General features: G+C 41.4%; 1 protein-coding gene, 1 long non-coding RNA gene, 1 other non-coding gene and 4 pseudogenes across 14 annotated transcripts; 4 read left to right on the top strand and 3 right to left on the bottom strand.

Moving 5' to 3' along the window:
* Nucleotides 1-153,365: 153,365 nt before the first annotated feature.
* LOC103790163 (uncharacterized) lies at nucleotides 153,366-175,732 on the bottom strand. The gene is made up of 4 exons (XR_616333.5): nucleotides 175,524-175,732; nucleotides 171,819-171,916; nucleotides 155,355-155,450; nucleotides 153,366-154,439 (listed from the first exon to the last, which is right to left on the bottom strand). It is a non-coding gene; the product is annotated as an uncharacterized LOC103790163 (long non-coding RNA).
* A 6,624-nt stretch (nucleotides 175,733-182,356) lies between these two features.
* Nucleotides 182,357-267,633, bottom strand: LOC144581030 (uncharacterized). 9 transcript variants are annotated; one of them, XM_078362916.1, is made up of 8 exons: nucleotides 259,604-267,633; nucleotides 256,931-257,119; nucleotides 255,097-255,203; nucleotides 242,349-243,840; nucleotides 241,553-241,677; nucleotides 217,276-217,382; nucleotides 183,430-183,574; nucleotides 182,357-182,845 (listed from the first exon to the last, which is right to left on the bottom strand). In XM_078362916.1, the coding sequence occupies exons 4-8, from the start codon at nucleotides 242,515-242,517 to the stop codon at nucleotides 182,678-182,680; spliced, it is 714 nt and encodes a 237-aa protein (XP_078219042.1). In that variant the 5' UTR covers nucleotides 242,518-243,840; nucleotides 255,097-255,203; nucleotides 256,931-257,119; nucleotides 259,604-267,633; the 3' UTR covers nucleotides 182,357-182,677. The 9 variants fall into 9 exon arrangements, 4 of the variants coding, with proteins under 4 accessions (XP_078219042.1, XP_078219043.1, XP_078219041.1 ...); XM_078362917.1 differs by having other exon boundaries at nucleotides 256,970-257,119; XM_078362915.1 differs by having other exon boundaries at nucleotides 255,097-257,119.
* Nucleotides 196,235-197,839, bottom strand: LOC108589812 (large ribosomal subunit protein eL24 pseudogene; annotated as a pseudogene).
* LOC103790161 (uncharacterized) lies at nucleotides 231,478-257,121 on the top strand (annotated as a pseudogene). The gene is made up of 3 exons (XR_013531554.1): nucleotides 231,478-235,861; nucleotides 236,830-236,999; nucleotides 249,415-257,121. The product of XR_013531554.1 is annotated as an uncharacterized LOC103790161 (transcript).
* On the top strand, nucleotides 239,369-239,442 carry TRNAI-GAU (transfer RNA isoleucine (anticodon GAU)). The gene has a single exon. It is a non-coding gene; the product is annotated as a tRNA-Ile (tRNA).
* On the top strand, nucleotides 244,159-257,121 carry LOC144581220 (uncharacterized; annotated as a pseudogene). Its single transcript, XR_013531797.1, has 2 exons — nucleotides 244,159-244,480; nucleotides 244,513-257,121. The product of XR_013531797.1 is annotated as an uncharacterized LOC144581220 (transcript).
* On the top strand, nucleotides 249,436-257,121 carry LOC128930706 (zinc finger protein 839 pseudogene; annotated as a pseudogene). Its single transcript, XR_013531553.1, has 2 exons — nucleotides 249,436-250,249; nucleotides 252,999-257,121. The product of XR_013531553.1 is annotated as a zinc finger protein 839 pseudogene (transcript).
* Nucleotides 267,634-288,358: the final 20,725 nt, after the last annotated feature.

Here is a 288,358-nt window from a genome sequence, read left to right as displayed (position 1 = left end):
ACCAAACTTGACATTGGAGGAAGTTATTGATTGTGCCGTCTGCATGGAAACCACAAGATGTATCTCAAAACATAACTAAGTTTAAAAATATCTAAGAAAGGCCAGGCGTGGTGGCTCATGCCTGTAATCCTAGCACTTTGGGAGGCCGAGGCGGGTGGATCACAAGGTCAAGAGATGGAGACCATCCTGGTCAACACGGTGAAACCCTGTCTCTACTAAAAATACAAAAAATTAGCTGGGCATGGTGGCGCATGCCTGTAATCCCAGCTACTCGGGAGGCTGAGGCAGGAGAATTGCCTGAACCAAGGAGGCGGATGTTGCGATGAGCCGAGATAGCGCCATTGCACTCCAGCCTGGGCAACAAGAGTGAAACTCCGTCTCAAAAAAAAAAAAAAAAAAAAAAACTAAGAAAAAAAAAATAAATGAAAGAAATGAAAGCTATATCATTTTTGTTCCTATTTACATCTAGAAAAGACAAACTGTATACGAAACTAGATAGCCAAAGTCGATTAGCAGCTTCCGGAGAATGAGGGGAGTGGAAGAGATGCCAACTGCGAAGATACTAAAAAGAATATTCAAAGTTGATGGAAATCGTATATTTTGATGGTTTTACTGATTAACCATGAGTAAACATTTGTCAAAACTCACCAAACTTTAAGAGGTTATAATTTGTGGTATGCAAATTATACCATAATGAAGCTGATTTTTTTAAGGAAAGAGTTAAAATAGGCTTGAGGGCCTGATGAGAATAAACAGTGCTTATGAAAGGTGATGTGGACAAAGTTTTTCAGTTAGAGACAAGTTAATAGGTTGCCAAGTATCCTTGAGTGTCCAGGTGAAATTAATGAAATAAAAGGCAAAACATTCTACCCAGTGTTGTCATTTAAATTGTTTCCTATTTTCTCCACAGTGATAAATGGAAAAGGTAATGCTGGGTTTAGCTAAGGCTGGAACTGGCAAGAAATATTTTGTAGAATGGCATGGCCCCAGTATTTGTGGAAGCCTTCTTGGAGGGGGTTCTTTAGAGGGTGTGGATGAGAAAAGACCACCATGTACATGGGACTACCAGATGGTACAATTTGGAAAATTTATACCATAACCCAAGCACATATGGAGTGAAGATTTAAGTAGAGAAATTTTTATGCAGTATTTAATCCATGAAAAGAACAATACTGAAAGTAGCAGCATCTCAGCATGATAGAATTACCTGTTAAACTGAAGGGTACAATCACTTTTAAAAGACACTTGTCTCAAGAGACATGCAAAGGGCCAACAAGCATATGAAAAAGAAAAAAGGCTCAACATCGTTAATCATCAGGGAAAAGCAAATTTAAACCATAGGGAGACGTCAGCCCACACCTGTTAGGAAGGCTATTATCAAAAAGGCATGGATTACAGCTTGCCAGTTACCTTTGTGGTTAGCTAAGTCTTAAAGGTCGTGAAGGCAATGCCAAAAGTAGTGAAACTATTTCTATTCTTGTAAGATGGTAATTAACAAGAAAGCCAAGTCTAACCCTTGGCTGACTTATGAGAAAAAGCTCCCAGCCAAACTAAAAACTTAGTTTAGATTTTCTGAAATTTTGTGTAAGTAGAATAAAAACTATGTAGTAGTTTTCTCTAGCTTTTATGTTAGCAAAATTTTTTTGAGATTCTTCCACATTGTAGCATGTATCAGCAGTTCATTACTTTTATAAATGAGTAGCAATACATTTTATGGATGGATTTACTACCTTTAGTTCAGTGGTCCCCAGCCTTTTTGGCACCAGGGACTGGTTTCATGGAAGACTATTTTTCCATGGACTGAGTGGAGGTTGAGGGGCTGGAGCCAGTATGGTTTTGGGATTATTCAAGTGCATTACATTTGCTATGTACTTTATTTCTATTATTATTACATCAAAATATATAATGAAATAATTATACAACTCACTATAACGTAGAATCAGTGGAAGTCCTGAGTTTGTTTTCCTGCAACTGGACAGTCCCACCTGGGGGTGATGGGAAACAGTGAGAGATCATCAGGCATTATATTCTCATAAGGAGCGCACAACCTATATCCTTCACATGCACAGTTCATAATAGGGTGTGTGCTCCTACGGGAATCTAATGCTGCTGCTGATCTGACAAAAGGTGAAGTTCAGGTGGTAATGTGAGCAATGGGAAGAGGCTGTAAATACAGATGAAGCTTCACTCCCTCACCACTCACCTCTTGCTATGTGGCCCAGTTCCAACAGGTCATGGACCATTACTTATCCATGGCCTGGAAGTTGGGAACTCTTGCTTTACTTTATTCATTAACCTGATGAAGGACATCTGATTTTTTTCCAGATTTTGTTTTTACAAATAAAATCATTATAAACATTCATACTAAAAAAAGAAAAAACAAAACAAAACAAAAAAAGACAAAATACAAGTGTTGTTAAGAATGTGGAGAAAGGGAACCTTATCACACTGTTGCCAGGAAGGTAAATTAGTGCAGCCATTATAGAAAACAGCATGGAGATTCCAAAAAAAAAATTAAAAACAGAACTACCATATGATCCAGCAATCACACTTCTGGGTATGTATCCAAACGAATAGAAATCAGTATGTTGTAGAGATATCTGCACTTCCACATGCATTGCAGCACGATTCACAATAACCAAGATGTGAAATCAACCTAAGTGTCCATCAATGAATGAATGGGTAAATAAAATGGGGTATACATACACAACAGAATATTATTCAGCCTTGAAAGGTCCTAGTAATGCTAAGTAATACTGCAATCAGATGTCAGCCATGGCTCTGTCTTCATAACTGGAAAAGGGATCTCTTCCAAGCTATCATGGGTTATTGGCAGAATTCATTTCCTATCGTGTTCAGGACAAATGGAAGCTCATATGTACAAAGTCAGCAAGGAAAACAAGATCATAGAGAGTCACCTAGGAAGGTGTAGTCTTATTTGATACCATATAACCATGGGAGTGACAGACAATTCATCACCACTGATATTTTTCCTTGGTCACACCTGCCCACATTCAAGGGGAGTGGGTTGCTCAAGGGCATGAACTCCAGGAGGTGAATGTCCTGAGGGCCACCTAAAAATGTGCTCACTACCATGACACAGGAGTTTGTGAAATGCTCTAGAAAGCAACCTGAATGCTCAAAAAAAAGTTTACTCTAGCATAGTAGAGGGATTCTGGTTCTGTGGTGTTGTCCTGGGAATCCCTGCTCCAATACCCAGGGTATGGCTTTGTAAAGATTGGAGACTACCTTGTTTTGAAATTCTAATAGGGTTTTTCATGCCAGACTGCAGTTTTAAAGGGGATTTGTAGAGCTGTGATTTGTTCAAACAAGATCCCTGAATGTCTGAGTTTACATTATTTTCCCACCTCAGGCCCCTACTGGGTCCTCATACTCCTAGAATATTCATGACACCAACAGGACTCCAAGCCTCTTGCATCTTGGCTCTGAGGGTGTTGAATGTGTTTCTTGAGTGCTTAGGGATGTACTGCACTGTATGACTTTAGCACGTAGTGAAAAGTTTGCTCTTAGTAGCACTGCTTGCCACTTAATCACTGTTGATCCCTCTTTCTGTGGTTTATAATATAACCTGCCCCAGGTTCTCAGCAGAAGAAAACTGGCTCTAGAATACCTGATTGGGTCAGATAGTAATAAATAACAACAAAATACACATGTTTATTCTTGCTTATGGTCCAGCTGAGGCCAGGGAGACTAAGACCAGTGAAACAAGAGAAGGAAAACAATCACCTGGTGATATGGTTTGGCTGTGTCCCCACACAAATCTCATCTTGAATTCCCACGTGTTGTGGGAGGAACCCAGTGGGAGGTAATTGAATCACAAGGGCAGGTCTTTCCTGTGCTGCTCTTGTGATAGTAAGTCTCACAAGATCTGATGGTTTTAAAAATGGGAGTTTCCCTGCATAAGCTCTTTCTCTTTGCCTGTTGCCATCCATGTAAGACATGACTTGCTCCTCCTTGCCTTTTGCCATAATTGTGAGGCTCCCCCAGACATGTGGAACTGTAAATCCATTATAGCTCTTTCTTTTGTAAATTGCCCAGTCTTGGGTATATGTTTATCAGCATCATGAAAACAGACTGATATACCTAGTTCAGTTCTTACTTTTTCTATTGCATTTTCTAGGGGGTTGGTAAGTTTAATTTTTAAATAATATTCTATATTATTCCCTAACTTTTACTCTCCCATTTACTTTGTAACCAAATGTCCAGCAAATCACTGTATTACCTGGTATACATATAATTTACCTGCTTTCCTTTTTTATATTTCTCACTTTTTAACATTTTTTGCACTCTGTCACCCAGGCTGGAGTGCAGTGGCACAATCCCAGCTCACCACAACCTCCAACTCCTGGGCTAAAGTGATCTTCCCACCTCAGACTCCCAAGTAGCTAGGATCACACATGCTCACCACCATACCCAGCTAACTTTTTAATTTTTTTGTAGAGATGAGGTCTCACCGTATTTCCCAGGCTGGTCTCCATCTTCCTGGCTTAAGCAATCCCCCTGCCTTGGCCTCCCAAAGTGCTAAGATTACAGGCATAAGTCACTGTATCCGACCTGCCTTCCTTTTTTAAAGAAAAGAAAATCTGACTTGCCCTTGAAGGTAAACTCCTTTCTCCTTCCTCCTCCCCAACAAGCCCACGCATCCACTGATGTTCTCATTAATAAGCCATCCTGCAGTGGAAGGAAGCAACATTTCCATTTTTGAGGCAAGGTAAACCCATCACTTTGTCAGCCTGGGTAATCCTCCCATAATTTGATATCCCAATCAGCTCCAATCTGGGCATTTTATCGCCCATATGTGCCTGGTCCTGCCACAACAACTCTGATTTAATACTGCAGCAACTGCTCTGCAACTCAAGAAAAATGACTTCACTCTAAAGAGAAATAGAGTACGGTCAAGACCGATCTGCCATGCCCAGCAAAGAAAGTGCTCAATGAATACAGTCATTTATTAAATGTGCAGATATACAAGGGATTGTCTGGGGGGAGGGTGTCCATTTTTAAGAAGTATGGTCCTAATGCAGATCTCTCTATCCATATTTCAAAAATAGGAAGAAAGAATATTCCTACTTTAAAACATGCTTCTAAAAATTAATGAGAATGAGAAAAATCAAGTTAGAAATATTGTTTTGGTTTCAAGATCTTCTGACCTCTTAACCCAATTAAATAACCAAGGTCAAGGAAATAATTAGGTGAGCCATGAAGTCAGTCCATAGAAGAAAAGCTGGAACCCTCTGGGACTGGAATGTGGGGTGTCATTCCTCTAATTTACTCACTCTAATTAACTGTTACCCATATGTCTTGTGCATGGCAAAAGAGACCTTTATTCAGCTACGGGCATAGATCCTTCCATTAAAACCAATGGAAAGTGGAAAGTTTAATGATAAATTCGATGATTTCATAACTCACCACTGGTATTACCCCCAAACGAAAGTAACGTTTTCTCATATATTGTTGGTGTATGATTTTAAACTTGCTCTTAGGAAATAGTGTTAGGTTCATTAGATAAATGGAGCAGAACATATGTTCTATTTTTTCTTTCTTTAAATTTCTATCTCATGATCCATCAAGCATCATATTTTTGAGTCACTACAATGAAATCATTGACATGCACTTGGCCAAGACATTAGACTCAGATTTGCCTCTAAGCTGCTCATATTAACAAGCAGAGCTTAGAAGGGAGGGTGACAATATCTTCTCAATTCTGCATGGACTATAGCATTGCTTTAGCAAATTGAGTCTTCTGAGAGCTTGAGAGAATTTGGTCTCATCTGAGGCTGCATGTGTTGAGGTGCCCCTGCATTGTGGTGGGGGCCAACAGACCCAGCTTGGCTGCAGATTCCAAAATCAACAGCACCCAAAAGCAACTTTGCATGTAGAGGAGTCCTTGACTATTCACAAAGGATTCATGTATGAGTCACCTTGAGACACTACCTTTAAACTTCCAAGGAAGTAGAGGAAAATTTGAGCACAAATAGAACTCCTGCAAACAAATGGTAGAAAGTAAGTAAAACAACGTGGTTTATCCCTGGTAATGAAAACTCATTTTTAGTTCAAACCCCAGTGAAAATAATTGTAATAACTTTTTCCCTGAGCAACACGTCTTACTTGGTGACTGAGGGGGAACACAAAAAATTGCTCTTGGTTTACAGGAACAGCTTGATTCTTGCTCCTACACAAACAGTGCATTAAAAGGACAAGAAACCATCCTGTCAAAAAGACATCTGCACTCACATGTTTATTGCAACACTATTGACAATAGCAAAGATATGGAATCAACCTAAGTTCCACCAACAGATGACTGAAGAAAGAAAATGATTGGATAAAGAAAATCACACTGACATCAATAAAATACTCAAGAATGAATTCTGGGACAAAAAAAAACAAAAACAAAATAAAATCATGTTTTTTGAAGCAATATGGCTTGAACTGAAAGCCATTCTCATAAGTGAAACAACTCAGAAACAGAAAGTCAAATACCATAAATTCTCACTTGTAAGTGCGACCTAAATAATGTGTATAGGCAGACACAGAGTGCAGAAGCATGGCCATTAGAGACTGAGAAGGATGGGGGTGGGAAGGAAGGGTGAGGGATGAAAAATTACCTATTGTATGCAATGTTCACCATTCAGGTGATGGTTACACTAAAAGCCCAGACGTCACAACTATGCAATGTATCTGTGTAACAAAACTGCACTTGTACCATTTACATGTATACAAATAAAAATATTTGTTAAATAGAATAAGAGCTTTGGAGTGTATGCTGAGTAATTGCGCATGCACAGGATTCCAGTGGTTCTACTTTAATGAAAGACGTGGCTCACTCTTGAGACAGGTTGAAATTGAAACTTCAGTTTCAACCACATCATAGCTAACAGGCAGTAGACACAAACATTGACATAATTTTGATAGTGTTTTTAATTCATGCTTTACCCACTGATATCAAGAAAATCCTTAAGATTAAACTCTGGGGAAAATTAACACAGTGGGAACAACTTGAAAACCAAAGTGATCTCAACTTTAAAAATAACCTGGTCTACGTATGTGATGCTCCTATAATTCCATCAATTGTGTCTGCAGGTCCCACTGCTCCTATCTAACAATATAATAAGATTTTCCCTCAATCAGAATCCGTTTCTGCCTGAACTGCAGAATAAATCTGATAACTTAATTCATAGAGTGAGAGCAAGGTCACTACTGGTGAAGATTTAAATGACTGTTGTATTATATTTAATAGAAGATACCCTATTTAGAAAATAAAACCTATACATTGGCCAGAAGATGCATTTGAGGCAAAATAAATATGGCGAGTCTTTTAAACATGGCAATACATTAATAGATGAAGGTCAATCTCTTTGTGATCTGTATTTATTTATTGGTGCAATTAAAGCAACAATATGGTTGGATACGATGGTGCACTCCTGTAATCCCAGCACTTTGGGAAGCTGAGGTAGGTGGATCACTTGAGCTCAGGAGTTGAAGACTAGCCTAGGCAACATAGCAAAACCTCATCTCTACAAAAAAAAAAAAAAGCAAAAATTAGCTGGGCATTGTGGTGTGTGCCTGTAGTCCCAGCTACTCAGGTAGCTGAGGTAGGAGGATCATGTGAGCCCAGGTAACAGAGTGAGACCCTGTCTAAAAAAGTTGTTTTAAAATAACGATCTCACTTTATAATCCCTGTATGTTCTTTATGTGGCACATTAAAAATAGGATTTGTTCATTATGTTGTAACACTACATATAATCACACAAACAATATGCTAACACATCAGAGATGAGGACGTGAGATTTGACAGTTCATACAAAGAAAGGGGCTAGCATTTCATTACCAATGACGACATGCTAAAAGCAACAGAGAAGTGTCACCACTTAATTTTTTTAACTTCAATTCACGTTCCCGTGAGTGAACTTATTCCAAGTTTTCTCAGATGTGGGGAATGGAATGTGAGCACTTAGTTTGCTATTTCCTACCAATATGTGGTCTATTCTCCCTGGCCGGTGATACAGGATCCTTAGCAGAAACTCACATGGAAATTGAGGGCAATAACCCACTAACAGTCTATGATGTACCTGTGGTTTTGTGTATGTCATATAATTTTGTCCTCTTATCAACCTTTTTATGGTTAAGAATTGACATTTGACCAGGAATCCATTGAGAAAAGTAATATATCAGGAGTCTCTGGTGAATATACCATGATGGACCCCAACGGCTCTCACCATTGGATGCTCTCCTTCATTTTTTGTGCCAGCATACCTGTAACTTGCTTCTAACCAATAGAATATGACACAAGTGATGGCATATTCATAATTAGATTATGTTCATCAGAGACTATGACTTAACAGCTTGTGTGAGAAATTATCCTGGTGACCTTGAAGAAGTAAGCTACCGTGTTGTGAACTACCTATATAAGGGACTCATGTCAACAGAGTGAGACACCATCTCTACAAAAGATACAAAAATTAACTGTGCATAGTGGCATGTGCCTGTAATCCTAGCAACTTGGGAGGCTAAGGTGGGAGGATTGCTTAAGCCCAGGAGTTTGAGGCTGCAGTGAGCTGTGATTATGCCACTGTTCTCCAGCCTGGACAACATAACAAGACCCCTGTCTCTACAAGAAATAAAAAGAAATGGTTGAGTGCAGTGGCACACGCCGGTAGTGCCAGCTACTTGGGAGGCTGAGGCGGGTGCTCACTCAAGCTCAGGAGGTCAAGGCTGCAGCCATGATCACACTGCTGCACTCCAGCCTGAGCCATGACAGAGTAAGAGCCCGTGTCCCCCCAAAATGGAGATTTGCTGATGTGGCAAGAACCTAGAAAACAGCCAGCGAATATGGCTTCAAGTTCTGGAACTTCAACTGAGTTCAAGTAGCAACTGCATGAGCTTGGAGGAACACCCTGAGTTCCAGAAAATCAATACAGTCTGGACAACTCTTCAGTTGTAGCCTAGGAAGCCAGTAAGCCATGCTAGACATCTCACCCTCATATAATGAGCTAATACACATATGCTACTTTAAGTTGCTAAGTTTGTGGTATTTTGTTATACAGCATAGCTAACTAATGCAGAGACATTAAGAAGGAGGTTAGCAGAAGATGACCAAAGAGCCCCAAATGTCTCATCTGGATGAATAAGATCCTGGTGCAAGGTCTGGTCTTCAGTCTGAAACCTCAAAAATTAAAACTGAATGTACTGTTCAGCAATGAAACAGCATTGACCAATGGGATTACTCATTTGTATGTCACTTCTTTCTTTCTTTTCTTTCTTCCTTCCTTCCTCTCTTTCTTTCTTTCTTTCCTTTCTTTCTTTCTTCTTTCTTTCTTTCTTTCATCTATTTTGAGAAAAATTCTACCTCTGTCACCCAGGCTGGAGTACAGTGGCATGATCTGTGCTTACTACAACCTCCGCCTCCAGGGTTCAAATGATTCTTGTGCCTCAGCCTACCAAGTAGCTAGGACTACAGGCACATGCCACCACGTCTGGCTAATTTTTGTATTTTTAGCAGAGACAGGGTTTCACCACGTTGGTCAGACTGGTCTCGAACTCCTGACCTCAAGTGATCTGTTCGCCTTGGCCTCCCAAAGTGCTGGGATTACAGACATGAGCCACCATGTCTGGCCTGTGTCTTTTTTTTCTAAGTGGGAAATTTAACAGTTACACAAACCAGAAAATGCATCTGAGCAAATTTATGTGGGAAACCAAAGTATAATTCAAAAGTTGCTTTCTGCCCAGGCATGGTGACTCATGCCTGTAATTCCAGAACTTTGGGAAGCTAAAATAGGAAGATTGTTTAAGCCTAGGAGTTTAAGACCACCCTAGGCAACGCAGTGAGACCCCCATCTCTGCAGGAAAAAAAAAATTTAGCCAACTGTAATGGCACGCACCTAATGGCTACTTAGAAGCTGAGGCAGGAGGAATACAGATGCTCAGGAGGTCAAGGGTATAGTGAGCTATGATTGTGCCACTACACTCCAGACTGGGCAACAGATCAAGACCCTGTCTTTAAAAAATAATAAAGGCTGCTTTCTGAACATAGAATCAGACCAAGCTATGATGTCCATCCCAATATCTACCAATATCAGGGTATCATCATCTTAAAGTGGTGATACTTATGGAATAGAAACATCATTATTCTTAGTGTCTAGCACTCATAGAGTGATTCTTCTCTCCTGAGAAATATTTTGGATGGATATTTATAAGTTTTGTCCCAAGACTCTCCTGTACCTGTAATTCCATCATTGATGACCCTCCAACGGTAGGTCATTTTCCTCTAACTTTAGTGACATAACACAATATAAGTTAAATTTGTATTTTCCTTAAAACAAAGTTCTTTTAGGTGAATTTGCACATTGTTGATCTGACCCAATAGGTCTTGGTGTTATACTTTACAAATCAGAAGCAATCTTCCTTCTCTTCTTCTGTCTAAGCTGTTTTAAGAAAATGCCACAATTTTCACCCAGACTTCTTACACAGAAAAGATGTATGAGAAACCTGGAGCTTCATGAAAGTTTACAGCCCAGTTAGGACCCCAGAATTGGTGCATGTGAGAGCCTCTATACACACACACACACACACACACAGACACACACGCAGACACACACCCACACACACATGCACACACACACATACATACACACACATGCACACACATACATACACACACATGTGGACACACACACATACACACACGTGTGGACACACACACGCGGACACACACCCACACATACACACACACAGACACACACACACGCAGACACACACATACATATACACACACACGCAGACACACACACATACGCACACACGCAGACACACATACACACGCAGACACACACACGCAGACACACACACATACACACGCAGACACACACACACACATACATTGTTGATTACAAAGCCCCTTCCCTATTGCCTGCACACAGTCTGAAATCCATTCACCATCCCAGGATTGTGTCTATGCTCATTTAGCAGTTGGATGGCATAGAGAGAGCCCCGTCTTCTACCCAAGCCTGTTGAAGTGACTTTACACACCTAGATTCGAAGCTAAGTCTACCAGTTGCTCCTCCCTGAGCCCATCATATCACTCTCAGTCATAGGAGGTGTGATTCAGACACTAGCAATGCCTTAGAAGAAAGCTCCCCACAAACTCCCATTTACCTGGTAAAATACCCTCCGTTATCCCTCCAGCCAGCAAGGGAAGGGACAGTACAGTTTAACACAAGAGTTGTCAGTAATACACTGACTTTTAAAGACAGTCCTAATAATTAATCTAAGCTGCACCACTTTACAAGGAGTATATCCACTGCATTTCACAAACTATCCGCTTTAATTTTCATAACAACATGAGGAGGTAGGTACTACCAGCCTTATGTTATCCGTGTTATCAATTAAGGCTCAGAGAATAGTAAAACTTTAATAACTCCAAAATCACTCAGCAAGTACGCATGAAAGCAGAGATTCAAATGCTGGCTTATGTGATTGAAGCCTGGGCTGTTTTTTTAAAAAAAGATAATTTCAACTTGTATTTTAGACTCAGGGGTACATATGCAGGTTTGTTACCAGGGTAACTTGTGTGATGCTGAGGTTTGGGGTATGAAGGAACCCATCACCCAGGTATTGAGCACAGTACTCAGTAGTTAGTTTTCAACCCTGGCCCCTCCCACCCTTCTGCCTCTGGTTGTTTCCATCTTTATGTCTATGTGTACTCACTTATAAGTTTAGCTCCTACTTATAAGTGAGAACATTTTGCATTTGGTTTTCTTTTCCTGAATTGATTTGCTTAGGATAATGGCTTTCAGCTCCATCTATGTTGCCGCAAAGGACATGATCTTATTCTTTTTTATGGCTGCATACTATTTCATGGTGTATATGTTCCACATTTTCTTTATCCAGTCCACTGTTGGTGGCTACATAGGCTGATTACATGTCTTTGCTATTGTACAATGAACATATGAGTCCATGTGACTTTCTGGTAGAATGATTTGTTTTCTTTCGAGTAGATACCCAGTAATGCAATTGCTAGGTCAAATTGCTGTTTTAAATTCACCAAGAAATCTCCAAACCATTCCCCATAGTGCAAGGCCTAGAATCCTTAATGAATAGCACTATATTAAAAAGGAGAGGCAGGCACGAGAAAAGCAACAGAATTGTGAGGCAGTAACTGCATAAAGAATATACAGGTAGAAATTGACATTTTTAAAATGTAACTAGTGATCCGGGGATTTTGAGGTTGACAAAGACCTTAGCATCCTAAAACATCCTCACTCTCTGCCTCCACTGTTTATGAGAACAGATAGTGTTTTCTTTACAGTATTTAAGAGTTTGAAAGTGGAAATATCTTTGCTCTTATACGCTGAATCCCTGGTGTCCTTTTCCCACAGGATCCTTAACATCAAGGGGAGTCTGCTCAGGTCTTAAAGTCTCAGTGAGCGCCTTCTGCCTTCACATGCAATTCTTCTGTCATTGCATATACCAGGAAGAGCTGCCTTCACCACGCCAGCTGGTCATAGCTGCTCTTCCTCTAGTGTTGTGTACTGCACACCCTTTTTCTCAGCATCTGAGCATCCTCCCCACCGTTTTTCCAATCCATGAAAGCCTCTCTCTGGTGCCAAATGGCACAGTTGTCATATCTCTCGATCCTGGTCATGGCCGATACTTCCCTCTATCTTTTGATATCGAAGAAGTAGGCAGATTAAAAGTCATTTTTTCATGTTTTTTCTTCGCCTTAGTTTCTTAAGGCTGCCATAACAAAATACCACATGCTGTGTGGCTTAAAAGAACAGAAATTTACTGGGAACCAGAAATCTGAAACCAAAGTTTGGGCAGCGTTGGTTCCTCCTGTAGGTTAATCTGTCCCACGCCTCTCCCCCAGCAACTAGTGCCTGCTGGGGTTCCCTGACTTGTCTATGGGTCACTCTAATCTCTGACTCTGCTGTCATGTGGCCTTCTCTTCTGTGTGTCTGTGTCCAAATTTCCGTTTAAAAAGAAATGGGGCCTTTCTGTCACCCAGGCTGGACTGCAGTGGTGCAATCATAGCTCACTGCAGCCTCCAACTCATGGGCTTAAGTGATCCTCCCATCTCAGCCTCCCAAGTAGCTGGGAATACAGGCATGCCCATCACGCCTGGCTAAACTCTTCTAACTTTTTATAGAGATGGGGTCTCACTGTGTTGCTCAGTATAGTCTCAAATTCCTGGCTTCAAATGATGTTCCTGTCTTGGCCTTCCAAAGTCCTTGGATTACAGGTGTAAGACACTGTGACTGGCCGGAAATTTCCATCTTCTTATAAGAATACCAGTCGTTGCACTAGCGCTCACTCTAACCCAGAATGACCTACCTCATCATAACTTGATTACATCTTCAAACACTCTATTTTCAAACAAGATCACATTCACAGGTGCTGGTATTAGGATGCAGACATATCATTTTTTGGAGGGAGACACAATTTAACCCACTATACTTGACCGAGTCTACCCAGAGCCGTCTGCTGCCTCAACTAATTCACAAAGTTGCTTGATTTGGCCAGGCATGATGGCTTACTCTTGTAATCCCAGCACTTTAGGAGGCTGAGGTAGGAGGATTGCTTGAGCTCAGGAGTTTGAGATCAGACTAGAAAACATAGGAAGACCTTGTCTGTTAAAAAAAAAAAAAAAAAAAAAGAAACGAAGAAAGAAGTAAGAAATAAGCTAGGTATGGTGGTGCACAACTGTAGTCCCAGCTACTCAGAAGGCTGAGGTGAGACAATTACTTGAGCCCAGGAGGTCAAGGCTGCAGTGAGCTGCGATTGTACCACTGCACTCCAGCCTGGTCAATAGAGCAAGACCACGTCTCTAAAAAATAAAAATAATAAATTATTAAAAAAATAAATAAATAAAATGTTGTATGCTTTTTCTCTTGCTGAACTTCAATTCAGTCCATAGTATAACCGAAAGTCATTTAAAAGAACAACAAAAGTTTGGCTGTAGACCAAACTCGGTAGGGGAGGACACACTCAGCACCCCACAGAGAATGGAAACAGCCACTGCCCAGGAATGGTGCCATAGCACACCCTGAGATGTGCGTGGAACTTTGAATTCAGGGAAAACAACTCTTTGAATCGGAGCTTGGTGCCCTGATCCTGTGTTCCTCACCGCATCTTACCCCCACCCTCAAAAAAGCTTTGCTCACCTGTTCCCCCTTTCTCTTCACACTGGATTAAACGCCACCCCTGCCAGTTCCACCTTAGGTATTGCCAAAAAGTTTTCCCTCCTTCTCCGGCTCTAGCTATGAATGGGAAACAGTGTCCAAAATCAATACAGAACTTGCTATCCTGATTCCAAATTTCGAGGAAGAATAATAGCATCACTTACTTGTGCTACATACAGAAAGCACACTTCTCTAAAGAAGCACATCACAAAAGTGTATGAACCAATCTGAGATTAAACACAGTCCCCAGTTTTGTCTCAGAAAAGGCTTTGTTTATATTCCCAAGCTCCGTCCTCACCATCTGCCTCCCCCAAGTCTCAGATCGCGTCAGCGTTTGGCATAAAGCACCACCAAAGGCACTATTGACTCCAGTCTCCCAAGAAGCATCCAGCATTCAGAAACCCACACTTCAGGTTAATTCTCAGCCATCAGAAGCGCAGCTATCTGAGAATAGCAAGTCGGTCTCTGGCGAAAACATCAAGTAAGGTGTCAAAAGTTTTAGAATTAAAAAATGAGTGACCTTATTCAAAGTGCAATTTGAGAGAAAATTGCATCTGCAAAATACATTATAGTGCTAAGGGAAAAAAAGCACAGAATACTGAAGGTCAGAAGACAAAGGCACAATGGATTCGTGAGTGACATGATTGCTGTGCAGGGAAGAACAGGCTCAGAGTCACCCTGGGATTTCTGCTTTCATTGGGATACAGGTCCCAGCCATGCATGTCTGGATTAGAAGAAAACAAATGCATCCAACCTGAGGCACATGTCTCGCTTCACGGAGCATTGTTTTAAATTTCTGAAACCATGCGCTAATGTGCTCAGGAATCCAGGTGCATCACAGTGATTCTGGGAGGCAGAAATATCTAACCTATTCCATTTTATTTTACAACTGGAAATTTATTTTCTGATGATGATCATCGGAGACTCAGGAAAGCAGATTCAAAAGCAGACTTTCAATGAGTCTTGAAGGAATAGTGACATTCCTCACAATGACATGCAACTTGCTTTTAACAGTCATAAGAGTGGTTTTGTTCATAGGGCAATACGTCTATACCATATAGTTTGAAGTATTACTATTTCAAACCCATGGAAATTCAAATACAAAATCTCTGATGCCTGTTACAATTTTTGCAGAATGCTACAGGTCAGCGGCCCAAACCAGTGCTTCTGATGCTGCCTGCTGATTTACCTTTCCAACAATTTTACTGTTGTAAGCAATTATGCATATGCACAAAAATATGCAGGGTATAGCTAAAAACAAAAAGCTCTGGTTTTCATGCAAGCATCATGTTAATTTTACAAACATAGAAAGTACAATTTTCTTTGTTACCCAAAGCACTTAGATTTAAAGGACAATTGACCAATGTCCTGCTAAGGATTGCTCAAGAAATTAAGAGGGAGTTTTCTACTTGCAAAAGTATTACTCTCTGCTTTTATGAGTCCAAATTTTTCAGAGTCCACAGGTGAGTGACATCATGTGGTTTCTATCTTTCTGTGCCAGTCTTATTTTATTAAGCAAAGTGTCGTGCAGATTCATCCATGTTGTTGTGAATGACAAGGTTTCCTTCTTTTTTTAGGCTGTATAGTGTTCCACTCTGCATAGGTACTACATTCTATTGATTCAATCTGATTCAATCATTTGCTGATGGACCATTAGGTAGTTTTCATATCTTGGCTTTTGTGAATGCACGTGGGAGTGCAGGTATCTGGAGATATTGGTCAAGGGGTACAAACAAAGTTATCAGATGGATAAGCGCTGAGGACCTAATGTACAGCATGGGGACAAATGTTCCTTAAATTTTGATAAGCAAGGTTATTTTAAGTGTCCCCAATGTACACAGACATACACACATGCACACGCACATACACACACAAATGGTAACTGGGTGGTAATGAGTATGTTAGTTAATTTGATTGTGGTAATCATTATAAGATGTCTACATATGTGAGAACATTACATTCTGGACCTTTAATACATACATTTTTGTCAACTAAATATATAAAAATTTAGGCTGCAGTGAGATGTGGTCACACCACTGCACTCCAGCCTAGGCAACAGAGTGAGATCCTGTCTCAAAAAATACATGTGTATTTAACATCAAAAAAAGAATGTTACTGCCATTGAGCTACCATCTGTATTTTGCAAGTTTCAGGTTCCAACATGGTTTTAACTCATACACTTTTTTTTTCAAGAGATATTACTCCAACGATATCTCAAAATATGCTTCAGAATTCATGTACTTATTAGAGTTCATAATTGCATATGTAATGAAGCATTCTTCTTACCTCAAGATAGAGATCTCACCTTAGCACTTGCCTCCTGAAAGGTGATCTCCTGGCCACTGGAAGGTCCCGTTCAGTAGAAATATCTTTATTTGCCTATAATCTTTGACCACCTGACAGTCTACCAACATGGTTAAGGCTGGACACTTGGGCCATGCCTCATTCAGAAGAGCTGAAGACTACAGATTAGCTCTGCCTCCAGAAGAAGCTTGAGACTAAAGCTCAGCAGCGTGTAAATTTGTGACTGAACTCCATTAAAAACTTTGGACAGAAAGGCTCATATGAGCTTCTCTGTTTGGCAATACACTGTGCCTAAGGTCTTGTGTCATGTCCAGGAGGAAGCAACACCATCCATAACTGCAGAGAGAAGAGAACACTGGAAGCTCCATATTACACCCCTGCTGGAGTCTGTTTCCATGCAGTTTCTCTTGGCTAATTTTCATTTGTCCATCCTCTGTAATAAACCTAATCCTGAGTAGAATAGCTTTCAGGGAGTTCTATGAGTTCTAGCAAATTATCAAAACTGAGAGTGATCTTAAGGACCCCTTGAAGTTGCAATTGGTGTCGACTTGAAGATGGTTTTGGGCTGAGTGTGCTAACTCCCTTTCCAATGACCATAACTATTTTACAGAAAACTAGGACTCAGATGAGATTATGTTGATCTTTAGTGGAGTTATCCATTCCACAATGTGTGTGTTGACAATTAAATATGATATATAAAGAAGGATGAACAGTCTTACGAGCTGCTTTGCTCATGTGTCAATACTTGATCTACATCCACACATCTATACTGTATAGTTTGAAGAATCGCTATATCAAAATCATGGAAGATTCAAATACTAAATCTCTGATGACTGCTGCAATTTTTGCAGAATGTTACAGGTCAATGCCCCAAACCAGAGCTTCTGATACCATTTCCTAATTTATCCTTCAAAAAATGTTTACTATTATAAGTAAATAAGCATATGCGTGTAAGTATACGAGTTGAAACTGGAGTTAGTTCCTTTCTCCCAAAACAGTTGGCATAAATTTACAGTTACTCTATGGGTTGCCTTTTTGTTGTGGTTTTTCATGTTTGCTTGTTTGTTTCAAACAATAATATAACCTGTGGCTCATTCATACCAATGCCTGGATCTCTACTTTGTCTCCATTACATTTCGTCTGCCTCTGTATTGTAGTTTGTTGAACCAGTTTCCTATAAAGGGATATTTGGATGTTGCCAATCTTTCAGATTACAAATCACACTGGAGTGATGTATTAGTTCATTCTCACACTGCTATAAAGGTACTACCTGAGACTGGGTCATTTATAAACAAAAGAGGTTTAATTGACTCATAGTTCCACCTGGCTGGGGAGGTCTCAGGAAATTTACAGTCATGGCACAAGGTGAAGGGGAAGCAAGGCACATCTTACATAGCAGCAAGAAAGAAAGAGAGTTCAGGGGAAACTGCCACATTTAAAACCATCAGCTTTCATGATAACTCCCTCACTATCACGAGAACAGTATGGTGGAAACAGTCCCCATGATGCAATCACCTCCCACCAGGGCCCTCTCTTGACACATGGGGATTACAACCAGAGATGAGATTTAGGAGGGGACACAAAGTGAAATGATATCATCTGAGTAACATTGTACAAAAGAGATGTACTTTTTCTCCTTATTTATCTTTGGCTTTGGTTTCTAAACATAGATCAAAGGGTAACCGGAAATGTATTTTTCCAAACTTCCCTCCTATCAGTGTGGTACCATTTTGCATTTCCACTAGCAACACATGGTGCCTATTTTCCCTCAGCCTGGCCAACAGATTTTGTGGCCAAACTTCTGCGTTTTTCCAATCTGCTTGTTGGGAAGTGGTGCCTATGTACGATATAAATTTGCAATTCTGCCATTGAGAGTGCGTGGTTGAACATATTTTCATATATTAGGTCCTTTTTAATGTCTTCTGTTGAGGGCCATCTGTTCATTTATCTTGTGCATTTCTTAAGGAGGTTTTGGTTTTTGGAGGGTTTTTTTTGTCTTGATTGTGTTAGAGTCTTTTGTTTACGATTTACACTGCAGATATCTTTTCTGGCTTGCCATTTTTCTTTAAACTCCACTTACGGCAGGTCTTGTGATGTGAAAGTTTTATATGCAGTGGATTCATTAAATTTATATGTAGTGAACTTATTGCTTTAAAAAATTTAAGCAATGGGAGGTTTCTTTATTTCTAGGACATATTTTCACATGTTTATCTTTCTAGCCTTTTTAGTTACTGTGGTATGCATTTGTTATGCACCCTATTTTAACCTTTCTTTTAACTTTCAGATGCCTGCTCAGTTGTCCAAACACAATCTAGTAAAACATTCACTGGTCTCTTTTGAAGTGTGACGCTGCATTTACCAAACATGGTGGTGCAGATGTGTTGCTACATCTGATTCGGGGATATCTATTGTGTTCCATGCGTCCCTCATGAACCAATCAGCGGCTTTAGTGATAGATGCAGTACAACGTTCTAATATCTAACAGATCTGACTTCCCATTAACATCGTTCATTTTCATAGTAGTGTCCTAAACCTTCCTGCGTGTATATTTTTTGATGCCACCTTTACAATCATGTTTTCTAAGTGCATAAAATTTTAGGAATAGGGTCTTGCTCTGTCGCCAAGGATGGAATGAAGTGGCATGATCACAGCTCACTGCAACTTCAAACTCGTGGATTCAAGTGATCCTCCTGCCTCAGCCTCCCAAGTATTTGGTATTACAGGTAAAAGCCACCATGCTCAGCTCTTGGTTAGCATTTTTATTGAACTGCCATTGAATTTATAAGTAAACTTACAGGGAGGTGATGGGCTACAGCTGCTGTGTGTATTTGTAAATTTGGTCATTTAATTTTGGTAATTTGCTGTATACATCTATAAATTGGTAATTTTACCACAAAGTTGAGCACCTCTTAAAAACATCCATTCATTATCTCACCATTAGGTGGTTAAGAAGTCCAGTGGGCTCACCTCACCACTGTGCTCTGGGCCTCCCTAAGGTAAAGTCAAGGTGTCAGCTATCCTGAGTTTTTATAAGGAGGTTCAGGGATGTCAGTTTCCAAGCCCACTTGAATTGTTGGCAGAATCTTGCCATTGAAAGACTGAAGTCTTCATTACTTTACTGTCTGCCATGAAGAGAAGAAGGAGCAACCCTCAGCTGTTAGAGTCCTCTTGCTGGTCCTCACAGATATCGCCTCCATCACAGAACACTGCAGAAATGGTGGGTCAAATTCTTCTCACCTTTGAAATTTTTCTGCTTTTTCCTTTTGCCTCCCCATCTCTCTTTTTCCAGAAAGAGAAAATTTTCTGCTTTCAAGGGCACCTCTGATTAGATTGGACCCGCCTGGTTAAATAGGATAATTTTTCTCTTGTAAGGTCAATGACATCAATTACACCTGCAAAGTCCCTGTATCATGCAATGGACAGAATACAGGTCCTGTGGTTTAGAGTGTGGATATCTATGTGGGGATATCATTCTGCCTGCTATAATGTGCCAAGCTTCTTTGCTTTATTAAGACTCCTCTGTATGGCCATTATGAAAAACTCAAAAAACTATAGATGCTAGTGTGGATGTGGTGAAATGAACACTTAGCCACTGCTGGTGGGAATGTAAATTAGTGTAACCTCTATGGATTCAGTTTGGAGGCTTCTTCAAGAACTAAAAGTAGGTTCAGCAAACCCACTGCTCGGTGTCTGCCCAAAGGAAAAAGGCATTATCTCAAAGAGACATCTGCAACGCATGTTTGTCACAGCACAATTCACAATTGCAAAGTTATGGAACCGACCTAAGTGCCCGTGGACCAATTAGTGGATCAATAGGATGCAGTATATATACACCATGAAATACTCTCAGCTATTAAAGAAAAGAAGATAATGTCTTTTGGAGCACGTTGGATGGAGCCAGGGGACATTATTCTGAGTGAAGTAACTCAGGAATGGAAAACCAAATATTGTATGTTCTCACTTATAAGTGGGAGCTAAGCTATGGGTATGCAAAGGCATGCAGCGTGGTAGAATGGACATTGGAGACTGAGAAGAGGGAGGGTAGGGGTAATAGATAAAAGAATGTATATTGCATGCAATGCACACTACTCGGGTGACAGGCGCACTAAAATCTCAGACTTCACTGCTCTACAATTCATCCATGTAACCAAAAATCACTTGTACCCCAAAATTCATTAAAATAAAAATATTTAACAAATACTTCTCTGAATATATTTTAAAACATGTCTACATACTGAAATATGTCCTTTTTCAAATCTCTCCGCGAGGTCTAGGTGATGCCTTCAGGCCATCAGCTTTGAGCACTAACACAGCAGCATGCCAATATCATGTTTTATGCCAGGGACCAGTTGCAAAAACTAAGAACAAATAATATGCTAATGATTTAACTCCCATAATTAACCAATGAATGTGTGCTTAGAATGTGGAAAGTAGTTACAAGTTGTGTCAAGAAATGTTCACAGTAAGGGTTGGGTGTGATGGTTCATGTCTGTAATCCCAGAACTTTGGGAGGCTGAGACAGGCAGATCACTTGAGGTCAGGAGATCGAGACCAGCCTGGCCAACGTGGTGAACCACCATCTTTACTAAAAATACAAGAATTAGCCGGCAGGATGGTGCATGCCTATAATCCCAGCCACTTGGGAACGTGAGGCAAGAGAATCGCTTGAACCCGAGAGATGGAGGTTGCAGTGTGCTGAGATCTTCTCACTGCGCTCCACTCTGGACAACAGAGCAGGATTTTATCTCAAAAACAAACAAACAAAGAGAAATGTTCACAATAAGCAATGCACTTAAATTATTTGTTATCCTATGTCTTGAAAATATTTTCTTTTAAAAATTACAAATATATATCCACTACCTCATACACTTACCTTTTTGTGGTGAGAATGTTTAAAAGCTGCTCTGTTAGCAAGTTGTAAGTTTATTATGAACTACAGTCACCATGTTGTACAATGGATCTCTTGAACTTACTTCTCCTGTCTAACTGAAACTCTTTATCCTTGACCAACGTCTTCTCATCCACCACTCCTTCCACCCAGCCCCTGGTGACTATCATTCTACTCTCTGCTTTTATTAGTTCTATTTTTCTTAGATTCCACATATAAATGAGAATATGCATTATTTACCTTTCTAAACCTGGTTTGTTTCATTTCACATGATCTTCTCTTGTGCCATCCATGTGGTCCCAAATGAAACAAAAGTGTTCATCTTTTACAAAAGGTCTTAAGCTATAATGCATCAGAAATGCACATACAAAGTCTAAAATTGATTGAAGCCAGGCATATTGGCGCTTGCTTGTAGTCTCAGCTACTCAGGGGGCTGAGAGGGGAGGATTTCTTAAGCCGAGGAGTTCAATACCAGCCTGGGGAACACAGCAAGATCCTGACTTTAAAATAAAACAAATACTAAAATCTCATGGATCACCACTGAAGAACTTACCCATGTAACCAAATACCCCCTGTTCTGCAAAAACCTATGGAAATAAAAAATTAAAATAAAACAAACAAATGTACAACACATGTGACTTGTTGGAATCTCTTACTTACAATTTTGATCATGAACTTGAGGAGATTCAGAGAAAGTATTAACAGACCTCTGCTGTAAAATGGACAAAAGTTCATCACATGCACACAACTTCTCTTCTAATTTCAGAGTCATTGGAGTCCCTGAATTTTCTCCCTCGTTCCTGCACTGGACTCCAGAAGGACACCCAGGGCACAAGAGATTCACAGAAAATGGGGGAATCTCTAGAAGAGAAAGGGTTCAGTGGAGATACAGCCAACTGCTCTGTCCTTAATGTTTGCAGAGCCTAGGAGCCCCTGGCTCATGGACCAGCCCACAGGGACTGTGGCCTTCTCATCCAGGGCCTGTCCACAGCCAGGGAGGGGCAGAGTAACCCCATCTGGCCCTAATGCAGGAGCGATATTGTTTATCTGACAATTGATCACACTCTGGACAGGATAGTTTCCAGGAGAAACTTCCAGTCAACCCATGGGCACAATGTCTGCAGAGCTATCTATTGCTGTTCTGAAATGAAACTGTAAATAAAACTCTAACTCTTCAGACAAAATGGGCTTTCTGTGGCTGAGAGTGACCCTCAAATTAAGGTAAAAGGAAACCAGTGGACATGGTGAGTGAGAGAAGGTAGTCACAAAGCCCTTTGTTCCTGGAGAAGGCAGCTCTGAATATCCTACTCGTGCTGAGCTGAGATGGCTTTTAGCTCACTGGAGCTGAGAAGCTGACTGGAAAATTCCTCCCAACAGCAACCTCTGGGTTTGAGCTTAGAAACTACCCAATCAGTACTCATTATTTTCAACCTCAAAGACTAAACGAATTTAAATGCATCATTTAAACACACAGATTTGTACCACATTTTCTTAATCTAATCTATTGTTGATGGGCATTTGGGTTGATTCCATGCCTTTGCTATTTTGAATAGTGCTGCGATGAACATATGCATGCATCTGTCTTCGTAATAGAATGATTATATTCCTTTGACCCAGCTAGAATTCCTGGGTCAAAAGGAATTTCTTTCTCTAGGTCTTTGAGGAATCGCCACACAATCTTCCACAATGATGGAGCTAATTTACACTCCCATCAACAGTGTAAAAGTGTTCCTTTTTCTCCACATCCTCTCCAGCATCTGTTGTCTTTTGACTTTTTAGTAATAGCCGTTCTGACTGGTGTGAAATGGCATCTCATTGAGGTTTTGATTTGCAGTTCTCTAATGATCTGATCACAGATGTTGAGCTTTTGTCCATATGATTGTTGGTACATATAAACCATGGAATATTATGCAGGCATAAAAAAAGATTGAGATCATGTCCTTTGCAGAAACATGGATGGCGCTGGAGGCCATTGTCCTTAGCAAACTAACACAGAAAGAGAAAGCAAAATACTGCATGTTCTCACTTGTAAATGATGAGAGCACATGACACATAGAGGGGATCAACACACACTGAGGCCTACCAGAGGGGAGAGGGTGGGAGGAGGGAGTGGGTCAGGAAAAACAGCTAATGGATACTAGGCTTAATACCTGCGTGATGAAATAATTTGTATAACAAACCCCTATGACAGACATTTCCTGTGTAACATACCTGCACATCCTGCCCATGTACCCCTGAACTTAAAAACTTAAAAGCATATGTGTATGTGTGTGTGTGTGCACTATCTATCTGTGTCTTTCTGTGTGTGAGTGTGCATGTGTGTGAGTGTAATGATATACAGGTCTGATTGAGGACTGGGCCAGAAAGCTCCCTGTTTCAAGCCAGACCCCCTCTTTCTTCTCCAGAGCTCATTTTGTTTTCCATGGGAGTCTGCATCTCCCAATCTGCAGGTTGTCTTTCATGGAAAACAAAGCTCTCCCTTTTTCCTCTGCAGATCTCAGGGTCTTCTATTAATTGTATTAAGGGATTATTTTGCGTCCAGGACAGGTCTAAGACTCCAGAAAGCAAGAGGTGAAAGGAGCAAAAGGCGTCCCTTCCCAGTGAGAGTCACATTGTCCTCAGCGTCTGTAAAGGCAAAGCCTTACTTGCAACGGTTTCTGTGAGCACACGCCTCACCACACATGTTCACACCCGGAAAGCAGCCTGTGGGACATACTCTGTGACTTCGAAAGAGAAAACAGATCAAGCTACAGTTCCCCGAGGTATCCAAAGAAATGAATGAGTACATCACACCTTATTGAAAGCTTAAGATCTCCATGTTGGCAGGTATCACGATTCTTTGATTAAAATTATAAATGCAAACTCAGAGTACTCAGAGGAGCAAAAAGCAGTCTAAAGTAGATTTTACCCATAAAAGTAATTCTTTAGGCTAAAAAACAGCATTATAGTCACACTGATGGCAATAATTAGTTATTCAAGAGTTGAAATGGACCACTCTCAGGCACACCACAAGCAAAACTCGACTTACATATGATGCCTCCCAGTTTTAGACCAGTTTCTGCCTGATTAAAATCAATCGAGGAGAGGTGCAATGGCTCATGCCTGTAATCCCAGCATGTTGGAAGGCCAAGGCGGGAGGATTACTTGAGCCCAGAAGTTCAACACCAGCCTGGGAAACAGAGAGAGACCCTATCGCTACTCTATTTTAAAGTTTGTTTATAAAGTAAAATCAACGTACGCATGTTAAATACAGTATACATTAAATTATTTAATTATATTTGCTGATAGAAAATGGAAAATAATTTACTAAAACTAGAATGTTCACACAGACTAATGAAGACATTTATTCTCTCTTACACAACGAAAACTGACATTTCCTTGAGAAAGCTTTGGGACCAATATAAAGCGGATTAACAAAAAACAGTAAACTACAAGCTAAATATCTCATCCAGCTATCTGTTCTCACTTATATAAGATCATTTGAGGCTTGAAGAATAGATTCAAAATTATAACATCATAGTAATTTATCTAAATAGCCAAAAATACCACCTTAATGCCAAAAAATGGAGTCAGTCTGATATGCATGAATGATTTAATATATTCAAGGGTAATAGTCGTTTGGAACATTTTATTTCATTTACAGAATTAAGTAGTATTGACTTGTCTATCACACACCCAAATGTATTTATAAGCAGTGGATTCATAGGGACAGAAAGAGTATAAATGATTGCAAGTTCCGGTATCTTTCTCTAATTCTGATACCATAAATAAAACAAAGCAAAGTATGATGCATGTACTGTATGAAGATCAGTCTTGTTATCTCATTGTCTTTCAGGTTTTTTGTTTTGTAACAGATCTGATCCTTTGAAACAATTTCAATCTGTCTTCAGCTGCACAGGGATGTTGAACGTTTTTATTGAAAGCATAGTACTATAACAATTATAGCAATAGGCACTACTGTAAGTGCTGAAAATCCTTATCATAAACTCTTGTAATGAGATAAAAACTAATTGGATGCAAAACTTAGTGAGAATAGCATTTTATTATATCTAAAATTCCCAGCCTATCTATACTCTTAGAGACCCTTGGTGATCTGTTTTATAGAGTAGGTTTCCTGCAGAGGCAAGAGTAGGATTTTGTCTTGGTGTCTCTACAGCATTCCAAATTCCACCTTTGGTCACTGTTCTTTCTCTAAAGCACCATGTCCAGGTCACATTGTATAGCAGTTTGAACTTCTCATTTCAACTCAAAGCTGGCCTGCACACCCCAGCGTGCCCTCAGACTTTTCCCATTCCAATGGAAGTTTCAAATTTTCCTTTCCCTAGGGCCTGGTGGTCTACATGAATGCTATGGGGTCGATTAGTTAATGTTAAAAAAGCAATAGCTTATGTTGTCTTGTTCCAACCAGAAAACTTTAATGAACCCTCAATGTTTCAGTGCACGTAAAGACCAAAGAAAAGAAGGGAAGAAGAAGAAAAAAGAGAAGATGTAAAAGGAGACAGAAGAAGAGAGGAGAAGAAAGAAAATCATCATAAAGATTTAATGTGTGAAACAATTCATAAGCAGTCAAATGTCCTATGTTCTCACTTATAAGTGGGAGCTAAATAATGTGTACACAGGGATGTAGGGAATGCAATAACATACATCGGAGACTCAGAAGGGTAGGCGGGGCTGGGGATGAGAAGTTACTTAACAGGTACAATGTATGCTGTTCAGATGGTGGTTACTCTAAATGCCCAGACTTCACCACAGTGCAATCTATCCACGTAACAAAACTGCAGTCATGTTGTATCCCTTACATTTATACAAATAATACATAAAGGTTTAATGAGCCACAGCAAGGCAATAAAAAAAATAATTGGGGAGAAAGGAGTTATATTGAATTCTTCTTGTCTTACCTAAACTTTTAATGTTTTCATGGAGGAAATGCATTTCCTTAGCCACCATTTGAAATAATTTTTCTTTGTTCTACTCTATCATTTTTTGATGCTTGTAGAAGGCAGTTTTCCTTTATATGTCACATTTATTGATCCACTACCTACTAGTCTGTTTTGTTTTTAGGTACTCTGCCAACTCTAATTAGACACAGTAATTACTTCTTGTTGATTAACATACACAATTATTTTCCAGGACAAGGCAATCTTTTAATAAAGTCTCAACTCTTAGATGAAAGAAAATTATACACATTGCATTTAATATTTCCAACAGTTATGCCAATTCTCATCATTTTCTCTCTAATTAAGGAAGCACACATAAACTTATTTTAATAGAAAATGTATGGTCTTATTAAATGCTCTTCAAACTTCATTAATTTTCATCAAAAATCTTAAAAAAACACAACAAAAGCAACAGTAGATATTAAAATTGCTTTACAATGGCAGTATTTTTCTTTTGTGTTTATCTTCTGCCTGGTACACGTATATATGTATGTATTTTGTATGTATATATGTAATATATGCATGCATTATGTATGTACATATGTATGCACATATATAAACTGTATACATGAATTATATATACAATCCTTTGCTTAATAACAGGGATAAACTTTGAGAAATTCATCATTGGGCAATTCTATCATTCTGTGAGCATCATAGAACAGACTTACACAAACCAAGACGGGAGAGCCCGCTACACACCTAGGCTGGATGGTATAGGCCTACTGCTCTTTCACTACACACCTGAATAGCAGATTACTCTACCGAATACTGCAGACAATTTATCTGTGTATCTAATGGAAAAAGTAGAGTAAAAATATGGCATTATAATCTTAGAAGACCACCTGTATCTATGTTGTCTGTCACTGACTGAAATATCATTATGTGGATAATAACTGCATAGATTATCTGTCCATCTATGTATCTATCTATCTCTCCATCCACCCATCCATGCATCCATTATCATCTATCCATCCATCCATCCATCCATCCTATCTATCGATCCATCTATCTATCTATCCATCTACCCATCTATCTGTGAACTATATTTTATGTTACTCTTCGTAGTTCTATATTTAAGGAGAAAGCAATGGCTTATTAGTCTCTCCACCATAAAAATATCTTAGCCCTTGTTCGTAAGCGGTAGCACTGGCACTCGTCCACAAATTGGAAAGAGATTCCTCGTGAATGTAGCATTAAAAAAAAACACATCCTCTCATTCTCAGAAAGGAGAACAGTCAGAAGAGAAATAATCCAGGAGAAGGCGCAGGACACATTTACATGGATGGCCGAAATCACCAACTGGCAACCCACTGCCTCTCTGGATTCTTGGGAATGGAAACCAACGTGACTAGGAAGAAAACTGCCAGTCCATTTTCAAATCACGTTGATCAAATCAAAACACGTTGATTCTTTTGTTTCCCGTCTATTTTATCTCATGAGCAAAGTGCTTGAGTTTTCAATTATCTTTTTTTTTTTTCAAAATATACGTTTAATATGTTTTTTGAGCTCATAAATTTAAGTTCATAAATGTCTTGGGGGTCGAATGGTTTTCAACTGTTAGAAGTCTGTAGGTGCTGTGGCGCCCTCATGTGGTGTTTTCATGTTGCAGGGATGCCTGAGAAGAGCTTTGTTTTCTTAGCCTTAAAGCGTATGCTTTGGCTTGTTTGGATTGGTTCGCTTTGTTTCCTCCCTAGATGTTTATAGGGCATTGCTTCATCTTTTGGGATATGTCTAGGCATGATCTTATTTTGGATGTTACTTTCTGAAATGCCAGTGATGAATACTAATTTGCACGAGTAGGGAGTTGAAACCTCCACACATATCAAGAAGGACTGAATTGAAGGAAAGTTAGTAACATAGATAAATTAAGCTTTGTCTGAGCAATGCCTCTACTTTTCCATGTTGATCATAGCACAAACGCCCACAATGATGCTCTTTCTGTCTCTTTAGCTCTCTTTTTCTCTTTCTCTCTCTCTCACACACACAAACACAGCACACGTATCCACAGAAACACACACTCCACACACATAGGCACAAACACACAGAGACAGACATATGTACACAAACCCAAATAGACACACAGAAGCACATGTACACACACACACACACACACGCACAAGCATACGTATACACAGAAACATACAAACACACAGATGTACACAAACACATGCATGCACACAACACACAGATTCCCACAAATACACACAGAGGCACACACGCATCCATTTAATGAGCAGTCAGTTTCTGGTATTTATCATTCCCGAATGATCACGAAATAGATAATTGCAGAAAACTGAGGCAGGAATCATCTAGTCAAGAAAATTCTTTCTGGAAAACATAGATTCCTGAGTACAAAGGTGTGGGAAAAGTAGAGAGTGGGGTACAGCTGCTGCTTCTGTCCATTAGTCTTGGAGTTTAGGCTCGGGCATAAATGCGTCCTGAAGGGAAATTTCAGTTTTCTTTATTCTTTTTTTCCTCCACAACTTCCTGTACCTTATGACTAATTGACATTCTTTTCAAAGACTGGTTTATTAGTCTTGTTTCATGATTATTCTACATTTCCATTAAAGAAATCTTTGTGGGCATTTTACAAAAAAATTTAGAGAGGCTATACAAAAGGAAATCCCTTTGGTATGAATTTAAAGGAAAGAAATCCGTTTCTTTCTCAAGTTTAATTTTACATACAGGGTATACGTGCAGGTTTGCTACATGGGTATATTGTACCCAGGTAGTGAGCATAGTACACACACCCTCCCACCTGTCTCCCTGCCAGTGTCTACTGTCTCCTTAGAGCAGTGTCCATTGTTCCCATCTTTATGTTCATGTGTGCTCAGTGTTTGTCCCCCACTTACCAGTAAGAACATGTGGTATTTGTTTTTCTGTTCCTGGGTTAATTCACTTAGGCTTCCAGCCACCAGCTCCTTCCATGTTGCTGCAAAGGGCAATATTTCATGGCTTTTTTTCTTGTGGCTGCGTAATATTTCATGGTATATGTGCACCACATTTTCTTTATCCAATCTATGGATGGGCACTTGGGTTAATTCCCTATATTTGGTATTGTGAATAGCAGGGCAATTTGGGTTTCTTTTCCTTTGGATATATACCCAGTAATGAGGTTGCTGGGTTCAGTGGTAGCTGTGTTGTAAATTCTTTGAGAAATCTCCACATTGCTTCCCCAGGTGTCTGAACTAACTTACGTTCCCACCAGCAGTGTACACGTGTTCCCTTTTCTCCACATCCTCACTAGCGTCACTCCAGCTGGTGTGAGATGATATCTCACTGTGCTTTTGATTTGCATAGGAAAGGAATTATTTTTAAGACAAGATTACAAGACTATCAATGAGCACCAGATACCTGGTACTCACGGCCTGTTACAAAATTTGGAACCCGGTGTTGTTACTGAGCACAGTCTCAGCTTGGCTGTTTGCCACTTGCAAAGCCAACAAGAAGAATGAGATGCAGTGGACCGAAAGTGCTGACAGTGAGGAGGTGGCCAGGCTCACACCTAAAGAAACCACCTGAAAGTTTCAACCGGACAAGCGGACTTTAAAAAGGGAACCTGGAATGGGAAGTGTATGGGAGGGGTGCTGGGCAGGAGGTCTGCATGTGTTGTTCTGAAGCCCAACTCAAGCCATCGTCTACCTGGTGCTCAGGCTGGTGTCATTCTGAACGATTGCAAGGGTGTAGTTACCCCAGTGAGGTCATCTCTGTGATTTCGCAGCTGGGTCTCCACATATGATTTATCTCAAGATTAGCCCCTGGACCTTCCAATAAGCACTTAATTATACACGAGTGTACAGTTAGATAATTATGCATGGTGTAAGGAAGTGTATGGTGAGAAAGAGAGGGATATGGTATTCCAAAGAAAGTTCATTTCAAGGATGTATTTTAAGACTAAGGAGGGACCAGGTGCAGTGGCTCCTGCCTATAATCCCAGCACTTTGGAAGGCTAAGGCGGGAGTAACACTTGAGGCCAGGGGTTTGAGACCAGCCTGGCCAACATGCTGAAACCCCATCTCTACTAAAAATACAAAAATTAGCCCGGCGTGGTGGTGTGTGCCTGTCATCCCAGCTACTCAGGAGTCCGAGGCAGGAGAACTGCTTGAACTCAGAAGGGAAAGATCGCAGTGAGCCGAGATTGTGCCACTTCACTCCAGCCTGGGTGACAGAGCAAGACTCACGGGAAAGGGAAAAAGTTTTAAAGTGCAATTTCAGGCTAGACTGGTTACACTGTGACTATATGGTCACTATTACGACTATTTATGGCTTATTAGGAGTAAATAAAAGTATAGAATAGACCTTTTCACAATAGCCAAGATATGGAATCAACATGGGTATCCACCAACAGATGGATAAAGAAAGTGTGGTACATATACACAACGGAATACTATTTAGCCATAAAAAGCAATGAAATTTTGTCACTTGCAACAACATAGACAGAACTTGAGGACGTTGTGTTAGGTGAAATAAGCCAGAAATAGAAAGTTAAACATTGTGTGCTCTCACTCATAGGTGGAAGCTAAAAAACATGGATCTCAGAACACTAGAGGCTGAGAAAGGGAAGGGGAAGGCAGGGACAGGGAGAAGTTTGATAAAGGATACAAAATTACAGTCAGATAGGAGGAATAACCTCTAGTGTTCTATGGCCCTGTAGGATGATCACAGTTAACGATTATTTATTTATGTACTTTCAAATAGCTAGAAGAGAGGATATTGAATATGCTCCCAACACAAAGCAATGATCAATGTTTGAGATATGGATATGCCAATACTCCCAGGTGATCACTCTACAGTATATGCATTCAATATCACTATGCACTCCGTAAATAAGTATTGTGACTATGTGTCCATTAAAAATTTTTTTTTTTAATTTTAAAGTGCCATTTCTTGTGGAGAAATTGCAGTCCATGTTAACTGTTTTGGGTGAATTACATGGAGCAGTCACTACAGAAATCAGTATAGTGATCCTTTAAGAAATTACAAAGAGAATTAGCATATGATCCTGTAATCCAGCTTCTGGGCATATACCCAAGCAAAGTCTTAAAGAGATATTTTCACACCCGATGTTTATTGCAGTATTAATCACCATAACCAAAAGGTAGAAGCAATCCAAGTGTCCACTGGCAGATGACCAGATAAACTGAATGTGGTTTATCTATACAATAGACTGTTATTCAGCCTTAAAAAGGAAGGAAATTTTGACCCATGCTACTATGTGGATGAACCTTGGGAACATTAAGCTCAGTGAAATTAACCAGTCACAAAGGGACCATAGTTTATGATTCCACTTACATGAGGCACTCAGAGTCACCAAATTTATAGAGACAGAAAGTAGAATGGTGCTTACAGGGCATTGGAGAGAATGGGGAGTTGTTCCTTAATGAGAACAGAGTTTCAGCTTGGGTAGAAAAAAATTTCTGGAGATGAATAATGGTGATGACTGCATGATAGCGTGAATGTACTTAATGCCACTTAACTTGGTGCCTAAGAATGCTTGAGAATTTTTTCAGGAAATACTAAAAGTTTTCGATTGTCTCTGCTAGAAATGGGAGCAAGAGTTAAATAAGGTCTTGGTATTTTCATGCCCCATTCCAAAAGATATGCACCCCTGGCACCTGTGAATGGGAGCTTATTTGGAAATATGGGCTTTGCACATGTGATATAGCTAAGTATCTCAAAATAAGATCACCTTGCATTTAACTTGAATGCTGCTAAATGCAAGGACAAGTGTCCTTGTAAGAGACAAAAGAGGAGACACAGACACAGAGAAGAAGGCCAGGTGGAGACGGAGGCAGAGACTGGAGTGATGCGGCCACAAGCCCAGGGAAGCTGGAGCCCCCAGGAGCTGGGAGAGGCAGGAGGGACCCTCCCCTATGGCCTTTGAGGGAAGTGAGGTCCTCATGACACTTTGATGTTGTACTTCTGGTCTCCAGAACTGTGAAAGAACAAATTTCTGTTATTTTAGGTCACCAAGTACATCTTAATTTATTACAACAGTCCTAGAAAACTAACACAGGCTACAAGATAAAGTACCAGGCAACAAAGGAAAGCTGGGTAGACAGACAGTGAAGAACCACTTAATCCTGGCAATGAACCACTGAATTGCTAAATTTCTCACACATTCTTCCAAAACTAGGAGAAAAGCAGGGAAAAGACAAACAACTTGATCTAGAATAAGGCATTTTGTGAATCACTGTGATCATAAAAATAAAAACAGGTAAGGCATTGAAAATTGGGAATGAAGATACAGTATGAGCCATGCTGTTCGGGCTCCATGGGCATGGGCGTGAGATGGCAGAGAGGCTGATAATAGGGAAACAATGGAGGAGCTGAGAGACTGGAGGTCCCATCTTGGTAGGAATTGGGAGTTTAGGAAGTTGAAGATCTAGGTTGGAGTCACAGAGTGGAAGTTTTCAGTTTGTTTTAGATGGATGACAGTTTCAGAAAATGGCACATCTGGCCATGGTAGAGGGTGGTGATGGTGGATGGAAAATGAAGGTCATTGACATGAAGTAGAACAAGGAATGATGAGACCAATACCAGTAAGGAATGGATTGTCTGCATGAACAACACAGTAAGATTTCAGGATGAGAATCAGTAGAATGACAGCCAAGGATCCAATCCCTCTCATACTTGCATTAGAATATGAACACACGTGTCAGAATGGCTTGACCAACATACTATGAAGAATTCAGATCTAGGCAAGTAAACTGGATCCATTACTCCTTATCTTCTTACTCACTGAGATGGAAGTGTGGAGTAAAGAAGATAAAGTCTACTGCAGCTGCTACTAAAAGACTGGATTTGTCTTTTTGGAATGCTGTTAAGGAGCTCTGAACTGCAAAGGCCTACAGTCAGCATTTCTGGATTAACCTCTGGGCAAGGTGCAAACATGTGTATATTTTATAGGCAGAAGAAATGTAAGCTGTGTAGTCATCCCATTCTTCCACAGACTATGATCATTCTAATTTTGTAAATGCTTTTAAGCAAGAGGAGCAGGATAAAAGGAAACGTTGTCCAGATGAGCTATCTCTTCTTTGCTCACTTCAGAAGAATTCCAAACATTTCCAGTTGTGCTTTATAATCACTGTCATTGAAATTATTTCTCTCAAAATGCTCACTTTTGTTACCTAAGAGAACACATCTTCTATTTTTATTTTATGAGGATTAAAAGCTAAATCATTCTCTGTTTTGATTAAAGCAAAAGTCTCATTTTAAAAATGAACCATTTTTCAAGCATGCATTTCAGTGGCCTTAGTACACTCACAGCGTTGTACAATCATCACCTCTGTCTAATCACAAATCATTTTGGTCATTTTATTTTCTCTTGGTCCCATTCATTCTCCAATGAATGAGGCATTGTAAGAACCTGAGAAGGGAAAACATGCCATCATTCTCTCCCACCAAAACCCGGAAGGGAAGTGTTAATGTTTCCTCCCACCTTCTCCCTTTGTCTATTTGCAGTGGGCTGTTTCGTCCAAATGCCATTCAGACCTCAGGGAGCAAAGGGCCCTTCCAGGCTGAAGAATGCTCTATTATTTAATATTTCTCTAAGATCATCTTTCCAACGGCCATTTTCCAGTGAGAATCCTGAACAATGAATCTGAAAGAAGCAGATGGAAGCTTTTATTCACTGAAGAGCATCATCAGTTAAGTGACTTTTACTTTCATCCGATGGGACTACAGTTCAGGGTCTCTGATATCAGACTGATACAGTGCAGTCTTGCTGATACCTTTCAAAGAAAGAGTCTTTCTCACCGTCCAGTACAATACCCCAGAATCCAACCTGGAAAATAACAGCCTTGCACCAAAATAACATACATGATGCCTTTGTGCTGAGTTACTGATATTAAGATACTTCAGGGTGAGGAAAAAATCTACTGTAAGTGTGACCACGTTTGCTCATGATTTCAAGTAATTCCAAAGTATTTCTTACCAATTCAAAGAAAATGTGATACTCCAATCTTCCCCGAATTGCACCATAGTTATCAGGCCGTGCACATTGTATGGGAGAGTTGCCGTGCATCAGAAAAGACAGAAGATTACTCAGAACAGAAGACATCATGGTATTAAAGTGGGTTGCCTAGATGGTTACCAGAGGCTGGGAAGGGTAGTTGGAAGTTGGTGGAGGAGGTGGGGATGTTTAATGGGTACAAAACAAATAAAAAGAATGAATAAGACCTGCTTTATGATAGCACAGCAGGGTGACTAAAGTCGGTCATAACTCAACTGTACATTTTATAATAAAATAACTTAAAGAATGTAATTAGATTATTTGTAACTCAAAGGATGAATGCTTGAGGGGATGGATACCCCATTCTTCATGATGTACTTATTTCACATTAAAAATTTAAAAGGAGGGTTGCCTTGAAGTGCAACAGCAGCACATAGAAGACATACCTCACTGGGCTTTGGAGAATCAAAGGTTCCCCAAAGGAAATGATGCTTATGCTGAAACTAAAGGGAACGCTCAGGGGGAGTTTGGTGAAACCTTTAAATACACATTCTAGAAGAAGGGAGACTTTTTCTACTCAGAGACAGACACAAGCTTGGTGTCCCTGTACCAACCAGGAACAACAAAAACAAACACAAATGAAACAAAAAAAGCAATGAGACAGGTAAACAGAGTCTTCTCTGAGGCACAATCCAAAAGGAATGCCCGTTGCTCTGATCACCATACAGAGCTGCCATACAGGGCTGAGAACAGAAGAATGACAGATGGACTTGTGTGTTTTAGGAAGAGGACTCCAACGATAGTTTGGAGAATTAATCACATTGGATGGAGGAGAAAGACAGAACATTTAGGCAGCCTTTTATGTTTATATATGATACGATTTGGCTCTGTCCCCACCCAAATATCATCTTGATTTTTAGCTCCCATAATCCCCATGTGTCATGGGAGGAGCCTGGTGGGAGGTAATTGAATCATGGGGGCAGGTTTTCCCATGCTGTTTTCATTATAGTGAATAAGCCTCAGGCGATCTGATGGTTTTATAAAGGGCAGTCTCCCTGAACACGCTCTCTTGCCTGCTACCATGTAAAACGTGCCTTTTGCTTCCCCTTTACTTTGTGCCATGCTGTGGGACCTCTCCCGCCATGTTTAACTGTGAGTCCATTAAGCGTCCTTCCTTAATAAGTTACTCAGTCTTGGGTATGTCTTTATTAGCAGCATGAGAATGGACTAATGCACTACCACATCTCTCTCTTTCTTCTTTTTTTTTAAAGCCAAGGCCAACTATTTGACAATGATGTTAGCTAATATATTAAGTTATGTCCTATCAGGGGAATTGTAAAGGACGGTGTTGGTATTTCTGCACCAAGTAGTGCAGTATTTCACGGAATATATATCTTTCACAGTCAGTAACGTATCTTCCATTCCAATATGTGGAAACAGAACTCTCCTCCGTCCTGGCTTAACAATTCACAATATTGCTCAATCTCTTCAAAACTCCACTCATAGTAAATCTAGACAACTCACTAAATATTAATATAATGCATTGACTTGTGTCTCAGAAAAAGACAGCTCTAAGTCCTAACCTCCAGAACTTGTGGATTTGGAAAAACAATCTTTGCAAAGGTAATTTTAAGGTGAGAATCAAGATGAGATTATGCTGCATTAGAGACAGCAGGCCCCAGAGCTGATGACAAGTGTTTTTACAAGAGATATACAGAGAAGAGTGGGAATATCCATGTGGAGTTGGTGTCAGAAAGTGGAGTGATGTGGCCACAAGCCCAGGGACACCTAGAGCCACCAGGAGCTGGGAAAAGCAGGGAGGATCCTCCCCTAGAGCCTCCAGAAAGAACTAGATACAATTATAATGGGTTGAATGGTGACCCCCTAAATATATGTCTATGTCCTATCCCCCAGAAACTGTGAATGAAAACTTACTCGAAAGTAGAGTCTTTGCAGATATCATTAGTTTAGGATCTGAAGATGAGATCATCTTGGATGAGGGTGGACGCTAAATGCAGTGACAGGCATCCTTCTAAGAGAGAGAATAGGAGACACAGACACAAAGGAGAAGGCCACATGGAGATGGAGGCAGAGACTGCACTGATGCGGCCACAAGCCCAGAGATGCCTGGAGCCCCCAGGAGCTGGGAGAGGCAAGAAGGAGCCTCCCCTCGAGCTCTCCAAGTGAATGTGACACCTTGATTTTCTGAGAGAGAGTGTGGCCCTGCAAATAGCTCCATCTTGGACTTCTGTTCTCTACAATGATATGAGGATAAATTTCTATTGTTTAAGCCCCCTGGCTTTTGACTATTAGTTATGAAAACCCCAGGAAACTAATACAAATAGCTATGCCTTTTGTCCAACATAAATCTTTAAATATTATTCTGAATTTTAAATTAAAGCAGTTTTTAAAAACTTATTAAATTGGAACGTGACAAATACATTTTTAAAAAAGTCTTTTCCACAAATATGCTAAAACAACTGAACATTCACATTTAAAACAAAAAAAAGGACCTTGACATAGATTCTACACCCTTCGCAAAATGAGTTGCAGACCTTAATGCAAGATGCAAAACTATAAAATGCCTTAAAAAAAAAACACAGGGGAAAATCTAGATGCCCTTTAATTTGTCAATGACTTTTTAGTTGCATCACCAAAGCATGATCCAGCAAAGGAAGAGTGGCAAGCTGGACTTCATGAAAATTAAAAATTTTATCCTCTGCAAAAGACACTGTCACGCAAATGAAAAGACAAACCACAGACTGAGAGAAAGTATTTTCAAAAGGCATAGCAGATAAAAGACTTTTATTTGATATATACAAAGAATTCAGGGCTCAACAGTAAGAAAATAAGCAATTTTAAGTGGACCAAAAACTTTAAGATACAGTACCAAAGAAGATGTATAGATGGCAAACAAGCATATGAAGAGACATTCCATCTTATATGTCATTAGGAAATTAGAAATCAAAACAACAATGAGATACTGCTATACATCTATTAGAAGGGCCAAAATTCAGAGCACTGATAACACCACATGCTGGTGAGAATATGAAGCAACAGGAACTCTCATTCGTAGATGATGGAAATGCAAAATGCTACAGCCACTTTGGAAGACAGTTTGGTGGTTTCTTACAAAACTAACCACACTTTTACCATGCAGTTAAAAAATCACACTTCTTGATAGTTAATCAAAGGAGCTGACAACTTATATCCCAACAAAAACCTACATGCAAATATGTATACTGAGTTCATTTACAATTGCCAAAATCTGAAAATGATCAAAGTCTTCCATAGGTGAGCAGATAAATAAACATTGTTACATCCAGTCAATGAAATATTAGTCAGTGTTAAAAAGAAATGAGCTATCAAGCCATGAAAAGACATCAAAGAAACTTAAGTGCGTGTTTCTAAGTGAAAGAAACCAATCTGAAAAGGCTACATACTACACAACTTCAACTATTGGACATTTTAGAAAAGGCAAAACATGGAGTTAGTAAATAGATCATGGTTTCCAGGCTCTAGAGGCAGAAGTGGTCTATTAAATAGATGCAGCACAGAGGCTTTTTAGGGCAGTAAAACCACTCTGTATGATGCTATAATGATGGATCCATGTCATTATACATTTGTCCAAACCCATAAAATGTACAACACCAAGACTGAACCCTAAGGTGAACTCTAGACTTCGGGCAATGATATGTCAATGTAGGTTCATGGATTGTAATAAATAGACTATTTTGGTGGATGATGTTGATAGTGAGGGAGGCTGCTCATGTCAGGTAAGGGGTGATATGTGGATTGGCAGGTTACATGGCATATTAGTTTCATTCAGCTACCATACAATTACCAAGAAAAGAAATGTGTTCTTTTACAGTGCTAGAGACTGGAAGTCTAAAATCCAGGTATCCACAGAGCCATGCTTCCTCTGATGTCTCTAGAGGAGGATCCTTCCTGCCTCTTCCAGTTCTTGGTGGCTCTAGACATTCCTTGGCTTGTGGCTACATCACTGCAGTGTCCACCTCCATCTCCATGTGGTTTTCTCTTCTTTCCTCTGCATGTCTCTGCCCTGTCTTATGCATGTCTTATGAGAACACTTACCATTGCACTTAGTTTCTACCCTAATGCGGGACAGTCTCATCTTGATATTTACGTTAGTTTACATCTGCAAAGACCCTCATTCTAAATAGAGGCCCATTCATGAGTTCTAGGTGGATGTGAATTTTGGTAGGTTGACACTGTTTAATCCATGACCGATAAAATTTATTCAATAATGTGATTTATACTTCATAGCAAGGGCAGGCAAATGAAAATTAGAACAAAGAGTAGACTTAGCCACCTTGTGAGGCTATGCCTTCAGAGGCAATTGACTCCAAATATATTTGTTCATCAGAATCCCCCAGAAATTATTTAAAAAAACACAAATGCTTGCACCCTTCCATAGGGATAGTTAAATGGAAAACCAGGAAATAATAGAAATGGAACCCAAGAAATCAGATTTTCAATGAGTAGACATCAGACATCACAGCAAAGTACAGAGCTACAAGGGGATGAGTAGTGGGTACAGAAATTCCACCCCCACCCCCGCCAGAGAGCTGTTTACATAAAAATGGGGCACCTCTGCTAGACCCCAACCTGTTCTCTGGATTCTTCCTCAAGAAACCCCTCAAGGAGCCTCTTTCAATGTTGACCTCTTCGTCTCAGCTACGTAAAATAGGAGAGCTCTTCCTATTTTATGACATGTTGGGTGATGCCCACAGCCATTGGAATGCTTTAAAGAGAATAGAAAGTTAAGGGATGGAGGAATCAAATATAAGAGAACTAAACAGTTGTAATTTTTAAATGTCAGGTTTTTTGAGAAATAGAGAAAAAAGTGATTTCCAAATCCTTCCAACTCAGTTTATGGGAATTTTTGTACACAAAATATTTAAAGGCATGTTGATATTTACTCTATTTCTTCAGGGTTTAAATACTGTCCAAGAGATCACAGAACAGCAAGTTGGAAAATGGAGGCTGCCATCCTGCCCAGCAAAATGCACCAACCACCATGCTGGGGAAGTCTGGGAAGCTCACAGGTTCTCTGCAAAAGTAAGAAGGGTTGTTTAGAGAACCAGAGTCAGTCTTGTAGGGTTGTTTACCAGACTGTCTTTCTGTCTATCTGGGTGTAGTATCTGCATGGAATGAGAGATACTAAACATAAGGAAGGAAGGTGCCTCTCTGTGTTGATTTTATCATGTAAGCCTTGAATATCTCTTCTCTAATATAAGGGTGCCACACTGGGTTTCATTTAAAAAGAAATGGATTGGTCTATAGCCACAATAATTACAACAAGCTACTCAAGCAAATAACTGTACATGCCTGTTTATAGTATCATCTTTCACAATAGCAAAAAGATGACATCCACCCAAATATCCAGTAACTATCAGTGGATGAATGGGTAGACAACATGTGGTCTATCCATACAATAAAAAATTTGCACCAATAGAAAGGGATAAAATTCTTTTTTTTCTTTCTGACAGGGTCCTGCTCTGTCACTCAGGCTGGAGTGCACTAATACCATCATAGCTCACTGCAGCTCTGGGGCTCAAGTGATCCTCCCACTTCAGTCTCCCAAGTAGCTGGAACCACAGGTGTGCACCACCATGCCTGGCTATTTGTTTTTAATTTTAGTAGAGATGAGGTCTTGCTGTCTTGCCCAAGCCAGTCTCCAACTCTTGAGCTCAACTGATCTTCCTACTCATCCTTCCAAAATGCTGGGATTAAAGGTGCGAGCCACCATGACTGGCCAGGGAGAAATGAAATTCTCCTACAAAATACAACATGAATGGACCTTGAAATCATTATACTAAGTGAAATAAGCCAGTCATACAAAAGCACATATTGCACAGTTCTATCTATGTGAAATGCCCAGAACAGACAAATCCATAGAGACAATAAGCAACTCAATGATTGCCAGGGTTTGGGAGGGTTACAAAGTGATTACTTAATGGGTAAGGGTTTTCTTTGTTGGTTGATGGAGATGTTTTGGAACTAGGCAGAGGCGATGGTTACACAGCACTGCAAGTGTACTAAATGCCAACAAGTGCATCTCTAAAATGGTTAATTATATGTTACATAATATTTGCCTCAAAAGAAAACAAAGCAAACAAAAAAAAGATTCTGCCAAAAAAAAAAGAAAAGAAAAGAAAAAAGAAACCTATGGCAAAACCTATTTCAACTCCAAATGCCTACAAAGATGTAACTTGAAGGTATATGGTGACCACAGCAAAGTCATTTAAATTTACTTTCTTCTCCCATCTCAAAAAAAAAATTAATAAACATAATACTTTGAAAATTTGTATATAAGAAACTGACAAAAATAAGACTCCCACCCCCCCAAGATGCTACCTTAGTGCCTATGTACACAAAGTGGAATCACCTGGGAGCAGGTGAGAAATGCAGAAATCTCAGGCTTCCCTCAAGATCTACTGAATCCAAGTCTGCATTTTAACAAGATCCTCCAATACAGTGGATGCACTTTAAAGTTTGACAAGTGCTGGCCTAAGCATAATTAGTTTTCTAAGCCCTGATAAGGGTTCATAAGAAATCTACCCATGCATATAGTTAATTCACTATTTTGTAATTATTTTGTGTTCTAACTTAATTTCTTCAATTCCTCCTTCTATCACTGTTTTATCATTTCTCTAGTTGTAAATGAGCTCTTTTTGAAGACTTATGGTTGTTATTTAAATACATAAAGCCCCTGACTACCACTGATGCACAGTCAACAAGAGCCACTAGCTTTCACGATAAATGCATATTCCATTTAAAGCAGAGACACAAAAAAACCATATTATAAAGTGTGTATTTCCCTTAAGGTAGGTGGATGCACAGATAAACTATATTCTCATGTTCAGAATAAGTCTGTTTTACCCTATGTTAATTCATCTTCACCTCTTCTTCAGATAATTAAAAACTGTATTTTCAACTCAAAAAATAATTGCATTTAGATTGACATAGTTCCTGAAGTAATTAATTTTGTGTTGTTTGTTTATCTTCTAAGTTCTGAAAAAATACAGGGCTTTAGTATTCACTTGAGAATAAAAGCAATAAATAAACTTTAAATTTCCTTGCACCAAAATACATGAAGAAAACTAGGAACTGATTCAATCTTTAATGCTTAAGAATATGTTTTATGGCTGGTTGGTGTGGCTCATACCTGCAATCCCAGCACTTTTGGAGGCTGAGGCAGAAGGACTGCTTCAGCCCAGTAGTTCAAGACCAGCCTGGGCAACACAGCAGAAACTCGTCTCTACAAAAAAAAATACAAAAATTAGCTGGGCAGCTAATTAGCTGTAGCACCAGCTACTTGGTAGGCTGAGGCAGGAGGATCACTTGAGCCCAGGCGGTAGAGGCCGCAGTGAGCTATGATTGCACCACTACACTCTAGCCTGGGTGACAGAGAAAGACTCTGTCTAAAGAAAGAAGAAAGAGAGAGAGAGACAAGAAAGAAAGAAAGAAAGAAAGAAAGAAAGAAAGAAAGAAAGAAAGAAAGAAAGAAAGAAAGAAAGAAAGAAAGAAAAGAAAGAAAGAAAGAAAGAAAGAAAGGGAAGGAAGGAAGGAAGGAAGGAAGGAAGGAAGGAAGGAAGGAAGGAAGGAAGGAAGGAAGGAGAAAGAAAGAAAGAAAGAAAGAAAGAAAGAAAGAAAGAAAGAAAGAAAGAAAGAAGAAAGAAAAGAAAGAAGGGAGGGAGGGAGGGAGGGAGGGAGGGAGGGAGGGAGGGAGGGAGGGAGGGAGGGGAGAAAGAAAGAAGAGGAGGAATATGTTTTACTAGAATACTCAGAAAGCATTGAGTAATGAACAATTGGAATAATATGAAGAGCCCTTTCATATGTACTTTTAGAACTAACCATGAAGAGAGTGCAAAAATCCTAACTGGGAAGTAGTTTTGTTCAACATGTATAATTAATAAAGGATCAACACTCAGACTCCGTGAACAACTTCCATGAACCAAAAAGCAATCCTACAGAAAAGGGACAAAATATTTGAGCAGGCTGTTCAAGGAAAGAAAACCCAAAAAGCTATATTGGGTTTGTAAATGTCTAAGAAAAAAATAAAAAAAGAATGAGTGAGTATAGAGTTGTAGGGCACCCAACAAACAGAAACTAAATGGCCTCTTTGAGTGTATTGATAATATTCAGCCATATTCCAGATCACAGGGGAAATTTCAGTTTATTTCAAAGAATAACAAAAACTGGCCACAAACTCTTCCATCCCTGTAGGTACACCCCATCTCAGAGGGATTTTGCTGCCTATCCCTGTAGGTACACCCCATCTCAGTGGGATTCTATTTCAAAGAATCAATAGCCTATACAGTTTCTCTATATATGAGACACCAGCGACAAAAATATAGCTTTTAAAAAGCAGATCCAAATATACATTTGGAACAATAAAATATGTAATTTTGATTAATTCACGATTTACAAAGAAATCAGTCATATATATTTGTTCAATGTCCTAAAAATTAAGTTACTCAAAACAAACTTGAGGCTGGATGCGGCAGCTTACACCTGTAAGTTAAGCACTTTGAGAGGGCAAGACAGAAGGATTGCTTGAACCCCGAGCTTGAGACCAGCCTGAGGAACATAGCAAGACCCCCTCTCTACAAAAAGTGCAAAAAATACCTGGGTGTGGTGGTGCACACCTGTAATTCCAGCTACTGAGAAGGCTGAGGTGGGAGGATTGCTTCAGCACAGAAGTTTGAGGCTGCAGTGAGCTGTGATCATGCAACTGTACTCTGGCCTGAGTGACAGAGAAAGACCCTATCTCAAAAAAACAAAAAATTATTTTTCTCATCATTCTAGTGATCAGCAGCTTAAGCTGGGTTCAGCAGGATGGTTCTTCTGCTATCTCACCCACCGGGGTTTCTAAAGACCCTCCAATCATCTGGCAGCTCCACAGGAGCGGGATAATTTTCACCCTCCAGGAGCTTGGGACAGGCTCTTTACCAGTCAGTGTCATGTACAAAGGAGGCAAGAGAAGGAGCTACAAAGACCCCTAAGGCATCATCCGAGGGATCTCACCTTCAGGGATATCACCTTGCTACGTGACTAATAATCCCTTGGTTAAAGGAAATGACAGGACAAGCCCAGATTCAAAGGAGGTGAAAAGGTAGAATATATTCTTTAATCCCACTGAGATGGCATGCACCTGTAGGGATAGGCGGCAAAAAGCCACTGAGACAGGGTGTACCTACAGGGATGAACAGCGTTTGTGGCATTTTTTTGTCATTTACTTCACCAAATAACAGTTTGATTATCACATATTTGTACATCAAAGGTGCTCAGCTACCAATGGAGTTTTAGAGTAGACTTAGATATAGATAAGTAGAGACAGTAAGAAAAAGAGATAGATAATAGGTGATGATGATGATGATGATGATTGGTAGGTAGATACATAGATGATGGATGGATAGAGATGATAGATGGAAGATACATAGATAGATACATAGGCAGGCAGATAGATACATAGATGAATAAAAGATAGGTAGATAGATGAGATAGGTGATAGATACATACATACATGCATACATAAATACATAGATGACAGACAGGTAGATAGCTGGTAGATAGATAGATGAGATGGATGACAGATAGATACATAGATAAGATAGATACATAGGTAGATTATAGATAGGTAGGCAGATTGATAGATGGATATCACAAAGGATATATAAATATGTAGCTATAAGTGAGTTTTTTAAAGTAATTTAAAAATTTAATGATAGAAATTAGTGAAAATACAATAAATGAATCCTTTAATAAGTTTAAAGAAAATAATAAATGTTAGAACAAAAATTACTGAAATAGAAACAATATATCCCATATATCTACTGGTATTATTTATCCTAATCAGGCAGGGATGATACATGAAAATCTTAAGCATTATTTTAAACATGGTATATTAGGAATATTGGTGGCATGGCCAGGCAGGGTGGTGAATTTGGCAGGAGCACAGAGAAGAGGTCAGAGCTAGCTATGTAAATTTCAGAACCATCAACGGAACATGCTGTTGAAAGCCATGGCAAGACATGAGACTATAGAGACTGAGCACAGGAAAAACGACTTTATGTAAAAGATGGAAGGAAGAAGGAAGGAAGGATGGAAGGAAGGAAGGAAGGAGGGAAGGAGGGAAGGAAGGAAGGAAGGAAGGAAGGAAGGAAGGAAGGAAGGAAGGAAGGAAGGAAGGAAGGAAGGAAGGAAGGAAGGAAAGGGAGAAAATAACTGGTTTTGCAAACAGAGCTTCATGGTGATTTTCTTTTTTTTTTTTTTTTGAGACGCAGTTTCGCTCTTCTTACCCAGGCTGGAGTGCAATGGCGCAGTCTCGGCCCACCGCAACCTCCGTCTCCTGGGTTCAGGCAATTCTCCTGCCTCAGCCTCCCGAGTAGCTGGAATTACAGGCACGCACCACCATGCCCAGCTAATTTTTTGTATTTTTAGTAGAGACGGGGTTTCACCATGTTGACCAGGATGGTCTGGATCTGTTGACCTCGTGATCCACCAGCCTCGGCCTCCCAAAGTGCTGGGACTATTGGCGCGAGCCACCACTCCTGGCCCATGGTGATTTTCTTAACTCCCTCTCCTATAAAAACTACTGTGGTTGCAACAGATCCTGCTTGAGATAAAACCTTGATTAAGCAGTATTTTATTCCAGTATCAAATTCAGTTAGCTACAAGATAACCTGAAAGATTTCTTTTGGATGAGTGAAATGATATTTTCAAATGCCCATTAAAGTTGTAGCTGATTTAGCAAAATTATCTTCTTTAATTTTGCAAGTCAGCGTTTCAGCTCACTAAAGACCTTTATCTTTACCGCCACAGTTAAAATGCCTTTTTTACAATGTGCAACTAAACTGGAGACATATCTCAAGTAAAAGGTATGATTCCCTGGAGAAGAAGCAATATTTAAAGTCCTAAAGGGGAAAAAAATTAAAATTCTCAAGTCTTCTGTTCTTGGAGAGAAACTGCCTCAGTGGCAATTCTGAAGGCCCATAGATTAACAGGATGCCCAGCAATCCTTACTTCCATTTGAAAAGGTGTCTCCACTAAGACAGGTGCACGACTATTTTGCAATAAATTATGGAAGCTGCAAGAATTTCCCACATTTATTCTTACCATACAGATGCTTCTTGTGTTCATTAAGCCTGCAATACTAGCAGATGTGGATTCAACAAACTTTATTTTGATAATTTTTCAAAGTTCATTGTATGAAAGGAAAATCAAAGAACAACAAATATGCATAATGCAGCCGGGAGCAATGGTGCACGCCTGGAATCCCAGCACTTTGGGAGGTCAAGGTGGGTGGATCACTTGAGGCCAAGAGTTCAGGACCAGTCTGGCCAACAAGGTGAAACCCCGTCTCTACTGAAATTACAAAAATTAGCTGGGAGTGGTGGCACACGCCTGAAGTCCCAGCTACTTGGGAGGCTGAGGCAGGAGAATGGCTTGAACCTGGAAGGCAGAGGCTGCACTGAGCCGAGATTGCAACATTGCACTCCAGCCTGGACAACAGAGCGAGACTCCATCTAAAAATAATAATAATAATAATAATAATGCATAATGCAAAATCCTAACTTTTTAAAGTAGTGAACTAAAGATGAAATTCTTCCCAGCTAGTAAACATTGCCAGGTCAATGGGAGTGGTGTTTCTCTCTCAAATAAATAAATAAATAAATAAATAAATAAATAAATAAATAAATAAAAGCCATTCTGCATTTAAGTTGCATCGATTCCATAGTTTGTCTTAATTTTTTATTGTGGACTTTTTTCCAGCCATCTTCTTGAATGGGATAGAATATTTTAGGCATTTGTCAAGAAAAAAAAATAATAATGAAGTACACCAGAAAGAACAACCTTGACTCTCTTATCAACTAGTATGAAAAGCATATCCCCAGTTGCAAAAGGGTCAACGTTGAGCGAATTGTTTAGCATTTTGGACCCCAATATTTTCATGTGGATAATAAAGAGATTCGTACACCAAATCTCTCTGGCCACTTTCATGCTTAATATGTTATAATATTTATCATTTATTTTTGTTCTAGATATCTCATAATAGACATCTACATATCTAGATAGATATCTATATCCAGATATCTAAATATATAGGTGGATATAGGTAATATATCTAGATATATAGATAAATATAGGTAATATATCTAGATATAATATAGAGATACCTATATTATGTATAGGTATCTCTATATTATATCAGTTATGTATATAATCTTTCTAGATATAGATATAGATATATATCCCTCAAGTGATGAAAAAGAGCCAGTCTCATGAACAAGAGTGAGCCGTGTGGAGAAAAAAGTAATAAAAAGAGGCCATGGAGAGTGCCTGCCTCCCCAAGTCACCCAAAAGCACAGGCTCACTGTGCACAGGTTATTCATTTGTCTAAGTCCAGGAAGACAGAACCCCAAACACACATAAGTCACATGGATCGGGTTTGTTACTTGCATATAGCAAAGGACAACAGAAGCCTTGCATTCAGGGGAGTTGGTACCCCATGGCTCAGGAAGGCTGCTCAGGGTGGATGCAGTCTCTTCTGCATGTGCCCTCACTTGCACTACAGGTGAGGGACCCAAGAATGCAGCCCACCCTGAATTTTATGCCCTGGGGTAACAAGAGCCACTGTATTTCTACAGAGAAGAACTGGAACAGAGTCCAGGCTGTTCTAGCCAGTTCCTCTGCATTCCTAACACATCTTACAGTTATTCTTGTAAAAAGTACAAGTGAGAAAGTGGAGAGAACCAGGTTGGCCCAAGGCCAAGAGAACTTTCCTGCGCTCATCTCCTCCTGGACCATCATCAGGAATAATATCAAACCTGGAAGACAGCCTGCTGTCAGAAATTAAAAGCAAGGAAATGAATGGTAGGGCCAAGTCAGCAGGCATGAGAGAGGGAAGATGTGGATAGGTCTTGGAGAGCAGTTCAAATAACAAGATAGGATTCACTCACACTAGTGAGGCTTTGCTCTTCTCTTTATTCAGCAGGATAGGAAGCATTTCATCAAAGTCAAGGTGTTCGTTTATGTATTCCACAAGTTCCGGGAAGCTTTGCTTAACAGTTACAACCGACATACTGAAGCATGAAGATGAATTGTTCTTAATAAACCTGCATCTGAGATAATTTAACGATCTGGCTTTCAGCCACTATGGAATTATTTTTAGGACTTAATGGGTCTTAATTATGAATAAACATGTTCTAGAATATAGATACATGTATCACAGAGCAACTCTCTTTACAATAATACTTCAGCTAAAATTAAGTGGAACTAAGTACCTGATTTATTTTTAGGGAATCTATTTATCTTCTGTACTTCATCTCTTTCCAAAAGGATTTAAGATGGTTCATTAGCTGGTGAATATCCAAATCTGTGCATGAAGATGTTTTAAATATGTTAACTTCTTGTAAGTTTTTATTCGCTTGAGGTGACATTATTAATGCTCTTCCTCGAGTCAAACTGAGTGTCACCTAACAGGACATTGTATGAGAAGTGGGTGAGAAAAAAAAGGCAAAAAGCATCAGTGAATATATTTTCACATTGCAGAATTTAAATTAACATTTGATGTTCCCTTAGAAAGTCAAAATCTTTTGGGGAAATTTTGGCCATTTCCAACTGGAGTAAGAAGATTGAAGGGAAATGGATTTGTCCTGCACTTGGAGTAGTATTTTCTTTTTTTTACTTCTTTTTAAGTTTTTTTGAGATGAGGTGTCACTATGTTGCCAGGCTAGCATGCAATGGTGCAATCATAGCTCACTGCAGCCTTGAACTCCTGGGCTCAAGCAATCCTCCCACCTCAGCCACCTGAGTAGCTGGGACTACAGAGATGTGCTACTGTACCTGATAGTTTTTTAATTTTTTTGTAGAGATTGGATCTTACTATGTTGCCCAGGCTGGTCTCAAACTCCTGGCCTCAAGTGATTCTCCTGCCTGGGCCTTTCAAACTGCTGATGGAATAGTATTTTCAAGAAGATGCCACCATTAGCCTTGAGGGACATGTAGTTTGCATAAAGAAAATGAAACCCAAAGGTTCAGGTGAAACTCAAGGCATGACCAGTATCCAATCAAATTTCCCCATACCTACATCTTTCTCCTATGATGCTATATTGCTTAGAATAAGAGAGATAATTTGTTGTATTAGGTAAACAAAGGTGGGATCCATGAAGTTCTCTGGGAGAAACCTGGGTGAGACGATCTAAGCTCAGTGATCCGAGAAGATGGATTGAGTACCCTGAGGAGCCATTGAATGCTGCCTCTTTCTACAGCTAGAGAACCTTAAAGCCACATTAAGACAACTCCACTCCCTTTTGTTTCTGTCCTCAGTCACCTTAAAAACCCCGGTTGAACTACATTGTCCAAGGTCATATAGCCAAGGACTGTTAGACTGAGGGGTTGGACTCTGCATGTATATAACTTCAAAGTCCGTTCCTTTTTATTGTTCCATATTCTTTCCCCAGCCACTTGCCATTACATGCCCAGACATTGTCGAGAATCTAATACCAGTAAGGGAAGAATGAGAAAGAGGCTGCACCTGCAGAATCTGAGGAGGCGTGAGAGAGAAGGAAAGACACCAAAACAAACTCACTTACTTGAGGAGGTTGCTGCTGGGGTTTGCATGCTTGTTCTCTCCAAACATGTTGAAATGTGATCCCTAATGGCAGCGGTAGGGTGGAATGGGAGGTGTTGGAGTCGTGGAGGTGGATCCCTGGTGAATAGATTAACACCTCAGAGGGGGTCAGTAAATTCTTTATTAGTTTCTTCAAGGGAATGATGGTTGTTAAAAGGGATCTGGTACCGCCCCATCTCTCTTGCTCTCTAGACTTCTCTGGGTATCTCTCACTCTCTGTCTCTCTCGCCACGTGCACAGTTTCTCTCTCCATTGTGATCGCTAAGCAGATACTCAGCCTTGAACTTCCCAGCCATCAGAATCATGAGCCAAATACAACTTTTTTTTTAATAAAATTACCCAGCCTCAAGTATTCCTTTGTAGCAACACAAAATGGACTAAGGCAGTTACTCAGGGCAGAGTTGGCCTGAAAAGTCTGCCTTTTTGTTTTCCCCATGTAGGCAAGAAAAGTTAGCAGCAGACCGTCTGTCTGACATACATCAAATTCACTCCTACCAAGATAACTTTTATGCAAAATTGCCCATTTGTCTTCATTTCTATCTTTAAAAGTGTATTAACAGAGCAGATGTGTTCATAGCTTAAAAAATTGCTGCACAGTGACATGGATAGGAAACCATAATCTCTCATTTAATTAGCAAAGAAATTAATTCAGAAATGTGCAAGAAGAAATCTAAACCATTTCTGAAGTGAAGTATTTAAATTTTCTCTTTTATACCATACATAAATCCATCTTTTATTAAACATTTTAATTAGGATGCATTCTCCCCACTGGAGCTGGACTCCTGCACCACTGTCAAATGAATCATTATCCACACAAAGTTTTATACAGAAAATGGCCACTAAATCTTTGGAAAGTATGGAGAATGACTGGGGACATTATAAATCACGATATTGCAAACACATTCCCAGGTGATCTTGATGCTGCTGGTTCAAGAACTGCACTTTGAAAACCACTGTGCTAAATCAAATTAGGGTTGGAATTCTTCTGCTGATGAAATAGACAGGAACAAATGGAAGATGCTTTATTTTTTCTTCCCATGAGCAATGTGAACAATGCCTCTATGTGGCCACTACAAAGAAAAACTCCTTGCGCATAATGAAATAAACTAGGAAAGGACACAGAGCTGAGAGATGAAGAGAGAGTCAATATTGGCCATACTGTTTGAAGTCTTCCATCTAGATATGTCTGGGACAAACCTAAAGAAGCTCAAGCTGGTTTGAGTTTGCTTTTTGTCACTTTAAACAAAAAGACAACTGACAAATACAGACCAAAACACCAAACAGAGAGAGACAGAGAGAAAAGTTATTTGGATAGTGTAGTGTAAAATAAGATATTCTAAGCATGCAACTTCATTAAGATAATTGGTTCAAAAATCACTCAAGTAGAACAATACTGAAACATTGAGTTGAAATAGGCATAGGGTTTGTATGAGATGAATAAACCACCTCATAATCTAATTGTGCCATGTGGTTGACTGCTGTCTGTTGGAAGTGGATAAAATGAAAAAATTATATAAGAGAGGTAAGACCAAAACACCAGTAATTTCTTTTTACAGAGCCTGACATTTCCCCACTATATTTTACTAGATGTAAATAAAAGAACATTAATGGGTAGGAGATATTTACTACCTTCTTTCTCTTAATTCAATCATGTATCAAAATAACAAGAAAAATGAAGTATGTCCCACAAATGCTGTAAGTCAAAGCAAAAACTCTACACGGTACATTGAGTTTTAAAATCAGTTATATTTGAAGTGATTACACACACATTCATTTGCTGCGTAAATTTTAAAATTAAGCTACTTTTTTATTTATTAGCAGAAAATGCTAAATACTGAATTTTGATACAAAACAAAGTTTAACATGCATTCTATACTTTTCTTCACATAGTAATTGAGGTATAGGATTTGGAATTTTTAAATTTTGAGCTTACTTTCCTACTCAGGCATGTAATAGGCATGTGACTTCATATTACTTGCTTAAGTTCTCTGGGCTTTGATTTTCTTACCTATAAAGTGGAAAAAATAATTCCAACCTGACAGAGTTGTGGTAACGAGTTAGATAATGTGTACAAAGCTCTTAAGGAACTTCCAGATAATATAATGTTCACACACACACACACACACACACACACACACACAGTAATACTTTGGTCTGGCAAAACAACCAAATTTTATTGCAAAGTGTATAAGACAATTTGAATTGTTTCTAATTCTCAGGGAGAATTCTTACATTGGGCTTTGGAAAATGTTTCCAGCCCTAGGCATTGCAAGAAGTTTCTGGGAGGCAGTCCAAACATCTATTTATGTAAGAATCTCTTGTCATCTGCTGATTCAAACAATCCAAGTGTTTATCCAAATAATATAGTTTTTTGCAATGGTGTGAACAGTCTATACAGTTGGCATGGAATTACAATCAGCTGCTCTGCACCAAGGAGTCAGCATTCAGGAATCCTTGTTGCATGAATGAATTGACAGGCATAGAAAAATGTTCCACTGAATCTTCTTATAGATTCAGCAGCACTGGTGTGGGAAGAAAACTGAACTTACAAACCAAAGACTAGTTTGTATCTAAGTCCACCCTTTTCTCACTAAGTCATGTTAGGTGCTCCATTCAACTCTGCAACCACATCCCCTCATGCTGGTTTCAACTAATTAGCCCAGCAAGATACTTCCACTGCTTTGGGGCATGAATAAAGATTGTCACAACTTTTAGGAAGGGGAAAATAGATATCAATTAAATTATACTTATGACCAATGTCAACATCATAGTCACATGCCACCTTCAGGTTTTGAAAGTGGGTAGTATAGTAAGGTGCTTATTATTCCTATTCTGGAATGAGGCTTCGTATGGTCACACTCTGGCTTTGCCCATTGCTGGCTCTGGAGTCTCATTATTTAACTTCCCTGCACCTCTGTTTTCTAATCTTTAAAATGTAAGTGATAATATCATTGACCTAAAAAGTTCTTATGAAGATAAAATTAACTGCTGTGTGAGAAGTGCTTGGAGCAAGGATTGGCACTCATTAAACACTCCAGAATCAATGAAATACTGCTGAATGTAATTATTTTGCCGTGCTTTGCTGAATTGCTGACTACAATTACTTAGAATGGAGGTGTGTGGCAGAGACACACACGTGAGTCACTACAGCTGTAAATAGACACAGGGGCCATGCAGGTTACTATTTGGAACAATACAACTTTTTATTATTTCATGATATGAGTATTAGTTTTCTATAGCTGCTATTAGTTGGTGCAAAAGTAACAAAAATAAAAATTTCACCAACCTGACGTAATGAATTACCGTAACTTGTGGCTTCAAATAACACACATGTATTGCCTTTTAGTTCCGGAGGTCAGAAGTCAGAAATGGACCTTGTTGGACTGAAATGAAGGTGTCGGCAGGGCTGCTTCTTTCTGGAGCCTCCAGTAGAAAATCTATTATCTTGCTTTTTCCACCTTCTACAGCAGTCACGTTCCTGGCTGTAAGCCCATTCCCCACCTTCAAAGTCAGGAATGTCTGGTTGAGTCCTTCTCACATGTTGTCATCCTGATTTTTTTTCTACCTCCATTTGTAAACTACCCCTGCAATTATGATTAGGAATCAACCAGAAAGTTCAGGATCATCTTGTCATTTCAAGGTTTTAATCATATCTGCAAAGCCCCTTTTGTTACATAAGGTCACATATTCACAGGTTCTGGGGATTATGATGTAGACATCTATGGAGGCCTTTATTCTGCCTAAGACATAAGGATTAAGAAGATGTAGACATCTTTGGGGGCATTATTCTGTCTACCACAAGGAGATTAAGATGTGGACATCTAGGCCGGGCGTGGTGGCTTACACCTGTAATCCCAGCACTTTGGGAGGCTGAGATGGGCAGATAACCTGAGGTCAGGGGTTTGAGACCAGCCTGGCCAACATGGTGAAACCGGGTCTCTTAAAAAAAAAGATGTGGACATCTTTGGGGCCATTATTTTATCTGCCACATGGAGATTAGACCATGGACATCTTTGGGGACATCATTCTGCCTACCACATGGGATTAAGATGCGGACATCTTTGGTGCCCATTATTTCATCTACCACATGGGATTAAGATGCGGACATCTTTCAAGGCCATTATTCTATACACCATGTGATTAGAACATAGACCTCTTTGGGGACACCATTCTGTCTACTACATGGCAATTAAGATGTGGACAACTTTGGGCCACTACTTGGTCTACCACATAGGGATTAGGACATGGAAATCCCTGGGGCATTACTTTCTTCACTTCAGCACCAAATCAAATGGTCACCACATCCAATAGTCAACCCCAGGATCAAATAGTCATCACAGGTACAATTGCCGTTTATTCAATGTTTACCATGTATTACATGCTGTGCTGGAATATATATCATTTCATCTAATCTTCTGATAGTCATAGGAGGAGCTTTAGGCTAGACAAGGTCCCCAAGTTCACAAGCAAATGCAATAAAGACCCAAACTTCAAACTGGTCTGTTTATTCAAAAAGGAGTGTTCTGAGCTACTCAGCTGCCATCTCTCTAATTTACAGATACCTAGTTTCAACCAGTTCTTTCACTGCTACAAAGTCTTCCTAGGGAATTTTTGTTTCTTCTCACCTCCTACAAAATTACATGCTGAGAGTTTATCAAGTCTGGGTGATCAGTCAGAGCCTGGAAGGAGCTCACGATCAAGATTTTCTATAAAATCTGAATAGACATTTCTTAAAAGAAGACATATAAATAGTTAACAGATATAAAAAGTGGTGCTTAACATCACTAATCACCAAGGAAATGCAAATCACAACCACAACGTGATATCACCTCACATCTTTTAGGGCGATGATTATCAAAAGTTAAAGTATAACAAGTGTTTGTGAGTGAGGGTGTAGAGAAAGGTGAACCCTCAGTGGAAGTGTAAATTGGCACAGTCATTACACAAAATAGCATGGAAGTTCCTCAAAAAAGTAAAAATGGAACTACCATACAATGTAGCAATTCCATGAAAGTAGCTACTTGAAATGATATTTGTGCACTCATGTGTATAGCAACATTATTTATAATAGTCAAAAGGTGGAAGCAACCCAAGTACTCACTAATGGATGAATGCTTAGGCAAAATGTGATCTATAACAATGATAGAACATTAACCCGCCTTAAAACAGTAGGTTTTTCCACTGGCAATAACGTGGATGAACTTGGAGGACATTATACTAAGTGAAATAAGCCAGGCACACAAAGAAAAATACTGCATGATCTCACTCATATGTAGAATCTTAAAAAGCTGAATCCATAGAAACAGAGTAGAATGGTGGTAATCAGGGATGGCGAGGTGAAGAAAATGGAGAGATGTTGGTTAAGGTACAAAGTTTCAATTATGTAGAACGACTAAGCCTAGAGATCCAAGGCACAGCATGGTGACTGTAGCTAATTATGCTGTATTGTAAACTCGAAATTCACAAAGTGTAGACTTGTGTGCTCTTATGACACACACAGAGGTAATTATGTAAGGTGATGAATATGTTAATTTGCCAGATTATAGTAATCATTTTACTATGGAAATATGTTTCAAAACATCATGCTGTACACCTTAAAAATATAAAATTTTTATTAATTTTTAAAAATAGGTACCAAATACCTTATAGTCGCATTGCTTTTACATTTGTTTTTTGAAAAGCAGGTTTGCCCATACCAGAGGTTTCCAGCTAAAGACCTTCCCAAGAAAGTAAAACATTTCACTTTATTTAATTAAGATGCACCACTTGATTACTGTCTAGTCATTTAATAATTTTGTTTTTGCCATTAAAAGAGTTTTTGCTTCCATTTAATTACTTTAATTTGTTTTGCAATGCACTTTCAGACACATCAATAATGCCTTCAGCCAGATCAAACACTCGGACTCCTAAATCAAGTCAACTCAAACCTAACGTGATAACGCTTTTCCCTCACTACCAAAAGATGAAAGGAACTTTGGGGAAATTTTGACAAAGCATAAATAAGTCTTTATAAGGAAAAAAAGCAGCAGGAAGAGTAATAAATTTCCAACATGCTTTCATAGTTTTAGTCTCCACATTCTAATATACCCTTAGGTAATAGAAACATTGTTTCTTGTTTGATGGCCGTGGTTAAGAAACAAAAAATGGCTGAGTGAAAATGATTCCATCCCATCCTGAGTTATAGCGATTGTTCAGATAACTCCAAAAAAAACAGAAGTTTTTTATTTCTTCTTTGTGTTGAAAAGCTACTTGTTGAGAACAATTTATTCTCACTCTTCTGGCAAAAGCCATACAGGATGATAGGTACTCTGAGTCTGAAAACCTTTAAAATCCCAATAAAGGATACGCACATTAATTTGTTGATTGAAATACAAACTAATGACTATGAAGAATTTACTTTGTTCCAAGCCCTTTTGGGGGAAGAAATCTGGAATTAATCAAGCTCATGGCTTCAAGGAACTTAGTTTGTACTATAAGGGTTAGTGTGTGTGTTGGGAAAGTGACTTATAAACAAATGTGTAAGAAAAAAGGAACATGTTATATAGACAAGACAAGTCAGTAACAAAACAGGGAAATAAGAATTACTAAGGCTAGGGAACATTCGCTAGGTTGGGTGCTCAGAGAGGCTGAAACTGAGCTGTACATCTCTGCCTTTAGTCTCTCCTGCTGTAGATACTCTTTCAATTCCATTTGACTTATTCCCCAGGTTTTTTATACATGATTTTACATTCAGAAGTGAAAATCCAAACAACAGAAACTAAAGTCCTTTAAATATCTTTTTGCTCTCTTCAAATTCTAAACACTCCCCCATTTCTTTAATAAAACAAAAGATTCACATCCTTCTTGTTCTTTCTCTCATGTTCTTATGTTTTTTCCTGCATTCATTTCCTCCCTCCTCTCTTCTTCCATTTTCCTCTCCTTCCCATCTCCTCTTCTCTCTCCTCTTTCCCTCCTCCTCACACATACATATTGGTATTAGACAGTCATCTATATGTATCTAATTTTTTAATAACCATTGTGGAGGTGGCCTTCAAAATTGATCTCTTTCAACTTTCCAGTGGTGACAGGTAAATGATGCTTTCTCCTCTGCTACCTAGTGCAGAACTGGGGTCTAGAGAAATGAAGAAATGTCATTGACACCACAGAAGTAAAAAGTGTACAGTGAGGGCTGACACCTATTCTTCCCATCAGGTGGTGTCTTACAGAGAGTTTTACTAAGTATCTATTAGCAAGACAGTGTGAAAGCCACTAAGCGAACTCACTTATTCATGCAGGCATCCAAAGGTGAATGCTCCCAGGTTTTAAGCACTTGCATTAGGCAGTAACTCAACTTATATTCATGGTGTGTATTTCAAATGCTTAATTTGCTGCCCATGAATTAAATACCATCCAAAAGGAAAGTAAACTCTTCATGGATCCCCACGACCAGGGATCTAAGATAAGCCTCTTAGAAAATCACCCCGCTTAAGAAAAAAAAAGAAAGGAAGCCACAGTAGATAGAGAAAAAATAGAAAAACTATTCGTCCTGAATCCTTCCGCAAGTAGTGTGCAACCATCCTGGTCTTCTTCCTTCATTTTTTTTTTTCATTTTTATATAGAAGAAGATTAGTTTTCTGGGACTGACATGACAAAGTACCACAAACTGGGTGTCTTATAACAGCAAAAATGTATTCTTTCAATGTTCCTTAGTCTGAAAGCCCAAAATTAAAGTGTTTGCAGGGCTGTCCTCCCCACGAAGGCTGTCGGGAAGAATTTGTCCTGGCTTCTACAGCTTCCGGTGTATATTGTCAAGTTCTCCAGAATAACAGAACCAATAGGCGATAGAGAAAAAGAAGAGGGAATTTGTTAGGAGAATTGGCTCCCATAAAGTCCATCCACAGGCTATCTGCAAGGTAGAGAATGCGGCAAGCCGATAATGTCATTCTCACCCCAAGGCCAAACGCCTAAAAACTGAAGGAACCCACTGGTTTAGTCCCAGACTATGAAGGACTAAGAACCTGGAGTTGTGATGTCCAAGGGCCGCTCCAGAAGGAAGAATCGTCACCTCTGCTCTGCAGTTTTGTTCTCTCCTTCAGCTGATTGGGTGACGCCTTCTCCCATTGGAGATGGCAATCTGCTTTCTTCAGTCTACTGATTTAAATGCTGATCTCTTCCAGAAACAGCACATCCCCAGAGATAGTGCTTGGCCAGCTACTCAGGCATCACTTAACCGCATCAAGTTTACACCTAAAAGGAATCATCTGGTAGTGGCTCCATGCTGTTCTTAGCTTACGGCCACATCACTTCAACTTCTGCCTCTGTCTTTACATAGCCTTCTCCTCTGTGTGTGTCTGTGTCCTAATCTTCTCTTCTTATAAGGGCATCAGTCTTCTTGGATTAGGGTCCACCCTACTGACCACATCTTTACTTGATTAGGTCTGCAAAGGCCTTATTTCCAAATAGGGTCACATTCAGAAGTAGCACATACTAGAAGTTCAACATAGCTTTTACAGAAACACCATTCAACCCATAAGAAAAGATAAAGACATTGAAAAAACCCACATATTTTTAGTACAGATGATTCAACGTGAAGGGCCTAGACTTAAAAATAAAAATAAAAAATAAACAAGTGCACAGTTGAAATCTTTAGCTCTGCAGATGGGAGTTGCACAGCAAACTCAATGCACTCAGTGTGTGAAGTTGGTCCCAGCCAGATCTTAGGGGTTGTGTAGACCCAGAAAGAGCAAAAACAGAGCACAAACAGCAAGGGGAGATGGCCATGGCTTTCTGGAGCACCTACTAGAATGAGAAAATAGTCTTCAGAAGCATGTATGGACCATATGGATGGAACCAGCAGGTCCTCAAAGGTCTTTAAACCAATGAAAGCTCAGACAAGCTCTCTACAGAGCAGAGACCAGAGAGCAACCTTTGTGTCCTCTCCCTACTTAAGTCCCAGCCCTCTAGCATTCACACAAAAGCCACCACGAAAAAGCACACAAAGAATTTTAAATACAAGACATGAAACAAAGATGTCTTTACCTACAGAACAGGTGGGGTTTTTTTAATCAGACCAAGATGACAGCATTGCACTAAAATATTGTTTTATTAATTAGAACTAAATAAACTGAGGTCATACAGAAGAGGCCAAAATACTACTGGAATCATAAAGAAGTTACATTCTCTATGCACCTGCATGCAGTCTCCATGAATATCCTATTCTGCTATAAATGTATAATTAATAGATGTCAGAACGCACTCTCCTTGCTGTCTCTTGCATGATTCAGTAGATCTTCTTCCTCGAATTCCATCGTGCATCTATTTGAACTGTGTTGAACAGGTTTTCTACAAGCTAGTGATCTGTTTAAAGACCTATTGATAATGTATACTCTGACATGAATAAAATTCAATCATTTACACTCTTCAACCTCAAAGAGAAATTCTGACGATAGTAACTTGGATTTTATGTAAGTGCGGTGCAGCACAAGTCCCCAGATGCCTCAGCTACCCAACTATTCACCCCTCCTCCTCTTCCTCACTTGTAGTTCTCAAAATTATTGTAGAATGTGCTGAGAATTCAACATCCTGAGATAGGAAGAAACTGACCAAGGCTCTGTTGTGCTTCCTCCTGGAACAGGATGTCTTACAACACTTTATCCCAGCAAACCATGTTCCGCTGGGCTATAAAACTCAGAGTAAGCTGTTTTCAGGGATCTCTCATGCAACTGAGATTCCCTTCACCCCAGGCAGCTTTCCCAGCTTTGGGGAACTGGCTCATCATAAATCCTACGTTTCTGTTGTCTGGTTCTATCTATCTGTAAGTAACTTTGTGTAATTACTTTATGTAACTTTGTGTGTCCTGGGCAAGGAGCGGGTACGTTCTTTCTTACCAAACTCAACCAAGTAACCAGTACACTGTCAATCTGCTTCACAGGTAGGGATTATGAACCAACTAGGATTCATATCATTAATTTATCCATTCCTCTGTACTACTTCCTTTGAAAGGTGGGCAAACTAACAAGTACTCCAAAAAGGTTTTACATCTGCAATCTTAGGATTTTGAAACATTGGATCAAATACTAAACTTTAAAAACATTTTACAATTTCATCTCCTCATAGAAGCATACAAAAGGGTATGCTTCTTTTAATTTTTGAACTTTTTAATGTGTCTGTCATCATACTAAAATATCTTTCAAGTAATATACTTCATCCTTAGACACCGTAGATAACATGCATAGAAAGCATTTTAATGTATCTAAAATATTGTGCATTTTATTTTTATATTCAATAATATTATCAAACAACATGCATTTAGTGCTGGAGAAAAGAAGACCTTGATGCATTTATTAACAAACATAAGTTCATTAAAATTATCTCGTGGCTATATAATTTATGAACTAATTAATTCTGACTTAAACAATTATTTACTTGAAACTCAAATTTGCTCTGCAACTCAAAGTAATGTTTCCTCAGCACGACATAATAAAGTGCTTAAGTAATTACTAATTAGTTTCAGGCATGACAAATGTTTTAATTAAAATCACTGAAACAGTTAAGCATTTATTACTCTTTTTCATCTTTTTTCATTATACACTTTAGATTGACTGTTTACCAGTCACTGAGCGCCCATACAAAACAACAAAACCCATTCGCCAATAGCAAGACTTTTATGCTAATTATGCCAATGGGAACGAGGCATGACTCTCTTATTTCAAATATTCTACAACGTGATTTTGAAGCTCATAAAAAGTGCTGAGTTTCTCACTCCATTTCAGAAAGACATCGCATATCTAAACCACCATAATTGGTTGGTACCCAATAAAAGCTCTCTATCTAGCACAGCTGACCTTTGAACAACATGGATTTGAACAATGTAGGTCCACTCACGTGCAGATACTTTTCCACATCTGCCACCCTTGAGACAGAAAGACCAACCCCTCTTCTTTCTCCTCCTCCTTAACTTACTCATAGTGAAGATGATGAGATGAAGACATTTATGATGGTCCACTTTCACTTAACAAACAGTGAATACATTTTCTCTTCCTTAGAATTTTCTTTTTTTTTTATCAGAACAAAGTTGGGTTTACTGATTTGTTGCAATGAAGGAGACTGCACACAGTAGGAAACGTGGGTCACTTTAGTAACAGGGTCTCGCAGAGGAGCTATAGGATTTGGGCTTCTGTTAGCTGTTTTTAACGGAGGTTCAGGAAGTACAGGTTAGCTCTGGATTGAATGCTTTCAGAAAAGTGGAGTAATTCTGTATTATTTTAATGAATTTCACTTAGGAAGTGGGAAGAACACTGAAGTTAAATCTGTAATTGGTAAATATGCAGCATTCATACATACTAGTAAGGAAAAGGGGCTTTTTTGTCTCTTTCTTTTTTTGTTTTAGACATAGTTCTTGTTTTTGTTTCTCCTTAAGCATGAAGTCTTGGTCCATCAGGGTCTCAAGGATCTCTTCTGGTCTTGGTTTTCTATGAAATGTTTAGCATTCAATAGGAGATCATGGCCAACATCTGAGTGCCAGAACAATTTCAGGTTATTGGACTGATTCTCTTTCTCATTATTCATTGCAGAGTCCTATTACTTACTGAAAACTTTAAGTAGTCTGGGATTACTTAAGGTTCTAAGTAATCTAAGATTTGAGATTACTTCATTTCTACTATTATTTTCTTAATAGCATTTTCTTCTCCATAGCTTGCTTTATTGTAACAATACAGTGTATAATACACATAATATCTAAAATAGATGTTAATCAAATGTTTAGTGATAAGGCTTCCAGTCAACAATAGGCTATTACGAAAGGCTTATACATATTTTTGACTGTGCAGGGAGTCAGTTTCCCTAACGCCTGCACTGTCCAAAGGCCAACTGTATAGTAAAACAGAAAAGGGCCCTGAGAAATTAACTTGGGTGATACCCCTGTATTAAAGGTCTCCTTTCATGCAATCGAGAGTTCAACTGTTTGTTTGATAATTTCTCAAAGAACTCAAAATAAAACTACCATTTGACCCCAATTACATAGATAGATGATAGATAGATAGATAGATAGATAGATGATAGATGATAGATAGATACAGATTTATTAAGAAGAATTGGCTCACATGATTATGAAGGCTGAGACATCCCGCAATATGGTATCTTCAAAAAGGAGATCCAGAAAAAGTCAGCAGTCTATTTTTAATGGAAACCCAAGGTCTGAGAATCAGAGGAGTTAATCATGTAAGTCCCAGTTTGAGTCCAAAGGCCTAAGAAAAAGGAGCTCTGATGTCTGAGGGCAGGAGAAGATGGATGTCCCAGCTCCAGAAGAGAGAAGGGATTCTCCCTTCTTCAGCCTTTTTGTTCTATCCCGGCCTTTGACTAACTGAAAACTGCTCACACACATCGATGAAGGCAATCTTCTTTACTGGACTTATTGATTCAAATGCTAAACTCTTCTGAAAACACACTCACAAATACATTCAGAAATAATGTTTCACTAGTTTTCTGGACATCCCAAGTTGACACACAAAATAAAGCATCACACAACTGTATCTTGGACAGTCTCATTCAGAATGGTCAGAGACTGATGCATGTCTCTTTGTTTCAGTTACAATGTTGTAAACCAGTGGTTCTCAACTGAGGTGACCTCTCCTCTTAGGAGACACTAAGTGATGTCTTCACACATTTTTTTCTCATCATGACTTGGTGGACAGGTGCTAATGGCATCAATTTTGTAGAAGTCAGTGATCCTGCTTAACATCCTACATTACACAGGGCAGCACGAACTCCCCCCCACAAAACACACACACATGCACACACACAGCAAAGACTGGTCCTGTCCAAAATGCCAACCTTCCCCAAGTATCAATAGTGTCAAGTTTCAAAAACCTTGGTGGAAACACATCTGGGGTACAAGTAAAGAAATTCACTGACCCATTCCTAGAATGGGAGTTAGAGTACATGCTACAAAAAATTCTTCCAAATAATATTCTTTCACCTAAAAAAAAATTGAGGCAGAAATGTAGAGAAATCAAGACCAGGGACTCATGGTAATTTTGATTCAACACTTCATGTGGTAGCCATGATAATGTTCCTCCAACTTCCAAGGACGTGACAACACAGTTTAACACTAGCTTTGACAGTGGAGGAAGAAGTTATGGAGCCAAGAAATAGAAGGGGCCTCTAGGAGATAAAATAGAGCAGGTAAAGGAATGTTTCCCTAGAGCTTCCAGAAGAGTACCAGCCCAATTAACCTCTCCTTCTCAACCTAGAGAGATCCATGTTGGACTCCCACCTCTTAAATAATAAGATCTTTAAGTGTTGTTTTAAGCTGCTAAGTTTGCAGACGTTTTTTACACCAACCATAAGAAACTCATACACTTCAAAATAAAGATGTTGCTCTCTTGGCAATCACTGAGCTGTGATTGTAAGTTTATTTGTGGAATGTAAAGGCACTATAAGGTACTTAATCTACAATTAATTGTTGGATAGATAAAACATAAATACATTAAAAATAATAATCAAGCAAGACATTCTGGTGCGTGAATTATTCAAGACAGTGTTTGCCAATGGAACGTGTCATGCTGGGTGCAATAGCATCAGTAATCCCCATTTAAAGAGGTTGAAGAACAGCCCGTGAAGTTTGATTTGAATAGAGCTTAAAACAAATTGGACTTCTGGGTGTCAAAACAGAGGATTGCTCATGTTTTTTTTCTCTAATTGTTCCAGACACACCGCTGGGGGGAAAAAATATAGGACTATGCACACTGAAAGAGGATCCAGATGCTACTGCATGCACTCAGTGAAGAGGTCTGGTCTGTTCACTGCCTAGGACAATAAGGGCAGGTGGAACCATGGCCACTCAGATTTGTCACAGTCACGTGTCATGAGGCCTTCTTACTCTGAACCTGTTCCCCCTGCCCCAACTCTGGTGTCCCTGAACCTCAAGAGACTCAAAATCCTTTCCTCGAATCTTCCAAATTAATCTTCATTTAGTTCAGTCTTTTCTTTGAAAGTTGGTGTCTTAGTTCATTTCATGTTGCTATAAAATAATACCTAATGCTGGGTAATGTAGAAGAAAAGGAGGTTTATTTGACTCATGGTCCTGTGGACTACACAAGAAGCATGATACCAGCATCTGTTTCTGCTGAGGACCTCAGGAAGCTTCCACTTATGGTGAAAGGTGGAGGGGGAAGTGGCATCACATCACCTGGCAAGAGAGGAGGAAAGAGAGGGGAAAAGGTGCCGGTTACTTGTTTTCTTTCTTTCTTTTCTTTCTTTCTTTTCTTCTTTCTTCCTTCCTTTCTTTCTGTCACTCTCTTTCTTTCTTTTTCTCTCTCTCTTTCTTTTCTTTCTTCTTCTTTTTTTTTTTTTTTTTTTTTTTTTTTTGGCAGGGTCTTATTCCATCACCCAGGCTGGAGTGCTAGTACAGTGGTGCAATCATGGCTCACTGCAGCCTCAATCTCCCAGGCTCGGGTGATCCTCACATCTCAACCTCTCAACGTAGCTGGAACTACAGATGTGTACAACCATGCCCAGCTAATTTTTTTGCATTTTTTTTTTGTAAAGGCCAAGTTTTGTCATGTTGCCTAGGCTGGTCTCAAACTCCTGGTCTTCAGTAATCCACTTGCCTTGGCCTCCCAAAGTGCTGGGATTACAAGCATTAGCTACTGCACTTGGCCGCCAGGTCCTTTTTAACAATCAGAACTCACAGGAGCTAATAGAGCAAGAGTTCACTCATTATCACAAGGATGACACCAAACCTTTCATTAGTTATTCACCTTTGTGACCCAAAATCTTCTTTTTAGGAACTGTATCCAATATTGGGGATCAAATTACAACATGAGATTGGAGGGGACAAATATCCAAACTACATCATGCAAAGTCATCATGAATCCACTTTTCTGTGATTTACAATCTCCTCTGTGCAGACAGAACTGGTTTATGAGCCACTGTAACCCACATGGGCTCAAGTTCTTATAAAGAAAGATAAGCATTTATTTATGATGTTAAGGAAAATACTGAACCAAAATAAAATTTTAAATAGATTAAAGAAGTTTAAGCATTACTTATGTACCATCAGTGCATAGCTCATGACCATCCTTGTATAATCGCCATCTTTTCCTGGGGTTAGATGGCACCTCTGGTCTCAATTGGTATCACCTTTTGTTCAAAGTTGTAAGATGAAAAATATGAGTCAGATCTTGCCAGACTTTTAGAAGTCATTTCCAATGTTATCCTTTCCTTCTATCCCAAGAACCAGCAATATTCCAGAGTGGGTTTCCCCTTTATCCTGGATACAGGAACAAAACACAACTTTGCAATTATTGATTAAAAACTCAATAATTAAGCTATGAAAAGCAAAATCCGGTCTACTTAAATAACGTTTTCAAAAGACACCCTTGACAATGTATACATATAAATGATAGTCTTGAAAACAAAATGTGTGTAAGCTATTAATTTTTTCTTTTTTTTAAAAAAAGAAAGATTTAGCTGAGGTTCTTGCTTTATTCTTTTCCTTTTGTTTTCTTTTAGAGTTTTTTCTCTGACTTGAAAATAGATAGCATAGGCACCAGTTTCTGGTCTGTTTTATCTCACTGTGTTTATCAGGATACCTGTCAGCCATCACACCAAATATGAAAAGAGGAGGGTGGTAAGCAGATATTTAAATTGCAGTATTCATGGGGAAAATACTAGCATTTGCTTTGCATTTGTGTTGTTTGGGGTTTTCTTTTGGTTTCTTAACTAAGTGGTAGAAATGCTGTTTCCAAATGACTCTCTCAGCATCGAGTCTCATATTCTGGAGAATTTGCTATACACAGCAAAACTGTTGTGCTTGACTTTTTCCTATCCTTTCTCCTGAATAGCTCCCTGGCTGCATACGTAATTTCCTTGAATGACCTGTGCCAATTCATGTCATGCAAACATGCTTTTTTGCAATGTTGTTATTGCAGTAGACAGGGCAGCACTACAGTCCGTGAGAAACTGGGTACATTCAGTGATGAGCCACATTGCACATTTAACTCTTCAGAAGTTGTTTTTAACTTTTCCCAGTTTCTACTTCACATCCTAGAGTTCCAGTGGTATCCGTAGCTATTTTAACATTTTAAAGTATTTTATTTTTGGAAATTTATGTCTATATGGATTATTAACAACAAAAAAGACATTTTAGAGTATTCCAAAGGTGAGATTTCACAATTTGGCCATTATCTGTTGAAATATAAATGATCAATAGAGCAGGTAACTCACATTTTCAGTGAGACAAAAGCAGCAGCCCAAAGCCAGAAATCCTTACTTAAAACCACTGATTTTAAATTCTATGTATATTTTCGGAGTCTAACTTGATCATAATTGATTCTTCTCTGTGGCTTGACTCCATTACTGGTTTATTTATTTATTGTCTTCCATATTACTGTTTAAAGAATGTAAGGGTCATGAACATTTAATTCCGCCTTGCCTCATTGATCTTTGCTCTTATTTTATTGATTCAGCAAATTTGTTCTGCTTCCAATACTTCATAAAGAAATTTTCACCATAGACCATAACTTTCCCAACCATGAAATTAGAAGTTTCCAAAGTCTTCTTTTTCTTTTCTCTGGAACTTGTTTAAGAGTCTTTTACAGTTACAGTATGAGAAAATAAGGAACTGCCTCCTCTTGCTGCTGGGTGGTAATTAGTATTTGAATTATTTTTGATGAATGGTATAAATGCTAGATTTGATAAATTATGCCTATGGATTTTAATTGCCCTTTTAATCAGAAAGATATAAGCATGTAATGGTACAAATTGATGAATTATATAAAAGAAAAATAAATGGGTAGTATATATATGTATTCTAAATGTTCAATTACGTGAATTGCCTGCAAATTGCACAGTGAAAATAATTAAATATGACTTTGGACTATTACTTTCCAAATTAAAGACAACGGAAAAGGTAGTACCATTGAGAATGGTTCCAAGAAATGTGTGCTTTTTACTGACATTATTCTGGCAATCATAACCGCACAATTGGTCATAAAATAAAACATAAAATATGATTTAAATAGCACAATTCCTGTGAAAGAGCTTTCTGGATGTAACAGACATATAGTTAGAGAACAAAGCAGGAACTGTTTTGGAACCAACAGAAAAATATCACCTTTCCTTTGAAATTCTATATCAGTTTTACCAGTTACTTCTATATTTGTACATTATTTTGTAAGGAAAAAGCAGAAAACCCAAAACTTGTCTAACATAATACAGGGTTTGTGTGATGGGCTTAGGATGGATAGCTCTGTCTTCTTGAGCTGTGTTATCTAACTTGAATATAAAAATTGTAGTCAAAAGTTTGGATTCTCCCAGTTTCTCTCCCTGTTTCTCCCAGTTTAAAGTGATGAGCAGTGGCAAATTCTGGAAATGTGAGTAGTGTATCATATAAGGCTGTAGAAGCAAGGAAGCTCATTCAAGGGCTAAGACTAAACACTTCTAGTTTGGGGCTCAAATTCAATAAGTACTATCTGTGTATAAAGATAGGTGACATGAAAATGCTGTGGGTTACTTTTCACCCTTGTAGCTATAAAATATAAATTTTATAGAATAGAAATAGCTTGCACTACTTTATTTAAAAAGTTCTACTAAAATATCACATACACATATATAAGTATACGTATATACTAAAGTATCATATAGCACACATGCGTGTGCACGTGCACACACACACACACACACACACACAGAGTCAAGCTTATTGCTGTTACCCTGTCTAGATTTGAAAAATGTGCTGAGTATATCTTATACACACACACACACACACACACACACACACACACATACATACACACACACATCTAAAAATGGCCTAAAGGAGACAGCCATATAATTATAGTTGCAAAATGAAAACTTTTTGAAAGAACATTGTATCATACTTCATTCATTTGCAGTGAATCTTTGTTCTTTCTTCCTGTTGTAATTCTAGAAATGAGTACCAAGTTCGGCACTAAATATGCTAAGTTGGGGCTATGCCACTTGAACTTGAATGTAGTTTTGTCCCCTTGTGTGATGAAGCAGGTACATCCCAACAATAGGAGAAAAAAATCTAGAACTATTTCGTTGAATTTTTTTGCATATGAAAATAAAATAATAGTGATAAAAAAGAACAATGATAACATTACCACTATTCGTAGATATTCTCACTGTGAGCCTAAAAAATTAAGAACTAAAAAGGGGTCAAGTGCAGTGGCTCACATCTGTAATCCCAGAACTTTGGGAGGCTGAGACAGGTAGATCACTTGAGGCCAGCAGTTTGAGACCAGCCTGGCCAATGATGGCAAAAGCCAATCTCTACTAAAAAATACAAAATGAGCTAGGTGTGGTGGTGCAAGCCTATAATTAACTTTTGTATTTTTGTTATTTTTAGTAGAGATGGGGTTTCACCAGGTTGGTCAGGATGAAGTTCAAACTCCCGACCTCAGGTGATCCACGTGCTTCAGCCTCCCAAAATGCTGGGATTACAGGGGTGAGGCACTTCGCCCAGCCTCTGTCATCTTTCATTAGTGGTATAACTGTGAATGGTCACTGCATTTTGCATGCCTAGCTCCAGCTGTCTTTGATCATGAAATGATTCTGCTTTTGGACACTTCTGCTGTAGTATCTTCCAGCCTGAGGTATCCTCACTTCCTCATCACCTTCTCCAACTTGGCTTTAATCTCAATGTCTAGCTGTATCATCTGGTCCTTTATTTCTTCTCTCTTTTCTTTGGTTCACATTCGCTTTTAAAGAAATAACACTTTATAGAATTTGTTTTACATCCACTTTTCTTATTTGGGGATAACTTTTCCCCAGAATAGATTCCTTATAGGTCTGAAGTTTTTATCTCTCATCTGTTCGCCATTTGTTTTTGTTGACACACACCTCGCACTGACTGAATTCCTTTCGTGCTGTAAATACAGAGTCATCCCATCAACATGACAAGAGAACCGTGATCCACACTATTATTCGTCATGGGAGACAACGGTTTTGATGAGGATCTTTAACTTGTCCAGACCACACAGCTATAATGGTGGAACCTGGTTTCAAATCTGATTGCATCTGACTGCAGAGACCATAACCTTAATCTCCATGCTCCCTCCAGCTGTGAGGAATGGGTTAAGGCAAAAGAAAAAAAAGTCTCTCTTTGATAGCTTAAACCTTAGAGATCCTTAGTTCAGTGAGTTTGGGACTGTCTCTAGAGCCATTTAATATGTACTAATTAAGCCACTACCATGGCATGCAGTTGTGGACTATTTCGGTGTTTCTTTGAAAGTCTATAGTCACCTTCATCTGCTCTTCTTAAGGAAGGGTTTTCCTAATAGTACTGCTTCTGGCAATGTCTTAGCCATCTTGGACTGCCATAACAAATGTACCATAGACTGCATGACTTAAACAATGTATGTCTCTCATTTCTAGAGGCTGGGAAGTTTAAGATCAAGTTACCAGTAGATCCAACATCTGGTGGGGGCTGTCCTCCTGGTTTGCAGACAGTTATCTTCGGGCCGTTCCTCCACATACTGAAGAGAAAAAGAAGCAAACTCTCTGACAGCTTTTTGTTTGTTTATGTGTTTTTAGAGACAAGGTCTTGTTCTGTCACTCAGCGTGGGGCACAGTGGCATAATCACAGCACACTGCAGCCTTGAACTTCTGAACTCAAGCAGTCCTCTGGTCTTAGCCTCCCAAGTAGCCAAGATTAATAGCATACAAGAACATGCCCAAGTAATTTTTTAAAATTTTTTGTAAACATGGGATCTCACTATGTTGACCAGGCTTGTCTCAAACTCCTGGCCTCAAGTGAAAAGCTTTTTTTATAAGGGCACTACTTCCATCTTCAGGGTTCTACACTCATGAACTAATAACCTCTCAAAAACTCCACCTCCTAATACCATCCTAGTGAGAATCGGACCTTCAACATATGAATTTTGGGGAAGCACACACATTCAGCACATTGTAGGTAGTACAGATATTTTTTTGGTTCAGTCCTATATGTTAAGGCTCTGGTTGACCCAGTTCAGATAGAGCTATTATGAGAACACCTTTTCTGAAGTTTCATGGTTGTTTATGAGACAACACCACAGAGGAAGTTCACTTTTTCTCAGTTCTTATGTCTTTAGCCATGGTGATGACTCTTGATGAAACTCTAGAAATGAATCTAACGAAACGTTCACTGGGTTATTGGCTAAGATGTCATTCTATATACCTGAAGCAGTGGATAAGATAAACCAGCTGCCAGCATGCTGAAATGAGACATGGAGATTCCTGACCTGTGCACCTGCTACCTGCTTTGTGTCTGCACCATGGCTGGTCGCAGGGCAGGTATGTGTATATGTGGCAAGCTCCCTTTAAGAACTTTAAGTCTCAGGTGGGCTTTCCCGGATAAGGAAATGTCCCTGCAGTTCACAGACAGAAACAAACATGAATCCATGTGATCTTTGCTAGGAAAAACAAGAATGTGTGGCTTTGACCTAGGCTCCACCTATGTAAATCTTTCCCCTGCTGTTTCTACGCAGTATTCTTCATTTAATAAGTTGTAGCTACATATATAATCTTATGTTGAAATGTTTAAGTCCTTCCAGCAAGTCACAAAACTAGTGGGTATTCGAATACTCCAGCTAAAATGCTTGGTAAGGTTTTACTGCATCTCTCTATTTTTCGTTTTGTTTTGTTTTGTTTCTGTCTGGTTTTAGGAAGAGAAAGTTTCTGCAAATATGATTCTTTATTGCCAATTCTAAGTTTCCTGGATTACCTGTTAGATTTTGCCTCACTTTCCTTGTATTTTCGTGATTCTGTGTTTTTCATAGCCAGAAAAGAAGAGAAAAGTAAAGGAGGAAGAGGAGGAAGAGAAAGAAGAGGAGAAGAAGGAGGAGGAAAAAAGATGAAATTAACTACATAGTATAATGGTAGAAAACAGTGACTGTCAAATATAACTTATAAGAATTAACGAAAGTGCAATTAATCTAAATTCTCTCTGAACTCCTGGAGAGGAACATCTTTTTTGTTCTGTTGTTGTGCACGTTTGTTTTAAACTCTGATCCCCACAGCTCTGGGAAGAGTCATTGTACTTTTTTTCCTAAATATATTCACTGGAGTTTTTCAGTCCTTGCCCAAAAGTGCATCTACATTTCCCAGAAGAAATTGGAGCTTTAATTAAGCTTGCAAGAGCCTTCAGTCCTATAAAAACTAAATAATTAAAAGATCTTCAGAACCAGAGGCAGCAAGGATGCAATTTTATGAACACACACACCTGTCCGTTTTCCAGCGCCAACATAAGGTGTTTATGTCCTAAAGGGATAGGTCTAAGATGGGAAAGAAGGAGAGAAAAGAGAAGCAACTAGATAATGGCCATTGCTGACTGCTAAGACCATTTAAAATAAATCTTTTTCATCAGTTAATCACATTAATCACCTAGTAATGTTTCTGATGCTGACCCAGTACAGCTCTGAAGTAAAGAAACACAGATTCAGCATTTTAGTCTCGCCTTTGCTTTGTCCTTAAGTTTCCTTTCCTCTGCCAAGGCAGAATTTTTGCTGAGCCGCACGGGGTTTCCTGACTTTCAACAGCAGTGGGTAAACACCAGCTGGCATTCAACACGCAACGTGTGTACTTACCTTTCCGCAATTTTGGTTCTGTAATTTTATACCAAAACAATTTCTCAGTTTAACCTCTTCTTGCAGAAAAACACGCTCACTTGTTTTCAATGAAACACTCTCGGGAGTTTACACTTAGGTTCTAGAACTGTTTCCAAACTCTGAAACACACATGAATTCTCCACAGGTCTCTCCAGGGTCTTCGAAAACACAGAATCAGAATAAGAATGCAAAGTTATGCTTTAGAAAATATAATTCAAGAACCTATTTCTTAAGAAAGCATTCTCATTGATAGGAGGAGCAAAACACATGGAAGACACTTTGGGAGGCCAAGGTGAATGGATCACCTGGAGTCAGAAGTGCAAGACCAGCCTGGCCAACATGGTGAAACTTCATCTCTACTTAAAAATGCAAAAATTAGCTGAGTGTGGTGGCACATGCCTGTAGTCCCAGCTACTCAGGAGTCTGAGGTGGGAGAATCGCTTGAACCCAGCAGGTGGAGGTTGCAGTGAGCCAAGATCACGCCACTGCACTTTAGCCTGGGTGATAAAGTGAGACTCCATTGTGAAAAAAAAAAGAAAAATGAGAAGAAAAGAAAACACATGGAAGAGAATAAGCTAGATCATTCTATAGCAGTGCAACTACAAATGCCCTTGCATGTACCCATGACTGACCCAGCCCATTCTGATAATTAGTGTCTGACACACTTAATTACCATTGATTCACTGGGAATCCCCTTCACTTCTGAGACTGACACCTAGAAATAATGATTTGCAGGGTGCCTGTCACAGTATTCAAATATTAATAACTGCAACTCAAATCTGAATTGCCATATACAGAATGTGTAAACAGTATAGTAGTTTCGCATACAAATACACACTTTTAAAATAGAATATGGCCTGGTGGGGTGGCTCACCCCTGCAATCCCAGCACTTTCAAAGGCCGAGGCAGGTGGAATGCCTGAGGTCAGGAGTTTGAGACCAGCCTGGCCAACATGGTTTGTAGAAACCCCATCTCTACAAAAATTAGCTGGGCGTGGTTGTGCACACCTGTATTCCCAGCTACTCTGGAGACTGAGGCAGGAGAATCGCTTGAATCCGGGAGGAGGAGGTTGCAGTGAGCCAAGATCGCGCCACTGCACTCCAGTCTGGCAACAGAGCAAGACTCCATCTCAAAAAAAGTTAATAATTAATAACATAGAATATGGAAAATAAAACAAAACCCAGCAAAATATCCTTTTATTGTGAATTCCAGGTAGTGAAGGAAAAGACAGTGGTATTGATGAAATTTTTGCCCCAGAGGGTTTTATTGTGATAATATCTTAAAGGAGAATGTTTTCTGATGACTAAGATTTTTTATCTGCCTAAAGGTATATCTTAGTCTAATTTTATGCTGCTAACAAAACACCACAAACTGGGTAATTTATAATGAGTAGAAATGCATTGGCTTATGATTCTGGAGGCTGTAAAGACCTAGATCAAAATATTGGCATCCTGCAAGAACCTTCCTGCTAGACCATGACATGGCAGAAGGTATCACATGGGCAAGAGAGAGCGCAAGTGGTAACCAAACCCTTTCTTTTCTAAGAAACCCACTCCTGCAATTTCCATTAGGCCCCATCTCCCAATACTGCCACAATGGGAATCGAGGTTTCAACATATGAACTTTGCAGAAGACATTTAAACCATAGCAGGTTAGAATACAGTGCATACATTCAACTAAAGTTGCCACTTTAGAAAAAAGGACATTCCTTTTACGGAAAGGACACTAACTCTGATAGGTGAGTTGTGAACTGAGAAGCAATCAGTTTTCCTATCAGTGCATAACATTTAGCTAATGCTCATAAAAAACTGCAAAACTCATAAGAAACTTCAGGAAAGGTCACCAAAATAAAAAAAGATTGTACTTACATTCAATATAAAAACTTAAATCCCTTGCACCACAGAATCTTTCTGCATTTAAAATTATCCAATTTGATCTTCCTAGAGGGAAAAAAATCAATGTTCTTGATCAATGCTGTTTGAAAGAGCAATGAGTAAAATTGAAGCCAAAAATAATGATGTCAGCGCAGATTTTGAAGTTCGTTTTAACACATGATGTCCGATGGTTAGATTTTAAAATATTTAAAGCCCAGTATCTGACTATGGAAAATGAAAAAAATATATAGGCACCATAAAGACAGTAGGGAGCTTCATACACAAATGAAAAGTAAAACCTTCATGTGCTCAGCCATGCCACTGCTGGGTATATATCCAAAAGAACAGAAATATATATATATATATATATATATATCCAATAAATATATATAAATAGAAGTAAATATATAAAATATACATAATAAATAGATATATAAATATATATAAATAGAAATAAATAAATATATATATCCGGAAGAAAAAAATCAGTATATTAAAGAAATATCTGCACTCCTGTGTTTATTGTGGCACTATTCACAGAAGCCAAGCTATGGAATCAACCTAAGTGGTGTATTTGAGTGGTGCATGACCTACCATGCATCCACAAAAAATTAAAATGAAATAATTTTTAAAAAGAAACTGGCATATATACATGATGGAATATTATTGTCATCAAAATAGAGCGAACCCTTGTTTTTTGCAGCAACATGGATGAAACTGGACCTCACTATGTGAGGGTAAGTAAGCCAGGCACAGAAAAACAAACAGCTCATGTTCTCACTCATATACGGAGCTAAAAAAAGAAAGTGGTGGCTATCATGGAGGTAGAGAGTTTATTGGTGTTTACCAGAGCTGGGAAAGGGAAAAGGAGGAGAAATCAAAAGAGGTTGGCTAAGAGGTACAAACAGAGTAAAACAGAAGGAATAAGTTGTATCGTTTGACAGGACAGTAAGGCAACTATAGTTAACAATAATTTATTGTAGATTTCAAAATAGCTAGAAAAGAAGCTTTGAAATGACCATAACACATGCACATATGAGTAAAGAATGTTCTACATGATGGTTATTCCAGTAATGCTGATCTGATCATTTTGCTTTCTATGCATGTAGCAAAATATCACATGCATCCCATAATTTTTAATTCTTTTAATTTAAAATTAAAAGTTGTTTTAAAATAAAACAAAGCAAGAAGCAATTCAAACAAAGCATAATGTAAAATATGATTTAAAATTGATATTAAATATGCCTATCATGTAAAAAAATATTTAATAAGAGAGGAACCCGGGGAAGGGGATACATGACCTACTGTGTACCCACAAAACTGAGACTTAAAAATTAAAATAAAATAATTTTAAAAAGAAAATGTCGTATGAGAACTGAGTACTTTCCCTTCTATGGGAGTATATGGGAACTCTCTATACTCTTCTTTCTCTTTTTCTGTAAATCTAAAATTGCTCTAAAAATTAAAGGTTATTTATTTAGAAAAATAATAATTTTCAGACCTCTAATTAGGGTAGTAGACTGAATGTGAGAAAAACTTGCACTTTGAACCACAGTCTTGACTTACAATAATATCTAAACTACAATTGCATGTAAAATTTACAGTGCTACCTAAAGCCATCTGCACCGTCTAAAACCCTGCCCATGACTGCAATCAGTGTAATCCTTTACCAATATCCATCTCCCTCCGTATGTACATTAGCTATTTGCTCTGAACATCCATTGGTGACCTCAGAGGTCCAGGCACTGTTTATGGCATCTCTGGAGTGAGCCTCTCTCTGAGTTCTCATTGGAAAGATTAGTAAATGGATGTATTGAAGCCTAGAAGAAGAGGTGGGTTGAGAATTTCATTCCCAAGTCTTCCTGGCTCTCATGCCAGGTTAAATAGCAGAAGTTGCAACTCTTCATGACCATGTAAAGCAGTTTACATTTTTATCTTGAAAGTTCTTTTGGGACTCATGAATCCAGTACCCCAAAATATGGTGCTTTGATATGCTGAACTACAGAAGAAGCCTCAAGGTCTCTGTGATGCTCCGTCGCCCCGTCTCTCAATCCTGTCTCTCGTTGCACAGTATGAAGTTGTTCTCTGAAGTTCCCTCATCTGCTAGAGTCTAGACACACCAAAGAAGAAAGCAATGACCTCTGTCCCTTCTCTGAATGTTCATTAACTGAACTCATAGCTCAGGAAGAAAGACTGAAGTCGGTCAACATGCCTGAATAGACTTATAAACCATTGTCTGCTCTGCGGGCTCAACAGACTTTGTGGGCTACTGTATGTTCTTCAAGCCGATTGAATTACCAGAAAAATAATGTACTACCTTCCTAAAATCATCCTCACCTCCCCATCTCCCTTTTCCCTAAGAAGAAGGGCAGATAAACACATGCACCCTCTTGCTTGGTGCAGATATCCCTCTATAATTCTCCCCTGTGCTTGTTAGTAAACGTGTCTGCTTTTTCTCTGATTCATCTGCCTTTTGTGAGCTGATTTACAGCAAACCTTTAGAGGGCCAAGGGGAAGATTTTGCTTAGTCCCTAGAATTCAATAATTAGTCTATAAAGAAACTGATAATACACAGATTAACAGGAAAAAGAAGGCTCACAAAATGTATTATGTGCACACATGTGCATAGGAGTCATATAAAATTCTTTAAAACTAAAAAAAAAAAATGACTCAATGGTCAATACTTTTATATCATCGTGTGGTAACAGAAAGAATGGCCGAAAACAGGTTAAGGTAGTGTGATGGTTAGTACTAGGTGTCAACTTGTTTGGATTGAAGGACGCCTAGATACCTGGTAAAGTATTGTCTCTGGGTATGTCTGAGAGGGTGTTGCCAGAGGAAACTGACTGGAGTCGTTTGACTGGAAGAGCAAGACCCACCCTCAGTGAGGGTGTGCACCATCCAATCGGCTGCCAGCACAGCTAGAACAAAGCAGACAGAAGAAGGTGGGATGAGGTGGCTTGCTGAGTCTTCTGGCTTTCATCTTTCTCCCGTGTGGGATGCTTCCTGCTCTTGGACATCAGACTCAAAGTTCTTCAACCTTTGGACTCTTGAACTTATACCAGCAGGTTCCCACATGGCTCTCAGGCCTTCGGCCACAGACTAAACCCTGCACTGTTGGGTTCCCTGCTTTTGAGGCTTTTGGACTTGGACTGAGCCACAGTGGCTTCCTACCTCTCCGGTTTGCTGACAGCCTATTGCAGGAGTTCACCTTGTGATGGCGTGAGTTCATTCTCCTTAATAAACCCCCTTTCATGTAGACGTCTATCCTATTAGTTCTGTCCCTCTTGGGAACCCTGAGTGATACAGGCAGTAAGTCAGGTTATTGTGACAAGTCAGGATATTCATTATGTTGTGCAACCAACGCCACGTAGTTATTGAACATTTTTACCACCACGAAAGGAAAGCCGTACCCATTAAGCAGTCACTTCCCATTTCTCTTCCCCTTTCCCCTGGTAATCAGACATGACACTTGTAAGCTTATTGCATTATCTTGTTATTTTTTGCTTAATTTTAATTTGAAAGATGTTCATTTTAATTTGAAATATGTTTAATTTGAAATTTTAGTTTAAATATAATAACACTTCTTGTGGATTTTCAATATACATTTATGTATTCAACATTCTAAGAATGGAGCATTTAAAAAAAAAGACTTCAAAGAAAATGTTGTAACTTTCTCGGACCCATTGTTTTCCAAACTTACTCATTCAAAGACTCACCCACTGTTTCTCACTGTAGTTCCTGTTACCAATCTGTTGAGTCCAATTTCTATTTCTTGCCACTCAATAAATTACAGTGAGAAAGCCAATGTTTGTTTGTCCTTTTTAATTACACAACAGGTCAAGTAACTTTCCAAGAAGGTGTTAGAGTTTCCTTTCATAACGGTAAACTGGTCTTTTAATCTTTTGAGCTAAACAGAAAGCTATGCAAAAGGTGCTGGAAAGATTATAGTCCATGAACTATGAAATAAGTCTCCAAAAACTCCAAAAAGCAATGACCTCTGTCCCTTCTCTGAATGTTCATTAACTGAACTCATAGCTCAGGAAGAAAGACTGAAGTCAGTCAAGATGCCTGAATAGACTTATAAACCATTGTCTGCTCTGTGGGCTCAACAGACTTTGTGGGCTGCTGTATGTTCTAAAAACAGAAACTGTAAAAAAGAAATGCATTGGAGTTAGAGCCCACACTCACTAACTTTCATGAGAAATGGTGATTTAAAATGTTGGATTTGATGGAATCTAAGGAGCTTCTGCACAGCAAAAGAAACTATCAACCGAATAAACAGAAAACCTACAGACTGGGGGAAAATGTTTGCAACTATGCATCTGAAAAAGGTCTTATATCCAGCTTCTATAATAAACTTCAACAAATCTACAAAAACAAAACCAACAACCCCATTAAAAAGTGGGCAAGGAACATAACAGATACTTTTTAAAAGAAGACATATGTATGCGGCCAGCAAGCACACTTCTAAAAGCTCAATATCACTGGTCACTAGAGAAATGCAAATCACAACCACAATGAGACACCATCTCACAACAGTCACAATGGCTATTACTAAAAAGTCAAAACATAACAGATGCTGGCGAGGTAGCAGAGAAAAAGGAACACTTATACGCTGTTGATGGGAGTGTAAATTAGTTCAACCATTGTAGAAAGCAGTGTACTGATTCCTCAAAGTTCTAAAAACAGAGCTACATTCGACCCAGCAATCCCATTAGTGGGTATACATTCAAAGAAATATAAATCGTACCATCATAAAGACACCTGTACATGTGTGCTCATTGCAGCACTATTCACAATAGCAAAGACATGGAATCAATCTAAATCCCTATCAATGGTATACTCGATAACGAAAATGTGGTACATATAAACTATGGAACACCACCCAGCCATAAAAAAAAAACAAGATGATAGTATTTGCAGGGACATGGATGGAGCTGGAGGCCATTATACTTGGCAAACTAATTCAGGAACAAAAAACCAAATGCCGCATGTTCTCTCTTATAAGTGGAGGCCAAATGATGAGAACACATGGATATATAGAGGGTAATGACACACACTGGGGCCTACTCGAGGGTGGAGGTTGGGAGAAGGGAGAGGATCAGGAAAAATAGCTAATGGGCACAAGGCTTAATATCTGGGGGATGAAATAATCTGTACAACAAACCCCATGACACAAGTTTACCTATATAATAAACCTGCACTTGTGCCCCCAAATTTAAAAGAAAAGTCAAAATAAGTAAGTAAGTAAAGAAAGAAAGAAAATGTTGGATTTAATATGGCTAGCTTGGGCCAGGCATGGTGGCTCAAGCTTACAATCCCAGTGCTTTGGGAGGCCAAGGCAGGAGTATCACTTGAACCCAGAAGTTTGAGAACAGCAAGATCTTGCCTCAATAACAAAAATAAATAAAAAATAAAAAGTAGATTTAAATTAGTCAGTCATGGTGGCACTCATCTGTAGTCCCAGCCACTCAGGAGGCTGAGACAGGAGAATCACTTGAGCCCAGGAGGTAAAGGCTGCAGTGAGCTATGATCACACCGTTGCACTCCAGCCTGGGCAAGAGAGTAAAACCTTGTTGAAAAATAAAAAGTGAAAAAAGTGGCTAACTTGAAAGAGTAGGGGAAGAAGAAATAAACAAGGAAAGAAAAAAGGAAAAAAGAAAGGAGGAAGAAGGAGAACAGAGAGGGAGGATGCGTGTGGAGAGAAATGACCACTGAAATGCTGAGCAGGTGCACCCTGGAAAAGTCAGTAGTTGCTCCTGGTGAGCTTATTTGGGGCGGCTCAGCACAGGGTGTTGTGTGTAATGGAGAATAAGACGCAGACCTGCTGTCCATGGTACTTCAATGTCTTCCACCTTCTCTTAAAGTTCATGACAGAAAGCTGCCTGAATCAGGGAGCAGCTGTCACCAACGCTATCCAAAGTTTAGCAGCCAAAACTTTTATTTTTTTTAACTTCAAACAAAGGCTTACAAGGCTCTGTAAAGTTAAAATGGTATTATTTATATACTACAGATTAAATTAATGAAAACAATGGGATTATTTTAAATAACAAAACAAAATTGCAATAGGGCATTAAGGAGAAGTGCAGGCTTGTATCAGATGCAGCCCGCACCTTCCTCCCCTTTGTTGAGAGAGTCGGTTGAGGGCGTTAAATGCTGTTAAGATTTGATTTCATGAAGCGCTATGAGATTTCATAATGGGATTTGTAAAAGCCTATTAGATTTCCATTTGCAGGCAACTCCCTGAATATCACTTCTCTTGTAAACTAAGTCGGATAATGCCCTCAAGTTCTTTTTAACTCTTTGCTGCCAGCATACACCTTAACATAAATACATACGTGCATATATATATGCATACACACACACGAGTAAATATTTTTCTTTCAACTTTTCTCTAACTTTCAAGGTTATATTTTCTTAAAAAATCAAGAAAGAATATAATTATATATCAAAGTATATATATTCTTTAAAAATTAAGAAAGAATATATATGTTATATCAAAGTCTATAATATATTTTCTTCAAAAATTAGGACAGAATATATATTATATATTAAGGTATTATAATATGTTCTTTAAAAATTAAGAAAAAATATATAATACATATTTATATTACGATATAACATAAACATACACTATATATTAAAATATACCATATGCAAGTATGTGATATCTATTAAAATATATATCAATATATTAAAATATACAATATACAAATATATATTTATTAAAATATATAATATGTATTAAAATATACAGTATACCACTATATATCTATTAATATATAAATATGTACTATCTATTAATATATACAATATACAAACATATAATGTCTTTTAATGTATAAGATATAAATATATATGAAAAGATATAATATACAAATACATAATATATATTAAATATACAATATATAATATATATTAAAATATACAATATACAAATGTATTTTATTTTAATATTAAGAAAAAATATAAGGAGGCGGGTGGATCACGAGGTCAAGAGATCGAGACCATCCTGGTCAACATGGTGAAACCCCGTCTCTACTAAAAATACAAAAAATTAGCTGGGCATGGTGGCACGTGCCTGTAATCCCAGCTACTTGGGAGGCTGAGGCAGGAGAATTGCCTGAACCCAGGAGGCAGAGGTTGTGGTGAGCCGAGATCACGCCATTGCACTCCAGCCTGGGTAACAAGAGTGAAACTCCGTCTCGATTAAAAGAAAAGAAAAGAAAAAATATAAGGAATATATATTTATATATAAAGACTATATCATTGTATATGTAGTTATATATAAAATATATTTGTGCTACACAGCACCACCTGGGAAAGACACCAGCCTGGGGCAGGAGGCAGTAGACAGAGGCTAAGGAATGTTTAAGGCAATGCTTTTATTGGAGTTTCTGTGGGAAAGGCAGGACAGGGCAGGGTGAACTGTTAGGAGTGACTTGCTTGAATAATTCTGCAGACTGTGGGTTGTGGGAATGGCCTGTAGTTGCTTGGCCCCTGGATGATTAAGGCAGAGACATACTGCATTCTGGGGTGTATGGGCTGTATGAATTCTCGGGTGTATGATTCTGGACTGGTTGGTCTGCAGATGAAAGGCATGTCCTTAACTGGTCTCTCTGGTATCTCTAAGAGTTGGCTCACCCCACGAGGGGCCATGCCTCCCTAGCCAGAGAAGCAATTGAATATATCAAAACATCATAATATACAGGAACAATTAATTATAACACACTGCGCTGCATTTATATTATTCATCTCTTAATGAGACCTTATGGATAAAGGGTACCATGTTTTAGCCTAAAAGGAAAAAGTGTAGGTAAAATTAATATAAGTAGAGAGTGCAATTGGGCCAAGCTTGAAGATTGCAACCCAGGAGAGAAAATTCAAATTGCTCTGAATGCACACTCTCATGGTTAGCAGTTACGATTGGATTTCAAAGGCTGAAAAGATGGACAGAGCGTGAGCTGATACAAAGTTGTTTGTTAGAAATTCTCACTGGTTTACAGAAATAACACTGACTCGTGATTGACTATGTATTGTCAAGCTACGGTGTGGGTTACAGTGTGCAGTGCAGCACTATTAGGTTAATTTATAACCGTCATGGCAATAGAGAGCAGTCTCAAGAGATAAATGCATTGTTCATGGGAGAAGCAAGATGCAATTGCTGTCTCATTTTAATGGCTGATCATTTAAAAGAACTTATATTCCTCAGATAAAAATTATCTTCTTTCTTACCTGGAACCAACTTTATTTCTTCTAACTGGAAGTCAGTTATTTTTATTGGACGGGAGTCTCCCACCATCTGTGTCTAAAACCTATCAGACATGGCCAGACGCTTCTTCCTGCAATAAAACCATGTGTCTTGCCATGAGATGGCTGGCTTGGTTCCTCTCCCACACAGACCTTCTACAGGCAGATGGACAAATGGGCGAGGGTTGGGGTGTCGGATTCAGGCATAAAGCAAAGTGCTGAGTACGTGAGAATAAAAACACCAATCAAGCAAAAATCAGCCTGCACCTAACACCCTGGTCCTCAGGGCATTGAGGAGTGTAACACAACAGTCTTTCCATCCATATGCCGAAAAAAGCAATTATCCAATTATCTGTATGCACCCTTATTCTCATGGCTCATCTACACTAGAACTGATAGTTCAGTGGCACCATATGTGATTTGCTGAGCGGTCCTAACAAACGGGGAATAACGAACTTTCCCTAAGGTGAATGTTGAACGGTATTTGACTCATCTTTGGCAAGGCTCTTAAAAACAAAAATTAAAAATTAATGAAAGGAAATGTAATCACATGACTATTACGTAAGAAAAAACCTAGTTTGCCTAGGCTTTTTAGTTCAAAAGAAAACATGGATACATGCAATTATTTTCAAACATTTGAAAGAAATCTTAAACCGAGCATGATTTTGCTCTATGCTACCCCAGGAGAAAGAATTAAAAGAAGCGAAAAAATAAATAGCACTTTGAGAAGCATAAACATTGAGCTCACAGCATTGAGGCTAAAACCTATGTTGTAATGATATATACATATTTTTAAATCTCTAATCTCAAATGTCATTACCCCAATTTAATATATGTGCATGTATTAACATGGCCTTGTGATTCTCACTGATGGACTTTTCAAAAATATATGATGACACTTAGGATAAGCATACTTTGGGAAAATATGTAACTTTCTAAGTCCAAACTGGAGAGAGTTTGAACCCTGGATATCAAGCAGTAGAAGAGAGACTTCCTTAATGGTAATGGTGTATGACACATTAATTCAATGGTTTAGTCCAAGAACTATTTTAGAGTGATTCTATTAAGGCAATATACTCAGTGTCTGGATGTTAAAAGCAAAGCAGCCACCCAAAATGATCCATGCAGAGTGAGAGAAACAGTGTGGACTCTGCAGAATGGTCAGGAGAATCTTGGCCACCTTCTAGCATTGTGGCCATTTCTATCAGCATGAAAACTTTCCATATTAATTGGCGTTTCCTAGATTAAAAGCTTTTTATTTTTTACTCCTCACTTTATTTTGTGACACACATGGCAAGTGCTTTAAATTCCCAGATTTCAGATCAGTACGACAATAGAGAAATAACTAAATCACCTCAGGTTTTCTGTATAGCATGGGACTTTCCAGATTTTGCTAATACGTTGCTACTTCTGTACAATATAAACTCTCTGAATGCTTGTTAAACGGATTGGTGAATAGGGAGATCCTAACTCAGTCCAGCTCTAAATCTTCTTTCTGCCTTCCTCTGTCACACCCAGAAGCAAAACAAAACTCCTGTTTATCTTTTGATAAATCATATGCTCCTTGAAGGCATGTTGACCTTCTTATATTATTTGGAACCAGCAACACACTCCATACACCTCACTGTAGCACTTATGCAATAATGACAATTAGCAGCTATTCTACGATTAATTAATTAATCAGCCCCTCAATATTATATACCTATAATTTAATTTAAAGCAGGGATTCTCAACTTTGGCCATAGTGACATTTGGGGCTTGAAGTTTCTTTGTTGTGGGAGGCTACATTTGCTTTTTCTTACTTACACAGCTGACATTTGGTTGCTATAAATATTCTAGCCCAGAAATATACGAAGATTTATTACAAGTCTGAAGTTTGCCAAACTATTATAAAAACTGAATATCTTTGTTTTTTTTTTGCATTATGATACCACATATGCTAAAAATATTGGACTGGCATTAAAAGTGTATTAAACATACATTAAATAAACATGTGTATGCTGAAAACATGGAATTTCAGACATACAAGTGCTATAATAAAGTCAAAACCTTCTGTTTTTGAGGCGCTCAGCAGTGCACAAATGTATCTCACTTGCCTCATCTCACTGAATCTTTACTGTTACCCTGTTGGGCAGGTGTAGCTATTTCAGAGATGATGGAATGGAAACCAAGAGAAGTTAAACACTATGTCCAAATTCACAGATAGTAAGAAATGAAACCAGGTCCTAAATTGAACTATTTTTCACTTAAAGCTTTATGTTCTTTCTCCTCTAGGAAATGTGTTTATTTGAATTACGGTAATTCAATTTAAAAACCATTGATGGATACAGCAAATACTGAACCAGGAAGCATTTTAAAGTAGATTTTTACAGCCTTGGCTCAAATGCCAACAGCATTATTGCTTTGCAAATTTAAGGATATGCTCTCTCTTAGTCACTGGTATTCCCCTTGCTTCCTTTAAAATTTGTAAGGCATTCATTGTGTTGAGTTAAGAAGAAGAAAAAGAAAAGCAGTGAGGTATGGAAGCACCAAGTAGAAACTGAATAATAAGTGACAATAATAAATGACATTATAAGAATACCAAATCCCTCTCTTAAAATTCCTTGAGCCCAAGTTTAGAAAGTGCTGCAGTTATTTTTAAAGTTTGGAGCCTCAATGAGTCAACTAATTTATGAAAAGATGCATCTTACAAGAATTCAACCAATTTTTACTATTTTAATACCATTAGAACTTAATGGGTTCCCAGGATGATAATATTAAAAATCTCCATTTATTGCTGTCTGTTATTCTTGCTGCAGTGAGCTGAGAAGAAGCGCAACCTTGATAAAGTTGTCGATCTCTGATGATCTATTTGTTTTCACAAGTCTTCATACTTCGTAATATCAGAGCATCTCCCTTACTTCTTCACACGTCCAGCCCTTAAAGCTCATTGACCACAACGTAACACCTGCTCCAATAAAACATAGTGCCTTTTATACTTGGGAGGTGAGAGAATTGACTCCCTCAAGACACTTAGGGTGTCTGACATGGAGTCTCCCATGGTGCCTCTGATCTCCATTCTAAGGATGGGTGGAAACTGTTGCACAAGGGCTGAGAGAGTAGAAAGGAAGTGTAGCAGTTAGGTATCACAATATCCATATCTTGTTTGGGTGGTGTCTTAGTCTACTTTCGGCTGCTATGACAGAATGCTACAGACTGGGGAATGTATTAAGAAGAGAAGCTTATTTGGCTCGTGATTCTGGAGTCTGGGAAGTCCATGAGCATAGTGCCAGCATCTGGCAAGGGTTATCTCAAAACAGAAGGCAAAGGTGGAAGTGAACACACAAAACAGGGAGAAAAATTGGGCTGAACTCACCCTCTTAATCAGGAACTCACTCCCTCAATAACTACCCCCTTCTGCAATAATGGCATTAATCCATTTATGATGATTAGGCCCTCATGACCTAATCATTTCTTTTTAATTTTTTTAATTTTTAAAATTTATTTCATATATTTATTTTTGAGATGGGGTCTCACCCTGTTGTCCATGCTGGAATGCAGAGGCATGATCACAGTTCACTGCAGCCTTGACCTCCTGGACTCAAGCAATCCTCCTGCCTTGGCCTCCCTACTAGCTGGAACTACAGGCACACACCATCACACCTGGCTGATTTTTTTTTTCTTTTTTTGTAAAGACAGTGTCTTGCTGTGTTTTTCAGTCTGGTCTCAAACTCCTGGTCTCAAGCAATCCTTCCACCTCAGCCTCCCAAAATGTTGGAATTATAGGTATGAGCCACTGAGCCTGCCTCTAATCACCTCTTAAAGTCAACCTATTAGTAACATAATCATGAAAGTGACTTTCCACTATGATCACAGGTTTTATTCACACTCAAAGAGAGGAGATAATAAAAGGTCATATCTGGGGAAAATCTTAGGATCCTGTTTGCATGAACCTCAAGACAGATTTTTACAGACAAAATTGTTGTTGTGAGTGTATGTGTGTATATATACGTGTGTGTATATTCGATATATATGTATTCATATACGTGTGTGTGTGTGTGTGTGTAGAGTCTACCAACTCACTTACTAGGAGAAACAACACCAAAATACATAATATTGATTAACAAATTGACTTTGAGATGAAGCTCACATTGGTAATAGTTTTCAACAGCATGTGAATCAGATGCCTGAATTAAGTGCACAAATGCACTACATTTTCCCAGAAAGGAATGAATAGTCCATACTGGCACACTAAAGATGGCTCTATTTTAAAAGTGCCTTAGACTCCAATGATACCTTTATAAATTGAGACGGAAGAACTGGCCCATTTCATCCAACAATAACAATAGCCAGAAGACAAAAAAAATGGAACAAAAGCAAAGGGTCTGATTAACAATAAATGCTTTTAAATATTAAATATAAATAATAGGAGTAAAAGCAAAAGCCACAGAGTTTTAAGGGGTTGACCCACAGTCCAATATATGCTGTGTCTATATTTTAAGGTCAGATCAATTTGGTTCCACAGTTGTATTTTTTTTTCTGCTATGCAATGCCATCTCCTTTAAGCTTTCACATCCTCTCTGATTATATAAGAAAGTGTAGGTATTACTCTGTGATCCTTATTTTCTAAGAAGACTCAGGTTAACAAAATTAAAATCCTGCCTAATGCCACATACAACTGGCATAGGAGAACTGGAACCCAGATCTACCTGACAATGAAGTGCATCTATTCTCTGTCCGCTGAGTGTGTCATACCACTGACAAACTCAAGAACATTTTATGTAAAAGAATAAATAATCAACACATGAAGCATGCACCAGTTTTTGTACAATATGGCAGAATGCTAGAACCTCAGTGCTGAAGAGTTTAGAATGATTATTTACCCACTAACTAAGCCCTCTACTTAATTCAATAACAGAAAAAAAAAAAACATTAGCTATTGCTAATTTACTTGACTGTGTAAACTGGTTGTGGCCATGTAGAACAAAGGTCTTATTTATGAAGTATAATATGTGGGGGAACTGTTGTGTTAAATGCAGCTTAACTTCAAAAGGTTGAGCAAAAACTGACACGTACACACACAGCAACATACACAGACACACAGAGAAAGACGGGAATCAGAGAAGATACTAGTTGTTGAATATCAGTGTTGCACATCCCAATGTTCATGGTGATTGCTTTAATTTTTTTAGTATATCACATTTTCCTAATAGGTCTTTGAGGAAGAATGCGCCAAATATCTTCAATATTTTCACCAAATGTTTTAAAGAGAAGTGAATCTCGTAGAATGAGAGATCGTTTATTAATGTCGGCATGGGTATTTTGTTGTGGCTTATTTTAAATAAAAGGAAGAAATAGTTTAGGCTTCAACATAATAAGTTCTGAGGAGTTTCCTGAAACAATATTTATAAAGTCATTTTATTTTCCAGGTAAGAAGACACCCAAAATAAAAAACATTCTGAAATATATTTTGAAAAGCCATGAATGAAATTATGATGTTTTATAACTTTTTCAGAAGGTACTAACATGTTTTTAGTTTAAAAAGATGATCCCTTGCCCGGACACAGTAGCTCAAGCCTGTAATCCCAGCACTTTGGGAGGCCAAGGTGGGCAGATCACCTGAAGTCGGGAGTTCAAGACCAGCCTGACCAACATGGAGAAACCCCATCTCTATTAAAAACACAAAATTAGCCAGGGATGGTGGCGATGCCTGTAATGCCAGCTATTTGGCAGGTTGAGGCAGGAGAATCACTTGAACCCAGGAGGCGGAGGTCGCAGTGAGCCAAGATTGCACCATTGCACTCCAGCCTAGGCAACAAGAATGAAACTCCATCTCAAAAAAAAAAAAAAAAAAGATGATCTCTAAATAACATGGTAGGTCCAAAATGATGTTTCCTTTGTAAGCATCCCATTACCTTCTCACCCAAATTTTCTTACTTTTGCAGATTTTGCTAAAAGAGTATTGTGCAGAACCACATAGTTCATGTAAATATTTCCACCATCGCATTGTAATTTGCAGATAATCTAAACAATCATTCAGTGTCTATATACGTTTTATGTTTGATGATATCACATATTTTACATTTTTATACCACACTTATGAGAAATTTTTTTCTAATATGAGAAGAAATTCAGTCTATTAAAAATGACACAGAAGTAATGGAAGTTAATGAAATCACTTAATGCAGAAGAGATCCATCGATCCTGCTCAGAGCTTCATCTGAAAAGTCACAATTGTACCTGAAGCTATAATTACCAACTCAATCAATCATCTAATTATTCCTGCAGGAAGTTGCAATTAATGTATTAAATATGTTGCAAAACACTTAAAATGTTAAATTTTTATAGTAATTTTTTAGCACACAAGTAAAAGCCACATTTTTAGTACATGGATGGTGGCATATAGACTTCGCTCCAGCAATGGTTGCGGTTTTATCACTTGTTCCTGGCAAACAGCTGCGTCATTCTTCACAAGCTCTTAATCACTGTCCCAAGTGCCTTAATCATCTGAAATCTTTTGGAACCAGTAAATTGAGCATTTCTATACCTGATATCTTTTATTTTTTTGCCCAAATAGGCTGCGAAGCTGCAGTTCATAAGTTTGTTGCAGATAATCATCAAATGTTCAATGGTAAAGATGTCTGTGGATTTTCACGTGTATACCTCTGTAACAAACCTTCATGTTCTGCACATGTACCCCAGAACTTAAAGTATAATAATTAAGAAAACTTCAAGTAGAAAATGGACTATGGATCAACCATCTGTATAACTAGCTGTAAACCTGTATTTCCATTAATTAGCCTCAATTTCCTCATCAATAAACATGGCTATAAGTATTTGTAATTTTTAAGTGTTTACAAGAATGTGATTGCATCTTATGTAAATTTCATATTGAAAATTTTTTTTCAAAATGTACTTTTTAAAAATCTTTATTTACATTTTCATTTTTGATTAGTAACTGCCCCTTCGTGATGCTTAGAATTTAGTCCAACTTAATAATTTCAACATATTTTCGTGATGAATTTATTTCAATATTTGGAATGTCACATTTTGAATAATTTTTCTATGACCTAAATGTCATCCATGAGTAAACTTTTCTCTTTTATTGAGACAGAGTCTTGCTCTGTTGCCCAGGCTGGAATGCAGTGGTGTGATCTGAGTTCACTGCAACCTTGGCCTCCTGGGTTTAAGTGATTATTGTGCCCCGGCCTCCCAAGTAGCTACAATTACAGGTGCGTGCCACCACGCCTGCTAGTTTTTGTAATTTTTAGGCATAGATAGGGTTTCACCATGTTGGCCAGGCTGGTCTCAACCTCCTGATCTCAAGTGTTTCTCTCTCCTCGGCCTCCCAAAGTGCTGGGATTACAGGCGTGAGCCACCATGCCCAGTCCATGAGTAAACTTCTATTGGAACAGATGCCAGCACTGAATATGTTAAAATATCTTCCTGTTGTCTTGATATAAATATGACACTCTAGCTGGATATACAATTCCTTCATCATACTCTCTTTTTGCTGAGCTCTAGGTAAGAAGCAGAGTTACCTCATGGTAAGAACATGCCTTCTGGCATCAGAACAGCCTATTTCACGTCGCATCTCAGGCTTGTCTATTCCAATAATAGCCTCACAGAGCCAAGTCCCCCATTCAGATATTGAAGACACAAAGTTGATGTTTTCTAAAGCATTCTTGCATTTCAGAATGTTGTCACATTCTCTTGGGAGCATGAATCCTGTATTTAAGAGTTTGTATTTTGTGTTTGTGTTTGTTCTGGCTCATTTTTCCTGTGCATTTGGTTTCACATTAAAAGAACCAGATACATACCTCTGAGTACAGTCATTCATACAAGTTTTGGAACCAGCTGAATAAAACCTTCATGTAATATTTCTTCACTGAACTGAGTGAGGAGATCTTTTTTCTCCCTGCCTTATATTCAAAGAGAAACAGTCTCAGGAAGCCCATATCCTATACTCATCTCTTTTTAAAGAAAAGAATTTACTCCAACTCTCCTAGTAGAAAATTTCACATACAACGTTCCTTGAGTCCCTACTGAAGTTTGTCTCTGTCTGAAGTTTCTTCATATAACAAATGTGGTCAAGGAACTACCATTTCACATGGTACCAGGCAGCATAGCACATTATGAGCTAATTCACATTGAACAGGAAGATGCTACCCTCTTTCACTGATGACAGAGAAAAAAACATAGCTATTTGCATATTGGTTTGTCTTGTTTTCATTTCTGTAGGGAAGGCAAGGCTCTGGGCTCCCCAAAAAACCTTTTCCTGCCTCTCTTGTGGTCAGTTTGTAATAACTTTTTACAGCAACCCTAGGTAGGAAATACAGACGCCTTTATCCTTTTGTCTCTATTGTTCTCTCTTTCTAGACAATTGACTCAGAGAGAGTACAAGAATCATTCAAACATTACTTCTGCGGCAATCACATTTAGCCCCATTCCCAAGGCTTCTCCTTCCTATGCACTGCTGCAGTTCCTGTCACATAGTCTTACAATTCTTTTTAACATGGTTGTCACTTTTATCAAAGCATGCAGCCTGTATCAGGTCCCTCAGAGTTCTTCCTTCCTCATTAAAAAGTGTTTGCTGTCACATAGAGCAGCTGCAACACTCCTGCACTACGAAACGGTGCAACCACTTGGGAAGACAGTTTGTCAGCTTCTTATAAAGTGAAATATAGATTTGCTATACAACCTAACAATCCCACTCCTAGGGGTTTACCCAAGCAAAATAAAAATCTGCAGTCCTACAAAAACATGTACACAAATATGGATATCAGCATTAATCACAATTGCAAAAAACTGGAAACAATCCAAAGCCCCATCAACTGATGAGTGGATAAGAAAACCACATCATCACCATACAATGATAAACCACTCAGCAACAAAAAAGAAACAAAAACATACATATACACAAAAATATAAACCACAAATGCGCTAAGCTTAGTGAGAGAAATAAAACACTGAAGAATGTACACTATCTAGATTCCACTTACATAAGATTCTGGTAATGAAGGAATCGTGCAGGCAAAAATCACAGAGGTAAAAAAATGATGAGAGTCAATATTCTTTTTGTTTTGTTTTGTTTTGAAACGGAGTCTCACTCTGTTGCCCAGGCTGGCATGCAGTGGCGCGATCTTGTCTCACTGCAACCTCTGCTTCCTGGGTTCAAGCGATTCTTATGCCTCAGCCTCCCAAGTAGTTGCGATTACAGGTGCCTGCCACCATGCCTGACTAATATTTTTGTATTTTTAGTAGAGATGTAATTTCACCATGTTGGCCAGGCTGGTCTCAAACTCCTGACCTCAAGTGATCCACCTGCCTCAGCCTCCCAAAGTGCTGGGATTACAGGCATGAGCCACCGTGCCCAGTCGAGACTCAATATTCTTCATACCAAAGTGAAGACATGAGATCCAAGTCTGAGATCCCTGTTGCCAAATGGATAGTCCCAGCACACTCATGTTGAAGGTACTACCAGAGCAAGGGATGTAGTTCTGATTAAAAAAAAAAAAAAAAAGGGAAAAAACGAATCACAGATGCAGTTTCCTGGGACTGGCGATTGGGGATGGAGATTGGCTGCAAAGAAGATTTGAATACACAAATATTTTAGGGAATAAGGACTGCTTAACATCTTCACTGTGGTGGTCTTGAAATGATTGTAGGCAATTACGAAAATCAATTCACAACACACTTAAAATGGGTGAATCTTATTGCAAATGAATTTGACTTCAACATGACTGGAAGAGAAGAACCAAAAGAAAAAGTATCCAGGAAGCATTTACTTCCCTTCCAAATCATCTTATTCTCCACTGGTAAAAATCACTGTGATAAGCCCATTTACTTCCTGATAAACATCAGATTGTTTTTTATTTTTTTCACACTTTTATTTTGGGCACAGGGGTACGTGTGAAGATCTGTTACACAGCTGAGCTCATGTCAAGGGGGTTTACTGAACAGATTATTATTGCATCACCCAGGCATACCCAATAGTTACCTTTTCTGGTCTTCTCCATCCACCCACACTCCACCTTCAAGTAGATCCCACTGTCTGTTGTTCCCTTCTTTATGTTCATGAGTTCTCATTACTTAGCTCCACTTATAAGTGAGAACATGCACTATTTGGTTTTCTGTTCCTGCATTAGTTTGCTAAGGATAATGGCCTTCATCTCCATCCATATTTCTGCAAAAAACATGGTCTTGTTATTTTTCAGGACTGCATAGTATTCCATCATATAGCCTATTTTTATCAATAAGTTGTATGCTGGCTGATAGATTATTTTAAAAGAGTCTGTTTTTAGTCTGTTCTTACATTGCTATGAAGAAATACCCAGGACTGAGTAATTTATAAAGGAAAGAGGTTTAATTAATGCACAGTTCTGCATAGCTGAGAAGGCCTCAGGAAAATTACAATAATTGCAGAAGATGAACAGGCACATCTTACATGGTGGCAGGTGAGACAGACAACGCACGCATAGGAACTGTCAAACACTTATAAAACCATCAGATCGTATGAGACCTCACTATCATGAGAACAGCATGGGGAAAACCACTCCCATGATTCAATTTCCTCCTACCAGATCCCACCCTTGACACATAGGGACTATGGGGATCACAATTCGAGATGAGATTTGGGTGGGGACACAGAACATAGCCATATCACTTCTGGAAATGCTTTTCTTTCATGTATATAAGGTTTCCTAATAGTGTACACCCCAACGACCTGGAGAATCCACGTAGGATAATTTTAGAAGCACACAAGTATCTTAGGCATGCTTTGAGCTATGCCATAAGAAGGCAGACTATTCCTATGAACCTAGGGGGAGTTTTGGATTCCTGAGAGGGACTTTTAGTACAAGATTTAATTATGCAACTGATGCTGTAATTACAAAGAGAGAGGGGGGATCAATTAAAGAGATAAATTCCAAAGCAAAGAATAAACCTAAGTAGGAAAGCTATAAAGTCCTCAATATTAACACCGAATTGACCTTCACTGGAGCTCACAACCTGTTTCATCTTAGACTCAAGAAAGAAGTTAGTAAGATGTGGAGATAAACCAATGCATTCACACTTCCAAAGAAAGATATCACTTTCAGCACTGATAGATAATAACATGCATTTAACTTCCTGAATGATAATCCCTGATCCTACTCTCATGTTCCCACACACCTAGCCCCTGTTCACAGCCTGCAAACACCAAGGTCCCTCCTGCTGAATTTCCTGTAGCAACTGGACTAAACTCACTCCCATTCCTTCATGGGGCCAGATGGATGCAGTCTTGACCTTGCCTTCAATTGTCCTGGGGAGAAGAAAACTAGCCCAGAGCCAAATCAAAGCAATGCAGAGCTACAGCAGTCTGAAAGTCCTGAGAAAAAAAGTGGAACAAACTGCAACCAGACAGCCACATCATGCAGGCTGTTCCCTCTGGCGCTCGGAATCACCTCCTCTGCAATGCTATGTTGTGTCTAATCTGAGGCGGAAAGCATTTTGCTTTAACCTCAACTCTGATGTCAGCTGTGGGTTTTTAATAAGTGCCTAAAAGTAGGTTGAGAAAGTTAAAAAATAATTATAAGAAGGAAGGAAGGAAGGAGGAAAAGAAGGAAGGAAAGAAGGAAGGAAGGAGATAAAAATAAAGAAAGATTATCCAAAGATAACTTCAGCCAATACTTTAGTTTGTTATACACTTCCAGGTTTACTGTCCATACATATAGTGATGTGTTCTATACATCCCAAGTTTACAGACCTGAGGAAGTTGTTGGTTGTTAAGCTTTCATTGTAGGTTTAGGGGGCACATGTGCACAGTTGTTATATAGGTAATTTGCCTGTCATGAGGGTTTGATGTACAAATTATTTTATCACCCAGGTAGTAAGCACAGTGCCCAATAGGTGGTTTTTCGATTCTCTCCCTCCTCCCACCCTCCACCCTAAAGAACCCCGTGTGTTTATTGTCCGCTTCTTTGTGTCCATGTGTACTCAATGTTTAGTGCCCACTGATAAGTGAGAACAATGCAGTAGTTGGTTTTCTGGTCCTGCATTAGTTTTGAAAAGAGTTTAAATCACATCATGACTTGGTTTCCACATCTGTTAGATGGAAATGGTATTCGGACTTGCTGTACCATTAACAAGGGTTGGAGAGGTTTATGGCCACGCCCTCTTGAATGTTGTTTCTGCCTCTATCCTTAGATTTGGGAGAGATCTCAGGCAGTTGAAACACAGCAGAGAATTTTTTCATTGTAAAGTAGGACAGAACGTACAGATGAATAAAGCAGAACATCAAATGCCTCCTCATAAATAATAGTTTAGGACATCTGATGCCAGTCAAGGCTGACAGAAAAAATTAAGTAAATATAAAAGTGGAGTTCATTTCAAATCTGGAGGGAGTGTGAGATGAAAGCCAACACACAAATCTCCATTCTTTTGAAACCAGACTCAAACAACCTTTTGCAAAACAAAAATAATTCAGCCAGTAGAAAAATCTGGTTTTCTCCTCTCCAAAAACAGGGCTTACGTTCCCACTGGGTAATAAACCCAGTCACATTTCAGGCACCTGACACACAGCTTCAAACAAAAAAGAAAGAAAAATCATCTGCCATTCTAGGCACTAAGGAGGGGAGCTTTCTTCTGACTGAAAAGATAATACCTGTCTTCATCGTGTTTTAATCAAGTTGCAGAAATAGCATGGCAGGCTCATAGGATGCTCCAAAGGAAATGAAGAAGAAAGCATACACAACTGTCTATTAAGTTGGTGCAACAGTAATGGCAAAAGCCACGATTACTTTTGCACCAACCTAATAGTTAGACGTCAGAATCTCTTTTTAGAAAGCCATCAGCAGGTCTATCTTCAAGCATTTATCCTCTAAGTGGAATTAAATCAGCTTTAAGGATTTTTGCATCCACAAGGCCACGTGATTGAGTTCGGGTATGTCCAAAACCTTACTGTCATTCTGCAAAAGTAGCAGGTGTCTGTCAGTGGACAAGAATGAACTCTAACCGTCATGTGTAACACTGTCCCACACACTCTGAGGAGGCTCTCCTGGGAACCTGTGGCAATGCAGAATGGCAAACACACTGAGATGAAAACCTCTCAGTAGCTCTGCCTTTCAGAAGCACGGGACAAGGCAGATTGAAGCCACAGTTTTTCAGAGACACAAAGGCAAAGGCAATAAGCAAAGAAATTGCTAATAAATAGGTTTCTAAAAACTACACAGCTTCTTTTTATAATTTCAACTTTTATTTTAGATTCAGTGAGGCACATGCGCAGGGTTGTCACATAGGTATATTGCATGACACTAATATTTGAGGTAAAATTAATCCTGTCACCCAGGTAGTGAGCATAGTACCCAATAGGTGGTTTTTCAGCCCTCACCCCTCTCCCTCTGTCCCATTTCTTGAAGTCCCAGTGTCTAATGTCCCCCTCTTCATTTCCATGTGTTCCCAAGCTTTAGCTCTCACTTATAAGTGAGAACGTTTAGTATTTGGTTTTCTATTCCCGCATTAATTCACTTAGGATAATGACCTCCAGCTGCATCCATGTTACTGCAAAGGACATGGTCTCATTCTTTTTTATGGCTGTGTGGTATTCCATGATAACATGCAAACTTTTTTAATAGTGAAAGGAAATTATATGAAAGCTATGACTTACTGTTTTGTCCTATCTGACAAAACAAATGTAAAGAGACTAACAGTTTGTTTTGGTCACGGGTTGGAGAAATGGTGATTCAAACAGCAGTTTAAATTATTTTTAGTAAAAACTTGACATTATCTATTAAACTTTGATATGTAAAACCTGTGAACCAGCAGTCTAAAACTTGTTCTGTAAGATCAGAAGAATAGTTTTAAGCCATATGATATGGATAGGAAAAGGTCTTAATATGTGCAACATGCTTGGCACATCATGGAGGCCTAATAAATATCTATCCCATATCCCTTATCCACTTTTCTCTCAATCTATATGATGTTTAGCTATCCTTAGAGTCAGGTTTAGGTGTATGACATCCAAGAAGGGGTGTTCCTCAAATACCTCAGGGTCAAGGAAGGCCATGAACAAGTATCACATGTTTGTAGACTGCTATTTCCTTTGTTGGGTGTCTTATAAAAGCTCATATCCAGGCGTATGGACCAGATTATCAAATATGTGGCATTTTATGGTATGCGTTTTGTGGTTTTTGTCCCTATATCTAACATTTCTAAACTTATTTTCCTGTTTTATGTTTCATACTTATTTAATAACTATTGCTAGAGTTGCCCCAAAATTATCTGCTAAGAAAAGGAGTCTGTATATTTCTTGTCTCAAAAACACTGACATTAGAAATTGATTGATGAGATACCCACAAGTGTCTTGACATCTTTTTTTAATTAATCCAAACTAGTAGAGATGTTAAGACTTGAACTTCTATATTTTATAGTTAGCATTTATAAACCACCGTTTTAAAATGCGCAATTAAATTATTCAACTTTGTCATGGTTTAGACACCGCCATAATAAAAGAAAAAAAGTCACAATATTGATGTTTTCTATATCCTATGAAAAATGGTGACTTACTGACCTTTTCAAACAGCTATATTTTGATTGCACTAACATATTTCAAAGAGGCAGTTTGCAGCAAACAATAGATTCCCTGTAATATTCGACCTCCAAAAAGTTTTTTTTTAATGTCTTTGTCTCAGGCTTGCAATAAATGAAAGGTCCCAGCCGCAAGGCAACAGGCTACTGGAAAGGTCAGGAAAGCACATTATCATATCTCAAAAGCCAAGCGCTTGTAGCATTTCCGTTATCATTTTAAGAAAACACAACCTCACATTTATGATTCCAAACTGCCAAACTTACGGCTGAAAATGTAGAGACGTCAACCTGAATTTACTTATTTAAATAAACATCTCTCTTCTGCAGGAAGTGCCATGGTTTGAGCTGAGAAGCACACAGCCAATTTGCAAAGGGTACAGTCAAGAAATCACAGATTACAATTAGGCACAGCTTTGAGACACAGTCCTTCCTCAAGACTCTGTTACACAGGTGTCAGAGGTGCCTGGCACATGGTGGGAGAAAGTCACCTGGGCAGATGCATTGTGAATCACTCTGGGACCCACGTAAAATACAAGAACCTAACATAGCCTGTATTGGTTTCCTAGGTTTGCTGAGAAAAAGTAGGGAGTTTATAACAAAAGAGATGAATTTCCTCCCAATTTTGGAGGCTAGAAGTCTGAAATGAAGATGTGGGCAGGGCCACACTCCCTCCGGGGGTTCCAGGGGAGAACGTTTCTTGCCTCTCCCAGCTCCTGATGGCTCCAGGAATCTCTGCGCTTGTGACCACATCACTCGCGTCTCTGCCTCCCATCTCCATGGAGATGGCCTTCTGCTCTGTGTCTGTGTCTCCTCTTCTGTCTCTTATAAGAATATTTTTCACTGGATTTATGACCAACATGAATAATTCAGGATGATCTCATCTCAAGATCCTTCCCTTAGCTACATCTGCCAACACGCTGTTTTCAAGTAAGAGCCCATTCATAGGTTCTGGGGATAAGGACATGCAGAGTTCCTTTGGGGCCATAGTTCAATCCATTACAGTTGTGCCCACTTCCTTCTTGTGGCTCTAGGGGAGGATCCTTCCTGCCTCTCTCAGCTCCTGGTGGCTCCTGGCATCCCTGGGCTTGTAGCTGCAACACTCCATTCTCTGTCTGTCTCCACACGGCCTTCTCCTCCGTGTCTGCGTATCTTCTTCTGGATTTTAGAAGGACACTTTTTGTTGCATTTAGGGCCTACCTTCCTCCAAGATAATCTCATCTCAAGAGGATTATCTAGTTATATCTGCAAATAATTTCCAAATAAGGTCCCATTCACAGGTTCTGAGGTTTAGATGTGAACTCAGCTTTCGGAGGTCACCATTCAGTCTCTTGCGATTGTATACAGCTCTCTCGGGAGGCTGTAGGGGAGAATCCTTTCTGCCTCTCCCAGCCCCTGGTGGCTTCAGATATCCCTGGGCTTGTGGCTGCATCATTTCTATCTCTGTCTCCACGTGGTCTTCTCCTCTGTGTCTGTGTCTCCTCTTCTGTCTCTTAGAAGGACACCTGTCATTGTAGTTAAGGCCCTCCCTCTTCCAGGATGATCTCATCTTGAGATCCTTATGTTAATTATATCTGCAGAGACCCCTTTTCCAAATATAAGGTCCGATTCACAACTTCCAGGCTGTGGATATATTCTGGGGACCCATCGTTCAACCAACTACATGGACCAAGATCAAGGCCACCTGGGCACAGTGGCTCATGCCTGTAATCCCAGCAACTTGGGAGGCTGAGGTGGGAGAATCACTTGAGTCCAGGAGTTTGAGGCCAGCCTGGATAATAGTGAGATACCATTTCTAAAAAAATTAGCCAGGCATGCACACCTGTGGTCCCAGCTACCTGGGAAGCTGAGGCGGGAAGACTGCTTGAGCCCAGGAGATTGAGGCTGCAGTGAGCTATGATCACACCATTCCTGCCTGGATGACAGAGCAAGACCCTGGGTCCAAAAAAAAAAATATCAAGACCAGATTACTAGAACTTTCTCTCCCTCTAACCTCCCATGTGAGCTTGGTTTCACCATGACCACATGATCATATTATCTATCCATCTATAATATATTCTAGCCATTCATCTATCCAAGCCTCATTTTCCTTTATAAAATATGAGACTTGGGCCAACCAATAACAATCGTTCTTTCCAGCTTCAAGGTTTAGTGTTTTTCTATTTCCACGTTGCCTTCACAGAATCTTTATAACTAGAGTTACCATATAAGCAATGGTCATTGGCAGTGATTTATTATATACTTAGCTCAGTGATAGCTGCATGTATAAACTGTAGAAGTCTGAACATTCATCGACACAGATGCATCATCATCTAAAACAAACACCAGGTTTCTGGAAAGATCAACTAATCAACAACAAATGTTGAATTAGATTTCTACTTACTCATTGACTTTAGGTATGAGACTCCTGTTTCAGCTTACCCATCTGTGCAATGGAACCAACTCTCCTATGTTCATTACAGGAATGTTCTAAGGAAAAAGGCAGAATTTCTTTGTAAAGCAATATATTGTGTTCACATATTTATACTGTCTACGTGTATACGTATATACATCTTCACATTGGTTTTGGTGAACTTTATGTGCGAACTTTATGGGCTAGGTGGTGTCGAGATGAAACATTATTTCTGGGTGTATCTGTGAGAGTGTTTTCAGATGTGATACGCATCTGAATTTGTGAGCTCAGCAAAGCTGACTGTCCTCCCCCAAGTGGGCGGGCATTATTAAATCCACCAAGTGCCTGAATAGAACAAAAAAGCAGAAGAAAGAGAAACTTGCCCCCATTTTTTCTGGTCTCACTGTTGGAGCTGGGACAGTTCATCTTATCTCTGGTCTTAGCTTGCAGACAAAGACCATGGGACTACCCAGTCTTCATAATCTCTTGAGCTCATTCCTCGTAATATTTCTCGATAGATAGATAGATAGACAGACACATGATAGAGAAATAGATAGGCAGATAACTTGATAGATGACAGATAGATAGACAGACAGATGATAGAGACATAGATGGATATAACAGAGATAGAGATATTCCTTGATATATAAAGAAGATATCTATCATCCACTCATCCTATCTATCATCTAATATCTATCATCCATTTGTGTGTCATCTGTCAATCTACTATCATCTAACCATTATCTATGTATCTATCATCTATTATACATCCATCTATTCCATATCTGTCTGTCTATCCAGACAACAACCATTTTTATCTATTTAACATCTATCATCTATCTATATATTATCTCCTAGGCATGGATATATCTCCTAGTTACATGAGCCTTCATAGATCTCTTTAATGCCACAGATATTCTCAGTTACGATGACGTGAGGAGGACGATGATGGAAGTGGAATAAAGAAATTAAACCTCAGCCATGAGTGTGGTTTTCAAAACATATTATCTATCCGTCTATTATATATTCTATCCATTCATCTGTCAAATTTATCTATCATCTATCTGTTTATCATCTAACTATTCACACCTTATTGGTTCTGTTTCTCTGAAAAACCCTGACTAATGCAACATTCATAATACCGTCTTAACTTTGTGTAGACTTTTCATTTTTTACTATCTGGGTAAGTGGTATTTAACAGTAGATAATGCAAGGATTCAGTGAGTCAGTAAATCAAGGAGTTTTGAGGAAAGTACAGAAAAGGGGAGTGATTCTCTCATCACGAGTTCTACCACATCACAGACATCACCACTTGGCTAATTATAAATGAATGTCAAGATGCAGAGAAGTGATATGACCACTTCTGAGGTTGGCTGCAAATAGCTTGTCACTAATCAGAAAATGTCAAGTTCTGTGAAACAATTTATTTGTTTCAATAAATTTAAGTGGACTGAAGTTTTTCTCCCTCATTATACCATTTCCACTCATGTGCTTACTCCCAGGCTTTTCTGAATGGGAAAGAATCTCATTGCCTATAGCACACATATGCACGCTGCAGCCCAGATGGTTTAGGAGGCTGCTCCCATAATTATGAATTGCAACAAAACCAAGAGTAAGAAGTATATATCGTGCTGAGGACATGGAAAATGATTGAACAGTCAAGTGTGAATAAATCAACAGTCACAAATTTGTGGTACCCTAAGTTATCCAGCTATCTTTAGCATCATCTATCTACTATCAATCTATCATCTACATACCTATCTATAATTTATATATCTATATATTATGTCATCTATATATGGATAGATGGATAAGGGGTGACGCCTTCTCTTCCTGTCACTAAATCTCAAAATCATTTTGGCTTTGATATAATGTAGATATAATTTTACCAAAACATTGGATTGTAAATCTAATAAAATAAGCTCACAACTTTTTGTTAGCCCAGAAAGTATGCAAGAACTGCTCGTTCATGCTCCCATATCTAACAATCTGACTCCCTCAACTTGTAAAAAACTAGAAGTCATCCATTGGCCTTAGGAGTCAAAGGTATTGGTGGAACTACAAATAAAAGTAATAAATACATTTTTCTCTTTGACATTAGTTTTATGCTTACCAGCACAACTTTTAAGAAAACAGTGAGCTGTGTCATCCTAGCCAGATGGATTAGTCACCTGGAAAACCTGAGAAAAAAACTTCGTGATCCCAACCCATAAATATTGCCTCATAGTTTTGGAAACCACACTCACAGTTGAGGTTTGATTTCTTCCCTTTAATTCCATCATCATCTTCATCACTGTCATCATAACTGAGAATTTCTATAGCATTAAATAGATCTACCAAGGCTCATGTAACTAGGAGACGTGTCCATGCCCTAGCAGTCAGCTCTGGTAAAGTTTGAAGCCTTCTACAGAATCCAAATCAACCATCACTTAATAAAATCATATTCTGTAAATGCTAATTTTCCTTTGCCATTGATTTTGCCTCTTTGTTTTATCCTTCCTGAGATTGAGAAGTGCTAACATTGAGTCTAACACCCCATGAACCTATGATTCTAAAGTGGACATATTTCTCTCTATCCTTCTATCCCTTTGCCTCTCCCTCCCTTTCTTCCTCTCTCCCTCCCTTCATTCTTCTCTCTTTTTTCTTTCTTTCCTCTCTCTTGTTCTCTTTACCTCCCTCCCTCTGTCTCTCCTTCTCCCCCTGCCCCTCCTCTCATCTCTGTTCTCTCTCCCTCTCCTATATTCCTCCCTCTTTCTTCCTCCCACCCTCCTATTTGCCTTTTCTTTCTCCCTGTCTTTCTCTCTCCTCTCTCTCTTTCTTCCACCCATGTATATAACCTTACTAATATAAATTATGTCCATCTCATACTCATAAACCTTACATGGACAGCCTTCTTAAATTGAAGTCATGACCATCATAGAACTTCTCCTAAAATCCTTCACGTGTCCAGGCTCACCCTGGCATAAACCTTCACTAGCAGCTAACTGTGGATACCTACAGGCTTGATTTTCCACTGTGTCTCCTGCACTGTGTTCATGTTTTAACTCAACTCGGTGCTCAGATATGTTTTCTTGTATCATCCTCAAGTCTTTGCTGAAAACATTAGGCCAGATCATCTCTTCCTCATGCAAATGCATATATTTGCAGCATTCAATTATCATATAAACATACATGGTGTTGCTCAGTTATTTGAGTAATGCTTCTGCTCATTTTTCACTCCTTTTAACGGCAGACCAAAATCTTATTGTTTACTCCATAAGACATCAAGGAGTACTGAGGCTATAGTGGAACTCAATGCATAATTCAGAAATCAAATTGAAATGGCAATTAGGTATGAAAAATAATTTTTAAGGTGACCAACCCTCCTGTTATTTCAACACTAATTCTAAATCATCTGTTTTGTGCATGCTTCGTGACTCTACTGAAAATATTCCCATGGGAAATTAACTAAGCCTGTTTATTACAAAATTAGAGTCTTGGAAAACCTAAAGAGTTATATTTTTCATGCTACTAATGATCTATAATTAAAGCTCTCCCTGTTTACATAAAAAATTATTCCTTGTAATTACAACAGTGTCTGCCTCATTACCTTATTATTCTCTTCCATTTCTTCTGTGATAAATCATGTTCTCAATATACTTATATATCTCTGATCACCAATTAAGCCTTCCCCAATTCTATGGAATTAACCCAGAACCTAAAATAATGCCCTACTAATGATAAAAACATAAAAGTTTTACATTAATTGTAAAATACTGCTTGCTGTAATGATCCATTAAACAAGAAAGAAAACTAAAAATATCCTATATGATTCCATCATGGTGGTTAAATCTACATTCAAAGTTCAATAGCATTTAATGCAACCCATGAAAGAGGCAATAGTCAAAGGGATACCTTATTCACTCAACATTTGTTAAACCCTAAAATGACGGAGGTATGACATCTCGCTAACCTACTAAGAGCAGCTAACAGGGCATCTGCTGACCTCAGCTATGTGAATAAACCCTCTTATTAGGGTAAGTATCCCAAGGAAAATTAGAAAGATTTTTGGGTGGATAATTGTTCCAGGATTATTGTGTAAAACTGCAGGAAAAAAAATGAAGGCAGAATCATCTATAAAAAAATAAAATGAGATAAATAAAATGTGTCTGTCAACACGCACATGCATGTTTATAGCAGCACAATTTACAATTGCAAAGACATGGACCCAACCGAAGTGCCCATTGACCAATGAGTGGATAAAGAAAATGTAGTACATATATGCCATGGAAGACTATGCAGCCATAAAAGGAATCAAATCATGTCTTTTGCAGCAATTTGGATGGAGCCGGAGGTCACTATTCTAAGGGAAGTAACTCCAGAATGGAAATGAAATATTATATGTTCTTACTTATAAGTGAGAGCTAAGCAATAAGGACACAAAGGCCTAAGAGTGACATCATGGGGCCGGGTGCCATGGCTCACGCCTATGATCTCCGTACTTTGAGAGGCCAAGATGGGTGGATCACCTGAGGTCAGGAGTTTGAAACCAGCCTGGCCAACATGGTGAAACCCTGTCACTACTGAAAATACTAAAATTACATGGAAGCAGTGGTGTGCGTCTGTAATTTCAGCTACTCGGGAGGCTGAGGCAGGAGAATCGCTTGAACCTGGGAGGTGGAGGTTGCAGTGAGCAGAGATGGCACCACCGCACTTCAGCCTGGGCAACAGAGCAAGGCTCTGTCTCCAAAAAAAAAAAAAAAAAAACAGAAAAAGAGTGACATCATGGACTTAAGAACTTGTGGAGGAAGGCTGGGAAAAGGGTGAGGTATAAAAGACTACATACTGGGTACAGTGTACACTGCTTGAGTGACAAGTACATTAAAATCTCAGAAATCATCACTAAACTCATCCAGGTAACCAAAACCACCTGTACCCCGAAAAACTACTGAAATAAAAAATAATTTTAAAAAAGAAAGATAAATAGATAAAAATAAAATAAGTGGTAAAAAAAATTTCTCTGTCAAGATCCAATCATATCTGCCTTAAAATGTATGTTACACTATATAGGTTTGAAAAGAGTCTGGTCGATTTTTAGATATCCATCTGAGTAAGAAATGATAGAGAACATGCCTTTCTCATTTAATTATATATGATTTCTCTGAAAGATCTAAGATAGAATGGCTCCCCTCCCTCCACATTTTTTAAGTCATATTAATGCATGCCATTGAATGCCAACTGTTTTCTTAGGGTAACCCTTTAAATAAAGATAAATTTAAAAGACAGAAAAATAAATTTAAAAGAATAAAATAAAAACGTGGCCATTATTCTAAGTGAATAATTTCAGTGCTATCCACACAAAAAAGTCTTTGCGAGTGCAAGGGGTGCAATTCATAATTAATCCAGAGCCACCAACTCATCTAAGATTATTTGTAACTCAATATTTCGTGAAGCACTAACTGACAATTTTCTTGTCATGAGAAAGATTTTTCACCCAGACCCATGGTAGAATCATTTCTGCTGTCTACCTGGAATTATTGCTGGAGATAGCCATTAGATCAGTGAAACTGAGGGATGAAGATGCCCAGGAAGGTGAATGGGCCTGGTGCGGTGGCTCACACTTATAGTCTCAACACTTCGGGAGGCCGATGTGGGTGTATCATTTGAGTTCAGGAGTTCAAGACCAACCTGACCAACATGGTGAAACCCTGTATCTACTAAAAGTATAAAAATTAGCCGGGCATGGTGGCACATGCCTGTAGTCCCAGCTATTTGGGAGGCTGAGGCAGGAAAATCACATGAACCCAGGAGGCAGAGGTTGCAGTGAGCTGAGATCCCACCACTGCCCTCCAGCCTGAGTGACAGAGCAAGACTCTGTCTCAAAAAAAACAAGAAGGAAGTGAAGTGGATTACAAAGTCAAAGGCTAATTGGGGCCAAGCAAGATGAGATAGAGAACCACGGTCCTTTGACTTGGCCACTTTGAGGTCTTTCTTTGTCTTAGACACAGGGATTCCCATTTCAGGGGGTGGAATTCAGGCTGAATGGTGCTAAAGAATGATTATGACATCAGGAATTGAGGTCAGGGAACATGTACATTGCTATTCATAGGAGTGGATCGGTGGAACAGAGAGGCACCAAGACCCTGGTACATTCTTTAGTCTTATCGTGAAGAGACTTCCAAGCCCAGAACATCTGGTTTAGAGCATCCAGGGGTTAGGTTTGAATTTTAGAAACATTTGTGGTCAGTAGATTTCATCTGAATCACTGAATTTCTGTGTTTTATTCATGTCATACTACAGGCATATGTCTTTTTTTAACATTGTATTAGTGTGAAGTATTCTGATTTCAAGTATTTTGTTATTTAAAAAAAAACTTTTTTTAAAGAAATCTGAAATATTTAGTAGAAGGGTACAATATACCTGACTTATTCTCAGATGATTGTGAAGAAATTGTGTGTGTGTGTGTGTGTGTGTGTGTGTGTGTGTGTGTGTGGTGCAGACAGAGAATGAATTGTAAAACAACCCAGACAAAATATAGACATGGATGAATCTGCAGAAAAGCATGTAGGATTTCCCCATACTGTTGCTGCCACTCTTACTATCAGTTTAAAATTATATCCAGATCAACAGTTACAACAACAAAACCCCAGCAAACCTTTTTGTGAGCATCCACTTCATTTAAAAGTTTCAGTACATTTCATTTACTGGAAACACCACAGAGAGAATGATGGCATTGTGTGAATGCCTTGATGTCTAGGAATATTTCAGACTTCAAAAATGTAGGATTCTCTCAGCATCAAAGCCAAAGTGTGCTTTAAAATGTGTGCTTTATGATGCCTTAGTCTACATTTCAGGAAGAAATATTTGCAGAAATATAGAGGTTTACCTCCAAAGAATATTTAATCCATACCTTTACACAAATGACTGTTCTTAAAATGAGCAATAGGCATTTTGGTAATTCAGTATTATTAAAAAAGGAAATGCATACAAGGGATGTGAAGGACCTCTCAAGGAGAACTACAAACCACTGCTCAAGGAAATAAGAGAGGACACAAACAAATGGAGAAACATTCCATGCTCATGGATAGGAAGAATCAATATCATGAAAATGGCCATAATGCCCAAAGTAATTTATAGATTCAATGTTATTCCCATCAAGCTACCATTGACTTTCATCACAGAACTAGAAAAACTAATTTAAATTTCACATGGAACCAAAAAAGAGCCCGTATAGCCAAGACAATCCTAAGCAAAAAGAACAAAGCTGGGGTATCATGTTACCTGACTTAAAACTATACTACAAGGCTACAGTAACAAAATAGCATGGTACTGGTACCAACACAGATATATAGACCAATGGAACAGAACAGAGGCCTCAGAAATAACACCACACATGTACCATCTGATCTTTAACAAACCTGACAAAAACAAGTAATGGTGAAAGGATTCCCTATTTAATAAATGGTGTTAGGAAAACTGGCTAGCTATATGCAGAAAATCCAAATTGGACTCCTTCCTTACACCTTATACAAAAATTAACTCAAGATGGATTAAAGACTTAAATGTAAGATTTAAAACCACAAAAATCCTAAAAGAAAACCTGGACAAGAACAATCAGAACATAGGCATGGGCAAAGACTTCATGAGTTAAACACTAAAAGCAATTGCAACAAGATACAAAACTGACAAATGGGATCTCATTAAACTAAAGAGCTTCTGCACAGCAAAAGAAATTATCATCAGAGTGAACAGGCAGCCTACAGAATGGGAGAAAATTTTTGCAATCTATCCATCTGACAAAGGGTTGATATCCAGAATCTACAAAGAACTTAAACAAATTTACAAGGAAAAAAAAAAACATCAAAAGTGGATGAAGCATATGAACAGACACTTCTCAAAAGAAGACATTTATGTGGCCAATGAACATATGAAAAAAGCTCATGATCACTGGTCATTAAAAAAAGCAAATCAAAACCACAATGAGATACCATCTCACTCCAGTTAGAATGGCGATCATTAAAAAGTCAGGAAACAACAGATGCTGAGAGGATGTGGAGAAATAGGAATGCTTTTACACTGTTGGTAGGAGTGTAAATTAGTTCAACCATTGTAGAAGACAGTGTGGCGATCCCACAAGGATCTAGAACCAGAAATACCATTTGACCCAGCAATTCCATTACTGGGTATATACCCAAGGGATTATAAAACATTCTACTATAAAGACACATGCACACATGTGTTTATTGCAGCACTATTTACAATAGCAAAGACTAGGAACCAACTCAAATGCCCATCAATGAATGATTCCTCAAGGACCTAGAAATAGAAATTTCATTTGACCCAGCGATCCCATTACTGGGTATATATCCAAAGGATTATAAATTGTTCTATTATAAGGACACATGCACACGAATGTTCATTGCAGCACTGTTTACAATAGCAAAGACCTGGAACCAACCCAAATGCCCATTGATAATAGACTGGTCAGGGAAAATGTGGCACATATACACCATGGAATATTATGCAGCTATCGAAAACAATGAGTTCGTGTCCTTTGTAGGGACATGGATGAACCTGGAGACGATTATTCTCAGCAAACTGACGCAAGAACAGAAAATGAAATACCACATGTTCCCACTCATAGGTGGGTGTTGAACAATGAGAACACATGGTCACAGGGAGGGGAGCACTACACAACGGGGTCTGTTGGGGGGAATAGAGGAGGGACAGCAGGGGGTGGGGAGTTGGGGAGAGATAGCATGGGGAGAAATGCCAGGTATAGGTGATGCGGAGGAAGGCAGCAAATCACACTGCCACGTGTGTACCTATGCAACTATCTTGCATGTTCTTCACATGTACCCCAAAACCTAAAATGCAATTTAAAAAATTATATTAATAAATAAAAAAAAGAAAAGTAAACGTGGCACATATATACAATGGAATACTATGCAGCCATAAAAGAGAGTGAGTTCGTGTCCTTTGCAGGGACATGGATGAAGCTGGAAACCATCATTCTCAGCAAATTAACACAGGAACAGGAAACCAAACACCACATGCTCTCACTCATAAGTGGAAGTCGAACAATGAGAACACATGGACACAGGTAGGGGAGCATCACACACCAGGGCCTGTTAGGAAGTGGGGAGCAAGGGGAGAGATAGCATTAGGAGAAATATTTAATGTGGATGACGGGTTGATGGATACAGCAAACCACCATGGCACATGTATACCTATGTAACAAACCTGCACGTTGTGCTCATGTAGCTCAGAACTTAAAGTATCGCTAGAAAAGGGAAATAAATATGAAAAGAACTCTATGAAACCACCCGTTAATAAATGCTATCTTCCTAAAGAGAGAAGTTTCATTTTATTTCCATTATAAGCATTTAAACAAATAATTTTAAATATAAATTGCTAATTTCCCCAAGGTTCAGTTTTTGTATATTTTTCTTTCCATGTGAAATATTCTCACACTATGTTCTTTCCTCCTCCTTCTCCTCTTCCTCCCCCTCCCTGTCCCTTCCTCCTCCTCTTCTTCCTTCATCTTTCAATCCTGTGAGTAAAGTTACAGTTCCAACCCAGAGAAATTTACAGCGCCTGTATATGACCTTGTCGTTTTACTGTACACCAAATAACATAGCCTATGGCTAATTTTCTTGTTTTTCCAAGTGCAGCTTATTTTTCTGATGCAGAAAAGTATTTTTTGAAGAAATTTTCAAAGAGCATTTTAACACATTAAAAATTCCAAATCCAGTTTCCACATTCAGAAGAGTCTAGATAACGTTAATACACTAAATCATGCTCTCTTATTTTGGGCAATAGTCAGATAGTCAGCTTTCCATAAAAAAAAAAAAAAGTGGAAGGGGTAATACTTTTGATATCTGAGGGTCTAAATTCCATAAATAGAGTACAAATTGCCAAATTTTTGCTGTCCAAAATTTTCTTTTTGTTCAGTTTCAGCCTGTAGATAAAGTAATGATTTATGCCTTTTCTCACGTACAAAACATTAGAAATTCGCCTTTCTGGGTTATTTCCCACTACATCTGTCCAAGTTGTCACTGATAAAATATCCATCTGACTTTGAAATTTGGCCTTGGGTCCTTGAGTCACAGGAAAAACTGAGGCGTAATATTAATAACCAGGTGCATGTTCAATATAAGATGGGAAGTCTCAAGCCAAGTCTTTCCTCCTCAAGTCTCTGGCATTGCCTGAAGCCAAAGTGTCTTTAATGCTGACAGCTGCACTCAGATTTACATTTTCCTCCTTCCAATTCTCTAGCAACTCTTGCAGAAAAGCCTTGCTCAGATGCATGCAAATTTTTTCCAACCTGTATGTAACATTTAGGTAATTGGAACTGGGTAAATATAAGGCACCAATCAAACATTTTTAAAAAAAATACATGTCCAGAAAGTTAGAATGTAATTCTTTGGAGACAGTTTCTCTTGAGCAAATTCCATTCATTTCCTGGACCCAGATTTTGTCATTACAGATATAGGTTGCTATGAGGTAGCATCAGTTGGAGCTGTTCTGCTTATTAAGGGTGAACACTATGTCCTACACAGGGGCGTGGTGTGGCTTCCCGGGAAAGAGTCTTCCATGACCAACTACACAAATACGAAGAGCTACTAAAAACCACACCAGTCAGCATCAGACTAGTAAGAGAATCACAGCTTGTTTTCAAAAGAAAAAGAGAAAAAGATGGCTTTGCTCATCTAAAGACATTATGAGATCCAAAGGCCAAGTTCTTTCTAAAAGTATTTCCATTTCTCTCTTTTTTTCCAATTACCCAAAAGTTTCAGCTCAGGGTTCTGAGAAAAGACCTCAGACCTCTGAGAACAGAACTCTGTCTTTAGGGAAATAGCATTTATTATTAAAGGGCAATTGAATGGACTTATTTTCATATTTATTGCCCTTTTTGTCAGTGGTGAGGAGAGTGTGATCAAAACTGCTCCATTCCCGTGCTGCCAAAAACTGCACAAAGAAAGTGAGGTGAGGCACAAATACCGAATCCTGGAGGAACAAAACTTCTTGCCTTTTCTGCAGTAAGAAAATATTCATTGTAGAAATTAAATGAGGAAAAGCATGTTACAAGCCAGTACTGAGCTAGGAATGCTGTCCTGCCTGGATCCTACTTAATGTCTACAGCTGAATTCTTCACGGAAACACCAGGGGTTTGGTCTAGGTCCTGCTGCTTGCCACACAGAAAGTTGCAAGGACTATTGCCAAGGACAAAGGCTTTAACTGGGTGCTGCAGCTGACGAGATGGGAGCTCAGTCTCAAATCTATCTACCTGACCGACTAAAACTAGGGCTTTACATAGCAGGGAAGAAATGCAACTGTGTGCAACAAAACAGAAACTAGGGAGGGGCAAAGAAGCAATCATGTTGAATGAGCGCTCTGGCATCTCACTGTCAGGATGTGGTGATCTGGTGAGTTTCAGTTCTTTGATGTTTTTTGAACAGTCTAAAGGTCCTTTCCTGGGAAGGAACTCAGATAAAACTCATATAAGTTTCAAGATTTAAAACCAGTAGGGTCAATTTCTATGTTCATCAAAAAGAACAGTCTATGGGGCAATTGAGCCGGTTCCAGGTTGAGTGATGATATTGGAAAATCACATAAAAACACTCCATACTGGTTTGTCATATTATTAGGGACATTCTCTTTTATTCTACTCATCCTATCATGACCTTATTGAGATTAGAAACGACATTATCTATATAGCTCACCAGTAACAGCAAAGAATATTGAAACTTCCAAAGTAATTTGAGGCAAGAGGTAGCAATTAACCTAATTTGCTAGTAAAAGGAAAACTTCAATTTTTTTGTTTAATAATATTCTGTATTTCAAAATCAACACAATGTTTATGGAAAATATGTTTCGTTATTCAAAGAATTAATCTTATCATTTTGTTTCTGTAATTACTGTGATTTGGTATCCCATGCTAGCTTCCCTCCAATTTTAACAAAATACTGCAATGAGACAAGATATTTCCATTCACTGTTAAACTGCACATTTAAATGAGTTTATAATAGCCACTTTGTTTTTCTAGCTTTCTGTTTATTTAAATGGTTTTTTAAATTTAAATGGGCTTTTAGAGGCTACAACATCAGTCATTTTATCACATTTTATATATATATAATTTTATAAGATATATATAATAATATTAACTAATTCATTATAATTAATATATGTATATTATATATTTTATGTATATCTGCACATCTATATATGTATATGAGTATATCTTTATGTATATTTACATGTAAAATATATATAAATATTTTACATGTAAATATATAAAACATGTATATAAATATTTTACATGTAAATATATAAAACCCAAGGCTCAGTTTTTGAACACATATATGTGCATATGTGTGTATGTGTGTGTGTATAAATATATGTATATATTTGAACTGAAGAAACTACATCTTGCAAACCCAGTAAGAATATAAAATCCAAATCAATATTGATAAGATTAGTAATAAGAAATTAAACACCAGAGGCTGCAAAATCTTAATATTTGGGGAAGGTAAAAAACTCAAGTGTCTAGGGTTAAATAAGCAAGAAACTACAAACAAAATCAGAAAAAAATTCAGCTTTATGAGGAAAAAGTTATGGGAGAGAAACAAAAATCCTTTTACCAAAATTAAATAGACAATTCATACAGCTTTTTATTTGGCTGTGGAGACAGCCAGCCTATTACTTTTTTTGATTTCTCAGCTTTTTTAATGTAAATGGAAGCCCCGCTGGATGTATTAATAGTCAGAAGTGTGTAACACATACAATATGTTTGGTCTCGCTGTTTGCAGAATTTGAATTAAAATCTCTTTTAATATTCCTGGAAGACAGTGTATAGAGTTTACTGAAGGTGGAGTTTTATGACCTGGCTCAGAATTTCAGTCCCCATGGAAAATGGAAATTCAGTATTAGATTTTACTCCCTTTTTAGATTCGCAGAATCATGCTACCCACTAGGAAAAGTCCAGGAGAAATAAAATGGCGTGTGTCTGACGGCAGTGCCCACCAGACGCCCCTCCGAGCACCCTTATCCCCACGCCTTTGGAGTTATGGTTGATCAGATTCTCCTGGGTCAAGTTGCAGAAGAGCTTTTGAGATTTCAGAAACTGAAACTCAAGGCCCAGGTTTTGAAGTTGAGACAGCACATCGAAAGCTCTCTTCAATCGATTCCATGGACGTTTTACCAGAAATTCTATGTTGTGTTGGGGCAAGAGGTAGCTATTTCATAAAAGTCATCCCAACTCTGACTTCAACTCTGAATCCTATGAGTGGTGCTTGCTGCATCCTTAATGTTTAAAATAATGGAGTTGGTCTGCGGACCTGAGACCAACATAGGTTAAGAGAAGATGAACAAGACAGCCGTCCCTGGGAGGTGTGGGTCCTGGTCATTGTCCTTAGTTCATCACTGCTGCTACCTACAAAAAAGGAAATTGAAAACCCTGGCCAGGGGTCCTGCCGCGCTCAGTCCACTCCCTAATGATACCTCTGTGTCTCTTTCCTTACTGGTGGGTAAGCTGCTCCAACCAGCCTGGGGCTCAGCGCTCCCTCTTAAAAGGCCACTTGTGGGTCCATCAGAAGGGACGTCCCTCTTCAGCTGGCCTGAGACCCTTGCCAAGTCATGGAAGACCTCATGGTGCTGACGACGTCACCGGGTAAGCCCACAGGCCTTTGTGGCCCTGCCCTTTAATTGAGTGCATCTCATTTGTTCACGAGCCTGCATACGCACCCTGCATTTGAACAAACCATTGTATCTGTAAAGGAAAACAAAAACATCTCTGAACCCCCAAACTTGTTATGACAAAAGTAAACTGAAGCCTCAGTCAGGCAACACCCCTATCTTTCTTCCCAATAAGTAACTATTACTTCACAACCTTTTGTTAAAACATTATACACTAGCCAGACCCCAGATGTTTTGTTGGCTTTGATGCCTAACCTCCCATAAACAAGGACATGTCCATTATAACTTTAGGTCTGCAATCTAAGTCTAGCTCCTAAAAAACTGAAGTCTATTAGATTTTTCACTGGTAACGTTATTTTCGCAGGAACAAAGACAACATGAAGTCAATCATTCTTCTGCACACTCCTCTTGTCCCCCTTTAAGGAATTGTATAAATGCGAACCATCCTGAAAACCTGTTTGGATAACACTGATCTGTGAAAGAAAAATAAATCTTGAGTCCCCCAGATCACTGAGCCAAGGGAAAACTCAAGCTGGGAACTGTCAGTCAGTAAAGCTGCCTCCCATTCTGTTCCTGCATAGGGTAGCCACAAAGATGTTAATCAGCTCCATACTTCCCTCAATTGTGAGGCCTCAATTGTGTGGGAGGTATGGAGCTTTTTTGAAATCTTTGTCATCCCTCTGAGGCTCCCCAGAGACAAATGCATATCTGATTGCTTCTTCTGCCCTACTGTTTAAGTCAAAATGCAGATTCACTGAGCCAGAATAAATTGTGTATTCAGTGAAAGGCTGATCAAGGGTCAAAAGAATACAACTTATTTTTTTGTCTCTAGTCTACCTGTGACCTGGAAGCCTTATTGCAAGTTGTCCCGCCTTTCTGGACTGAACCAAACCAATGTACTTCTTACATGTATTGATGGATGTCTCATGTCTTCCTAAAATGTATAAAAGCAAGCTGTGCCCCAGCCACCTTGGGCACATGTCGTCAGGACCTCCTGAGGCTGTGTCACAGGCGTGTCCATAACCACGGCAAAATTAACTTTCTAAATGGATTGAGACCTGTCTCAGATACTTTGGGTTCATAGACCACAGACCCTCTGTCACTGTTTTTCCTGGGTGGACCCTCAAGCTTTGGCTTCATAAACCTCGAATGATTGAGATTCTTGCCTCAGTCACTAATTTCGGTGACTTTGTCCTTTACAGACATGGAAACTTGATATCATTTTTGTGTGCAAAGAAGAATTAACCTAGCAGGCTACAGGAGATTCTCGCTACAGCAAGGCCGGCTTGCACCGTTGGCACTGGTTGGTGTCTTAGTCAGCTTGCCTTCCATTACCAAATCCATAGGTTGCTTGGCTTAAATAACAGACGTTTATTCTTTCACAGTTCTGGGTGCTGGAAAGTCTGAGATTAAAGTGCTGAGTCTATTTGGTTCTTGGTGAGGACTCTCTCCTCCCGGCTTGCAGAAGATGGCTGCCTTCTCTCTATACCCTCATTTGACAGAGAGAAAGAGAGAGAGAGAGAGAGAGATCAGGTCTGTCCTTATAAGAACACCAATCCTATCTGTTGCATCAGGATCGCACCCTATGGCATCACTTAACCTCCTTAATTAATTCCATTAAGGGCTCATTTCCAAGCGCATTTCACCATTTCAACATATGAATTTGGACCAAGGGGACACCATTCAATTTCTATCCACTGGCATATGGGAACTTAGATTTCAGAAGAGTTCCCACTATTCTCAGAATGGAAAAAATGGCTCATTCTGTCTAAACTGTTTGTACAAACAATATCACTTATGCTGCACACCTGCTTTTCTTCCTGGAGTCTGGAATTCTGGAATGCCCTAGGCAGAGGGTGTCTACGCAAACACACTGAACACAAACCCCAGGCTTCTAGGCTCAGGAGAGCTTCCCTGGTGGCCAGCACTTCACAGGTGTTGTTGCAATCGCTGAATGGACTAAGCGTGTCCTGTTTCACTCTACAGGGAGAGGATTCTTGGAAATTTGTGCCCGGTGGCCTTCAGACTCTTACCCATACACCACTTCTCTTTACTGATTTTGATCCACATCTTCTGGCTGTGATAAATCATTTCTGTGAGGACAACTACATACTGAGCTCAGTGAGTCCTTCTAGAAAATCACCAAACCTAGGGGTGGTCTCTGGGACCCCCGAGATTCCCTGTATAATATATTTAACACATATAGCCATTAAAAGGCCCATCGGTTCCCACCCATCTAATAAGCAGAAGAGACAGAATTAAAATGCGGATCATTCTCCATATCTAATTATTTTCTTATAATACCACTGCTAGGGAAACAGGAAGCCTAGGAGAGCCAGGGTGACATCATTTCAAAACTGACTTCATCATAAAACTAGCAAGACACACTCGTTGCCAGTCACATGGTCATAAGATGTTTATAGTTGAAGGAAAAAGCTTAAAGATATCTGCAAGAACACACTTCTACAACAGCAGGAAGTCTGGATGTCACCATGCCCATAACAATATATGCTTTCAAAATAATTATAGTCATGCTTTGATGTACTTACACACTAAAATGTTACAGCATCATGCATTGGGCAGACCCCAGATGTTTTGCTGGCTTTGAAATCAAGATAGTTGATTTCAAGTTGGCCTTGAAGTCAAGGATAGTTGTATTTAAATCAATAAAACAATACATGGTGTCCTGCTGTCACCCCACCCACATGTAGGCACAGCTTAGCTTAGTCTTTGTATAGACAAGTGCCCTACCTAAGAAAAACTTAAAACAAAGATGGGCCCTTCCTTCTGATATCTGAGGACACCCTACTCCGCAATGGGACAGTTTCTGGTAAACTTGCCTCTTTCACTGTGCTGTGTGACTCACCTTCAATTCTTTTCTGCACAAGACCTAAGAACCCTCTTCTGGGGTCTACATCGAACCCCTTTTCTGACAACACCACAACTTCTGACCCCATGTTCTTTTTTTCCCAAAGTCAAATAAAACTTCTCTATCCAAGTTTTTGCTGAACTTGAAGAAAATGGTCTTTTCCGGCCACATCCATGATGTTGGAGCCCAGATGTCTGTTAGAAGACATTTTGTAACTCTGTAAGCATGCTGTTATTTTATAGAAATAAGAAAATAAAAGCCTCCAGGCAAAAACGTTCCTACCAAGCAGCTCCCTGTTAGCTATTTTAGAGGGAAAGAGGGGCTCCCATATTTACTAAAATTTCATACATAATTGAAGTCTCCTCGAAATTGTTCATAATTCCATCTACTGGTTAAAATCGTTACTGCAGTTTAATCTACATTCATATCCAGTCAAAAAGGTTCATGATCCTATTATTCTCACAAGTGGGAAATTGAAAGTCATTTGTCAATAAATTCTATTTTAATGTTCGTCTCATCAGAGAATTGAGAAACAATATATCGTGCACACAAAAGGGTTACAAGCTCAAAAGATTGTTTTCAGGAAAACAACAAGAATAAAAAAAGAATAATCACCCAAAATGATGGAACAGTATGTTATATTATGTTCAAACCTTTATTCGAATAATAAAACATCTTAATATAATGCAACACAACAAAAACTCAAGAAAATAAGAGCACAAAGGCTTTGATCCATCCTTTTACCAAAACGATTGATAAGTTATGATATACAGTGTTTAAGGTATGTGGATAGGCCAGGCGCAGTGGCTCATGCCTGTAATCCCAGCACTTTGGGAGGTTGAAGTGGGCGGATCACCTGAGGTTAGGAGTTCGAGACCATCCTGGCCAACATGACAAAACCCCCATCTCTGTTAAAAATATAAAAATTAGCTGGGTATGGTGGCACACACCTGTAATCCTAGCTACTCGGGAGACTGAGGCAGGAAAAGCGCTTGAACCCAGGAGGCAGAGGTTCGCAGTGACCTGAGGTTGCACCACTGCACTCCAGCCTGGGAGACAGCAAGACTCCATCTCAAATAATAATAATAAATTAAATACGTGGATGGACCTAAAGATAATGTTTTTTGCATTTGTGAAGAAGCTGCAAATATTGAAAATGATTTAAGGTTGCTAGCCGTGGAAAGAGGGAATCGATACAACTGTATCGACTAAAGGCCAATAGCACTGACACATGCACACATACTGAGTTCAGATCAATGATCACTGATTTTCCACAGAATACTATGCTGACACAAAAAAGAATAAATCGTGTCCTTGCAGCAACATGGTTGGAGCTGGTGACTATTATCCTAAGTGAGCTAAGTCAGACACAGAAAACAAACACTGCATGTTTTCACTTATAAGTGGGAGCTAAACTATGGGTACATGCAGACACAAAGCTGGGAACATTAGACACTGGGGACTCCAAAAGAAGGGAGGGTGTAAAGGAGGGGAGGGTTGAAAAATTAGCAAACTGGTACAGTGCTCACTATTGAGTATTGGGGTACACTAGGAATCCCAACCCCACTAGTATGTAATACACCTATGTAACAAACAAGCACATGCACCCCATGATTCTAAATTTTCTTTTACTGGAAAAGAAAAAAGTTACCAGTGATTTTTAAAAAACATACAGATCTGTAATGTAACATGCATTAGGTAACTTCACAAAAGGATGATTTTAAATTCAATGCCCATTCAACATGTAACGAATGTTTATTAGGCACCTACACTTTTTAAAAATCCCACATGCCAGATAAGCTTCAAGGGATACATCATGTCTATGCAAAAAAGTTTGAATTGAAGACTGTATCAGCTGCTTGGGGGAATGCAATGTCACAAAACATTGAAAATATGCAGCCAAAAAGTGATTCGTGACCAGAGTGATGCTGGCATGCCTCTGTGGAATGCCTAGATTCACATCCCACCCCAGTATCAGAGTCAGTGCAAATTATTCCCTGTGGAACCACTGTCCCAATGAGTCTCTGCAAAACATAGTGGAACTCAAGATCATCCACTTCTAGGCTGATTTACATGCCTCTTATTCTCAATACTGCCATGAATGGGCTGCCACTCACAGAATATGGAACGCAGTGGAGCTGTGAATTTTGTTGGCACTGCACTCAGGAACTATATTCAGCAAGGCTCCTGTTTTAAAGGAACTAAAAATTCTCCCATTACCAAATGCCAACTAGGTCAGAGAAAAGGCAGGTGTTAAGGGAAGTGCAACATTTGCTACTCATGTGAGACCACATAAAGTGTCACACAGCATTCTCGTTAACCAGTAAAACAGAGCCAGCGTTTTACAGCAGGGACTGCAGAAACCAAAGCCTTCCTGATACTTCCTTGAAAAGGACTTGCGTTTAAAGACCTTTCTTTGCGCTTTCCACAAACAAACTTGCGATGCCTCTGTGAAAGCATCTTCAAACGGGCTTGAATGATCTTCTGCAACCCTATAACCAAGTCTTAAAGAAGTTCATGGCAGGGTAATAGTCAGGGTAGAAATAGTAAGCCAAGAAAGATGGGGGTAGAAGCTAAAACAAGGAATGCCTGGGCAATGGCGAGACACCATCTCTACAAGAAGAAGAAAATCATTTAATTAAAAATAAGTCAACATAAGTCCGAATGAAAACTGTTGGTGGTGTTAGCTGCACCACGTTATAAATGTATTTAACACTGTGAAACTGTACACTTAAAAATTATCAAGATAGTAAATTTTATGTTGTATGTATTTTAGCACAATAAAAAATATGTAGATTTCTTCTCTTTGAAGTGATTTCAAGGCTGAGTGCAGTGGCTCAGGCCTATAATCCAAGCACCTTGGGAGGCTGAGGCAAGAGGATTACTTGAGGCCAGGAGCTTGAGACTAGCCTGGACAACATAGTGAGATCCCATCTCTTCAAACAAAAACTTAAAAATTAGCCAGGTATACTGGCATCCCCTTGTAGCCCAGCTACAAGGGGGAGGCTGAGGCAGGAGGATGGCTTCAGCCCAGGAAGCAGAGGCTGCAGTGAGCTATGATTACAACACTGAACTCCAGCCTGAGTGAAGGAACAAGACACCATCCCTATAAAGAAGGAGGAGGAGGAGGAGGAGGAAGAAAGAAGGAAATGGCTCACAGTACAAGAGCATATTTCTCCACTTTTTAGTGGAGAAATGCCAAATCATTCAGTTTTTAATGGGTAGCAAATCTCTAGGTCTTGAAGTTCTACTGGGGGACAGAAACTAAGCATTTGTGGTGAAAATACGAGCCTAATTTAACGGCAAATCTGCAGGGGGGAAAATGTCCAAACAGTTTCACTGTGCAAAATGAAATCTGTTTTGTTTCCACATTAAGAATGGGAAATACAGTTCGTGGAAACCCAAACTGTCACATTGCAAAGGAAAACCTTAATGAGTATATCAAGCATCTGCCACAGTCACAGAAAAAGCCGAAACAACCAATAATATGCCTAGTTTTGAAACAATATATTTACTCCATGTAGACTTCTGTAATTCTACCAGCATGTAATGGTTTGACGCATGATATGGAATTGATGGATGATATCTAACGATTTCGTTGAGTGATTTCTCTGTGCAAAAGCTGCTATATTGTTTAATTTATCTCACAATTATTCCTTGATCTAACAAATGTGCTAGTTGTTTTTCTGATTTCTATTTGTCTTCTTACATTTTCTTGTGTTTCTAAGTGCCATAGATTTAAAATTGGCATTATATGAAAGGCAAGCAAATTCAACAGAACTTTTCAAAATGTCCGGTTTTTTTTTTCCTGAGATGAGAGTTTCACTCTTGTTGCCCAGGATGGAGTGCAATGGCACCATCCTGGCTCTCAGCAACCTCTGCCTCCCGGGTTCAAATGATTCTCCTACCTCAGCCTCCCGAGTAGCTAGGATTACAGGCATGAGCCACCACGCCGGGCTAATTTTTGTATTTTTAGTAGACGGGGCTTCTTCATGTTGATCAGGCTGGTCTCGAACTCCTGACCTCAGGTGATCCACCCGCTGTGGCCTCCTAAAGTGCTGGGGTTACAGGCGTGAGCCACCATGCCTGGCACTCAAAATTTCTTTCAATCGATTCTACCCTCAGTTTTGTCTTCCTCTCTTTCTATTACTTTGTGATGCCTGCCTTGGCTTGACAGCTGATTTCACTTCCTTGGATTTGAATCTATCTAAGCAAATGACTCCAATGATTTCAACATCTCTCATCTTCCAACAATTGGCCCTTAGCCCTGACTTGCTGAAATTATTCATGCATGATTGCGTTTATCCACTTATATGCATGATTGCGTTTATCCACTTATATGCATGATTGCGTTTATCCACTTATATGCATGATCTGTCAATTGTCACATGTTGGAGGGCTTCAGAGGTGTGTGCGTGAAAGAGTAACTTTTCTCTGCAGAAAAACTGCAGAGTCCACCAGCAGACATGCACCTAATGAACACTCTCTGATGTGGATAAGTTAACAGAGAACTTAACCCACAGAGCCCTGGATTCTGCATTGTTAGGAAGGACTATACAGCTATGAATTCACCCATCATTATCTGATAAAATTGCAAATATGAATCGAAGTGGAGCCTCTCTTTATGTGTTGGTCTCCGCTCCCAAATCAAAGCAGAAAATTGTGAACATTACTTGCATCACTAGAGCAAAAGGAAGGCTGTTTCCTGTGAATTCTCGCCTTCTGGGCTTTAGCTGGAAATCAAGCAAGTTGTGTGATACAAAAAAAAAAGAATGAGGTTAACTATTTTATTTTTTGAGACAGAGTCTTGTTTTATTGATGAGGGTGGAGTACAGTGGTGCAGCCTCAACCTACCCAGCTCAGGCAATCCTTCCACCTCAGCCTCCAGAGTAGCTGGGTCTACAGGCACGCACAATCATATTGGGCTAATTTTTTGTACTTTTTGTAGAAATGAGGCTTTGTCATGTTTCCCAGGCTGGTCTCCAACTCCTGGGCTCAAGCAATCCTCCTGCCTCAGCCTCCCAAAGTTCTGGGATCATAGGTGTGAGCCACCATGCCCAGCCTAAGCATGGTGATTTTCAGTTATTGGGTTGGTTAGTTGGTTGGTTGCACATTATCATATCAGATTACAAAAAAAGAAAAAAAAAAACCCTCCCTGGCTGGTTTTATCAAGAGAAATCTCGGTGTTACCTCTTCTGATAGTCATACTCTTGTATATAAATAAAGACCCATCATGGAATTTGAGTAAGAAGTAAAGCTTGGTTATAAGACACTGCATCTGGGGAGTCCTTTGTTACTGTAGCTAAACTTAGCCTAGGCCAGCAGATGCAGTATTTACAAAATAGCACTCATATAGGAAAATACATGCTTACCCCAGGTCTTCCCTGCAAAAGAATGCACTTAAAGTCATACATTGAAACCTTTCTTTTTGTTAGGTATGAAGTAGAATTTGCTACCAGTTTAAATTCCTTATTCAGAACTACTGGAAAGACAACCTTCCCCTACTGCACACACACATACACACACGCACACACACACATACACACACGCACACACACACACATACACACACGCACACACACACATACACACACGCGCACACACACACGCACGCACGCACACGCGCGCACACACACACGCGCACACACACACACACACGCAAAAATAAAAACCACTACAAACTTTGCATTTGCCTAGCCGTAATTCTTTCCAAAGATTTCCATTTTTGCAGGCAAAATGGCGCTGAAGGAGTGTACAATTAAATGAGGTGATGATGCAGCAGCGGTCAAGAATCCAGATAAAATCGACATTGAGCTTGCATTGGGAGCCGGAATCACCGCCATGGATAGCCATGGGGATTTAGTGAACCTCAGGGTAATACACAAAAATATAGCAAGACTCTCATCCATGACTTTGGGTCTGCAAGTTGAGGCATTATGAAATACATCAAAGAAAATAAATACAGGCAATTTTGATTAAAATGTCCATTATCCAAGTGAAACAGATAAATAAGGAGATTGTAATTCAAAGGCAATGTGAATAACAGAACATCATAAAAAGAAAAAGTCAGGGATTTTATCTTCTTTTATCTACTTGCCTCGACTCCCCTCAGACTATTTCAAGGGAAGTCCAAGACATCAAAAGGGAGAATGTATTCTTCTCAGCATGAATGCATTTGATTTGTAAAATAGGGAAAAATGATACCAACTTCATTGGATCATTATGAAAATGAAATTTTAAAAATTAATGGGAAGTTCCTTATATTATAATCCATTATTAAAAATGCAGTTGTAAATGCCAAACTTCAAGGAACTGAGAGAGTTTTGTCTTTACTTCTCCCAGTCACTAATTTGGGTGTTTCTTTTGTGCACAGGAATCATCTGTCCACACAAACGTATGCTTCAATGTACGCATCGGAAAACGGGGCAACGAGCTTCTGATTAATTTCCCACCACCTCTCCTTTGATGTGTTCTAAGAGTCACATGAACCCTGAATGTGCTACTTATTTCTCATTCATTCTTTTTGGATTGCAAGAAGACTTAATCTTAGAACAATGAGTTTTGCACAGGAAACACACCCTACACTTACATATTGGGGTTTCTCTTTGTCAGGCATCTAGCAAAGGTGTGATTCTAAAAGTAACTGGGCAGAGAAGAGAACGTCAGTTGGCAAATTCAAATTAATTATTTCTGTGACTAAAAGATAACAACAGTGGCACCCATGAAGAGATAGATTGATGGTGACAGCCTCACATGCAACGGCAGGGCATGGGTGTTTTACATCCCAGCAATCGAGGGGCATGCTCTTATTTATAAAGAATAAAGACTTGCTTATATGTTAGAATGTTCCAGTGACAGTTGGAGCTGGATTCAAATCCAGCTTCCACAGACTAGAGAACTCTGAATATGACAGTGGGCAAGGACCTCTTCACATGGTAAAGCGGAGAGAGATGAAATATAAATGATTGACAGATAGTAGACAGAGACAGAATGAATAGATGATGATAAAGATAGATATGTGATGGTAGATAAAAGAGGTGATAGACTACATAAACAGATGATAGATAGATAACAGACATATATAAATAGATAAATAAATAAATTAGATAGATATGTAGATACATAGATACATAGACAGATAACTCTGCCTAGAAGTCTGCCATGGATCACCTGAGGTAATATCAGTTAAAGTGTAGTACAAACATGCTTGGCACAAAGCCACTACTGAAATTTTATCTTTATTTTGCCCTTTCTCCCCCAATTTCTTATAAATCTATTAATTCAGTAAGTCCCATTGGTAATACATGTTTGCTTTTGAGGAGTAAATGTACCATGAACGATACATAACTCTTTTAAGTGTGCTGGTGTTACACATTCAGCATTTCTCCTAAATAACAAGAACTCAGAAAAATCCTACCTCGAAGAGATAACTCCATTCTGCGGAAGAGTGGATACGTATTTTCCTGAACATTTCTTCCCAGTGTATCATGGCCACCAGGGAACCAAAGGAGGAGACTAAAAGCTCATAAACTCGAGTCACAGAAACCACTTTCTTAATAAAGCTTTAAACAGCTGGTCGCAGACAACAACCACCCCTAGGTAAGAGCAGTTGCAAAGCACAAGGGTTTAAGGGAATCCCTCTAAGCTAAGCCCATGGAATCTGTTCATCGGATTGTTTTGTTTGAGAACCTCCTTCATGAGACGCTGGGCCATTCTCCATTAAATAATGCAAAAATATTTTATGGGAAGCTGCAGCATGTTCTATCTGTCACCTGCTCATTTATTTTTAGAAAAAGAATAAAGAGATTTGCAAAGAATCTCAAGCAGGAACTCTAAGAGCTATTTGTACACCCAAATTCATAGCAGCATAATTCACTGTAATCAAAAGGTGGAAGCAAACCAAGTGCCCATCACTGAATGAATGGATGAACAAAATGTGACCTGTTCATGCAAGGGAATACTATTCAACCTTAAAAAGGAAGGAAATTCTGACACCTCCTATGGCATGGACGAACCTTGAGGACATTACACTGAGTGCAATTAGCCAGTTGCAAATGGACAAATACTGTTTGGTCTCACTTATATGACATCCCTAGAGTTGTCAAGCCCATAGGTAAAAAAGTAGAATGATGGGTGCCAGGGCTTGGAGGAAGAGGGATAGAGAATTAGTGTTTGATGCCGACAGGGTTTCAGTTTGGGACGATGAAGACATTCTGGAGATGGAAGGTGGTGAATGTCCTTAATGCCAGTGAAGTGTGCACTTAAAAATGGTTAAAATGGTAAATTTCATGTCATATATAATTTACCTCCAAAACACAAATTAAGGGATTCGCATCAACTGCAGATTCTGTACCAATAGTGAGTGACCTTGAATGCGTTAGTTACTACCCTTACTCACCGGATACGATGCTGAAGAGTTTGTGCTAATGCACACCTTAGAGATCATTTCTAAACCCTTAAACTCCTTGAAGATGGTAAATGAGAGATGACATCTATACACAGTGGCTTTTTATAGAGTGGAATGTTATATCGAGTGATGTCATCTTTATAACATGACTTGTAGAGTTTCTTTCCTGCAATATCCTCAGGCTTGCGTTTAAATATAAATGTGCAAGCTTTCGCTCAACTTGCTAAATGAGAAAGGTTTTTTCCTTAAAGGCACCTCTTCTCCATTTGCTGTGGTGGAAATTTTGTATCTGTAAGGTATTTTTATGCTAGAAAATGGAAATCTCCTTAACAGCAATAATGAGTAAGTAAGCTACAGTTTCATATTTATGCAAATAAACGTTTCACATCTATTGACATGAGTTTTTTTTTCCTTTTCCTCTGGAAGATGCCATCATTTCATCTGGCTTTATCCTCCTCTTTTTTACAAATAAAGCTTAGGTTGTCTATTTTTCTGACATATTCCTGCTTTCCAAATCATGAATCCCTCCACAATTTCTCAATAACTTTAATGTTTCATTTATTTCTTTTTTCATAAACCTCCCTAAGAGTATTAGATATTGGAAGAGAAATAAACTAATCCCAAGCCTTCCACTCTGCTCCTGCAAAGCCATTTCTCAGCATCCTTCACTCATCCTTTATTGTAAATCTTAAGCTGGGGAACTTTTGAGTGCTAAGTACGTCAATCTACATTCTTACTTAAATTCTTCAAACAACTATATAAACTACTGGATTTGAAAACTCATTTTTAAAGGAGAGGAACTTTCTAGGAACAGATGGGTGACTGTTAGGAAGAACCAACAACTCTTTTAAAAAAAGAGAGAGACAGATGGGCTATTCGTTTTTTGCCCCACAGGTACAGCGTGTCCTTGTCTGACCTGCTTTTTAAACCACTCTCTAACAAGCACCTGGGAAACAGTAAGGCCCAGGATTGCAGCCCCCAAAAAACATTAGCTTGGATTATTGACAATGGGCCACCAAGCCTTTGTTTTAGAGTGGATTTGCTCAGACAGAGTTTCGGATGTTCTGAAGTACTTGGACAAATATTTCCAAAGGAAAGCTGTCCACAGCGAGCCATGTTTTTTTTTCTAATGCATAATAAGTTCCATTTTGCTGGCTCTCTTTTGATTATTAGACGGATAATGATGCCCTGAAGAGCAGCTACCAGCAACCTGCTCTCAGCCAGCAAGAAATTATATGTGGACCGTGTCGTTACTCTGGACTGAACTTTGCAATTTTGCTAGAGTTCTAGGAAGCTATTTGAGGCAGGTCACAGGTCCCTTCCTAGAGTATATATTGCTTTTCTCCTACATGGACCTTCCTTCCCACTTCTCCGCCTTTCTCTTACAGAATCAATGTGAGAAAATCCGTTGAGCTAGAGACCCCTTAAGCGTGAAAAATGTGGATGCAGCTTGAACTGCAGCATTAGCAGTCTCAAATATTGTAACAGTCTCTAGCTCTGCAAAATCTAAAATGTCAACTCAGTAGCCCAGCAGCCCTAATCTTGAGCATGCATATCCACTGGAAACAGACGCTGCCTTGCTTTTGTTTTTTGTTTTCGTTTTTCCATTGCTATGCATGGATTTCACACTCCCACACCAGCCTGTGCTTTCGTCCTTTTGATGGAACAAACACTCTTTCCATTTGCTCCACAATGAAGCATTTCAAAGATAAAGATTTATTAAAAGCCAAATTGGGGTCAGTGTGATAGAAATTGGGGGACATACTAAGAGAGAAGGTTTCGGGAACTGCAATGCCTTCTCCTGTTTGCTTCCCTCGTCATTAGAATTGCAGTATCTATCGGCCCCAGAAACGCTGCCTGATTGTGTTTGCTTTCCCTGATTGGATGCTAAATGAAAAACCTTCTTTCTCCATGGACCGGCTGCTCTCTCCTCTAATCGACTGCATGCATTGAATCCCAATTACAGGCTGGGAGCCTGATGAATTGACTTCAAGAATATTAATTTAATGCTTGAAATGTCAGCAAATAGAGTGGAGGCATTATTCCAGGCCCAGCTTCTTGAAGTCTCCATTTGATAGATTGTTTTTAAGGCAGCCTCTGCACGGGAACACCAACTCCGTAAGGCGCCGTGAAGCCATCTAACAAAGCAAGTGGGGTGTACCCGAACTTTGAAAGCTCAGCTTTTGCTAAGTGGTTGCATGAGTTAGAATAACCAGGCAAAGGGTGAGACAATCTCGATTCTGAAAAACTTTGGATGCCTTCATGATTTCGGCAAGCCTTTTCAACATGAGCTCTGCTTTGCTTTTTAAAGATATTTTATTTTATTGTTTTTTAGAGAGCAAAAGACACAGTCTCATTGCACAGGGTCTCTGGTTATAATGTAGACCCCAGAATTAAGCTGCAGTGCCGTAGACATGTCTAGAGATTAATGTAAGTTCATGCCCATTAACCCCATGCGCACCTGCAGCTCCCTGCTGGACTCAGAAAATGATACCCCACAATGCAGACCTCCACAGCAGCCTCAGAAGCAAATGTTTCTCTCTGGTCATCTCCCATCTCCTGCCTCTCAGTCCCATCCTCCCCCAAGGCACTACAGAAACTAGAATCCCTCTTTCTCAAGGCGGGTCACAGAAACCAGAACGCTTTTTCCCCAACGTAAGCCATAGAACCTAAAAACAGAAAGCTAACTTTCCCTCTATCCCATCTGTGTAAAGACCGGCCATAAAAAAATTCCCTGATCCACCTTGTTTGGCTGTAGGTCCTAAGAGCCCCCATCCCAGAGAGGGTCCCACCTCACATCCAGAAGGAAGGAGCGCTGCTCAGAGAGGCCAAGAAGAATCTAGACAGACAGGCCTTGCTGGGTTTCCCCACTCAGTCCATCAGCATTGAATCAGGCCCTTTTTGGCCAACCATAGTTCTACACGGCTGCCCAGTCTTTGCTGAACCGAAGCATAAAAATGGACAGCTCTCCCTGTATCTTCAGGTCTTCATTATAAAGACGCCTATGTATACACGTTAATAAAATTTGTATCCAATTAATCTGCCTCTTGGAAGTTGGTTTTTCAGGGTTAAGGGAAAAGCTCTCCATTGCCCTATATATCCTGACAATCTCTAATCACTTTTAAATATACATAATTTCAACTTTTAGATTTGGGGGGCACGTGCAGGTTTGTTCCCTGGTTATATTGTATGATGCTGAGGTCTGCGGTGTGAATGACCCCATCATCCAGGCAGTGAGCACAGATAGCACCCAACAGGTAGTTTTTCAGCCCATGACCCCCTCCCTCTCTACCCACTCTAGGAGTCCCCAGTGTCTATTGTTTCCATCTTTATGTCCATGAGTACCCATTGTTTATTAGCTCCCACTTATAAGTGAGAAACGTGGTATTTTATTTTCTGTTTCTGCATTAATTCACTTAGGATAACAGCCTCCAGCCACATCCATGCTGCTGCAAAGGACATGATTTCATTCTTCTTCATGGCTGTATAGTATTCCATGGTGTATATGTGTCACATTTTCTTTATCCAATCCACCATTGATGGGCTCCAAGGTTGATTACTTGTCTCTGCTATTGTGAATAAGGCTACAGTAAACATACGACTGCATGTGTCTTTTTGGTGGAACAATTTCTTTTCCTTTGGTTATATACCCAGTAATGGGATTGCCTGGTCCAATAGAAGTTCTGTTTTAAGTCTTTCAGTCCCCACAACCTCTGATCTTCAGCTAATACCTTTACACATTTCAGTTTCATCTGCTGGAAACTTCTTTTCTTAGAAACTTCTTTCTTCCTTGCTGACGTAGATCCTGAAAATTCTCATCCTGTAACTCCTTCTCAGGTGTACTTGCCCTGTTGGTGTCTGGAAGCACGTATCCCTTACGAGCTCTAGGTCAACTTGCTAATGCCCTACAACATATCATACACCAAGGAGACACCAGATGACCGATTTGCTCACAGCTGAACTCCAGTTCTGACACTTGCAGGTGCTGCATACATTTGCATGAATAAATACATGCACGTGTGGTGATGTATACAGACACACATGCATCTCTGCCAGAGGCTGGCTTTTGTCAGCTGAGGGCTCTCCTGGTTCATTCGCTCTAATGTAAAATAGTGTTCCGTTTTCTAGGTGTAAGTGTCATCTGCATGCTTCACTTCCATTTCATCTACCTCGATTTGCTTCTTGTTCTGCCCCAGGAAAGACACAATCCTGTGGTACTGTTCAAAGGATTTTGTGTGTGTTAATATTTCATTTCTTATTAAGAAATGAAAATAGGCTGGGCGCACTCCTGTAATCCCAGCATTTCAGGAGGCCATGGCAGGGGGATCACTTGAGCTCAAGAGCATGAAACCAGCCTGGGCACCCATCTCTACAAAAAAAATACAAAAATTAGGCAAGGGGTCAAGGCGAGAGGATCACTGAAGCCCAGGAGTTCAAGGCTGCCGTGAGCTATGATTGCAGCACTGCACTTCAGCCTGGGCCACACAGCGAGACCCTGTCTCTAAAGAAAGGAAAGGAGAGGAGAGTGGAGGAGAGGGAAGGGGAGGGGAGGAGAGGGGAGGGGAGGGAGGGCGGAAGGAAAGGAGGGAAGGAAGCAAAGGAGGGGGGAAAAGGGAAGGAAGGAAAGAAGGGACGGAGGGAAGGGAAGGGAAAAAGGAGTAAAGGAAGGGAAGGGAAGGGAAGGGAAGGATGGAGGAAAGAGAAAAATGAAAATAGAAGCATGCACAAGGCAGCACGTTATATTTCCTTGAAATTCTGTTTGGTCACCCCAGAAATTCCTGCAAATTCTCTCCTTGGCATAATGTATCCAATGTCCCCAGGTCCACCCTCTGATTCCATAATTTGCTGGGAAGACTCACAGAACTCGGAGAAGCTGTGATCCTCACGGTGGTGACATTATGGGAAAAGAATGCAGACTAAATTCTGCAAAAATATCTCCCTACTCATTTCCATAATGATCGTACCAGTCTGCAGTTCTACAAACAGTAGTTCAAAGTTCCCTTTTCTCCACATGTTTATCTTTTATTCTTTTTGTTAGCCATCCTAACAGGTATGAGGTGGTATCTTTGTGGTTTAGATTTGCACTTCTCTATTGGTTAGTGATGTTGATCACCTTTTCATGTGTCTGTTAGAATATATCAAATCATCACGTTGCACACCTTAAATTTATACTACTTGGAAGGCTGGGGCAGGTGGATTCCTTGAGCCCAGCTGTTTGAGACTAAAGTGAGCAACATGGAAAAACCTCTTCCCAACAAGAACTGTAAAAATTAGCCAGCCGGGTATGGTGGCTTGCGCCTGTAGTCCCAGTTACTTGAGAAGCTAAGGTGGGAGGATCACTTGAGCCCGGAAGGCAGAGGTTGCAGTGAGCCAAGATTGTGCCACTGCATTGTAGCCTGGATGACAGAGTCAGACCCTGTCTCAAAAAAAAAAAAAAAATTACACAACTTTGTCAATTATACCTCAATTAAGCTAAAAAAAAAGAAAATTTTTCAAAAATAATTGAATGTTGAATGTGATGATAGTATTGCAAAATACATAAATATACTTAAATGTTTCACAAGTTTGCAAAGGTAAAGATACATACAGCACAGTTCAGGGGAGCCCAGACATGAGTCTCCTAGTTCTTGTCTTCCAGCAGAGTCAGAAGGACAGCACTGAATTCTTCCAGCAACAGTGTGAGACAACACAAATAGAATGACGTCAAGGAGGAAGGCTCGCTGGAGCTTTGGTGTGCAGAGTGTCTACAAGGGAGTCAGACTCATAGGTATGAAGCACTTGCAAGCCTTACCTTGGTTATTAATGCCCCAGTTTGCTCTTCCAGCGGTCAAACTAGTATTGCATGACCCACCACCTCAGGAAAACAAAAATATATAGATTCACCTTAAATCATGTTGTTAGTACAAACTACCTGGCATGGCCCCAGACACTCATCATAGAGGATATACCTTGGCTCATAGATTATCACACAGAAGCTGTTCAAGTCCTTTCTTTGGCCCATGGAGGGTTGGACCACCCCAAATCTCCTGCATTCAACCTTTACTATACCCATGCCTACTTGCAAATAAGAACTACCCAAGTGTGTAGAAGCTACAGCTGCCACAGAAGTCCATTTGAAACTATCTAGGTTTCTAGCAGTTACTCATTGAATTCCAAGACTGAGTCACCCTAAGACCATTCAAGCTCATCTGTTTTTTTCCACTGAGTTCTTTGGTCCTGAATCCTAGTTTCAAAATAATATCTGTACTCCAAAGTCAATGAGCCCTCAAAAGTACTTGTCTATGCCAACATTTGAAGATAACTTTGTATTGCAACTGATTGAAATTGGAAGGCTTTACTTATGTGGCCTGGGGGATGCAATTGAGTTAACTTTGAGCAAATCCGGCCCTTTGAAAAGTATCCTGGCCAAGAACCTCAATTATATCTTATTCAAAACAGCTGTTGGCAAAACACAATCATAAAACCATCTGGTTTGCAAGAGTTTATTATGTAAACTTAGCTGCTTCCATGGTTTTTAAGGCCATCAGCGCCCCTCAGAAGAGATTCTCTTTCATTGTTTAAGAATACCAAAGTACAACTCCTTCAGGGGACTGTTTTCCCTACAAGCTACTGGGGCCATCAAAGCTAGTGAGGCATTTTATTGCATTGATGTTTCTCGAGGACACACATGCTTTATTGTCATCTTTCATAAAGAACTCCTGCTGGCAATGTTAAAAATAAGTATCTAATAAAATTTAGAAATGAGGCTTTGTAAAACTGATGATAGTTAAAAAATAAAAGAGGAAAGACAGAGATAGAAAAAATAGAAATATAAGTTTTGATTTTCCAGGGTATCATTTACAATTAGAATCAAAGAGGAAGCACAAAGAAGTGCTTCGATCTCAACCGGGGCATCCCTTCCCTACTAATCAAAAACAAACCAGCTGTGGGAAGCCTTTAGTGTCCAAGTCTAAGGCAGTTGATTTACAGGACTTAGCGTCAGAACCTCAGACAAAGATGTCAGAAAATTCCACAGTTTTTCACTGGTGACACCGGTGCAGGTGCATTTATCTGACAAACAATTTTGAAGACTTGTTAGAAGCCATATACTGGAGGTATTGTTGACAATACTAAAATCACTGAGACTCAGTCCTGTCCATAGGAAGCTCACCTGTCAGTAAAAATAATTAATTAATTAATTACTTTTTTAAAAATTGGGTCATAGAACAAAAATGAGAAGTATAAATTAGGTGTCCTAGTCTGTTCTCACTCTGCTCATAAAGACATACCTGAGACTAGGTAATTTATAAAGAAAAAAATATTTAAAGGACTCATAGTTTCACATAGCTGGGGAGACCTCACAATCATGGCAGAAAGCAAAGGAGGAGCAAAATCACATCTTACATGGCAGCAGGCAGGAGATAATGAGAACCAAGCAAAAGGAGAAACCCCTAATAAAATCATCAGATCTTATGAGACTTGTTCACTACCATGAGAACAGTAAGGGGAAACTGCCCCGTGATTTAATAATGATCTCCCACTGGCTCCCCCAACAACATGTGGGAATTAGGGGAACTGCAATTCAAGATGAGATTTCTGTGGGGACACAGCCAGACCATATCATTAGATAATCATCATATTGCAAGGCGTAGTGCCACATGAAAGATGTTTTAATAAATAACTGGCCCAAAGTAGAACTGATCTCCGAATATAGTTTCAGGCTGGGTATGGTGGCTCACACCTATCATCCCAGCACTTTGGGAGACTGAGGCAGGTAGATCACTCGAGCTCAGGAGTTCAAGACTATCCTGTGCCACATGGAGAAACCCCATCTCTACCAAAAATACAAAAATTAGCTCAGTGTGGTGGTGCACACCTGTAGTCCCAGCTACTTGAGATACTAAAGCAGGAGGATCGTTTGAGCCCAGCAGAAAATCAAGGCTGCATTGAGTTGTGATGGTGTCACTGCACTTCAGCCTGGGCAACAGTGTGAGGCCCTGTCTCAAAAAACAGAAAAAGGAATACATTTTCAATAGTGACAGTTGATCTCTTCAATAGACCAAATAGCTTGCTTGCTGCTCCCTCAGTTCCTCCTTAGCCTTATTGGCTGTGCTGGGGAGAAGAATAAGGAGAAACAAATGTGTTATTTCGTCAATTAAATTACTTGGGGTAGTATACCAGTTTCTGACTGTGCTGAAACAAATTATCACTAATGACATGGCTTAACACAACAAGTTTTTTCAGTTCTGGAGGTGCGAGTCTGAGATCAAGGTGTGGGCAGGGTTACACTCTCTCTGGAGGCTCTAAGGGAGGATCCTTCCTGCCTCTCCCACCTCCTGGGCGCTCCAGGCATGCCTGGGCTTGCAGCTGCATCATTCAAGTCTCTGCCTCAGTCTCCACGTGGCCTTTCCTCTGTGACTGTCTCCTCTTGTCTTTTAAAATGGCACCTATCATTGCAATTAGGAATCACTCTAATCCAGAATTATTTCCTCTCAAGATCTTTTACTTAATTACCATTGCAAAGATCCTCTCTCTCTCCAAATAAGATCCCATCCTGAAGTTCCAGGGAATAAGATGAGGACACACTCCACCACAGCAGGGACAATGTCATATTTCCCTTTCCATCTCCTGAAACTGACACTTCCTCACTCATTCTTTTTAGTAGATTCCTACTGAAAACCCAGGGTCTAAAGACAAAGGCAGAGCAAATGGAGATATCATCTATGCTTCTTTGGAGCTTGCAGTTGAGCGATGGACGTTCACTCCTAGAATATAATCACGCACATAACCATAGGATCACCAACAGCAAGGGAAGAGATGAAGGAAGATAAAGACTACACAATAAGAACACAGAGAGTACCTGGCCCTAAGGGATTGTACTTTGTGGTTAGTTCTATAGGAAATAAAATTTAACTCTGCAAAGGCAGAAAGAGAAGAGGATTCAGCACAGAAAGTCTCCTGTTCAGAGAGAGAGAGAAAGAGCCTGATTTCTTCTATGAAAAGAGCTTGATGTTTTGAGGAACTATAAGGAGAAGGCTAGGGAGGGTGAGAGACCAAGATGACACTTGGGAATTGACCACACACCCTAGGCTTTACCCAGGGCTCCATCATAGGAATAGTGCAGAGGACTGGAAGATATCACTCTGCTGAATGGAGTTTCCTTGCTCTGAAAATTTACCTATATTAGTTATGGACATTACATGTAGGACATGTTTATTCACTGTCCAAAGGTTAACTCTTGAAGGGAAATTATTAAAAAGCTCACTGGTCAGGATCATTCATGTTAATAAAGTCACTTTTGAGAAGTGCATTAGGTATTGACAATATAGTGACTGGAGCCTTTTCACTAGACTTATATGACTACAAACTACTTTCATATAAAGTAATTAAATTGTATATAATAATAGAGTATATAATTCATTGAAAATGACTTATAGAGAACACGTGATACTCATATCATACGTCATATAAAATAGTAGAATATATAATAAAGAGTAAGTGACACTTATAATAATATCATAAATAATAGATGAGTAAATTATATAATAAATATATGATATGCAAAACAAATATATGTTATATTAATTATAATTATAGTATAATAATATATAATTATACTTATTAGTATATTATATAACATATTCTATAATATATAGCAATACATAATATATACTAATAATTAGAATTAATATAGTATACATAATATATAATATATATTATACATACTAACAATTATAATTAATATAGTATATAATATATATTAAGAATTATTTGCAAGTAACAAGAATAAGTGATACTCCTGACAATATAAAACTAGCACAATATAATAAAAACACATGATAATTTATAAATGCATAATATACAATACTATATGCTATAAAATGATTAATTAATATATAAATATAATGAGTTAATATGATAGCATGGGATAACTATTCAACTTATTAAAAATAAGTTATACTTGTGATATATAAAACTAATAAACTGCAGCATACACAAAAATTAATTGAGATGATATGTTAAAAATATGGAATAGAAAATATATTTATTCTGTTTGAGACATTATAATAACTGATCATTATAATAATGTATATTATAGTAAAATATATCAATATGTTTATGTATAAATGCATAGGATATAATGTATAAACAATACAATATAATAATAATTATTTACATCTGACATAAGAACAAGTCTGTGAAACTGAGCTCTGATTTAAAAGAAATGAAGATTTCTCCCCAACTGCTTTCACAGTTTCCATGTGCAGCATTTTGTTTCATCTTTCACTGATGCGTTTTAGAAGAGCTTGAAAATACCCAAGGAATACAGCAACATCGTCTATAAAGCTCCTATAAATATATTGGCAATAATATTATAGAAAATATAAAACCCCACGACAGCATCAATTCAAATCTGTTTATCTCCCTTTTGGGGAAATAATCTCAACAATCTTCGCAACACAATCTGCCCCTTCCCATTTAGCAAGTTGCTTCCTATGTTGACACATCACTGGGTCACAAGGATGGATTGACTTTACAACAAAAACACCTGCCCAAGGTGTTTGGATTGATAAGGTGCAGTAGCCAGATACAACACTGTAAAAATTAAACGATGCACTTCTCTGGAAACTGTCAAGATAGCCAGGGAGATGATCACAGACTGGAGCTGCCTAAGCCGCAGTGGAGATTAACACCTGTACACTCCAGCAGCCTTTCAGGTTTCCTTGAGTGTAAATCAAAGTAAGTTCCTACTCTGAATACCCACCAGCTTCTTATTCTCCACCAAGAGCATTTGGCATGATCTAATCTCAATGGGGCCATTTTCAAGAGGCAGCTCATAGCCAGCACTGTCTCCAATCCTAAAAGATATTGATGGATTTCCATGAGCCCGTTGTTATTGTATTGACAGGTGATCCTACCATGCTGGTTTTGAGCTGACAGCAACAGTTTGCTTACGGAAATGCTTAGAGAGTTTACTCTTATGGGTAACACCCTTCGGTAAAATCTCCCCAACTGTTGGGCCACATCTTAAAATGTAGGATGATGCTCTGTTGTCTCAACCCTGCAGTTATGCCTCTGGCTGGCTGGCTAGTAGGATCACTGTGAGTGAATCAAACTCAGACTCATACCATCCTTCCTCAGAGATGGACACCATGCACGGGTGGTAACCCTCAATTCTTTCAAAGCCATCATGGGGAAGAATGATTCATTTTTTACTCTCTGGAGCTGTAGACTCCAAGTCTTAATGCATCTTGACAAGGTAGCCCCACAGATTGGAGACCACCTTTCTAAACAGCATGCAAAATCTCCATGCCCTGCAGGAGCTAGAAGGTGATCCTAGCCCAGTGTCCCAGTAGTGTCCCATCTGATATATAAATCAAAGCTCACTTAATTCATCCTTTTCTTCTTGCATTCTGTTTTTTTAACTCCCATCACCAGCTTTGCTGTTATTGTTTTCTTAGTACAGACAGAAATTCAGCATTTTCTTCCAGGCAATTTTAACCCTACCGGAAGTGGGCATAGAAAAGACCATTTCAGTCTTTCTTAGCTGAGCATCTGTCTGCAATGGGAGCCATTCTCACACTACCTTTGACCTGTTCGTTTCCAGAATCTCTTCCTTCACGAATGTCATTTAAGAAACCAAGGCCCCAGAATCTATCAGATCCTTGATCCTGAACATATGAACCATATCTGTAATGCTGCTTAAAGCTATTGGTGGGGAGGGGGAGGGGATGGGAATCACTAGTTTTAAATTGCAGCATCTGCTGTTCCTTGAGAGGGAATGAAAAATAAAAATATTGCTTCAAATTAAGTACAGGACATGACACTTACTTCCCAGTGCCAGAAAAAGCTGCCTTTCTCCACCAGAACCTAACCTTTCCGAGTAATGAAGGGTGGTAGAATTTTTCCTTTCATCCAGGATAAAAAAGAAGGCAGCAAGTTAAGTATTTTATTCCCATGAGCTCATCTTCCACAACTTCAGGTGAAGAATAAGGACCTAAAAACCTAGACAAGGGACTAATATTCAAAATATATGGTATGGTTTTGCTGTGTCCCCACCCAAATCTCATCTCAAATACCCACATGCTGTGAGAGGGACCTGGTGGGAGGTAATTAAATCATGGAGTAAGTGTTTCCTATGCTGTTCTCATGACAGTGAATAAGTTTCACAAGATCTGATGGTTTTAAAAAGAGGAATTCCCCTGCACAAGCTCTTTCTCTTTGACTGCTGCCATCCACGCAAGATGTGACTTGCTCTTCCTTGCCCTCTGCCATGATTGTGAGGCTTCCCCACCTACATGGAACTGTAAGTCCAATTAAACCTCTTTCTTCTGTAAATTTCCCAGTCTCAGGTGTGTCTATCAGCAGCATAAAAACAGATTATACAATATATAAACAATTCAACAACAGCAACAACAACAAAAAAACAATTTTATTAAAAAGTGGGCAAAAGACATGAAAAGACATTTTCCAAAAGAAGACATACAAATAGCCAACAGGCATATGAAAATATGCTCACTACTAATCATCGGAGAAATGCAAATCAAAACCACAATGAGATATCATCTTGCCCCAGTCCTAATGGCTACTATTAAAAAGTCAAAAATAACACATGTTGGTGAATATTCAGAGAAAAGGGAATGCTTATACACTGCTGGCAATAATGTAAATTAGTGCAATATCTATGGAAAACAGTATGGAAATTTCTCAAATAACTAAAAAAAGAACTACCATTTGATCCAGCAATCCCACTACTGGGTATCTACCCAAAGGAAAGCAAATCATTCTATCAAAAAGATACCTGCACTCATATGCTTGTCATAGCACTATTCACAATAGCAAATATATGGAATCAACCTAAGTGTCCATCAATGGAGGATTGGATAAAGAAAATGTAGTACATATACACCATGGAACACTACACAGCCACAAAAAAGAATGCAGACATGTCTTTTGCAGCTGCATGGATGGAACAGAAGGCCACTATCTTAAGTGAAACAACTCAGACACAGAAAGACAAATATCACATGTTCTCACTTATAAGTGGGAACTAAGTAATGTGGACATATGGACATAGAGGGTGGATTAATAGACACTGGAGACTCAGAAGGGGGGTGGAAGGGAGTGGGTGATGAGAATTATTGAATGGGTGAAGTGTACACTATTTGGATGATGAATACACTAAAAGCCCTGACTTCAGCACTATGCAATCTATGCATGTAATATAAAATTGCACCTGTACCCCATACATTTATAAAATAAAAATAAATAAATACAAGGCATATGTAGGTATGCTTTCTTATTAAAAAAAAAAAAAAAAAAAAAAAAAACCTAAATAATTGAATAACGAAAAGGAAGCTAATGCATTTTACTTTCTCCAAGCCCAGGAAAAATCATGTTTCTGCCCTCATTCCCTCTGGTGTTTTGCATCCATTGTAAACACACAGTGGCAAATCTGCTTACTAGACACACACCTTCCTCACCGTTAGTAACCACCCAGCTCAAAACCTCCGCATCTCTGTTCCAGATCAAGAGTTGAATGATCTTTGACACTTACCTTGATTGATCATGTAAATACCCCATGCCTGACCGCATCAAACAGCAGGATGTGCATTGAATATTGATTTAAATGATAAAAGTTCACTTCCTACCACTTCTTTTTTTTTAAATATATATTTTATTGCATTTTAGGTTTTGGCGTACATGTGAAGAACATGGAAGATTGTTGTGTTGTGTAGGTACATACATGGCACTGTGATTTGCTGCCTTCCTCCCCATCACCTATATCTGGCATTTCTCCCCATGCTATCTCTCCCCAACTCCCCACACCCTGCTGTCCCTCCACTATTTTCCCCCAGACAGACCCCAGTGTGTGATGCTCCCCTCCCTGTGTCCATGGGTTCTCATTGTTCAACACCCGCCTATGCATGAGAACATGCGGTGTGATTTTCTGTTCTTGTGTCAGTTTGCTGAGAATGATGGTTTCCAGGTTCATCCATATCCTTGCAAAGGACACGAACTCATCATTTTTTATGGCTGCATAGTATTCCATGGCATATATGTGTACCACTTCTTTAACTATGCTTTGTGAGTCTCTGTATTTGCACACTTTCAATCTTCACACTTGCTCTTAGGATTCTGGTAACCTAAAATAATGAAGGTCAGCTCTCAAGGTTTTAGTTTATATCCTTGACAATACGCCCTAAACAGCATCCTCATTGGGATAGAGCAGTCCTACTATTCCTAACAAATTTCTATGTAGTGTTTAATTATTTGTCTACACTGCTAGGATCAAAATCATGGGTAAGAAAACTTAGGATACACTGGCAGAGAAGAGATTTATTTCTGATCATACAAGGCAGCATCATAAATTTATATGCCAAGTAGAATATACAACTCAAAGTTCTATAGGCATAATGATAACTTATTCAGTGTTTACCTTACGCTAGGCCATGCATTTTTAGTTTATTTGCACAACAATAAATTGGGAATTTTGTTATCCCATTTCCAGGTAATAGATTGGAGCTCAGAAAGGTTTAGTAAAATTTCTAAGTTTTCACAGTTAGTAGAAGCCAGGTCTTATTGGCTCTTAGCCACCACTTAATTCACTGATGAAAGTGCCCGAAAGCCACCATGGTTACCAAATCATGAAATGAAAAAAGAAATGACAAAGCAATAGATTTACATGAAATAGATGAAACACATACTGCAGAAAAACCATCTGTTAGATTCGTTAGTTAAATAAACCTCAAAATGAATCTGGCAGGAACATCCGCACCTATCTTAACCAATGTACACTTACATAAATTTATGTTTTAATGCAAATTTGCATGTACAGGCTATGTTCACGTTCAGAGCAAGTCTACTCTTGGAGAGATTATTCCTATTACACTATGATTATCATCAACGAAAAGTCGAATCATCATTTAATGCATCATTTGCTATGTAAATTGTTTTTCACAGAGAACTGTTTGCTTTGACCTTTCTGAGAGTTGTCATTTCAAACTCATGGTCATTTACATTTGTCACCTTTCAGGAAGGTGCATTGAGTGGTGCTTAGCTTGAGTGTTGCATTTCAAAACTACAAAAAATATTGTCAGGGCAGTCCTGTGACCCTTTGTATTTAAACTCTGCTGTCTTTGTTTAAAGTTAGATTTGGTGGCATGAGGAGCTAACAGTCCCTATAGAACAGGAGGGACGGATCCTGGGAATTTGCCCTTCTATGTTCCATACTAAACTAGACCCATGGCCTTGAAGCCTTTTCTTCAGCCGCCCTATCGAAATTGGAGCATGCAGTCCAAAAGTTGAATGTTATTTTACTTATAGAAAGATCCCTGTGCTTTGGGTCAAATAGATTGTGCATGCCAGCAAGCTCACACCCAAACCAGAATGTCCTAAAGAATAAAATGTGAATGAACTAACAGTATTTTTTAAATGCTCAGGATGTAGTGTGTGCATTAATTTAGATGTCCATGTTAAGTGTTTAATAACTATAATTTATTTGTCAATTTAGATTAAAAGATGCATAGAAATTGACATTTTAATAACTGATGCTCCTTGTGCCTTAGCTGACTATGCAGTTCTGGGGGTTTACGTTGCTCAATAAACCACTGCCCAGAAGAGGGTCATACTGAATCTACAGACAAGGTCTCACCATTTCTGAATCTAGAAATGTTGGTGGGTACAATTACATAGTTTAACACCAAAAAAAAAATATATATATATATATATATATGTGCACACCCATGAATAGAATATTTATACATAGATTTGTCATGTCAGATTTTAAAGAAAATTAGTATTGATTCTAATTTATTTTAATTTTCATATCTGTTACCCAAAATGTTATAAACGCTCCATTTGCCTGTGATAATAAACAGTGTTATTCATGTGTATGGAATACTTTAGAGTTACCAAAATGTTTTTCCAAATTCTTCTGTGAGCCTCAAAACAATCTCCAGGAACTTATGGCAGTGTTTTAGTCCATTCATGCTGTACAAAAATACGAGAGACTGCATAATTTATACAGAAAATAGGTTTATTTAGCTCTCATTTCTGCAGTCTGCACAAGAAGCATGGCACCAGTGTCTGCTTCTGGAAGTGTCTACACATGGAAGAAGGGGTGGGGAGCCAGCAAGTGCAGAGTACACTGTGAGAGAGAGAGGAGGCAGATGCCAGGCTCTTTTAACAACGAGCTGTTGCAGGAACTAACAGAATGAGAACTCATTATTATGAGGATAGCACCAAGCCATTTTTGAGAAATCCACTCCCATGACCCAAACACCTCCCCACCTCTAACACTGGGGAACAATTTCAACAGGAGGTTTAGAGGGTCAAATATCCAAGCTATAGCAGGCAGGTATGCATCTGTTAACCAAATCCTCTCAATGGGCTCTGTACCAAATTCGGTAATAGTAGCTCCTCTTCGTCTTCTACCACGAGTGGATGCAGCCTGAAGCCCTCATCCAATGCAAATGCTAGTGCCAAGCTTCCTGTCCAACCTGCAGAAATATGAGCCGAATCAACCTCTTTTTTAAAATAAATTACTTACTCAGCCTCAGGCATTCCTTTATAGCAACACAAATGAACTAAGACACTAGCTCATGTTCCTGGCAGTAGCTGTGAGGCTCAAAGAATCTGGAAGAGCATTTTGCAAACTTTAAATGTCCTGTGACTCTCAAACTTAATGACTTGGGACCACAGAAGTGGGTTCTCTCACACTTGTAGAGGTCAGTGCCAAGTTAAGGTGTCAGCAGGACAATTCTCCCTCTGAAGACTCTAGAAAAGATCCTTGCTGTTCCTTGGCGTGTAGATCCATTACTCCAATCTCTGTCTCTGCCATGACATGACCTTCTCCTCTGTGTGCCTATGTTTACATCATATTCCCTATAAGCCTGTCTTTCTCAGGGTCTCTTCTCCTATTCACATTGGATTAAAGCCCAACCTAATGACTTCGTCTTGACTTGATGACATTTATAAACATATGATTTCCAAATAAGGTCACATTCTTAAGTACTGTGGGGTTAGGACTCAGACATATCTTTTTCAGGCGCACAATTCAACCCACAACAGACTTACACTTATTTTGTCTCCAACTGACCTCCTCCCCATTATTCACACTCCCATCTATATGTATTCCCATGTTTCACAGGTCAAATTCCATGATTTACATTTCAATCAATACCTTGCCTGCCATCTCAAACCACTGGCTTTTCTGATTCTTCTATGCACATACTTCAAACCCAAATATTAACCCTCACATGTTATTCATCAGCAGGTAAGTGGTCAGACATTGCGAAAATAAAATGATGCAGCCAATATAATAGGTGTTGACTGATGATTCACAAATTTTTTACAGCAATTACATGGGTGCTCATCAGAAAGTCAAAGACCCTTTCCACATGTTATCGGTTGAATTGCGTTCCCCAAAATTTGTATATTGAGGTCCTAATCTCTGTATGAGTCAAATTGGGCTTCTATAATAAATTACCACAATCTGGGGGGCTTAAACAACAGATACCTATTTCTTTTTTCTATATATATATATACTTTAGGTTCTCGGATACATGTGCAGAACGTGCAGGTTTGTTACATAGGTATGTACGTGCCATGGTGGTTTGCTGCATCCATCAACCCATCATCTACATTAGCTATTTCTCCTAATGCTGTCCCTCCCCTAGCCCCCTAGCCCCTGACAGGCCCCAGTGTATGATGTTTCCCTCCCTGTGTCCATGTATTCTCATTGTTCAACTCCCACTTATGAGTGAGAACATGCAGTGTTTGGTTTTCTGTTCCTCTGTTAGTTTGATGAGAGTGATGGTTTCTGGCTTCATCCAAGTCCCTGCAAAGGACATGAACTCATCCTTTTTTACGACTGCATCGTATTCCGTGGTGTAAATGTGCCACATTTTCTTTATTCAGTATATCCTTGATGGGCATTTGGATTGGTTCCAAGTGTTTGCTATAGTGAATAGTGCCGCAATCAACATGTGTGTGCATGTGTAACAGACACTTATTTCTGACGGTTCCAGAGGCTGGAAATTCAAGGTCGTAGCACGAGAGATTTGGTTCCTGGTGAGGACTCGCTTCCTGGTTTAGATGGAGGCTTCTCACTATCGCCTCTCATGGAGGAGAGAGGAGAGCTCTGGTTTCTCTTCCTCTTTGTTTTTAATTAAACTTTTATTTCAGATACAGGGTGTACATGTGCAGGTTTGTCACAGGGCATATTACAGGCAGTTAGTGAACATAGCACCCAATAGGTAGTTTATCAGCTCTTGCCCCTCTTATTCCTTCCTCCTACAGTAATCCCTAGCGTCTATTGTTTTCTTCTTTGTCCATGAGTACCCAAAGCTTAACTTCCACTTATAAGAGAGCATGCTACAAGCTTAGTTTGTCTTTGTTTCTCCACCTCCTTTCTTCCCTGGCTAGTTTTATAGTTTATAGGGATGGTTTCGCATCTACAAGTCAAAGACCACCAAGGATTTCCAAGAACTACCTGGAGACAGAACAGAGGTGTACAGTAGATGGAGTAGATTCTCCTACCCAGAAGGAACCAACCTTTCTGATACCTTGATCTCAGACTTCTAGCCTCCAACATAAAGAGAGAATAAATGTCTGCTGTTCAAACCACCCAGTCTGTGGGGCTTTGCTGCAGAGGCCCCAGCAAATTCACATACCCAGTACATTTCTTTTTCTATTTTTGCCCCGTCACAACCTCTCTCATCCTCTAACCCAAAGATTCCTTCAATTTCAGCTTATGACTTTGATACATGTTTAATGAGAAAATAAAGCTGTGTCCCCAAAACTGGAAACTATGTTGCTACCTTCCTCTCTGCCTCCCAACCTGGAAGAAGCATCTGGGCTCTACTCCAAGAGAAGCCTTTGTTTCTGTGGTCTGCATCCCACGAATGCCTGCCTTATTGAAGGTCCCCCAAGTAAGTCCTCTCCCCTGATTCCCATGGTCTCTCTGATGGGTCGTTCCAGAAGTTTACACATGTGCCTCTCAACTCAAAGCAGCCACAAAACCACCACCATGGAAGTTTAGACGCCACATTTCACCTAGATACTGTCCCAATTCTTTATCTTCTCATAAAGCATTTCATATGGTGCTATGGTCTGAATGTTTATGTCTCCCCAAAATTCATATGTTGAAAGCTAACCCTCAAGGTGATGATCTTAGGAGGTGGGCTTTTGGGAGGTGATGAGGTCATGAAGGTGGAGCCTCATCAGTGAGATTATTTCTCTTATGAAGGGACCTCAGAGAGCTCCCTCACCCCTTCCACCATGTAAGGAAGCAGCAAGAAGGTACTCTCTATTAACCAGGAAGGGGTCCACACCAGACGCTGGATCTGCCACACCGTGATCTTGGACTTCCAGCCTCTAGATCCATGAGCAACAAATATCTGTTGTTTATAAGTCATCCAATCCTTGGTGTTTTGCCATAGTAGCCCGAACTGACTAACAGAGATGAGCTGTCCACAGGAAATGGTTTTCCTCCCTTACCTTGCCATTGATCTTACCTGCAACCTGCCTTACCTTGATCTCGAACTTTGTTCCATCTTACATTCAGGGATGACTCTCTAATTAAGTTGGCCTTGTCAATGTCAGCAATAACCTCCGTTCTATCAAAGCCAACTATCTGTGCTGACCTGGCTTGAGCTTTGCCACAGTATTGGACTCAATTGACGTCTCCCTCCTCCCGGAAGCATTCTGAGCTCTCAGCCTACTGAGTGTGTAAAATGTGCCTCCTTGTCTAACACCTCTGTTAGACTCTGTCCAAGTCTTTGTCTTGGCAACCCCCTTTCTTTACTTTTAATTGCTAGTGCTTCCCATGGCCTGGTTCCATCTAAACTTTGTCCTTAAATGATTAAATAATTATCTTGTATATATCTGTTCCCCACCCACGCCACACCTGCATGTAGTTCTGATGTCTCTTAACTGTACATCTGCACACTTGAACCTAGCACATGGGTATCCTTGCACCACTCCATAGCCCACACAAAGCTTGTATTTTCTTTTTTTTTTAAGGAGTTTCACTCTAGATGCCCAGGTTGGAGTGCAATGGCACGATCTCAGCGCACTGCAACCTCTGCCTGCTGGGTTCAAGTGATTCTCCTGCCTCAGCCTCCCAAGCAGCTGGGATTACAGGCACCTGCCACCACGTCCAGCTAATTTTTGTATTTTTGGTAGAGACAGAGTTTTACCATGTTGGTCAAACTGTTTTCAAACTCCTGATCTCACATGATTTGCCCACCTTGGCCTCCCAAAGTGCTGGGATTACTGGCGTGAGCCACCACACCTGGCCAAAAGCTTGTATTTTCTTCACTTCTATCCTCTCCAGTTTCATAAATGTCAGCCTTCATCCACTCAGTTCCTCATGCCAGAAATCTGAGGATTTTCCTTCGTAACAAACTTGATCTAACAGAGATGTTAAAAGCCCTGGATCTAAGAAATGGGGAGTGGATTACATATATTACATATAATTTCCTAAATCACCTGGCCCAGTTTCAAAGTTGAACATATGTTTGGTTCCAAAGGAACTATTAATATATGTGTCATGGCTACTTGAAGTATTCCAACAGGCTTCACATCACCTTAGCCTCTTCTTCTCCTTCTTCTTCCTCTTCCTCTTCCTCTTCCTCTTTTTTCTTCTTCTTCCTTTTCTCTTTTTTCTTTTTCTTCTTCTTCCTCTTCCTCTTCTTCTTTTCTTCTTCTTCCTTTTCTCTTTTTCTCCTTCCTCCTCCTCCTCCTTCTTCTCTTCTTCTTTTTCTTCTCCTTCTCCTTCTCCTTCTTCCTCTTCTTCTTCTGATAGAGGATCTCACTTTGTCACCCATGCTGAAGTGAAGTGGCACAATCTTTGCTCACTGCAGACTTGATCTCCTGGGCTCAAGCAATCCTTCTGTCTCAGCCTCTAGAGTAGCTGAGACTACAGATGCTTGCCACTATGCCCTGTTAATTTTCGTATTTTTTTTTTACAAATGTGCCATATTACCCAGGCTGGTCTCAAACTCCAGGGCTTAATCCACCTACCTCAGCCTCCCAAAGTGCTGGGACTACAGGCATGAGAGCCAGAATTTTCTAAAATTCAAAATCATAGCTCCCATCTTAGAATGACTGAGTCACAATCTGTATTTTTAACCCAATCTCTGAGAGTTTCACAAATACATTAAAGTCTGAAATGCACTTAGATAGATCATGTTCTCTGACAATAATGTACTTATATTAGGAATCGAAAATGGAAAAAAATGAAACAAAACAAAACATATGACATGTTTGGAAGCTAAAAACATTGCATTTTTTAATAAGCTATACGATACAGTGAAATCACAAGGGAAATTATAAGGAAACATAAAAAAACTCTACTTCCCAAAACATGGCAGATACAGCTATTGCAATTCCTAGAAATAAATACATAGGCCAAAGTGGATGTCTCAAAAATGAAAACAAATATGGTAAACACTCAAATGAAGAGGTAAAACTAGAGAAAGCCACTTGTCAAAATGTGAAAGAAAACGAATACACATCGATCAAAGCAATGAGCTGCTGCTGATAGCACGGCATGTATGAATCTCTAATCAGGAAAATCAGAGTACAACCCATAAATTAAAATATTGATTAAGCAAATATGTATAGAAAAACAACTTTGTAAAAAGTAGAATGCTAAGCAACAGGCTAGGAAAAGATATCTGCAATGCATCGGTCTGACAATAGATTGCTGTTTATATTCTATAAACAATAGTACTAATAAGAAATCCATCTTAAAAAAACCAAATCTCCAATTTACAAAAAAAAGTATCCAAAAGATATAAGCGACATTGATGGTTGACCCAAAGTGGTGACATTGGCATTTCTGGAGACATAAGGCACATGGATAGGAAAATTTGGTTGTCCTCTCAAGCCTTTGAAGAGGCTAGCAAGATGAGTAGGGATCAAACAATTCAACTATCCTGGATTATCTGCTATGTTACCCTAAATATACCTGTTGAGGTTGGTTGGAGAATGAATTGTCAGTGCCTACCTGATTGGAAGTCTTGCTGATTATTTTACATTCTGCAAAGACAAAAATCTCAATCTATGGGAAGGTCATTGTAGTGACTCCATACCCATCAGTGGGTACCTCTACTGTATTATAGAACTTATCCTCCTGCACATGGGCGTATTTTCTTTCCTTTTTGATTTTGAGGCAGAGTCTCACTCTGTCTCCCAGGTTGGAGTGCAATGGCATGATCTTGGAGGGAGGAAGGGGAGGGCAAAAAAAGAAAAGAAATGTCATCTGTTGTCTATGCTTGTTATTAGCCATTTTTCATAGATTTTCCATTAATTCTCTCTGATCATGGTAAAATTTACCACCACAACTCAAAAATGTTTTGTTGATGAATACCTAAATGAATTAGGGCCAACATCAGCATGATATAATAATTTCCTCTCTTTGTATTGCTCTTGAAAAATCTAAGTCTGGTGGAGCACAGTGGTAAAATATAATACCCTCCATCATTCAACCTGGAAAAAAATATTTCAAAAAGCAAAACTAAGATTAACAAAACCTCCTGAAATGTTGTTTTCCGGAGAACTTCATGGGTAGCAGAATATTTGCAATCCTGATAGGAGTGTAATTTATAAAGAAACGGGTAGGTGCCATCAAAATATTACATTCAGAATAAATCACTGCTCTGGTTCATTCCAAACCTCTAGCTGGGCCACACAGTTTCAAGATAATGGATTATTAATTACAATGATCTCTGCATATTAATTGACGCTATGGGAATATTTCCATTACAAGTGGCTTGTTTGTAGAAACCTGCAGCATTTCATTTTAACTGTGTGGCTATATTCAGCAAGAAAGAGAATTTTCCTGATCTTAGATGATGTGGTCTACAGATAAGGAATAAAGATAAACATCTGCTCAAGGAAGACAGAATTGAAGGTATCCCTAAGAGATACTACAAAACTCTTAACAATACAGAAATATCAAGGAGTAACCGCCATTGCAATATGTTCCAATGATGCTGTCATGTTCTATTCAGGACATAGGAGTAGGCAAGGACTTCATGACCAAAACACCAAAAGCATTGGCAACAAAAGCCAAAATAGACAAATGGGACCTAATCAAACTCCACAGCTTCTGCACAGCAAAAGAAACAGTCACTAGAGTGAATTGGCAACCAACAGAATGGGAAAAAATTTTTGCAGTTTACCCGTCTGATAAAGGGCTGATATCCAGAATTTACAAAGAACTCAAACAGATTTACAGGAAAAAAAACAAACAAGCCCATTCAAAAATGGGCAAAGGATATGAACAGACACTTTACAAAAGAAGACATATGTGAGGCCAACAATCATATGAAAAAATGCTCATCATCACTGGTCATTAGAGAGATGCAAATCAAAACCACATTGAGATACCATCTCACGCCAGTTAGAATGGCGATCATTAAAAAATCTGGAGACAACAGATGCTGGAGAGGATGTGGAGAAATAGGAACACTTTTACACTGTTGGTGGGAGTGTAAATTAGTTCAACCATTGTGGAAGACAGTGTGGCGATTCCTCAAGGCCTTAGAAATAGAAATTCCATTTGACCCAGCAATCCCATTACTGGGTGTATATCCAAAGGACTATAAATCGTTCTACTATAAGGACACATGTGCACGAATGTTCATTGCAGCACTGTTTACAATAGCAAAGACCTGGAATCAACCCAAATGCCCATCGATGATAGACTGGACAGGGTAAATGTGGCACATATACACCATGGAATATTATGCAGCAATCAAAAATGGTGAGTTTGTGTCGTTTGTAGGGACATGGATGAATCTGGAGAACATCATTCTCAGCAAACTGACACAAGAACAGAAAATGAAATACCGCATATTCTCACTCATAGGTGGGTGATGGAAAATGAGAACACATGGACACAGGGAAGGGAGTACTACACACTGGGGTCTATTGGGGGGAATACGGGAGGGACAGTGGGGGCGGGGAGCTGGGGAGAAATGCCAAATGTGGGTGAAGGGGAGGAAGGCAGCAGAACACACTGCCACGTGTGTACCTATGCAACTATCTTGCATGTTCTGCACATGTACCCCAAAACCTAAAATCCAATTAAAAAAATAAAAAATAAAAAAAGTCATAGAAAACTAGAAATAAAAGGAAAAACTAAAAATAAAATAAAAAATAAAGAAGCCACAGACAGACATTTCCTCCATGTGTGTGTCCTACCCAGTGTGGATGTGATGGATAATTACATGTGTCAACTTGACTGGGCTCAGAGAGCCCAGATAGCTGGTAAACACTATTTCTAGGTGTTTCTCTGAGAGTGTTCCAGGAGAGATTAGAAGTCAAATCAGTAGACTGAAGAAAGAAGATACCCTCACCTATGTAGGTGGGTATAATTCGATTCATTGAGGGACTGAATGGAAAAAAAAAAGGAGAAGCAAGACAAATTCACTCTTCTTGAGCTGGGACATCCATCTTCTCTTGCCCTTGGACTCAGAGCTCTTGGTTGTCAGGTTCTCAGATTCCAGGACTTTATACCAGCAGACATGCCTGGTTCTCAGGCCTTTAGACACAGACTGAAGTACACTGTCAGCTTCCTGGGTCTCCAGCGTTCAGGTGACAGGTCATGGGACTTCTCAGCTAATTCCTATAATAAATCAATCTCCATTCTCTCTCTCTCTCTCTCTCTCTCTCTCCCCCCCCGACTCTCTCTATATCATCTATGTATCTATCCATCCATCATCTATGTATCATCTAGCTAACTAGTTCTTTTATCTATCTATCTACCTGTCTATCTGTGTATCCTTCCAACATTTTGATTCTGTTTCTCTGGGGAACCCTGATTAATAGAGAATAACATAAGTTTAAACTGTGGGCTTTCTACCCTCAACAAGCTTATCATTGAGTTGAGTAGAGGAAACAATGAATGCTAAAGTAAAGCTTAAAACTTGCCAGTAGAATAAAGAACACTGCCTCGCTGGTAAATGACGCCTATGGTTTAAAAAGCATATTTACCACTTTTTCATATTTTTAAATATTTAATTCATTCAATTCCCTTTGCAGTGCCTACCCCCTCACTCCAAGACAGTGCACTCTGAAAACACCAGATTGACATGGCACTCAAGCACCATTTAATCTAAGTATCTTTCTTTAGAATTTTGTCTAGCATGAGTTTTCAAAAACTAATTTGAATACGGGGTATTGTATATTTCTGGTAGTTTTGAATGAGAGAAAGTGGTTTCTTGGTGGAATTATAATAAGAGGGCTTCTACAAAATATTTCAGGATTTCATAGATTTGTAGTACTGAGGCCATTTTCCTGGACAATTTTAGGAGTCAGGACACAGCACCTTTTAAGAAATAGATCATTTATTTTCAAGGTTTGAGCTCTGCCAGTGCTGGAGGACATGACAAAATTTGAGATTTTTTTGCACTCTAAAGAGGGCTATGAGTGTCATCAGAAGAGATGTTTTTCTGGTGCCTGATCTTTGTTTGAATGTTATGGAGGATTCATATTCTTTGGCTTAGTTGCCATATTGATCTAGCATTTTTAGTGTACATTATTATGGACTGAAGGCAATGGATATTGTCAATGACATATTTTAGATCAATTCCAAGTTTTATGGTTTTTATACAGAGCAGTGGCCCTCAAAAGGGATAGTTCTACCCACTGTAGGACATTTGGCAATATCTGAAGACATGTCTGGTTGTCACAATTGAGGAGTTGAAACTGACACCTACAGGTATGAGGCCAGGGGCACTGCTCAACCTCCTACCATGTACTCTCAACCTATGGGGCACTCCAGAGCCCCCACAGCAGAGAACGGTCTAGAGTCTAGAGTCCAGGGGTGTCCAAGTCCAAGGGAGGGAATATAGTCATGGGTTTTTAGTTTCTGTTTCTGGCTAAGCCAGTAAAGTCCCTTCCTCATCTATCTTTTCCACTTATCACTAGAGACAGAAACTAAAATCCACGGCTTTAGACTGCTAAAAGTCTAAAACAAAACAGAACAAACAAAGTGGGTTGGATAAGCTTGGCCTAGACCAAAATAACCACCACGCCAAGGTTAAGAAACCCTGAAATAGAATTGACATACCCATTGGAGAAGGGTAATTTCTCTTTTTTGTTACTATATTTCAGTATCATTCTGGTTAGGGTTTACTTTTAGGGGCTCAGCTCTCTCTGGGGTGCTATTTCTTCATTTATAAAATGAGAATAATTTCATTTCTGTTAGAGACTGTAACTGCATTAATAACTCAGGATTCTGTGCATGGGGCAAGTTCCTGATACATAATTACTGTGTTTGAAATGGTAACTATATATTACAATATGTCATAGCAATTGGCAGTGGAGCCCTTTTATGCATCTAAATCTGTTTCATTTCTTATAGCATAAAAATAAGCCTCTTTAAGCATAGTTTGAGATCCAAATGAGATCAGGTACAAAATTACTGTCTTAGAATCTGTTACTTGGAAAAGATTGGCGTAATTATAAAGAAAATGAAAATAAATTGTAGCATTATATTATTAATTCTTTAAAATAAAATATATCAATTCAATATTTATTAACAGAGAAAAAATACCTATATTGCCCAAATAAACAATTCCTCGTGGTCACAGAATTGTTTTGTAGAATTGAATCAACATTTTTGATGTGAAGAGGAGCAGAAAGGTATCACCCTGGGGCATGTTTTTCTTATTTAATAGGATTTTGATAAATAAAAGTCCAGGAGTGGAAAAGCATTGTATGGAATGAGCTGATTCAGTTTCCAAGAACCCCACATTTCAGCCAGAGCACATGCAATGCTCACCACAGTGGCAGCTAGGAAAGAGATAGGTGGGGCCATTAGTCATGAATGAATGTATGTGTTGGGCATACTGGCTAAAAGCAAAATTCTGTTGTGTGCTTGTCTACCCGATGACTTCCTGAGTTGCAGTGACCAGCTGCGAGCATAAGCTCCAAATACAGCAAGACTATTAATCTCTTAGTGCTAGAATTCCTTTATTGGGTATTTAGTTTTCTATACAATGAGGACGTGAGGCAAAAATTGTAGAAGGTCATCGAGTATCTGTGAGATATTCCAGCTTCAATTCTATTACTTAGTTCCCTGGCTCATGTACTCTGGCTAAAAGAACTGCCTCATTGATTAAGCTGTTTCAAAGAATATTCTTAATCTTACAGGCAGCACTTTATATTGAAAGCATTTCCTTAAATGGAGGTATGAATGAACTATATTAGGTCATTTCATTATTCTATAAGGCCAGCTGCTTCTGGGTATTGGGTATCACATGACAAGATCAGTGATTCTCATCTGCAATAACTCATTATCTAACATGGGTTCCTTGGTTAGAAGCAATGTTGTGCAAGATACTATGACCATTTATAAGGCTTCCAGTAAGTCCCCAGATGATGGCTTTAGCAAAGCCAAAAAAAAAATCACACATTATAGTAGCAAGAATGAATTCCATCAGTGAGGCACACATATCCATTACCTAATCTGAACTCTACAAAGTCTCCCAACAAGGACCCGTAGTGCTGACTGTGAACAGTGTGGACCCAAGTGAATCTGAATGTTAGCTGCATTCTCCAGATATGATCCCAATTACTGTACGATGAGATTATGACCACACAGCAATCCTCCCCAAGAAGACTGTCTGAAGTTTTGGACTTAATATAGTGTAAACCCAGTATCGTCTTATTTACTTTAAATATAAACTCTTCCATGTGCATCCAAAAGAATCAGATTTTTCAATGACTCCTGAGTTCATTTTTGCAGAAGAATATTAATATTTTGTCCTACACTCAGTTCAGTGGGAGCATCAGCGACATCAGCAGCAGGGGGTGGCACATTCTCACCAATTTTGCTTTCAACTAATATTTTTGAAACAAGAGAAGTAAATTCTTGAGAATAAATAAGTTGTTAGGTTCTTGGGCAATTCAAGCTGGGAAGTCCCAAGAAAATAATACCAAGTGTGGTAAAAAGGACCATCATTCTCAGAAAACTGACACAAGAACAGAAAATCAAACACCACATGTTCTCATTCATAGGTGGGTGTTGAACAATGAGAACACATGGACACAGGGAGGGAAGCATCACACACTGGCGTCTGTTGGGGGGAAATAGCAGAGGGACAGTGAGGAGTGGGGAGTTGGGGAGAGATAGCATGGGGAGAAATGCCAGATATAGGTGATGGGGAGGAAGGCAGCAAATCACACTTCCCTGTGTATACCTATGCAACTATCTTGCATGTTCTTCACATGTACCCCAAAACCTAAAATGCAATTTCTAAAAAATGACTCGTAAGATTCCTACCTCCTGGCATACACACACATCCTCCAATCAAACACTAATGTAGGTGTTGCAGTGAAGGTATTTTGCAGATGTTATTAAAGTCCCAAATCAATTAATTTAAAGATAGAGACACTATGTAGTTGAGCCATAAGCATTTGAAAGCAATTTTCTCTGGCTACAGCAAAATAGGAAGTTGGAGATGTGAAGTATGACCAGGATTTAATGTGTTGTTATTGGCTTAGGGATTGAGGAAACTATCTTTAAAAGACTGTGGGCAGCCAGCCAGCAAAAACACAGGGACCCCAGTCCTACAACCACAAGGAACTGAGATTTTCCAATAACAGGATTGAGCTTGGAGGTGTGTATTTCCCCAAAGCTTCTGGGTAAAAATTCAGCCTAGTCAACACCTTGATTTCAGCTTTGTGAGACCATGAGCAGACAATCCATTCACACCATGCTGGTGTTCTGACCTGCAAAACCATGAGCTAATAAATGAATGTTTTCAGCAGCTGTGTCTGTGGTCATTAGTTACATAGCATAGAAAACTGATATATATTTGGTGTGACTCTCACTTATATACCTCAATAAATATTTTGCAAGTGATACTACCTTTGCTCAGAAATTGCTCCTTAAGTAAAAAGAGCAAAAATATAATCAAATATTCCAGGAAAATAGATCTCAATTGAAAGTCTGAATTCATGGAAACTATGTCAGTGGTTGACTGTGCCAATTCTATTGGTAGAAATTGGCTGCTGTTCGTACCACTGCAAGCAAAAAATTACTTACTCCCATAGAAATGCATTAAAATTTCTCATTTTGCCTTGAGTTCACTGTGATAATCACAGTGGATGCAGCTAAACAAGCTGGAGAAAACTTCATTAGTAATTATTAAGCATTTCAAGGGAAAGTTCCCAAGATACACACAATGTTCAACAGACAGAGGCTGAGTTCCAACAGCAAGTATGTCTATAAATCAAAAAAAAATCCCATGAGTTGGTGGAGTGGTAATAGAGAAACCAGTGTGAATTACTGTTTAACGGGAATATTGAATCCTTAAATGAACTGTACACTCTCATTTTTAATGGGAGCAAGCAGTAGCCAGGCATAATAAAAATAATTGAAATGAGGGTTTAGATCCATTAATCTACTGAAAAGTGCCTTAAAAAATAAGCGAGGCAGAAAAACAGCCAAATGTGGATGACAACTTCCCGATAGATGTCATTTGTGCCTAATGGTCTCCATAGCTGTCAATAAAAGAGTGGATGGTATAGATGATGGCAAGTAAGAGTTGAAGACAAATTCTTCCCTAGAAAAAGGACCTAATGAGAGTAGGAAGAGCAATGCATGGAGTAAATGTGCCTCCCCATTGCTTCACTGGAAAATAAGAATGAATCATTATATCCACATAATACGTATAATTAATGAAGTTGGAGGAGTCCAATTGAATGCACAAAACTCATTTTTTCACCTCTCTCTCTCCTGTCATGTATGTTATATGAGATAATGTCTGAATCAGTCTTGAAAGGAACATTAGTGATTGCCACAGATTTTATCTGAGTCCTTTTCCTGAGGTCTGAAAGTATGTGCCCTCCCACCATATATTAGTCCATTTTCGCATTACTATTAAAAAATACCTTGGACTGGGCAATTTATTTAAAAACAAAAAAAGTTTAGTTGGCTTATGGTTGCACAGACTGCAGAGGAAGCATGGCTAAGAGGGCCTCGGGAATCTTACAACCATAGTGGAAGATGAAGGGGACACAGGCACATCTTTCATGGCTAGAAAAGAAGGAAAAAGAAAAGGAGTAGGTGCCACACAGTTTTAAACAACAAGATGTCATGAGAACTCACCCACTAAAATGAGAACAGCAAGGGGGAATCCACCTTCATGATCTACTCACCTACCACCAGGCCTCCAGGCCCTTCCTCCAACATTGGGGATTACAATTCGACATGGGATTTGGGGTGGGACACAGAGCCAAATCATATCACACCATAGTTAGAGGTTTAACAGATTGCCAGAAAAAAGCACAAGGAATTTGCCTTCATACAAGATGCAGGTGGGTAATGTGAAAAAGAGGATGGAATGCATTTTTTCATGTTTCAGGAGCTGAATTTGACAACTAGAAGCCCATGTTGGATGACTGGCAAGGGTCACTACGTTTCGGAATGACCCATAGTCCACAATCTTTGATCCCCTATTTACATCAGCATGATACAAAATAAGCTGTTGCTATTGGGAAGGTGATGGCATTTACATGACAAAATGATTATTTAATGCAGTTATGCCATCATCACTGTGCAGAGATGTATGTAAATATTGAGTTATGCTTTTCATGATTATTCCTTAGAAGCATACATTTAGGCCATCCTATGACAGTTCTCAGGAAATAAATTGCCACCAGAACTATTTTATAAACTATAATTCAGGTTCCAATCCCCTCACATAGCTTCAAGAAAATAAATCTCAATCTGTGCAAAAAGATTCGCCTAGTGGAGAGACAACAGGTCTCAAGTTCCCCAAAGTCTACCCAAAATAGGTTGGACTTACCAAGAAGAGAATGAAATAGAGAATCACACGTATAGGAACAATCACATTGCCCTTTATTTTGTAAATTAGATGCAAATTTTGATTTCTCAGAACACACTAGTGTGTTTGAGAATTTCTGAAAGGAGAAAACATTCTTTCTTTCATTCCCTCAATTATTCATGAGTTTCTTCTTCATAGAATGCCTAGAAATGGTTGGGCCACTTCCTGAGCACTGATGGCGTTATTTAATCCAATTGTAAATCATCACTGAGGGTTTTTTACGTGCCAAGAACTCTATATAGATGAGTTATATAAATTCCTGTACAGAAGACAGAACACAAACCTACTATATTACTATATACTATAACATACATATATATATATATAAAATCATGCAATATACTTTGCAATATACCATGCATAATAATGTAAAATATTCAAAGTTAGGGTATCAGTCTGTTTCAGCTGCTATAACAAAATACCTTAGACAAAATACCTTATCTATAAATAATAGAAATTTGTTTCCCATAGTTCTAGGGGTTTTGAAGTCCAAGCTCCAGGTGCAAGTAGATTCAGTGTCTGATGGGATCTCACTCTCTGCTTCCAAGATGGTGCCTTCTTTCTATATTCTCATATCCAAGAAGAGAGGAACACTGTGTTCTTAAATGTAAGAAGGGCAGAATGGGCCAAGGAGACTCCCTCAAGCCCTTTTATAAGGGCACTAATCCCATTTGTAAGGGCAGCGCCTTCATGACCTCATCACCACTAAAGGCCCAACCTCTTAATAGTATCGCATTGTGGATTAACTTTCAACATGAATTTTGGAGGACACAAAAACACTCAAACCATAGTAGCTGAAAAAGTCAAGTTCCAGCTTTCAAGAAACTTACTATCTAAAAGGAGCAGATGACACGCAGGTCAAACATTAGTCTAAAACGGATAAAGGATAAACTATATGTGTGCAACAGTTATAATGTGAGCCCCTAAACTTCTTCATCAACTTAAAATTTTTCATGGAAGGAGTCATTTTATTGGTGAAAATGTAGGAAAAGGCATTCAAAGTAGTGAAGACCCAGGCAAAGTTAAGCATGACCTGTTGGAGAAAACACAAGAATTTTCATTCTTGAAGTAAAATAAGTAATGGAAATATGTCCACAGGTGAAGTCAGAAAGTAAGCTAAAAGTTTTGGTGGCAAGACTAAGGAATTTGACCCTCACTCTAACATTCACAGAAGCCATTGTAGGGTTCCTAGCAAAAAGAGTGACCAGATTATCTTGGTTTCCCTGGGACTCTCTAGTTTTAGAACTGAATGCCCACATCCTCAGAACACCTTAGACTTGAGCAACTGAAGATGACTGGTCACAGTAGGCATAAGAAGATGGTATTTCTCAATCTCAGAAATGCGTTCTACTGACAACTGAGAATAGAACTGGGTTCCAGCTCTGGGATTCTATAGTAACAATTATGGCAACGTAATGTTTGCATGGGTGTAAGTCAGTGGGTGTGGAAACATAAAGAATGGAATGAAGTCAAGAGAGATCAAGACAAAGCCAACAGACATTGGAGGCTAAATCAGATATTTTGAGAGGTGAGAGGAAAGACAAATGAGAAGTATGGCTCTCTGTTTCTGCTTTGAGGGAAATGGTGGACATTTACTGAGTGTGCCCAGATAAAGATTACAGGGATATACCTCTGCTGTTTCCCAGAGAGCAGCATTAAAGGCAGTGGCTGTGTATACACTAATGTATTACTAGGAGTTCAAACCCAGAGACAGGAGTAAGGAGCAAGAAGAGTGAGAAAAAAATGTAGGAGAGTCTATGCATTGATGGCCCTGGGTGCTGCTCGTTGGCCAGTCTTCAGGAAAACGCCACTGAGATGCATACAACCTGCCTTGGCACCGCACATTTGGAATGGAAGAAAGCAGCAATAAACTTTTGACTTGCTTCATCTATTGGTTAACGTTTTGCTCCATAAGGCATTAACTTCTTGGATTCCTGGTAGCACTTACCTAAACAAGGGCAGTACACCATGCCCTCTGTGTGGTCACTTGGCATAGCATCCTTCAACATCAGAACAGCAATAAACTTCCAAGCACAGATGACTCCTATTGACCAGAAAAGACAACAAACAACAATTACAATCCATGTCAATACATGCTTATCATTCACTGGACCATTAATTTATCTCACCAATGACCAGGAGATTGGTTACAGTAATTGATGAGCTGTTTTTTCAGTGCTGGGTTCTCTGCTGATTATAAATGTTCAATTAATCAACATCGATACTGCATATGGGAATCTGCTTTGCAAGAATTTTCTCTGATCCATGGGCCCGGGCTCTGCAACTTTTTAAGGATAAAGTTCGCAATGCATCCTCCAAGGTAGGACAGGTATAGAAGGAGAAAAAGTAGGTGAATCTTTCACAGGTTTTGTTGTGTTATTGTGTACAACAGGAGAAGCAAATAACTTAGGGACCCTTTCTTAAACTTGGGAAAACACTTGAGAAAGACACTTTTACATTCAGGGATAAATGGCACCCTTAAATGCAAATCATGTTCAAGTGTAAATTACCTACATCTATCATGGTCATTGTAGCAATCAGTCAAAACCAACTCTAGCTAATTTAAGCTAAAAGGAATAGGTGAAATAATAAAGAACAGGGTTACTAAACCTCAACACCATTGATATTTAGGCTATGCAATTCTTTATTGTAAGAGGCCGTTCTATGCATTATAGGGTATTTATGCAGAAGAGGAAAGTAGGATAGTTTTTCTTCCTACCCAGCCAGTTGAGACAAACAAAAATATCTTCAGATATTGTCAAATGTCCCCTCAAGAGAAAAACCACTCCAGTTGAGAAATATTGAAAGCTCAAAATATTGCCATGAAAAGGGAGAGGAATGAAGATCAATAAATAGCTGAGCCACATCCAAAATCGGTTCTAGAGCCATCTGGTTAGTACAGTAATGCAGACACCAAGATTTATGGCCAAATACCATGGACTACAGCATTGTTAATGCCCCCACGGTCTTATCATTGCCCTACTCTCACCCTGTTTCTCTGCATCTGTGGCTGCCTCTGGTCACCTCCACAATAATCTGTCAAGATTCTCTACCATCCCTTAATATTAGAGTCATCCTGTCATGGAACAAAATGTTGTTGAATGGATGGTAGCAGAATGCTTAAAGGGTAGAGAGTTATGGCATTTAATTTAACATCTATAAGGTATGTGAGTGAGTGTGTGTGTGTGTGTGTGTGTGTGTGACATAGGAAGATGAGTGAAGAGGCAAGAATGACTAGGGTGAAGATAACACTAAGGGGAAAAAGTCTGGAGACCTACTTGAATAACTTTAGATCTTAGAGCCATAAAATCTGACAGTTTTAAGTTCAGAAGGCTCCAGTATGACTTCGGATGCAGGAATAATGTCTCCTGACAGATACTTATTGGTGGACATTCATGCATGGTGCAAAGATCTGTACATTTTGTGATCTTCCCACATGGTCATACATGTCTGTACTTAAGATATCCAGGTCTCCGTCAAGTATGTCCCCATCCTTCAATCTCTTTTCTTCCATGCTTTTCATGAGTCAGACAAGCTATTCTCAATTACCCATGAGCCCATATATATTCCAATCTCAGGACTTCTCTCTGCACTAGGTGGATGGTCAGGTGATCTACTTAAAGTCTTCCCAACTGGGAGAATCTTTTTTTCTCCACTGGTTTTTTAAAGCCACTCTCGGGTAAAGATGTAGTGCAGCTGTTGCACATTCTTACTTCCCACCAAAATCATCCATCCAAAAAACGAGCTTGGGCTTCTTCCTCTTTTCCAGTTGGTCATAGAGCACTCCTACCCAAACAGCCATTTGCTGTGACTGGAGGAATAAGCATTTATGCATTATTCGGGGAAAGTCACATGAGGGTCTGGGCTACCTTCTCATGCAGCTTATGGCATAGTGGTACCACTTCCAACTCCAAGAGGATTGTTGCTGAATCAATCTGACTTTGGGTATCAGTGTGTTTGACAGGCCCCAACTCATGTTGAGTGGTCTGAACTCATGGTCACTAGACACTCCACAGTGAAATGCCTGGTATCTACCAGAATGCATTGCCACATCAGGAGATGAACACTAAATTGTGTGCTGGACTGAATTGTGTCACACACCATATTTATATGTTGAAGTTTCCTAACACCCAGGACTTCCGAATGTGACTGTATTTGGAGATGGGGTCTTTCAAGAGGTGATGAAGGTAAAATAAGGTCATGTGGGTGTACCCTGATCCAATGAGAGGAGTATTTTCTTACAAGACAAGGGGATTAGTACACAGACACACACGTGGCCACGGGAGGACACAGGGAGAAGACATCTGCCTTACAAGGAAAGGACAGAAGCCTTAGGAGGAATCAACTCCGCTGACACCTTGGTCTTGGCTTCTGGTCTCCAGGACTATGAGAAAATAAGTGTGTGTTCTTTAAGCCACCCGTTCTGCTCTCCTCCATTAAGGAAGCTTGCGAAAACTAATTCAAATAGTGCGTATCTCTTCTGCTCATGGTGAGGCCTTGCTCAACAACCCTAGACACCTGTCTTGTGACTCTCCTGACATGGCTTGCCATAGACTCTACGTAGCATCCTTTCCCTCCACTGACGCCTCCAACACTATAGGGTTTGCCAGATTCTTTTACCTAAGCAGCAGGGGGTTTTTTCATCAAAGACTGGACAATTTCAGAGCTTTTTTCTGCTGTGAGTCCCCACAAACTGGCCACCTTCTTTGTCAGCCAGCACATGGGCCAAGGCATAAGATCACAGCCTCTGCTTCTGTGTTATTTCCAAAACCCAAAAAGGGCCATCAGGTTTCGTGCTGCCTTTTACATGGTGAGATATTCAAGAAGCCACAATTTGTTTTCTACCTCAGATAGGATGCCTGAAAGCCTAAAACTTTTTTCCTGATATGGCAGACCCCTGAATCCTTACACACTCCATGAAATATATTTTACCACGGTTCCCAGCATGCTGACCATCTCTTGCACATCCTGCCTGATCAATCTGCTGTCATCAATATAATAATTTGACGTGATTTTCTGATGGTCCGATTTCTTTTGTCTTTTCAATGGTAGGGTGTCTTCACAAGGACCCCAGTATCTCTTCAACTATTAGGTTCCAGTCCTGAAAACAAGCTCAGTCCTGGAAACAAAGAAGGGACTGTAGCTACCATGGAAAAGAGTGCCTGTTCTCAGCCTCCTTGTTTTCGATCATAATTTGGTTTACTGGCACAGGCCTCTGTTAGATGTCCACACAGTTTTCTCCATACATATGTCCATGCCTGTCTGATCTTCACGATGTGTGGCCTGAAGAGCAAAAGGAGAGGCAGGGACACAGCCTGAGGGGGCACCTGTTGCCTTGTTGGGAAGCAACCTCCACCTTGTCTTCCATCACAGAGGGACATCAGCTCTTACTGGTGAAATTGGCTCCTTATGCAGGCTCAGAAATTTCACCCAAGTCTGGTCAGGCAATTCACCCAAATGTCTGTATTCCATGTGCCAGGGTCCCAAGTCTTCAAAACCAATATCCTGTCCTTGGTCTTAGAGATGGGCTTTGATTAGGGCATTTAACTTTCTTTGAAGTTCAGCCAGTTTTTTTGAGGTGGTCTTGGCTTTTCTGCCTTCTCCTAGTGAAAAGAAGAACTTATTTTCTTGCCACCAAAGAGCCTCTTGTTTCATAGAACCCCTCAACTGACACTATGACATTGCTGGTCATTGAGATGTGTGTGACCGACTCACTACAGGCAAATAAAAATGTCCACAGGGTCTCTATGATTTCAGGTCCTATCATCTACTTTGTTATCAGCAAGCCAAGTGTTATTACTGCTTCTCCTCCTCTGAGCCCTGGTCCAAGAGAACACCACCTCTGAACCATTGAGTGATGGCAGGGTCCTCTCAGTAGCTCTTTGTCATGACCTTCATGCATCCTTGCCATGATGCATTTTGTTTTCCTTGCTGTGGAACAAAAACATCAGGTAGTTCTTCCATTCCAGCGCATTCACTTCTCTGAGATTTTGTTCCCATCTGCTACCATCTGCCACAGCAATGCTGACATTTCTGCTCCACTCAGTGTAGACTATAGTTTTTTCCATCCATCTAATTAATGACCATCCTAGTGGAAGGTCACACCATCTACTTGGGCACTGTCCAAGGTGTTAGATTCTGGATCTCAGAACACTCTGACATCAACAACCTCTTCCTTAAGGCTATGTTTCAGCCCTAGAATCAAGCCCTGAAGAGATCCACTCTTTGGTGTATATGTCTTTTGTGGATATCACACACTGACTTGGTGATACAGCTCCTTCTAAGTAGACCCTCCCCTCTCCTATCAGACTCAGCATCATCCCAGCTGGTATGAGAAGACTAAACTCTAGTTATTCCAAAAACTAGAGGACCACATTCATGATGAAAGCTGCATGTGGTCCTCAGATCTTCATGATGCGTGGCCTGAAGATCAAAAGGAGAGTCAGAGATACAGCCTGAGGGGGCGCCCGTTGCCTTGTCGGGAAGCAACCTCCACCTCCACCTTGTCTTCTATCACAGAGGGACATCAGCTCTTACTGATGAAATTGGCTCCTTATGCAGGCTCAGAAATTTCAGGCAAGTCTGGACAGGCAAAAGCATTGTGGTAATTCACCCAAATGTCTCTATTTCATGTGCCAGGGTCTGAAGTCTTCACAACCAATGTCCTGACCTTGGTCTTAGAGATGGGCTTTGATTGGGGCATTTAACTTTCTTTGAAGTTCAGCCAGTTTTACTGTTGGATCCTTGAGGTGGTCTTGGCTTTTCTGCCTCCTCCTAGTGAAAAGGAGAACTTTGTTTGCCACCAAAGAGCATCTCTTGTTTCACAGGTGGCTTCCAATTGACCATTAATCTCTCAGCTGTTCCTTGTTTTTCTGTAGCCCATCATAGTACTTAATATTATTCATGCAATGTCATTACGACTGTAGCTACCATTTTCTCCATGCCTCTCAAATACCCTCTGAATCATGGCCTGCTCATGTAGTCTCTTCCAATGTTACACCATCAAAAGCTGCCACCAGTGGGTGTTTTGTCAGAAGTGAACCATCACTTTGCAGCAGGGACTACCTCTGCCCCACCTACCATAGCAGTGGGATTCTCCTTCCCACCAGATGGTGAAGAACCTCTGAGCACCATCCTGTTGCTTTATTTCAGACATCTGCAGGTATCAACTCTCACAGGTGGGCTTCTCTAAAAGTCAATGCTGAGATAGATTTGGGTGTGCAAGATATTTGCTAAGGATCATTCGTGTGAAAGAAAGCATGATTGGGCAGAGAGAGAAGTCAAATAGCATTGAATAGCACTGAATAGCACTGAATAGCATTGAATAGCACTGAATAGCACTGAATAGCACTGAATAGCATTGAATAGCACTGAATAGCACTGCATAGCACTGAATAGCACTGAATAGCACTGAATAGCACTGAATAGCACTGAATAGCACTGAATAGCATTGCAGATCCACCAAAATCCCTTCCAGCCTGACACTGAACTCTGAAGTGTGTGGTTATTGGAGTACCTTTGGTTGAACCAAATCAGCATGTTTCTTATAGCCTGGATCCTGTCACCGAATGCAGCTATCCTAGGAAAAGCAGGACCTCAGAAAATGCAGGTCTCTGCAGCTGAAGTCAGCCCTGAGCAGCAAGTCCCTCCACAAAGTTAAATTCAGGTGATGCATCTCCAATTGCTATAGCAGATACTGTGTTTTATTCAGTAATAAAATCAATATACAGCCCAGTCATTAATGAATGAGTTAATGTAGGAGCAAGCAAAATTATAAAAATTGTCCGGGAGTGTTATTTGCACAGTGATAGTACTGTGAGAGCAATTGTTCTCCGTTGTTTCTCTAAGATTTTGCAGGTAGTTAACCTAAGTATTGTTATGTGGTTTAATTTGTTCCACTCTCTAGCCTCATTGTGATTTATTAAACACGGCGCATGGAGTACAACCACACGTACCAAAGTATGTTAAAGTTTAACTTGGGGAAATGTCAGTTTAAAAAAAAATATTGCATTGTTAACGCACTTTGCTTAAGAAATACTCCTATTCCTGAGGAATCACCCTTGTCATTTATCTTCTGTCTCGCTGAAACAAAAATAGCATCATAAAGTGCTAATCCTTTTCGATGTCACATGCCCTTGAGTATCTGTTGTTCATCAAATCCCTTTAGTTGCTTGAATAACCCACTTGCTCCTGAAATCCTTATTAATCACATGAGCAATGAAACTCATCATGCAAACAAATAAAATCTGTGCTCGTCTTTCAAGTTTATTTTTCTTCCATGGAGGATCATTAGAGTAGCCTCTAAAATACTTGAAATTTGGTTTCCTAATTTACAAAGGGTGCAATTGTCAATAATTTATATCCACTCTGCGTTTAGCCAGGAGCCTTGCAATAAGAAATCAGCAGGACGGCTATTTGGTAGACAAAAACCTGCTCTCAGGAAATTGCCCTCATCCCAGGACATGAACAGACATTTCTCAAAAGAAGACAAGCAAGAGGCCAACGAATATATGAAAAATATTCAACATCACTAATCATCAAATAAATGCAAATTAAGACCACAGTGAGATACCATCACGCACCCCAGTATGTAGCTATTATTAAAATTTCAAAAAACAACCAATTTTAGTACGGACACAGAGAAAAAGGAACATTTATATCCTGCTGGTAGGAAAATAAGTGCGTACTACCTCTATGGAAAACAGTATGGAGATTTCTCAAAAAGCTAAAATAGTAAGTCCACTACTGGATATTTCTCTAAAGGAAGGGAAATTAGTATATCAAACAGATACCTGCACCCCATGTTCATCGCAGCACTATTGACAGTGGAAAAGATATGGAATCAACCTAAGTGTCTATCAACAGTGGATAGGATATACAAAATGTGGTATATATCTACAACATGGAGTACTATGCAGTCATAAAAAAGAACAAAATCAGCCAGGCATGGTGCCTCACACCTGTAATCCCAGCACTTTGGGAGCCCAAGGTGGGTGGATCAGAAGTTCAGCAGTTCCCTGGGCAACATGGTGACACTCCATCTCTACTAAAATATAAAAAATTAACTGGGCATGGTGGCAGATGTCTGTAATCCCAGCTACTCAGGAGGCTGAGGCAGGAGAATCATTTGAACCCGGGAGACAGAGGTTGCAGTGAGCTGAGATTGTGCCACTGCACTCCAGACAGAGCGAGACTCCATCTCCAAAAAAGATAAAAGAAAAGAACAAAATCACGTTGTTTGCAGCAACATGGATGCAGCTGTAGGCCGTTATCCTAAGTGAACTAACTCAGAAACAGAAAGCCAAATATTGAATGTTCTTACTAATAAGTAAGAGCTAAACACTGGGTACTCGTGAACATAAAGATGAAAACAATAGACACTGGGGACTCCAAAAAAGGGTGGGATTAGAGGGGGGCAAGAGTTGAAAAATCACCTATTGGGCACAGTGTTGAGTATTGGGGTAATGGGTACACTAGAAGCTCAAATACCCCATCATTAGGCAACATACCCACGTAACAAACCTACACATGTAGCCCGTGAACCTAAAATAAAATTCAATGTAAAACTAGAAGTTGTCCTAATCCCTTCCTAAGAGTATACTGTAGGTCCATGTTCTGGAGCCTGCCTGATTTTATGTAAATATCTATACTAAAAATATACTAAAATATATAATATATATTAATATACATACTATGTATTTTAATATATAAAATATATATTAATTATATATTTTAGTAGATAAAATATCTTATACAAAAATATAAAAATATATTAAATATATATTAAAATATATTTTGTATATCATAGTATATAATATATGTATTATATATTTTATATATTTTATATTTTATATATTTTATTTTATGTATATTAAAATACATAGTATGTATTTTAATATACTTAGTACATATTTTATATATAACATACATTATATATTTTATATACATTATTACATATATTTACATAGTACATATTTTATATATAACATACATTATATATTTTATGTATAATATACATTATGTATTTTAATATATATTAAAATACATAATGTATATTATACATAAAATATGTACTATACAAAAAATATAAGATATAATATATTAAAATAGGTATAATGTTTGTCATATATAAAATTTTCTGTTATATTTAATATACATTATACACTATATACAATATACATTATACACGTATATTATATGTTATACATGTACCTCATAATATATGTTATACACATTTTTATATTTTATATATCAATATAAAATAGAATATGTTATATACTATAGAATATGTCTACTAATATCTTCTATTATATATATTCTTACCTATATTCTATTCTAATAGGATTCTAATAAGGAATATATATACTATCCTGTATGTATTATAATGTATTCTATTCTATATATTATCATATATATTCTATTCTATATGTTCTATAAGTATTCCATACATTGTATAATTATATAAATATGTAATCATAATTAGTAAAATAATAATTGATCAATAATATAATAATATGAAATATCATTGGTCTCTATATAATAATAAATAATATAGACTCTGCAAATATTTCCCCACTGCATTGGTAGGAGATACGTAGCATGGTACAGAAAGCAAGGAAGGTCATCCTGCCAGGACCCCTACCTAATTTCTTCCCTCCACTGTGGCCTAGCAGATTACAATTGCTATTTGAGATATCTCCCTTACCATCTGGGGTAAGTGAGAGATCATTCTTATCCCATCCGAAGGTCTGCTTCCAAATACCACTTAGCTCTGTGCTGTTTATGGGCACATTCAGTAAAGCATCATTATATTTTCAAGTATTGCAGAACGTTACTGCTGGAATATGTGTCTAAGCTCTTTTGCCTTTCCTTTAATCTAGCATGCAATTTCCATTTGCCTTCTATTCATGATACAATCTATATTACTTCCACTCTTTTTAGTTCATATTAAATAATTTGTGTGTGCAATGCTGGCATATAACTCTCTAAGTGACACGTTGTCTACCTATCTCATGTTATTGAAAAGGCAGAAAACAGGAAGTATCCTACAGAGGAGAACTCTATCTCGGCTGGGTGTCTGATGTGATACAGCACAGCCAAATACAGGCAAAGGACAGAAAAAAGCAAGAGTGGTTCAAGCAATCTATCACAAGCCTATGACTTCTACCTTGGAGGAAATGGGGCTGTTACCCTCACACATTTATCAGTCAGTAACATATAAAATCAGAACAAAGATGAACTATGGCGGGGAGGCTGGCAGTGGTGAAATTTGATGACTAAAGAAACAATGAGGAGGAAGAGGGAACACAGTCATTCAAAAACTTCTTAAAGCAACAAGGTCTGGAAGCATTCTGAAACAACCCTCCGGTGCCACAAAGACTGCGGTTGTACTGACGCCTACTTCAGTCTTCTCATGTTGTAATCACAATCACAAAGAAAAACAGGTTAAGCAATGTTGCTGTATTCTTTTTAAGAATGTAGAGAAGGAATCTTGTTTTTTAACTTTTAAGTTCAAAGATACCTACACAGATTTGTTATACAGGTAGACTTGTGTCAAGGGGGTTGGTCACACGGATTATTTTATCACCCAAGTATTAAGCCTAGTATCCATTAATTATTTTTCCTGACCCTCTTCCTCCTCCACCCTCCACCCTCAAGTAGGCCCCAATATGTATTGTTCTCCTCTACATGTCCATGTGTTCTCATCTTTTAGCTCCCACTTATAGGTGAAAACATGGAGTATTTGGTTTTCTGCTCCTGTGTTAACTTGCTAAAGATAATGGCCTCCAGCTTCATCCATGACTCTGCAAAGGACATTATCTCATTTTTTTTTTTTTTTTTTGAGACAGAGTTTCGCTCTTGTTACCCAGGCTGGAGTGCAATGGCATGATATCGGCTCACTGCAACCTCCGCCTCCTGGGTTCAGGCAATTCTCCTGCCTCAGCCTCCTGAGTAGCTGGGATTACAGGCACGCGCCACCGTGCCCAGCTAATTTTTTGTATTTTTAGTAGAGACGGGGTTTCACCATGTTGACCAGGATGGTCTCGATCTCTCGTGATCCACCCGCCTCGGCCTCCCAAAGTGCTGGGATTACAGGCTTGAGCCACCGCGCCCGGCCCATTATCTCATTTTTTACGGCTGCATAATATTCTATGATGTATGTATACCACATTTTCTTTATCCACTCCACCATTAATGGGAATTTGGCTTGATTCCATGTCTTTGCCATTGTGAATAGTGCTGCAATGAACATTCACATGCATGTGTCTTTACAATAGAATGATTTAAATTATCACATGTAGGCCAGGCGTGAAGGCTCATGCCTGTAATCCAAGCACTTTGGAGGCCAAGGCAGGCAGATCACCTGAGGTCGGGAGTTCAAGACCAGCCTGACCAACATGGTGAAACTCCATCTTTAAAAGAAAAAAATTTAAAAATTAAATTATCACATGTATCCCCAAAATACATACATCAATTGTATATCATTTTTTAATTGTGTAAATTCAACCAGATATACATAACACATTTACCTCATTTTTATGAAAGAATGTTGGTAAGAAAAGACACATTGGGAGCTTGGAAGGGCTCCCAATGTCCTAATGTGGGAAAACTGGAACAAGAAAATAAATACTAACAGTAAGATATTACATTCATTAAAAAGTTGTTATTCCTGAGTCCATGGTGTTACAAATAATTAATCGAATGGATAAATGAATGAGGAATAAGGTAAACCTCTCCATGAAAGTAGAGTTCCAATGAAATACAGAAGGAATAGTGGAACTAGAAAATCATAATCATTATTTCAGGCAAGAGTTGCCCACAGAAGCTAAAAGAAACATTTGACTATATGAGGAGAAACAGGAAAAACAGGAAACGTGCATATTCTCAAAGTAACCACAGAGTATCTACTGCTTGCAAAGGAGAAAACAGTAGCTTCAGTGAAGCAGCCCAGCAGGTACCACATTTAACCAAATCATCAAAGTTATCACCAATAATAAGACGTATCAACATCATTGGTATGATGCTCTGAGAAGACCTCAACATTACCTTTGTGGTATTCCAGCCAAATATGTGTAACCTCAATCTAATCTGATGGGCAAACATCAAATGAAGACAAATTGGAGGCTATTCTGCAAAATAACTGGTCTGTATCCTTCCAAAAGTTCAAGGTCATGAGAGACAGAAACTAAGGACATGGCCCAGATGGAATTACACTGTGGAGGCAATGACAGTGAATGCAATGTGGGTCCTGGAAGAACATGAAAACAGAAAAACCACATTAGCGGGACAATCGGAGAAATTTGAATGTCTGTGGATTAGTTGGCAGTATGACAACAGTGTTAATTTCCTAGTTTCAATAATTTCCCTGTGGTTATTTGAAACACCAGTGTTAGGGGAGGCTGTGCAAAGGAAATACTAGAATTTTCTGTGCCATTTTGTAACTTTTTTTGTAAATCTAAAGTGATTTCAAAATGAAAAACAGTTAAAAATAGTTTTAAAAAGAACACAAATACATATGACAAAATAATGAAAGAAGGAATTAATGCGTTTTAGAAATACTCATAGCATGTCCAATCAACAGTAAATATTCAATAACATTGCTGATATTTTAAGAAAAGAAAAAATGTGAACTAAAGATGTTCTACTAATTTTACTATATATTTATGCCATTTTCTGAAACGTCGGTATAATTTAACAGATACTAACTTCATGTATTTCTTACGTTGCCAAAAATATATCTACTTTTTTATCAGTCAAAATTCTAGTCATCTTCTGATACTTCTACACCTGTTCCAAGCTTTCTGTACTTTGTAAAATCTTTCCAACTTTCCCCAACTAATAGGGCATTTGTGTCTTTCATCATGCTGTGTTGCACTTGTGGGAGAAAACTATCTTATTCCATTTTAGTATCTTGGGATAGAAGGAAGATGTGAGTTCTCCCAAATGCCAGTTCATCTGTGGGCTTACAGGTAGAATCCCTCATGCCATCTCTCCTATCCTAGAAATGTTTTGGAGCCCCTGGGTGGGGTTTCTACAGTGGATGGAGAGTAGGACTGTGGACAGCTCCATGGTATCAATCCTGGTTGATACCTACATTACTCATGAACTATCAGCAAATCCCTTACTCAAAGAGGCATCTTCTTTCTGCAGGTCACATCAACAACAATGCCCTCAGTTGCTACCACCATCTCTCTCACAAATACAGATCAGAGCTTTGGCTCACAACTTTCTTTCAGCAGAAACAGTAGCCAAGGTGCTTCATGAGTCTATTTTAGGAAATGTTTTTTCTGGCAGATGCAGTGGCTCATGTCTATAATCTCAGCACCTTGAGGCCAAGGGGGAAGGATCGCATGAAGCCAGGAGTTCAAGATCAGCCTGGGCCCCTGTCTCTACAAAAAGAAAAAAAAATAGCCAGGCATAATGGTGCATACCTGTAATCCCAGCTACTCAAGAGGCTAAGATGGGAGGATCACTTCAGCCAAGGGGGTTGGGGTTGCAGTAAGCCATGATTGCACCACTGCACCCAGCCTGGGTGACAGAGTAAGACCCTGACTCAAAATGCAACAACAAAACAAGAAGTGTTTTTCCCTTTGTGTTTATTTTCTACCCACTGATAATATTCTCAAGGGAACCCACAGAAAGAAAACCCCCCTTAGCCAACTGGCAAGTGATAAGGGGTGTTTTTCTTTCAAATGGCTGGAGGACAGAGAACACTAGCTCTATAAGAACAAACTTCAATCCCCAGGCAGCAGTTCATCTTTATATTCCTTTGTATTCTTACTTCTTCCACTGACCTTTTCATTGTTTCCATTTGGCCTGCGCTCGTTGACATGATTTGGAATTGAAATAAGTAAGGGAAAAGAGAAGAAATGCTTCCTCAGCTAGGAAGATGAAAAATAAGGGGTGGGGGTGCAGGGAAAACAACCACATTTGCCGAATGGTAATGCATCCTTCTGCAGGGAGGTAGCATCCAGATTTTCATGTCAGATGTACCCCATGTTCAAGGGATTACACTCAGTACCACAAAATGCATCCAGCAAGGTCTCCGAAGCATTCACATTGTTGACACTGCTTCCCGATGCGGGCAGGATGCGAATGGTTTTTACAGCATCCCACGCAATTCCTCACTCGTTCCCCAGTGATCAGTCTAATTGTGATAAACACTCTCACACTCTGTGCAGAATGTGTGAATCAAGCCCTGTGTTTTATGGCACTGTGGTTCCGTGTTGCTACGTGAAGGCATAAACATTTCCACTCTGGGAGCAAGTGTAGCCAAATTTTGCTGCACTGCATTTTTCTGTTTTAATCCTATTCTGAAAGTAGTACCACATCCCCTGGCAATGCTCTCCTCTAAGTTGGCAGCCTACCTGCTTGCCAGGCAGAATTAAGATCTAAATGGTGCTCACTGCAGCCTTGTACTCCTGGGCTAAAGTGATCCTCCCACCTCAGCTTCCCAAATAGCTGGGACTGAAGACACATGCCACCACATCCAACTAAGGTTTTTAATTTTTTGTAGAAATGGGGTCTGGTTATGTTGCCCAGTGTGGTCTTGAACTGCTGGTCTCAAGCAATCCTCCTGCCTTGGCCTCCCAAAGCACTGGGATTACAAGTGTAAGCCACAACACTTGGCCTTCCAGTGGATGTTATACCTTTACACAGGAGACATTGTTCATTCTCCCTGATGCGATTTAATTATCCTCAAAATCTAAAGTTTAGGATGCCTGAATCATCACTGTGCACCCTACACACACTCTCTCTCCTGTTTCCAAAGCATCCTAGGGGTGCTCACTGCAGAGTCCTTCACTCTCATCATTCCCACCACTTGGGAGGACCCCCCTCCTGACATCCCATAAACAAATATCTTCTTTGCTAACAGGTAAGAAATTTATTTAGGAAGTGATGGAAATATTCTAATATTAGATAGAGGTGATGAATGCACGACTCTGAATACACTAAAAACCACTTAACAGTACACTTTAAAAGGTGAATTTTATGGTATGATGATTAAATTTCAATAAAGCTGTTATTTAACAGGAAGAAAGGAGGGAACTAAGGAAAGAAGGGAGGGAGGGAAGCAGGGAGGAAGGAAGAAAGGAAGGAGGGGAGGAGGGAGGAAGGAAGGGAGAGAGGAAGGAAGAAAGGAAAGAAAGAAGAGGAAGAAAGGAAGGAAGAGCAGAAAGAGAGGGGAAGGAAGAAAGAAGGAAAGAAAGGAGAAAAAAGAACAAAAGGAGGGAGCAAGGGAGGGAGGGAAGAAGGAAGGAAGGAAAAAGAAAGAAATGGTGGAAGGAAAGAGAGGGGAAGGGAGGAAAAAGAAGGAAAGAAAAAAAGAGGAAAGAGGAAAGAAAACGGGATGGAAAAAGAAAAAGAAAGAAGGAAAGAGAGAAAGAAAGAAAGGAGGAAGGGAGAGAAGGAGGAAGAAAGGGAGGGAAGGAAGATGGAAGAGAAAGAAAGAAATAAGAAAGAAAGGAAAAGAAAGAAGGAAGGAAGGAGAGGAAAATGAAGGAAGGAAATAAGGAAAGAGAAGAAAAAGAAAGGAGGAGGGAGAGAGAGTAGGACAGAAGGGAGAGAGGAAAGAGAAAGAGTAGTTCGAAGAAGGCCAGCTGTAAAGCCACTTTGTTGGCAGTAACATTAAAATAGTCTAAACATGAGGAGAGTGGTTTTTAGTGTCCCTAAAACCATTCCAAATTTCTTATCTTTGTCTTAACACTTGGTCGGACAAGGAATCCAAGGACCTGACTTCACTCCTCTTTGTGTTCATCTGTATGTTCCTGGGCGTCTAACACAACCTTCCTTAACTCAGATGCCTCATCTGTAAATCGGATCCAGGCACAGCCACCACACATGTGTGTGGTCAGGATGAACCAGGAAGTGAGTGCCAGTGTCTGGTAATAGTTAAAGCATTTCACAGACACTAGCTATGACCATCAACCTCTCCCCAAGTGCAGCTAGACATTTCTTGTGCCAATATTTTTCTTGTCCAATCAATGCACCTTATTAAGGGCATGGGCTGATGTCTATAGCCTTTGTATTCATTGCTCTGGTCGTATGTATGACATGTGCTGCTGGAGTTTTCTGTGACCAACCCCTTCCAGGAAACCACAACAAAATTCCTCTTCAGAGGTAATTTAACCACTGGGAGTTACTTCTGCCTTAGAAAACTAGAGAAGTCACGAGGAAAGGGAAATTCTTCTACTCCAATCACAAAGTAGTCTTTGCCCCTCAAGAGCTAAGGAATACATGAAGAGTTGAAAATACATTTTTATTTCAAATACTTTGTTTGTTTCCCTGTTCATTGTTTCATGGGAAGACACCATAAACATACAGCTTAATATCTTGAATTTCCTTCAAGAAGAAGAACTTCATATTTTGAATTGAACCTGTTTTTTACTGAGCAGTTCACAAAGAAACAGCTATTCTTTGTGACTCATGCCTGTAATCTCAGTGCTTTGGGAGGCTAAGGTGGGAGGATTGCTTGAAGCCAGGAGTTCGAGACCAGCCTGAGCAACATCAAAAGACCCTGTCTCTATGAAAACTGGGAAAATAAAATAATTTTTTAAACAAACAGCTATTTTTTTTATCGCCAAACAATTTCCACTTCACATTTCCAGGTGTAGGATACCTATGCCCCTCTCTTGTCTAATTAATGGCTGTTTCCTCAGAGGATAAAAAAAAATACATTACTTATAAAATGAAATTAATTAAAGGAAAAATATTCCATGAGGAACAAATCATTGAAGTATTAATAAATAATAAAGATAAAATCAAAATAATGCTTAATTAACCATGCAGTAACATCTGCAGCTCCATTTCTCTTCATTAACATAAAGAATAGTTGTCTATAATTGAGTATGTATTTTCATGTTGCAAATTTACCTACGGAGGCTGGGTGCCATGGCTCACACCTGTAATCCTAGCACTTTGGGAGGCTGAGGTGGGCAGATTGCTTGAGCTCAAGAGTTTAAAACCAGCCTGGGCAACATATTGAGACCCCATCTCTACAAAAAATTAGCTGGATGTCATGGTGTGCACCTGCAGTCCCAGCTACTCAGGAAGCTGAGTGGAGAGGATCTTTTGAGCCTGGGAGTTCAAGGCTGCAGTGAGTTGTGATCGCACCACTGCACTCCAGCCTAGATGGCAGTGAGACCCTGCCAAGAAAGAAAGAAAGAGAAAGAAAGAAAGAAAGAAAGAAAGAAAGAAAGAAAGAAAGAAAGAAAGAAAGAAAGAAAGAAAGAAAGAGAAAAGGGAAGGAGGGAGGGAGGAAGGGAAGGAGGCAGGGAGGGATGGAGGGAGGAAAATTTAACTGATAGAGATGAGTGCCTTAAGTTTCAAAATAATACTTTCAAATCATGTACATGCATTTAATCTTCTAGACGATTAAGTTAAGTGTTGCCATAAATTCATATAGAATTACCTGCATCCCTGCATCTCTCTGTTCCACGTTTAAATATCCATCTCCTGCTGTGAATTTTTCCATCAATCTATTTATTCAGAAAAGTATTTAAAGTAGATCTAAATAAGAAGGGGAAAGAAAGGGTCGGATTATTGGCTGCATTGGTGAAAGAATTGGATGCAATTTTGACAAATGCATTAAAGAAGAAATGGTGCCCTACACTCTGTGCCAAACAACCTCAGAGAATACCAGCGTGACACCACTTGTGACCACAATCCTCCTCCAGCACCTACAGGATGGCAGACACCAGAAAAACTCAGATCTACCTTGTTTGTTCTTTTGAAGTTCAATTCTCCACTGATTCTTTTCTGTATATATTTTTGAAAAATAACAGAGATAAAGAAATATTTTGAGAGGGGGAAATAAACAATCAGCGTGCACCTGTAAAGAGAAACCGGCTCAGTTGTAGTAACAGTGGATACCGCTCAGCTCTGTTTGTTTTGAGACAGATTCAGTTACAGAAGCAAGGCCACGAGGCAATGCACTGTGCATTTTCAGCTTTGGGAAATGACGCCAATGCAATTCATTGTTTTAAACCATCAAACGCCTTTTTATTAAAAATTTAAAATGTAGAGAAATAGGACACATTGGCTCTGCAGGATCTTGCACAGATTGTAAGTGGATTACAAGACTCCTCAAGCCTGTGAGAGTATTGTCAGTTAGTGCACCTCCATGCAAGGCAGAGGGAAAGCCCATGACCAACTAAGAAGGATTGCCTGTCTGTAATTCATTTCTCTGCAAGCATTTGTGTTATCCCCTTTGACTCCAACTGTGGTCACATGTGATGGTCATCATACATTATTAAAACAGAAGTCTAGGGCAGGACACAGTGGCTCACGCCTGTAATCCCAGCAGTTTGGAAGGCCGAGGTGGTTGAATCACCTAAGTCAAGAGTTTGAGATCAGCCTGGCCAATATGGTGAAAACCCATCTCTACTAAAAATACAAAAAGTGGGCTGGGCATGGTGGCAGGCACCTGTAGTCCCAGCTACTCAGGAGGCTGAGGCAGAAGAATCACTTGAACCTGGGAGACGGAGGTTGAAGTGAACCAAGATTGTACCACTGAACTCTAGCCTAGGCAACAGAGTAAGACTCCATCTCAAAAAAAAAAAAAAAAAAAAAACAAAACAGAAGTCTCCAAGTCACACACAGGAGCATCACGTACATGATTTTCCTGGTAAAAATAGAAATTCCATTTCCAAGAGGCAACAAGGAGTCCAAGGAGCAGTGTGATTCAAAGGTCGCTTGGAATAATGGACGATTTTATTATTCATGTGTGTACTACTAGTTACACATTGAGGAAGCAAAGGAGGTTTTGACATTTATGAGTTTCACATGCTGCAAATGAAAGACAGTTGTAACTGGCCAATGCAAAGCTGCAAGGCCAGTGATTTCATTAGGAGATAGCTCTTAAGATAAAGGAAAAAGTCATCGGTTCCATGCGTAAGATTAGAGAGTGAGTGGGTAGAGTTACCACAAAAAAATCCAGCTTACTAAACGTCCTATAAGACCATCATCCCCATCCCTAGCCAAAATAATAATAAAACAAGCAGAGTTTTTAAAATTTGGTAAATAAAAATTATTCCAAATCTTTTCCTTTCATCTTTGAAAGCCTCAAAATTAAGGGTCAGTAAACTCTGTCTATCTGTTGTCTATCCATCTATCAACCTATTACCTTTCAATTTATTGATCTATCTATTCCATCTATCTGTCTATTTCATCTATCATCTATCAATGTATCTATCTATTCTATCATCTATCTAGCTATTCCATTTATCTATCATCTATCTAGTCCATCCAGCTATCTATATATTTATCAACTATCTAGCTATTTTATATCTATCTATCATTTATCTATCTTTTTATCTATCTATTCCACTTATTGATCTATCATCTAGCTAGCTATTCTATCTATCGTCTATCTATTCTATTTTATCTATCTACCTACCTATGTATCTACCTGTAAAGGAAAATATAGTCCATGGCTTATTTTTAACAAGGCCCAAGAGCTAAGAAAAGACTTACATTTCAAACGTTTTTGGGTGTTTTTTTTTTCAAACAGGGTCTTGCTCTGTTGCCCAGCCTGGAGTGCAGTGGCATGTTCATAGCTTACTGAAACCTCAGCTTCCCTGGCTCAAGCAATCCTTTCACCTCAGCCTCCTGAGTAGCTAGGACCACAGATGCACTACCATGCCCAGCGAATGTTTTGTATTTTTATTTTAATAGAGATGGGGTTTTACCATGTTCCCAGGCTGGTCTCAAATTCCTGGGCTGAAGTGATCTTGCTGACTGGATCTCCCAAAGTATTGGGATTACAGGTGTGAGCCACGTTGCCTGGCCTGAAATGGTTTTAAAAATCCAAAAGAAGAATAATGTTTCATGCATGTACAAACTGTGTGAAATTCAACTTCCAGTGTCCCTACATAATATTTTATTAGCACACAACAATGCACATTTTTTTGTTTATAATCTATGGCTATTTTCATGGTACAACATCAAAGTTAAGTAGTTGTGACGAAACAGTGTGTCCCACAAAGCCCAAAAAGTTTACTATCTGACACTTTACAAAAAAGACTGTTAGCCACTAAGCTGAAGCATCTACCTTATGATAAATTTATTTCAATGTTTTAAAACATTTTCAACACTGTTTAAAATGTTTTCAAAATTTTTTTGAGGGTGGGTGTGCTGGCTCATGCCTCTAATCCCAGCATTTCAGGAGGCCAAGGCAGGTGGATTGCTTCAACCCAGGAGTTCAAACCAGCCTGAGCAACATGGTGAGACCTCCATCTCAATTATATATATTTTTAATGTTAATTAAAATAATAAAAAGTTTAAAAAAACTTTTTTGAACTTTTAAATTGTGACATAAGTTCAGAAATGTAAAAGTCGCAAAGAATTGCTATACACTTTATACCTAGAGTCGCCAATTTTTCACATTTGGCCAGAGTAGTTGCTTTATCTGATTGTATATGCAATTGTATGACATACATACGTGCATATATCTAAATATAGTTATATGATTCACACACATAAGTGTTCTGAACTGTATGACAGTAGACTGTATATATCAAGACCTGTAATATATTAAGAATTCAATGTTTATTTCCGCAGAACAAGGATACTCTTCTAAACACAGGAAAATTATAGTTAGAAAAAGTACAGTAAAAAATTAATAAGTTCTAGTATTCAATAGTACAGTAGGTGCTTTACCAGCATAAGGACAATGCAAAAAAATACTACAGTAGGTAAATTATGATTCAGGGTAATTTATTGCATATTTCAAAATAGCTGAAAGAGAAGAATTGTAATGTTTCCAACACAAAAAGTGGCAAATACTTGAGATGATGAAAACTCCAATTATCCTGATTTGATCTTACACATTGTACACAGAATCCAAACCATCACATGTTTCCTAAAAAAATATGTACACCTATTAAAGATCAACAAAAAAAGAAAATTACCAAATTCAAGAAATTGAATATTCGTACAATATTTTATCTCTGTACAACCCATATTTTGATTTCACCCATTGCCCAAATCATGTGTTCTGTAGCTTTTTCGTCTTTTTGTTTGTTCTGGCCACAGGATGCAATCCAGAGCCAAAGACTGCATTCAGTGATCACAGGTCTTTATTCTTCCTTAATCTGATACAGCACCTCAGCCTCACCTTGACATGCAGAATGTTCACCTTCTTTCAAAACTCTATCCACTCTATCTTAGAAAATGTTGGGTTTGCAGGTTGCTTCCTTGTGATGAGCTTTGGTTCTGAAATCTGGGCTGGAAGACACACAAGATAGGCTGAGTTCTTGCCTAGGTATCATTCACATATGGAGGCACCTGTTGTCCATCTTCTCTACATCAGTTACACAAACTTTAGTCACTTGGTTAAGGCATTGTCCCATTTCTCCCTGCATACTTACACATTTCATTACACAATTAACTTGTGCAAAATACCTTGAGCCTTGGCAACTGCCCTGTTCCTCATCAAACTGCGCTCATCTCCAGATTTTAGCATCCCTTGATGAACCTTGCCATAATCAACTCTGACCGTGATAAATGCAAAATAGTGATTTTCACTTCTATGTCATTTTTCTACATTTTTTTCTACAAGGAAGAGTCTTCACATTTACTTATATGTTTGTGTAGGGATTGATCACTGTATGATTAGTATGGACTTGGGGGCTCTTACTGTATTCAATAGGCATAATTGTCCTTAGTTATTCTGTTCCTCAACTTGTCCCATATTCGGGTGTTGAAAGCCCTTTCAAGGTGTCTCATGTGTCCTTTCAATGTCTTGATCATACATTTGAGCAGTTTCTTAACTTTGGGAACAAAAGCGTATCCAAGACTCATCTCGGGCCTTCCCTGCCTCAGTCCTATCTGTATAGTCCTATATCTCATAGATAAAGGTATTATCTATAATATTAGGCATTTCTCTAAGGAGCCATGGTTCCTTTCTGTGGGAAGTAATAATTAGAAACCAAGACCTGGACAGCAGGTGAACTCTTCAGTACTGAGGTGTCATTGCTTCTAGTCTCTAAGAGATGAAACAGACAAAAACTATCAATCGCCTCAAAGTAGCAAAAATGATACCATGCAATTCTAAATAAATTCACTTTAAGTTCATTTTTGAATTGTAGTTGTAAACTGAACTACATTTAACTGATCAACACACATTTAATAAAGTCAAACTCCAGATTAGGCACTGTGTTTAGTGCTGTGGGTACAGAAAAAATAAAAATGACTCTTTTCTAAAGAGAGAGTCAGCTTGAAAAAAAATGTTTTGTACCAGAAATGGAGAGGATGTGGTGAGTCAGAGAGTGACCACACAAAAATTCATGTCCTCCCAGAACCTGGGACTGTGATCTTGTTCGGAAATAGGGTTTTTGCAGATATAATTACTTAAGGATCTTGAGATGAGATCATCTTGGATTTAGGGTGACTGCTGTCCTTGTAAAAAGAGGATAGGACACAGATAGAGAGGAGGAGGCAATGTGGAGATGGAGGCAGAGACCAGAGTGATGCGGCCACAAGCCCAGGGAAGCTGGAGCCCCCAGGAGCTGGGAGAGGCAGGAAGGGGCCTCCCGAGAGCCTCCGCAGGAAACTGGATACAAGTATAAAGAGTTCAATGCTAACCCCAAAACACGTTCATGTCCTACTGCTCCAAACCTGTAAATGGGACCTTGTATTTTGAAACACAGTCTTTGCAGGTATAATTAGGAGAAGGCTCTTGAAATGAGATCATCCTAGATTAGGATGGGCCGTAAATGCAATCACAGGTTTCTTCTAAGACACAGAAGAGGGGACACAGACACAGAGGAGAAGGCCACGTGGAGACGGAGGCAGAGACTGCATTCTCAACTGTGACCAGAAACAGCAGAATAAAATGAAGGACCATGCTGGAAGTGCTGGGACTGCATCACTCAAAAGATGAACATTATGAGTTTTATATATATACACACACACACACACACACACACACACACACACATATAATATACACACACTATATAGATTATATTACAATTAATTATATTATGTTAATTAAATATATTAATTAATTGTATTATATTATTTATTATATTAAAATAATCATATTTTTAGTTCATCAAAGTGGCACATGCCTATAATCCCAACACTTTGCGAGGCCAAGGCAGGAGGACAACTTGAGGCCAGGTGTTCCAGACCAGGTTGGGAAATACAGTGAGTCTCCATCTCAAAAAATAATCATAAATAAGTAAACAAATAAATGAATCAGTAAATGAATAACTAAATGTATTGTTATAATTATATTATGCATATATCAAAAATATATAATGTATTATATGTTATTATTGTAAACTATTACATAAAATATATATTTGCATATGATGTATTCAAGTATTATTACATAAATAAAATATATTTATGTAATATATGAATTACTATATAAATAAAATATATTTATGTAATATATGAATTACTATATAAATAAAATATATTTATGTAATATATGAATTACTATATAAATAAAATATATTTATATAATATATATATTATAATATATAATATATAATATATTATATATATTAGATAATATATTTTATTATATAAAAATTTATAATATATAATGTATTATATATTATATAATTTATAAAATATATATTATGAGATAAGTATAACATATATATGTTATATATGTTACATATATGTTATATATAACATTATATATGTCATGTTATATGTTTGGGAGGCCAAGTCCGGGGGAATCACTGGAGACTAGGAGTTTGAGACCAATCTGGCCAACATGGTGAAACCCCTTCTCTACTAAAAATACAAAATTAGCCAGGTGCAGTGGCACACACCTGCAATCCCAGCTACTCGGGAGGCTGAGACAGGAAGATTGCTTGAACCTGGAAGGTGAAAGCTGTAGTGAGCCAGAATTGCACCACTGCACTCCAGCCTGGGCGACAGAGGGCGATGCTGTCTCAAATAAAAAAGAAAAAGAAAAAAGAAAAATAATAGATAGATGATGGATAGATGGAAAATTGATAGATGTGACGGATGATAGATATGATGATGATGATTGGTATAGATACATGATAGTTACATGATGGAGATAGATTAGATAGATAGAGATAATAGACACATAGAGCTGAGATAGATGATAGATAGATATAGATAGATAGATAGATAGATAGATAGATAGATAGATAGATAGATGATAGATAAAAATGTATTATGGGAACTGACTGAAGTTATTATGGAGGCTGAAAGGTCCTATGCATGAGCTGGAGAAAGAGGGAAGCTGGTGTTGTAATTCCAGCTGTTTCCAAATGCTGAGAACCAGGGAGTCCACAGTGTAACTCTCAGTCCAAGGTCAAGGGCCTGATAATCTCGGAGGTTACTAGTGTCAGTTCCAGATACGAAGTTTCTCTCTCCTGAGAACCTGAAGTTCTGGTGTCCAAGGGCAGGAGAAGATGGATGTCCCAGCTCCAGGAGAGCAGCTCACCTTTCCTCTGTCATTTTGTTCTACTTCAGGCCGTGTACTGACTGAATCATGCCAACCCGCATTGCTGAGGGTGAGTCTGCCTTCCTCCCGTCACCAATGCAAAGGCCAGTCTCTTCCAGAAAGCCCCTCGCAGGGGCACACCCAGTAACAATGTCCCAACAGCTAGCTGAGCATCCCTCAGAGAACAAAAGTTGATGCCTAAAATTAATCATCACAGCAACATAGTCAGAAATCAAATGGACTAGGTCCAGCACAGTGTGTGTGCAGCAAAAAGGTCATCGACACCAAGCCACACAGAGATGACGGCCAGGCATTGGCTTCAAGGAAGGGCCTGATAGAACAAAAGTACCCTGATCCGCCAAAGCAGGAGTTCGTCAGGCATAAACGATCCTGTGGCCTACACTGCTGTCTACTAGTTTGAGCATTATAATATCACCTATGCCCTATGTCAAACTTCATAAAGGATTTGAGATGGCTGATAGTCTATCATCACAGATTAAAAATAAGTCAACGCTGGGCACAGTGGCTCATATTTGTAATCCCAGCACTTTAGGAGACTGAGGCGGGTGGATGCCTTGAGGCCAGGAGTTCGAGACCAGCCTGAGCCACATGGCAAGACCCGCCCCCATCTTTAGAAAACCCTCAAACATCACCCAGGCATGGTGGTGTGCACCTGTAGTCCCAGGTACTCGGAAGACTGAGATAGGAGGGTCACCTGAACCTGGAAAGGTCAAGCCTGCAGTGAACTGTGATGGTGCCATTGCATGTCAGCCTGGGTGACAGAGTGACACTCTGTCTCAAAAAATAATAATAATAATAATAATAATAAGTCAAGCAACATTTTGGTTTAAATTTTAAATCCTTCAAAAACACCAAGGCAAGGTTAAGAAGTAGCCAATGTAACACATGGAAGCTCTTCCTTTTAAGCTGGAAATGGAACCAAGTGTTCTAAAATTAGACTTCTGGCCAGGTATGGGGCTAATGCCTGTAATCCCAGCACTTTGGGAGGCCAAGATGGGGCAGATAACTTGAGGCCAGGAGTTTGAGACCAGCCTGACCAACATGATGAAACCCCGTCTCTACTGAAAAATAAAATAAAATTGGACTTCTGTTGCTGCATTTAGGCCTCATAAAGAGAACATACTTTGGGATTCCAAAGTCAGCACAAAACCTTTGTGTTCGGAATCAGGGCTGTGCATGCCTTTATTCTACCGCTGGAAGTCTGGCTACAAATAGCCCTTTGTCAGCTAACCTTAGTGAGAAGCACGTGCTTGTTCATCACTAAACCACGCCCTTGAGTCAACGTCGACACCCACCATTCAGATTTTACATGTATGACAAGGCCAGCCTTAGAAAGAAAGTTCAAAAAAAAGTAATAGAATTTTTACCTAGTTAGCTTGAAAATGAGGAGTTTAAAGATGATTAGCTGAATTATCTTCAAAATATTTTAATTGCTTAAAGAAGATAATAATACATTATCCTTAGTGTAAAACGGAGAAATAAACAGGGAGCTAAAACATGTCCAGAAAGTATTTGGGTGTTTTGTTTTCTTTTTATAAAGGAACTATTTAATGACTTCTAAGTCAATATAATTGCAAATTCATGATATATTAGGCAAGGCTAATAAGAAAGATTGCCTTTACAATCTTCGGGTGTAGGAATACGTTTTTTTTGTTTTTGGTTTTGTTTTCTTTTGTTTTTGAGATAGAGCCTCACTCGATCACCCAGGGTGGGTGTAGTGGTGCCATCACAGCTCATTGCGGCCTCTACCTCCCAGGCTCAAGCAATCCTCCCACCTCAGCCTCCTGAGTAGTTGGGACTACAGGTGCACACCACCACATCTGGCTGATGTTTATATTTTTTGTAGAGATCGGTTCTCCCTATGTTTCCCAGGCTGGTCTCGAACTCCTGGTCTCAGCCAATTCTCCTGCCTTGGCCTCCCAGAGTGCTGGGATTAGCGGTATGAACCACCATGCTCTGTGTGGAATACATTTTTTAAATAAATAAATAAATAAAATGTTATCTGTCCTGAGAAACTTAGATATTCAGCCATCTAAAAAAAACAGAAATTAGGCTAGATGACCTATTTAGGTTTCATGCATGTATGTGTGAGCATGTATAGGTATATGTTACTGCAAACAAATATTTGAGTTCCTGAAACAATAACACAATTCGTTTCACAGCATTTTTTCCATGAAAGAGTTGACTATCTATGAGGTATTTTATTCCATATTTTACTTGGCCTTCCAAAAATAGGAGAGAGCAAAACAGAGAGTGGTAACTTGAGAGCATCAAGTCTGAGGCGCAGCCTACACACCTATATGGGTGAACTGACAGCCAGGTAAAGGTGATGCACACCTGTCTTTAAAAGAAGGATCTACAGTCGACCTTTGAACAACATGGGTTTGAACTGCACTGGAGATTCACTTACACATGAATCTTCTTCCACCTCTGCCATCCCTTAGCAAGACCAACCCCTTCTTTCTCCTCCTCAGCCTCCTCAACATGAAGACAATGAAATGGAGACCTCTACGACGATTCACGTCTACTTGATGAATGGTAAATCTATTTCCTTTTTGTTATGATTTTCTTAATAACATTTCCTTTTCTCTAGCTTACTTTATTGTAACAGCACAGTATATAGTATATATAACATACAAAATATGTATTAGTTGACTGTTTATGTCATTGTAAAGCTTCTGGTCTTTCGCAGTTTATTAGCAGTAAAGTTTTGGGGGAGTTAAAAGTAATACATGGAATTTTGACTGAGTTGGGGGGTTAGTGCCCCTAATCTTCACGTGGTTCAAGGGTTAACCGAATATTGAAAATATAAACTAGTCTTCTTACCATTGAAAATCACTTTTAGGTACTGATGCAAGATGAATGTGCATCAACTATATTTTATTCCGTAAACCAGGACATATATAGACTTGGAAATCGTCAGTATATGATATTGCAACACCTAATCCACGGTATGCTGACGCATAAAAAGTTTCTCCTGCTTGCCATGGTGGGCTCATGCCTGCAACTCCAGCACTTTCGGAGACCCAGGTGGGAGGATTCCTTGAAGCCAAGAGTTGAAGACCAGCCTGGGCAACATACAGAGACCCCATCTCTCCAAAAATATTAAAAAATTAGCCAGGCTTGGTGGAGCACTCCTGTAGTCCCAGCTATTTGGGAGACTGAGATGGGAAGATCACTTGAGCCCAGGAGTTCAAGGCTGACACACCACTGCACTCCAGCTTGGGTGACAGAGCAAGACTAAAAAAGAAAGAAGAAAAAAAGAAAGTGAGAAAGAAGAAAGAAAGAGAGAAAGAGAGAGAGAGAAAGAAAGAAAGAAAGAAAGAAAGAAAGAAAGAAAGAAAGAAAAGAAAGAAGAAAGAAAGGAAAGAAAGGAGAGAAAGGAAAATTTCTCCTGAATAATTAATTTTAATATAACCCAAATAATGAGACTAACTATAAAGAAAAGACAGAAAATGGTGCCAAGACTTTTTCTTCCCTTTAGAGATAAAATGCCCTTGTTGGTACAGCCTGTTCTTTGTTTAAGTGTGTCATTTTGTATTACAAAGAGAAATTTAATGTGTGGAGTTTCTCCTGGAAATTTCCTTTGACCTGGCCTCGCTTGGGTTCATTTGATAAATCCACATCTGTTTATTTTTTTATGCCTCCAAATATAGCCACACAAATACCAATTTAAACCGTGGGTTATGTCTGTGTGGTTGTCTGAGGTACCTGAAATCCTTATTTTTCACATGAATAGTTTTTGCTCTAGCCAATTTCCTACCTTTCCACAGTAAACAGCCGAGACACATGATCAGGCTTTGAAAGTTTTATCGTGTTTCTTTAATACTAAAATGACACAATTTAACACCACCCAAGCCTGCGGCTGTCAAAAAATTGAATGTGATTTTGCTTGAAATGACAGAATCCACCACTGCCTTCAGCTGCCTTCTACGTGCCCAAGGTCGGGAAGTTGTCTTAAAGAAGATAAATCCCACCTAAAGGGAAAAAATAAAATAAACTTTTTTGAGTTTTAGATCTACACAGCTGGGCTATCAAAGAGAAACATGAAGATAAAAAGAAAAAAAATACTAGCTTCTATTCACCAGATGATGAACATCTGAGAGATTCTGAATCTTCAGCTACTACAGGACAAAAATGCAGCTAAAATTCAATGAAATGTGCTTCTTTTCATTTAAAAGACATAAAACCACTCTCGTAAAAGGTTAAGGCTTTACAACTGTCTATTAATGTTCAAAGCCTTTAAATAGCATCTTGAGTTGTTGAAAAGTACGTCAAGGGATTTTTGCTTTCTACCACGATTTTTCCTTGCAAGGTCAAAAGCATGATCAGTCACTTCTTAGGAGTTGCTCAAGAGTGCATAAAACCTTATTGTTAACTCTAGGCACTGTGACGTACAGCAGATCTCTAGAAGTCACTCATCTCAAGTAACTGAACTATGGATCAATATCTTCCTTTTCCCTCTCCTGGCCTTTCCTAGCGACCACCATTCTGTTTTCTGCTTTTCTAAGTTTGACTGTTTTAGATACTTCATATGAATGGTGTAGAGGCAAAAACTCACCTCAAACTGTGTCTTCCCTCTGCTCTCACGCCACAGAAAATTATCAACCCAGAAGACTTCTGTGACCAAATGTGTGGAGGGTTTTGCCACACACACCAAGCAGTGGACATCAGCCAGGTGTCCTCTAGTTCGGTTCCAACACCATCTACCCAGAGACAGAGAGCATCAGGTCTCACAAGGTGAGGGCTCCGCTCCCACGACTGCCCCCGCCACACACATTAGTCACAAATCCAAGCTCTTGTCAATTATCTCGGAACAATCAGGTCCCACATGGACTTGAAAGATGAGTGCAGGGGATTGTATTGAGTGGTGGAGGTGGTTCTCAGGACTTCTGGCTGATCACCTTCTAGTTGGGGTTCCTGTAAACTCCTCTTTGGGTTCAATTAATTTGCTAGAGCATCTTACAGAACTCAAGCAAATGCTTAATTACGCTTACTGGTTTATTATAAAGGATATTGCAAAGGATACAGATGAGGACGTCTAGGACAAGATTTCGGGATGGGAACCAAAAATGAAATTCTGAGGTCCCCTCAACCATCTGAATGGACTTTCTCCTCTGTCGGGGACTGTAAAATTTAACCCGAAACATTGTTTCATACTCTGATGGGAAGTAGGGGTTGGACATGCCTCATGATGGTCCTCCAGCATTAACATCCACACAGACCTTAAGTCTGATAAGAAACTTTTACAGTCTATCCTCTCTGAAGCCTGTGACCTGGAGGCTTCATCTGCATGATAAAATGTAGGTATCCACACCCTTTTATTTTAACCCAGACATTCCTTTCTATTGATAATAACTCTTTCAATCAATTCCCAATCAGGAAAAAATTAAATCTACCTATGACCTGGAAGGTCCTCTCACCCTTCGAGTTGTCCTGCCCTTCCAGATGGAAACATGTGTTTTTTAAATTTATTTGATTGATGTCTCATGCCTCCCTAAAATGTATAAGACCAGCTGCACCCCAACCATCTTGGGCACATGTTCTCTGGACATCCTGGGGCTGTGTCACAGGCCATGATCACTCATATTTGGCTCAGAATAAATCTCTTCAAATATTTTACAGAGTTTGACTCTTTTTGTCAGCAGAACAGGCACAGAGTTTCCATGTCCTCAGTGAGGCACCACTCTCCAGGAGCCTCCATGTGTTCAGCTCTCTGGAAGCTCCCTGAACCCTGTCATCTTGGAGTTTTATGGAAGCTTCATGACATCAGCATTTTCTCCCCCAGGGGATAGGGTGGGATTCTCTCATGGGAGTGAAACAGAGAGTTTCCTGACCCTCCTTCCCAGGACACGTGACAGGGGTGTGACTCATCTGGTCAGTCACGGCTGCTGCTCAAACCCCTTACAAGAGACAGAGGACACAGATGGACAGGGGCCCAAGTGGACGTATGTTACAGTGTGCTCTTTTAGCCTTGCCATCTGTGATGACTTCGGTGTTAACCAGCTCAGTGGCCCTGCTGCCTTTTTTTGCAAGGACAGGCCAGTGTGACAGCTTTCTGTATCCTGGGCTCTTCTCCAGCATCCTGGAACAATCAGCTCACACATGGACTTGAAAGATGAGTGAGGGGTTTGTACTGAGTGCTGGAGGTGGTTCTCAGTGAGAAGGATGGAGAGCTGGAAGAGGGGATGGAGTGGGAAGATGGTCTTCCCCTGGAGTTTGACAGCCCAGTGGCCTATCTCCTTTCCAAACATCCGCAGCTGAACTACTCCTCTCAGCATTCAGATGCTTCTTTTATTCTCTCTGCTGTACCATTCTGCCACTCTTCTGCTTTTCTATTTTTCTCTCATCTCCTTCTGAAACCAGGGGTTTGAGAGTTATATGAGTACAGGATAGAGGTGTGTGGTGGGCCAAACATCAACTTTTAGGCGCAAAAACAGGAATTACTGTTCCCAGTTAGGGTTGCAGGTATCCAGGCTTAAGGGTGAGGCCTTTGCTGGGGAACCGCCCTCCTCTACCCAATATTTTCCTCTTTCCTGTTCATATCAGGAGGGGCTTAAAACCCATACTCTGAAAGGCAGGAGAACATTAGAATGAAAGGAATGCAGGAGAAGGTGAAAGCCCTGCCCCTGAGGCCTGACACACCCAGTATTATGACAAAAGACTGTAACCAGGGCTATGGGAGTTGTGGGCCAGGAACCATGAGCAAAAACCAGCGTATAACACCACAAATGGAATCATGCAGTATTTTGTACTCTTAAAAACTTGTTAAGAGAGTAGATCTCATGTTGTGTGTTCTTACCACATACGTTGTCAACAAAAAGAATCAAACTCTGTAAAATATTTGAAGAGATTTATTCTGAGCCAAATATGAGTGACCATGACCCATGACACAGCCCTCAGGAGGTCCTGAGAACATGTGCCCAAGGTAGACAGGGTGCAGCTTGGTTTCATACATTTTAGGGAGGCATGAGACATCAATCAAATACCTTTGAGAAATACATTGGTTTGGTCCAGAAAGGCAGGACAATTCAAAGTGGGGGACTTCCAGGCTATAGGTACATTTAAACATCTTCTGGTTGACAATTGATTGAGTTTGTCTAAAGATCTGGGATTAATAGAAGGGAAATGTTCAGGTTAAGGTAATAAATTGTGGTCACCAAGGTTCTTTTGCAGTCTCATAGTGGCTGCCTGTAGAGACAACAGATGACAATAGATGACAAATGTCTCCTATTCAGGCCCTTTAAAAGGTGCCAGACTCAGTTAATCTCTTCAGGATTAGGAGAACCTGGAAGAAAGAGATCTAGCTGTGTGAATAGAGATTCTCTACAGATGCAAATTTCCCCCCACAAAGGACGGCTTTGCAGGGCCATTTCAAAATATGGCAAAGAAACGTGTTTTGGGGTGAAATATTTTGATTTTCTCTTTTGTCACGTAATGTTACACCAGAGTCATATAGGAAAGTAAGTCACAATATATAGAGTTAGATAAAACTCATCCGATGAGAATTTATGATTTGTAGGGCATGACTACCCAGACCCTTAAGATATGAATTTGGTCAAAATTTTAAAAAATCAGAGTTTAGTCCTCACATACACACACACACAAGAAAAACTTAAAAGAGAAAAAGGGACAGAAAAGCTTTTGGAGGTAATGGATATGTTTCTTATCTTGATATCGATGATAGTATTGAAGGAAGCGACCTGGTTCTCGGGACGCAGCAATCCTGATGACCGCACAGTCAACACAATAAACCTCAGCATCTGCATTGTCACCGACCTCATTCAAGCTAAGCTATCTTCAGTTGAGACTTCCTTCTAGAGAGCATGCGTATTTTGATTTTACCTGTCCTCAAACTGACCCTTTGCTCATTTTAATAGTAAAAAACACCCCTCGGTAGAGATATAAGATGCTAATGAGACCTGCATGTAGACAAGCATGTAGAGCTACTGCACATGTGCACCCAGAGGACCCCCCCAGAACATGCTTACTAGCAACACCTCTCCCACCCACTTAGGAATCATCGTGCAAGACTCGTAAAGGGAGATTCTCCAGCAATAATCAACACTCTCCGTCTCACCCTTACGAAAAGCCTGCCCTGAAATTTGTCTCCCTCTATTCTGCATCGAACTTTCAAAATATTCTTTTTCCTCTGCGATAAATTACTCTATGCTGCATCTCCTTTGCTGTGTGTCTCTTGTTTAAATTCTTTGAAACGAAGAAGACAAGAACTGAGGTTTCACGACAGCAGTCCCAACAGTAACATGGGTGCACACATACATCCAAACTCACCAAATTGTATACATTAAATATGTGCCTCTTTTGCAGATCAATTATACCTCAATAAAACTGTTTTCTTTAAAAAAAAAAAAAAAAAACTACTCAAGAAAATTTCCCACCAAATGTAAGAATAAAAACACAAAGAACAAACAAAAACAGTGCATTTATATTCACTTGCTAGAGTTTTGAACACTTGGCTAGAACTAATATTTTGTATCAAGTGTCTGACAGCAACGATGTCCTTTTCCCCAAGGTGTGGGGAAGACCATATCTTCATTTTGATGCACAGATGCACACATTCTAGAATCTGATCAGCAAACGAATGTTGGGGCAGCGTGGAGAAAATTTGAATAGATAAGATGTATTGATTGGAAGGTGGTGAAACAGGTCTGCCAGGTTTGTTTTGCCTTTGACAACGGGCGTCCACCGAGTTCTTTTCTTTCCTCATCTCTCTCTCTCTGGCACATGCAGACCCATGCACTTACCCCCGGTTCACTCTGCCCTCATTTTGCCTCAGCGTGGACGCATGCATCTGGCTTCACCCTTGCAGCTCATAAATAAACAAAAGTCCCCACCGAGCCTGCGAAATTAATTAGGCTGCTAACTTGGGCAGCTCAGCCTTGCACGGCTTGCTCCCTGAACATTTACGGCTCCAGCAAAGCAAACCCACAGAGCCGCTCCCAAACTCCACAGTGCAGGCCGTGATCATCAAGTCACCGAGAATAATAGTAGCTCTTCTTTTCTAACTGTCGGGGTTTTTCATTCTTATTTATTTATTTTTGTCCAAATGGGTAGGAACGATGGAAGACAGCTTTGGTATCTATCTTCCATAGGGCAACAGCTCCCTCTATCGCCCCCAGTTTTTTTTTTCTTTTTATCGAAGGCAAACACTAATCAACCCTGTGAAATATTTGTTTTGTTTGGCTTTTTGGCTGTTTGAAAATGCATATGTATTAAAACAATCTGGACATGCCACAGAGAAGGGTGGAGAGATTCTAATTCACGCCTTTGCAGAATTTTTCTCTGTATCAAAGATTTTAATGGTCCATCCCACAAGACTTTAAAAATGTATCTCCCTATTGGATTATCTCAACTATGAAGTTGCTGATGCTTGAAGAACATCTCACATAGCTCACAATTTTCCCTCCACTTGATATTATTAATATATCTATTAATCTCAATATCATAATGAGATTAGCATCCATATTAGAATTTTTAGACTGTATTAGAATAATATAATATCCTAAATATTTCATCCATTGTGAATTACTTGAGAATTTAGCTTTTATGGCTCTTTCTTACATATTTGTTCCATATCTTATGTTTATTATTTTTAGGAGCCCTTAATTTTTGCAGTCTCAGCCTATAAAATTGTCCAGTGAATGAACAAGTATTTGTGAGTTGTACACAATTTTACTGCGCTACAGTTTAGTTTCTGTGAGATGCCAAAGCAATACAAGGACTGCTTCTACCCCCGAAGCAGCGGGGAGAAAAACAAACATAGATGAATAAGTTGACTGTGAAAAATAAATTTTAAAAAACTGAAGTCAATGTAAGTTGGGGACTCAAGAAAAACTTAAAGATACAGAGCGACATCCTTTCAAGAAGAGTAGGAGGAGACTCCTGGGAGCACTAAGCGACGTGAATGCCCTTTGTGTTTGGGAAGGATGCATGCCATTAGTGGGCAGAGGTGGGCAGTGGGCAGCAGAATTCTTACGATGCTCCCCATAATTTCTACTTCCTGCTATGGATGCTAAGAATAGAATGAGCTAGTCAGTCCTTTGATTAAGGTATATTATATGTCAAAGGTATAGAGATCTTACTGGTTTTTTTGGTCAGGGGATGGCATATGATAATAACATCTTTGCTTGTTTTTCAACTTTTAAGCTAAGGGGCATATGTGCAGGTTTGTTATATAGGTAAACTTGCGTCATGGGGGTTTGTCATACAGATTATTTCATCGCCCAGATTCTATCCCTAGTACCCATTAGTTATTTTTCCTGCTCCCTTCCTTCTTCCCACCCTCCACCTTCAAGTAGACATCAGGGTGTGTGTGTTCCCCACTATGCATCCGTGTGTTGCCATCGTTTAGTTCCTGCATATAAGTGACAACATGCAGTAGTTGGTTTTCTGTTCCTACATTAGTCTGCTAAGAATAATGGCCTCCAGTTCCATCCATGTTCCTGCAAAGGCCATGATCTCATTCTTTTTCATGGCTGCACAGTATTCCATGGCATATATATATCACATTTTCTTTCATGAGCCTACCATTGATGGGCAAGTCAAGAGATTTCGAACAAGTCATTAAGGTCTCTAAACAACTGACTTTGAGTCATGACTTTAAGGTGATTTTGAGTGGGCCACACCTAAGCAGGTGAGTCTTTAAAAATAAACAGCTTCAAGCCTTCTGTGAGGGAGAGATTCAAAGTAATTCAGATTCTCTTATTGGCTTTTCTCTTGCTGGCCTTGAAAAAGCAAACAGCCATGCTTAGAACTGCTTGTGAAGGGGTCCATAGGGCAAGGACCCGGGCAGCCTCTAGGAAGGAGCTGAGTGTGGTCCCCTGAGAACAGTCAGCAAGAAAACAGAGACCTCAGTCTTGTGTTTTCTTGCTGACTGTTGGCGGGGAAAGACACTCAGCTGCTAGAGTGGACTTTTCCCAGTAAATGGACTTTTCCAACTACCTAAGGGAGCTTGAATGCAATCTTTCTTTAGCTGGATTTCCATAAAAGACATAGCCCTGCAGGGCACAGTGACCCTCGCCTGTAATCCCAACACTTTTGTAGGCTGAAGCAGATGAATTGCTTGAGTTCAGGAGTTTGAGAGCAGCCTGGGCAACGTGGCAAAACCCCATCTTTACAAAAAAATACAAAAATTAGCCAGGCGTGGTGCCACATGCCTATAGTCCCAGCTACTCAGGAGGCTGGGGCAGGAGGATCACGTGAGTTCAGGAGGTCAAGGCTGCAGTGAGCTGTGATCTCGCCACTGCACTCCAGCCTGATTGACAGAGCAAGGCCCTGTCTCAAAAAATAAAAACAAAAAGATTGTGCATTTCCAGATGTTTGCTACACAGCAAAAGAAGAGTAATGCAATGTAAAGACATCACAGTAGAAGACAGAGGATCTGCTCCTAGGATGGTATTAGGGTGAACAGTAAGAAGAGTGGTCTGACTCAGCAGGGTTTCAGTTTACAGAGGTTTTGAAAGACCAGAACAAAACTTTAATTTACATCTTCTGCCTTTTCTAACCATTTAAACTAGCTCAAACCATGAGTAGCACTTGGTCTTCTCTGTTTATACAATAGCGGTGATGAGTTTGAATCCAATTCCCCACTCACTCTGTTTTGACCAACAAAACACAGCGGGATGGCAATATCTGGTCTTGTGTCTAGCACAATCATCTTTGAGTGGAGAAAGCAGCTATACACATTTGTTTTTAGCTCTCTCTTGGCTACTATTACACATAAAAGGCTTCACATAAATGCGTCCCACTCCACAATAGGCATCTGTTTCCCAAAACATCTCATGTTCTATTTTGTATTTTGACAAATCTCAAGATCTCGTAGCACTATGTTAGCACCATGATTGGATTTGAATGGGAATAAGCCTAATGCCTGTCAACGTGGACTTGATAAAGAAAACGTGCTACATTTACACCATGGAATACGCTTCAGCCATAAAAAAGAACAAGATCTTGTCCTTTGCAGGAACATGGATGGAGCTGGAGGCCATTATCCTCAGCCAACTAATGTAGGAACAGAAAACCTTATATCACATGCTCCCACTTATAAGTGGGAGCTAAATGAAGAGAGCACATGGACACATAGAAGGGAACAACACACACTGGGGCCCACTTGAGGATGGAGGGAGGGAGGAGGGAGAGGATCAGGAAACATAGCTAACGGGTACTAGGCTGAATACCCAGGTGATGAAATCATATGTAGAACAAACCCCCATGACACGCATTTGCCTACGTAACAGACCTGCACATGCACCCCTGAATTTAAAAGCTTTAAATAAAATAATTTTTGGTTTCATTTTGTTGCCACAGCAAATTATTTAATGTTCACCACTGCTGAGTTTATTGAATGCTGTGCTTTCTGTACCAGCTCTGAATTAAGTGGCTTTTTGAGGTTTCTTTTAGCCAAGCTCAGTTTGACATAGAAAATGAAACCCCCTAACCCTTGTGTACTGTAACATAAGGTTATTCTATTTACTAAAAAAAAAAAATCTTTCATATAAGCTCTTTGACCATTCAGATTTGGGAATATTCGGGTGTCTTTTTTTTTTTTTTTTTTTTTTTTGAGACGGTGTCTCTCTCTGTTGCCCAGGCTGCAGTGCAGTGGCACAATCTTGGCTCACTACCACTCCTGCCCCCCAGGTTCAGGTGATTCTTGTGCCTCAGCCTCCCAAGTAGCCAGGACTACAGGCGTGTGCCACCACACCTGGCGTGTGTGTGTGTGTGTGTGTGTGTGTGTGTGTGTGTGTGTTTTGAGACGGAGTTTCGCTCTTGTTACCCAGGCTGGAGTGCAATGGCGCGATCTCAGCTCACCGCAACCTCCGCCTCCTGGGTTCAGGCAATTCTCCTGCCTCAGCCTCCCGAGTATCAGGGAGTACAGGCACGCGCCAGCATGCCCAGATAATTTTTGTATTTTTAGTAGAGACGGGGTTTCACCGTGTTGACCAAGATGGTCTCAATCTCTTTGACCTCGTGATCCACTCGCCTCGGCCTCCCAAAGTGCTGGGATTACAGGCTTGAGCCACCACTCCCGGCCCCAATTTTTGTGTTTTTAGTGGAGACGGGGTTTCACCATATTGGTCAGGCTGGTCTTGAATTCCTGACCTTGCGATCCGCCCACCTCGGTCTCCCAAAGTGCTGGGATTACAGGCATGAGCCACCACACCTGGCCTGTTTTTGTTTGCTTGTTTTTTGAGACAGGGTTTTGCTCTCAGGCTGGAGTGCAATGGCGTGATCTTGGCTCACTCTAACCTCAACCTCCCGGACTCAAGCTATCCTCCCACCTTAGCCACCCGAGTAACTGGGACTACAAGTGTGTAGTGGCTAATTTTCTTTTTTTTTCTGTGGAGACAAGGTCTCACTATGTTACCAAGGCTTTTCTCATACTCCAGGGCTCAAGCAATCCTCCTGCCCGGGCCACCCAAAGTGCCGGGATTAAAGGTGACTGCCCCTGACCCGGAAGTGCGATTTTTGAAGGCTATGGATTGGCCCCATTTTTAAGGGGGTAGATTAAGATTTCTAATGTATTCTGTTGGAGCAGGACTGACATTGGCCACCTACCAGATCTTGTAACAAGACTGAGAGAACGACTGTTTAACTTGATTTGTCTGTGGATGTCCACATAGCATGGGCTCATTCGTCACCACTGCTTAGTCATGTCTTCAGTGACTTTTATTCATTGCTTTTGGACATAGCTTTTCTGCAGTATTTCATGTGCTACCTGCCAACCCCCCCTCTGATAACAAGCCTGCCATCCAGTTTGCTCAGTAAGTTAACTGCTCCAGTTTCTCGTTGTATTCAGTTGCTATCGTTGCTGTTGAACTGCTGGATTAAAGCATATGAAATGCTGCCAATCTAGAGAAAAGACATACTATGATGTACCTCTCAGTTAAAACTTTAAGAGATTGAGCAAAGGGATATTTCAGTTATTTTGACAACAGAGTTTAGCCTTGTAATCTTTCCAAACTGGAACATAATTTTCTGGTCTCATAAATTTCCCATGAAACTATTTTACTACTTACACTAAAAAACAGCATATCCCCTAAATGTATTAACAGAATCTGCTTTGAGTCATTTATTATGCTTCAAGCTAGAAATGATGAGTAATGAAATATTTCAGCTGCTCAGAGTTGAGTCAATGTAGTAAGAAATGTGTTTGAATGTCATCCTTAAAACAATGTGTACTCTTCCGGTTTTGCTTAACTGCTTGAGTTTCCCTTTTCCCTCTGCTGTTCTAAGATGTTCTGTTTCCCTTTTTCTGTTAGTTTTCACTCCCTGTTTGCATTTAATATTGTTTACTGGTCTTAGTGTTCTTATATTCTGGCTTAATCTTGCTATAGTTTTCTATTTCATTAGTAATGTTTTAAAATTAGCCTTTGGTTTGATTATTCACTCTGTTTTTTCAAGTTTGAATTCCCTGTTCTTTTTGTCTGTATTATCTTTTCTTAAACTTTTATTTTAGGTTCAGGGGGTGCACATGCAGATTTGGTGCACAGGTAAATCGCATGTCACTAAGGTTTGGAGTACAAATGATCCCATCACCCAGGAAGTGAGCGTTGTACCCAGTGGGTAGTTTTTCAACACCCCCTAACTCCTCATCCCCTCTAGGAGTCCCCGTGTCTCTAGTCCCCATCTTTATATCCATGAGCACCCAATGTTTAGCTCCCACTTATAGGTGAAAACATGTGGTATTTGGTTTTCTGTTCCTGTGTTATTAATTTTCTGTTTGTTGTGCTGTATTTTATTCATTTCTGTTTTGATAAATTTGCCTTATTGTGATATCTTCTGTAGATTTTCTTGTTCACTACTTTAAAAATTCTCATGTTGAATATTTAATTCATTGACTTTTAACAGTTCTTATTTTCAAGAATATGCATTTAAAGCTACACATTCCTTCCCACTATCAACTTATCTATTTAGGTGCAAGGTACTTTCATGTGATGCTATGCTAAATACTTTGTCATTTTGTTTGTAGTTTTAAGTATTTGATGAGTGAATTATTTAGAATTTTGATTTTACTTTCCAAATGTATGGGTGGAAAAGGCTATCTTCTTATAAATTATTTCTATTTTTGCATTTTAATTAAAGAATGCCATCTCAATCACATTTAATATTCACAAAAGAGAAAGCATATTTAACATCGTGTGGTAGTCACTTAAAGGAAATGTGCCATATATGCTTGGAAGTAAATATATTCTCAATGCTTGGTAAGTTTAATTGTTCAAATCATATGCCATTTATCTCTGTGCTTGGGAAGAACCTGATTACCTATGTGTTGATCTCAGTGTTACTCTTTTTAAAAAAATCTGTTTGACATATTTCAAGAGAGCATTAAATTTTTTACACAGTTGTGATTTTTAATTTCTCTCTCTAATTATGACAACTTGCTTTCTACTTCTAGGGTAATTTTGTTAGATTCATACAGGTTAAAGATTATTATATTTTCCTGGTAAACTATTTCTTTTTTTAAGCAATGAATCCTGTAATCCCCAGTAATGGTTTCTGCCTGGAAGTTGTTTTTCTAATACATTATTATGCCAGCTTCGTTTGTGTTATTTTCTCTGTTTTTAATATTTATTTTCAAACTTTTATGTTTTTTATGCTTCACTTGTGTCTCCTTAAATTTTTATTTTTTGTCACTCTTAGAAAAAATCTTTCTCTTAAGAGGCAAGTTTAATCCATTCACATTTATTTTATTTTTTTAAGGGAACATTTTAGTCTACAAATATTATCAAGCATAGCTCTACATTCAAGTTGGGTATGACTTTATTTTCCCAGTAATTTCCTAAATATAACATATTGTCTATACCAAAAAAGGGGGAGCTTTTCCTCAAAGCAAAATCTTAACATTTTGCTTTTATGAGCAAAAGCCTGTATTATCTTACTTCCTTTTTTCTTTTTTTGACACAGAGTCTCCCTCTGTTGCCCAGGCTGGAGTGCAGTGGCACGATCTCGGCTCACTGCAACCTCGGCCTCCTGCATTCAAGTGATTCTCCTGCCTCAGCCTCCCAAGTGGCTGGGATTACAGCCACATGCCACCACACTCAGCTGATTTTTGTATTTTTAGTAGAGACAGGGTTTCACCATGTTGGCCAGGCTGGTCTTGAACTTCTGACCTCAAGAGATCCTCCTGTCTCAGCCTCCCAAACTGCTGGTATTACAGCCGTGAGCCACTGCACCTGGCCCTTACATATTTCTTATATTGATTTTACATATGGTTTCCATTTTCAGGTTCCTAAAGGGACTTACTCATTTTATCTGCAACACTTAGGTGTCTGAATGAAACATGCACTAGCAAGGAAAATTAATTTTATCAGCTTGAATAGAATGGGGATGGAGGACACCGACTACATTCTCACCGAGCATTCTGATGTTTTCTGAAAGAATACTGTGATTTGTTTACTGTTGTACCCTTGTAACTTGGCACAGGTGGCAGGTTAAAAATGATCTACTTTCTGTAGAAGAACAAGCCTATTCTTTACACGTAAGTTATGATTACTACTGTTTTATTACATCTTAAATATAAATGTCTCTTGAATATCAGCAGTTTATTCAGTCATTTTTGCAATTTAGCATGGCTCTGGCAAACCCCCAGCTCAACAAACTACTCTAGGAGTCTAGCTAAGGCTACTCTTTACTCAGGCAGCCATGCTTTTCATTTAGGCATATTTTTGGTAAGCAAGGGCAGATTAATACAGCTGATAGTTTTCAGCACCTTCAACTCGGCTATTAGCAAGATACCAATGACTACAAGGCAAACCCAATATAAACTAAATGTGTCTATCATGGGAAAAGGTAATTTAATGAGAAAATCATCTAAAAAGCACATCTTTTTTATTCTTTTTTGAGACTGGGTCTCACTATCACCCAGGCTGGAATGCAGTGGTACAATTCTGACTCTGTGGCCTCGACCTCCTGGGCTCATGTGATCCTCCCACCTCCACGTCTTAAATAGCTGAAACTACAGGTGCATGCCACCATGCACCTGCAGCTCATTTTCATATTTTTTGTAGAGACGGGCTTTGTATTTTTTTCAGAGACCAGGTTTCACCATGTTGCCCAGGCTGATCTTGAACTTCTGAGGTCAGGCACCTTCCTAGGCTTCCCAAGCGTTGGGACTACAGGCATGAGCCACCACGCCAGGCAAATCCATGCAACATCCTTGCACTTACAGCCATGTAACCAAAAAATTAAGACAAAGAAGTTTATGTAATGTGCCCTATACACCCCAGCTAAGCAAATAGACTTTTTAATAAAATACCTACATCTTACTTAATTTTATTAGTTCACCTATGACCATGTAAGGCCCAACACGCCTGTTATGAGAACACAATCTCCAGTGCAGCCTCGAGTTATAGTCCAACCTTTACTTTAAAATCTGATCTGCCAGCTTAGCATTTTCTGTCAACTTGGGGAGCTGAAACTTTCACAGGCCTCACAAGCTTCTGCCTAGGTGCTGTCTTTGGCAAAAAACACAATTACTTTTGCAGCAATCTAATCGGTATCTTCGCAGCAGCCATTGCAGTCTCTTTCTAGGTGCTTGCTTAGCCTTTTTTGCTTCCTTATGAGCCCTAATAGCTTGTTCTCATTGAGTCTTTCTAATGCCAATTTTCTGATTCGTCTTGGCCATTATGTCAGCAAGAGATTGCACCAGTAAGGGCCCTCTGCATTTTGCTTGGCAGGTTCTTTTCTGTTGAATTTCTTCCAACTGTCCTTTTTTGTGCTTCCTTCTGTAGAGGACCGTCCAGTTTACCCGCCAAGGATTTCTCTTGGAAAGGAAGACCAACTCACATTTTGCATTAAAAAACTAGAAACCCTTTCCTGGGTAGATCTTGTACCCTCTGAAACTGCAAAGCTCAACATTCATGGCAGCAACTCCAAGAAAGGAGAAAAGATGGCAAAGAGAACTCCATTTATTCTTATATCTGATATATTCTGATATATTCTCTCTTATTTTCTCCTGCTTATTTTGTGTTTTCCACTTACCAAACGCTCTTTATTTTCTTCTTTCCTGCCTACTCTTGAATTTATTGAGTTAAAATCGATTTCTATATTCCCCCTCTCCTTATATGAAAGTTATGTGTTCCAATTCAGTTCACCCTTTTCCCTTAAAAATGTGAGTGTGCATTAAAGGGGCTAGAGTTAAGCGAAACTTCAGTAACACATCTGTATGGCTCTCAATTAAAGTGCTTCTATTTGACAATTGCTATTATTTGTTCCTGGATTTAAATACTTTATATAATGAATAATGGAAGTGCACCATTAAAAAAGCTGTACTGTGCTTTGTTTCTTAATTTCCAAGTTAATCCAATACAGTTTAATTTTTTGCTATCATCGTAATCAATATGAAAGCCTAAAAATCTGACTATATGGTCTTTTCAAGAGGGATATCAACACTATTCTTAGATCGTTTATTATTTTGAGATGAAATGTACTTTCAGAGAACTCAACAATAGTATCTTTCACTATTTGTGGTTCATTGCAAACTGGCCACTTGCCATAGGTCCTCCCTGTCCACACCCTTTGCAAGACAACTTTGTCACTCCTCCCATTAACAAACGAAGTGCATTAGCCTTCCCTGGAATCTGCACTGGCTTTCTTTAGTCAGCAGCATACAGTGGAAGGGATAGCATGCCACTTTTAAACCTGCGCTTCACAAGGTCTTGCATGTTTCAGTTCTTGGACCTCTGCCCAGGTCCCACATGTCCAAATCTGAGCCAAACTACTGGAGTTCATTCAAACCTCTAGAAACTAAAATGAGTTGCCACCATGCCTGAATCTGTCCTAGACCCACCAGCCCCCAGCCAACCTGTGAACTGACCACAGATACATGAGGGAGCCCAGGCAAGACAAGAGCCACCCAGCTGAGCCCAGTCCAAATGACAAAACCAGACACTCTTGCGCTAAATGAGTAGTTGTTTTTTTTTAGCCACTAAGTTTCAGGGCCGTGTGTCACAGAGAAATAATTAGTGATTCCTTGTTGGTGTATATTTGTAGACATAATTTTACCAAGGAATACATAATGCTAATTTGATTTCCAAACATGTGAATTTCTCTGTTTCTGTGATTCCTATTTTGTCCTGGACAGGGTAACTGATTTCTGTGTTGGACATGCAGAGGCGCATTCACAGAACTTTATTTTTCTCTGTTGGGCAGATTTTATCAGCATTATAAAATTATAGTGACTTAGGAAATAAAAATATAAACCATCTCTGTTATCAACATCTTTCAAATCGATCTCCCATAGGACATTTGAGGTTTATTTATGTATGTTTAGAAGGCAGATATATACATGACTTCAACAGAACTAAAATGATTCTTTATGGTAACACATTGCTTTAAGATCTGTTCAGAATGTCAGCTTTTATTTGACATGTAAACATGTCAAATAAAACATATAAAACTAACTAAAACAGAGTATTAACCTGTAAATGTAAACATATAAAACTAAAACAGAGTATGCTTAAATCCATGATTAACACTAACCATTATAGATGCAAATTAAAACTACAATGAGACACCATCTTACACCAACCAGAGTGGCTATGATTAAAAAGTCAAAAAATAGCAGATGTTGGTGCAAATGCGGAGAGAAAGGAAGGTTTATACACTGCTGGTGAAAATGTAAATTAGTTCAACCTCGACAGAAAACAATATAGAGATTTCTAAAATAGAACTACCATTCCATCCAGCAATCCCACTACTGGGTATCCACTCAAAGGAAAAGAAATCATTACATCAAAAAGACACCTGCACTCCCATATTTATAGAATCATTATTCACAGTAGGAAAGATATGGAATCGACCTAAGTGTCCATCAGACTGGATAAAGAAAATTATGTATACACACACACACACACACACACACACACACACACAGAGTGAAATATTACTCAGTCATAAAAAAGAATGAAATGATGTATTTTGCAGCAACATAGATGGAATTGGAGTCTATTAAATGAAATTATTCAAAATCTGAAAGTCAATTTCTGCATGTTCTCATGTAGAAGTGGAAGCTAAAGTATACACATGGGCCTAGAGAGTGGCATAATGGACATTGGAAACTAGAAAAGGTGGGGAGGAGGGTGTATACTGTACAGTATTGGGTACATTAATTCTAGCTCCTTACCTAGTTCCAGAAATTACTTAATGCATACAATGTTCACTATTCTGGTGATGCCTACACCAAAAGTCCAGACTTCACCATGACACGATATATCCATGTAAAAAAATCTGACCAGGTGTGGTGGTTCACGCCTGTAATACCAACACTTTGGGTGACCAAGGTTGGTGAATCACTTGAGGTGAGGAGTTCAAAACCAGCCTGGCCAGCATGGTGAAAGCTCATCCGTACTAAAAATTTAAAAAGTAGCCAAGTGTGGTAGCACACGCCTGTAATCCCAGTTACTCAGGATGCTGAGGCAGGAGAATCACTTGAACACAGGAGGCAGAGGTTGCAGTGAGCCGAGATCGCACCACTGCACTCCAGCCTGGGTGACAGAGTAAGACGCCGTCTCAAAAAAAAAAAAGAATCTCCATTCGCATACCCTAAATCCATAAAGAAAAATTTTTAATTCATGACTAAGTAATATGTAACTTAATTTTGCTATTTAAGTTAATATTGCAATGATATTTTAAATACTGAATGTTTAATATTTAATATGTAACATTACTTCATACTAAATATTTAACACTTAATTTAAAAATTAATACCTAATAAAATCTTAACAACAAGAGTTGGGATGTTTATTCACTCCAATTCTTTTATTTTGTCAAGGCGTGACTGTTGTAATAATAATTTGGAATTATAGTGGAATGTATTACACTGTACTTTGGGAAGAACTCACATTCCCATCAGAAGCTGAGTTCAATCAAGTTTATTCCACATCCTGAGGGAAGGTCAAGGGAAAAATGAGTTGACATGAGATGCCTCAAATCTATTTTAATGAATGGTGTGAGAATATATTTGCTAAATTCTTGCAGAATGTTCCAAGTTGCTTACTTTTTTCTTATAAACCTTTAAACAGTTTTATTAGCATTGTTTGAAATATTCATCTGCTTGTTTTTTTCACCATCTTTTTTTTTCTTGAGACAGAGTCTCACTCTGCCACCCAGGCTAGAGTGCAGAGGCAGGATCATGGCTCATGGCTCACTGCAGCCTCAACCTCCTGGGCTTAAGCAATCCTCCCACCTCAGCCTCCCAAGGAACTGGGACTTCAGGCATGTGTCACACCACACCCAGCTAGTTTTTTATAATTTTTGTAGAGACAGGGGCTCACTATCTTGCCCAGGCTAGTCTCAAGCTCCTGGGTTCAAGTGACCCTCCCAACAGCCTCCCAACGTGTTGGGATAACAGGTGTGAGCCACCACACTGGGTATCTCACCATTTCTAACCAATTTTTTTCCAGTAACATTGTTTTCATTCACAAAGCATTTATTAGCAGTCATGACATCACTAAGTTTTGAACCAAAATTTCACAGTCAGAAGACATATCAACAGCCATGAATTCTAGTTTCTCACCTGGTTCCAGAATCTCCCTCTTCACCCTGGAGGATGAGCCTTGTGGCCTGAAACCTCCCATGACAGCAGATAGACTATTCCATTTGGAGAGAACACTCGTTATTTGGAAGTTTTCTTCACATTATATCCAAGTTAATGCTCACTGCCACCCACCAAAACCAAAAAGCATATCACAGCAGATACCGAAGTCAACAGAGAAGGAAGTTCGGTCTACTGCCATCTCCTTAAACTAGTCTTCAAAGAAAATGTTTATAGTCCAGCTGTTTTGCCCAAACGCACACAGATAAAACCAAATAATGGTTCGAGCTTCCCCAAGTCATCACACTGCAAAACCAAACACACTGCATTTTCTGTTGTCCTGCTGTCCATGATGCAATCTCTGCACTCTTCAACACACCATCAAAGAGCAGGGGGTATATTGGGGGAATCTAAGATGTAAAGAGATGAAATGACCTTCACAAAGATCATTGTTGGTCGGGGTGAGAAGGAAAGCCCTACTTTGACTCCCTATCCAATGCACTTTCTAGCAGAGCCTGGCTGCACGAACTTTAGTTCACATAAGGATCACCTGGAGGGCCTGGCAACACATGGATTCCTGGACCCCAGCCCAGAAGTTCTGATCCTGCTGAAGATGCGTCTTCATGGAACAGGTGTTGAGTACTATTGGGCTAACCTGCACCAGAAAATGAGACCCTCCCCCGGGGGTCTGACATACTTGTTTTGTTTGTTTTGTTTTGTTTTGAGATATGGGGTCATTCTGTCACCCACGTTAGAGTGCAGTGGTGCAATCTCAGCTCATCGCAGCCTTGACCTCCCAGGCTCAAGCATTCATCCCACTTCAGCCTCCGGAATAGCTGGGACTACAGGTATGCACCACCACACCCAGCTAATTTTTGTATTTTGGGTAGAGACAGAGTTTCACCATGTTGCTCAGACTGGTCTTGAACTCCTGAGCTCAGGGGATCCACTTGCCTTGACCTCTCAAAGTGCTGGAATTACAGGCATGAGCCACCGTGCCCAGCCATACACATTAAAGACACACCATTGCTAAAGCTATAGTAAGTGGATTTTAAGGAGAGATGCCCAGGTGAAGGTTGATAGTTCTAACACAATGAGAACCTAGCAGTTAAGGCTCCTCTCCCAGTTCTACAAGGGAGCAAAACTAAGCATTAAGAAATGTATAATCCCAGACTTTGAGAGGCCAAGGTGGGAAGATTGAGCACAGGAGTTTGAGGCCCTCCTAAGCAACAAAGTGAGACCCCCATCTCTAAAAAAAAAAAAAATTAAAAGTGAGCTGGATGTGGTGATGTGTACCTGTAGTCCCAGCTACTAAAGAGGCTGAGGTGGGAGGATTGTTTGAGTCCAGAAGGTTGAGGCTACATTGAGCTGTGATCACACCACTGCATTCCAGCCTGAGCAACAGAGCAACACCCTGTCTCAAATATTTTAAAAAGAAAAAGAGAGAGAGAGAGACTCTTCTAGACTTACAACTTAGCCATTCAGTGGAGGATAACTGAGCAAAACTCACTTTTCAAATATTTGCTAAGAAACTTCTCCAATAATAATTCTCTCTCTCTCTCTATGTGTGTGTGTGTGTGTGTGTGTGTGTGTGTGTGTGTCTCACTTACATTGTACAATTGAAGGAATGGCTCCCAGAAGATAATTCTTAGTTTACACAGCCCAAAATCATAGAGTTGGACGGTGAGCCCAGAATTTCCAAAACCTACACCAAGATTCTTTCCAGCACTCAGCACTGCCTCTCTGCAGAAGCGGAAGCTAAGAGCAGTTAAAACTTTGCTGGAAGAATTTGTTTCCTGTAAGCTATTGGTCTGTGTTCTGTTTTATCTCAAGGCAGAACAACATGTTTGCACAAATAGTCAACACAGCATGGACCATAATGCACAGAAAATAAAAGTATTTCCTTCCTTAGGAAATCACAGTTCTCCATGTTGACAGCATAAGAAAAAGTTGCGTTTTGTGGCAGTCTGATTTAAAATTTCTCCTTTCAACTTAGCCCTCTACTGTCTTTCTCTCCGTCCTTTGATTTTTTCTAATATTCTCCAACCTCTTAGCCACATCTTCTCTTTCCTCTTTCATATTTTCATTTCTATTGCATGTCTGCCACCACTCACGACAACACACAGGTGACTATGAAAATACTGAACCCCATGTTTGACCCCACACATGCTTAGTTGCAGATTTCATTTTTAGACTTGAAAGTAGCATTGCACCTGCATCAATCACACCATTTCCTTTTCTTTTCTTTTTTTTTTTTTTTTTTTTTGAGATGGAGTCTCATTCTGTCGCCAGGCTGGAGTGCAGTGGCACGATCTCGGCTCACTGCAACTTCCGCCTCCCAGGTTCAAGCAATTCTCCTGCCTCAGCCTCCCAAGTAGCTGCTGGGACTACAGGCATGCGCCACCATGTCCAGCTAATTTTTGTATTTTTAGTAGAGACGGGGTTTCACCGTGTTGGCCAGGATGGTCTTGATCTCTTGACCTCATGATCCACCTGCCTCAGCCTCCCAAAGTGCTGGGATTACACACCATTTCCATTTTGGTCAGTGACTGGCCATACTGAAATCTAGAAAGATGGCTCTGTAAGCTACGTCAGTGCTTACTGCAACAGGGACTGCTTTAGAAACCTCAAAGACTCAAATTTGTTTTGGTGTAGCTCCTGGAAAGCTACAAGTCCTAATTATGAAATCGTCCTCATGCTCACTTGCTTTCCTCATTGTGGCTTTAATTTTTAAAATTCATAAATGTGAAATAATCCCCATATCTTTTCCATTTAAATAACAAAAGATACACATGTAGAAAATCACACTTCTCTGTATTAGAAATGTCAATGCATTTCTCCATAATGAAGTATTCTCCCAGAAAGTTGACAAAGTCCTCACCCATCACATCTTAATTACAAATTTGCCCCCTTTCCTTCAAATCAATTGCTTTGGATCATAAAAATGGAAACTTTATTGTGCAAATGTATTTTGAAACATAGTACGTTCATAGCCAGTTTCGAGAGTCCATGCTGAGAAATTTTGTGGCATTGCAAATCAATATCAAAAAAAGGTCCAGAAATAAATTCTATTATTCTGAATTACAAAAGATGATCTGAACATTATTGTAAGTTGAAAAACAGATGGAAGAGAAATGTAAAAGATCCTGAAGTGACACAAAATGATACATTGTTGCATGAGAAAACAAAAACAAAAACATATTCTCAGGGATTTGGTGTTTAATTTTGTTTTTCTTGTTTGGATTTTCTTTTCTTTTAGACAGAGTCTTGTTCTGTTGCCCAGGCTGGAGTGCAGTGGTGTGATCTCAGCTCACTGCAGCCTCTGCCTCCTGAGCTCAAATGATTCTTCTGCCTCAGCCTCTCAAGTAGCTAGGATTACAGGTGTCTGCCACCATGCCCGGCTAATTTTCGTATTTTTAGTAGAAATGGGGTTTCACCATGTTGGCCAGGCTGGTCTCGAACTTCCAACCCAAATGATCCTTCAGCCTCGGCCTCCCAAAGAGCTGAGATTACAGGCATGAGCCACCACATCCGGCTGTTTAACTTTGTATAGATTTCAAATTTCCAGAAATTTACAATGTAGAAAGTTTATTATGTATGTAACCACCTCTGATTTTTTCCCTGCTTACAGTATTTTTAAACAAAATGTATCTTACATCATTAATTTCAATGTATTTCAAGAGCTTAATGAAGTGGCATGTGAACACTACATTTCAAATCTGAACTTGGGCTGACAGGGTCTAGACTCACTCAAATTCATAATTTCAACTTCCTAAAAACTTGTCCTGCCTCCACTCTTTCTATAAGCACTTGCACACACAAGTACAGCAGCCACATTAAAATATTACAACCTCATTTTTCCTTCAGAAAAGAGAATCGGCTTTAGTTTCGATGTCCTTCAAAGCACCATCATTTTGGCTGTTCTGTAAGTATATTTATCCTTTAAACAATGAAATTTTCATCTCAGGAAAAGAAAGTGTCTATATTTTTTTCTCTCTCTCTGACTGATAGTTTCTCATGCTGAACTCTTTATGAACCAGAAAAGGGGCCACATGGCCATGTCTTTCCATGAAACATTCTCTGCTGATAGATGTTATTGCCGATGCAAGTCTTCAGTCATCCATCATTTGGAGCCAGTTCTACCTTGCTAGTGCACACACTTCTCTTTGGGGAAGCGCTATTGTTGGCAGAATGAGAAAACTCTCTTTGTTCTCCTGAAAAACTGGGATATTTTTCAGAAATGCACAGGCAGGCTGGGCATGGTGGCTCATGCCTGGTAGCCCTTTGGGAGGCTGAAGCAGGAGGATCACTTTAGTCCAGAAGTTCAACACCAGCCTGGGCAACATAACGAGGCTCTATCTCTAGAAAAATAATTTAAATTAGCCGGGTATGGTGGTGCATGCCTATGGTCACAGCTACTTCGGAGGCTGAGGCAGGAGGATCGCTTCAGCCTGGGAGGTTGAGGCTGCAGTGAGCCATGTTCACACCACTGCATTCAAGCCTGGGTGACCAACAGAGACCTTGTCTCAAAAAAAAAAAAAAAAAAGAAAAGAAATGCCCAGGTGCTTTGATATTTAATAATGGAAGAAAAAGATTAACTTTAAAAAGATGAAGGATGTGTGGATTTTTAATTTGCGTGAGAAATAATTTACAACATTGGACTTTCTCCCTTTACTATAACTCATGTATTAACTGCTTCAGTTATGATTTTTGGATTCTTTTCATGCCAAGATGAAACACCAATGAATAAATACATTTGTTTCTCATAGCAAATAGTTGGAGTCTAATTATTGCCATATATTGTTATATGCCTGGTAAAATATTCTGAGGGACAAACAGAAGAATCAGGTAATGAGAAGTCAAAATGATATGTTAATTTTTTAATACATGGTTCTGGAATAAGGGAAAACCAAACTTTAAAATGAAGAAGGATTCCTCCCTGAAGGAACTTTGGATCTAACTTCTTTCAGGCAGGGCCTGGTGGCTCAGGCCTGTAATCCCAGCATTGGGAGGCTGAGGTTGGAGGAGCACTTGAACCTAGGAGTTTGAGACCAACCTGGACAACATAGCAAGACCTAATCTCTACAAAAAATTAAATAAAACAAATTAGCCAGGCATGTTACCACAGTCTGCAGGCCCAGCTACTCAGGAGGCTGAGGCAGGAGGACCGTTTGAGCCCAGGAAGTGGAGGCTGCAGTGAGCTGTGATTGTCTAAAACAAAAAACAAGAAAACTTCTCCCTCATAAGGGCATTTTTTTAGATGAACACAGAGCAAGTGTTTAACAAGTTGTTATCAAGAAGTAGGAAAATGAGAAAATAGTAAAGGCTTGTATTAAAGCCTTGTATTCATGCACTCGGTCTAAATTTCTGTGAATGTCTTTTAAATTCAAAGAGAAAAATTATTGATCTATGCATATGCTCATGAAAGTGCTCAATTTGGCAAAACAGCCAAAAGATTGTTGGAGATAATATCACATTGCCTAGTTATCCTTCTCACCCAGTTATTTATGTACTGCAGAGACACAGTTGCCCAAACTTTTGGAATGTGAAAGAAAGCCAGGTGTACAGGCTGAAAAATGAAAATTTAATCATTGATTACACTGAGTTATAATTGGCTTTTTTCACTAAGTGACTTTTGGTTCTTTATAGATACAGCTTGATTTTGTCTTGTGTTGACTTCTTGTGCTATTTTTTCTGTAGAAAGTTTACATGACCCTTGAAACTGTGTTATTGTTTATTTATAAGTAGATAACTTTGTCTTCCTCAAGAGATCACCAATTCCAGAGGGCATTCATGTTATTTTCATAATAAAGAAAAAATAAAAATATTCTAAAAGCTTTTGAATTTTTAGGCGGCCAGAAAAAAAATTCTACTACATGGCTCAACATATTTGTACAGAAAAAAGTCAGTCATTAATCCACAATAATTCAAGCAAATTCAATACATAAAGTACTTTCGGGCAATGCACATAGAGGGGTCAGAATGCTTTATTGATCCCCAAATCAAAACCAGTGACAAACACAGAGGCATCTGATTCTCCAACATAGTTTGATCGAACGATTGAGTGAAGAAAATGAAACATCTTCATTTACCATTTGGTAGTATGAGGTGAATAAAAAGAATGCAGAAATGTATTTGTTTAAACTTCCTTTTCTTTGAGACAAGGTCTTGCTCTATCGCTCTGTCTGGAGGGCAGTGGTACAATCATGGTTCACTTCAGCCTCAACCTCACAGACTTAAGCAATCCTCCCATCTCAGCCTCCACATAGCTGTAGCTGAGACTACAGGTGTGCACCATCACATGTAGCTAATTTGTTAGATTTTTTTTTGAGAGACAGGCTTCTCCCTATGTTGCCCGGGCTGGTCTCGAACTCCTGGGCTCAAGTCATCCTCCTGCTTCAGCCTCCCAAAGTACTGAGATTAGGGGCATGAGCCACTGCACCCGGCCTGCAAACTTCCATTTATCGACCTCTGTTTTCTGCACTTAGAGCCACAGAAACTATTAGTACTGGGGAGTACCAAGCATGACATTTAAGGGCAACACTGACGATTCTAAAATGCACGTGTTTTATTTAACTCTGTGAAAGTACACAGACAAAGAATCTTGACTCTTTCAAAGTAATCTCCCCAGAGCTATCCACATACTCATAGGTGCTGTTCTCGATTTACCACGCTTAGAACTTGACTTTGGAAACATTTTCAGAGCCTAGAGCGTGTTCTTTCAGGCCTGCGCTGCTTTCCACGGGAATCTCGCTTCACTAAATGCGTTACTGACACCATCTCCACAGATGCACGTCTTCACCCTTTCCAAACTGACTTGGGTTTTGGCAACATTTTGAGTGAGTTTTGTTTGTTTGTTGGTCTTGCTTTGTTTTTGTTTTTTAGGGACGGGGTCTCGCACCGTCACCCAGGCTGGAGGGTAGCCATGCAGTCACAGCTCACTGCAGTCCTGAACTTATGGGCTCAAGGGATCCTCCCATTTCAGCCTCCTGAGTAGCTAGGACTACAGGCACACTCTACTACATCTGGCTAACTTTAACAAAATTTTTTTGTAGAGATAGGATCTCTCTATGTGGCCCAGGCTGGTCTTGAGCTCCTGGCCTCCCAAAGTGCTGAAATGACAGGCATGAGTCACCATGCCTGGACTTGAGTGGCTGTTATACAAGATATAGTAAGGAAGCTTTACACCGCTGTTAGGGAATTGAAAGATGATTTTTAACCAATGACCCGGAGAGAAGAAAGTGAAGCACTGACACCGTCTTTTTCTACTCTTCCTCATGGTAACAAAAACTTCCGGAATTTCCAGACTTCATCTGCATGCTCTAAAAACATGTTCTCAAAAGGCAGTTGAAAGAGTCAGCTGAATGACTTATATTTACACTTCACTAATCAATTGTTTGAGAAGACACTTGGCTAGGGCCGGGCCAGGGAAGACGAAAAAGAGAAGACACTTAACCAGTTAACCCAACTGACCAGTGACTTCGGGATGATGTAAGGAGAGCCTTCTGTGTCTTACAAAATTTGAGTTGTTCCAAGAACAGAGTAACAGCTGATCTCTCAAATGACACATGTGGATCTCCCTGGCTAACGGCAGAGGAGTGATTTATCCATTACATTGCTGAGGGCTATTGTTTGATTTAATACTGACCAGGCAGAAACAGGAAGTCTTCCTTGTAACTGAGCGGGTCACCACGTCTAAGGGTTGAAATCATTGGTTGTTTTTGCTGGCGAAAAGCATAGGCCCGGCCGGGCAGTGGCTCACACCTGTAATCCCAGCACTTTGGGAGGCTGAGGTAGATGGATCACCTGAGGTCAGGAGTTCAAAACCAGCCTGGCTAACATGGTGAAACCACGTCTCTACTAAAAATACAAAATTAGCCAGGCATGGTGGCTCACACTGGTAATCCCAGCAACTCGGGAGGCTGAGGTAGAAGGATTGCTTGAACCCAAGAGGTGGAGTTTGGAGCAAGCTGAGATCGTACCACTGCACTCCAGCCTGAGCAACAGAATGAGACTTTATCTCCAAAAAATCAAAATAAAATAAAATAAATAAACATATGAGAATAAAAAAATAAATGTGGTATTATCTACACAGTGGAATACTATTCAGCCATGAAAATAAATGAAACCATGTCTTCTGCAGCAACATGAAGGCCATTATCTTAAGTAAAATAACTTAGAAAGTTAAATACCAGATGCTCTTATTTCTAAGTGGGAGCTAAACCATGTGCACACATGGATGTAGAGAGGGAAAAATAGACATTCGAGACTCCAAAGAGCAGGAGGGCCGCAGAGGGTAAGGGGTGAGAAGTTCTGTAACCATGTGCGTTATTCTGGTGATGGATAAACTGAAAGCCCAGAAGGCAGTGGGTAATATATCTACATAACAAAACTGCACCTGTACCTCTTAAATATATACAAATTAATAAGAAGCATAATGATACATCTCTTGACCACTTAAGGAAGCAGAAATCTTAAAAACTATCTGTACGAATTATGAATTGCTTTGTCACAACACCCACAAACTTGAGAAAAACACCCACTTACTGAGAGACTGAATAAACTGACAGTGGCCCGGCTATCTACAAACAATGTTTAACCCCAGTACTAACGACAGAAATGCAAAGGGTAGAAGAAGCTGCCAATGGATGGGAAAAATTCATAGTCTGGCTGCACCAAGTGTTGATATGAATAGAAACAGTCAAGCTCTCATACACATTTCTTTGGCGAGGATAAAATAGTCCTGAAACCAACTTGGAATCAGTGAGAATTTTCTAGTAAACTTGAACATGCTCATTCTTTAGGGCCCTAGTTAAAAAAAAAAAAACTGCCAAAGCCCGTGAACAAATATTCAGACCCACGTTGTCCATGACCAGAGAATACCGAAAACAACCTATGCACTCAACATTTGACTCGATGAATAAAACAGGACAGGCACACAATAAAACTGCAGTGATCATGAATAAACTCCGTGTACATGTGTCGACATGAATGCATTTCAAAGTCATAATGCTGAGTGAAAGAACCAAATCAGACAAAATTATATGCACTATGAAATCATGATGTGAAGTTCAGAAACAGGCAAAACTAAACAATGTGTTGTTGAGGGATATTTACACAGACAATAAGCAATACGAAAGATAGAAGGACTGAAAGTCTCATTATTGGGTTGGCATTTTTGGTTTTGTTTTTCAAAATTAATATCTTAAATAATGGACATTAATTTTCTAAAGTATTATTTAAACTCAATCCATTATATGTTTTATGCATACTTCCTTATGTGTGTGTACAAAGATAGACAAGGGGTAGGGGGGAGAGAGAGAGGCATGGAGGGTGCAAGGCGGGGAGGGAGGGGGGAAGGAGTGAAAAGGAGAGAGTGCAAGAAGCAAAAACAGGAAGGAGAGAGTATTGAAAATACTAAAGAAATAAATAACATGTAAAAAATAAAGAATAAAGACTCCATTTCACAGGTCCTTTTATTTCAGTGGGCTTCCATGGTTTGCAAGCAATCACACATCACATCTGTGCATTACCCACTTCACTGCCCAGCATTGCTGACTTTTCGTTTGTCTGTCTGCCTGCTGTGTTCTTTAGTTTAGAAATCTCATGACAGAAGACTGCTCAATTTTGCATCCTTGGCGCCTCGCACGGTGCCTGGCAAACAAAGGAATCAATATAATTAAATTTAAAAATACGTAAAAACCTTAAAAATTGACTAAAATAACGGGAGGACATGCGCCTTATTTTTAAACTTTCAATGAGTCCATGGGGAGTGTCCCACCCCACACCACCCACCACACTCCCCACACACACTTTTAATAGCCTCTCCTCAAGATGCAGTCTTAATTCATACATAAGCAAACTAAAAGAAAACACAGTTCTGAAAACGTGAAAAAAACTCTACCCCCCCCCCCTTCTAGGTCTTATTATGTTGTTTTCAATGTCCAAACACAATTGATTTGGCAACCCATGTTTTCTTAAAATTCCTACGGGCATTCGTTCAACCGAACCACAGTAGCAGGCTACTTGCACATATTTGTATATTTGGATTCAGATAATGTTTTCCATTTACTTTTAAATGATCCCATATAATGTGCTATTATTCAACTGTACCCCCACTGAATATAAATAATTTAATATTCACATTTCTAATGCCTGCCAGCAGAAGCAATTTTTTCCCTCAAAATGTGTAAGACAGAGTAGGTTCGCATGCTTAATGCCAACAAAAATGGCCTGAAACTATTTATTTTTCATTTTAGAAATACTATTGCAATATAGACAGAACATAAACTCAGTACTTAACAGAAAATTAATATCATTTTAATGTTCTGTTATGATGATTTCTATTCTCCATTGCTTTTGCATTTATGAATAGTTTGGAATAGACTTTCCATAAAATTAAGTCCTCAATCTGGTTCTCAAAACTATCCGAAGAACCAACCAGCATTATATAATAGCACAGATGTGACAGTACGATTTTTTAAGTTATGAAAAGAGAGACAAAAATGACTGAAAAGAGGCAAAAATCATACTATTTTAGTTTTAAATAGCTGATTTTTCTTTTTTTTCTTTTTCTTTTTTGATTTAGACAAAAGTTCCCACTCCATCAATAGTTGGTTTTTACTACAATTCAGGAAGAAAGCTAGTTCTAAAATTTCTGATAGTTGAAATAGCTACATTTTATGCTTAAACATTAACATATATTACTAAAAGTTACAAAGAGCTGGTTAACATGTAAAATTTACAGATATAAACTTTCTGATTTGTTTCTTCTTTATCAAGAAATCCTCATGCTACCAAGGCAGCCCCATTGCTAAATGGAAACAGTGTAAGTCTTTTTACATCTTCACCCTCTATTCCTAGCAGACTGAAGACCTTGTTGCTACAATGCTTATTTAAGAGAAATATTTCTGGTTAGAAATGGTGTAATAAAGTCCATCTTTAACTCTCCTCTGCTTGGAAATCATTTCAAAAAACACAATACAGGTGAAAAACAGAAAAAGTGCTTCCTTTTTATGAGAGTAAAAGATACAAAATATTCAGGATCACAAACAGTGGAAGCCACACAGGGCTGTGAAAGAAGACAGAGAAAATAACCCTGGCTGCAAATTCTAATATTCAGGAAAAATCAATTCTCCATGAAAGGAGAAACCAGAAGTCCAAGACAAATATTTCTTGTTGTCAATAATGAGAAAGTGTGCTATGGACTCATGGTAAGAGCTTCTCTGCAACCAGTGTGAATTCAACAATAAAAGAAAATGGTATGGAATGAGAAATCACAGAGACAGCCATATTTGTAGGAACCACCTCATCACTGAGACAGACCCAGGATGAAACATGAATGCAGGGTGCAGCTGCCTTGCTTTTTGGGTAAAACAAAAAGGTTAAAGATCTTACTGGGAATCCCATTCAAAAGGAAGGAAGGAAGGAGGAAAGGAAGAAGGGAAGAAGGGAGGGAGGAAGAGGGGGGGAGAGAGGAAAGGAGGGAGGGAGGGAGGGAGGAAGGAAGGAAGGAAGGAAGGAAGGAAGGAAGGAAGGAAGGAAGGAAGGAAGGAAGGAAGGAAAGGTATATATTGGAATGAAGTAAAATAGTTTTTATTCATAATGACATGATCTAACATGTAGAAAATTTTCTAGCATTTACAGAAAAGCTACCAGAACTAATAAGTGGATTTAGAAGGTCACAGAATACATGACTTGTTTTAAAAATTAAATTATACCAGTAACATAAAGTTGGAAAACAAATTATTTTAATTGTCATTTACAACAGTAAGTAGTACTGAGAGACATAGACTGAGCAAATAATCTATGCAACACCTGGACACTGAAATTTTTAAAATATATATATTGGTGAAAGAAATTTATGAAGAGCAATACATGGAAGATATATCACCTTTGTTATTTGAAAGAGTTGGCATTGTTAAGGTGATAATCTCCCCTTACCAGGTGTGCGATTCAAGAAATGCCAAGCAATGATTCATTAGGATTTTTTTATATTGACTAAATCCAACATTTACCTGCAAATGCCAAGGACCTAGAATAGCAAAGTAATTTGGATAAAGAACAGAATTAGAGCACATATGCTTCTTAAGTTCAAGACATACTAGAAGGCAACAGTATCAATATCATGTGTCACAGGCAGTAGGACAGACAGGAAGAACAATGATTTCAAATAGAGTCCAGAAACAGAACCACACAGCCATGCTCAATTGAGTCAATGTGGAAAGAATAAGCCTTTCAAGAAATGGTGTAAAAATAATAAGTGCTGTTTCGGAATTTTTTTAAAATTTACCCTTTTTTCACACCATACACAAAGTTGCACCAAAATGTATCATAGACCTACGTGAAAAAGCTGAACTATTAAACATCTAGGTGAAAACACATCAACAAGTCTTCTTGAATTTATAGAAATGATTTTTTAGGGTTGGGCACAGTGGCTCATGCCTGTAATCCCAGCAATTTGGGAGGCCGAGGCGGGCGGATTATTTGAGGTCAGGAGTTCGAGAACAGCACGGCCAACAATGATGAAACCCAGTCTCTACAAAAAATACAAAAAAAAAAAAAAAAAATTAGCCTGGCGTGTTGGTGTGCACCTGTAATCCCAGCTCCTTGGGAGTCTGAGGCAGGAGAACTGCTTGAACCTAAAAGGCAGAGGTTGCAAACAAACAAAAAAAAAAGGAAGGAGTTTTTAGATAGGACACAAAAAGCATGAATCATAATATTTTTAAAAATTAATGAAGTGGACTTTATCAAAAATTTAAAATTCTCTTTAAACAACATCATTAATAAAAGAAGAGATAAGCCACACACTGGGAGAAAATATTACATAAAATATATTTATTATATATTCGGAATATATAAACAACTCAATTACAAAAGACAACCAACCCAATAGACTACTGACAAAATATTTCAACAAATACTTAACAGAAAAATTATACGCACACACACTCACACACGGAGCCAATAGGCATATAAGCAAAGATACCCATCATTATTAGTGATCAGATCAGTGCAAAGGCAGGCCACAGAGAGCTATCCCCACACCATCACGAACATAAAAACGTTTTCAGGCTTAACAATAACAAGCACTGAATGTAAAGCAGCTACAACCCTCCTACATTCTCAGGTGCAAAGTGAGACAACAACTTTTGGAAAACAGTGCCGCATATGAACCTAAACCTGTAACCAAGAAAAAACAATTTAGAAATAGCCTATGGGCACATTTTTATTCATAATAGCTCAGGCAGGTAAATACCTCCATTGTCAACAAATTAAGCTATTCCGCTGGGATTATGGCTTTTTTTTAATTTACACGGTCTCATTATCCCTGTGTATTTAATTTTTCTCCTCTGGGAGCCTCAGCATTTGCCTTGGAAGTGCCTCAAGCAGGCGACTAAGCCACCTTCACTCACCTTCGGTTGACCTCACCTGGAAATGACGGAGAAAATGTATTTTTCTCATTCTAAGCACACCTGGCTGACCTACCATGCAATAATTACATAAATGGGTTCTCTGCACCAGATAGCTCCTTCCATTGCAGAAACATTGCTATTCACATATTTTCACCCCCCAGCTAAACCTCATATGAGGGTCTAAGACAGAACACCAGAATGTGTCAAAAATCATTGATTTCGGAGCTAAGTTTTTTTTTTTAATGCTAGTGTTTGGTGCCATCTAGTGGGGTCAATTTGCTATTTAACCCCCCCCCCCACACACACACACACACACAAATATCACCGTAACAGAGGGGAGAGGATCCCTTTTAAATAGCTCCTTCCACTGCAAAACATTGCCATTCACACATTTTCACCCCCCAGCTAAACCTCACATGAGGGTCTAAGAGAGAACACCAGAATGTGTCAAAAATCATCGGGTTTGGAGTTAAGGTTTTTTTTCAAATGTTAGTATTTGGTGCCATCTAGTGGATTCAAATTGCTATTTAAGCCACATACAAAATCACCGTAGCAGAGGAGAGAGGATCCTTTTTAAATAGCTCCTTCCATTGCAGAAACATTGCCATTGAAACATTTTCACCCCCCAGCTAAACCTCACATGAGGGTCTAAGAGAGAACACCAGAATGTGTCAAAAATCATCGGGTTTGGAGTTAAGGTTTTTTTCAAATGTTAGTATTTGGTGCCATCTAGTGGATTCAATTTGCTATTTAAGCCACATACAAAATCACCGTAGCAGAGGAGAGAGGATCCTTTTTAAATAGCTCCTTCCATTGCAGAAACATTGCCATTGAAACATTTTCACCCCCCAGCTAAACCTCACATGAGGGTCTAAGAGAGAACACCAGAATGTGTCAAAAATCATCGGGTTTGGAGTTAAGGTTTTTTTCAAATGTTAGTATTTGGTGCCATCTAGTGGATTCAATTTGCTATTTAAGCCACATACAAAATCACCGTAGCAGAGGAGAGAGGATCCTTTTTAAATCAATGAAATCAAGAATTGCTTTTCCCAAATAAGTGTGGGCCAGGCGTGGTGGCTCACGCCTGTAATCTCAGCACTTTGGGAGGCTGAGGTGGGCAGATCGCTTCAGGTCAGGAGTTCAAGACCAGCCTGGCCAACATGGTGAAACTCTGTCTCTACTGAAAATACAGAAATTAGCCAGGATGGTGGTGGGCGCCTGTAATCCCAGCCACTTGGGAGGCTGAGGCAGGAGAATAGCTTGAACCCAGGAGGCAGAGGTTGCAGTCAGCTGAGATCACGTCACTGTACCCCAGCCTGGGTGACAGAGCGAGACTCCATCTCAAAAAATAAAAAAACAAAGTGTGAACTAGGGCTCAAAATTCTGATGCCTGTCTTATTTCTTTTTTTTTTTTTTGAGACGGAGTTTCGCTCTTGTTATCCAGGCTGGAGTGCCATGGCGTGATCTCGGCTCACCGCAACCTCTGCCTCCTGGGTTCAGGCAATTCTCCTGCCTCAGCCTCCTGAGTATCTGGGATTACAGGCAGGTGCCACCGTGCCCAGCTAATTTTTTGTATTTTTAGTAGAGACGGGTTTCACCATGTTGACCACGATGGTCTCGATCTCTTGACCTCGTGATCCACCCGCCTTGGCCTCCCAAAGTGCTGGGACTACAGGCTTGAGCTACCGTGCCCGGCCTGTCTTTTTCTTAATAATTAAAATGAACTTTTGCTTGATGAATATGAGGGTGATATTCTTTTTTGAGAGTGATAAAAATGTTCAGGGCCTGGATGGAGGTGATGGTTGTACACTAGGATGCATGCTGTGTACTAAATGCCACTGAATTCTATGCTTTGAAATAGTTAACTGTATGTTAGAGTAATAACATTTTAAGAAAATATAAATTTCCAGTGGGAGGCATAGTAGGTAACATGACTGCCCACACAAGAATAGTCTTTAGATCCGCCCAATATTGTCCAACATTGTTCCTTTAGATGGCTATATTTTATTTTACCTTGGATTTTATCTGCTATGTCACTTTTTCCCCCACTTTCTCACCTCGGCTATGCAAACATTCCCCTGCCCAGCCTTCTAGCCCTCAATCCTCCTGGGAGAATCGGCATCCTTCCCAAGCCATCTAAGACGTGGTGTCACTGCACTTCTGAATGTCCCTGGGTCTCTATGGAAGTTTAGTAGGGTTAGGAGCTGGCAGCAGCTGTCCCGACTGTTGTGCCCTCTCATCCTGCCAGGCAGCCATTGTGGGGTGGGCGATGGTCTGTGGACCAGGTGTGGGGAGCTCCCCTTGCAGTGCAGAACTCATGGATGCACAGAACAGGTACATCCTTCGTGTACAGAACGGGTGTGCAGGGATGCCTGAAGTTGGGAGAGGACAGAGCACCGGGCAGGAAAGCCAGCACTCTTAGGCGATACACTGTGGGGGTGGCAGGGAGGGAGGTGGGAGAGATGATTTCAGCAGGGAACAGGAGTTAGTTGGGGAGGCTTGCACCCATCCACACTCTGGATGCACTCACACAGGCACACGCACTCACTCCCATGCACACGCTCCCATTCATTCATGCACACACTCACACACTTGCTCTCTCGTGCCCCTTACACTTGCCCTTACACACCTGCATACACATGACCTTAAAACTTGCACACTCAGGTCCACACCCAACACACATACACAGTCACACACTGAAAAACACACCCACACACTCATGCATCACAACCCTACACTTCACCATCACATGCACACTCATACACTCACACACATTCACACTCACACCCTCATTCAGTTACACAGTCACGGCCGTACATATGCACACTCTCATACACTCACACACTCAACAGACACACACACATACACACTCATGCATGCTTATACTGTCATTCATACACACTGACACACAGCCACACAATGTTACACTACACACACTGTTATACTACACACAACTGTCACACTACACACACACTTTTACATGCTCTCACACTCATACCCACTAGCACACAGACATGCTAACAAGCAGTCACACTAACTCACACCCTCACACTCCCATACACGCTTGCACTGCACAATCACACGCTGACACACGTGCCTTCAGAGTTCACACACACACTTCCATGCATTCACTCTGCACCTTTTTGCACGCTCATACACTCATTCACACTCCCATCGTCAACACACACAATTCTGCCTGTCCTCACACTCATACACACTTGCCACACACACACTGTGTTCCTCGCACACTCACATATCCTCTACATTCAATCACTAATTTACCATCATGACCACACACACGCAGGTTTTCAAATGCACTCATACGCATACGAACTTGCGCACACACCCTTGCACACTTGTTCACACTCCATGTAGTCTCACACTCACATGTACTCACACACACCCCCACCCGCTCACCCCAAGCCCACCTGACGCTGACCTGTGCGGCTGGCCCTCTGCCTGGGCTTGGAGGCTCCTCAGGGCAGCGGCTCCTGCTGCTTTTCCCACTGCCGTGTCTTCTGTGGCTTCAACATCACCTAGTGCGGGCTGCCATTTTACAAACGCATTGTCAGCAGTCAACCAAAGGAAACCCACTGGCGCCCGTACCCTGAGGACTAACCCTGCGGCAGGTGCCCTCAATAGTCAAACTTATTCCCTGGCCCCAGCCTCGGGGGAGAAGCGCTGCTGCCTGTGCACTGCATTTACAGATGAGACTGGGAGAGGTTTAGGGAGGGGCTGAGTCCCCTGCCTACACAGCTGGCTCCAGTCTGTCTTCTCACCCTCCCGCTTCTCAGGCTAAAATCACACTCGATGTTCTTGTGGGGCTGTTTGATCTGGACATTGTCGAAGAAAAAATGCACCACACAAGTTAAACGTGCAAGGCAGGCTTGAGTCAGGACTATTGCCAGACCGAAGAGAGAAGGAGCTTAGCTTTGTTAAACAAAAGGCTGGAGAGTTTCAGTGCTGGGGTGAGACGCTGAGAAGGAACTGGAGACATTAGCAAGAGGTTAGGAAATGCGGCAAAGCCATCTCTGTTCGCTCATTGGAATTTTTCAAAACTGGAAACGGCCCTTCTACAAAGACTGAGAGATGTATCATCTTCAATTACTACATTTTAAAGGGATGGCTCTGAGGTCTTAAGAGAGACATTCCTGGGTTGTAAAACTGGCAAGAGGCTAGAAGAAGACTTGAGAGGAGATTTGCATCTCAAAGAGGTAGAGAAAGAACTTGCCATTGCAAGTTTGCTAAAATAAATCTTCCGTTGATGGGTGGAACTGGAGGTCATTATATTAAGTGAAATAAGCCAGGCACAGAAGAAAAATACTACATGTTCTCACGCACATGTGGGAGCTTCAAACCCAGATCCCATGGAGACAGAGAGTAGACTGTGAAGGGGGATGAAAGCAGCTGGATTAATGGGTTCAAATGTTTGGGGGTTTGCTTTTTGCTGACAGGCTTCTGCTCTGTTGCCCAGACCGGAGTACAGTGGTGCAATCATAGCTCACAGTAACCTCGAACTCCTGGGCTCAAGTGATCCTACCACCTCAGCCTCCCTAGTAGCTAGGACTACAGGTACGTGCCACCATGCCAGGCTGATTTTTCTATTTTTTGTAGAGACAGGATCTCACTAGGTTGCCCAGGCTGGTCTCAAACTCCTGAGCTCAAGCAATCTTCCCACTTTGCAAATACACAGTTTGATAAAAGAAATACGACATAGTGTTCAGGAGATCAACAGGTAACTGTAGTTTACAACAATCTATTGCACTTTTTTTTTTTACACAGAGTCTCAGTCACCCAGGCTGGAGTGCAATGGCACAATCTCGGCTCACTGCAACCTCTGCCTCCCTGGTTCAAGTGATTCTCCCTCCTCAGCTCCTGAGTAACTGGAATTACAGGCACCCGCCATCACGACCAGCTCATTTTTATGTTTTTTGTAGAGATGGGGTTGCACCATGTTGTCCAGGCTGGTCTTGAATTCCTCACCTCAGGTGATCCACCCGCCTCTGCCTCCCAAACTGCTGGGATTACAGGCGTGAGCCACCGCACCCAGCCATCTTGGTGTTTTTAACCCTAATAACAACCAAGTGCATCCCTGATATGGCCTCATCCCGCTGCTGTAAGCACATTAAAATGCTCTTATGACATGCACTCAAGTGCTGATCAAACAGTGCTAACACCAATGTCTCTGCCTGCAGAATTCATTCAGGGATTTATTTGAAACTCTCAATATAAATGCCTAATGTGCAACACTTGGCAGACAAGAAGCCACATGCAGATACACTCTTTTCAAATAATGCATTGGTTGGTTCTTTCTCATGTGACAGAAGACTGAGAGCCAACGTGAATTCCAAGTGGGTGTGCAGAAAACCAACACATAGCTGGGAGGGAAACAAAGATTAGTATCTGCAGTAAGGCTGAGCCAACGCAAACGGCCAGCCAGCCATGGATTCACAGTCATCCAGGGCTCCACCATCCTGCAGCCCAACACCTTGCACAGCGTTCAAACACCAGCTGGGAAATGGAAAGAGAGGCGTGTGCAGAGCAGCAGGTCTGTTCACCCTCTATTTCCTCTCCATCCCCATGAAGCAATCTGAACAGAGAGAAGTCTTTAAGCTCCAGGGTCTGCTGCTCTGCAGAGACAATTTGCATTTCTCTCACCCACCATGGAATTCTTACTGGAAACCCAGGGTACCTAGGAGCTCAGGCCATCCTGTGTCCTTCAAGATGTTAGGAGGAAGCAGAACAGCCAGCTCCCAAATCAAACACTGCAAAACGCTCACTTCTCAAGAGTCTGTTTTGGAGGGTTTTTTGAGACAGGGTCTCTGTCACATAGTCTGGAGTGCAGTGACATGATCTCAGATCACTGTAACCTTTGTCTCCCATGTTCAAGGGATTCTCCCACCTCAACCTCCCAAGTAGCTGGGACTACAGGCACACACCAACACACTCAGTTAATTTTTGTATTTTGTGTGTGTGTGTGTGTGTGTGTGTGTGTGTATGGATGGTTTCACCATCTTGGCCAGGCTGGTCTTGAACTCCTAACCTCAAGTGATCTGCCTGCCTTGGCCTCCCAAAGTGCCAAGATTACAGGATTAGGTAGCCAGCCTGGAAAATCTGAAAGGTGCCTTCCAATCTATGAACACATTTGTTCTATGGAAGCAGGAGGCTTAAGCTCTAGACCCATGGCTGCTGTAATTACACATAATTCAGGCATTGCCATAAGTGACCCTTAGGATAGCAGCATGACACTGGTTCCTCAGAACACCCTACACACTAATTCGCTCTCCCAAGAGCCATATTTTACAAAGTGATAATCTTGGGAACATGGTCCCTAAGGCCTCTGCCTGCTGCAGTTTTCTGCAGACTTCAGACAATCCGGACGCCATCAAAGCCCAAGCACTTCCTGGCGTAGTGTCGAACAGGGGCCATGTAATTAGGGCATGTTTTTTGTGAGAATCTGTTCAAGAGATGTAAGTACAAGAAAAAGATGGTTTTTCGAAGCAGAGACAACATAATTGAACTATCTGGCATAGCGACTCAAAGCCATTGAAGGTTCTAGTCAAATGATTCCTCTGGTTTTGACTTTTTTAACGGCTCTTTCACCGTTATTGCCTCTGGCAACTACCATTACCGTGGAGGAGATTTTGTTCCACTAAGAGACTACTCCATTTATGGGCTCAAGCCAGACCAAAATAATGAAGCTCTCCTATAATCCCGGTGTGTTTCCTGACCATTCCCGTTTCCCTCTATGCCTGTCCAGAAATAGACTCTCTTCCAAGGTATCACTTTTATTTATAGCCAATATGAAGGTCTTGTAGAAAAACGTTGACTTCCAAAAACAACAGATGAATTTTGGCAAGAATGCAGAGAGAAGGGAACGCTTATACACTGTTGGTGAGAATGTAAATTGTACAACCTCTATAGTAAACAGGATATAGATTTCTCAAGTAACTAAAAATAGTTATTTTTTACCTGTTTACCTTTGACCCAGCAACTCCACTAATGATTATCTACTCAAAGGAAAAGAAATTATCAAAAAAGATACCTATACTTACATGTTTATTACAGCACAATTCACATGGAATCATGGAATGAACTTGTGTTCATTGGATGAAGAAAATGTGGTATACCCACACCAAGGAATGCCATGCATTTATTAAAGAGAATGAAACTGTATCTTTTGCAGTAAGATACATGGAGCTGCAGGTCAATATCCTAAGTGAAATAATTCAGAAACAGAAAATCAAATACCACATGTTCTCACAAGTGGGAGCTAAAAATGGGTGTACATGGACCTATAGAGTGGAATAACAGACACTGGACACCTTAAAAAGGGGGAAGGTGGGAGGGGATGAGGTTGAAAAATGACCTGGCTGGTCCTGTGGTCACTGTTTGGGGAATAGCACGCCAGTCCCCACCACCAGGCAACATATCTGCGAACAAACCCGCACGCCTATGCCCTGAATTGATTGATTTGTTTTTTAAACACTGACTTCCATGGTCACTATTCGTGAAATCACTCCTCATGAACCAGGACTTGCATGTTTTTTGTTTCTCAGATGAACTGTCACCCCTACAACTCAGCTTGCGACCAGCCCTGGCCACCACCAGTTTCCCCACACGGAGCTGAATATTGGACACGCCCATCCTGGACATTCCAGCCCATTCTGAAATTCCACATCAATTCACCCGACAAAGTCTGAAGTTCCAGGACAGTTTATCTGGAAAAGCTCACCTGGAATGATATGTCATTTCAATCAACAACTGTTTAAGAGGACATGGCATCAAAAACAATGGTATCAATTATTCATAAGGGTTGTGAGCTGGCTGGTCCAAGCATCTCTCTGTCACACCATCTTTATCCAAATTAGTTTGCATTCACAGATTCTGGAGCTTAGTACTTGGACATATATTTTTTGGTGGGGCGATGGGGGACTTTTATTCAGCCCAATACATCTTAATAAGGAATTAATGCCCCCCAACTTTCCCTTACAAGTCATATATTAAAAACAGTGTTGGCCTGGCGCAGTGACTCATGCCTGTAATCCCAGCACTTTGGGAGGCCAACGTGGGAGGATTACTTGAGCCCAGGGGTTGGAAACCAGCCTGGGCAACATAGGGAGACCGAGTTTCTACAAAATATTTAAAAATTAGCCAGGCATGATGGTGCATGCCTGTGGTCCTAGCTATTCAGGAAGCTGAGGTGGGAGGATCACCTGAGCCTAGGAGTTCAAGACAGCAGTGAGCTATGATCACCCCACTGTACTCCATCCTAGGCGACAGAGTCGGACTCTGTCTCAAAAAAAAAAAAAAAGTCTAAGACAACAAAATTAAAAAAACAATAAAAATAGCGTCTACTTACAAACTGAAGTACTCTTTCTTGAAAGTATTACACTTTTTTTCTTCTATATCTCTACTCATAGCTCTCGATAACTTTCTTAAGCCCAAATCACAATCTGTCTTCCATCACTTTGGGAGTGCCCGACTTTTCACTAGACTGTAGAGCTGCATCCTTCTTAAGAATAAACCCACACTTCATTCCCCAGTAAATCCATGCAATGCCTCACACATAATAACCACATAATGTCCGGCAAATTGACATGAATTTATGTGAAGCCTAAGCCCTTCATTTTTTAAAGAGAAGTAAATAGCTGGTTTCCACGTCATTCCGGAGTTGTTCTCTAGTTACGCATGCCCTTCACTGAAGAACCATACAGATCGCTTTTCTTCATTTCATACATCATTTGTTGAAATGCCCTTTAAAATGTAATGGAATACAGAGCTTTATGGGGAAGAAATGTTGTAGAAAATAAATTATCTTCTCTCTTTGTATTGGGAAGCAAAAGGTCTCACCTTATTAATGACCACAGAGACTCTCCTTAAGCAATTCTGGCAGCCAAAGGCAGCTGGAGTCTAGTTTAATGGGAACCGTCATTCATTAAACAGGAACACCAAGGCTATGGCCACAGCAGCTGGTAGCAGCAGCCCTGCAGTGAGGCTGACTCTCAGATGGCACAGGAGATAAGAAATACATGGCAAAGGTGTGCAGCACATCATTTGATCTTGATACTCTTGACTGAGGGCAAAGTCCCTGTTATATAAAACATGCTTTGTTGGTTAGGGTGATGCTAAGCTGCTTAAACTGATTAATGAACACCAAATCTCAGTGTATTTTTTTTTAACAAATAGCTGGCATTAAGCCCAAAGTGTGTGTTTCTGGTTGGCTGGTGACGCTCTTTCAAGTCCTAAATCAGGGCCCCAGCAACTTTCAATATTGTGGCTCAGCCCTCTTCAGTAGTTGCCTCCAAGTTCTCTTGAGATTTTGGGATTTATCAGAGGAGAGGGGATGGAAAGCTGTATGCATTTGCTAGAGCTGCCATAACAATGTACTGTAGACTGAAGGGCTTAAACAATAGAAATTCATTCCCTTACACTCCTGGAGGTTGGAAGTCTGAGATCAAGCTGTGGGCAGGACTGGTTCCTCCGGAGGCCTCTCTCCTTGGCTTGTAGGCGCTGTGTTCTCCCTGTGTCGTCACATGGTCATCCCTGTGTCCTCGCCCCTTCTTATGAGGTATAAGATGCCTCCATTTCAAGCTGCTATAACAGAATACCATAGACTAGGGGGCTTAAACAACAGACATTTATTCTCCCACTGTCCTGGAGGCTATCTGTCTACCTATGTATCATCTATCTATCCATATATCTATCATCTGTGTATAATCTACCTATCATCTATCTATCTATCATCTACCTATTAACTATCTATCTGTCATCTATCTGCCATCTATGTATGTATGTATCTGCCTATCATCTAGCCGTCTATCATCTGTCATCTATGTATGTATGTATCTTTCTATCTGTGTATCTATGTATCTATCTACCTATCTATGTATCTATCTATCTATCACATATCACCTATCGTCTAGCTCACCTATCATTTATCTATGTATTTATGTATCATCATTGCCTATCTATGATGTATGTATCATCTGTGACATGTCTATAATCTATGTATCCACCCATCTATTATTTTGGTCAAATATACACAATATAAAAGTCACAATTTTAAGCATTTTTAAGTGCACAGTTCAGTGGCGTTGGGTGGATTCACACTGTTGTGCAACCATCACCCAGAACGTGTTGGTATCCTCAGTGAAATTCTGCCCCTGTTACACACTAACTCCTCATGTTCCCTTCCCCCAGTCCCCAGTACCCCCATTCTACTTTCTGTCTCTACATATTGGATGACTCTACAGACCTCATAGAGTTTCAGTTTTCAGTGATTGGCTTATTTTACTTAGCACAATGTCCTCAAGGTTGATCTATGTTGTAGCCTGTGTCAGAATGTCCTTCTGTTTTAAGGCTGAACAATGTCTCACTATACAGAGGGCCCACACTTTGTTTATCCATTCCTCTGCTGATAGACACGGGTTGCTTCTACCTCTTGGCTGTTATGGACATAAGTTTACAAGTACCTCTTCAAGACCCTGCTTTCAACTCTTTTGAGTATATACCCTGAAGTGGAATTGCTGGATCGTATGGTAACTGTGCTTAATTATTGGAGAAACCACCACACTGGGGCTGCACCATTGAACATTTTCACCAAAGGTTCCCATTTCTCTACATCCTGGCTGGCACCTGCTATTTTCTGGGTTTGCGAATGGTAGCCATCCTAGTAGGTGTGAAGTGGTAGAGCTTTTATTTAACACTGACGTACACAGCACAACTGGAGAGAGGAAAAGTGCATGTGCGGGTCAGCACTGGGGTACAGAGATAGCCTTGCATCAGCTCCCAGCATTTGTATTGATGCATGGGCTTAACCACGTAGATCTGTGTGCAGAATCTTGACTTCTTCAGGAGGGCTCCAAGCAGACCTTTCCAGATTGTTGGACAAATAGAGAAGCCATACTGACTTCACAACTGGTTAGGCCAGTTGCAAGCCATCAGTGAAGAAACTGACCCTCAAGGGATTTCTTTTTTTTTTAGAATGGAGTTTCCCAGGCTGGAGTGCTGTGACGTGATCTCGGCTCACTGCAACATCTGCCTCCTGAGTTCAAGCGATTCTTCTGCCTCAGCCTCCTGAGTAGCTGGGACAACAGGTGTGTGCAACAACATCCAACTAATTTTTTGTATTTTTAGTAGACACGGGGTTTCACCATATTGGCCAGGCTGGTTTTAAACTCCTGACCTCAGGTGATCTGCTCACCTTGGCCTCCCAAAGTGCTGGAATTACAGGCATGAGCCACCGTGCCCAGCCAAGGGATTTCTTAATTGTACATTTTAAAACAACTTAAAGAATGTAATTGCACTGTTTGTAGCTCAAAGGATAAATGCTTCAGGGGATGGGTACCCCATTCCCCATGATGTGCTTATTTCACGTTGCATACTTGTATTGAAACATCTCATGTAAGGCCGGCACGGTAGCTCATGCATGTAATTCCAGCACTTTGGGAGGCCAAGATCAGCAGATCATCTGAGGCCAGGAGTTGGAGACTAGCCTGACCAACATGGCGAAACCCCATTTCTACTAAAAATACAAAAATTAGCTGGGCATGGTGTTACACACCTGTAGTCCCAGCTACTCAGGAGGCTGAGGCAGCAGAATCGCTTGAACCTGGGAGGCAGAAGCTGCAGTGAGCCGAGATCATGTTACTGCACTCCAGCCATGGCGACGGAGCAAGACTCTGTCTGAAAAAAAAAGTCATGTACTCCATATATATATACACCAACTATGTATCTATAAAAATTAAAATTAAAAATTAAGAAGAGAAATTTTATACCACCATGCAAAGCACAGAACCACTCTACTCTACAGTTACCAAGCCCAGTACAAGACTTTAAGCAACATCTCATAAAACCCACTGACCATAGGTCAAGGACAAGACCTCTAATAGTTCTGAGAGTTAGATAGAGCTTGTCCAGTTCAGCTATAAATCAACTTTATTTCCACAAAGGGTCACATAGCCCTTTCAAAAACAGCCATATTGGATCAAACACAAAATTTGTAAAAAATATCCCTCCTGTTCCCCTAACCTCAAAACATATGTTGAAGGTGATATGGCCAGAGGCAACGCAGGTTCCAAACCACTATTGTGAGCCCATTGGCTGTGCCACCATGTAACTCATCATGTGTTGAAAATCAAATGCTCATGATAAATGACCATTGATTAGGGCCCCTAGTCATGACTGTACCTATATTTTTTCATTCTATAAAAGCAAATATTAAATCAACATGAAGAGTAAATAATTACCCATATTATATTGACAGACTGAAATTGGTTTATATTCCACTCGGAGTTTAATTAACCATTATTTTCATCCTTGACACTTGGGCTCACCCATTCTCCAAACCACTACTTTGGAAGAGCAAGCTAATATACAACTATTGCTAAAAAGGTACATGCCTCCAATTTTATGTTGTGTTGAAAATTCCACTTGTTTGTTCTGTCCTTCTGATTGGGAGTATTATTTTCCTAGGTCTGTTTTAACAAAGTTTCATAAATTGAGACACTGAATTGGCCTCAATAGATGTATGTTCTCACATTTCTAGAGACCAGAAGTCTGAAATCAAGGTGCTGGCTGGGTCACACTCCCTCTGAAGGTTCAGCCTGGCCAATGTGGTGAAACCCCATCTCGACTAAGAATACAAAAATTAGCTGGGCATGGTGATGCATGGCTGTAGTCCAAGCTACTTGGGAGGCTGAGGCAGGAGAATCACTTGAACCTGGGAGGCAGAGGTTGCAGTGAACGGAGATTGTACCACTGTACTCCAGCCTGGGCAATAGAGTGAGACTCCAAAAAAAAAACCAAAAAACAGAGACTGATGCTCACAGACTGTGGATTCCAGACCACCAAGTTAATTCAGCATTGGCGGTGACATCACGTTCTTCCAAACAGCATCCCCTCTCCCCTTCTGGGTACTGAATTTTTGTAAATGGCAAGTGAATTCCTTCATCAAGCCACAAACAGCGAAATGACGCTACAAATTCAGCAATCTATAAGGTTTCCAGAGAAAAGACACAACACCAATTCAACATGAATTTCAGATAAATACTGAATAATTTTTTTTAGTATCCATGTACCCCCAATATGACATAGATAGGGCATACTGATACTTAAAAATGTGTTACTTGGCCAGGTGCAGTGGCTCCCACCTGTAATCCTAACACTTTGGGAGGCTGAGGTGGGTGGATTGTTGAGCCCAGGAATACAAGACCAGCCTAAGCAACATAGTGAAACCCTGTCTCTACAAAAATACAAAAATTAGCTGAGCGTAGTGGTTCACACCTGTAGTCCAGCTACTCAAGAGGCTGAGGTGTGGGATCACCTGAGCCCAGAGAGGTAGAGGCTGCAGTGAGCCATGATCACACCACTGTATTCCAGCCTGGGTGACAGAGTGAGACCCTGTCTCAAAAAAAAATTAAAAAGTAGAATAAATAGAATTAATAAAATTAAAAAAATTTAAATGTGTTATTTATCTGAAACTTAAATGCATTATCATTTTGATTTGCTAAATCTGGCCATTCCAAGTGCATGGAGTATTTATGTTACCACGCAGTTTTTAGCACTTGCATTTCGGCATCCGCTTCTGTTCCAGAACAGAAAAAGGCCTGAGAATGGGTAGATATAGCTGTGTTCTGACCCTTTCTGATTTCAGTACTAAACAGCCCTCTTTATCATTCTCAGGGAAAAGACGAATGAATGTAGAATCTCCACTGACCTAATATTTCTTGACACCCTGTTTATGTGCCTTGTAAATTATGGGCATTGCCATGTGGGTTATTTCATTTCATCTTTACAATCACCCTCCAAAGGTAAAAAACAAAAACTGCCTCGCTCAAATGTCCACTGCCATCAGTGCCCCATGAGTATACATATGGTGCCAAGCTCAGCCATGATCTCTCCAGGGAAGAGGAGTAAAACCAAAGAAGGAAAGACATGTCTACCTGGAAGGGAATATCTGTGACATCTTCTTTTCCAAATGTTCTTAAAATGTAAGCAGATTATTATCAAGGAAATATGAAAAAGTTTGTACTTAAAAAAAAACTTCTTGTATCAATATGCCCCACACCCAGCCTCTATTCAAATCCAATCCTTTCAATATTTGTTTTCATATTTATAACCATGTTCATATATAATATTCTTATACTACAGTTTCAAGATTTGTCGATTTTACACCTTATGGTTATTGAGGACTTGGTCTTGAAACTGTGATTGCAGAGTTATAAGAAATGTGAGAAATCTTGGCCGGTTGCAGTGGCTCATGCCTGTAATCCAGCTGAGGCGGGTGGATCACTTGCGGTCAGAAGTTCAAAACCAGCCTGGCCAACATGGTGCAACCCCGTATCTACCAAAAAAAAAAAAAAAATAGCCAGGCATGGTGGCGGGTGCCTGTAATCCCAGCTACTTTGGAGGCTGAGACAGGAGAAACACTTGAACCTGAGAGGCAGAGGCAGTAGTGAGCCAAGATAGCGCCATTGCACTCCAGCCTGGGTAACAAGAGTGAAACTCCATCTCAAAAAAAGAAAAGAAAAAAACAAATATGAGAAATCTACTGTGACTGACTCCATTTTCCTTCAGATCCCACAGGCTAAACTGTTTTGTTTTGTTTTTGCTTATTCTAGCGTGGCAGCTGAGATAACTGTGTGAGGAACTTAGTTGGTAGTTCAACTTTGAGGCCAGGTATGGTGCCACCCAGCACCTTGGGAGACTGAAGCAGGAGGATTGCTTGAGCCCAGGAGTTGGAGACCAGCCTCAGGAACATAGTGAAACTCCTTCTCAACAAAAAACTTACAAAAAGTAGCCAGGCATGGTGGTGCGTACCTGTAGTTCCAGCTACTCAGGAGGCTGAGGTGAAAGGATCACTTGAGCACAGGAAATTGAGGCTGCAGTGAGCCAAGATCACACCACTGCACTCCAACCTGGGCAACAGAGCAAGACTGTGTCTCAAAAAATAATAATAAATAATTGTGTGTGTGTGTGTGTGTGTGTATACACATATATATGTGTATATATATATATATATATACTATCTCTCTAAGTGTATATATACATATATATATAACTCTCTGAGTGTATATATATACACACACACACACATATATATGTATATATACACACTCAGAGAGAGAGACAGAGAGTTAAACCTTGAGGCAAGGAAATTGACCCCACTCCTTGACTGTAGATTCAAGCCACATTCAGAAAACAAGGTTAGAATTACTGTAGGGGCTTGAACTTGCTAAAGAATAGGCATAGTTCATCAATAGGCTACCATCACTTAGCGTGTTTTCCTGTAAGTTGTTCACTGCACCAGAGTCATGTAACCAGGGATCACAAGACATATAACTTCCCAAACTACTCCTGTAGCTAACATTACTATTGTAAAACCTAAAGAATGGTCTTTGAAATATTTTTCAGATTTAGCATGTTGGCAGACCAAGAGATGCCACCTGTTCCTGAGATACCCTCTCCTGGGAACTAACTCACATGCACAAAGACAGTTTTACACCCCCTACAACTTCATCCCCAGACAGTCAGCTGCTGCAGTTCCCCAGCCTTCTGCCCACAAAAGTATCTTCAAAAACCAGAGTTTCCACCTTTTCAGAGAGACAGATTTGAGAAGTGTCTCCTGTTCTCCTCACTTAGCTGTCCCTGAAATTATTAACCGCCTTCTTTGCTGCAAACATCTGCTGTTCTCAGTGTACTGGACTTTTGTGGGGCAGCAGGAAAGAAGAACCCCTCAGGCTGTGACACTCTCCTGCCTGCCTTTCCATCCAATCACAAATGTCCTTTCCCTCCTACCACAGTCTTTAAATATTTAGGACACAATATTTGGTTTAAGAAATCATCAGTGTTTCCATTACCATTGCGTTGATACTCAAAGATGAACCAGTGACTAAAATGATTATGTCTTCTTTCTTTTCTTTTTCCTGGAGTTAGTAATTACATCTTTTTTTTTTTTTTTTTTTTGATGGGATCTCACTGTCACGCAAGCTACAAGGCTGGAGTGCAGTGTTACAATCACAGCTCACTGCAGCCTCAAACTCCTGGGCTCAAAGGATCCTCCCAACTCAGCCTCTGGAGTTGCTGAGATTACAGGCATGAGCCACTGCACTGGGCTGACTTCCTTGTATAAACAATTTACTTAGTGCCTGAAACTATTTTATCCTAATGCTTCAAAAGGCCTACCATGTGCCCTCAACTAATCAGTTTTTCTAACTCCCAAATTTTGTCCATTCATTCTTGCTCTTTCTTCCTGGATGGCGCCATCTAGCATCTCTTGACCCCATCTCCAACGTGACGGTTCACTTACAGAACCGGGTGAATGGCTCTCACCCTGGCCACCAACTGCACTTCTCTCTTCTACTGGATCTCCTAACTTTCTGCATCCACATCTTACTTGTTCTCGGTTTGCACCATCCTCTTTCTGAAGAACAGGTTGCAGTAACTGTTTAAGAAAAAAAGTGTCAACAAAGAGTTCAACTCTGTAAAATATTTGAAGAGATTTATTCTGAGCCAAATACAAGTGACCATGGCCCATGTCGCAGCCCTGAGGAGGTCCTAAGAACATGTGCCCAAGGTGGACAGGGTGCAGCTTGGTTTTATACATTTTAGGAAGGCATGAGACATCAATCAAATACCTTTGAGAAATACATTGGTTTGGTCCAGAAAGGAGACAAGTTGAAGTGGCGGGGTGTGTGTGTGGGGGGAGGGTCAAGGCTATAGGTAAATTTTCTTTTTTTTTTTTTTTTTTTGAGACGGAGATTCGCTCGTTACCCAGGCTGGAGTGCCATGGCGCGATCTCGGCTCACCGCAACCTCCTCCTCCTGGGCTCAGGCAATTCTCCTGCCTCAGCCTCCCAAGTAGCTGGGATTACAGGCACGCGCCACCATGCCCAGCTAATTTTTTGTATTTTTAGTAGAGACGGAGTTTCACCATGTTGACCAGGATGGTCTCGATCTCTTGACCTCGTGATCCACCCGCCTCGGTCTCCCAAAGTGCTGGGATTACAGGCGTGAGCCACTGCGCCCAGCCCTGATAGGTAAATTTAAACACTTTCTGGTTGACAATTGGTTGAGTTTATCTAAAGACCTGGGATCAACAGAAAGGAATGTGTGGGTTGTGATAAGAGGTGGTGGAGACCGAAGTTTCACTATGCAGATGAAGCTTTTAGCTAGCAGGCTTCAAACACAAGAGAGAATAGGTAGTAAAACGTTTCCTCCCTCCTGAGTAGCTGGGTCTGGACCTCTACGCCTCTGCGCCGGACTAAGAGGGTCGAGACGGTCGCAGAGAAAGGTTGGCCTGGGTCCCACTCGAGGGGCGCCCCGGGCGCGGAGGGGACTTGGGCACCTCCCCAGTGCCTGCGCCCGCCCTGGATGGCCAGCCCGCCTGGGTCTCCGGCTCCTGGGCGGGGTCGCGGCGGGGGCGGAGCGCGTGCGAAGGCGACGCCCCCATCCCCTCCGCCTGCCCCATCAGCGCCCTCGCGGCAGCTGAGCCTAAGGAGGCGACGGGCCCGGGTCTCGCCGCGGCCCCCTCCTTCCCCGCCGCTTCCGAGGCAGGCGGCTGCTCCCACGTGGGGATGCTGCTGCTCTGGCCGTGAGCGCCCACCGGGCCGCGCACCTGGAGGCGAGCGCATGCATGGGGAGCCTCCGTTGATGCCGCCCCGCTGCCGCCGCGCCGCCCTCCGAGGCTGCGTCCCGGGAAGCCCGGCTCCCCGAGCGCTCTGGCCCGGCGCCCGGGACCTGAGTGCGTCCTGTTGGAGGCGCCCGGACCGGCCCAGGCGGCCGCGGAGGAGAGCGACTCCCAAGAGGTGGCGGAGGAGACCTCCGTCGGATCGCCCGCGCTTTTCCCCAGCCCCGAGGCGCGGTCACCGGAGCCGCCCGCCTACCGGCTGCAGGACTTCGACACGCTGGCCACCGTGGGTGAGGGCGTACGCGCAGCGCCGCCGGGACGCTGTCGTAGGACAAAGGGCGCCGGGTGCCGGCCTCATGGGGACGGCCCTGCCCCGCCGCTCGGGCTCGGGGTCCCCGTTCGAGGCTGCCCCTGCGCTCTGGGTCTCCCCGGCGGGTGCTCGGAGAAGTGGCGCACACCCCCCACCTCCGACCGGTCCTCCCGACCGGCCGGTGCCTTCCCTGGAATGCCGACGGCTCCTCTCGGAGGCCACCCTCCACCCCCAGCACACACAGCACCCCGGGGCCTGGGCCGCCCAACGTCTCAAAACTTCCTGCGGGTCACCTCGCCTGGGGGACCTCGTTCGCCCTCCCAGGCAGCGGCCCCAAGGACACGGGCGGGGTCTGAAGGCCCCAGCGGGCCTCCCCCAGGCCAGCCTCCCCTTGTGCCCAGCGGCAGGGTCCTCGGTGGGGAACGTACACATTTCTCCAGGGGCTGCGGGAACAGCTGGGCTCCGGGGACACATGTCCCTGGCTCTGTGGGGACTTGGACGGTGGCGTTGAGGACGGATCCTAACATTTCCTGACACTACGTGTGCTTTTGGTCTCGTGCGTCTGAAGTGGGTAATTCTTATATTGGAGACTTTCTCCGTTTCCTTTGTCCTCTGCCTTTGAACTTAACCCCGAATGGGCAGCTTGACATAGAGGTTTCGAGTTCTCTGTGCGCTTGGATCCGGACACGCGCTATTTATGGGGCAGCCCTGAGTGTGTCAGAATGTCCCAACCGAACGTGGGCGCTGGATTTAAACAGTTGGCACCGGTCCGCCTGTGCCTTCTTGGGGAGTCTGTTGCTGGGGCAGGAGGTCTCAGGCCCTCTGCCTCCTGTTTGTCCTCTCATTTGGAAAGGAGGAAGCTGGGCTGGGAAGCCTAAGGAGGACTCGAGGTCATAGCTTCTGGCTTAGGAAGACCAGCGGGCATAGCTCAGGTGCCTTCAGAACCGCTGAGGAAGAGGAGACTTCGCTTCCTTCAGTGACCTCTTTGCCACCTAGGCCTTGAGGAAGGAAGGGCCCACGAGGAAACCCTGATTTTGGAAGGATAGTGGGAGAAGGCCCTCTCTTCTCTTCTCCGTCCCTCCTTATTCTCTCTGTCTCTCCTTTTGTCTCTCCCACACTTTCTGGGTCTTTATTTATGTCTCTCTGCATTACGCTATTAGTCGTTTTTATACTGCTGATAAAGACATATCTGAGACTGGGAAGAAAAGGAGGTTGCATTTTTTTTTTTTTTTTTTTTTTTTTTTTTTTTTTAAACAGTCTCGCTCTTGTTTCCCAGGCTGGAGTGCAGTGGTGCGATCTCAGCTCTCTGCAACCTTCACCTACCAGGTTCAAACGATTCTCCTGCCTTCGCCTCCTGAGTAGCTGAGATTTCAGGTATGCACCACCAGCCCTGGCTAATTTTTGTGCTTTTAGTAGCGACGGGGTTTCACCGTGTTGGCCAGGCTGATCTGGAAACCCTGACCACAGGTGATTCACTCACCTAGGCCTCCCAGAGTGTTGGGATTACAGGTGTGAGCCATGGCCCCCTGCCAGGAGGTTTAATTTGATTAACAGTTCCACATGGCTGGGTAAGTCTCACAATCTCATAATCATGGCAGAGGGCGAAAGGTACTTTCTTTTTTTTGTTTTTGAGACGGAGGCTTGCTCTGTAGCCCAGGCTAGAGTGCTGGAGTGCAAAGTCGCAATCTAGGCTCACTATAACCTCTGCCTCCCTGGTTCAAGCAATTCTCCTGCCCCAGCCTCCCAAGTAGCTGGGACTTCAGGCATCTGCCACCACGCCCAGCCAAAAGGTACTTCTTATATGGCGGCAGCAAGAGAGAGTGAGGAGAAAGCAACAGTGGAAACCCCAGAAAACCCATCAGGTCTTGTGAAACTTTTCACTATCACCAGAATAGCATGAGGAAGGCTGACCCCATGATTCAGTTACCTCCCACTGGGTCCCTCCTGCAACACGTGGGAATTCTGGGAGATACACTTCAAGTTGACATTTCAGTGAGGACACAGCCAAACCGTATAATTCTACTCCGGCCCCTCCAAATTTCATGTTCTTATATTTCAAAACCAATCATGCCTTCCCAACAGTCCCCCCAAAGTCTTAACTCACTTCAGCATTAACGCAAAGTGTACAGTCCAAAGTTTCACCTGAGACAAGGCAAGTCCCTTCTGCCCATGAGCCTGTAAAATCCAAAGCAAGCTAATTACTTCTTAGATACAATGGGGGTGCAGGTATTGGGTAAATGGGAGAAATTGGTCAGAACAAAGGGGTTACCGGGCCCATGAAAGTCTGAAGTTCAGCAGGGCAGTGAAATCTTAAAGCTCCAAAATGATCGCCTTTGACTCCAGGTCTCACATCAGGTCACGCCAATGCAAGAGGTGGGTTTCTATGGTCTTGGGCTGCTCCGGCCCTGTGGCTTTGCAGGGTACAGCCTCCCTCCAGCTGCTTTCATGGGCTGCTGTTGAGTGTTGCTTTTCCAGGCCTAGAGTGCAAGCTGTTGGGATTTACCTTTCTGGGGTCTGGAAGATGGTGGCCCTCTTCTCACAGCTCCACCAGGCAGTGCCCCAGTAGGGACTCTGTGTGGGTGCTCTGACCCCACATTGCCCTTCTGCATTGCCCTAGCAGAGATTCTCCATGAGGGCCTCACCCTTACTGCAGACTTTGCCTGGACATTCAGGCATTTCCACATATCTTCTGAAATCTAGGCAGAGGTTCCCAAACCTCAATTCTTGACTTCTTTGCATCTGCAGGCTCAATACCACGGGGAAGCTGCCAAGGCTTGGGTCTTCCACCCTCTGAAGCCACAGCCCAAGCTCTTGGTCCCTTTCAGTCACAGCTAGAGGAGCTGGGACACAAGGCACCAAGTCCGTAGGCTGCACACAGCACAGGGACCTTGAGCCCAGCCCACAAAACGCCTTTTTCCTCCTGGGCCTCTGGCCTGTGATGGCAGGGGCTGCCATGAAGGACTCTGACATGGCCTGGAGACATTTTCCCCGTGATCTTGGGGATTAACATTAGGCGCCTTGCTACTTATGCAAATTTCTGCAGCTGGCTTGACTTTCTCCCCAGAAAATGGGTTTTTCTTTTCTACTGCATCATTAGGCTGCAAATTTTCTGAACTTTCATGCTCTGTTCCCTTTTAAAATGGAATGTCTTTAGCAGCACCCAAGTCACCTCTTGAATGCTTTGCTGCTTAGAAATTTCTTCCACCAGATACTCTAAACCATCTCTCTCAAGTTCAAAGTTCCACAAATCTCTAGGGCAGGGGCAAAATGCCACCAGTCTCTTTGTTAAAACATAACAAGAGTCACCTTTGCTCCAGTTCTCAACAAGTTCCTCATCTCCACCTGAGACCACCTCAGCCTGGACCTTATTGTCCATATCGCTATCAGCATTTTGGCCAAAGCCATTCAACAAGTCTAGGAAGGTGCAAACCCACATTTTCCTGCCTTATTCTTAGCCCTCCAAACTGTTCCAACCTCTGCCTGTTACCCATTTCCAAAGCCGCTGCCATGTTTTTGGGTCTCTTTTCAGCAATGACCCACTTCTGGTACCAATTTACTGTATTCATTTTTTATTCTGCTGAAACAGATATACCTGAGACTAGAAAGAAAGGAGGTTGAATTTGACTTACAGTTTCACATGGCTGGGGAAGTCTCATAATCATGGCAGAGGGCAAAAGGCTCTTCTTACATGGTAGCACCAAGAGACAATGAGGAAGAAGCAAAAGCGGAAACCCCATCAGATCTCATAAGACTTATTCCCTGTCACCAGACAGTATGGGAACGACCGGCCACCATGATTCAATTACCACCCCCTACCCTAACCAGGTCCTTCCTGCAACACCTGGGAATTCTGGGAGATACAATTCAAGTTGAGATTTCACTGGGGACATAGCCAAACCGTATCACTTTCTATTTCTCTCTTTCCCCTGTCTCTTTTTTTTTTTTTAGAGATGGAGTTTGACCCTGTCACCCAGGCTGGGATGCAGTGGTACGATCTTGGCTCACTGCAACCCCTGCCTCCCAGGTTCAAGTGATTCTCCTGACTCAGCCTCCCGAGTAGCTGGGAATACAGCCAGCTGCCCAGGTAATTTTTGTACTTTTTAGTAGAGTTTCGCCATGTTGGCCAGGATGGTCTCAAACTCCTGACGTCAGGTGATTGGCCAACCTCTGCCTCCGGAAGTGCTGGGATTATAAGAATCAACCACCGTACTCAGCCTTCCCCTATCTATTTCTTCCTATCTATATGTCTCTCCCTCTTCCTATGTCTCTCTGGATCCCTCTCCCTAGCTCTTATTTCTCGTTCTCTCCCTCTTTCTCTTTGCTCTCCCCCCGCCCGCCTTCCTTCTCTCTTTATCTTTTGAAGACTTCCCATTCCTCCCCCCGCCCTCTGTCCTTCCCAACTCTCTCGTCTCTCTCCCTTCTTCTCTTGGTAACACTGGAAAGGTGTCCTGGACTAACCATATCAAAAACTGTGCCCGTTGGAATCTTCCAAAGGGTCTCCAGATAAAAACATACTGCTTGGATCATTATCCTCTGTGAAGTATGGCTTTAAATCCCTAACATTCATAGTTACACCTTTTGATTTTGAATGCGCATCGTTTTTAGATTTTTTTTTTTGTCATTTCCATTATTTTTATAAAGACGCATGGGGTCCTGCTGCATTTCCCAGACGGGTCCCAAACTCCCGGCCCCATGCAGTCCTACTACAGTGACCTCCCAAAGTGTTGGCATTACAGGTGTGAGCAGCTGTGCTTGGCCCCAAAGCTGACTTCTCTGAAAACAGCTAATGTGACAGGCAAAACTGACTTACACACTTTACCCTGTGTCTTCCCCATCTGTTTGAGCAAAACGTCTCTTTCCTTTTGTCTCTTTCCCGGCCTCCCAGAGTGCTGGGATTGCAGGTGTGAGCCACCACGCTTGGCCCCAAAGCCAACTTTTCCTGAAATACCTTATGTGAGGGGCAGAGCAGACCTAGACACTTTGCCCCTCGTCCCCCGCATCTGTCTCACCAAAATGTCTGTCTCTCCTTGTTTCTCTTCTGCCGCTCATTAGTTGCTGGAGTCTTCCCTGCACTGCAACGTCCAAGACGCACCTTTTTCAGAGGAAGGCACCGTGGAGGACACTTTTCACGGAAAAATGTGCTCCTTGTGGACTTCTGTGGCCTTCTGCCAACGACAGCTTGAAAGGAGAGCGGCAGAGGCAGTCTCTGGGCCCCAGACCCGGTGAGTCACAGGTGTTCTTGCCAGCCCTTCGGGGTTCCAGTCCCAGTAAGCAGCCCACCCACCACAGGTCGGACTCCTTGGACATCGGGACTGCGCCCACCGGAAGAGGTCAGATACATACAGCACAGGTACCCTTTGATCCTAAGTGTGTCCCAAACATGGCATGGGACACACACTAAAAAAACTTCATTGCTTTTCTGCAATTAAATGTCAATGAGGCTTCGCAAGCCTATTTGCGAAATTTGGCAGACCTGTTAGGCCTGGGCCAAAAGGGGAGAGTGTGAGCAGAGGAGTGACTTGATCTGGCTGGTGTAAACACGTGACTCTTAGCTATGGGAGGCGTGCTATGCCAGAGAGTGCCGGGCTCCGGACCCTCCTTCAGCTGTAAGCGAAATGGACGGGATGCCTGCACCCCACCGGTCTTCCGTGAGAGGGCTTTACCCCTTTGGCCTGCTCATCCATCCTTGCCCTTTGGACGCAGTACAGTGCCCCAGACTTCAGGAAACCTGCCCAGCGTCCCGGCACAACACCTAGGCTTCTCCCTTCACTGTAATGCCTGCCTGCTTTGCCGCGCCGTAGGCTCCGTGAGTTTAGGGATCGGGTTTCTCTGACTCACAGCTGACTGGGGCCCCGGCAATGCCAGGCTGCATGAGTTATGTCTTGACTGAGTGTCCACGTTGCTTGACTGGAGCGTCCTGTAGCCTTGCTCGTGGCAGGTTGACCGACCTCACATCCTTTATATGAGATCTGTTGAAATCAGCTAGATGCCTTTTCTGCTGCTTGTGACAGGGAACCCTGATGACACATCAGTCCAAGCACTTCAGCGGAGTCATCAGCGCGGAATGTACAGTGTTAGGAAGACAGTGCTCCCTTCCGGTGCTCCTGGAGTGGGAGGGCCGCAGCAGCACACCTTAGTCGGTCAGGCCCCCTGGGAGACCAGCATGCCCTGGGACACACAGGCTGGGTGGTGGACGCGGTGGCGGTGGCGGTTTGCCTTCTCACCATTGTCTGTGTCTCTCTCTCTCTCTCTCTCTCTCTCTCTCTCTCTCTGTATTTTTTCCTACAGATAACTCTGCTTTTGGGGTGGGTACTGCCATTGTCCACCCAGTGGCTGTCTCAACCCTTCTACCTTGTACCTCGTGATTCATTCGTGTGGTCAGTTAACAAGTGAGCGCAAAGCGAAAACGTTTTCCAACACTTAAAAATCAAGGAAAAAGAAAGGGAGGGCCAGCTATGGTTTTTCCACTCAAAACACTGAGGAATGATGTCAAATTACGTTTGCAGTTTTTCAGGGATATGCTTAATCAAAGAATATTGAACGCAGTAAGAAAGAGAAGAAAACACTCTTTGAAGCAAGACATTGGATTCCATTTATTGATTTATTCATTTATTCATTCATCCGTCCTTCCCGAAGTGCGGGGATTACAGGCATGAACCGCTGCTCCCTGCCCGGAGATTCCATGTAGAGATATTTCAATAGAGATTTACAATCTGGGGGGTGGGGGGAACCGACAGGAGAGAAGTCAGCATCCGTGCGGCCGTTATTTTTTGCGCTAAACATCACGTGGTTCTCTTGGCCTTTGGTTTTCTGTATTTTCCAAGCTTGGTTTCACCATGCTAAAGGCTCTTGATAGGTTTCCAGGCTACAGGATGCTTGGGGATCAAAACGGCATGGAGTTGGAATGTTTGCAAACCTCACTGCAGAGCCAAGCCTCCCATGGGCAGTTTGCATTTTCCCAGTAGGAAGCCGCCTCCCTTCTCCTTTAAGTCCCCTAGGTCTCAGTTTCTGCGTCTGGCCAAAGGGGATGACAGTGAGGAAGGCAAAAGTGGCAGCTGGGGCAAAGCAGGAGGCAGCCAGCAGCGGGGCTCCGCAAAAAAATTACTCGCGGGCTGGCCCAGACGCGTAACACTTTTAGGTGATCTCTGTGGGCCGTAGAGCGTCGGGCGGCCGGTTAGCTCAATTGGTGAGCTCTTGGTGCTCAACACCCCAAGGCCGCAGGTTCGACTCTAGGCTGTCGCGGTGTGTTCCCCGGGCATGCGAGCTCGACTCCCGGTTTCACGCCGGCCGCCCCAGTGTTTTTTTTTTTTTTTGGTCTGTCAACGGGCCTTTCAACTACCGGAAGCCGCCTGCGGGCAGGAGCAAACTGCGGAATCCTTGGACTTGGCCCAGAGGTTGTCGAGGGCAGCCCGCTGCGGAGAGCGGGAGGAACGTGGTGCGCGCAGGCGCAGTGGGTCCTCACCGAAGTCCCCGTAGCTGGTGCGAAGGGAGAGAGGCAGCCGCTGGCGCAGGCTCAGTAAGGATTCGCTCGTGGGCCGGGGCGCGCTTGAAGCCCTTTTAGAGGCTCCAGTGGCCCCGCCCCGCGCCGGGCGGTCGGTTAGCTCAGTTGGTAAGAGCGTGGTGCTGATAACACCAAGGTCGCGGGTTCGACTCCCGCACCGACCACAGTTCGAGCTTTTTTCCCCCTCCCCCGACCCACGAACTGGTGATAGAAGCCTTTGTGAAAATGCGCCTTTCCGGTATTGTAAGCGGCATGCGGGCCGGAGCGGATTGCCAGATCTCTTGGACTCGGCTGGGAGCTTGTGGAAGGCTGCCTACTGGGGAGAGCAGGAGAAACCCTGTGTGCTGCAGGGGCACCACCTCCCCACCTCAGTCTCTGTCCCCGCCGCCCCCGGTGGGGCCTGTTTTACAACGCCTTTGCTTAGGCCTTTGACGTTTCTGGTTTTCTAGGGGCCTCGGGAAATCCGAATACATGCACATCCCCAGCCCCCCGCCTCTGCCCCCATCCTACCCTCCCCGCGCGTTTCCTGAAGCTGAGGCTTGCCTGGAGGAACCACCCAGTGAAGACAAGTGCTCCCAGATGTCACGTCACCGCCTGGTGTTCCCTGGGCCTCCTTCTGGGGTACTGTTAGGGTTGAAAATCCAGCTGGGGAATGCACGCGTTGCACAGGTGCCTAGCGAGGGCTCCCGCGTGCCCAGCACCGATCTAGACGGGGAGCAAAACGGTAAGTGGGACACAGATGCCACCCACGTGGAGACAGTGACCAGCCAGTAGACGACCCGCCATGTTTTTAGAGAGGCGTTGTGGTTGTGGAAGCCTCTGGCTTTTTTTTTTCCCCCTCATTTCTTTTCAGAGACGTCTTCGGCTTTTCGTTTCTTCCTCTTGCGTCTGCATTTAGCAGCCCGAGCAAGTGGATGAATTTCTCACTGCTGGATCATGTTTCCTGGTGGTCAGGGTTTTCAGGTGAAGAAACGTCAGTTATATAGGGTCAATCCCATTTTATTGCAGGATCCAGCATGGCCTTTAGCTGTTTTTGAAAATTCTCCGGTAGAAATGTCTAGTAGCTCTTACCTAAGTAAGTAGCAGCTCCAAATCTACACACCACTGGCTTAAGCCCTTGGTATGCACCCAGGTTGTAGTAAAAGTTCTCAATACATGCCGGCGGATGACGCTGCAATTATAAGCAAAATTACAAGAGCCAGGCTTGGCCGACACCTAAAATAGAAACCTGTACACAAGTTGGATATCACATCCTGTAATAGTAATGCCTGGCACCTTGTTATATGCAGGAACAGAGCACGGAGGATTTGGACGTTGCTGTCCTCAAGTTTCCTGAGTTTGAAGGACTTTAGAGCATGCCACGGTGGCATGAGAATTATTTTGAGCAGAAGGCATTTGAATTCCTGAGATCTGTTATCTGCTGACAAGCAGACCTTCCCAGAAGATCTCAAAAGAACTCAATTGTCATAAATCTCTTCTTGGGAAGCAACTAGGAAACACTGATGTGGCCCCGGCGCAGTAGCTCATGCTTGTAATCCCACCACTTTGGGAGGTCAAGGCAAGTGGATCATCTGAGTTCAGGAGTTGGAGACAAACCGGGCAACACAGTGATATGCATTGTCCTAGGCCCACCCACAAACGTTTGGATTTTAAACGTTTCTACTAAAAATACAAAAATTAGCTAGGCATGGTAGTACATGCCTGTAGTCCCAGCTACTCCTCCTAAGCCCAGGAGTTTGAGGTTGTGGTGAGCTGATTTCATGCCACCACACTCCAGCCTGGACAATAGAGTGAGACCCCCGTCCCCCCAAAAAATTGTAGTAAGATATCCATAACATTAAATTCACCATTAAAAAATAGCAGGGAGCAGGGAACATCACACAGTTGGCTGGGGTATGTTGGGGGGTGGCAGGCAAGGGGAGGGATAGCGGGGTGGGGGAAGGTTGGGGGGGGTTAACAGTGGGAGAAATGCCTGAGGTAGGTGATGGGGGTATGGAGACAGCAAACCACCATGGCATGTGTGTACCTATGTAACAATCCCGCAATATCTGCACATGTATCCCAGAACTTAAAGGACAATTTTTTAAAAAGCAGGGAGCATTGTGAATGCAAGGTATTGATGAGGAGGGTGGTGATCTTCCAGAACCTTCTCTGACATCAGCCTGGCCCTCATCCCTACCTTTTCTGGCTTCATGGTGCTCATCATACTGTGCTACAAGTGCCAGTTTCCTCCTCACCTAGACGGTATACCCCAGAGTGGGGACGGCTACTCACCCACCAGGTGCTTAATAAGTGTTGGCCAGTGGACCTCCTGCTCTCCCTGGGGAGAGGAACTGGAACATGTGTACACACCTGCAGCTGCAAGACTCGGTTGGGAGGGTGCACAAAGAGCCTCGACCCTGTAAGAAAGAGAGGTGGTCAGGCTGAGGAGGACAGGTCACTGGAGTTGGATGGGTGGGACAGACGTGGAGAGGGCGGGTTCATTCGTTTGTTCACTAATTCATGTATTGGCTTCTATGCATCCATCTTTCATGCCTTAAGCATGCGTTCTGGGCAGGGCCTGTGGTGGGCACCGAATGAGTAATATATCATCTCTCCCTTCAAGATGCACCCAGTCTCGGTGGGTGAGGGGAGATACAGCAGCGTGACATGGGAACAATTTGGGGGTTGGGAAGCACTCTTGTTAAAAATTCAAACTTTGGGTCCTGTCTCAGATCTTTAATCCAAACGTTTGTGGGTGGGCCTAGGACAATGCATATCCAGACAGGATCCTTCACTGATTGGGTTGCACGATGACGTCAGAACACTTGGATAACTTTTGGGCCAAGTACTTTGGAACCTCAAAGATCTCCGCCTAGGAGATCCGGGTCAGCCCCCGGAGGAGGTGAAATCTGAGTGTTAAACCCATCTGTGGCGGGCAATGAGAAAATAAGGTGGGTCCGCTCTGCTGATCAGCCTTAGGCGCCGTAGCACCTGTCGGCTGCAGCAGGGCTGGCTCCCCGACCTTCCCTGCCAGGCCAGATCGCCTTCCGAGGTGTTTTGGCCTGCGGGGCACTCGTCGCACAGTCACCTGGGTTCCAGTTTCCGCCTCGGCCGCCATGGCCGGTCAGCGCCAGGGGCTGGGGCAGCGTCGCACACGTGGCCCCACAGGACACCGAGCAGGTGCGGCGAGTCCTGAAGCATGAGATGAAGGAGCGGCCACCGCCGCCCACCCCCTTCGTGCTGCAGGCCGCAGCCATGCAAGTCGTCCTCCAGCGGGTCCTTGGCGCCGAGCCCCTGTGCCCGCCACACCTGCTGCTGCCCCAGGTGAGGCGCCAAGAGGGACATGGGGAAACTGAGGCCCAGCGACGGGGTGAGCTCCTTGGCTGGGGAGGCCAGTGTCCGGCCCGGGTCACAACTCAGGGCGTCCCGAAGTTGAGCTCCTTAGGGATGGCGTTCGGTCCCGCTGCCACTGCCCTGGCATTTTCACCCCAGGAGCCTCACTTGAGCCTTTGCTCACGCTGGGCCCTCTGCCTGGGACTCTCTCCACAGCCCTGCCCAGCGCTCCTCCGTGCTGCCTGGCTCTTCTTACATGCCTTGGACCGCTTGTTCCGCCTTCGTGGAGCACTCAGAGACGGGGTTCCCGGCACTTCCCACTAAGTGCAGGATGTGCCGCCTTGAACACACTTCATGAACGAGTATCAGGCAGATTCTGGGAGTGACGGGGGGGCTGCTTTAGAGTGGCTGGTCCCTTAGGCCAGACAGTGCAGCTGTGACCTGAATGAATTCAAAGGAACCAACGTAGCTTTTCAGGTCTAAGGCACAGCAAGTGCCACGGCCCAGGCTTGGAACAAAGTGAAGCACAGTATACTAGACTAGTTCACTGCAGGACTTACCACCCTGGGTGGCGGTGACTGATGCGGAATGTTTGGGATGTGTGAAAGCACTCTATTACCAAACATCCTTTCTCAGTGGGTTTGTTTCCTGGGCCACACAGCTTTTGGCTGCGTGGGGAGCTGGAACTAGAACACGGTCTCCCAAGTCCTGAAGCCAGAGGTCCTATACAGCATCTGGAAAATTCCATCCCATTTCGGCGCTGGGGTTGTAAATAATGTTAGTCTCATCCCAAAATTGCTCTTCCACTGGAAGAAATGGGTTAGAGAATAGAATCCGCAGTCTTCACTCCTGAGCTTGTTTTTTTACTTACGATTTTAGCTGCCTGGGGTTGTATCCAGTTGATCAAGAGTGGAAAGTTGTCTTGCTAAGGTTTAGGAAGACGAGTATGATTCTGCCCAAATGCCACACTATCTAGAAGTGTGACCTTGGGTAACTCGACCTTTTTAGACGTTGGTCTGGGTGAGATGGCTGCAAGATGCCATCCAGGGGCGGCCATCTGGAGAGCCTCTGTTCTGTGCCGGGCACCGTGCTGGGCTGCTTAGCTTGCAGTTCTTTTTGTTCCAGCATTTCACAGGTGGGAAACAAGCTCAGGGAGGTAGAGTGGCTCTCCCCAGCCCCTGTTCTCCCCCCACACCTTGCTGAATGTGGCTGAAGCTTTTGGGTTTGGAATGGAGTCCAAAAATGACCTTTATGAAAGTAAAAACAAAGTTAGTACCTTTGTTTAAGTAAAGTACGTTATTGCAAAGGCACTCATGTACCTTCGCAACACATTCTGCTCATACTTTTTCAGCCCCAGCTGTGTGATGGAGGCCATGAAGGCAAACTGGATGTGTACTAAGTAGTTTATGAACTAACAGATAAAGCATGACCTAGATACCTTCTAATCAATGCCCGAAAGCTAAAGATACTGATGAAGAACTCAATGTCTTTAGCGAAAGGGACATTGTTTCTGGCTGAGATCAGGAGCAGCTTTGTTGACGAGGTGGTATCTGAACAAGATTTGAAATGCTGAGGCTGGGTTGAAAATGCAGAAGAATAGAGGCTGGTTCTGGGACGGGTGGTTGGGTGCATTTCAACACCCACAGCAGAAGGCCCAGTGGTTCACTGTAGGGGATGGTGTGGATCAGAAGCAGAGAGCACGTGGACACACTGGGTCAGATCGAGGCTCCTGTCTCTCTCCATCTTCCCTCTTCCCACCCCACAGAACTGTCTAGTTCCACCCACCATGCCGTGCCCCTTTCCATGCATCCATGCATTTATACATGGATGTATGCCCTTTTTTGCCTGGCAAAGATTCCCAGTCTTCAAAACGCCCCAGAGATCACTGCTTCTGGGCAGCCCACCACGTCTGGGCCGAGCCTGCCTCTTTATTGCACCTGTTGTACCATGATGACATTTTTCTGTCTGCCTCACCTGTCTGCATCCCTTAGAGAACTTTGTCTGCCTTCAGAATCATCAGTGGAGCTTTTGAAAGGGCACATCAGGGCTCCAATCCAGGAGATCCAATTCAGCAGGTCTGTGGGGACTGAGACATGGCAGGGAAACTGCCCACCATCTCAAGGGTGAGGCTAGGACTTGGCTAGTGTGTATGTATTCCATCCAGAAATATTTAGTAAACATTCCCTGAATGAAATAAACATACCACAAAGTGTGAAGCATGATACCCACAGGGTAAGCCAGTCAGGATACAGGATAAATACATTATTAGGATGGCTTTGCTGCTCTGGTCATCCTAAAACAATAGGGTTTAGGGTGTGTAGGGTCAGGCCCTACAAGTTCGTGGGGTGTCCCCTATCGCTGTGCTGAGGCGCTGGATCCAAGAAATAAAGAGAGAAAACACAGAAGGACAAAGAAAGCTCAGCTGGGCTCGGGGGTCCACATCATTTGCAAGCGAAGACAGGCAAGAGGCCCCGAATGTCCAGGAACGTCTGTTTATTGGGTATAGGTTAGGGTGCAGGGTGGTCAGTGAGGTCATCTTAAGAACAGTGATAGGGTCAAGACAATCACGTGTGCAATAAGCAAAGGGTCCACCTCCATTAGGTCACCGAGGCAAGGAGGTGGGCCGTGTGCAGTGAAGAGGGTACAGTGTGCTATATCTCTTATTTAGGGGCAGGCTACTTGTAAGGAATTCTATAGGAGGATGCTTTGAGTCAGCACAGCAGCAACAGAGCTGACAGGGTCTGCAGCCACCTGCTGGCAGCTCCCAGTGATTGCTATAGGAGGATGCTTTGAATCAGCACAGTAGCTAGAGATTTGACAGGCTATACAGACACCAAGGCGCGATTATACCGGAGGGGTTTGAAGCCCTCAGACGCTCACAGGCTTGCCCATCTGAGGCCAGCCTTCCACAGGAACTGGACGCAAGGTCCTGCATCTCCTTTTCAGGAGAGGCTCTCGCCCCAAGCCTGCCATACAGCGGGTATCTTCACGATACTGAACACTGCCGCCTGGGCCATGTTCTTGTCCTGGTAAAACTGTTTTCCTCATAATTCATGCTCTGTACCATGTCTGCTCTAGACATTCCTCCGACTACAAACTAAGATATGATTATATATAAAAGGATTATATAGAAAGAAATAAGTGAGCAGTAAATTATTCTTTAGGCACTAATTGTGCTTGGTGTCTGCCTAGGTCTCCTTCCTCGGTGCCCAGAAGGGATATTACCCACAGGGTGTGTCTGTGTGTATATGTATTTCATTTTTGTTTTGGGGTTTTGTTGAGACAAGGTCTTACTTTCTCACCCGGGGTGGACTGATCACGGCTCACTGCAGCCTCAAATGCCGAGGCTCAGATGATCCTCCTGCGCCAGCCTCCAGTGTAGATGGAGCTACAGGAATGCACCATTAAGCCTGGCTAATTTTAAAATGCTTTGTAGGCTGGGCACGGTGGCTCACGCCTGTAATCCTAGCACATTGGGAGGCTGAGGCAGGTGGATCATCGGAGGTTAGGAGTTCAAGACCAGCTTGGCCAACATGGTGAAAGCCTGTCTCTACTAAAAATACAAGAATTAGCGAGGCGTGGTGGTGCACACCTGTGATCCCAGCTACTAGGGAGGCCAAGGCAGGAAAATTACTTGAACCCAGGACATGGGTGAGCTGAGATTGTGCCACTGCACTCCAGCCCAGGCCAACAGAGTGAGACCAAATTTGTTTTTTGTTTCGTTCTGTTTTGTTTAATGTTTTGTACAAACAGGGTCTTGCTATGTTGCCCAGGCTGGCCCTGAACTCCTAGCCTCAAGCAATCCTCCTGCCTCAGCATCCCAAAGCACTGGGATTGCAGGTGTGATCTGTCTCTGGCCCATAGGAAGATATTCTATGTGACTGATAGTAAAATGAAACAGATATCGTTCTTGAAGGATACGCACAGCAGTCAATCTAATTGTCATTTGATTCACAAGTAGCCCAGGAGTTGGGGATTCCCAGGGCTGTGGTGCCAGCTGTATACACTTGATCTGTTATTTGTACTAATATATAACAAGAGACAGATGAGACACACACTCCAGCCTGATCTCAGTGAGGCTGAGATCTGTCCTGTGTGACATTTTTATTGACATTCCAGTATTTGAGGGTCACACCAGAAAGCTGAGTCCAAAGAGGGCAAGTTGGTGGTCCCAAATAAGTGGTTCTCAACTGAGGGCAGTTTTGCCCCACAAAGGGCATTGGCAGTGTCTTCATTGTCAGGACTTGGGATCACTACTGGCACCTAGTGGCCAGAGGCAGAGACGCTGCTGAGCATCCTCCAGCCACCCATGTCAAAGGGTTATTTATGTCTGTAATGTTGGTTAGGAAATGGTGCTCTGGATGATGAGGTTTCCCTCTTTTCTCCCTGGAGGAAAATGCTCATTGTTTCCACTCTGTGAGGGTGGGAGCCTTGTTTCTTTTGCTTCCCGGACCCTCCCTGCCAAGCTGTGTGACAGCTGTTTCCCTGACACCTGTAACAGTGTCTCATGCACGCAGTCAATGCTCAGTACATATCTGTGGGATGTAGCTGAAGGTAGCTGTCCCCTTTGGTGGGTGTTTTGCTATAGACAGTGCTGCCTTGAACCTTGTACAACAGAACATCTTTGTGGCCATCTGAGCTTTTTTAATTTTGGAATTCAGGAAGTGGAATTACTGGGTCAAAAAGCACATGTATCGAAATTTTGTTAGATGTGTTTGCAAAAAGTTATTGAAGATATTCAGCCCGGCCAGGCGCGGTGGCTCATGCCTGTAATTCCAGCACTTCAGGAGGCTGAGGTGGGCAGATCAGTTGAGGTCAGGAGTTCAAGACCAGCTGGGACAACATAGTGAAACCCCATCTCTACTAAAAATCCAAAAATTAACCAGGCATGGTAGCACATGCCTGTAATCCCAGCTCCCTGGGAGGCTAAGGCAGGAGAATCACTTGAACCTGGGAGTGGGAGGTTGCAGTGAGCTGAGATCGTGCCACTGCACTCCAGGCTGGACAACAGAGCAAGACCCTATCTCTCAAAAAAAAAAAAAAAAAAAAAAAAGATATTCAGCCCTACTCCTAGGTACATACCCCTGGAGAAGCTCATACACATACACTCATACATTTGTGGAGGTTCAGAGCAGACCTTAGGAGCAGAAGGTTGGAAACTACCTGTCTATCAACGGGAGACTGGTGTACTCATTCTGCAGAGAAACCCAAGAACTCCACGTCAATGTGGAGAAAATTTGCAAAGCAAAATGAAGAAACCTGAAGAAGCCCTATCACGTTGTAGGAGATATTTATATAAAGTATTAAAACATTTCAGAACTGAACTGTATATTTTTAGAAATATCTGAATATGCCATTCACATATTTAAAAAGCAGAAGAATGCTGACCACACTCAGGACAGGGGAGGACACAGGCATGCAGCCTGGGCAGGAGGAACCTGGGTAACATTGTTCTTTATGGCTTTTTTGTGGCTTCCAGAATTTCATTACAAACTTCTAAAAACATGGACCCACATTATGAATTATATCTGATTTTAGCGTACTAAAAACTCCAAGCAAAAACACATGTCATGAAATCAACTTAGTGGATCATGACTAGCATTTTTTTTAAAGTAATGTAGAATAGGGCCAGGTGCGGTGGCTCATGCCTGTAATCCCAGCACTTTGGGAGGCCGAGGCAGGTGGATCACTTGAGGTCAGGAGTTTGAGACCAGCCTGGCCAACATGGCAAAACGCTGTCTATATTAAAAATATAAAAATTAGCGTGGTTGTGGGCAACTGTAATCCCAGCTACTCAGGAGGCCGAGGCTGGAGAATCACTTGAACTTGGGAGGTGGAGGTTGCAGTGAGCTGAAATCATGCCACTGCACTCTAGCCTGGGGAACAGAATGAGACCCTATCTCCAAAAAAAAAAAAAAGTGATGTAGAATAGGTCCAATCAGCAGGCATTTACGTAGGAATGGTCAGTAGTTCCACAACTTTTCATTTATGTATGCAGACATTTATATACATGCACACTAGGTCATAATGTAAAATGTGTCACTGTGGTCTGGTTTTGTTTTTGAGACTGAGTCTAGTTCTGTCACCCAGGCTGGAGTGCAGTGGCATGATCTCAGCTCACTGCAGCCTCTCCTGCTCCCAGGCTCAAACAATTCTTCTGCCTCAGCCTCCCGAGTAGGTGGGACTACAGGAATGTGCCACCACACCCGGCTAACTTTTGTATTTTTAGTAGAGATGGGGTTTCACCATGTTGTCCAGGGTGGTCTTGAACTCCCGGGCTCAAGTGATCCACCCTCCTCGGCCTCACAAAGTGCTGGGATTACAGGCATAAGCCACTGTGCCCAGCCTTTTTGTTTGTTTTTTGAGATAGAGTCTCTCTCTGTCACCCAGGCTGGAGTGCAGTGCTGTGACCTCGACTCACTGCAGCCGCCTCCTCTTGGGTTCAAGTGATTCTCATGCCTCAGCCTCCAAAGTAGCTGGGATTATAGGCATGCACCACCATGCTTGGCTAATTTTTGTATCTTTAGTAGAGCAGGGGTTTCATCATGTTGGCCCGGCTGGTCTTGAACTCCTGACCTCAAGTGATCTGCTCACCTTGGCCTCCCGAAGTGCTGGGATCATAGGCATGAGCCACCAAGCACGGCCTATATCACTGTGGTTTCTGGTCAGAAAGGTCTGAAAAACACCAGCTTAATACAAACACATTACATAAACTTTTATATGTAAAACTTAATGTAGAAAAAATGTCAATGGATTTACTACGAGAGCAAAATTGCAGACATGTTGGTAAGCACAATGTTGCTTTTCCCTTCCTTGTCTAGAAGCCATTCGTGTCAAAGTAATGTCTGGAGAAACAGAAGGTCAGGAAGGCCATCGCCCCACTGGCCACAGTCCAGCCCCAATCCACAAGACAGACCCTGCCGCCCCAGGGTAATTCCCGCCTGGTGGGGCTCAGGGTAGAGTCCCTTGTGAGAACCGAGCCACAGCCATGCTCCCTAGGTGACCTACGTTACCGCCTGCTCGGCTGTTTGTCCTGAGACCACTGCCAGCCCTCCAGGCGGCCCCTGCGAAGAGAGTCCCAGTTCCCAAGGCTCCAACTGGACAAGGCTCCATGTTGACTCACTGTCGGCCTCCAATCTCCTGGCTATAACATCTGTTTCATCCAGTTCAGCACGTTCATTTCTAGCGTGCATACGAAACATAGTGAGAACCGAAAACAACTGTTAAAAGTAAAGACACGTTGAGACGGATATCTCGACCCCACAAGAATAAAGCTCAAGATAAGTTCATAAGAACGATTTGGCAGGCAGTCATGTCAGATTCTCATGACTACTCAGAACCCAGCGTGGAAGATGAAGATCAGAGGGAGCGGCAGGTGCTCCTTCACTTACCGAGCTGCTCCCTGAGGCCCAAAAGCTTTAAGTGTGAGACTTGTGAAGTCATCTATAGAGAGGGGGGCTGGCCCGGCATTTGACACTTAACCCAGGCCATGGCCACCTGGACCCCAAGATGGTGCTGAGAAAGCCAATGGATGCACCCTCCGGGAGGCATGGAAGAGACGCTCAGCCTGACCTTCCCAGAGCTGTCCACGCCAGCAGCTCCATGTGAGGGGCCCACTCCTGCTTGGTGACGGAGCCAGCTCACGGTGGCCTGCAGGTAATGTTTGCATCTGGGTGTGTGTCATTGTATTCAGACTTTCTCATGTTGCTATAAAGAAATACCTGAGAGCGGGTATTTCATAAAGAAAAGAGGTTTAGTGGGCGCATGGTTCCACAGGCTGTACAGGAAGCATGGTGTGGGAATGGCTTCTGGGGACACCTCGGGAACAGTCACGGTGAAGGCAGAGTGGGAGCAGGCACATCATATGGCCACGGCAGGGACAAGTGGCAGGGGGAAATGCCACACACTTTCAAACAACCAGCTGTCATGAGAACTCACTATCATGAGAACAGCACCAAGGAGATGGTGCCACACCAACCGTGAGGGTTCTGCCCAGGATCAGTCACCTCCCGCCAGGTCCCACCTCTAACACTGGGGATTACACTTCACCGTGAGATTGGGTGGGGACAGATTCAAACCACATCAGTCCTTATTCCTGCACCTGCCTGCCCATCGTCCTTAAATTGACCTTCACAGTGTCTGATGGGGACTCAGACAAAGGCTCAAGCGGGACCAGAATCGCTCTAGTTGGGGATCTGACACCCCACGTTGTCTGCACTGCTGCGGAACAGGCTGGGAGAGGCATGTGCGGCATGGTTTAGTGAGCACGTTTGATGGGAATGCAACCGTTTCTCTGCGTTTGGTCTGTAAAACCAATGGCAACGCACTCTTGGCTGACGCTGCCACTTCAGAGGGTGATGCTGAGAGAGGCAGTCCCTGGGGGTGCTACTGGAGTGTCAACCCCTGGCTACTTAGCGTGTCCTCTCCCTCTTGCCCCTTCTGAAACTCCTGACAAAGCAGGTTTGAGTCGCTATAAGTTTGTATTAGCACATCAAAATTTTTTCCAAAATATTTTATTGTAAAATATACATAGCATAACATTTACCATCTTAAAGTGTGGTTCAGGGGTATTTGGTGCATTCACAGTGTTGTACAGCCACCACCCACACACAGCTCCAGAACTCTTCTCATCTTCTAAAACTAAAACTCTTAGCTTCAAGTTGGGGTAAGTGGGAAAAAAAAAACCAAAAAGCCTAAAACTGCCCCCATACACACCAACTCTCCATTCCCTTTTCCCCAACCCTGGCAGCCACTATTCTGCTTTGTCTCTATGATTTTGACTACACCAATTTCCTCACAGAATCGGAATCACAGAATCTTTGTACTTCTGTGACTGGCTTATTTCACTTAGCACAGTATCCTCAAGGTTCATGTTGTGCCAGGTATGAGAGGGCTGTTCCTCTGCAGGGCTGAGGAAACTCTCACCGTGTGTACACACCACATTGTGCTTATTCATTCATCTGTCAACGGACAGGGTTGCTCCCACCTTTTGGCCATTATGAGCAGTACTGCTATGAACACAGGTGTTCATTTGCCTCCTTGAGATCCTGCTTTCCATTTTTGGGGGTAGATAGCTAGAAGTGAAATTGCTAGATTTTAAGTGGTATTTTTATTTCCTTTTCAGACAGTTCACTGTTACTGTTTAATGCAGCTGATTTTTGTGTCTTGACTTTTTGGAGTCTCACTCTGTTGCCCAGGCTGGAATACAGTGTCACAATCTCAGTTCACTGCAACCTCTGCCTCCTGAGTTCAAATGATTCTTCTGCCTCAGCCTCCCAAGTAGGTGGGACTACAGGCACGCACCACCAGTAATTTTTTTGAATTTTTAGTAGAGATGGGGTTTCACCATGTTGGCCAGGCTGGTTTTGAACTCCTGACCTCAAGTGATCCATTCACCTCAGCCTCCCAAAATGCTGGGATTACAGGTGTGAGCCACTGCACCTGGCCTGTGTATTTACTTTGTATGCTACTACATACTGATTTCATTTATTCTTTTTTTAAAAAAAGTCTGTCACTTTCTTGCTCTGTCACCCAGGCTGGAAGTGCAGTGGCATGATCTTGGCTCACTGCAACCTCTGCCTCCAGTGTTCAAGTGATTCTTGTGCCTCAGCCTCCCAAGCACCTGGGACCACAGATGCCCACCACCATGCCTGCCTAATTTTTGTATATTTTTGTACAGATGGGGTTTCACCATGTTGGCCAGGCTAGTCTCGAACTCCTGGCCTCAAGTGATCCGCCCACATCTGCCTCCTAAAATGCTGGGATTATAGGCATGAGCCACCATGCCTGGCCTCATTTATTCTAATAGGTGTGTGTGTGTGTGTGTGTGTGTGTGTGTGTGATCTTCAGGCACTTCTACTTAGAAGATCATATCTGCAAATAGAGATAATTTTACTTCTTTCACTGAAATGATCATACTTTTTTGGAAGTGGAAGTGGTAGCCACAAATAATGGCCAGCCTGGACACTCCTGATGCCCACTCGCCCCAGCTGGCCTCTTCCACCCCTGCCTCTGCTCCCTCATGAGCCCACTCTGAGGCTGCAGCCCAGGCTGTCTATGCCCCACACTCCCATGGATGCAGGGTCAGTGCGCCACTTCGGAACTGACAGCCCAGCACGTGCTTAGGCCTTTCTGCCTCCCCTTCCCGCCCCGTCCTAAGAGCTCACCGATGCCCTCCATGGCCCTGACCCAAGGCTTGTTTCTTGGCCTGCTCCTCCCATGCCCAGTCTGGCTTCCCTGCACCATGCAGGGCACACAGTAGGTGCTCACTGGAAGTGAAGGAAACGCCCATCACTGAGAGACTGCTGAGGGGCTGAGAACCGCAACTTTGTTTAGGTTTTCTTCTGTATTTTCCATATCAGTACCTTGGGTTTAAACTTTTTTTTTTTTAAATCTTTATCCTCAGAAATGTTCAGATCATCTAGTAAAGCCATTTTTCCCAGCTATATATAAGGAATTTGAAAGTCACATCCAATGGTGAAGAAAATGTGTGAAGATTACCTCAGTAGTTCTGGTATGTGTTCTCAGGAGACCCTGAAGATAAACAATGGTAAGGTAACCACCTCCCGTGGCAGAAAGATTTCCTCGTGGAGTGAAACAAAAGAAGGGCAGGCCCAGTGGCTTACACTTGTAATCCCAGCACTCTGGGAGGCTGGGGCGGGTGGATCACTTGAAGTCAGGAGTTTGAGACCAGCCTGGCCAAGGTGACAAAACCTAACACAAAAATGAGCGCATGCCTCTAATCCCAGTTATTCAGGAGGCTGAGACACAAGTATGTGTAACTGAAGGCAAAGGTTGCGGTGAGCCGAGATTGCACCACTGCACTCCAGTCTAGCTGACAGAGCAAGACTCTATTGTCTCAAAAAAAAAAAAAAAAGTCCATGAATGAAGGAGAATGTTTTTAGTAATGATATTTTCCCAGCCAACCTCATGTTAGCTTTTTCCCATCAGGTGAATTTTTTTTCTCTTACAGCAATAAATGTTCTTCCAGAAGCATTCTTTTAGCTTATCTTCATTTTTGAGTTTAAATGTTCTTCTGGAAAACTCAAAAATGAAGATAAGCTAAAAGAAAATGGAAAACACCAGAATCTTCCCACTCACTGATGATCAGAGCTAATACCTCAGCTATCATTTTCTTCTTTTTGTTTTAAGACAAGGTTTTACTCTGTCTCCCAGGGTGGAGTACAGTGGTGCAATCACAGCTCATTGTGGCCTTGACCACCCAAAACTGCTGGAATTATAGGCATGAACCACCGTGCTCAGCCCTGATTTATTCTTTATGTGGGTTTGGGGGGATGGGTTATATAGGCGGCCATTCATCATTGTTTATGGTTTTTCTGACACAATTCTCATTTCAATGTCATTATCAAATTGCCTTTAGCTACACTGGATTTTTGGGGGGGTTTTGTGTAGAGTCTCGCTCTGTTGCCCACGCTGGAGTGCAGTGACGCCATCTCGGCTCACTGCAACCTCCACCTCCTGAGTTCAAGCAATTCTCCCACCTCAGTCTCCCAAGTAGCTGGGATTACAGGCATGTGGCACCATGCCCAGCTAATTTTTGTATTTTTAGTAGAGATGGGGTTTCACCATGGGCCAGGCTGGTCTCAAACTCTTGACCTCAGGTGATCCACCTGCCTCAGCCTCCCAAAATGCTGGGATTACAGGCATGCCCACTGCTGTGCTTTTTAGAGTGAAGCATCAGGCAGGAGAGGTGCCACACTGACCTAGAGTTCCTCCTTTATCAACTAATTCTACTCTCGCTCGTAACTATCCACTCTTCTTCCCTTCTAGTTTTTTTCAAAGTCCCTGTCATCAACACATTTTAAACAGAGAGAAGGAAACACTCGTCAATTAAATACCGTACATAATTTTAAAACATTTTTGAAATGTAGAAACACATCCTTTTTTGACTTCAGGAAGGAACAGGAGTTAGTAGGGGAGGCTTGCACCCATCCATGCTTCTGAGAGTGCACTCACAAACGCATGCATACTCCTATACTTGCAGCTCATGCCCTTTACACTTGCACACTCAGACCCACACCAACATGTGCATTCATACATGACATGTCCACACTCATCATCACACCCTACACTTGCACTGTCACAGGCACACTCACTTTTACATGCTCACATTTATACACACTCATACATCCACACACACCATCACAGCATGCACACCCACAAGCAGTCACACACTTTCCCACACACACTGGCACATACTATGTGCCTTCATGTGTTATGCACACACTCTCCTTGACTCCACACCCCTGTGCACTCATTCACACTCCCATCAGAACACTGACACTGTTCTATGCACACTCACATATCCTCTACATTCAGTCACTAATTTACCACGACCACACACGCAGGTTTTCAAATGCACTCATACGCATACGAACTTGCGCACACACCCTTGCACACTTGTTCACACTCCATGTAGTCTCACACTCACATGTACTCACACACACCCCCACCCGCTCACCCCAAGCCCACCTGACGCTGACCTGTGCGGCTGGCCCTCTGCCTGGGCTTGGAGGCTCCTCAGGGCAGCGGCTCCTGCTGCTTTTCCCACTGCCGTGTCTTCTGTGGCTTCAACATCACCTAGTGCGGGCTGCCATTTTACAAACGCATTGTCAGCAGTCAACCAAAGGAAACCCACTGGCGCCCATACCCTGAGGACTAACCCTGCGGCAGGTGCCCTCAATAGTCAAACTTATTCCCTGGCCCCAGCCTCGGGGGAGAAGCGCTGCTGCCTGTGCACTGCATTTACAGATGAGACTGGGAGAGGTTTAGGGAGGGGCTGAGTCCCCTGCCTACACAGCTGGCTCCAGTCTGTCTTCTCACCCTCCCGCTTCTCAGGCTAAAATCACACTCGATGTTCTTGTGGGGCTGTTTGATCTGGACATTGTCGAAGAAAAAATGCACCACACAAGTTAAACGTGCAAGGCAGGCTTGAGTCGGGACTATTGCCAGACCGAAGAGAGAAGGAGCTTAGCTTTGTTAAACAAAAGGCTGGAGAGTTTCAGTGCTGGGGTGAGACGCTGAGAAGGAACTGGAGACATTAGCAAAAGGTTAGGAAATGCGGCAAAGCCATCTCTGTTCGCTCATTGGAATTTTTCAAAACTGGAAACGGCCCTTCTACAAAGACTGAGAGATGTATCATCTTCAATTACTACATTTTAAAGGGATGGCTCTGAGGTCTTAAGAGAGACATTCCTGGGTTGTAAAACTGGCAAGAGGCTAGAAGAAGACTTGAGAGGAGATTTGCATCTCAAAGAGGTAGAGAAAGAACTTGCCATTGCAAGTTTGCTAAAATAAATCTTCCGTTGATGGGTGGAACTGGAGGTCATTATATTAAGTGAAATAAGCCAGGCACAGAAGAAAAATACTACATGTTCTCACGCACATGTGGGAGCTTCAAACCCAGATCCCATGGAGACAGAGAGTAGACTGTGAAGGGGGATGAAAGCAGCTGGATTAATGGGTTCAAATGTTTGGGGGTTTGCTTTTTGCTGACAGGCTTCTGCTCTGTTGCCCAGACCGGAGTACAGTGGTGCAATCATAGCTCACAGTAACCTCGAACTCCTGGGCTCAAGTGATCCTACCACCTCAGCCTCCCTAGTAGCTAGGACTACAGGTACGTGCCACCATGCCAGGCTGATTTTTCTATTTTTTGTAAAGACAGGATCTCACTAGGTTGCCCAGGCTGGTATCCCAACTCCTGGGCTGAAGCAATCCTCCCGCCTTGCAAATATACAGTTGATAAAAGAAATAAGCCTACTGTTCAATAAATCATCAGAGTGACTAGTTTATAGTAATCTATTTTACATTTCAAAACTGTAGGGTCTTTCAGGCTGACTGACGGCGCCATGGCCCACGTGCACACCTCTGGAGGGCGCCATGAAAGGTGGAAGATCGATCAACCCCTGTGGCACCTAACTTGAGACATTCTTCTATTTGTTTATTATTCCAGCCTCAATTAATGAGGCCATTGGACTTTGTAACCGACCTTGGTCAACCTCATGACTCCAGACCCTGTGACCTCCTCCCAGCTTGCAAAAAACCGCCCTAAACTGTAACTTCTGTAACTTTCCACTGCTTACCCCAAACCTATGAAACCAACTCCTATCCCACCGCCCTCCTCCACTGACTCTCTTTGGACCCAGCCTGCCCACACCCAGGTGAATAAACAGCCATGTTGCTCACACAAAGCCCCCGTTTGGGGTCTCTTCATTCAGAGCACGTGTTTTAACATTTGGTGCCGAAACCCAGGATGGGGGAACTCCTAAGGGAAACTAAACCCCCGTCTCTTTGTGCTCCCTCCATGAAGAGACTTACCTGTGACCTAGGTTAATCGGAGCCCACAGACCCACTCACCATCCTCAGATCGGGTAAGCGGTTGGCCTTAACTCTTCTCTTTAGCCCTTCTCGCTACCTGTCAACCTCCTCCTCTCAGTTTCATTTTCCTCCCTTTCAGCGGAGACAGGAAGGACAGGACGTTCCGTGAGGTTCACGACTGGAAAAATCCTACACAGGTCACGGAAGCAGGAAAACAGTCTTCCCTCGGTGACTGATCATTTCGGAGATATCCACTCCGGTCACTCAGTCGCACTCACAAGTGACGGATCAACCCTCGGGCTGCCCCCTTTGACCAGTTCACCCCAGGTTCAGGCCAAGGTTTAGTCTGGGCCGCCGGCTGAGCTGCTTGGCTGCGCATTCACTTTCCTTGTCTCCGTCGCTCTTCTGAAACTGTGGGCAACCTCCCGCCCTCCACTCCTCCCTCCTCTCCCTTAGCCTGCATTCCGAAAACCCCACACCTGTCTGGCGATCACCTCACCTAAAACCTAAGTGACTTATTTTTTTTTGCAGTACCGCTTGCTAACAATAGAAACTGGACAATGGCTCTCAATGGCCAGAAAATGGTGCCTTTGATTTTCCTATCCTGCAGGATGGAGACAAGTTCTGTTATAAAATGGGCAGATGGTCTGAAATTCCCTATGTCCAGGCATTTTTATTTACACACCAATCCCTCTCTAATCTCTGCTCTCAATACATCCTGTCCCAAATTTTCCTTCTCTCCCTTCCGTTGCCCCTCCTGCCTCTGCCGGTGACCCAGAATCCTCCCTGTCCATCCACCCTTCTGACCTTTCTCCTCCCCACCTGTCTGAACCAGGTTCAATCTGGGACCTAACCCTGCCCCCCAGAGCCTCCCTCATCTTCCTCTGCCCACAACCCACCTCCTAGCGCCCTCCTGTCACCTTCACATCTCATACGTGGTCCAGCTTACAGTTTATTCCCGCGGCTACCTCCTCCACCCCTGCCCAAAAGTTCCCCCTTTGAAAGGAGGCTGGAGCTGAAGGCATAGTTAGGGTGCACGTTCCCTTCTCTTTATCTAACCGTTCCCAAATCGGCCAACGGTTAGGCTCCTTTTCATCAGACCCTCCAATACTTAACCCAGTCCTGTAATCTCACCTGGAGTGACTTAAATGTCATCCTTCTACTCTCACCCCTGAAGAATGCTTAATATGCATTTTACCACCCAGTCAGCCCCTGACATTACAAAAAGCTATAGAAATTACAAAACCCATAGCAGGAATTAATCAACCACACCTTCAAGGTGTTCAATGATAGGGAAAAATCTGCCCCACAGCAGCACATCTCTGAACTACACATGCTCGCCTCTGCCACAAGACAAACCCCAGCCACACCACTGGCCAAAAGCCTTCAAAGCGCCCAGACTGTGGCGTCCAGCCACCCCTCCCGGACCTTGCTTCAAGTGTCCGAAACCTGACCACTGGGCCAAGGAATGCCCACAGCCTGGGATTCCTCCTAAGCCCTGCCCCATCTGTGTGGGCTCCCACTGGAAGTCGGACTGCCCGACTCATGTCACTGCTCCCAGAGCTCCTGGAGCTCCAACCCAAAGCTCCTAACCAAATCCTTCCCAGATCTCCTCAGCTTGGCGGCTGAAGACTGACACTGCCCGAACACCTCGGAAGCCCCCGGACCATCACAAATGCCAAGCTTTGGGTAATTCTTATGGTGAAGGGTAAGTCCATCCCCTTCTTAATCAACACTGGGGCCACCCACCCCATGCTGCCTTCTTTCCAAGGACCTGTCTCCTTGGCCTCCATAACTGTGGTGGGATTGACGGCACAGCCTCCAGGCCTCTCACAACTCCCCATGTCTGGTGTCAGTCAGGCCAGCACTCCTCTCCACATTCTTTCCTAATCAGCCCCACGTGTCCAGTTCCCGTGTTAGGCTGAGATATCCTAACAAAACTGTCTGCCTCTTTATTCTGGGCTACAGCCACACCTCACTGCCGCCCTCCTCCCTGAACCCATAGCTCCTCTGATGTCCCCTACCTTAACCCTAGGGTGTGGGATACCACCTCCCCATCCCTTGCTACAAGTCACTCACCGCTCATCATCCCCTTAAAATCTAACCACGCTTTCCCCACCCAGCCCCCGTACCCCATCCCACAACAGGCTTTAAAGGCCTAAAGTCTCTTATCACCCATCTATTACAACATGGCCTTCCAATTCACCCTCCTGCTTCTTCAGCATCTCTACTCAAAGTTATCTCACGTATCCCCTTCCAAAGCCCAAATTTCTTCCCCATCCATCTTCTATCTTGGCATAATCCTCCAACAGAACACACACGCTCTCCCTACTGACTGTCCAGTTAATCTCCCAAACCGCAATCCCATCCACTAAACAGCTTCTCCTTCCTAGGCAGGGAGGGTACTTCTGCCTCTGGATACCAGGCTTTGCTTTACTGGCAGAGCCACTCTATAAGCTTTCGAAAGGCGACTTAGCTGACCCCATACTAAATCCTTCCCTCATTCTTGTTTTCATTCTCTGAAAAAGGCCCTAGAAACAGCTCCCACACGGCACTTCCCAACTCCTCCCAACCCTTCTCCTTACACACAACAGAAGTGAAAAGCTATGCCATCTGAATTCTTCCACAAGAGCCAGGCCCACAGCCTGTGGCCTTCTTATCCAAACAACTTACCCTCACAGTCCCGGGCTGGCCCTTATGCCACATGCAGCAGCAGCCGCCGCCGCCCTGATGACAGCTGGAGCCCTTGCTGGTTCCCTTGGCATTTGGGTCCAAAGCCCCAGCCCCCTCAGAACACGTCCTCAGCTTTTCATTTGACACTTCCAGTTCCGTCTAAGCCCAGGACTTTTTCCCTCTGTGGTTCTTACATCTGCCTTCCCACCCACCGGACAGGCACTTGTACCCTGGTTTTCCTTACTCCCAAGATTCAGTTTGCTAATGGAGACAAAGGCCTCCTTGTTCCCCTGCGGTCCTGACATGACACAAGTGGGTCATTCCACGGATCCCCTTACTTGTGGTTAGGAATTACTACTGCACTCGGCACAGGCAGAGCAGGCCTTACCACTTCAGTCGTCTCCTTCTGTAGCCTCTCTGATGATTTCTGCTAGCACTGCAGATTTAACTCACTGTTCTTCTTCAAGCTCACGTAAATTCCCTAGCTGCAGTTGTCCTCCAAAACCAGAGGTCTTGTTTACTGACCGCTGAAAAAGGATGTCTTTGCCTATTCCTAAATGAAGAGTGTTGTTTTTATGTAAACCAGTCCAGCCTCATATATGACGCCATCAGTAAATTAAAAGACAGAGCCCAAAAGCTCGCTAATCAGGCAAATGGTTATTCTGGACCTGGCCGGACTGGTGGACACTCCCTAACTGGGAGTCATGGCTTCTTCCAACCCTTAGTCCTCTGATACCTGTTTTCTCCTTCTCTTATTTGGACACTGTGTTTTCTGATTAATCTCTCAGTTCCTACAAAATTGCATACAAGTGATAACCAGTTAGTCAATATGACAAATGCTCCAGCAGCCCCACAATATCACCCCTTGCCCCGAGATCTCCCAGCAGTCTAAATTCTTTCCTTTTTAGGTTTCTACACTGCCCCCAATTTTGCTTGAAGAAACCCTAAGAAACAGCACCCCATCACCCCTCTGTGCCGGCCCTCCTAATACTCCACTGCCCTCCACTCATTTTTTTCCCTTCATATTACTAACATAAAAAGATAGGAACGTAAGGTCTTTTAGGCTGACTGATGACATCGTGGCCTGCACATGCACCTGGAGGGCCTTCTGGAATTAGAAAAGCTGAAGTAACTAGAAGGCCACGAAAAGCAGAATAAAACCATCAACCCCCCTGCAGCACTGAACTAACTTGAAACATTCTTCTATTGTTTCTTATTCCGGCCTCAATTGACAAGGCCATTGGACTCTGTAACCGACCTTGGTCAACCTCGTGACTCCAGACCCTATGACCCCCTCCCAGCTTGCAAAAAACCGCCCTAAACTGTAACTTCTGTAACTTTCCACTGCTTATCCCAAACCTATAAAACCAACTCCTATCCCACCGCCCTCCTCCACTGACTGTCTTTGGACCCAGCCTGCCCACACCCAGGTGAATAAACAGCCGTGTTGCTCACACAAAGCCTGTTTGGGGTCTCTTCATTCAGAGCACGTGTTTTAACAAAAATAGCTAGAAGAATTTAGATGTTTCTAGCTTAGTGAAAAGGCAAATATTTAGGGTGATGAGTATCCTGATCACACTGATGTAATCTTTATGAGTGTATTTAATAATCACATGTACCCCCAACATGTGCATCTATTATGTATCAAAAAAAATTAAAAACCGACAAGGAGGTCAGGAGGAAAACTGACACTCAAGCTAAGGGAAACATGAAGGCTGTCTTAGTAGATGCCCCTTTTCCCTTCAATCTGCTAATTATCAATTGATATGGTTTGGCTCTGTGTCTCTACCCAGATCTCACCTTAAATTGTAATAATCCTCACATGTGGTGGAAGGGAGCCTAATCAATTAGCGGGCGCTAACTGAATCACGGGGGTGGGTCTTTCCCATGCTGTTCTCACGATAGTGAATAAGTCTCAAGAGATCAGATGGTTTTACAAAGGGCAGCTCCCCTGCACACCTCTCTTGCCCACCACCATGTAAGATGTGACTTTGCTCCTCCTTTGCCTTCTGCCATGATTGTGAGGCCTATGGAACTGTGGGTCCATTAAACTTCTTTCCTTTATAAATAATTACCTAGTATCAAGTATGTCTTTATTAGCAGCATTGAGAACAGACTAATACATCAGTAACCCCCTTTGAAGACATTTTAGCTGTTTGGAAATGTCTGCTTTTTTTTTTTTGGAGATAAGGTCTCACTCTGTCACCCAGGCTGGAGTGCGGTGGCACAATCCTGGCTCACTGCAGCCTGGACTTCCCAGGCTCCAGAGATACTCCCACCTCAGCCTCCCAAGTAGCTGGGACTACAGGCACTTACCACCATGCCTGGCTAATCTTCATATTTTTTGTAGAGATGGAGTTTCACCATGTTGGCCAAGCTGGTCTCAAACTCCCAGACTCAAGTGATCCACCTGCCTCGGTCTCCCAAACTGCTGGGATTACAGGCGTGAGCCACCGCACCCAGCCATCTTGGTGTTTTTAACCCTAATAACAACCAAGTGCATCCCTGATATGGCCTCATCCCGCTGCTGTAAGCACATTAAAATGCTCTTATGACATGCACTCAAGTGCTGATCAAACGGTGCTAACACCAATGTCTCTGCCTGCAGAATTCATTCAGGGATTTATTTGAAACTCTCAATATAAATGCCTAATGTGCAACACTTGGCAGACAAGAAGCCACATGCAGATATACTCTTTTCAAATAATGCATTGGTTGGTTCTTTCTCATGTGACAGAAGACTGAGAGCCAACGTGAATTCCAAGTGGGTGTGCAGAAAACCAACGCATAGCTGGGAGGGAAACAAAGATTAGTATTGTTGTATCGGACCGAGCACAGAAAGTCAACACCAAGACAAAAGTATGCCAAATTGCAGGGTTTATTGCCGGCGACCACGGAGGACTCACGTCTCTCCAACCCGTGGCCCCGTAAAAGAGGGTGACAAGACCTTTTATACCCGTAAAAACCACCTTGGGAGTGAGGGGAGAGGATGGGGTGAGGGGCTTCAGACATTCCGAGGGCCAGGGGATTCAAATCACCTTCTGGGCGGAGATGAGGGTGAGGGGGTTCTGGACATTTCGAGGGCCAGGGGACTATTTGACATTCTGATTGTCATTTAAGGGGTTCACAGATGCTGAGATTAGCATTCGTTTACACATCCTCTGGGTAGGGGTGGGATCCATAGATTTTTATTTACTTGGCGCCAGGATGGAAGTATCTGGGGGTACTTACTCTGGTAAACAAAGGCCAGCAATTCTGGCAGTTACAGATAAGAGGAGGTATGCCGCTTTACCTCAATTTGCATTTTGCAAAGTAAACTTAGCAGTTTTACAGAGGCCAAGGTTAGCAGTCATTGTGAGGAGAATGGAAACAGTTTTGTCTCTTTATAAAATGGCATTGTACAGGTTCTAACTCTAGGCCAGCTATATCACAGTATCTGCAGTAAGGCTGAGCCAACGCAAACGGCCAGCCGGCCATGGATTCACAGTCATCCAGGGCTCCACCATCCTGCAGCCCAACACCTTGCACAGCCTTCAAACACCAGCTGGGAAATGGAAAGAGAGACGTGTGCAGAGCAGCAGCAGGTCTGTTCACCCTTTATATCCTCTCCATCCCCATGCAGCAATCTAGTGCAACCACAGCTCACAGTAACCTCAAACTCCTGGGCTCAAGTGATCATACCACCTCAGCCTCCCCAATAGCCAGGACTACAAGTGTGTAGCACCATGCCAGGCAGATTTTTGTATTTTTTGTAGAGACATAATCTCACTAGGTTGCCCAGGCTGGTCTAGAACTCCTGGGCTGAAGCAATCCTCCCGCCTTGCAAATATACAGTTTGATAAAACAAAGAAGCCCTATTGAGGTCCTACAGAGAGAAGTCTTTAGGCTCCAGGGTCTGCTGCCCCACAGAGACAATTTGCATTTTTCTCACCACCCACAGAATGCTAACTGGGCAGCCCAGGGTACCCTTGAGCTCAGGCCATCCTGTGTCCTTTGAGATGATAGGAAGAGACAGAACAGCCAACTCCCAAATGAAATGAAGCAAAATGCTCACCCTTCAAGGGTCTGTTTTTGTTTTGTTTTGAGACAGGGTCTCACTCTGTCACCCAGGCTGGAGTATGGGTGTTTGATTTCAGCTCACTGCAACCTCCACCTGTTGGGTTCTGGGACTGCAGGAGCACACCACCAGTCAATTTTTGTTTTTTGTTTTGTTTTGGTGGTGGTGGTGGTGGTGGTGGTGGTGGTGGTGTTTTTTTGGTAGAGATGGGGTTTCACCATGTTGGCCAGTCTGGTCTCAAACTCCTCACCTCAAGTGATCTACCCGCCTCAGCCTCCCAAAGTTCTCGTATTACAGGCATGAGCCATCACGCCCAGCCTCCTTCAAGGGTCTGAATCCAGCCAGTGAGCTTGTCCTACGTCATGCCTGCTTCATTGTAGGCAACAGGGAAAGCCTGAGATTTTTATTTCAATAAGAAAATCTATTGAGTTTCATTACCTCAAACTAAAAGGGAGAGACACACAAAAAAATAAGAATCCAGAAACTGCAATAGTAGGCAACCCTCCAAAATGTGGCAAAGCTCTGTGTATATCACAAATGTATTGAGGCCAGGCATGGTGGCTCGATTACGCTTGTAATCCCTACACTTTGGGAGGCTGAGGCAGATGATCACTAGAGGTCAAGAGTTTGAGACTGGCCTGTACAACATGGTGAAACCCCATCTCTACTAAAAATAAAAAAAATTAGCCAGGCATGATGGCAGGCATCTATAATCCCAGCTACTTGGGAGGCTTCGGCAGGAGAATCACTTGAAACCATAAAGCAGAGGTTGCAGTGAGCCGAGATTGCGCCACTGCACTCCAGCCTGGGCAAGAGAGCAAGACTCTGCCTCAAAGAAAAAAAAGAAAAAGTCTTGAAACGTGCAATCCACCTTTTTGTAATAGTTCCCACGGCCTACACGAATGCCTATGAAATGGTTACTATTTTGCTTGTGCTGCTTTCTATTTTGCTGGAAGGATGGCTCTAAATAAAAAGCTGTATTTTCCCATTCCTTGCTTTTTCATTAATGCTATTTGCATTGCCCCAGGGTTAAAGCAGTCGTTTTCTTCCTCTCATATTTCCAAGTGGATGCATTTTAATACTCCCCACTTACTCCACCATCATCGATTCCATCCACCTACCATTGATCTATCATCTATCTCATCTATCTAACATCTACCCACCTATTTTCCTTCTATCATCAATCTACATTTTGTCTTGTAGAAAAGCGTTGACTTCCAAAAACAGATGTTGGTGAGAATGCAGAGAAGGGAACACTTATACACTGTTGGTGAGAATGTAAATTGTACAACCTCTTTGGTAAACAGTACGTAGATTTCTTCAAGAACTAAAAAGAGATCTACCTTTGACCCAGCAACTCCAGTAATGGTTATCTACCCAAAGGAAAGAAAGAACCAGAAAAGACACCTAACTTAGATTTGGATTGCAGCACAGTTCACAGTAGCACAATCACAGAATGAAACTAAGTGTTCACTGGATGAAGAAAACGTGGTATACACACACCAAGGCATACCATCTATAACAAAGAATGAAATTCTATATTTTGCAGCCACATAAATGGAGCTGGAGGCCATTATCCTAAGTGAAGTAACTCAGAAACAGAAAATCAAATACCACATGTTCTCACAAGTGGGAGCTAAAAATGGGTGTACATGGACCTATAGAGTGGAATAACAGATACTGGACACCTTAAAAAGGGGGAAGGTGGGAGGGGATGAGGTTGAAAAATGACCTGGCTGGTCCTGTGGTCACTGTTTGGGGAATAGCACGCCAGTCCCCACCACCAGGCAACATATCTGCGAACAAACCCGCACGCCTATGCCCTGAATTGATTGATTTGTTTTTTAAACACTGACTTCCATGGTCACTATTCATGAAATCACTCCTCATGAACCAGGACTTGCATGTTTTTTTGTTTCTCAGATGAACTGTCACCCCTACAACTCAGCTTGCGACCAGCCCTGGCCACCACCAGTTTCCCCACACGGAGCTAAGTATTGGACATGCCCATCTTGGACATTCCAGCCCATTCTGAAATTCCACATCAATTCACCAGACAAAGTCTGAAGTTCCAGGACAGTTTATCTGGAAAAGCTCACCTGGAATGATATGTCATTTCAATCAACAACTGTTTAAGAGGACATGGCATCAAAAACAATGGTATCAATTATTCATAAGGGTTGTGAGCTGGCTGGTCCAAGCATCTCTCTGTCACACCATCCCTCAAGAGCTGCCTCTATTTCCTAATTTAGCACAGGAATTTAGATGCCCCTAAATAAGTGGGCATCCAGTGTCCACTCACACTTTTTGTGAGAGTCCACATGGAGACACTGCCACCACCTCCACTCTCCTACTGCATAGCCCACCATGCTGAAGCGTGGTGGCTCACACCTGTAATCCAAGTGCTTTGGGAGGCCAAAGAGGAGGATCACTTGAGGCCAGAAGTCTGAGGCCAGCCTGGGCAACAGAGTGAGACTCATTTCTACAAATACGTTAAAAAAAAAATAGAGTGTAGTGGCACACACCTGTGGTCTCGGCTTAAGCAGGCTGACGCCAGAAGATCAGTCAAGCCCAAGAGTTTGAGGCTGCAGTGAGCTAGGCGTATGCCACTGCACTCTAGCCTGGACAACAGAGAGAGACCCCATCTCTAAAAAGAGGAGGGGGGGAATTCTGCTGCTTCTCAGACCCAAGGTGAAAAGGTTTTTGGTCTCACGTTGACCAGAAAGACACTGATATTTAATTAAGCAATATAAAAAGAGTTCATTGTTTAGATATGGTCAAAAAAAAAAAAGGAAAAATATAGGGTCACTGTTCTAGAACAGAGCATTAAAGAGTAAATAAAATCAACTGAGATAGCACGACGGAGAGCATCCACTGAGTTTTGATGCCAATGAAGAAAAGAAAAAGCTATAGCTATCGAGGTGAAATACCTACCCATCCTAGAAGCCTTTTGACAGCAACATAAAACTCATACCTCTTAGGTTTTAAATTCCTACGGATGCTGTAGCAAATAACCACAATTTGAGTGGCTTAAAGTAACAGCTTCTTTTCCAGCACGGGCCAGCAGGAATCAGATCCAGATGTGGGCTGTGCTCCCCCTGGAGGCTCGAGGGGCGGATCCTTCCTTCTTACAGCTCCCGGTGGCTCCAGGCATTGACGCTGTGGCAGGACTAAGGGCCCCGGGTGCCGGCCTCCTGGGGAGGTTCCCTGCCCCGCCGCTGCGGCTCAGGGTCCCCGCGTGGGGGTGCCCCTGCGCCCTGGGTCTCCCCGGGAGACGTTCGGAGAGGTGGAGCTTCCCCCCGACAGCCCCGGCGAGCCTTCTAGACCGGCCGGGTGCCTTCCCTGGAACGCCGACGGCTCCTCTCGGGAGACCGCCTTCCACCCGCAGCACACACATCATCCCCGGGCCTGGGCGGCCCGACGTCACAAAACCTGCTGGTCACCTCGCCTGGGGATCTCGTGCGCCCTCCCAGGCAGCGACCGCAGGGACACGGGCCTCCGTTTGCCCAGAGGCAGGGTCCTAGGCGTGGAATGGACAGATTTCTCCCACTTCGCCCGCCCCTTCCGGCTCAGAGCCCGAGACCCACCTGCTTTCACCCCAAATCAGCCATAATAGGAACACACAATAACTACGACCAGCACCGCGAAAGCGCCACTCTCGCGGGTCAGAGGTCGGCGCCCGCGCTCCGCAGCACCCAGCACCCGCCCAGGGGGGTCCCCGGTGGCCTCAGGCCTCCAGGCCCGCCCCGAGACCCATTATTAGTCCCTCAAGACCGCCCTGGGTCCCCGAGACCCCCCCGCCCACCCCGGTGGGGCCGCAGCGGACGCCGACGGGGAGGGCCTGCAGACCGCAAAACCGCGCAAAATGCCCTGCGCCCGCCCCGACCACGGTCCTCGAGCCAGCGGAGCCTCTCACCAGGTTCCTAGGGTTGCAAGGATGCGTTACCTGGGCGCCCAGCACAAGCAAGAAAGCAGTGGAGGCGGGGCCGCGGCGGGAGGCGGGGCCGCGGCGGGAGGCGGGGCCGCGGCGGGAGGCGGGGCCGCGGCGGGAGGCGGGGCCGCGGCGGGAGGCGGGGCCGCGGCGGGAGGCGGGGCCGCGGCGGGAGGCGGGGCCGCGGCGGGAGGCGGGGCCGCGGCGGGAGGCGGGGCCGCGGCGGGAGGCGGGGCCGCGGCGGGAGGCGGGCGGGCTCGCCCCTGAGCCGGGCCGCGGCACCGATGCCGGCGCTACTGAGGCGACGTCGGCCGGCGGGCTTGGCGGCAGCGACTTCCCGGCTGGAAACCTTGATTCGTTGCACAGTACCCAGAGGCGGACCCTAGGACCTAGCGGCGGACGCTGGCCGCATGACACGCTCCCGCCTATTGGCCCGGGGTATCCGCTACCGTCATTGGCCTGCCCCGGCCGGCCGTAGGTGCGGCTACGTCACGGCGTCAGGAAGAAGTACGCCAATGGGGTAAAGGGGTGAGGCGGGATTGACAACAACTGTGATGGCCCTGAGGCGGGACTAGGAGGACGTTCCAGGTAACGATTGGGCAGAGTCTTGCGTAAGGGCGCCCGCGATACTATAAGAAACGAGCAACTGGATTGGCTGCCTCCCAAAGTGCGTGGGTCTTGCATTCTCGGGCCTGATGATTGGTTTTTCTAAGTGCCGGAAGTGACAGGCATACGCAAACAAAATCTGGTATCGAAGCTCTACGGGCCAAAACGTCCGTTTCGCGGGCCGGTGAGGCGTGTGGCCACCGCATACTTGTGGTCTCTTGCCTGACCCCGAGCATCTCGGGCCATGTCCGCCCCGCCCCCGGAAGGCCCGGCTTCCGGTCGCGCTGCCCTGGAGCGTCACGGGGCTCGGAGAGCACTGGGGCGGCAGCGAGGGGAGGGGACTGTGGCCTCGGGGCGGGCTCTGGGCGCTCAGCTCCTCTCCTGCGTGGTAATGCTCGCTCCGCCATCGGCGGGAACGGCCTTCGGGCGGGTGGCGGCCGCGGCGCAAGAACCCCTGGGCCTCGCGCTTTGAGAGCTTGAGCCGCGTGAGGGAGGCCTGGCCCCACGAGCTGCAGCGCCTGCCTTGCTAGTTAGTTCACCGACATGCGAAAAAGGTAGATGAGAACTGGTGCGATGATAGATTGGGTAGGGTTCACTTGGCACAAACTAATTTCTGATTCAGCTGTATTTTCTGAGTAGTTCTACCAGCAAAGGTCAAGCTGTGGCTGAGTGCTGTAAACCCAGCACTTTGGGAGACCCAGGCGAGAGAATGTATTGAGGCCCAGAGTTCAAGACCAGCCTGGGCGATATAGCTAGACTGTCTCTACAAAAAGTTTTTTGTTGTTGTTGTGGGGTTTTTTTGTTTTTTGAAACGGAGTCTCCCTCTGTCGCCCAGGCAGGAGTGCAGTGGCGCAGTCTAGGCTCACTGCAACCTCCCCTTCCCGGGTGCAAGCGAGTCTCCTGCCTCAGCCTCCCCAGTAGCTGAGATCGCAGGCGCCCGCCACCACACCTGGTTAATTTGTGTATATTTAGTAGAGACGGGGTTTCACCATGTTGGCCAGGCTGGTATTGAACTCCTGAGCTCAAGAGATTGCCTGCCTCGCCCTCCCAAAGGGCTGGTATTACAGGCGTGAGCCACCACTCCCAGCCATAACGTTTTAAAATTGCCCGGAAATGGTGGTGCTTGCTAGTAGTCCCAACTACTTGAGAGACTGAGACGGGAGGTTCGCTTGAGGCCACGATTTGAGACCAGCCTGGGCGACATAGGGAGACTCCATGTCTAGAAAAAATACATACATATATTAGGTCTCAGAAAAAATGATAGGACACAGACACGCACAGAGGGATGACCATGTGAGGACACAGGAAGGTTTGCTTGAGCCTGGGAAGTTGAGGCTGCACTGGGCTGTGATCACCCACTGCATTTCCCAGCCTCAAGTGACCCTCCCGCCTCAGCCTCCTGAGTAGGCAGGACCACAGGTTTGTGCCACCATCCCTAGCTATTTATTTATTTGTAGAAATGAAGTCTTGCTATGTTGCTCAGGCTGGTCTTAAACTCCTGGGCTTCGGTGATCCTCCCACCTTGGCTTCCCAAAGTGCTGGGATTACAGGCGTGAGCCACTGTACTGGGGAACAACTCATTCTTGATTGGTGACTTGGCTTATCAGTTAATCTGTCTCAGCTTCCTTCAAATGCTGAGCCTCTGTCCTCTTGCTAAACTCTTTCAAGAAGGTTGTGTATGTCACCCTGTTCTAAATATTTGAGGAGAGAAAGTTCTAGAATTCACATCCCCACCAACTTTTTTTTTTTTTTAAGTTTTTAAGGGACAGGATCTTGCTCTGTTCTCCAATGCAATGGTGCTATCATAGCTCACTGCAGCCTCGACCTCCTTGGCTCGAGTGATCCTTATACTTCAGCCTCCCGAGTAGCTGGGTGTGGGTGGAAAGTCTCATAAGTGCCAAGGCAGGAGACTGAAGCTTCAGCCAGTTCCTGTTAAATAGAATGTAGAAAGAAAAATCTAGGAATAAATATCACGAGTGATTAGATATTAGTCTTATTGAGTGTTAAGCCTTGATTAAAGCCTTCTTGTACTTTATGCATAATTGTCTAGGAACTTTGGGGTTGCTGTGGTCAGGGACTGATAGGGGACACTATGGAATGTGGCCACAAGGCAAGAGCATTAATACCTGTCTAACATCGACTGGTGGCGATCAGCAGAGATAAACTGTTGAATGCCGAAACCAAGCCCTCTGCCACACCCGCATCAGGGTTGCCGGAGGTCATCTAAAATCTGTGGCATTGCCAGTGCTGGGGAAGCACCCGCTACTCAGCAGACCTGGAAGGGAACACACCCTGTCCTTGGGTGAGCTGGAGAACAGTCCACTCCCCCACGCTCTTGTGGAAGGACAGACCAGTCAGCCCAAGCAGCAGCTTCCTGGGGGCTTAACTGTCTATGTGGTGTGTGTTATGTTGGTTACAATCTGTATCTGCTTTCCCTCCCTCCCGCTGCACCTGCTTCCTCTTTTGAAGATAGTAAGAAGTAGCATAATTTTTGAAGCCTTTGTTCTTACTTGGCAAGCAAAACATTGGAGAGCCACAGCCCTACAGGGTCGTGGGGTGTCCCCTATTGCTGTGCTGAGGCACAGGATCTAAGAGGTAAAGAGACAGGACACAGAAGGACTGGAAAAGAGCAGCTGGGCTCAGGGGGCCACACCACCTATGAGCGGAGACAGGCGAGGCCCTGAACGTCCAGGAGCGTCTATTTATTGGGTACCAGACAGAGGGAAGGGTAGTGAGTGAGGTCATCTTAAGGACAGTGATAGGATCAAGACAATCACGTGCACAATAAACAAGGGATCCACCCCCATTAGGTCACCCAGGCTAGGAGGTGGGCAGTGCGCAGTGAAGATGCAGTGTGCATTATCTCTGGGGGCAGGCTACTTCTAAGGAATTCTATAGGAGCATGCTCTTGAGTCAGCACAGCAGCGACAGAACTCACAGGGTCTGCAGCCACCTGCTGGCAACTCCCAGTGATTTCGATAGGAAGATGCTCTGAGCAGCCCAGTAGCTAGAGAGTTGACAAGTTATACAGTCACCAAGGTGCAATTATACCGGAGGGGTTTTAAGCCCTCAGAGGCTCACTGGATTAGTAGGGCTGAGGCCCCACAGGGTCGTGGGGTGTCCCTTATGCTGTGCTGAGGTGCAGGATCCGAGAAATAAAGAGGACACAGAAGTACAAGGAAAACGCAGCTTGGCTCAGGGGGGCCACGCCACCTATAAGCAGAGACAGGCGAGGCCCCGAATGTCCAGAAGCGTCTGTATTGCTTATAGGTTAGGGAGCAGGGTAGTGAATGAGGTCATCTTTAAGGATAGTGATAGGGTCCTGAGCAATAAAACAAGGGGTCCACCCCCATTAGGTCACCTAGGTCAGGAGGTGGGCCGTGTGCAGTAGAGGGTCCACCCCCATTAGGTCACCGAGGCATAGAGGTGGGCCATGCTCAGTGAAGAGGGTGCAGTGTGCAGTACCTCTGTCTATGGGCATGCTACTTCTAAGATTTATAGGAGAATACTAAGTCCCACAGCAGTGACAGAGCTGTCAGGGTCTACTGCCACCTGCTGGCAGCTTCCAGTGAGTTCTGTAGGAAGATGCTTTTTGAGCAGCACAGTAACAAGAGCTGATGATAAAGTTCACAGTCACCAAGGTGCGATTATCCTGAGGGGTTTTGAGCCCTCGGATGCTTGAGGGATTGCCGGTCTGAGGGCGGCCTTCCACAAGAACTGGAGCAAGGTCTACAACTCCTTTATCAGGAGGAGAGGCTCTCGCCCCAAGCCTGCCATACAGCGGGTATCTTTACGATACTGAACGCTGCCCCCTGGGCCATGGATTCTTATCCTGGTGTGACTATTTTCCCCTTAAATCATGCTCTGCACTGTGTCTGCTCCAGACATTCCTCTGATTATAAGCTGATTATTCCTTAATTCATGCTCTGTACTGTGTCCGCCCTAGGCATTCCTCCGACTAAGACATAGATAAGATATATACATATATATATATATATACCGGGAAATAACTGAGTGTAAGATATTCTTTAGGTACTCATTCTGTGAACTAATATATGATTATATATAGAAGATTATATAAAAGGAAATAACTGAGTAGTAGCACTATAAACTGAGATATTCTTGAGGCACTAACTGTGCCAGGGTTCTGCTTAGCTCTCCTTACTTGATGCCTATATGGGGGGTTACCCACAGGATTGCTGGTCTGAGGCCAGCTTTCCACAGGAACTGGATGCAAGGTCCTGCATCTCCTTTTCAGGAGGAGAGGCTCTCGCCCCAAGCCTGCCATACAGCGGGTATCTTTACGATACTGAACGCTGCTGCCTGGGCCAGGTTCTTGTCCTGGTAAAACTGTTTTTCCCTTAAATCATTCTCTGCACCATGTCTGCTCTGGATATTCCTCTGACTCTAAGCAAGATATACTTATATAAGTACAGCTGTTTATCCCTTAATTCATGCTCTGCACCAGGTCTGCTCTGGGCATTCCTCCAACTGTGAACTAAGATATAATTGTGTGTGTGTATATATATATATATATATATATATATATATATATATATGGAAATAACTGAGTAGTAAGCTATTCCTCAGGCACCAGTTGCTCTGACTATAATACATGATTATATATGAAGGATTATCTAAAGAAAATGATTGAGTAGTCCTAGCTGTAACCTAGGATATTTTTCAGGCACTAACTGTGCCAGGGATCTGCTTAGCTCTCCTTCCTCAGTGCCCACATGGGGGTAACCCACACAACATAAAGTGCTGATGCATCTCCCTGCCCCTGGTTTGGCTACTTGAAAGTCCTGCGCCCCTTGTTCCTTAGACATGTGATCTGTTTGAAGATTCACCCTACTTACCCTGCCGCTGTTTTATACCTAATAAAAGTCAGAGTGTCCAGGCACCCGGGGCCACTGCCGATCTCTGTGTGCTGGTGGTAGTGGTCCCCTGGGCCCAAACACTTTTTTCTCTCCATCTCGGAGTATTGTGTCAGTCTCTCATCTTGGCACCTGTAGAGAGTACCCTCTAGACCCAGCAGGGCTGGACCCTACAGCTGGGACCATAAGTGCACAACCACACCCAGCGAATTTTCTTTTTGTAGCGGTGAGGTCTCGATCTCCTGGCTTCACATGATTCTCCCGCCTCAGCCTCCCAAAGCACTGGTATTCCAAGCATGAGCCACCGTGTGTGGCCGCCACTGCCTTTCTAAGCACCAAGTGTATTAGCCACCATAACAGACATCTTTTGTCTGGTATATTCTATGGATCATATTCCTTTTTTATATATAATTTTACCTTTAAGATTCGGGCGTTACAGGGGCAGGTTTCTTTCATGGGTAGCGCCCAACAGGTGTTTTTCAGCCCTGGCCCCTCCCATCTTTCCACCCCCTACTATTCCCCAGTATCTACTGTTCCCAACTTTATGTCCACATACAGATTATGTTTCTTAGAGTTCTCTAAATAATGGGGCAGGGAAGGTAGTGTGAATGATGCAAAGGTGTGACAAATTGATTCTGCAAAATTCACCTTTTTTGAATAAAATATTCAGTTTTCTGAAGTGAGCAGGCTAATTTCTCAAGCAAAATTCCATTTGAACCCTCCACCCCCAGCCTGCAGAAAGAAGGAAGGAGGAGGGAGGCCTGTTGAGAGTTGTATTTGTTCTCTTGTGGTCTTATGACTTACTTCTTAATGAAAACCCTTATTGTTTTCTAAGAGAAAAAAGGAATAATTGCAATGTTTGAAATAGGATTATGTAGAATTTTTAGGAGCATAAAGAGAAATTGAAGAATTATAAAAACGAAGGCCAGAAAAGCAGCATTCTTCCTCTACATAGCCGCCAGATGGCGCTTTAGGCAAATACACTGCAAATGGCACACCAGGTCCCCATTTCACAGGGCGTTCCACGGAGCAAAAGCAGTTTTCATGGCATTGTCGTCACCACCCATCACCATTTTTTTCACCCACATGATGTATGCTAATGTCGTTATTCTCATTATTGTATGACCATCATCATTAATGTCTCATGAATTTCTGCATGTTATTTTTAACATAGCATGTAAACAGCACCTCCCTCCAAAACACTAGCTCAGGATAAAAATCTCTAAGAGTATTTCATAACAGCTGATAGCTTGACCAACAAAAAATGTTTTCCCAAAATAAAGTTCTGTGGCTTGTCTCAGGGAGAGTTTTTTCCTTATTTGTGTGAATTTTTGTTTAGTTTTGTCTTTCATTTGTGGGCTTGGTGGTTGGTGGCTGAGTTTGTTTCTGGCTTAAAGGGCACCCTTAATGAAATGTTTGTTTTCAGATATGTAGGCTATAGTCAACTCTCTCACTCTGAGAAATCTAAAGTTTCACTTGTTCTGGGGACACCACTGAGTAAGATGGGTGCATGGTGAAGAACTGTCACAGGAAAGGCCCCATCTCAAAGTGGACTTGCCATGTCCCATGGAAGCATGAATGTGGTGAGTCTTTGTTGTGGAAAATGGTTCTAGGCCAGGTGCGGTGGCTCATGCCTGTAATCCCAGCACTTTGGGAGGCCGAGGCGGGTGGATCACGAGGTCAAGAAATCGAGACCATCCCGGTCAACATGGTGAAACCCCATCTCTATGAAAAATACAAAAAATTAGCTGGGCGTGGTGGCGCGTGCCTGTAATCCTGGCTACTCGGGAGGCTGAGGCGGGAGAATTGCCTGAACCCAGGAGGCGGAGGTTGCAGTGAGCCGAGATTGTGCCATTGCACTCCAGCCTGGGTAACAAGAGCGAAACTCCGTCTCAAAAAAAAAAAAAAAAAAATACAAAAAAAAAATTAGCCAGGCATGGTGGTGGGTGCCTGTAATCCCAGCTACTTGGGAGGCTGAGGCAGGAGAATCGCTGGAACCTGATTCTAGAAAATAATTGATTTCTCCCATTCTACTTTGGGAGGCGGAGGTGGCAGTGAGCTGAGATTGTGTCACTGCACTCCAGCATGGGCGGTAGAGTGAGACTCTGTCTCAAAAAACAAAACCAAAAGAAAAGAAAATGCTTCTAGCATCCTCACGTCTGCCCTCGAAAACGTGGTGTGTGTGTGTGTGTGTGTGTAAAATGTCGTGCTCTGTTGTCCAGCCTAGAGTACAGTGGTGTAATCTCTCACTTCAGCTTCTGCCTCCTGGGCTCAAGTGATTCTCATGCCTTGGCCTCACAAGTAGCTGGGACCACAGGTATGTGCTACCATGCACGGCTAATTTTTGTATTTTTAGTAGAGATGAGGTCTTACCATGTTGGCCAGGCTGGTCCTGAACTCCTGACCTCAAGTTATCCACCCGCCTCGGCCTCCCAAAGTGCTAGGATTACAGACATGAGCCACTGCACACAGTCTGGCCATTACTTTTAATGGCAAAAACAGCAATTACATTTGCACCAACTTAATATAAGCTTACATTTCACTCTATGCAAATCCTGCAGCAACTATACTTCAGAACGGCAGGGAAAAAATAACACAGCTTTTCAGGGAAGTGGAACTATCGGTGCCTGTAACTATCTGTAAAAGCCACTTTCTCCTCAGCCGTGGGATGCAGGAGGCATGTTCTTCCTGCTGGGTCTTGGGGGTGTAGCCTCTGCCACATTCTGAGATCAAACTCCAGGATTCATCTGGGGATCCTCAGTCATCACTGCCAAGTGTAAAACTCCAGCTCCGAACACCCTGCAAGTGGAAGAATCAGATGCCTGCACTCCCAGGGTAGAATGTCAAATCCAGCACCTGGCACACTCAAAGCATGGATGCTAAACACAGAAATACACCCCTGATGGGATTGTAAATTAATTCACCTGCCATGAAAAGCAGTTGGGAGCGTTCTCCAGGAACTCAGAACTACCATTCAACCCAGCAATCCCACCTCTACTTATATACCCGAGGAAAAATACATTCTTCTAACATAAAGACACCTGCACACACATGTTCATTGCAGCTCTGCTCACAATAGCAAAGACAAGGAATCAACCCTGGTGCCCATCCGTGGTGGACTGGATAAGGGAAATGTGGTCCATACACACCATGGAATACTACACAGCCATACAAAAGAATAAAATCACGTCCTCTGTAGCAACATAAATGCAGCTGGAGACCATTATTTTAAGCAAATCAATGCAGGAACAGAAAACCAAATACGGTAATCTTCTCACGTCTAAAGTGGGAAGGAAACATTGGGTACTCATGGACATAGAGATGGGAACAACAGACACGGGACTCAGAGGGGAGGGTGGGGGGCGTGGCTGGAAAGCTGCCTGTCAGGTTCTATGCTCACTACCTGAGTCATGGGATTCATACAGGAGCTAGAAAGAATTATTTAGACACATGGGGTAAAAAATTCCTCGGCGGAATTTCTCTTTTAACAAAAAGCAGTTCCAGAATCACTTCTCTTCTAGCAAAGAATAGCCTGGAAAATCAAGCTGCAGACATAGATAAGCAAGCTGGAAGCTTGCACAGGTGAATGCAGGCAGCTGTGCCAATAGAAAAGGGCTACCTGGGGACCAGGTATGTTCAACTTGGAGGCTCCACCTTCTCTTTCCTTAAAGGAACAGACAACATGGTGCCAGCCAGGTACAGAACTTATGTGCATAATAAAAGAGGGTGAGGGTGGCCAGGTTTTGGTGCCCTATGCAAATGGCATGCCTAGCCGTAACCAGTTTTTTGCGCTCTATGCAAATGACACACCTGGTCCAAGCATTCTCTTGCACCCTATGTAAATCAGACACCGCCTCATCAAGCTCATCTATAAAACCCATTGCATTTCATCACAGACCAGAAAACCTGCTTGGGTTAGCAAGAAATTATTTTCTAGAGCTCTCGTTCCTTCACCTGTTAAACCTCTGCCCTCACCCTCACTTCTTGTGTGTCCACATCCTTGATTTCCTCAGCGTGAGACAGCGAACCTCAGGTATCACCCTAGATGAACGACACGGCTTCAGATCCGAAATACCTGAATCTATAATAAAAGTTGAATTTTTTTAAAAAAAGAAATACACTCTAAAGAACATATATTGTATGATTTCACGGCCATGAGTACCTCTAGAGTAGGCAGATTCATCGACACAGGGAGAATGGTGGTTGCTGGTGGCTGGGAGAGTAGTGGATGGGGACAGTTTCACTTGGGGAACATGAAGAATTTCCAGTGGTGATGGTGGTGACGGTTGTACAATATGAGTGCACTTAATGACACTCAACTGTACACTTGAAAATAATTCAAATGGTAAATTTGGTGTTATGTATACTTTGCCACACAATGTTTTTTAAGATGATGTCTTGCTATGTGGGGCAGGCAGGTCTTGAACTCCTGGACTCAAGTGATCTTCTCACCTCAGCTTTCCAAAGTGCTGAGATTACAGGCATAAGCCACTGTGTCCAGTGTTTGCCACAATTTCTAAAATACATGCAGAGACTTGTTATCTTTATGAAAAGAGCAATGAAGGCGTGCAGACTAGAAAGAGCCAAGGTTCCTGGCGCCCAGGCGCCTGTCCCCGCACTCCATCACAGGCCATGAGCTGCACACGTCTCCCAGGGATGCCAAAGTGAATATTTTGTCATAAGCAGCCCTACTCGTGAACCACGCAGCAATGCTTTGGAGGAAGAACATACAGAGTCACTTTCTCTGGTGACTGGGAGAAGTCCTTTCATCAGAAACTGGTTGAAAGTGTTGGATGAAAATGAAAATCCGATCTCACTGGAGCTGGTGTGTGGCAGCTCCAGCCTGTGGTTAGTGAAGCCCCAGGGCTCCTGCCAGGCTGAGAGCGCATCAGCGACTGGGGCTGATAATGAACCCTCCCAGGACTGCATCTCTCCCCCTCTCCCAGGAACTCTCTCACTGCTAGTGGGAAAGAAGAAACAGGTGTGGTTTTCCTTCATAATTCCCAGGGCTCACAAACAGACCAAACAATTAGCCTACATGTGAAATAAACATGAAGTTTCCCTATCAGGAACCACTCTAATGCAGGGAGGTTGAGCTGATGTCAGCCCAGTACCTCAAGGGTGATCAGAAACCTATCCCATTACAGGGAGCTTCAGAATGTGACAACCCAGTACTTCGAGAGTGAATGATTAAAAGGTTTGAGATTGTACCAAAGTTGGTCCAACCAAACAGTCATATATATATATATGGACATAAAGATGGGAACAGTAGACATGGGGACTGCTAGAGGGGAGAGGAGGGGCGGGGACAGGGCTGCAGAAGTATCTATCTATCTATGGAGAGAGAAAGAGAGAGAGAGAGGGGAGAAATACAGACAGGTCTGTCATCACCATTGCAGTGGTGCAATCACAGCTCACTGCAGCCTCAAACTTTTAAGCTCAAGCAGTCCACCTGCCTCAGCCTCTTTGGTAGCTGGGGCTACAGGTACGTGCCACCATGCTCAGCTAATTTTTTTGTTTTTTGAGACAGAGTTTCACTCTGTTGCCAGGTTGGAGTGCGGTGGCACAATCTTGGCTCACTGCAACCTCCGCCTCCCAGGTTCAAGCAATTCTCCTACCTCAACTTCCCAAGTAGCTGGGATTACAGACGCCCGCCACCATGCCTGGCTAATTTTTGTATTTTTAGTAGAGATGGGGTTTCACCATTTATCCAGGCTGCTCTTGAACCCCTGACCTCAGACGATCTGCCCGCCTCTGCCTCTTAAAGTGCTGGGAGTACAGGCATGATCCGCTGCGCCCAGCCAACACTTTTATTTCAAAAACAAAAAATATAAAATTTGAGTTAGGAGGAATAGGTCCAAGGGATCCATTGTAGAACATAGGGACTGCAGTTCCAACAACGTATTGCATACTTGAAAATCACTGAGAGTAGATTTTAAATATTCTCATCACACAAAAAAAGATAAATATAGAAGGTAAGACATGTTAATTAGTTCAATGTAGCCACTCTGCAATGTGCACGTATTTCAAAACATCGTATTGCACACCATAAATATATGCAATTTTTATTTGTCAATTTTTAAAAATAAAAAAAGAGGCCAGGCATGGTGGTTCACACCTATAATCCCAGCATTTTGGGAGGCTGAGGTAAGTGAATCACTTGAGTTCAGGAGTTCAAGACCAGCCTGGTCAACATGGTGAAACCCTGTCTCTACTAAAATACAAAAATTAGCCAGGCATGGTGGCGGGCATCTGCGCACCCAGCTACTTGGGAGGCTGAGGTAGGAGAATTGCTTGAACCCGGGAGGCGGATGTTGCAGTGAGCCAAGATCATGTCACTGCACTCCAGCCTGGCAACAGAGTGAGATTCCGTCTCAATAAATAAATAAATAAGAAAATCCATCCTGCAAAGGACTTAAGAATTTTGTTGTTTTCATTGACATATAATAACTGTCCATATTCCTTGGATACACAGTGATATTTCAATATATATAAGGTATGGCGATCACAGCAGGGTAACTGGCATATCCGTCATCTCACACATGTACCATTTCTTTGTGTTGGCAACATTTAATATCCACTTGGCTATTTGAAGCTGTATATTATTGTTACCTAGCGTCACCCTGCAGTGCTATAGAACACTAGAACTGACTCCCAATAGCTACCTGTAACTTCGTATTCTTTAACAAATCACACGTTTAAGTAGGCAGTTGGGTTCACAGTTTCATGCAAAACTCAGGCCTACAAATGATGTATAACAGTCTCCTATGTGAAAGGCAACTAAGAATGATCAAATCCAGGTTTGGCTTTGGATTTAGTGATTTGCGTTTCGTAGCTTGCCCACTTCCCAGACACTCATGCTCCATGAGTCAACTGTGAGTATTTGTTTTCTTTTGAGATGGAGTCTCACTCTGCTGCCCAGGCTGGAATTCAGTGGCATGATCTCGGTTCACTGCAACCTCCACCTCCCGGGTTCAAGTGATTCTCTTGCCTCAGTCTCCCAAGCAGTTGGGACTACTAGCACGTGGCACTGTGCCTGGCTAATTTCTGTATTTTTAGTAGAGATGGGGGCCCTCCTTGGCCTCCCAAAGTGTCGGTATTACAGGCGTGAGCCACTGCGCCCGGCCGACCGTGGGTATTTTAACACCAGTACTTACCATTTTAGGGAGACCAAAAAAAAAATGCTTTTTGAGAAGAATAAAATGATCTTAGTTGTACAACATTGGGGACAAAGTGATTTTTCTGAAATAAGTAGTCAAACAATGACTTGCATCAATAGAGCTTGCTAAAGACAGGATTTATGTTATCCCCAAACCAAAACTGAACCCCAAGGTGATGGTGTTAGGAGGTGAGGCCTTTGGAACATGATGAAGTCAGGAGCCTCATGAATGTCACTGCCGCCCTAATAAAAGGGACCCGAGAGAGCTCCCTTGCCCATTCCACCATGTGAGGACACAGTGAGAAGGTGCCAAGTGTGTGAACACTGACTCTGCCAGGACTTGGTCTTGGATTCCAGAGCTATGAGCAATAAATGTCTTATGCTTAACCCATTTCCCATTCACCCCGAGAATACTCTTGTCTCTAATCCCGATGTAACGGAAATGTATATGATTTTACATTAGGATTAGACACAAGCTCTGTTTAGAAATAACTTCAAGAACAGTTTTTGTATTTCATTTTCACATTGAAAATCAATTAGATTTCCTTCAGCCTCAAAGAGCAAGCATGTTTATGTAAAATTAAATGAGTTAGGCAGCGAGCTATCCCTTTTTTAAAAATATATTCTATTGCACTTTAGGTCTGCAGTACATGTGTAGAACACGCAGGATTGTTGCATAGGTACACACATGGCAATGTGCTTTGCTGCCTCCATCCTCGTCACCTATTTCTGGCATTTCTCCCCATTTTATCCCTCCCCAACTCCCTACCCCCTGCTGTCCCCTCCCCCAGCCCCCCCAACAGACCCCTGTGTGTGATGCTCCCCTCCCTGTGTCCATGTGTTCTCATTGTTCAACACCCGCCTATGAGTGAGAACATGTGGTGTTTGATTTTCTGTTCTTTTGTCAGTTTGCTGAGAATGATGGTCTCCAGGTTCATCCATGTCCCTACAAAGGACACGAACTCATCATTTTTGATGGCTGCATAATATTCCATGGTGTATATGTGCCACATTTTCCCTGTCCAGTCTATCATCATTGGGCATTTGGGTTGATTCCAGGTCTTTGCTATTGTAAACAGTGCTGCAATGAACATTCGTGTGCATGTGTCCTTATAGTATAACAATTTATAATCCTTTGGATATATACCCAGTAATGGGATTGCTGAGTCAAATGGAATTTCTATTTCTAGGTCCTTGAGGAATCACCACACTGTCTTCCACAAGGGTTGAACTAATTTACACTCCCACCAACAGTGTAAAAGTGTTCCTTTTTCTCCACATCCTCTCCAGCATCTGTTGTCTCCTGATTTTTTAATGATCACCATTCTAACTGGTGCGAGATGGTATCTCAATGTAGTTTTGATTTGCATTTCTCTAATGACCAGTGATGTTGAGCATTTTTTCATATGTTTGTTGGCCTCATATGTGTCTTCTCTTGAAAACTGTCCGTTCATATCCTTCACCCACTTTTGAATAGGTTTGTTTTTTTCTTGTAAATCTGTTTTAGTTCTTTGTAGATTCTGAATATTAGCCCTTTGTCAGATGGGTAAACTGCAAAAATTTTTTCCCATTCTGTTGGTTGCCAGTTCACTCTAGTCATTGTTTCTTTTGCTGTACAGAAGCTCTGGAGTTTAGTTCAATCCCATTTGTCTATTTTGGCTTTTGTTGCCAATGCTTTTTGGTGTTTTAGTCATGAAGTTCTTGCCTATGCCTGTGTCCTGAATGGTTTTGCCTAGGTTTTCTTCTAGGGTTTTTATGGTGTTAGGTCTTATGTTTAAGTCTTTAATTCATCTTTAGTGTAAGGTGTCAGGAAGGGGTCCAGTTTCTGCTTTCTGCACATGGCTAGCCAGTTTTCCCAACACCATTTATTTAACGGGGAATCCTTTCCCCATTGCTTGTTTTTGTTAGGTTTGTCAAAGATCAGATGGTTGTAGATGTGTGGCATTGCCTCTGAGGCCTCTGTTCTGTTCTGTTGGTCTATATCTCTGTTTTGGTACCACTACCATGCTGTTTTGATTACTGTAGCCTTGTAGTATAGTTTGAAGTCAGGTAGCATGATGCCTCCAGCTTTGTTCTTTTTGCTTAGAATTGACTTGGCTATGCAGGCTTTCTTTTGGTTCCATATGAAGTTTAAGGTGGTTTTTTTCAATTCTGTGAAGAGGGTCATTGGTAGCTTGATGGGGATAGTGTTGAATCTATAAATTACTTTGGGCAGTATGGCCATTTTCACAATATTGGTTCTTCCTAACCATGAGCATGGAATTTTTTTCCATCTGTTTGTGTCCTCTCTTATTTCGTTGAGCAGTGGTTTGTAGTTCTCCTTGAAGAGGTCCTTTACATCCTTTTTTAGTTGTATTCTCAGGTATTTTATTATCTTTGTAGCAATTGTGAATGGCAGTTCATTCTTGATTTGGCTCTAAGTCCGTTATTGGTGTATAGGAATGCTTGTGATTTCTGCACATTGATTTTGTATCCTGAGACTTTGCTGGAGTTATTTATCAGTTTCAGGAGATTTGGGGCTGAGATGATGGGGTCTTCTAGATATACTATCATGTCACCTGCAAATAGAGACTATTTGACTTCCTCCTTTCCTATTTGAATACCCTTTATTTCTTTTTCTTGCCTGATTGCTCTGGCTAGAACTTCCAGTACTATATTGAATAGGAGTGGTGAGAGAGGGCATCCTTGTGTAGTGCCAGATTTCAAAGGGAATGCTTCCAGTTTTTGTCAATTCAATATGATATTGGCTGTGGGTTTGTCATAAATGGCTTTTCTTATTTTGAGATACGTTCCGTCGATACCTAGTTTATTGAGAGTTTTTAGTATAAAGGGCTGTTGAATTTTGTTGAAGGCCTTCTCTGCATCTATTGAGATAATCATGTGGTTTTTGTCTTTGGTTCTGTTTATGTGGTGAGTTACGTTTATAGACTTGCGTATGTTGAACCAGACCTGTATCCCTGGGATGAATCCTACTTGATTGTGATGGATAAGCTTTTTGATGTGCTGTTGCAATCAGTTTGCCAGTATTTTATTGAAGATTTTTGCATCTATGTTCATCATGGATATTGGCCTGAAGTTTTCTTTTCTTGTTGAGTCTCTGTCGGGTTTTGGTATCAGGATGCTGTTGGTCTCATAAAATGATTTGGGAAGGATTCCCTCTTTTTGGATTGTTTGGAATAGTTTCAGAAGGAGTGGTGCCAGCTCCTCTTTGTATGTCTGGTAGAATTCAGCTGTGAACCCATCTGGACCTGGGATTTTTTTGGTTGGTAGGCTATTCATTGCTGCCTCAACTTCAGCCCTTGTTATTGGTCTATTCAGGGTTTCGACTTCTTCCTGGTTTAGGCATGGGAGGGTGCAGGTGTCCAAGAATTTATCCATTTCTTCCAGGTTTACTGGTTTATGTGCATAGAGTTGTTTGTAGTAATCTCTGATGGTAGTTTGTATTTCTGTGGAATTGGTGGTGATATCCCCTTTATCGTTTTTTATTGCATCTATTTGATTCTTCTCTCTTTTCTTTTTTATTAATCTGGCTAGCAGTCTGTCTATTTTGTTGATCTTTTCAAAGAAGCAGCTCCTGGATTTATTAATTTTTGAAGGGTTTTTTGTGTCTCTATCTCCTTCAGTTCTACTCTGATCTTAATTATTTCTTGTTTTCTGCTAGCTTTTGGGTTTTCTTGATCTTGCACCTCTAGCTCTTTCAATTTTGATGATAGGGTGTCGATTTTAGATCTTTCCTTGCTTCTCATATGGGCACTTATTGCTATAAATTTCCCTCTAGACAGTGCTTTAAATGTGTCCCAGAGATTCTGTTACATTGTATCTTTGTTCGTTGGTTTTGAAGAACATCTTTATTTCTGCCTTCATTTCATTGTTTATCCAGTCAACATTCAAGAGCCAGTTGTTCAGTTTCCATGAAGTTGTGTGGTTCTGAGTTAGTTTCTTAATCCTGAGTTCTAATTTGATTGCACTATGGTATGAGAGACTGTTTGTTATTATTTCCATTCTTTTGCATTTGCTGAGGAATGATTTACTTCCAATTATGTGGTCAATTTTAGAGAAGGTTTGATGTGGTGCTGAGAAGAATGTCTATTCCGTGGATTTGGGGTGGAGAGTTCTGAAATGTCTATCAGGTTTGCTTGGTCCAGATCTGAGTTCAAGTCCTAGATATCCTTGTTAATTTTCTGTCTCATTGATCTGTCTGATATTGACAGTGGAGTGTTAAAGTCTTCCACTATTATTGTGTGGGAGTCTGTCTCTTTGTAGGTTGTTAAGAACTTGCTTTATGTATCTGGGTGCTTCTGTATTGGGTGTGTATATATTTAGGATCATTAGCTCTTCTTGTTGCATTGATCCTTTTACCATTATGTAATGGCCTTCTTTGTCTCTTTTGATCTTTGTTGCTTTAAAGTCTATTTTATCAGAGACTAGGACTGCAACTCCTGCTTCTTTTTGCTCTCCATTTGCTTGGTAAATCTTCCTCCATCCCTTTATTTTGATCCTATGTGGGTCCTTGCAGCTGAGATGGGTTTCCTGAATACAGCACACTGATGGGTTTTGACTTTTTATCCAGTTTGCCAGTCTGTGTCTTTTGATTTGGGGCATTTACATTTAAGGTTAATATTGTTATATATGAATTTAATCCTGCCATTTTTCCCATTAGTTGATGCAGTTTCTTCATCGTATTGATGCTCTTTACCATTTGGTATGTTTTTGGAGTGGTATGTTTTGGTACTGGTTGTTCCTTTCTATGTTTAGTGCTTCTTTCAGGAGCTCTTGTAAGGCAGGCCCAGTGGTGATGAAATCTCTGAGCAATTACTTGTTTGTAAAGGATTTTATTTCTCCTTTGCTTATGAAGCTTAGTTTGGCTGGATATGCAATTGTAGGTTGAAAGTTCTTTTCTTTAAGGATGTTGAATATTGGCCTCCACTCTCTTCTGGCTTGTAGAGTTTCTGCCAAGAGATCTGCTGTGAGTCTGATGGGCTTCCCTTTGTGGGTAACCCCACCTTTCTCTCTGGCTGCCCTTAGCATTTTCTCCTTCATTTCAACCCTGGTTAATCTGATGATTATGTGCCTTGGGGTTGCTCTTCTTGAGGAATATCTTTGTGGTGTTCTCTGTATTTCCTGGACTTGAATATTGGCCTGCCTTGCTAGTTTGGGGAAGTTCTCCTGGATAATATCCTGAAGAGTGTTTTCCAGCTTCGATTCATTCTCTCCATCACATTCAGGTACACCTATCAAATGTAGATTAGGTCTTTTCACATAATCCCATATTTCTTGGAGGCTTTGTTCATTTCTTTTTATGCTTTTTTTCTCTAATCTTGCCTTCTCATTTTATTTTGTTGAGTTGATCACCAATCTCTGATATCCTTTCTTCTGCTTGGTCGATTCGGCTATTGAAACCCGTGTATGCTTCGTGAAGTTCTCTTGTTGTGTTTTTCAGCTCCATCAATTCATTTTTATTCTTTTCTAAGCTGTTTATTCTCATTAGCATTTTGTCAAACCTTTTTTCAAGGTTCTTAGTTTCTTGGCATTGCGTTAGAACATTTTCTTTTAGCTCACAGAAGTTTCTTATTACCCACTTTCTGAAGCCTGTTTCTGTCAATTCATCAGACTCATTCTCCATCCAACCTTGTTCCCTTGCTGGTGAGGAGTTGTGATCCCTTGGAGGAGGAGGGGCTTTCTGGTTTTGGGTGTTTTCATCCTTTTTGAGCTGGTTTCATCCCGTCTTTGTGGATTTATCTACCTGTGGTCTTTGTAGTTGGTGACTTTCGGATGGGGTCTCTGAGTGGACATCCTTTTTGTTGATGATGAAGTTACTTCTTTCTGTTTTTTAGTTTTCCTTCTAACAGTCAGGTCCCTCTTCTGTAGGGCTGCTGGAGGTCCACTCCAGACCCTACTTGCCTGGGGATCACCTGCGGTGGCCTCTGCGTTCTTGCTGGGAACTGTACTCCAGAGCTCTTCCTGTGTGGCCATCTTGGATCTGTTCAGTCCCTTTTTTTTTCTAAACAGCAAATGGGTTAAAAGCCATTCGTTGTGTGGTATCTTGTCATAGCAGTCCAAGTGATCTAAGTCAGAGCACCGATGGGCTATCCCAGAAGATAGGAAACATTGGTGTCATCTTGCTACTGTTTTGGTGTTCTTTTTGTAAAGGAGGAAGGAAGGAAACACCCCCTACGAATTCTACCTGGGCCAGACCTTTTATTTTATTTTATTATTTTTTTTTTTTTGAGACAGAATTTTGCTTTTGTCACCAAGACTAGAGTGCAGTGGTGCAATCTTGGCTCACTGTTCAAGAGATTCTCATGCCTCAGCCTCCCAAGTAGCTTGGATTACAGGTGTGCACTACCACACCTGGCTAATTTTTGTATTATTAGTAGAGATGGGTTTTTGCCATGTGGGCCAGGCTGGTCTCAGATTCCTGGCCTCAAGTGATCCATCTGCCTTGGCCTCCCAAAGTGCTGGGATTACAGGTGTGAGTCACTGCGCTCAGCCCCAGCTAATTTTTCTATTTTTCTATCTATCTGTCTATGTATTTATTTATTTATTGTGAGACAGAGTCTCTCTCTGTCACCTAGGCTAGAGTGTGGAGTGCAGTGGTGGGATCTCGGCTCACTGCAACCTTCACCTCCTGGGTTCAAGCAATTCTCCTGCCTCAGCTTCCTGAGTAGCTGGGATTACAGGTGCATACCACAACACCCAGTGAATTTTTGTATTTTTACTAGAGACAGGGTTTCACCGTGTTGGTGAGGCTGGTCTGAAACTCCTAACCTCAGGTTATCTGCCAACCTCTACCTCCAAAAATGCTGGGATTACAGGTGTAAGCCACTGCACCCAGCCCCAGCTATTCTTTTTATTTTTTGTAGAGATGGGGTCTTGCTCTGTTGCCCAGGCTGATCTCAAACTCCTGTGCTCAAGAAATCCTCCCACTTCAGCTTCCCAAAACACTGGAATTATAGGTGCAAGCCACTGTGCCCAGCAGGAAGCATTTCTTGGGTGTCAAATGTGTTGCCCCCAAGTGATTTTCCTGGGGCTGACGTAATACAGTATCACAACCTGAGCAGCTTAAAACAACAGGGATGTATCGTCTCCCAATCCTGGAGGCCAGGACTCTGATATCAATGTATGTCAGAGTTGCGCTCCTCCAGAGGTTCTGGGGGAGGCTCCTTCCTGCCTCTCCCAGCTCCTTGGGGCTCTAGCATCCCTGGGCTTGTGGCCACATTGCTCCAGTCTCTGCCTCTGTCTCCACGTGGCCTTCTCCTCTGTGTCTATGTCTCCTCTTCAATCTCTTAGAAGGATGCCTGTCATTGGATGCAGGACCCTCCTTAACCCAGGAGGAGCTCATTTTGGATTCCTTAGTCAATAACATCTGCAAAGACTTTATTTCCAATGAGATCCCATTCACAGGCTCTGTGAATTTAAAGGGGTTAGGAATTTAACATATTTTGGGGGAATCACCATTCAATCAATTGCAATTGTGTTTGGTTCCTTTGAGAGGCTAAGGTGGAGGCTCCTTCCTGCCTCTCCAGCTCCTGGGAGCTGCAAGCATCCATGGGCCTGTGGCCACATCACTCCAGTCCCTGCCTTCTCCATGCGGCCTCCTTCTCTGTGTCTGCCCCCTTTTGTCTCTTAGAAGGATACTTGTCAGGAGATTCAGGGCCCACCCTAATCCAGGATGATCTCATCTTCAGATCCTTACCCTCCATCTGCATCACTTACATCTCATACACCCCTCAGTACATCTTCAAAGACCCGATTTCCAAATAAGACCCGATTCACAGGTACTGGGGTTTCAGGTTTCAACATATCTTAGTTGGGCATATGATTCAACCCTTAACAAAGGAATGTGAATCCACGGTAAACTCTCCTGTACATTCAAGCATTCATCCATCCCCTTCATTATACAGGCATTGCCTTTCTGCAAACTTATTTTTACAAATAATATTCATAGCTGTTATTTTTGAAGCACTCATGATGCACCATCTACTTCTCTTTTTGCAAACTCAAATCATGTTAATTCTCACCCACATCCTACTGGGAAAGTACTACTGTGTTTTGTAAATGTGGAAACAAAGGCATGCAGACATGAGGACAAGTCTAATATTTCGCAGCTAAAACATGGTGGTAC

The sequence above is a fragment of the Callithrix jacchus genome, chromosome X (assembly GCF_049354715.1).
Source record: "Callithrix jacchus isolate 240 chromosome X, calJac240_pri, whole genome shotgun sequence".
Classification (NCBI taxonomy): Eukaryota; Metazoa; Chordata; class Mammalia; order Primates; family Cebidae; genus Callithrix; species Callithrix jacchus.
This window is presented reverse-complemented; position numbering and strand designations above follow the sequence as displayed.

Bases quoted from the DNA above. Each gene is read 5' to 3' on its own strand.
- LOC144581030 (XM_078362915.1), bottom strand. From the start codon at position 242,517: ATGGCTGCGGCCTGCAGCACGAAGGGGGTGGGCGGCGGTGGCCGCTCC. The intron at 183,575-217,275 runs GTCAGCGTCAGG...GTCTCTGGGTAG, and splicing joins GCAGAGGGCCAGCCGCACAG to ATGGTGTTGGAACCGAACTA. The intron at 182,846-183,429 runs GTGAGTTTTTGC...TTTTCCCTTTAG, and splicing joins GAGGGAAGACACAGTTTGAG to GTGGGATTTATCTTCTTTAA.